The sequence below is a fragment of the Hemiscyllium ocellatum genome, chromosome 7 (genome assembly GCF_020745735.1).
Source record: "Hemiscyllium ocellatum isolate sHemOce1 chromosome 7, sHemOce1.pat.X.cur, whole genome shotgun sequence".
Classification (NCBI taxonomy): domain Eukaryota; kingdom Metazoa; phylum Chordata; class Chondrichthyes; order Orectolobiformes; family Hemiscylliidae; genus Hemiscyllium; species Hemiscyllium ocellatum.
In genome coordinates, this window is record NC_083407.1 from 55,536,672 (window position 1) to 55,825,029 (window position 288,358).

At 41.1% G+C, this 288,358-nt stretch overlaps 3 protein-coding genes across 4 annotated transcripts; all 3 read left to right on the plus strand.

Annotated features, from left to right (window-relative positions):
- Positions 1–5,460: 5,460 nt before the first annotated feature.
- Positions 5,461–122,378, plus strand: LOC132817093 (activin receptor type-1-like). 2 transcript variants are annotated; one of them, XM_060827229.1, is made up of 10 exons: positions 5,461–5,895; positions 67,366–67,439; positions 74,726–74,989; positions 91,009–91,226; positions 92,010–92,109; positions 99,148–99,294; positions 108,338–108,613; positions 113,786–113,983; positions 119,170–119,300; positions 121,271–122,378. In XM_060827229.1, exons 2-10 carry the CDS (start codon positions 67,370–67,372, stop codon positions 121,403–121,405), a joined length of 1,539 nt encoding a protein of 512 aa, XP_060683212.1. In that variant the 5' UTR covers positions 5,461–5,895; positions 67,366–67,369; the 3' UTR covers positions 121,406–122,378. The 2 variants fall into 2 exon arrangements, with proteins under 2 accessions (XP_060683212.1, XP_060683214.1); XM_060827231.1 differs by lacking the exon at positions 74,726–74,989 and having other exon boundaries at positions 5,462–5,895.
- Positions 122,379–160,456: 38,078 nt separating this feature from the next.
- LOC132817354 (activin receptor type-1B) lies at positions 160,457–200,015 on the plus strand. Its single transcript, XM_060827763.1, has 8 exons — positions 160,457–160,475; positions 162,631–162,876; positions 176,608–176,838; positions 179,562–179,729; positions 186,905–187,061; positions 190,861–190,985; positions 194,658–194,788; positions 199,902–200,015. Exons 1-8 carry the CDS (start codon positions 160,457–160,459, stop codon positions 200,013–200,015), a joined length of 1,191 nt encoding a protein of 396 aa, XP_060683746.1.
- A 35,786-nt stretch (positions 200,016–235,801) lies between these two features.
- Positions 235,802–243,434, plus strand: LOC132817450 (cytohesin-interacting protein-like). Its single transcript, XM_060827895.1, has 8 exons — positions 235,802–236,051; positions 236,522–236,571; positions 236,832–236,886; positions 236,994–237,096; positions 237,225–237,318; positions 239,730–239,796; positions 240,489–240,555; positions 242,743–243,434. The coding sequence occupies exons 1-8, from the start codon at positions 235,869–235,871 to the stop codon at positions 243,195–243,197; spliced, it is 1,074 nt and encodes a 357-aa protein (XP_060683878.1). The 5' UTR covers positions 235,802–235,868; the 3' UTR covers positions 243,198–243,434.
- The last annotated feature ends 44,924 nt before the right edge of the window (positions 243,435–288,358 follow it).

The following is a 288,358-nucleotide window of genomic DNA, read 5'->3' on the forward strand; positions in this document are numbered from 1 at the left end:
GATTAGCCATGACAGGAGCATTAAGCAATGTAAGGGCAGTCATTTATTTGGCAAATGAGCACATGTTTGATGAACCTGACATTAAGAAAAAAATCAGTCTGACAATACTGAAGTTCACGAACAATACGACTATAATTGGCGCAGAATAGCTGAGCTGACTGGCAGATTCTAATTTCATGGGGGAAAAAAGTCACTAGTGAAAAATCAAATAGTACCCTAGAAAATCAATAATGTCATGTCCATTTTACAGTTTTTAAACTGATGCAGTCAGAGTCATAAAATCAGACAGCACTGAAACAGACTCTTCAGTCCAACCAGTCCATGCCGACCATTATCCCGAACTAAACAAGTCCCATCTGCCTGTGCTTGGCCCATATCCCTCCAAACCTCTCCGTTTCACATACTTATCCAAATGTCTTTTAAATATTGAAACTGTACCTGCATCCACCACTTCCTCTGGAAGTTCATTCCACACACAAACCACTCTCTGTGTTAAAAAGGTTACCCCTCATGTCCCTTTCAATCATTCTCCGCTCACCTTAAAAATATGCCTCATAGTCTTGAAATTCCCCACTATCGAGAAAAGATACTTGCCATTCAACTTATCTGTACCCCTCATGATTTTGTAAACTTCTATACGGTCACCTCTCAACCACCAATCATCGAGTGAAAAATGTCGCAGCCTATCCCTACAACTCAAACCTTCCATTTTGGTAACAACCTGGTAAATAATTTCTGAACCCTGTCTAGCTTGATAATATCCTTCCTATAATAGGATGACCAGAACTGGACACAGTACTCCAGAAGAGACCTCACCAACATCGTGTACAGCCTCATCATGACTTTCCAACTCCTATACTTGAAGGTCTGAACAATGAAGGCAAGTGTGCTAAATGCCTTCTTAACCACCCTGTCTACATATGTTGCAAATTTCAAAGAATTATGTACCTGAACCACAAGATCTTTCAGGTTTACAACACTACCCAAGGAGAAAGTGAAGACTGCAAATACTGGAGAAGTCAGAGTCGATAAAGTGTGGCACTGGAAAAAGCACAGCAGGTCAGGCAGAATCTGAGGAGCAAGAGAATTGACGTTTCGGGCTTAACCCTTAATCAGGACTGCCTTACTTTTAATTGTATAAGTCCTGCCCTTGTTTGTTTTACCACAATGCAAGATCTTACATTTATCCAAATTAAACTCCATCTGCCACTCCTCACACCATTGACCCAATTGATGAAGATCTTTTTGTAATCTTAGATAATCTTCTTCACTGTCCACTATATCTCCAGTTTTGGTGTCATCCACAAACTTACTAACCATGCTTCCTATATTCTCATCTAAATCATTTATGTAAGTGACAAACAAAAGTGAACACAGAGCTGATTCCTGTGGAATACTGCTGGCTACAGGCCTCTAGTTGAAAAACAAACCTCCACCATCACTCTCCATCTCCTGCCATTAAGCCAATTTTGTATCCAATTGGCAAGCTCACCCTGAATCCCGTGGATTTAACCTTACTAATTAGTCTCCCATGCAGAACCTTGTCAAAGGATTTACTGAAACCCAACGGCTCTGCCCTCACAATCCTTTTGGTTAATTCCTCAAAAAAAATGACTAAGCCTCTAATTTTCTACTTAGGCAAATCCTTAGAGAAAGATGACCAACTCTCATTTGGATTTCAATGGGTTCCAAGATAAGTGATAAGTCCAATCTGTGATCTACAGACTTTGCCATATTTCAGGATAAGTGGCACTTCAAAGGTCATGTAGATGAGGAGGTGGAGATGTATGTGCTCTTTCTTATGCTTTAATATCACCTCTGTGTGTTCTTTATGAAAGTTTCTCACTATATCTGGTGTGTTTCCAAATGAATCTTCTCTGTTTTGGTCAATCTAAAGCATTTGGTGGAGCTCTTTCAGGGATCTTTCATCTTGTCAGGGATGTTTTGAGGACATCTCTAAAGTGTTTCCATGGTACTCCTGTGAGTCTTCTGCCATGAATAACTTTTGAGAAGGTTTGTTGATTTTTGGGAGCCTGGTGTCAGGCATATGATTTTTTAAAAATGTATTCATGGAATGAGGGTGTCACTAGCTCAACCATCACATATTGTTCATCCCTAATTGCCCAGAGGGAAGTTAGGTATCAACCACATTGATAGGGGTGGGGGAGGGGGGGAGGGTTTGGCTGGAGTCACATGTAGGCCATAGGATGGCAGATTTCTTTCCCTAAAGGACATTAGTGAATCTAATGGGCTTTTCCTGACAATTGGCAATGTTTTCATGGTCATTATTAGACTCTTATTCCCAGATTATTACTGATTTCAAATTCCACCATCTGCTGAGGTGAGATTTGAACCCAGGTCCCCTGGATTAATAGTCTGATCCTGGGCCAAGTGGTACTAATGTTATAGTTATACAAAATACCATGTAAAGACTACCAAAAAACTACATAGGACAAACAAGAAGGGAATTGGCCACCAGGATGTACACACACCAATTACATCTCTATGACTATGACTCTAGGTGCAGGTTAGTGAATTGGTCATGTTAAATTGTCCATAGTGTTCAGGAATGTGTAGATTAGGTGCATTAATCAAGGGTAAATGTAGGATAATAGGATAGAGGAATGGGTCTAGGTGGGTTACTCTTCAGAGGATCAGTGTGGACTTGTTGGGTGGAAGGGCCTGTTTCCACACTGTAGCGATTCTATGGTTCTATTCTCTGATTCTAGCCACCGAGAGACATGACCAGCTATCACTTGTATTCATACACACGGACAATGAAGGAAACCAATTCAACTGGGACAACATATCCATTCTAGTCAAGCCAAAAAGATACACACATGGGAATTCCTGGAAACCTGGCACTCAACTTGGAAGGAGAAAGTGAGGACTGCAGATGCTGAAGATCAGAGCTGAAAATGTGTTGCTGGAAAGGCGCAGCAGGTCAGGCAGCATCCAAGGAGCAAGAGAAAAAGGGCTCATGCCCGAAACGTCGATTTTCCTGCTCCTTGGATGCTGCCTGACCTGTTACGCCTTTCCAGCAACACATTTTCAGCACTCAACTTGGAACTCCATTCGCAAACATGTAGAGTTGCATCCCATATACCAACCACTAAGAAACAGAGACAGCAATAAAATCAGAAATAACACCACCAACTCCAGCAGACCAGACACATAAATAGCAAGCAGGAAGAATATCTACGCTTCAGCAGAGGCGTGCTGATGATGTTACCTAGATGGTGATGAAACATCTGCAAAGAAACCTACAAGCTCAGTGAGCACTTGGCCATTGCCTACCCCGTAAATGATATATGAAAGGTTCAAGAATACAGGAATCACAGCCCCCACCACCTCCTCTGGCACCTCATTCCAAACGCACACCATCTTCTGCATGAAAATGTTTCCCTTTAGGTTCTTTTTAAATCTTTCTCTTCTTACCTCAAACCAATGCCCTCTAGTTTTGGACTCCCCTCCCTTTGACTCCCCTCCATTTGAGCTATAGGGAGAGGCTGAACAGGCTGGGGCTGTTTTCCCTGGAGCGTCGGAGGCTGAGGGGTGACCTTACAGAGGTTTACAAATTATGAGGGTCATGGATAGGGTAAATAGACAAAGTCTTTTCCCTGGGGTGGGGGAGTCCAGAACTAGAGGGTATAGATTTAGGATGAGAAAGGAAAGCTATAAAAGAGACCTAACGGGCAATCTTTTCACTCAGAGAGTGGTATGTATGTATATGGAATGAGCTGCTCGAGGAAGTGGTGGAAGCTGGTACAATTGCAACATTTAAAGGGCATTTGGATGGATAAATGAATAGCAAAGGCTTGGAGGGATATGGGCCTGTTGCTGGCAGTTGGGACTAGATTGGTTGGTATATCTAGTCTGCATGGACAAGTTGGACCAAAGGTTTGTTTCTGTGCTGTCGATCTTTATGTCTCTATGACTATCTATGCCCCTCATGCTTTTGTAAACTTCTACAAGATCACCCCTCAGTCCCCAAAGATTCAGGGAAAGCAACCCCAGCCTATTCAGCCTCTCCCTGTAGCTCAAACCCTCCAACCCTAGCAAAATTTTTGTAAATCTTTTCTGAACCCTTTTAAGTTTCACAGCATCCTTCCTATAGCAGGAAGACCAGAATTGGCTGTAGTATTCCAAAAGTACTCTACCTAATGTCCTGTTGTGGCTCCCACTCCTATACTTCCTTCATGTTCTGGACAGAAACAGAGAGAAGAAGGATGTTCAATTCATTTGCATTTTATTGTTAAAATGTGGACTATGGAGATATGGCGGAGAGTGAGGCTAGCTGGGTAGCTCTTTTGGGAGCCTGTATAAACACAATGGGTTGAATGGCCTCCTTCTGTGATTCAAAATGAAAACTGCAAAAACAGGCCATGATTTTTCTTCTCAGTGCAAAATATAAAATTTAGCTTGGTTCAGATTTTTGTGTACATGCTTCAGAAAAAGTTAGAAGGGAATGTTAGGGACAAAGTTTTAATTCCTCAGTAGATAACCAAGGTCACTGATTTACAAAATATGTAGAGAATAATGGAATGATGTTCTGTTAAAAAAAATCCCCAGTACTCTTTAATAAGAACAGACTTGGCTCAATCCACCATCATATATCAATGCATTTTAACATCAACATCTCAAGTTAGAACACTTCTATTGTTTATACCCTGCAAATCAAGGTGAGATCAGCTAATGCTGTATATAAAAGACAAAAACAAGAATACCTATCAGAGACAATAAAACTGCAGATGCTGGAATCCAGCATAGACAAGCAGGAGGCTGGAAGAACACAGCAAGCATTCTTGTATGGTATGTTAGCTTTACAATTTGATTTAAATCTGAATAGCAAATGTTCTGTTTGATTTGGAAACAAATTCAGTCAATAGGTGTGAATTAGATTGATGGTTACATAAGATTTTCCCTGGAGCACCAGAGGCTAAGGGGTGACCTTATAGAGGTTTGGGGCATGGATAGAGTAAATAAACAAGATCTTTTCTTTGGGGTTGGGGAGTCCCCAGCTTTAGCCTGATAGGGGAAAGATTTAAAAGAGACCTAAAGGACACCTTTTTCAAGCAAAGGTTGGTGCATGTATGTAATGAGCTGCCAGAGGAAGTGTGGAACCTGGTAAAATTACAACATTTCAAAGACATCTGGATGAATACATGAATAGGAAGGGTTTAGGGGATATGGGCCTAGCTGGCAAATGGGACTAGATTAATTTAAGATAGCTGGTTGACATGAACGACTTGGACCGGAGCGTCTGTTTGCATGCTATGCAACTCGAATGACTCTAGACTCTATTTGCAAAACTACTTTGTGATGAACTTTATCATGCGGGTTGTTTAACACTGAAAAGGTGCAATTGGTTTTCCAATTGCAAAGGAACGCGCGGTGAAATCTCAACAGACGGGGTCTGATTTTCACTTGGTCGGATCTCCGGCCCTACGCCTCAAATACATATTCCCACTTCCATACACCTCTTTCTCCCCCCCGGGTGTCTGCCTGAGGAAACTGGACAGAGAGGAAATGATGTGGTAATGGGCTTGTTAATTACGGCCCGAGACTGATCAAGAGTTGGTCGCCCCATGGGGTGGAGGAGGAGACAAACAAGAACCAATACCCATCGTATAGTCTGTATCGTCAGCTTTTCAACTTCTTGTCTCGAAGGCAAACACAGGTCGCAACAAAAATCACAAACTTGAGAGTTCCGGAAAAGCAATATCTGTTGAATTTGGCTGATAAAAGCAAATCCGTACAGTTTCAGTGGGCTTTGCTGTTCGTCTCCACACTCCGGCTCTATGACTGAACGTTCTTTCCAGTACAGGCAGAACCCGGCTGAGGAGTTGGATTGGTGTCGATTTCTTTTAAAGAGGAATTTGAACTTCGTAAGAGGTAAATTAGAACTATTTCCAGCTGGATGTAAGAATAGCTGCTCAGGGCTGGTTGACACTTGTTTGTGTAAAAGTGTGCTGACACTCACCCTCCCCCCAAATATCATTGATTCAAGACTCCTGGTCGCCGAGATCTTAGCAAAACTCGGCCAATTTATTGTTCGGCTTTTCTTCCATCTGGTTCAGCTGCACGGCTTCTTTGTAGCAGCCTCCGGCAAACCTGGTCCCAGCTGTTACCAGGTTGCAATGCCAAGTTTGAAATCTCTGTGAACAAGGTAACCGTAGGAGCCAGCCCAGAATCCTGGGAAACGTACAACTCCGGACACTCTTCCCTGGAAAGATTTTTTTTCTCTCACTCTCCAGTTTAAATGGCGGTCTGGTATTGGATTATATTCCCTGCGGCCCGTGAAGGCTGGAGACTATACGATTGTCCGCTTTCGATTATTGGCTAACGCGCTTTATTCAATTTTTAGTTCAGACTAAACTGTATCGACTGTCGTTAGATTGAAAACAATCAAACTGATAATAGGGAGAGGAATGGATAATATGGTTTTGTTTAAAATTCTTATCAGAAGAGGGAATGCGATTGCTCTGCTCAAAGGCTATACTTGTTCTGGTTTCTCTTATACCCCTTCACTTAAGTCCCATTAAACAGGCCTCCTTGAGCTACGTTCTGTTAGGTTTTGGACTGAATTTCATTTCGTTACTATGTTGATTTCAGGCGAGACTCGCTTGTGTATTATTGGTTTCCCTCCACACTGCTTCCCTGAGTCTTTCCCACTGAAACACGCACCCAATTCAGCTCTGGAAAAGACCTCCTATATTGTTACTTATTGTCAGAAGGATTCTACCTCCAATCATTCCATCAGCTGTTGGAACAACTTCTTTCATTTTGACATCCACCATTATGTTTGGCTTTCTGCAATGGCCTGTGTAGTTAATTTGCACGTTTCAATCTGTTTAACTATCTTGCTTTCAACTTTTGCTCTGCTGCCTTGTCTATCCATTCCTCTTCCTCTGACCTTGCCTTTCAATAATACTATTACATCTTATTTAGAGTCATTAGAGATGTACAGAATGGAAGCAGACCCTTCAGTTCAACCCGTCCGTGCCGACCAGATATCCTAACCCAATCGAGTCCCACCTGCCAGTACCCGGCCCATATCCCTCCAAACCTTTCTTATTGCTATACCCATCCAAATGCCTCTTAAATGTGGCAATTGTACCAGCCTCCACAACATTCTCTGGCAGCTCATTTCATACATGTACCACCCTCTGTGTGGAAAAAGTTGCCCTTTGGGTCTCTTTTATATCTTTCCCCTCTCACACTAAACCTATGCCCTCTAATTCTGGACTTCCTGACCCCTGGGAAAAGACTTTGTCTATTTATCCTATCCATGTTCCTCATAATTTTGTAAACCTCTATAAGGTTACCCCTCAGCTGCTGATGCTCCAGGGAAAACAGCCCCAGCCTGTTCAGCCTCTCCTTGTCGCTCAGATCTTCCAACCCTGGCAACATCCTTGTAAATCTTTTCTGAACCCTTTCAAGTTTCACAACATCTTTCAGATAGGAAGGAGACCAGAATTGCATGCAATATTCCAACAGTAGCCTAACCAATGTCCTGTGCAGCCACATGACCTCCCAACTCCTGTACTCAATACACTGACCAATAAAGGAAAGCATACCAAACGCCGCCTTCACTATTTATCTACCCGCAACTCCACTTTCAAGGAGCTATGAACCTGCACTCCAAGGTCTCTTTGTTCAGCAACACTCCCTAGGACCTTACCATTAAGTGTATAAATCCTGCTAAGATTTGCTTTCCCAAAATGCAGCACCTCACGCTTATCTGAATTAAACTCCATCTGCCACTTCTCAGCCCGTTGGTCCATCTGGTCCAGATCCTGTTGTAATCTGAGGGTAATCCTCTTCGCTGTCCACTACACCTCCAGTTTTGGTGTCATCTGCAAACTTACTAACTGTACCTCTTATGCTTGCATTCAAACCATTTATGTAAATGATAAAAAGTAGAGGGCCCAGCACCGATCCTTGTGGCACTCCACTGGTCACAGGCTTCCAGTCTGAAAAACAACCCTCCACCATCACCCTCTGTCTTCTACCTTTGAGCCAGTTCTGTATCCAAATGGCTAGTTCTCCCTTTATTCCATGAGATCTAACCTTGCTAATCAGTGTCCCATGGGGAACCTTGTCGAATGCCTTACTGAAGTCCATATAGATCACATCTACTGCTCTGCCCTCATCAATCTTCTTTGTTACTTCAAAAAACTCAATCAAATTTGAGACATGATTTCCCATGCACAAAGCCATGTTGATTATCCTGAATCCGTCCTTGCCTTTCCAAATACATGTACATCCTGTCCCTCAGGATTCCCTCCAACAACTTGTCCACCACCGACGTCAGGCTCACCGCTCTATAGTTTCCTGGCTTGTCTTTACCGTCCTTCTTAAACAGTGGCACCACGTTTGCCAACCTCCGGTCTTCTGGCACCTCACCTGTGACTATCGATGATGCAAATATCTCAGCAAGAGGCCCAGCAATCATTTCTGTAGCTTCCCACAAAGTGTTCGGGTACACCTGATCAGGTCCTGGGGATTTATCACCTTTAACCATCCAGCACTTTCTCCTCTGTAATCTGGACATTTTGCAAGGTGTCACCATCTATTTCCCTACAGTCTATATGTTCCATATCCTTTTCCCACAGTAAATACTGATGCAAAATATTCACTTAGTATCTCCCCCATTTTCTGCAGCTCCACACAAAGGCTGCCTTGCTGATCTTTGAGGGGCCCTATTCTCTACCTAGTTACCCTTTTTGTCCTTAATATATTTGCAAAATCCCTTAGAATTAAGGAGAATCCAATTTGCCAAAACTATCTCATGTCCCCGTTTTGCCCTCCTGACCTCCCTCTTAAGTTTCCTCCTACTTTCTTTATACTCTTCTAAGGAATCACTCAATCTATCCTGTCTATACCTGAGACATGTTTCCTTCTTCTTCTTAGCCAAACCCTCAATTTATTTAGTCATCCAGCATTCCCTATACCTACCAGCCTTTCCTTTCACCCTGACAGGGATATACTTTCTCTGGATTCTTGTTAGTTCATTTCTGAAGGCTTCCCATTTTCCAGCCGTCCCTTTATCTGCGAACATTTGCCTCCAATCAGCTTTTGAATGTTCTTGCCCAATACTGTCAAAATTGGCCTTTCATATTTAGAACTTCAACTTTTAGATCTGGTCTAACCTTTTCCATCACAATTTTAAAATGAATAGAATTATGGTCGCTGGCCCCAAAGTGCTCCCCCACTGACACCTCAGTCACCTGTCCTGCCTTATTTCCCAAGAGTAGGTCAAGTTTTGCATCTTCTCTAGTAGGCACATCCACATACTGAGCGAGAAAATTGTCTTGTACGCACTTAACAAGTTCCACTCCATCTAAATCTTTAACACTATGGCAGTCCCAGTCTATGTTTGGAAAGTTTAAAATCTCCTACCATAACTACCCTATTATCTTTACAGATAGCTGAGATCTCCTTACAAGTTTGTTTCTCAATTTCCCTCTGACTATTGATGGGGTCTATCATACAATCCCAATAAGGTGATCATCCCTTTCTTATTTCTCAGTTCCACCCAAATAACTTCCCTGGATGTATTTCCGAGAATATCCTCCTTTAGCATAGCTGTGATGCTATCCCTTCCTCTTCCCCATTTCCCTCCTCTTTTGTCTCCCTTTCTATCCTTCCTGTAGCATTTGTATCCTGGAATATTCAGCTGTCAGTCCTGCCCATCCCTGAGCTATTTTCTCTTCTGTTGTCACCCAGGTGAATGCCTCAGTTACTCCACAGTCAGGGAATCAAATATCTGTTGACAACAGTCTTCACCAGTTTCCTTGATTTCAGGATGAACACTGTGTGCTGTCAGACCATTGACTTATATTAGGTTGAATTAAGGGTGCTTTTCAACAAACACCAGGAAAACTGAATCATTTTGGCTCCTCCAAATAAACTCTTCTTTGTTGCTGATCCAAGCACTTGGATTCAATTTATATCAAATCACAGCATCCTATTTTATGTAGAGTAAAACATCACTTGTCCATCACTGAAGTGGTTTACTTGTGCTTCCACAATGGATTCCCATATTTATTGTATTGGAACCACTGCCATTGAAGTCTTCAACTATGTTTTCTGTATTCCAGTTCAATTTATTTTCAAAGTCATTCTTCCCATCCTCCATTCTCCATAAACATTAGCTTATTCAAAACTCATACTACCTGCACCATATTTGACATTGCAATCATCAGTTGTTCATTTACACTGGCTTTCTGTCTTCAATTTTAAAAAAAAATCTATTTATCAACTTCTTTCACTATCTCAACTGACCTCTTCGAGTCTTATAACTTGCATCTTTTGGTTCTCTGTTTCTACTGTTCTGTACATCCCATTTTTCTGACATAACCTTCAGCTGCTATGATCCTACTGTCTAGAGTAATGTGTTTACCTCTAATCGCTTTGGAAGGGAAAGGTGTCTCAACTTCGAACAACAGGTGAGGCTATATGTCTCAGTAAATACATTAATGGAGAAGGATGTTGCCAGCAAGCCAAAAAGATGTGTTGCCTGAATATTAATGAGTGATATGGGACAACCACCTGATGGAGTGGCTCTCCAAAAGCTAGTGCTTCCAATTAAACTTGTTGGACTATAATCTGGTGTTGTGATTTTTAACTTTGATGTGATTTGAGTTTGTGTAATGTCAGGTATGTAAGTCGTATGCTAGAGTGGTGCTGGAAAAGCTCAGCATCTGAGGAGCAGCAAAATCGACATTTCTGGGAAAAGCCCTTCATCAGAAATGAGCCCCTCGTTCCTGATGAAAGGCTTTTGCCCAAAACATTGTTTTTTGGGCAAAAGAAATTGACCAGTTGACTAATGTATTGGAGACCATTTTGAGTAAGTAGTGAGCAAAGTGGATCAAGAGGAACCTGTGAATGTGTTGCTCTTGGATTTCCAGGATGCATTTGAGAAAATGCAATATGAAATGCTTTTAAGCGCATGGTGTTGAGTGTATTATAGTTTTGTGTTCACTTCATAAATTTGCCAAAAATCGTACTGGTAAATGGACACAAGCTCTGATTTGGTGTGGAAATTTAACTCTTGTTGCAAGTAAGCACAGCTACAGGAGGAAATTTCGATTGGCAATGGCTGATAGTCAAATGTTCTACAACCTGGTTACTTGCTCATCAGCATATTCACTATCAAAATGATAGGACTTATTCCCTCTAGTCCTTTGTGTGGATAGAGGATTGGTCATCCAACAAGAAATGGACATAAATGGTTCATTTTTGGGTTGGCAAGGTGTGGTGAATGATCAGTGCTACAGCTTGTACCATTATAATCTATATTAATAATCTTGATGAAGCAATCAAATGTATTGATTGCTAATTTTGGTGATACTAAGTGGATAGGAAAGTAAGTTGTCAGAGGAGCTGGGGAAGGTACAAAATTATACAGTTAGATGAAACAGTTGGGCAAAAATTAGGCAGATGAAGGGTCTGTTTCCATGCTGTACATCTGACTCAATGAAGATTAATATGAGTAAGTGAGAACTTGACTGCTCTGACAGGAAGAATAGAAAAGCAGCATTCTACTTAAATAGGGAGAGATTTATTTTTGAATTCTGGTGTCCTGATACAAGAATCACATGATTTAATAAGGCAAAAAACATATTGTAGCTTCTTGCAAGAGCAATAAAATGTAAGGATGTTTTGCTACAGTTAGAATATTGGTAAGATCACATTTGGACAACAGTTTCGGTCTTCATATTTAACACACAATACAAATGCTTTAGAAGCAGTTCATAAGGATGCATTCTCAGCCATCTGCTGCACTCCCTGTACATCCACTACTGTGTTGCCAAATTCCAAACTAACACCATCTACAAGTTTGCTGATGACACCAGCATGGTAGGAAGGGTATCAAACAATGATGAGTCATAATACAGAAAGAAAATATAGTGAGGTGGTGCAATGATAACCTCTGTCTCAATGTCAGCAAAGCTAAAGAGCTGATCATTCCCTTCAGAAAGAAAGGAGGAGAACACACCACTACCTACAGCAAGGTGCAAGGAGTGACAATAACTGACAACTTGTCCTCAACTTGCCACATAGATGCAACAGTCAAGAAGGCATAACAACACTTCTTTCTCAGGCGGCTCAGGAAATTTGGCACATCCATAAGGACCCTCTACAACTTCTGTAGATATACCATAGAAAGCATAATATTGTTTTTCTCTCTTTTTAGTACTTAGGAGCAGAGGAGAGGCAATACTTGTCCAGAGTAGTCTCCCATTTAATTTAGTAAATTGTGTTTTAAAGATGAGTATGGTCTGTTATTCTTAAGGCCCTTATGAATGGTGAAGAATATGGTATTTTGAATAACTACTGTTCTCTGGTCCACCTTCTTAAATTTCTGACTGATACACTAACTGAAGGGAAGTCTAATCTAATTAATCTAAGCTGATGACCTTGGCATCGCAGTATGTTATTATTGGGGTGGGGGGTCTTTAACTGCATTCTGGATCCTGTGCTGGATAGAATGCACAAAGGCCCTGTCCAAAGCTTGCTTCACAATCAAAGCAGTTGAATGATCTCTGTGGAACTGGGGTTAGACCTTTGGAGATATTATATCCCATGGGCAGAGATTTTACAATTCTCATAAATGTCACACAAGGATTGATTGATTATTTCCTAACTCCCATGGCTTTTTTACATTTAGAGGTACCCTGTTTGATTGGGAAAATTGCCATCTCTGATCATGTAGCGGTGTATGTAATGGTTAGTATTAAGGGTGATGCAATGGGCTCATGATACCAGTGAATGGATTCCTTCATCCTTAAGCAAGTTTGTAAAGTACTTAGTGAATTTGAAGCTTTTTTGGCCACCAACTCAGGTACAGCTGGTAGTCAGTCCATTCTTTGCGAGACTGCTCAGGCCTATGCTAGAGGGATAATTATCTCATACTCTGCCAGCCAGATGTGACAGCAGGGAGAGCAGCAGTGTCTGCTTGAAGCACGACTGAAGGCAGCTGAGACAGCATATTACAGTAAACTGTCAGTGACTAAGCTGCAGCAGATCACAGCTCTCCAATCTACTTTAAACTCCACGCATCAGCAAGGAAGGTGATGCAGAGGCTGTTTGAACATGGTGATAGGCTGGGTAAATACTTTGCATATTTGGTTTGGAAGAAAAATACCTCCTAATCTATTGCTTCAATTAGGGAAGGGAATGGGACTCTTACTTACGATGCTAAAAAACGATGAGGCGTTTCGGAGATTTTACTGAACTTTACCAGTCTGAATGCTGTGACGACAGATGGGATAAGGAGAAGTTTTTTTTAAATGAATTCGGATCTTCCCAGTGTGTCTACTGAGCAGGCGTCTCTCCTTAGTGCTCTGTTAACAACCCAAGAGGTGTAGAAGGAGGTGAGGCAACTGCAAGATGGTAAGGCGCCCAGCTGTGATGGCCTGCCCGGTGAGGTTTATAAGGAATTTGTAAACATGCTGTCAGGGCCGATGCTAAATGTGCATAACTATTCACACAGTCAGGGTTGCCTCCCACCATTCTTGAGAGAGGCTAATATCCCTCTCTTATCCTCCAGAAAGGGAAGACCCCAGAAGACTCTGTGCTTCTTCCAGACCCATCTCGTTTTTAAACAGATTTTAAAATTTTTGTCAAAGACTCTGGCATTGAGGTTGGAAAGAATGTTGCCTTCTGTTGATAAGGAGGATCAGATGGGGTTTATAAAGGGTCGCAGATCTCCTAATGTTCGAAGAACTGCTTAAAATGATTCAAATGTGCTAGCAACGGTCCGTTCAAGGGTTGGTAAGTTCTTTGGGTGGAATAGCCATATCTGTTTTATACTCTGGAAAGGTTTGGTATGGGTGAAGTGTTTACTAGATGGGTAAGGGTCCTTTTACAGTGGTCCTCTGGCAGCGGTTCTCAACTAATGGTATACGGTTTTGATAATTTTAACATTGGTAGGGGCAGTCAGCAAGGCTGTCTCCTCTCACCTTTCCACTTCACGTTGGTGATTGAGCCACTGGCAGAGGCCATTCGTGGGGACCCTAATATAGCTGTCCCAAAGGTAGGGTTGAAGGTGAATAAGATCGCATTTTTCTTTCGAACTCAGCAGTTTCGGTGCCCTATTTGATACAAAGCATTAATTCATTTTTTTTCTCAGGTTACAAGGTCAAAATCAGAGGCTATGCCTATGGAGGGTCTTATGGATGTTGAAGATAGCCTCCCTTTGCCCACTTAAAAGGGGAATCTTTCTTTATTTGGTCCTCTCTGTTACCTCTAGTTTCGTTCAGTTATTCAAGGCTAATTCTATTCATTTGTTTGACAAGATTAAACAGGACCTTCTAAGCTGTGGGGTGGGGAGCCTTTCCAATATCATGGCTAGGTCGAGTTGCTCTTTTTAAAATGAATGTTCTTCCTAGGTTATTATACCCTCCTGCGGATGCTTCCCTTGCTTTTACCTAGAAAAGCATTTCGAAATTGTGGTTGGTTTAGTTTTATATGGCACCAGAAGTGGCCCCTTATCAAATTTATGAAATTGCAAATCCACCAGGGGCTGGGAGGAGTGGATCTCCAGGATGTAACAAAATATCAATTGAGCTCCCTTCTATATTTTGAGTGATTTGGGCCTGTGAGGGCTTGGCGCCAATATGGTTGGACGTTGAGGCCTCCCAGGCAAAGTATCCTCTTGTTTCTCAACAAAATTAGGATAGTTGCAGAACATTGCCCTCCACGCTTTGACAGAATTAATAACTATTGGATTGTGGCAATGAGACAGATGGAGGGTAATATGTCTAAAACATTTTCTATGCCAGGTTTCTGGCCAGCGACAATGGATCCCAGGTTTCAGTCCTGGGTGGATAGGGGAGACTCTTGTTTGGGTGACCTGTTTTGAAGATGAAATGTTAATGTCATTAGATAAATAACTCGTAAGTATGGATTATAGAGTAGGGACCTCTTCCGTTTCTTTCTGATCAGAGATGTTAGCTGAAAAGAGACTACACTTCTGACTGAGGGTTATTGATCTGATATGGCAAAGAGGGCCTGATGGTCTACATCCCAGGGTACTGAAGGAGGTGGCTTGAGAAATCGTGGATGCGTTGGTGATTTATTTTCCAGAGTTCGATTAGATTCAGGATCAGTTCCTGAGGATTGGAGGGTGGCTAATGTGCCACTTTTTAAGAATGGTGGGAGAGAGAAAGCAGGAAATTAGTCTGACCTCAGTGGTGTGAAAGATGCTGGAGTCTATTAGAACGGATGAAATTATGACACATCTGGATAGTAGTAACAGGATAGGTCAGAGCCAGCATGGATTTATGAACGGGAAATCATGCTTGACTAATCTTTTGGAATTTTTTGAGGATGTAACTCTGAAGCTGAATGAGGGAGATCCAGTAAATGTAGTGTACCTGGACTTTCAGAAAGCTTTTAATAAAGTCCCACATAGGAGGTTAGTGAGCAAAATTAGGGCGCATGGTATTGGGGGCAAAGTACTAACTTGGATTGAAAGTTGGTTGGCTGACAGGAAACCAAGAGTAGTGATAAACAGCTCCATTTCGGAATGGCAGGCAGTGACCAGGGGGGTACTACAGGGATCAGTACTGGGACCGCAACTCTTTACAATATATATTAATGATGTAGAAGATGCTATTAGTAATAAAATTAGCAAATTTGCTGTGATACTAAGCTGGTGGCAGGGTGAAATGTGAGGAGGATATTAGGAGATTATGGGGTGACCTGGACAGGTTAGGTGAGTGGTCAGATGCATGGCAGATGCAGTTTAATGTGGATAAATGTATGGTTATCCACTTTGGTGGCAAGAACAGGAAGGCAGATTACTACCTAAATGGAATCAATTTAGGTAAAGGGGCAGTACAAAGAGATCTGGGTGTTCTTGTACACCAGTCAATGAAGGTAAGCATGCAGGTACAGCATGTAATGAGGAAGGCTAATAGCATGCTGACCTTCATTACAAGAGGGATTGAGTATAGAAGTAAAGAGGTTCTTCTGTACAGGGCCCTGGTGAGACTGCACCTGGAGTATTGTGTGCAGTTCTGGTCTCCAAATTTGAGGAAAGACATTCTGGCTATTGAGGGAATGCAGCGTAGGTTCACAAGGTCAGTCCCTGGAATGGCGGGACTACCTTACGCTGAAAGACTGGAGCGACTGGGCTTGTATACCCTTGAATTTAGAAGACTGAGGAGGGATCTGATTGAGACATATAAGATTATTAAAGAATTGGACACTCTGGCAGCAGGAAACATGTTTCCACTGATGGGTGAGTGCCAAACCAGAGGACGCAGCTTAAAAATACGGGGTAGACCATTTAGGACAGAGATGAGAAGAAACTTCTTCACCCAAAGAGTGGTGGCTGTGTGGAATGCTCTGCCCCAGAGGGCAGTGGAGGCCCAGTCTCTGGATTCATTTAAGAAAGAGTTGGATAGAGCTCTCAAGGATAGTGGAATCAAGGGTTATGGAGATAAGGCAAGAACAGGATACTGATTAAGGATGATCAGCCATGATCATATTGAATGGTGGTGCAGACTCGAAGGGCAGAATGGCCTACTCCTGCACCTATTGTCTCTTGTATTCAGGCTAAGAGCACATTTTCAGTGAGTACTCCCTATCATTTGTTAGGAGGAGGTTCCTCGGGTGACATTCAGCAATTATGGAAGGTCTGAGAGAGTTAGAGGTGGAGATCACTCCGGAAACTTGGGAGGACACTTGTGAGAATGTAAAGAGGATTTTGATATGTAATAGGACCCATGCTATGCAGTTAGATTCTTCAAAGGGCTCATCTGGCCCCAGATCATCTTGCAAAATTTAAGCAGGGTGTGTCTTCTATGTGCCCCGAATGTAAAATCAATATGGCTCCTACATACTGGAGCACTGTGGCAGGAGTAATAGGGAGGATCTTGGGGACCAAAGTCAAGGTGGACCTGGTTTCTCTTCTCCTGGGTTTGCTGAATTTATCTCCCTTTTTAGAGAAGGTTGGCATCCTCGTTGTTTGTGAGAGGAATAACGTTGATGTGCTGGGTGTCTGAGAACCCCCTGGTTTGTTGGGGTGGCATAGGTTAATTATGGAACGCATTTCTTTCGACTTTCTTAAAACTTGGTGCACCAGAAAACGGACAACTTTTATAAGACATAGCAGCCCTTTTTGAATTATTTGGAAACAAATCTGCCCATCATTTTAATTAGGGCTTTTGTCTAGCCATGATGGTTTGGTGTAATAAACCTAATGTCTGAGAGGAAGAATTTCAAGTATAGGGTTTAATAATTGATTCTCTGGAAGGTTGAGAGCGGAGGTCCTGTTACGCTGAATGGCGTTATTTACTTTATTGATGTGTAATGAGTGTAGTTGAGTTATTTTGTAGATAGTATAGTACTTGGTTTATTTTTCATATTTTTGTCAAATTTCTTCAATAAAATTTTTTAAAAAAGCATACCATCTGGGTACACAATGGCCTGGTATGGCAACTGTTCTGCCCAGGACAGTAAGAAACTACAGAAGGTTGTGTGCACAGCCCAGATCATCAAAGAAGCCAACCTCTCATCCATGGATTCTGTTTATATGTCTCATTGCCACAGAAAGGCTGCCAACATCAAAGACCCATCCCCACCCCAGTCATGCTCTCCTCCAACCTCGTCCATCAGGCAGAAGATACAGGAGCTTCAGCACTCACCAGCAGATTCAAGAATAGCTGCTTCCCTGCTGTTATTAAACTGATGAATGGCCTCTCTAACTTCAACATTTACAAGACCAATGTTATTTGATGTTGCCCAGTGCACATCCTGCGTGGTTTCACCCATACACATTACAGTGTCAAAAGTTTTTTTTTTCACCCTATGGTCTGTATGCCCTTACTTTGATCTTTTTTTTGCAAAAAAAAAGCTTTTCATTGTACTTAGGTATACATGACGACAGTAAATCAAATCAAAGAAGGTTCACTTAACTGATACTCAATTTGGTATGTTGGTGGTGCTTTCTTGTGAAGAATGTGTGGAGTTTGCACATTCTCCCCGTGTCTGCGTGGGTTTCCTCCGGGTGGTCCGGTTTCCTCCCACAGTCCAAAGATGTGCGGGTCAGGTGAATTGGCTATGCTAAATTGCCCGTAGTGTTAGGTGAAGGGGTAAATGTAGGAGTATGGGTGGGTTACGCTTCGGCGGGTCAGTGTGGACTTGTTGAACTGAAGGGCCTGTTTCCACACTGTAAGTAATCTAATCTAAACCACACTTTGCAGTGAGTTATTCAGCCTAAACCAGAAAAGGAATACATTATGAGCACAAGACCAGTATATAGAAAATGTATTATTATTTATTATTATTTAAGGTGGTCTTCCACCTATTTCTACCACAACAGCAAATGCAAGCAGGAATAGGAACAGACAGTATGGGAAGGTATTTAATTGGGGGAGGGGAAATTATAATCTTATTAGAAAGGAGCTGTGGAGTATAAATTGGGAACAGTTCAACAGGAAATGAACAATCGACATATGGAGGCTGTTTAAGGATCACTTGTTGAGAGTGTTGAATAACTTTGTCCCACGGAGACAGGCAAAGAATAAGGTGACCGAGTCTTTGACAAGAGAAGAGGAGCTTCTTGTCAAGAGGAAGAAGGATGTTTTACTTATGGTTGAGAAAGCAAGGATCTGGCACAGCTTTAGAGGATTACAGAGTAGCTAGAAAAGAGCTCAAATGGACTGAGGTGGGCTAGGAGGGGGCACGAAAAAGCCTTTGGCAAGAAGGATTAGGGAAAACCCTAGGCATTCTACACTACGTGAGGAATAAGAATGATCAGAGAGCGGGTAGGGCAGACCGGGGATAGTGGCGAGAACTTGTGCTTGGAGCCTGAAGAGCTCAGGGAGGCCTTAATTTTTTTTTTTGCTTCAGTATTCACTGGAGAGAGGAACGTTCTTGATAGTAAGTAAGAATACTGTGGACCAGATTAATCGACTTGAACAGATTGACATTAAGAAAGTGGATGTACTGGAAATTCTGGGAAGCATCAAGATAAATAAGTCCCCAGGGCTAGACCAAATATATGAAAAGTTACTGCAGGAAGCGAGGAATGAGATTGCTGCACTTCTGGCGATGATCTTTGCATCCTCGCCCTCCACGGGAGTAGTACCAGATAATTGGACGGAGGTGAATGTTGTTCCTCTCTTTCTTTTTCAAGAAAGGGAATAGGGAATTGCAGACCAGTCACTCTTATGCCTGTGGTAAACAAAATACTGGAAAGGATTCTGAGAGAGAGGATTTATGACTATTTGGGAGATCATAGTTTGATTAAAGATAGTCAACATGGCTTTGTGAGGTGCAGGTCATGCCTCAAGCCTTATTGAGTTCTTTGAGGATATGATGAGACACAAACAGTGGATGTGGTGCCTATGGATTTCAGTAAGGCATTTGGTAATGTTCCAATTGTAGACTCATTCAGAAAGTTAGGTATGGGATACAGGGAAATTTGGCTGGATACAGAATTGGCTGGCTGAAAGAAGGCAGTGAGTGGTAGTGGCTGGAAAGTATTCTACCTGGAAGTCAATGACCAGTGGTGTTCCATCAGGATCTGTTCTTGGGCCTCTGTTCTTTTGCACTTTTGAAGAAGTGGAAGGGTGGAATAGTAAGTTTGCTGATGATACAAAGGTCAGTTGTGTTGAAGCCTGTTTAAAGGCTTCAACAACACATTGACAGGATGCAGAGTTGGGCTGAGAAGTGGCAGATGGTGTTCAACCTGGATAAATGCAAAGTGATTCATTTTTAGAAGGTCAAATTTGAGTGCTGAATACAGGGTTAAAGACAAGATTCTTGGCAGTTTGGAGGAACAGCAGGATCTTGGATTCCACTTGCATCCCTCAAAGTTGCCACCTAAGTTGATAGGGTTGTTAAGAAGGCGTATGTGCTTTGGCTTCCATTTTAAGAGAGGGATTGAGTTTAAGACCTGCAAGGTTTTGCTGCAGCTTCATCAAACCCTGGTTAGACTACACTTGGAATATTGTGTCCTGTTCTGGTCGCCTCATAAGAAGGATGTGGATACTTTTAGAGATTGCAGAGTAGATTTACCAGGATGCTGCCTGGATTGGAGGGCTTGTCTTATGAAGAGAGGTTGAGTGAACTTGGGCTTTTCACATGAGTGGAAGAAAAGAGGTGACTTGATACAAGGTGTGTTTAGGTAATGAGAAGCATGGAGTAGATAGCCAGAGACTTGTCCCCAGGGTAGAAATGGCTGTCATGAGGGGTCCTAATTTTAAGGTAATTGGAGGAAAATATAGAGGAGATGTCAGAGGTAGGTTCTTTACACAGAATAATGGGTGTGTGGAATGCGCTGCCAGTGATGGTAGAGTTAGAGACATTAGGGACATTTAAATGACTGCTGGACAAGCGGTAAATTTGAGGGGTGTGTAGGTTAGGTTGATCTTATTTTATGATAAATGCTTGGCATAACATAGTGGGTGGAAGGGCCTGCACTGTGCTGTGTACTGTTCTATGTTTGATAAAATCCATTGAGATTAGCAAATATTTCAAACTGCAGGGTAGAAGTTGAAATGATCTGGACCCTTTTTGAAGCAGTTAATGTTGACCACTAAAACGTTTAAAAAGAAGTCTTCACCAAAATAGATACTTCTACTATTAGAAACAGGATATGGATTATAACGATAAATGTAACTGAAGCAGTTTAATGTTAGTGTGGAACATGATTCCAGCAGCTCAGAAGTATCATTTAATTGTGCAAGACTGGAAGTTGGATGTGGAAAGTTCACTCAATTCTTCCGTGAATCATTGAAAGTCGACTCTTTCAAAGAATTTTATTTAAAGGGGATTTATTTTTGGGAGCTAGTAGAAATTTTTCAAAACCTTTCCGATGATAATGAAGGAGTTGGATAGATCTGGAGCTGGCATTTTCTTTTGCATAAAGGATGTGGAATAGGTCAGATCAATTTGATGAATAACTTTCTTGAATGAAAGTTTATGCTCTGTGAGGGACAATAGAGCAAAAGTGCTCTAACTATACAAGCCTGATCTCAAATGTGTTTTGCAAGATCTGGTAATCCTGATCAAGAAACACAAGTGACCTCTGTGTATTTTATTTTCTAACTTGCTGGTTTGTCCTGTGTGAAATATGAGAGTATCTGGGGGAGGTTTTTAATGCTGTCTCTTGATTAACAGAGAATTCCTAATTTAGAGCATCTGAATTTTTAGTGACTACTCCATCTTCAGTTATATAATGATTGCTTATGACTTTAAAATGCAAATGTTGGGAAGGATATTATGACATGGCGGTGAATCCTTCTGTTAATTAAACCAAACATCCAGAAAAGCTCACCTCGTCTGATATTTTGTTAAAATGAGTGGTTGAGAACTCTCAAATTCCACTATTTAAAGGAAAAATTCACTTTATTCCTTAACTCTAAAAGTGAACATTAAATAACAGCTACTCACAACTTTAAGGACCTGTTTGTCTTAACTGCCTCCAACTCCATAACAATATAATGTTCCAACGCAAGCACTTATGAAAATGACAACAGTTTTGGGGAGGGGGTGGAGGAGATCCGCAATGGCAATGACCTAGATGGATCACTGGGCTCTGCACCACAACACTGGCAAGAGAGCTGTATCCCAGCTGTAATTTTTACATATTAAGACTCTGAAACAACTGCAGAATCTCAAATTTTTTTCCCTTCATTTTCGACATGAGGAAATCCCAAAAAAAAAGTATGGAGTTCACTCGAGGCCTGGGCTGTGGCCCAACCCATCAGCACAGTGGATCCGATTACTCATCAAGCCTTGGTCACAGATCTCTAAGTCTCCTGAGGCATTGGGAAAGCAGATCAATGAAAAGCTGGCCCCAACCTCTGCTATGCTTCAGAAGCATGAGCAGCAGCTGGAAGGCCTCTGGAAAAGGTCGGATAAGGTCGAACGCTGAGTCACAGCGGTGGAAGTTGAGACTGACTCATCTAAGGACTGGATCCAAGCTCTGGAAACACAGGACCATAGTTTACTTGATCAGGTTGACTATCTTGAGAACACGGGCAGAAGGAAAAATATTTGTACCAATGGTCTGCCAGAGGAGAAGGAAGGTGAGCAGCCATTGGAGCTTTACTTTTGAGAAATGGCTGCTGGAATTCCTTAGCTTGGAGGCTGAAAAGGGAAGAATGAAAGAGCTCACCAGGTAATGGCACGGAGGGTAGGTCTGGACCAATGCTCTCTCCTATCCTGGTGCAGTTCTGCAATTCATAGAGACCAACAAAGAATCATGGAAGCTTCCAGACTCCAGGAGAAAGAGCCAAAGGCTTTAGTTTACGAGCATCATTTTTCCTTTTCAGGAATTCTCAGCAGCGGTGATCTGGAAAATGAAATCCTATGATGGCATCAAGAAAAGATTTTGAGGGAGCTCCGGATCCAGTACTTTGAGGTACCCAGTGGTACTTCGGCTTACCTTTTAATGGATCCACAGGCTTATTTTTCTCGCCAGAGAAAGCATGAAACTTTATGGACATGCTAATTTAGATTGGACGGTTGAATAGTTACAGATAATAGTGTTGTTCGGGTTTGTCTGTCTTAAAGGAAGCCTTTTTGGGGTTTCCTTTTTTTAATTTGGTAATAATCTGTTTAAATTATACTTGGGGATGGGCAGAGTATTCACTTTTATCTTCTGAGTTAAGCTATACAAGAGGCTGGTGGGATATTTACTTTTAACTCCATTGCATTTTTTATTTTCTCTTTCTCTGCTTGTCTCTGTGGTGCGGCTCTAGCCAGAGGAGAAGAGAAAATGGTTGTGATGGCTAGATGTCCATCTATGGGCAGTTTAAACCTGGTTTTGGTGTTAACTATCCTGGTTGCCATATTGGCAATGGGGTGGGAAATAGGGTTTTAGGGTGTGCAAGTACTCAGTGCCATTGATGCTTTATACATGGTTTTATTTTTTGGCTTTTCTTGTACATAATCTTTGAAAGTTTGCAGGTTTGTTAGTTGTAGTTTGTGTAGTTTTTATGTTCTGTGGATTTTCTTTCACTCTGGCTCAGCGATTTTGTAATTTGAGACTCCGGAGAGGAAGAACTAAATGTTGCTACAGAATGTTATGGCTAATATAGTGTTCAAATGGTGTACCTGGAACATTTTAAGGGGAGCCACTCGTCAATCAAGAGGAACAAGGTACTCTCCAGCCTTAAAAAGGAAAGGGTGGATATCACCTTATTGCAGGAGACGCACCTAGATGATACAGAATATTTGAAATTGCAGCAGAGTGGGTTTGATCGGGTTTGTTTCTCATCTTTTAATCTGGGAATAGGGGGTTGTCCACACTTGATAGGAGGAATCTCCCATAGTGTGTTAAAGACACATACAGGAGGTTGGTAATCCTTAAAGCCTTGATAAATGGAGATGAAAACGGTATTTTAAATGTTTACTTTTCCCCCGGCCCACCCCTCAAATTCCTGGTAAATGCATTGCCTTAGCTGATTAGTCTTGCATCCCTGCATGTTATCATAGGGGAAGATTTTAATTGTTTTATGAATCCCATGGTAGACCGATTGCCCAAAGGCCTCCCCAGACCTTTGTTACAATCTAAGCAATCAGAGGATTTGTGTGTTGAACTCCGGGTTCGTGGACATCTGGAGGCATCTCCACCCTACAGGCAGGGATTTTACATTTTTCTCCAATCGGCACAAGTGCCACGCCAGGATTAATCTCTTTTGACTCCCATAGCACATTTGGACTTCAGTGATGTTTTGTACAATTGTTAATATTGCCATTTCTGATCACGCTCCAATGTACTTATTGATTAAAAGTAAAGACACTATAGCAAGTCCAGGGCACTAGTGAATGGATTCCTTCATCCTTAAGGATAGTTTGTTGAGTTTTTCTGCAATGAATCTGGGGCTTTCCAAAACATTTCTTTCAGGCTTGGCCAGTAACCCATCCATTCTCTGGGAAACCACTAAAGCCTATGCCAGGGGTTAGTGACTTTCTATTCTGCCAGTAAGGAGTAGCAGAAGGCTGACCAGCAATGCCTACTTGAAACACAGTTGAAGGCAGCGGAGAAGAAGTACTTTGATAGCCCCTCATTGGCTAAAATTTAGAGGATCACAGCACTTCGGTCTACGCTGAACTCCATACATACAGACAGCTAAGAAGGAGCTTACTTTTGCAAAACAAAGGTTGTTGAACACGGTGATAAACCAGGCCAGTACTTGGCATATCTTACCAGGAAAAAGTGCCCCTCAAACCATCACCTCCCCCAGGGAAGGTGGTGGAAATCTAACCTGTGATTCTAAAAGGATTAACACGGCATTTCGGAGATTTTACTCCAAATTATATCAGTCTGAAAGTTGAGGCTGGGCAGGTTCGGATGGAGTCTTTTTTTTCAAGAATTTGGATCTCCCAGGTGTAACCCCTGAACAAGAGTCTTTTTCCTTCATGCCCCACAGTCAGTGAGGAGCCTGTGAAGCAGCTGCAGAGCAGAAAGGTGCCTGGTTCTGCTGGGGTCTTCCCTGTGAATTTTATAATGAAGTTCTCAACGTAACTGTCAGGACCGATGCTTAGTATGTTCAATGATTCATACAGTCATGACCACCTCCCACCATTCTTGAGAGACCAACATTTCTCCTATTCTTAAAGGGAAGGCTCCAGAGGACTGTGCTTCCTGTAGGCCCTATCTCCCTTTTGAATGTGATTTCAAAATCCTGTCTAGACCCTTGCCTTAAGGCTTGAAACTGTTTTGTCTTTTATCATAAAAAGCCATCTGGTCACTTTTAATAAAGGGGTCCAGATCTTCCAATAATGCCAGCAGGTTAACAAGCATGCTAACAACAATCTGTACAGGGATTAGTGATCTCTCTAGATACAGGGATAGCATTGGTCAGGTTGAGTGGTCATACCTTTTCTCTACTTTTGAGCGGTTAGGCTTGGGTGAAGCCTCTGTCAGATGGGTAAAGGCTCTTTATAGTGACACTCTTGCTGTGGTTCTCACCAATGGTGTGCGGTCAAGCAATTTCAATATCTTTTTAAGGGCAGTTGACAGGGCTGTCCCCTCACCATTGGTGATTTGAGCCATTGGCAGAGGCTGTTTGTAGGGACTCCAACATCCCTTCTGCAGAAGTGGGATCAAAGTCACACAAGATTACTTTGGAGATGCCGGTGTTGGACTGGGGTGTACAAAGTTTAAAAATCACACAACACCAGGTTCTAGTCCAACAGGTTTAATTGGAAGCACACTAGCTTTTGGAGTGACGCTCCTTCATCAGGTGATACTATCATCACTATCATCTGATGAAGGAGTGTCGCTCCGAAAGCTAGTGTGCTTCCAATTAAACCTGTTGGACTATAACCTGGTGTTGTGATTTTTAAGATTACTTTGTATGTGGATGATGTCCATACGTTTTTATCAATGCCAGCAGTTTTGGTACCTCATCTGATACAATGTATCAATTCCTTTGCCTTTTCGTGTTACAAAATCAATTTTTAAAAATCTGATGCCATGCCTGTGGATGATGCCCTGAAAATACCTGGTCTCGAGGGTGAATCTCTATTACCCTTTTAAGTGGTCATGGGGAATTTTCTTAATTTAGGCGTATTTATATTCCTGTTTTTGGCTGTTTAAAGCTAATTTTGTCAATTGACAAAATCAAACAAGACTTTCGAAGATGGGAGGTGCTTCCTGTTTCTTGGGTTAGATCAGATAGCCCTCATTTAAAATTAATATTTTCCCCCATCTATTGTACTCTATGTGAACGCTCCCTTTGATCTTCACCAGGCAACATTCAGGAGATTTGAATAGTCGGTTCATTACTTTCATCTGGCATTGTAAGTGGCCCCTTATTAAACTAAATTACAACTACTCCACAGACTGGGGTGAGTGAACCTCCTGGATATTTAAAAACACTCAAATAAACTCGTTTTTATATTGCGTGTGACTGGGCCTGTGGAGACCCACTTTCAAGATTGCCATACTGTTAAAGCATGGAGGGTAATGTGGCAGAGTAAGGCAATATTGCCAAAACATCATTCTTCACACCTATAATTGGCATGCCAGGTTTTCAATCAAGGATGATGGATTCTGGGTTTAAACTGTCTCCCTCAAATAAGTCACCCAGGCAAGTCACACCCTTAACTGCCCAATGATGTCTTTTGACCAGTTAGCTCAGAAGTACGAGCTACCTAGCAGGTATGTTTTCAATTTTTTTTTCCAAATCTGGGACTTAATTCAAAAAAGAACTACACTTTTAACTAACTCTATTGTCTCTGTCTCTGAAATGGAGAAGAGGGTGCTTAGTGCTAAGAACACACTTTCTGTCAGCACTCTTTATCACCTGTTGAGGGTGCTGATCCTTGGATGAGACCAAGCAGCTTTTTAACGTTGGGAGAGAGAACTGGGTGATGAAATCTCCTCTGAGACAATGGGAGGATGTTTTGGGAAAATGCATAAAATATCTCTATTTGCAATAGAACCCATGCCTTGCAGCTGAAGATTCTCCACAGGGTCCACTTGGCTCCAGATTGTCTGTCAAAATTTAAAGTGGCTATATCTTGTCCCAAGTGCAAAACGAGTATGGTCACTGTCTCTTTGTCTCTGGTCCTGCCACAGGCTCCAGACATACCGGGGCAGTGTAGTAGGTGTAATAAAGGATTTTTGGGACATAAATGGAGATGGAGCTGGTCTCTCCTCCTCTTAGCCTGGCTAGTGTACTTCCTTTAGATGTGCATTAAAAGAAACTTTTCAATATCCTTACTTATTGCGCAAGAAAAAACATTCTGCTAGGTTGGGTGTCTGAAAATGCCCTGGGTTTATTGGACTGGTGTAAGCTAGTCATGAGCATATCCCTCAACTGAGAATATCTCTTCAATGTGGTGGTTCTTTTTAAAATTACTTGCATGCATGTTTGACTGCCACTCTAATAAGGACTTCTATATAGCTATAACAACTATGTTTAATGAATCTCACAGTAAATATTACGAACATATGTATAAATTAACGCTCTCGATAGCCAAGAGCTATTTTCCTGCTGAGTTGTATTATTATTAATATTTATTAATGTATTTAGTTGGTTTTTTATGTATTTGTAGATGTGTAATTTTGTTCTTTTTTCTTTGTACTGTTTTGAATTTAAAGTCTTTTTTTTCATAAAAATATATATTAAAAAAAATTGCATCAACTTAATTTCAAAACCATGCACTGGCTGTCGTCATCAACGTCTGTCGTCTTCCAGCTGAAGATCTCTCTGGGTCGTCATCTTTCTTTTTACTGTGAATAATTTTTTTATATAAAAAGGTACCTTTTCATAGAGAGTGTATTGATGGCAGTTATTCTGTCGATGGCAGTTGCTCTGTCTGACTTTCAAACTGCCTGCCTTTTATACATCCAACATCAGATCTTCTGGTTCAATGTTGGCAAAAATAATAAATTCAAAATTGATTTGGGTTTTATTGTCCTGGGGCATAATCTAAATTGGTTAGATTTGAATTGTTGTCAAAACAGCAGTCAACCCGGGTATCTAGTTCACACGCAAATGTTACATATTTTTAATTTTCCATTACACAGAGTGTGCTAGTTAGTCATTATAACCGGTGTTTGTAAGCCCTGTGCAAAACAGCATTCAATCTCTCCAGTATAGTACATACCTTCACCTTCATAACAATATGAAATCAAACTAATTAGCTCAGAGTGATCAAGTGTTGGAATGGATTTCCGGGCAGCATTGTTGGAGCAACAAGCATGACACTTTATAATTGGATGGATTTTGTGATGTATGGGTGGGAAATGTTGGGGGCATTTCAATTTTTTTTAAATGAATAAAACATATTGCACCCATGACTATAATCTGAATCTTAATTCCTAAGATTAAGTATTCTGTAGAAATGAGCACAAAGTCATAAAGCTGTACAGCATGGTAACAGACCCTTTGGCTCAACTAGTCCATGCCAACTAAATTAACCCAATCCCATTTACCAACATTTGGTTCAAATGCCTCTGAGAGCAATAAAAAAAATTAATGCAGCCTGATAAGAGGCAAATATAGTGGCCAAGCTTACCTAGCATTTACATGGCCTTCGAAGGTCACTCAGTCACCATGGCAAAGCCAGCCGGATGACCAAGAGAAACCATCCCTATGCCCTGCCTCTGACTACCTACCCTGCAATCTCCATCCTGCACTCACTCAGATTTTGCTGTGGAATCCCACCTCAACTCTGTGCATTTGATTTACTGTTGCTAGATGCATTGCTCCTGCTGATAACATGAAGAGTTATAAGCCTCACATTGCCTGGGAGGTCTGAGAGCTCACCTTCAGGGCCATGACTACAGCAAATGCTTGTAAAGACAGTCTGACCTTCTCCATGGAACTGATAGGGTGTTCTGCAAGGTCTCTGACTGGTGAGCAATAACTCCATTTGATTGACAGAACTCCAGACCAACTTTAATGTCTCCAATTACTTTAGAAAGCTTGTGTTTTAGTTAACATAATAATTTATGCAGGAGCCATGTTTCAGGGCAGCTGCTTCTCCAGTGCTTTCTCTGCATGGCTGTTACTTGTGAGTAAACTTGCAAATGATTGAATAGCTGCATTGGAGACTGATGTTTCTGTGAATTTTCCTTCTGAGAACACTGGATGGTAAACACTGACTGGGATCCCTGGGGTGGTTTTGTTTTTCCAGGCCAAGGTTTGAACCAGTAATGCTTCCTCACCCCCCCCCCCCCCATCTCAAACATGTCCCTCTTCCTATCCTCCTTCTCCCAACTTAAATTTAGAGTTTTGGAGATGAGGAGAGAAATGAATTAGAGTTGATGATAGCATTTTGATGTCTTAATTTGTGTATGGTGTTATTCAATTTACAATAACTAATAGATATATTTGTAAAGTACCATTTTTGAAAATGTTTTTATTGTGAAAGATTTTTTAAATGTTACAACAAACACAAAACAAGACCATTCAAAACAGTACACAGAAAAAGCACTGATCTGCATTCATGTATAATTATGCATATGGAATAAAAGAAAATAACCCACTAAATACATAAATAATAACTAACAACTAATTATCAAGTAACAATACAGCTCAGCGAAACAGGCACCATAGAGAGCATAAATTTATACGTATTCATATATTCGTAATTCCTTCTCCCTCTCCCTCTCCCTTCGCTTTTTTTTCCCTTCGTGTTTTTTCCCCTCTTTTTTTTCATTATGGCCATAATGAAGCCCTCATTCGTGTGGCAGACAAAGCAGCGCCCAGGTAGTTCAAAATTGACTGCCAACTCTTACACTAATTCAGTTTTATGGTGTGCCATACTTGTGCGGGAGAATCTGATGGGATCTGCTCCCTTACTAGTTTATTCCAGCCTGACAACTCCAGGGGATTTTCAGACACCCACCCAAACAGAATGTTGATTCTTGCACAAAAACTGAGGATACACACAAACTTTTTTGTGCACATCAAAAGGAAATACACTAGTCAGGCGCAGAACAAGAAATACTGGTCCATCTCCAAGACCCCTCCATTTCGCCTACCACAGCGCTCCAGTATGTCCAGAGCCTGTGGCAGGACCAGAGACGAGGACTGAGAGCACCCATACTTGTTTGCATTTGCGACATGTTGGAGATTCTCTGTCTCTCTGTCTCTCTGTCTAAAATGGGAGTATCTGGAGCCAAGTGGACCCTGTGGAAATTCTTCAATTGCAAGCATGGGACCTGTTGCAAATGGAGATCCTTGCCTTTTCCCAGATACCCTCCCATGTCTCAGAGCTTCCTCTTCCATACCTTTTATGAAGTTGCTTGGTCTAATCCAAGGGGCCCTCTCCCAACAGATGATAGAGATTACTGATAGAAAGTGTGTTCTTAGCATTAAACACCTTCCTTCTTTTAACTGAATTCCTGTAGATCCAGAGAGAAGTCCCTTACTTCCAAGCTAACTGGTCAAAAAACATCAATGTGTCTCCCTCAAATAAGTCACCAAGTAAGACATTCGCCTAGCTGCCTACAGTTTAAACCGTGACTATCATCCCCATCTGAAAACCCGGCGTACTAACTATGGGTGTAATGATTGACGTTTTTTGCAATATTGCCTTCACTTTGCTGCACTGCCTTCCATGCTTTAACAGTATTAATAAATTATTGGATTATGGCAATATTCCATAACTGTCCTAATTTTCTTCCATGAACAGTAAGCTAGGAAGGGGGTAACCTGCCTGAGAAGTTTTGATATCTAACCATAGTGAAAGAGGGTCCTCATGGGCCCAGTCGCTCGAGTAAGGTAACTAGCTTTAATTGATTCTAATATCAGGGAATTCCACTCCTCCCAATCTGTGGGTCAGCTGTAATTTAGTTATTCTAATTAGGGTTTGCTAGCAACCCCAATTAAAGAACTGAACCAACTATTCAGTCTTCCGAATATTTGCCTAGTGAAGATCAAAGGGAGAATATTCACTTTAATGAAGGCTACCCAACCTAACCAAGAAACCAGAAGCATCTCCCAACTTCAAAGGTCTTGTTTGCTTCTGTCGAATAAATGGGCAAAATTGGTTTTAAATAGTCGATCGAAAATGGGAGTAATGAATATACTGAAGTAAAAAAAAACCCTGTGACCATTTAAAGGCAAATTGAGATTTGTCCTCATAACCAGGCATTTTCAGGAGACCACCCGTAAACAGGACCTCTGGTTTTGTGAAGTTGATCTTTATAACCCGAGAAAAAACACCAAATGAATTAGTGCAATGCATCAGGTGAGGTACCGAAACTGATGGGTTTGACAAAAAGACAAGAAAATCATCTGCATACAATGCTATCTTATGTGATTTTGTCCCCACTTCTGGAGTGGTTATATGGGGATCCCTACATATGGCTTCTGCCAGTGACTCAATCACCAAAGTGAAAAGCAAAGGCTATAGGGGACAGCCCTGTCGACTACCCCTAAAGGTATTAAAATTGCTTGTCTGCACACCATTGGTGAAAACCGCAGTTGTAGGGTCACTACAAAGAATCTTTCCCCAGTTGATAAAGGCTTCATCCAAGCCAAACCGCTCTAAAGTATACAAAATTGGTATGGCCACACAACCCAATCAAATGCTTTCTCTGTGTATAGAGAGATCACTTATCCCTATACCGATCGTTGTTGACGTGTTTGGATCACAATGAGTAACCTTCTGACATTATTAGACGATTTGCGGCCCTTTATTGAGGAGGACCAGGCAGTACAGTTTCGAGCCTTATTGCAAAAGTCTTAGGATTTTGAAATCAACATTCAAAGGTGAGATGGGCCTGTAGGAAGCACAATCCTCTGGGACGTTCCTTTTTTTTAAGGATAAGCGAGATATAGCCCCTCTCAAAGGTGGCTGGAAGAGGCCATCACTCTGTGAATCATTGAACGTACTGAGCATTGGTCCTGGCAGGAGGTTTATAAATTCCTTACAAAATTCACTGGCAAGTGTGTCAGGACCAGGCGTCTTGCCACTCTGGAGCTGCCCCACGGCCTCCTGCACCTCTTGCATTGACAATGGGGCATTAAGGAAAAACTCTTGTTCGGCGATTACACCCAGGAAATCCAAATTCTTGAAAAAGGACTCCATCCTAGCCTGCCCATCCTCACAATACTTCGACCCGAATAATTCAGAGTAAATCTCCGAAATGCTGCGTTAATGCATTTAGAATCACAGGTTAGATTTTCAGTACCTTCCCTGATCGAGGTGATGGTTTGAGGGGTGTTCTCTTTTTTCCTGGCAAGATATGTTGCGTGCTTGCCCAGTTTATCACTCTGCTCAAACAACCTTTGTTTTGCAAAAGTAAGCTCCTTAGCTGTCTATATGTGTGGAGTTGTGTGTGGACCGAAGCGCTGTGATCCTCTGTAATTTAGCCAGTAAGGGCCTTTTAGGCTGCTTTTACCCATATTTTGAGCGGACGTTGCTGCTCACCCTTCTGCCATTTCTTACTGGCAGTATAGGAAGTAACTAGCCCCCTGCATAGGCTTTAGTGGTTTCCTGGGAGGTATTGGACAGTGAAGGATACCCTATCAGTTCCATCCCGTGTCGGTCACTTGAGGTGGTCATTATGGTTTCTCACTGTGGCATGTCGGAACCGTCGATCAATGAGCTGATCATCGTACCCTGTTCTTATGAGGGCGCCCTTCAGCACCTACAGGTGTCTATTGTGCTCCCCTTCATCTGAACAGATGCTATGTATGTGTAGTGCTTGTCCACAGGGGATGGCTATTTAAATATGCTTAGAGTGGAAGCTAAAGAAGAAGTGCAGCATCATGAGGTTATCCATGGGTTTGTGATAGAGTAAGGTACTGAGATGCCTGTCCTTGATGGAGATGCGTGTATTCAAGAATGAAACAGATACTAAAAAAAAAGTCCATGGTAAGTCTGATGATGGAATGAAACGTGTTGATATCACTGTGCGTTTGTTTCAGTGACTCCTCGCCATGGGTCCAGAGGAAGAAAATGTCGTCAATATAGTGGCGGCTGAAGGTCCTGCACAAAGAAGTCTTGTTCGAACTAGAGCCTATGCAGGGGGCTAGTTACTTCCTATACTGCCAGTAAGAAACGGCAGAAGGGTGAGCAGCAACGTCTGCTCAAAATATGGGTAAAAGCAGCCTAAAAGGCCCTTACTGGCCAAGCATGAATTAATGTCTTGGAAAGCCCTGAATTCATTGGAAAAGTACTCCATAATCTTGCTATCCTTAAGGATGAATGGTTCCAGTCAAGTCAAAGTGTGCTGCTGGAGTCAAGAGAGATCAATCCTGGTATGACCTTTTTTGCAGATTGGAAAGAAACGTACAATTCCTGCCTGTAGCGTGGAGAATCTCCTGACATCCACCAACCAGAGTTCAGCATGCAAATCCCTTAGTTGCTTAGATCATAAATCATAGAATGTATATCAAAAGATCATAGTGTCATGCAATTAAAATGATGTACTGAACAAACGTAGATTGCTGTTAAGTCTTTCATTTTTTAGAATGGGTTGCACGTTTCCATTCATTAATATGTAAATCCCACAAGTTCGAACAAGACTTCTTTGTGCAGGACCTTCAGCCGCCACTATATTGACGACATTTTCTTCCTCTGGACCCATGGCGAGGAGTCACTGAAACAAACGCACAGTGATATCAACACGTTTCATTCCATCATCAGACTTACCATGGACTTTTTTTTTAGTATCTGTTTCATTCTTGAATACACGCATCTCCATCAAGGACAGGCATCTCAGTACCTTACTCTATCACAAATCCATGGATAACCTCATGATGCTGCACTTCTTCTTTAGCTTCCACTCTAAGCATATTTAAATAGCCATCCCCTGTGGACAAGCACTACACATACATAGCATCTGTTCAGATGAAGGGGAGCACAATAGACACCTGTAGGTGCTGAAGGTCGCCCTCATAAGAACAGAGTACGATGATCAGCTCATTGATCGACGGTTCCGACATGCCACAGTGAGAAACCATAATGACCACCTCAAGAGACCGACACGGGATGGAACTGATAGGGTATCCTTCACTGTCCAATACCTCCCAGGAGCAGAGAAACTGTACCATGTTCTTTGTAGCCCGCAACACATTCTCGATGAGGATGAGCACCTTGCCAAGATCTTCTCTTTGCCTTCACTTCTTGCCTTTAAACAACTGTCAAATCTTAAACAGACCATTGTTCACAGCAAATTGCCCAGCCTTCAGGACAATATCAACCACAACACTGGACAGCCCTGTCATGGCAACCACTGCAAGACATGTCAGAGTGTCGACATGGATACCACCATTACACATAGGGGCACCACCTACCATGTACGCAGCAGATACTCATGTGACTCTGCCAACATTGTCTATCTCGTACATTGCGGGCAAGATGCCCCGAGGCTTGGTATGTTGGTGAGACCAAACACAATGGATGAATGAACACTGCACAACAATCACCAGACAGGAATGTTCCCTCCCAGTCGGGGGACACTTCAGTAGTCAGGGACAATTGGCCTCAGATCTTCGGGTGAACATCCTCCAAGGCAGACTTCGGAATATTCCACAATGCAGAGTGGCCGAGCAGAGACTGACTGCCAAGTTTGGTACCCAATCAGGATGGCCTCAACTGGGATCTTGGGTTCATATCACACAATAGGTGCCCCCACTACAATAACACTCACTCTCTCGCACACACTCTTACATACTCACTCACGCAGACCCTCTCTCATACACACGCTTTCTCTCCAACACCCACATACACCCTCTAGACTGTCACCCACACATATAACCACTCATGGCTTATACTCTGTTACACTCACACTCACTCTCTCACTCTACCAAGCACACACACATGCAAACACACTCACTCTCATGTGCACTGATGCACGCACTCACATGTGCACACGCTTCCCCACCCCCCCCCCAACACACACAAGTCTATGGGATAAATTTGCATTTGCAGAATTGTATTTGCATTCAGTGATGAACACAAAGTTTATAGGTGTGTAAATCTCCTCCTTAAATAGCCAGTAGGCAGATAAATGTTCTATCTACTTAATGCCTTAAAAATCCCAAACTGAAGTTTCAGCCTACATCCTTACTTAAAAGGTAAGAGTTCTCATCAGTTTCACAGTTTTAAGCCAGCAAGAAGTTTAACTGCACAGCCGATCTGCTTGAAAAACAATGTTTCAAGCACAAAGTATTGATTTTTCCAACCTAGAAGATAATTATGTGCGTACAGTATTTAGTTGAATTTGCCATTTTTGTTTCTTCAATTCAGCATCAAAGCTTATTTGGTTTCAACTCTCCCTAGATAATGAATTCCATAACTTTATTTCTTTAGACACAGGCCTTCACTCGGCAAAATTTCCAAAAGTGGCTCAGCCTTGAAAAATAAATGTGGAGGTGCCGGTGTTGGACTGGGATGGACAAAGTTTAAAAAAAAATACACAACACTAGATTAGAATCCAACAGATTATTTGGAATACTAGCTTTCAGAGTGCTGCTCCTTCATCAGGTAACTAGTGGGGCAGGATCATAAGACACAGAATTTATAGCAAAAGATCACAGTGTCATGCAATTAAAACGAAATATTGAACAAGCCTAGATTGCTGTTAAGTCTTGCAGGTTTCGGTTCATTAATATGTAAATCCCAGAACTACTTTTAAGTGACATTCTTGAGATAACTTAAGGTTTTATATAAAAAAAGTGACATCTCTCATTAGACAATGTATTAAAGGTGTGAGGTTAGAGTCTGTCTGTATCTCAATCTTGAGTCAGACTGGTTCAGTTTCCAAAGTAGGGATTGATAAAATGTTCTATGGATTAACTGTCTGCAGGTCGTGTGCTTTTTGAGCAAAAATAGAATGTATCTGTAAATACAATTCTGCAAATGCAAATTTATCCCATAGACTTTGTGTGCATGTGTGAGGGAGGTGGGGGGGAAGTGTCTGCACATATGAGTGTGTGCGCGTGCGTGCACATGAGAGAGAGTGTGTTTGCATGTGTGTGTGTGCTTGGTAGAGTGTAACGGAGTATAAGCCATGAGTGGCTATATGTGTGGGTGACAGCCTAGGGGATGTATGTGTGGGTGTCTGAGAGAAAGCGTGTGAATCAGAAATACAGAAATTTGCATTTGTGGACTTGGCCCCTAAATGTAAGTCCACAATGAACAGAAACCATTCTTGCTGATACTTTCAATGCTGGAAAAGGATTATAGTTTGAGGACACTTAGACATTCATTTTCCTTTTCTTATGAAAAAACTCAATGCATTGTTGGTTTCATTTATAAAGATAGTATGCAGTTTGGCTGAGTGGCCTCCTTTCGTGCTGTGTTATTCTATGGATCCATTTTGTTTAATCCAAGTAATATTCCTTGACGTACTTTATTTTAAATGTTCTGCAAGTCAGCGGGGTGTTTCAGGGAACATATCTGGGACTCGCGCACCAAACAACCCCAGTGCCCTGTGGCTGACCACTTCAACTTCTCCTCCCACTCCACCAAGGACATGCAAGTCCTGGGCTGCCTCTATCACCACATCCAAGCCACTTGACACCTGGAGAAAGAACACCTCATCTTCTGTCTTGGGACCCTCCAACCACATAGCATCAACGTTGACTTTACCAGTTCCCTCATCTCCCCTCCTCCCACCTCATCAGAGAGCCAACCCTCCAACTCAGCACCGCCCTCTTGAACTATCCTGCCTGTCCGACGTCTTCCTTCTCACCTATCCGCTGCACCCTCCCCTCCAACCTATCACCATCACCCACCCCCAACCCACATATGTATCTACCTATTGCGTTCCCAGCTGTCTCACCCTCCTATTATCTCTGGTCCTTCAACCCCTCCCCAACCAAACCATTCCTAATGAAGGGCATATACCCAAAACGTCGATTCTTCTGCTCCTCAGATGCTTCCTGACCTCCTGTGCTTTTCCAGCTCCACACATTTAGTCTAAAACCTCAATATCTTTATCCATCCATTGTTCCTTAATCATACCTGCAAACAGTCTACTCCAATCAACTTTTGAAAGTTCTTGTCTCATACCATTAAAGTTTGCCTTATTCCAATTATATCTTTAACTTTTATGGAAGACTTATCCTTTTCCATAACCATTTTGAAACTAATAGAATTATGATTGCTAGACCCAAAATGTTTCCTGCTTTTACTTCAGTCACCTGCCCTGCCTTATTGCCAAAAAGAAGATTCAATTTTGCTCCTTCTCTCGAAGGAGCATCCACATATTGATAAAGAAAATTTTCTTGAAAACATTTGACAAATTCTTCACCATCCAAACCTTTGACTGCGATTACCATATAGTGTTAATGTTTGGAAAATTAAAATCTCCCATTATCATAATCTTATCCTTATATATCTGAGATCTCTCTACATATTTGTTTCTCAATGTCTCTGTTAGCATTTGGGGGAAGGGGGCAATAGTATAATCCCAAAGCGATCTTTTCTTTCTTTGTAATTTCTACCCACATATTTTCACTGGACAATTTTTCAGAAATATCTTCCCTAGTTACAGCAAAAATGTACTCAATAATAAATGCCTCCCTCCCCACCCACCCACCAGACTTCCTTCATTCTAGCACCAGGAACGCAACAGACCATCCTGAATTTACACTCATTGCCACAGAATCCTCTGTCTATTCCCCCATTACAATAATTCTATTAAGTTTTGTTAAATGCTGCCTAACATAAGAATCATTCCTAACGTTCAATAACTTCAATAACTGACTGCCCCTTCCATATTCCTCAGAGAGACTATCCCCTTCAAAAGTTCCAAAGAAAACTAAATGTCTATTTGATAGAGGAATGGCTGCTGGAGACTTTTAAACTATCTTACCTTTCCTGAATGTCACCCATCTCTCTGACTAATCCTGCTGCCTTTCTAAATCTACTAGCCCTCTGAACCTGATATATGTCCTTAATAATATTAATCCTTAAAAAAACTTTCATTAACACCTGATATATAAAATAAGCTATCTTTCATTACCTACAGGTAAAAAAAGTAAAACATATACATCAAACATACAAAATTAAATAAAATCAACCACTCTGTTACATTGTGGAGAGGAGCACATATAGAGGGATGATCTGCCATGTTATAATTCAGAAGAGGAAATGAAAAGATGTGTGTTTATTCATTCATTGGAAAATATGTCTTATCAACCCAAGATGTTCCTCCCCGATCTGAATGACATGAGGGCATCCTATTCCTTGAAGAGTAGCCCAGCCAATTTCTGCCCATCACTTGCTCTTGTTGAAATCGATTCTTGTAATGAGCAATTTTTCCTTTAACTCCACTTTACTTATTTTGACAGCCTCCAGATAAAATAAGTTATTTGAGGTAATCTGCATGTTTTTGGAACTGGTTATTAGGCTCTTCATCTGCTTTGTTGTTTGCAGGACTTTTGTTGTAGATATTTTTATTGAAATTTAACATTTTTGCAAATTTACAAAAATAAACAAAACTCTCAAATACAAACATTGATGTACAATTAAATCATATATACAATAGTCATAATTTAACAAAGAAAAGAGAAAGAAAGAAAACAAAAAAAGAAAAAAAAAGAAACGAAAAAAAAGAAAAAAACACTCAACTTTCTACTAATCTAACCTATAACTAACCAGAGTGTATACCTAAGTCTCTTACATGCTCGGAATGTATAAACATCAAATATAATAAAACCCGTATTCGCGCAGGATTCCTCTCCCAAGGGGCCCCGGAGCAGCCCGGTCTGAAATCTTCACTAAATAAAAGCCCTTGTTAGGATAGCTGAAATATCTGCATTTATATAATTCAAAAAGGGCTGCCATATTTTATAAAATAATTCAGTCTTTCGGTGCACCATATTTGTGAGGAAGTCAAGGGGGATATATTCCATAATTAATCTGTGCCAATTTGAAAGTCCAGGGGGGCCCTCAGCCACCCAGTTCACCAAAATATTTTTCCTTGCACAGAAAGAGAGAATAGAAAATAGTGTTTGCAGGACTTTTGATTTTGCACGAAACTGATTGCAGCATTTACTTGGATAACGGTATGAGTGCATGTTAAGTAGAATGGATTAATTTGGAACTGCATTGGAATGCTATCAACTACTATATAAGTTTTTTTTCATGCACATATTAATGTAAAATCATTCAAATCTAAATTGATCTTTTTAAAGTTCATTATATGCAACTATTTAGTGAGGTCATGCTGCTCATAGTGGGTTGGACATGCTGTACATAATAAAATTAGCAGCATTCCATGGTGTCTTCTAGTAGGAATAGAAAATGAGGGCGGAGGAAAGGGAGTTTGTGTTTATGCCTGGTCTTTTGTTCTCAGTCACTGTACTGACAAAGTAACTAACTATTTAAGTTACCTTACATTTATACAACTCTTACGGCCCATTTGAGAAAATGTGCTAAAATCAAGTTAACAGAAAGAAAGACTGACAAGGTTCCTATACATTACAAGAATTACTGTTTATTGCAAATAAGTAAAATGTAATCAGAAACAGTTTATGAACTATCAACATCCAGGTTTACTAGTTGAAACTATAACCACGTGATAAAATGCCTACACACACACAGACAGATATAAACCAAAAAGAAAACTAGTTTTAATTAGTTAAGGGAAAAAAAACACCTGGGTACCTCCATTCAATAGCACCCGTCCACTGAGTTTGCTCAGATGATCCTTTTGCTTCCATGGATTTTCTGCTCTTCCATCTCTTTTCTCCAGGTTCCTTTTTAATTCTTTGCAGAGGGCAGAAGGTGATTGGTACACTAACTACAAAGGCTTTTAGTCACTGGTTAAAGGAAACTGCTTCACACCCGGTGGGAGGACACCAGTTATTTTTACTACAAAGAGAGAGTGTCTGATCTTTCAGTCGTTTCCCATTGCTGGAACAAAGCAGCTATGTAAAGACCTCACACAATGAGTTTCAGGAACATGTTTTTGGAAGCATAGTAACTCCTTCACAGTCCTATCAATTTTAAGAGTTTTTTTTTCATTTTACAGATACAAAATATACATTTTACACAATGACTTCAAAGATGTTTCCCCATGACTATGTGGGTTTCCTCCGGGTTCTCCGGTTTCCTCCCACAATCCAAAAATGTGCAGGTTAGGTGAATTGGCCATGCTAAATTGCCCATAGTGTTAGGTGACGGGGTAAGTGTAGAGGAATGGGTCTGGGTGGGTTGCGCTTCGGCGGGTCGGTGTGGACTTGTTGGGCCGAAGGGCCTCTTTCCACACTGTAAGTAATCTAATCTAATCTAATGTTACATACTTATTTTAAAATTTCTTTTTATTATTGAGTTTTTGGATTATTTGCTGCCAAAGCTAGTAGTAGTCTTATCCTACAGGTTTTAAACTTTGCTTTATTTTTCGAGTGTTAGGAGTGTAAACATAAGATGTGGTATGATGTAACTGCACATTTCCCTCCTTTTCTTGCAACTTGGAATTGAATTAGCTCAGAACATGAAACCTAGGTGAATTAGTGTGTTTATCTTGCTCTAAGAGTGTCTCCTGGGTAGCAGTAGGTTTTATACAATTTTTATATGACTTTAAGTCTCTTAGCTCAAAATGTCTTTAAAGTTTTGAGAGCCAGATTGAGAGCCAGCTTGTGTTCTTCACAGGAATGTGGTGCCTTTGTGTATGATTCATTTTGAGCTCTCAAGTGAGGTTGTGCAACAAAAGAGATGGGTGACTTCAGAATGGTTTTCAAAGCTTTGACCTAGTAACATTTTGCTTGTGTTCATTTCGATATTAGAAAAATTGCTAACTTTTAGGAGGTTGGGAGGAGATTTTATTAGCAAAAAAACCAACTGCATCCTCAACTGCACCAATTTTGTTTCCTGGCTATCTGCTTTACAATTTGAACTGTATGATCTACACTGCAGTTTGTGAAAAAGGCAATGTTTTTCACTGGAAAAAAACATTTAAAACAAAGTTTTTTTTGTTTTGCACTGAACATAAAGTACATAATGAATCTATTAACCACTTTTCATTTGAAAGGAGTTCCTTCCAGAGTCTAACCAAGTGATTTGTCACTTTTCTACTATTTTCAAAGGAGGCTAATTGGGCAGAGTTGGAAAATCCATTTGGAGATAACTTTTTTATTGTTGAGAAGTATTGAAGCAAGATAAGTAGCAGAAAGATCTGAAAGCTGGGACAGTCTTATGCTGTGGGGCAAGATAGATTACTCAATTATTTTGCAGCTTTGCACAAGTAATGTACAGTCTGAAAGCAATTGACTCTGATCTATTGTTCTATAAGTTTTCTGCTGTGTTATAGTGTCACGGAGGCAATAGAGCTATACAGCTGTAGAAATAGACCGTTCGATCCAACTCATCCATGCTGACCAGATATCCTAAACTGAGGCTAGTACAATTGCAACATTTAAAAGGCATTTGGATGGGTATATGAATAGGAGTGGTTTGGAGGGATATGGGCTGGGTGCTGGCAGGTGGGACAATATTGGGTTGGGATATCTGGTCAGCATGGAGAGGTTGGACCAAAGGGTCTGTTTCCATATTGTATATCTCTAAGATCTAGTCGTATATGCTAGCATTTGGCCCTTATCCCACTAAACTTCCAATTCCTTCCTATCCATGTACCCATCCAGATGCTTTTTAAATGTTGTAATTATACCTGCTCCCACCACTTCTGCTGGCAGTTCATTTTATACACGCACCACTCTGTTTATAAAGTTGCCCCTCAGGTCCCTTTTAAATCTTGTCCCTCTCACCTTTAACCTATGCCCTCTAATTTTGGACTTGCCTACCCTGGGAAAAAGACCGTTGCTATTCACCTTATCCATGCCCCTCATGATTTTATAAACCTCTATAAGGTCACCCCTCAATCTCCAATGGTCTGGGGAAAAAGGCCCCATTCTATTCTGCCTTTCCCTGTAGTACAAACCCTCCAATCCTGGCAACATCCTTGTAAGTCTTTTCTAAACCTTTTCAAGTTTAACAACATCTTTCCTATAGCAGCGAAACCAGAATTGAATGCAGTATTCTAAAAGTGTTGTGAAATAAATTATGATTGCAATTTTAACTAAACTTTGAAATAATGAGTTCAAACTTCATGAAGCAATCATTTAAAAGTATGCCTGAAAAGTAGGAATTTCCAGTCCCAGTTACAAATGATGGTGGTCTGGGATCTTCAGAGTAGCAACAGTGATGGTTTGATTGCTGCTGTTTTCTGAAACTCCCCAACTCAATGCCACTGTGGATTTCTTGCAGGGGTTTGGGAGTAGTCTGGGTGTTTAATGGGGTTGGGGTAGAGGCCGTGTTGTGTGGAGTTTGTTATGGAATTACCGAGGTGTTAAATCACGTTTGATCTTCCTAACAGTCCTTGGTTGGGTAAATACTGCAAAACTGAGTCTCTGACTTAAGCTGAAAGTTGGAGGCATTTGTGAAAGTTCCCGCTGAATTGTCCATCACTGTTCCGTGTAGGTCCATGCATTAGAACTTCCAAAGTGTTGGAATGCTCATTTTCATTTGGATGTCTGGTCCCCAATGATCCAGAGACTGGAAGATTTGGTTTTTATAAGACAGTTTGAACCAGCTCCTCAAAAGTGAAATCCTTAGATGCTTGTGGGAACTGGGAAGATATCAAGCTAGAATCTCTATAGAGCGGAAACAGGCCCTTCAGCCCAACAAGTCCATACCAACCCTCTGAAGAGTAACCAACCCAAACCCATTCCATTACATGACATTTATCCCTGACTAATGCACCTAACCTCCATATCCCTGAACACCATGGGCAATTAAGCATGGCCAATTCACCTGACCTGCATATGTTTTGGATTATGGGAGGAAACCTGCACAGACACAGGGGGAATGCCTGTGTGGAGTTTGCACAGACACCTGAGGCTGGGATTGAATGCAGGTCCCTGGCGCTGTGAAGCAACAGTGTTAACCTGTGGCAGATGCTGCAATGACTGGTATTAACATTCATTTGAAGGTAATTGTCATTGGGTCACTGTTGATTTGCAGGTCTGAGTTGAAGACTATTGACTTTGATTCTGTTCTTGATCATGCAAGGTTTGGTAAATTCTTTTTAATCTGGAGTACTATTAACTCGGTGGAGTTGTGGATAGTGACGAAGGATTTGTAAGTTACAGAGAGACATAGCTGCAGAGCTGGGCTGAGAGGTGGTAAATGGAGTTTAATGCGGACAAGTGTGAGGTGATTCACTTTGGTTGGAGTAACTGGAATGCAAAGTGCTGGCTAATGGTAAGATTCTTAGTAGTGTAGATGAGCAGAGAGATCTCGGTGTCCAGGTATACAAATCCTTGAAAGTTGCCATCCAGGGTTGTTAAGAAGGCAAACAGTGTTTTAGCTTTTATTAATAGAGGAATTGAGTTCCGGAACCATGAGGTTATGTTGCAGCTATACAAAACTCTGGTGTGGCCGCACTTGGAGTATTATGTACAGTTCTGATCACCGCATTATAAGAAGGATTTGGAAGCTTTGGAAAGGGTGCAGAGGAGATTTACTAGGATGTTGCCTGGTATGGAGGGAAGGTCTTATGAGGAAAGGCTGAGGGACTTGAGGCTGTTTTCGTTGGAGAGAAGAAGGTTGGGAGGTGACTTAGAGACATATAAAATAATCAGAGGGTTAGATAGGGTGGACAGGGAGACCCTTTTTCCAAGAATGGTGACGGCGAGCACGAGGGGGCATAGCTTTAAATTGAGGGGTGATAGATATAGGACAGATGTCAGAGGTAGTTTCTTTACTCCGCGTAGTAAGGGTATGGAATGCTTTGCCTGCAACGGTAGTAGATTTGCCAACTATAAGTACATTTAAGTTGTCATTGGACAAACATATGGATGTACATGGAATACTGTAGGTTAGATGGGCTTCAAATTGGTATGACAGGTCGGTGCAACATCGAGGGCCGAAGGGCCTGTACTGCGCTGTAATGTTCTATATTACTATCTCGGATTTCCTATGCCATTGAAGACTTTCTTGTTGATGCAAGTAATTGCTGCATTTGAAAATGTGGAAGACCTTTTTTAATTTCTTTAATTTTTCTGTCATGTTGAAACAACCAATCTTTATGTTTGCAGGATACTGGATTTTTGGACCAGTCAATTCTATATGATTGTGTCCTGAATTTGTGGACATTGGTTGATCTGTCTCGGGGTAGCTTCCATAATGGTGTGTGTGCCATACCTTTTTGTCAGGGTGGGCAAATTTTGATTTTCAGTCCGCTGAAGTACACAGTATCTTTACCTAAAATTGTTCATTAGGTTGGGTGTTTTCATTTGCTGTTCATGATTGTATCATTGGTGAAACAAGCATGTTCACTTCTTTGGTTGTCCTTCGTAAGGATTACATACTGCTTGGCATGATCTCTGTCGCTGCTTCTGCTGATGCTTCTGCGAGGATAAATAAATGTTCTGCCTGAACTTGCATCTTCTCAGTATCTGACAACAATCTAAAGCCTGTTTTCATGCTTCATTTACCTAGCTGTGTTGCAATCTGAATGACTTCATTTAAAGATTCATTATTGAACTCATGGGGTAGCTTACTCATTGGTTCTTGTAGTTGATGTGAAATATTGTGTTAGAAGTTATCTTTATTAATTCACCAACTTGCTATATTCATTAATACCAGGTTCCGGTTCATTCATTCATAACCCTTTACTAACCTGTTATTTACTATAACACTGTTTCATTCATTCACTCATAAACTGCGGTTCTGTAGTATATTATTGCAAGATGAGCTAAAATTAAAGCAATACTAACCTATTCAGAACAATACCATCCCTATTATCGAGTCTCCATGACCTACCCCAAACTATGGAAAGATTATAATATTAATCAGCCCTTAGCAACTGTCTTTCAGACCTGAATAGGTTACAGAGCACCAAACCTTTTCCCTAATTAGTATATACTTGTTAAATATCTTTTACCTGGGCTGTTATCCCTTTAAGAAACTAAATGTTTAAACAGCACTTACATGACCTGCATGAATGAATGAAGCTCTCACTGCCAAATAATAAACAAATCTCTCAACCCAGATGTGGTAATCCGTTTAACATCCTTTACTCTTTTAAGTACAGGTACAACTTTCTAACTCTCTTCGGAGCTTAGAGGCCTAGTATTTTTTATACTTACATTTATTAACTTTAAAAAGGACTGAAACGTCTTAATTATGCAAGCAGACTGGACAGACACTCTTAATCTCCTATCAGAAGTGGCAGCCAGCTCTTAGCACATGCTTTAACTAATCTCCTGTCTCCTAGGACAGAACCCCTCAAACCTTTGTGTACTATAGATAAAATAATGTAACACCATAAAAGTGGAATTTTAATGTATGTAAGAACTGTATTTCAGGATTCTATTGCCACCTCGATCTTGTGTTACTGTAGTTGCTGAATAAAGGGTCAATTTTCACCCACTCACTGATTTTGGTCGTTAGTTGAACACAATCCCATGGTGACAATATCTTTTTCAGTTCAGAGTGTAAATAAAAGAGAAAGGAGAGAAAGAAGAAGGAATTGTTTGCAGCTTTGGGAAAATAAGTGAATTAATTGGTGCATATGAACGTGTTTCTTCTGGGGACATTGAGTCCAGAAAAACCAGCAGCCCCTGGTTTGAGGCAAGTCTGCATAGAGTTGTTATTTTGGCTTTTCAATTGGTTACATTTGTGGGTTCAGAAGATTTCAGCATTACATAATTTACTGCTGGATTAGTTTACATTTTAAGGGAGGGTGAGAGACTAAAGCAAGGAGACTTCAAGAAATCAGCTGTACCAATCATAAGAGTCATACAGCATGGAAACAGACCTTCTGATCCAACTAGTCCATGCTGATCTTTCTATTCTTTCTCTCTATTTGTCATGCCTGAAAATCTGCTACAATTCTTTGAGAAAGTACAAAGCAGGTTAGACCAAGGAGATCTAATGGGTGTTATCTACTTGGACTTCAAGAAGGCCTTTGACAAGGTGCCACACAGAAGGCTACTGAGTAAGATAAGGGCTCATGGCGTCAGAGACAAGGTGCTAGCATGGATAGAAGCCTGATTAACTGACAGGAAGCAGAGAGTGGGGATAAAATGGCTCTTCTCAGGATGGTAGCTGGTGACAAGTGGTGTTCTGCAGGGTTCAGTGTTGGGACCACAACTTTTCACTTTATATGTTAACGATCTAGATGAAGGAACTGAGGGCATTCCGGCTAAATGTGCAGATGATACAAAGGTAGAGGGACAGGCTGCAAAGGGATTTAGACAGGTTAGGCGAGTGAGCAAAGAAGTGGCAGATGGAGTACAATGTGAGGTCATGCACTTTGGTAGGAAGAAAAGGAAGCATGGACTATTTTCTAAACGGGGAGAAAATTCAAAAGTCTGAGTTGTAAAGAGACTTGGGAGTTCTAGTCAAGGATTCTCTCAAGGCAAGCTTGTAGGTTGAGTTGGTAGTTAGGGAGGCAAATGCAATGATGGCATTTATTTTGAGAGGACTTGAATATAAAAGCAGGGATGTACCTCTGAGGCTCTATAAGGCTCTAGTCAGACCACATTTGGAGTATTGTGCTCAGTTTTGGGCCTTGGATCTCAGGAAGTATGTACTGACCCTGGAGTGTGTTCAGAGGAGGTTCATGAAGAATGGTTCCAGGAATGAAAAGCTTAACATCTGAGGAATGTTTGAGGACTCTGGGTCTATACTCTATATGTAGTTGAGAAGGGGGAGTGAATCTAATTGAAACTTACAGAATACAAGGAGAACTCTTCCTCTGACATTTTCTTTTGCTTGTGTAATGAAGGTAAAGATGTGTACTGTACCTTTGAGAGACCAGAAGCTGGCATGGACTTAGAGAGACACAGAGCATATTGAAAGAAGTTAAAATGTAACATTTGACTGTGAGACCAATAGTGCAAATGAGTCGCCATGATACAAAAACAAATTCAAATTCAGCCAATCAGTTTAAATTATGCCCCACGATACCAAAATCCAATTAAATTTGAATTTATTATTTTAACAACATCAAAACCAATGAAATGATCCAATATTTTGGGGTATAAAACTGGACATTTTGAATAGTTAGCGGAAGAATGGCCAAGGACACCGACAAATATAGACTACTAGCTGAAAAGCTCTTGGAAAGGTACCTGTCTATAAGAAATTTGTGCAGAATATTGAAACTGACCAAGAGAAAAATCCACGGATGAAAATCTACAAAGGAGAATCGACAAAGCTAACTGGTTTTGAAACTTTTTTTTTTGTAAGTCACAATCAGGTTTTTTTTTATTAGACCGGTATTGTAGAGTGAAATAAAAGATAGGTTTAAGAGAAAGGAGTTGTAAATAGTTAATGGTTTTAATATTCTCTGTTGTACTTAAAGTATAAAATTGTTAATTTTTACTTCAAATAGTGGCTTCTGTGATGGATCTTTGCCCCTCAAAATTTGACAGTTTACGGTGTGAAGTGAGCTTCTCTGTGTGCTGGGTTTAAATTGGCAGAGGGGTTTACCCTGTGCCGTATCACTTGACTCAAAATATCTGTTTGTTTTCCCCCTTTTTTTGTGTGCTTTTAAAAGGGGTCACATTCATATCACCAATTAGAAACAGTGTTCTCTTGCTATGCTTGCTAAAGTTGTTACAATAAACAGTTTTTTACTGTTACTAACAGAAACCTGGTGTTTACTTTTAATAGAGGTATTGCTGAGTTAGTCAAATTGAAAATTGTGGTAGTTCACTAAATAGGGTCATAGAGATGTACAGCATGGAAACGTCCAACTCGTTCCATGCCGAACAGGTATCCCAACATAACCTAGTACCTAGCCCATGTCCCTCCAACTCTTACCTATTCATATACCCATCCAGATGCCTTTTAAATGTTGCAATTGTAGTAGCCTCCACCAATTCATCCAGCAGCTCATTCCATACATGTACCACCCTCTGCATGAAACAATTGCCCCTTAGGTCTCTTTTATATCTTTCCCCTCTCACCCTAAACCTATGCCCACTCGTTCTGGACTCCCCGATCCCAGGGAAAAGACTTGGCATATTTACCTATTCATGCCCCTCATAATTTTGTAAACCTCTATAAGGTCACCCCTCAGCCTCCGATGCTCCAGGGAAACAGCCTCAGCCTGTTCAGACTCTCCCTATAGCTCAAATCCTCCAAACCTGGCAACATCCTTGTAAATCTTTTCTGAAGCCTTTCAAGTTTCACAACATCTTTCTGATAGGAAGGAGACCAGAACTGCATGCAATATTCCAATAGTGGCCTAACCAATGTCCTGTACAGCCGCAACATGACCTCCCAACCCCTGTACTCAATACTCTGACCAATAAAGGAATGCATACCAAATGCCGCCTTCACTATCTTATCTACCTGTGACTCCACTTTCAAGGAGTTATGAACCTGCACTCCAAGGTCTCTTTGTTCAGCGACACTCCCCAGGACCTTACCATTAAGTGTATAAGTCCTGCTAAAATTTGCTTTCCCAAAATACAGCGCTTCGCATTTATCTGAATTAAACTCCATCTGCCACTTCTCAGTCCATTGGCCCATCTGGTCCAGATCCTGTTGTAATCTGAAGTAACCCTACACCTGACCACTACACCTCCAATTTTGGTGTTATCTGCAAGCTTACTAACTGTACCTCTTATTCTTGCATCCAAATCATTTATGTAAATGACAAAAAGTAGAGGATACAGCACCGATCCTTGTGGCACTCTATTGGTCACAGGCCTCCAGTCTGAAAAACAACCCTCCACCACCACCTTCTGTCTTTTACCTTTGAGCCAGTTCTGTATCCAAATGGCTAGTTCTCCCTGTATTCTATGAGATCTAACCTTGCTAATCAGCCTCCCATGGGAACCTTGTCGAACGTCTTACTGAAGTCCATATAGATCATATCTACTGCTCTGCCCTCATCAATCTTCTTTGTTACTTCTTCAAAAAACTCAATTAAGTTTGTGAGACATGAATTTCCACGCACAAAGCCATGTTGACTATGTCTAATCAGTCCTTGCCTTTTCAAATACATGTACATCCTGTCCCTCAGGATTCTCTCCAACAGCTTGCCCACCACTGACGTCAAGCTCGCTGGTTTATAGTTCCCTGGCTTGTTTTTACCACCCTTCTTAAACAGTGGCACCATATTAGCCAACCTTCAGTCTTCTGGCACCTCACCCGTGACTATTGATGATACAAATATCTCAGTAAGAGACCCAGAAATCACTTCCCTCAGTTCTCTAGGGTACACGTGATCAGGTCCTGGGGATTTATCCACTTTTATGCATTTCAAGACATCCAGCACTTACTACTTTGCAAAATGGACATATTTCAAGATGTCACCATCTATTTGCCTATATTCTATATCTTCCAAGTGCTTTCTCACAGTAAACACTAATGCAAAATACTGGTTTAGTATCTTCCCCATCCCCTGCGGCTCCAGACCTAACCTAATCTAGTCCCATTTGCTAGCACTTGGCCTATATCACTCTGAACCCTTCGTATTCATACAACCACCCAAATGTAATTGTACCAGCTTCCACCACTGCCTCTGACAGTCCATTCCATACACGCAGCACCCTTTGTGTGAAAATGTTGCCCCTGAGGTCCCTTTTAAATTCTTCTCCTCTCACCCTAAACCTATGCCCACTCATTCTGGACTCCCCCACTCCATGGAAAAGACTTTGTCTACTTTCCATATCCATGCCCCTCGTGATTTTATCCCCTTTCTCAGGTCTGTGTGGCTTTTCAGGTGTCCCTTTAGAATGTTGGTACATTAAGAACAAATGGATTTTATTGAGCTCCTGTTGTCCGGTTGATCTTGCCTGCTTTGGTGTTGACCAATGCTGCTTCCAAGTTTCTGCTTCACTCACTTCTGAATGGCTTTCTCTAAAAGTCAAATTTGACCTTTTGCTTGTGTTCATTAAATCTAATACTATGTTGCTTTTTTTTAACCTAACATTTCAATAGTGCTTGCAATCTGCTGGGTTTTTTTTAGCTCACATTCAATGCTGTTTCAAATTAAATTACTGTAGAATCTGCTCAACTGTACAGTACTTACTTTGACAGTCCTTTTAATTTTTGTATTATATTAAATTCTTCAATAAAGCATTGAATTGAATTACTGACTCTTCTATGGCAATTTGTTACTTTCAAACTTCCAAAAGTTTAGTCCCTCATAACATAGTATCTCTACTGTTTACTGAGGTTTCCCACTTTATCAGTGTTTTCCTGTTTTATTTCAGGATTTTCCCACCAGTTTGACCAACAGATGATGGACTCTTCCCCTTTTCAGGATTTTCTGTCTTTTCCAACAAAGATATTTTCTGTTTTTTCTCGTGCAAAATGGAAACTTTCCCACATCTCATAGCCAAGAACACAATGCACTTTCACACAATAAATTATATAAAATTCACTGGCTATGTCCTTTTTATATATCTTCAAATCAAATTACAAATTAATTATTGAATCTTGATTCTTTTACATCTTTAAATTTCTCTCTTAACTTTTCTTCTGTTGGTAAATTTATTCAAATTTTCTCTTCCAACTAAAGTCAATGCTGAGGCCTTACCAATTCTGCATCCACTGTCTAAATTTTATTTTCTGACGCTTTCAGTGCCAAAATTGTTCTGCTGCTGCTATCCGAGCAACTGTAATCTCTTGTCAGTAATTGCATTTCAGCTGACTGACTGACTGGCTGTGATGTCTGGAAGTGGGAAATTTGTTTTCTTCAAAAAAGAAAATTTTTCTCTATTGAAAATTTTCTCCTTGTGTTAGGGATTTCTGCATGGAATTCAAATACTGCCACCATGTGGTATTTGATACAGGACTAGGAGTGACATAGGTAGTTCACTGCCACCAATCCTTTGTCGTAATGACTTGTCTGCTATTGTTCTGTTTAGATCAGTGGTAGAGAATAGAAGATGCACGTGTCTTCATTAAGAAGCTGATTATTGCACGATAGCAATAACTACAACACACATTTCAAGTCAGGCATAACAGAGAGATTCTTGGGATCTATACAGGATACACCTATTCCCTATGAAGGTTACTGTTGAATATACTATCTGCACCAAAGGTTTCTGAATCATTGCCTTATACTCCATGTTATGAGCAGTCCCTGGATGAGATTCCCCAGTTTGTTATGGTTTCAGTGGGATATCCCAAATCATTAAGCTTCTGGGTGAGGAGGGATTAACTGGCTCCCCTCAGTTTTCGCCCCACTCCTCATTTAATTGGTCGCAATAAGGTTAGTTCAACAAGAACCTATTCCCCTGTGGATAGCTTTTTCCCAGAAGCAAATGAACTTCTGCTTCAAAAGGAGTGGATTTAACCAGGTCCTCTTGAATTACCAGAGAGAGTTTACTAATAACAACTAAACAAGAAGAAATAGTAACACAACATTATTTTGTATTTTTTTAACAGACGCTTAGATAGTTGAGTAGTCTGAACAATTGGATGCAAAAGAATTGCCAATGCTAGTGGCAAATGTAATGCTAAGGCAGCCACAGCTTTCCAGTAACACCACTAATGATAAAAGTCAGGTTCACCAATCAAACAACAAGAGGCAGCTGAAGCTGTCTAGTCTGAGTGAGATGAGGTGTTTTTGACTCCCGGAAGCCATTTCTTCCATTTAGAAAGATATCCCTGGTCCAGAAATCCAGGATACTTCAAGGGAGGAAGTACTTGATATAACAGAACAACTGTTTTCAATGATGGACATTCTCAGCATTAAAAGTCCTCAGATAATGTTGTAGGACAACTACCTGGGTTAGCTTGGAACAGTTCCTTTGCAAAAGGAATTTAGGAGATTTAAAAGCTCTCCAGGTAATGGACTGGCATTAAGAAACTGTACCCTCTGAAGAATACTAGAGGGAAGATAAGATCTTCCACTTGAAAACTGATTCACAAATCAGCACTAGGTTAACATCCTCAAGCAAAAGACCTAATTATCTTCAAGCACAGCGAGAGCAAATCAAAAGAAATTCCTGTCTCCTGTGCACTCAGTGACTACCTCACATCGATACACCCATTACTGATACATCAAGTGAAGGAAATGATCTTGCTATATTCATTGAACAAAATTCTTCATATAATTTAAACATTTCTATTAAATCCCCATTTGGTCTTTCATATTTCAATTCAAATCACCTTTATTTCTGTGTTTTGCTTTTTCATTCATATTAAGAACTAAAGATTTAAAATCTTAATTATAACTTAATATTTCAAAGATGACCCTCTTAATTTTTACCTGTGATAATTCATTTCAAAAATATCTGCATATTCTCCTCTTCCTTTGTACTTCCCAGGACATTGCTACCTTTTCAGCATGCCACCCTGTGATCATCATTCAAATTAAATTTGGTGAATGTCACCCAGGTATCTGGCCTGTTTAGGATGCTCCAGACAAACGTTGTCCTTCTCTGTTCCCAAATGTATGGACAGCCCAAATCTTGGGATGAGGGTGATCTGAGAGTTGGGAAAGAGCATAAGGTGGCAACAAGCTGCTGTCTTCAATTTTCTTAATGACAAGGTTGAGGTAAGTTTGCTTGTGGCTGGCCCCATGATGCTGAGTCGATGAAATGTGGTGCTGGAAAAAGCACAGCACGTCAGGCAGCATCTGAGGAGCAAGCGAGTCAACATTTCAAAAATAACACTTCATCAGGACTCTGGAGAGGGAGAGCCAAATCATTTGTAGGGCTGAGTAGACACTGCCATTTCTGTCCATAATCAGGTATCCTTTCTTATCTTTTGTTGTGTACAGCCATTTCCTTCAAAGGACAGGGGAGAATACCAGTAATAATTCACTGCTGCATTTGGGTTAACTGTCAGACATAAGCATATGATAACATAAAGAGCTGGGTGTAAGGGTGGTATCATTGCTTAATGTGTGAAGAAGTATCAGGGTGTTAGGTGTGAACCCTGATTGTCATGGAGTGTTGCTGGGTGAATGATGGGGCTATGTTAGTTTACCAGCATGAAAATTCATCGGTGTGTAGGCAATGTTATGTGAAGATATATTAACTGATATCATTCACCTAAATGCGATCCTTTGATTTCTTGTGGCACTGCTGTGAAGTCCTTTGGTCTAGTGCTCAGCAATTAATCTCCCTGCCCCATTGCTCCGACATTCTTATCTGTGGGTGGTTTGTGGGATTCTCTTGGCACCTTTCCCTTTGCAACTCTCTCACCTGGTGTTCAATTTTCTATGTTTTAAAATTGCTGCAATATTATTTGGTATAGTTTACTTTAAATGCAGCCTGCTCTTAAAAGTGCAAACGGTTGGTGGTGGGGTTTGCAGTTGAATTCATTCATCAAAGAATGCTGTTTAAGTGCTGGATGAGTTCAAGTCAATCATGGAGGGATACGTGGAATAGAGAACACAACTGAACAAGGACACTTTCATATTAGGGTGTAAATACCATCATTGGAAGAGAACAAAGCCAGGGGAAAATAAATCTTTTATTAAAAATCCATTCATAGGATGAGTGATACTGGCTGACCCAGTATTCATTTCCTATCCTTAGATACTCTTGGTGACGCGGGGCCTTGAACTGCTGCAGTCTATTTGGTATCAGTTCACCCAGAATGGCATTAGGGAGGCTGCAGCAGTGCTGTCCTGGAAATGTTTCAAGTGGATAACACCAGCATGTATATGTTGATTTGTTTTAAAGTTCTGTTGCCAGAATGTGCGCTTGAGCAGAGAGTTGAAGTTTGTGTTTCCTGATCAGGTGGGAAAAACTGTTTGAAACAAAATCTTGATATACTGAGTACTGTAGAATGCTGAACATCAACAAAGCTCCTGATTTTCATTTAAGATGCTCTTGAATCCTACCCCATTGACCATGTGAGTAAGTTGTCATTAATGTGAAATTTTATTTGATGCTTCTGTGAAATGCTTGATAAACTGTCATATAGGTAGGTGCAAATTGCTGTAGTAATTCACATTGCTGTTCTGCTGTAATTGCAAAAATGACTGGAACAAGAAACGCAGAAAGAAGATAACAATTGGAAGAGACAGTGAATCCAATAAAAGGAAATATATATTGTATTTGACATTTTTAAACAAATTTAAAAACTGAAAAAGCTGAAAATAAATTAAAAGCATGTGCTAGTAATAGATGGTGTCAACCTGGTGAAGCTACCAAACAGGACTAACTGGTGTGTCAAACAGTATAAGCAACAAGTGATAGAGCTAAGCAATCCCATGAACAATGGATCAGATCTAAGTTCTGCAGTCCTGCCACATCCAGTCATGAATAGGGGTGGACAGTTAAACAATTCACTGGAGGAGAAGGGTCCACAAATAGCCCTAACCTCAATGATGGAAGAGTTCAGCGCATCAGTGCAAAAGATATGGCTGAAACATTTGCAGCAATCTTTGGCAGAGGTGCAGAGTGAATGATTAATTTCAGTCTCTTCCAGTGGTCCTCAGCTTTACAGATACCACACAATTCACTCCAAGTGATGGTCAAGAAATTTTTTTTTAGATTAGACTTACAGTGTGGAAACAGGCCCTTCAGCCCAACAAGCCCACACCGACCCGCCGAAGCGCAATCCACCCATACCCCTACATTTACCCCTTACCTAACACTACGGGCAATTTAGCTTGACCAATTCACCTGACCCGCACATCTTTGTGACTGTGGGAGGAAACCGGAGCACCCGGAGGAAACCCACGCAGACACGGGGAGAACGTGCAAACTCCACACAGTCAGTCGCCTGAGTCGGGAATTGAACCCGGGTCTATGGTCGGAGGCACCAGATGCTGCAAAGGCTATGGGCCCTGACAACATTCTGATAATAGTACTGAAGACTTTGGCTCCAAAACTTGGAGCTCCCCTAGTCAAACTCTTCGAGTACGGTCACAACACTGGCATCTACCCGGCAATGTGGAAAATTGCCAAATGTGTCCTGTACGTAAAAAGCAGCAATAATTCAACCCAGCCAATTACTACCCCATCAGTGTACTTGAGATCATCAATGAAGTCTCATCAACAGTGCTGTCAAGCAGTGCCTGCTCAGTACAAACCTACTCAGTGACACCCAGTTTGGCTTCCACCCGGGGCAATCAGCTCCTGACCTCGCTACAGCTTTGGTTCAAACATAGACAAAAGATCTGAATTGCGAAGGTGAGGTGAGAGTGACAGTCAATAGAATAGACCCTCTACAGTGGGAAAACAGGCCATTTGGCCCAACATGTCCACACTGACTCTCCAAAGCGTATCCCAACCAGACTCAGCTCCCTACCCTACTTCCTGTATTTTCCATGGCTAATTCACACTTCCCTAGATACATTGGCATTTTTAGCATAGCCAATCCACCTAACTTGCTCATCTTTGGACTGTGGGAGGAAAATGGAGCACCTGGCAGAAACTCACGTAGACACTGAGAATTTGCAGACTCCACACAAACAGTCGCCTGAGGCTGAAATTGAACCTGGGTCCATGGCGCTTTGATGGAACAGGGCTAACCACTGAACACTGAACTGTGTTCTTGACATTAAGGCCACATTTGACTGAGTGTGGCGTCAAGAAGCTATAGCAAAACTAGAATCACTGGGTATCGGGAAAAACATTCTCGATTGGTTGGAATCATACCTGACACACAGGATGATCGTTGTGGTTGTTGGAGTTGGCAAGTAACATTCATGTCACATTAATGCCAGGCTATGGCCGTCATCAATAAGAGACAATCTAATCACTGTCCCTTGACATTCAGCAATGTTCCCATCACTGATATCCCCCACCTTCAACATCCTGGGGAGGGTTACCATTTACTAGAAACTCAACTACACTCACCACATAAACACACTGGCTACAAGACCAGGTCAGAGGCTGGGAGTACTGCGATGAGTAACTCATCTCTTGATTCCCCAAAGTCTCCATCATCTACAAGACACAAGTCAGGAGTGTAATATTCACCCATTGCCTTGGAGGAGTGCAGTTCCAACAACACTCAAGAAGCTTAACACTATCTAGGACAAAGCAGCCCGCTTGATTGGTACTACATCTGCAAGCATCCACTCCCTCCACCACTGACGCTCAGCAGCAGCTGCATGTACTATTTACAAGATGCATTACAAGAATTTACCAAAGGTCCTCAGACAGCACCTTCCAAAGCCATGACCACAACCAACTGGACAGATAAGGGCAACAGATACATGGGAACATGACCATCTGCAAGTTTCCTCCCAAGCCACTCCTCATTCTGACCTGGAAGTATATCAATGTTCCTTCAGTGTCACTGGGTCAAAATCCTGGAATTCCCTCCCTAATGGAACTGCAGCGGTTCAAGAAGGCAGCTCACCGCAACCTTTTCAAGGGAAACTATATAAGGGCAATAAATGCTGGCCAGCCAGCGATGCCCACATTCCACAAATGAATTTTAAAATGACAAATCAAAGGGGGAAAGAATTGGATAGGCTGGGGTTGTTCTCCTTGGAACAGCAATGGTTGAGAAGGGACCTGATGATAGAAGTGTATGAGTTAATGAGGGGCATGGTACAGTAGATAGGAAAACAACTTTTCTGTCAGTAGAGGAGTCCATCATTGATCTACAATAAGAGCTAGAAGACTGAGGAGAGTTGGAGAGACTATTTCACCTTGAGGATGTTGGGATTCTGGAACCACCCAGCTGATAGGACAGCTGTATCAGAAATTCTTGCAATCATGGAATCCCTAAAGTGCAGAAAGAGGCCATTTGGTCAATTTGAGTCTATACAGACCCTCCAAAGACATTCTCTGTTTCCCCAACCCTATCCCTATTACCATGCATCTTTCCTGACTAATCCACGTAGCCTGCATATCCCTTGATACTACAGATCATTTACTGTGATCAATCCACCTAGCCTGCACATCTTTGGACTGTGGGAAGAAACTGGAGCACCGGAGAAAACTCATGCAAAAACTGGGAGAATGTGCAAACTCCACTCACAGTTGCCTGAGGGGGAATTGAACTCAGGTCCCTGGTGCCGTTAGGCAGCAGTGCTAACCACTGAGCCACCGTGCTACCTGTAGATTAAAAAAAATAAACAAAATACAATGTAAATTATTTCAGCAGTATTTAGATACAAATGTGTACTGTCACTATGGTTAAAAGCTGGAAAATGGGATTAGTATAGTCAGGTCTATGTTGACTGGCATGAACAAAATGGACTGAATGGCCTCTTTTTGTACTGTGAGAATCATTTGAGCTTATTTAAACAGTAATTTTATGGCTTCTCTTTACAGATGTTGACTGCTAAATATTTCCAACACTTCATTTTTGATTTCAATTCAGAAAGCTCTGAAACATAAATCTGTGTCTTTGGGTGTACAAATTAGACACTACTGAATCAGCTACCTAGTTGACTTTATTCCTCATAATAAAATCTAATGGCATGTGAATCGTCTGCAGATTCACCTTTACCCGTTATTGCCAGGACAGATGTAAATTCTGTCAGTAATTTCAAAAGTAGTCCAGTACAGTGCTGTTTTCAGATGAACATGAAATCATAGAATGGCTACAGCACAGCAAGAAGCCATTTGGCCTGTTGTCTGTGCCGACACTTTGAAGCTGGAATTCAGCTTGTCTTTTCCTGTAGTCCACCAAATGTTTACTTTCTCACAATTCATTTCCTGTTTTGAAAGGACCCAGCTTAGTTGCCACTGCAAGTTAAATGGTGCAATCCAGATGCAAACTAGTTACTGCCTGAAAAAGCTTTTTTTTTAATTGTGACATTGCTTCTTTAACCAATTGCCTTACACTGGTTCTTGATCAGTGATGTTTTCCCTATCTGCTCTGCCCAGCCACTAAGAATTTGAATATCTGTATTAAATCTCCTATCCACCTTCTTTTCCCCAACGGAGAATGGTCTCAACTTCTCCAATCCTCTGGCTCTGGAAATGAGGAAGTTACATTTATGAATCTTTTCTGCATCCTCTCGTATTGCCTTATAAATCATGCCAAGTGTGGTTCCCAGAACTAGGGGTGGCATGATGGCAGTGGTTAGCACTGCTGCCTCACAGCACCAGGGTCTCAGATTCGATTCTAGCCTCGGGTGACTGTGCAAACTCCACCCAGACATTCTCCCTGTGTCTGCGTGAGTTTCCTCTGGGTACTCTGGTTTCCTACCACAATCCAAAGATGTGCAGGTCAGGTGATTTAGGTGCATTAGTCAGAGGAAAATGGGTCTGGGTGGGTTACTCTTCGGAGAGTTGATGCGGACTAATTGGGCCGAAGGGCCTGTTTCCACACTGTAGGAAATCTAATCTAATCTAACTCAATGCAATACCTCAGTTGAGGACAACATAGTGTCCCATGCAGGTTTGACATAACTCCTTGTTCTTGTACTTTGTCCCTATTGACAAAGTCCAGGATGCTATATACTCAAACTGTTCTGCTGCCTTCAATGATTTATGCATGTATGTACCCAGGTACTTTTTAAAGTAATGAAAATCCTTTGTATTTAATTTCTGGTACAGAATGATTTTCAGATGTGTCACGCAAATTGGTGTTTCTGCACTGGCAATCATAAACCATCCTATTACGGAGTGGGGGTGGGGGTGGGGGTGGGGGGGGTGGGGGTGGGGGTGGGGGTGGGGGGGGTGTGGGGGGGGGGGGGTCAGTGGTGATGGCAATGGACATGGAAGTTGGAGACTTTTAGAGTATGTTCTATGTTTTACCTTCTTGTTTGTCCCCCAACCCCAAACTGAATCATCATTTGATTCTTCCTGAGTGCATATTTTATTGGCACATCAGTATGCTAAAAATAGCTTTATGATCCTTCTTTCATCATGAAGTTTAATGTTTGGATTTGAGACAAATCAGACAAGGAGAAGACAAAGTCAAGAACTGTCTTTAGAGTTAGACTTCAAAGTAACACACTTCATTATGCTTTCATACTAAATATTGCTATATGTAGTAATCATAGACCAGGCTCTTATCTTATAATTGCAATAACTAAGGATTAATTTATCTTTGTGTGTTCATGTCCATTTGCTCTTAAAACTCTACCATTCAAGACTATAATGCCATCTAGTCTGGCATGCTGCGCTTTTATCTGTTCGAACGTTTTTCCTCTGGTCAGTAATATGCAGCTGTATGACATAATCGCAAGGTATTGTAGGTAGCCCTTAGAGAGCAATCCTAAATTACAGCTGCAGTGTGGTGTAGAGTGGTGGTGGAAAATGTATTGTTTTATTGTAAAAGGAAATCTAAAATCCAAACATGTACTCTGAATTCTTGATTCCTGGAAATCTACCAGAAATATGATTACATTTTGAATCCGTTTGCACTGTTCATATTTTGGCGTAACAAATGAATTGTTGAATTATACATTCAGTTTGCCACTATAAAATATTGCCCTTTAATTTCCTTTTACTGCCTGAGTTCCCTTCGACAGTCCTTGGTTAGTACCACTCTCCCCACCAACCCATCCAAACCCCCAGGTACTTTGCCCTGCAACCGGAAAAGATGTAAAACCAGCTGGTACACCATCCCCATCACCCCCATTCAAGGTCCCAAACAGTCCTTCCAGGGGCCGACCTGACCTCCCAGTCACCGCCCATTTTAATTCCATTCCCTTTCAGACATGACCATGCTTGGCATCCTTTATTGCCACAAAGAATCAAATAGCAAATTGGAGGAGCAACACCTCATCTTCTGCCTGGGCAGCCTACAGCTCAGAGAGCTCAACACTGCGTTCTTCAATTTCAAATAACCGCCCTCCACATCCACTGACTCCCTTCCCAGCCCTTCCCCCTCCCTTTTACTCCTCCTTGCCACCAACCGGATTCGTTCCTCCTTTTGACCAACCAGGTTATACCCTCTACCTGTCTTCACCTATCCCCACCTTACCCCCCCTGCCCCTGCCATCCCTTTTATCTACAGTTCCTCCTAAACCCACCCTGAATCCTGCAGAAGGGTTATACCCGAAATGTTGACTTCTCCATTTCCTGATGCTGCCTGGCTTGCTGTGTTCTTCTAGCTTTCTGCTTGTCTACTTTGAGTTGATTCTCAAGGCACATTTAAATACAATATCTCATAATTAACCAAATCTATTTTGTCTCACTTGTGCTGTTTCAGAGAAGTAACTAAATATTGTAGTTGTTGATTTGGTGACTGTCCATGATTGTTAATAGTGCACCAGTCAATGCTTCAGTGAAAGAAATTCCCCGTTTGTCATTGAGTTGTGATGTGTACTTCAAAGTACTATAAGATGAGCTGCATTGTGGTACTTGACCCCAATTTATGATTCACCCTTTTGTTGAACAGTTAACAAAGCTAAATCTATGACTTTTCACAAGCTGTTAAAAAGTGTAGCTTGAACACGGTGAAAAAAAGTCCATGCACTGTTTAGATTGGGGCTGATCTCGTTGACCCTAAACATTAAATGCATTTGGGAAACTTAAATTGAAGCTGACTGTGAACAGCTCCTTAGATTTTTTTTCTGTTCAATATTCTACCATTTTTTTGTTTCATGCTGGAAAGCTGGTTTTGAGATTATTTGGGAATGATTATAGAAGTAGCCACAAATGTTCTGATAGTTTTAACTGCGTTACCTTGAAACCAGATTTGAAATTTTGATGATATGTATGCTTGATTTTTGAAATGTTCATTGTAATTGGAGTAGTTATTTTTTAATTTATCTGTAACTGATAAGATTACAGATACAGGATTGACTTGTAGGTAGGAAAGCACTGAATGTACGTATCACTTTGATGTTTAGATGGTCAGTTTGCAATAAAAGTACCTAATTAAAATATTTAGCAATATCAAAATTTTTGGATTATAAATAACATTTTCTTTACTACAAGGAGATATTAATTGTGATGGCATTGTTGGAGGTATCTAAAGGAGAAATACAAATGATTAAAATCTTAGTTTTTATGTTTTTATATGATAAAAAGTCATCCTAATTCTGATTCAAGCATCCATTTATTAAGTTTGATGTGAGGATTACTTTTGATACAATGTTTTGAGCAGTAGTACAAATTATATTATTGTAAGCATGAAGAAAATTTCAAACGTAGTTATTCAGGTCTGAAAATGTGATGCTGGAAAAGCGCAGCAGGTCAGGCAGCATCCAAGGAGCAGGAGAGTCGACGTTTCGGGCATGAGCCCTTCTTCAGGAATCATCTGCAGTCCTCACTTTCTCCTTAGTTATTCAGGTGGCTACTACTATGTTTCATGAAGATTTCATAATTTATAGCTCATGACTTTGGTTGCGAGGTTGTCCTGCTCTCCATGAAATCATTTCTGTGGTAGTTTTAAAAGTAGACTGACAACCCTGCCTTAGTTGCAGATGCACAAAGATTGGAGTTGGAAAGAGCAAGAGGTAACTTTTCTGAGAAGTGATTTGCGGAAACAAACAGTAATCATACTTTTAGAAAGCAGAACTTTGTGCAGAATTGCCTGTTATGCATCTAACATGAACCTTCCCACAGCTGGCTTTATCTGAAGACAGATCTAATGTGCAGTAAAATTGTAGCGCAACAATGTAAGCTTGTGTTGTAGGTTTGCAGCAACTTAGTTTCTAAATGCCTGAATAAAGAGTTTTAAACGCTGTTAAACAAATAAAAGTTTCTTGCCAGGGATTGAGTACATGGAAGAGGTTAAATCAATGTTGTATTCAGCTGTCTGATTCAGCACAAGTAGGCACCACAGCCAAACCCAGAGTTCAATTCATTTAGTTCCCATAGGAACCACTAAATACTGATCAAGAGCAGGAAACATGGCTATTTTTCCTGTTCTGAATCCCAGCCAACTGAAGTTGCTGTTTTGACCATTCAGCTGAACCTGCACATGAAAGAACTCAAATTTGGTCCAATATTTGCTAAATGAAAGTAGTTGAGTGCTCCAATGCATTAAATTCTCAAGCCAAACTTGGTTTCTGTGCACAAATATGGAGAGCCAGCAGAATTTGCCCTTGATAAATGCAAATGAGTTCAGTTGTTACTTCAAGCAAAATATCAAATGTTTTCATAATTGTATCTTCATTTTTACCCTGCCAGCCAAACAAAAATTGCATGTGAAATTTTCCTTTACTTTCCTTTTTGTCTGGTTCATTGCCATATCCCGAACCTGCCTTAAGCAGCTGCGATTTTGACTTCAATATTTTATTATTCTTTTTAAAGGCATTTTGAAAGTCCAAACTAATAAGGGTTGTTTTAACTTTAATGCTACTGCATCACTAAATTTTAGCTCAAGTGTTCAACAAAAGGTTGAGGGTTATGGACATATATCAGCGTATTAAATCTTCCAAGAAATTGCTTGCAAATTTAGATGCTGTTTGTTCTGTTTCATAATTGTATAATTTTCATGGCACTAACCATAGAGTCTTAGCATTATACAGCATGTAAATAGAATCTTCAGTCCAACTCATTTGCGCAGACCAGATATCCCAAATTAATCAAGTCCCATTTTCCAACATTTGGCCCATATCCCTTAAAACCCTTCTTATTCATCTACCCATTCAGGTGCCTTTTAAATGTTGTAATTGTACCTGTCTCCACCGCCACCTCTGGCAGCTTAGTTCAATACATATTCCACCCTCTGTGTGAAAAATCTTTCCCCTCTCACTTTAAATCTATGCCCTCCAGTTTTGGGCTCCTCTAATCTGGGAAAAAGACCTTGGCTATTTAATAGTCAATCCATGCCCCTCATAGAGTCATAGAGATGAAAAGCACGGAAACAGGCCCTTCGGTCCAACTTGTCCATGCCAACCTGAGAGCCTAAATTAATCTAGTCCCATTTGCCAACACTTGGCCCATATCCCTCCAAACCCTTCCTATTCATATATGCATCCAGATTTTTAAATCATGTAACTGTACCAGCTTCCACCACTTCCTCTGGCAGCTCATTCCATACACGCGCTACCCTTTGCATGAAAAAGTTGCTCTTTAGGTCTCTTTTTAAATCTTTCTCCTCTCGCCCTAAACTTACGGCCTCTTGTTCTGGACACTCTCAACCTAGAGAAAAGACCTTGTCTATTTACCCTATCTATGCTGCTCATGATTTTATAAACCTCTATATGGTCTTCCCTTATCCAGGAAAATCTTGAATTTATAAATCTCTATAAGGTCATCCCACAGCCTCTGATGCTTCAGGTAACAATGCCAACTCCATGTTAAATAAGTTAGATTTCAAACAGATTGAACAACACACCACTGGAAACATAAGGCCCCGTGAGCTATTAGTAACAGCATAATGATGTTCATTACAATCAGCAATCTTATAGCCCAGCCTATCCCCTCACTTCATGATTACCGCCAGGCTAGGGGACAACCCTGATTCAGTGAAATGGTATGAAGGCACGTGGAGCAACACCATTTGCACCAAAAAATGCAATTTCAACCTGGTGAAGTTATGACCTGAGACTACTGCAAGGAGAACCTTAAAAACAAAATTAGGGGAGTAAAAAGAAGAAGCCCTGAAGAAGGGCTTATGCCCGAAACATCGAATCTCCTGTTCCTTGGATGCTGCCTGACCTGCTGCGCTTTTCCAGCAACACATTTTCAGCTCTGATCTCCAGCATCTGCAGACTTCACTTTCTCCCTGAGTAAAAAGATGGCCAAGAAAGAATAATGGCAGGTATAATCCTAAAGTTATTGTACAAGTACATTCACGATAGGTAGGGAAAGAGTAAGGACCAGTGTAGTAATATGTGTACAGAGCTAGAGGAGGTAGGTAGGATTTGAAATGAATACTTTGGGTCAGTGTTCACCAGTGAAAAAGGTGTTGTGGGTATAGATAATAGGGAAAAGGACAATGATTAAAATTAAAGAAGTTAGAATTTCTTCTCGGTCTATGCTGAGTGGTCTGGCAGACGAGTAAGGTAAATAAATGTTCAGATGAACTACACACAGTATGTTGAGTGAGGCAAGGGAGGAAATAGGGGTGCTGGCAATAAATTCCAATTCTTGTCTGGTCACAGGAAAGGTGCCAGAAGGCTGGAGGACAGCTGATGTGGTACCATTATTCAAGAAGGGCGCAAGAAACAACCTATGTGGTGAGGAAGCTATTGGAAGTAATTCTGAGGGCCAGAATTAATCTGTATTTGGAGAGACTGAGATTAATCAAGAACAGTCAGAATGGTTTTGTTAAGGTGCGGTCATGTCTAATCAATGTGATTGAGTTGTGGATTTGAACTTCAGTAAAGCATTTGATAAGACCCAACATGGGAGATTGATTACAAAGGTAAGAGCCCATGGTATCCAAAGAAATTTGGCCAGTTAGAGCCAGAATTGGTTAGGTGGCAGGAAAGCAAGGGATAGATCAGATAAACATCACTGTTAATCGCAGAATATTACTTTTCTCAAATGACTTCCAAGTCTCCAATGATTTTCAGTCGCTGTGCTCGCTTATTATATTTCCTTAGATATACTCTAGTTTTTGTTTCCCACAGATCAAAGATTTGCTAACTAAAGGTTTATGTAGAATTACAGACTGCAAAGGATAAATATAGCTTGTTTGGTCCTTAAAATCCCTACTCATTTTTTTCTTCACGTGAGCTATGTAATCTAATTGTACTCTTCTCACTCTCTAGTTCCCTTAATTCCCTTTCCCTTTCAAGCAACCATCCAGTTCTCTTTTAGAAATAACTTTATGGGCCACAATTCAACAAGTAACAGTACAAAAAATGCAAATGCTATAAATTTTCACATTCTAGCCTCTTTTATGTGGAATAACCACTTTCCAGATTCATTGATCTCCACACTTATGTAATTTTGTATTTTGATATCCCACATTGACCTTGTAAACACACTAAACCCAATGTGTTTGTATGTATACATTATGATATTAAAATAAATGCATTGTCAATCAAGAGCCTTTTTAATCATTGTCTTGCATATATGTATTCTGAACTGGCCAATAGGTTAAGGAGAGCATACGCAGAGATTAGTTTATCAGTGTGGTAGAGTGACAGACAGCAGTAACGTGATAATTTGTTTCATGACCTAAATCCACTAATTCTAATCTTGTGAATGTTCTGATTTTAATCTCTGCACCTTTAGCAGCACGTTTTGGTTGCTTAAGCTGGAAGCTCTAGAAACCTTCCTTATACCACTCTACCTCTCTTTCTGCCTTAGGCACTGCTTAAAGACTAACTCTATGACCATGCTTTCAGATCAATGTTTGTGAGAAGATTTGTAGCTCAGGTGCTCATTGTTGTGGTTCTGATCGCCGAGCTGGGAATTTGTGTGGCAGACGTTTCGTCTAGGAATTCCCTGGCTGTTCTCTGTTTGGCTTGTCCTATAATAGTAATGATGACCCAGTCGAACTCGTGTTGCTCGTCATCTGCGTTTGTGGCTACTAAGGATAGCTGGTCGTATCGTTTCGTGGTTAGTTGGTGTTCATGGATACGGATCATTAGCTGTCTTCCTGTTTGTCCTATGTAGTGTTTTGTGCAGTCCTTGCATGGGATTTTGAACACTACATTGGTTTTGCTCATGCTGGGTATCGGGTCCTTCGTTCTGGTGAGTTGTCTGAGAGTGGCTGTTGGTTTGTGTGCTGTATGAGTCCTAGTGGTCGCAGTAGTCTGGCTGTCAGTTCAGAAATGTTCTTGATGTATGGTAACGTGGCTAGTCCTTTGGCATGTCCTCATTCTGTTGTCTTTCCCGTAGGCATCTGTTGATGAAATTGTGGGGGTATCTGTTTTTGGCAAATGCGTTGTATAGGTGTTCTTCTTCCTCTTTTTGCAGTTCTGGTGTACTGCAGTGTGTTGTTGTCCTTTTGAACAGTGTCTTTATGCAACTTCTTTTGTGTGTGTTGGGGTGGTTGCTTTCATAGTTTAGGACTTGGTCTGTGGGTGTGGCTTTCCTGTATACGTTTGTGGTGCTTTCTCCGTTCGGTGTTCTCTGTACCATCACGTCTAGGAATGGGAGTTGGTTGTCCTTTTCTTCCTCTCTAGTGAATTGGAATACCGTGAGTGTGGCGTTGATGATCCGGTGTGTGTTCTCTATTTTTGTGTTCCACATATCTGACCCAGAGTTTGGGTTGAATTTGCGGTAGGACTGTTTGTTCTAACCTTTGCATTACAGCTTCTGCTATGAGTCCTGAGATGGGTGAGCCCATGGGTGTGCTGTTGATTTGTTCATATATTTGGTTGTTGAATGTGTAGTGTGTTGTGAGGCACAGGTCCAGTAGTTGTTGTATGTCTTTGTTGATACGTTCCTGGTCTTGTTGTCTGTTCTGTATGTCCAGCAGGTTGGCTATTGTTTCTCTGGCTAGGGTTTTGTCGATAGAGGTGAACAGTGCCGTTAGTGTACAAAATTCCATGCGAGGACTGCACAAAACACTACATAGGACAAGCAGAAAGACAGCTAACGATCTGTGAACACTAACTAGCCATGAAACGACATGACCAGCTATCCTTAGTAGCCACACACGCAGATGACAAGCAACGTGAATTCGACTGCGACAACACTACTATTATAGGAGAAGCCAAGCAGAGAACAGCCAGGGAATTCCTAGAAGCATGGCACTCATCCACAGATTCTATCAACAAACGCATCGATCTGGACCCAATATACTGGCCACAGCAGCGGACAGCTGGAACTGACAACCAGAAGCGGTAGAGACAAACCACTATAAATGCTGGAGGAAACAACACCGAAGTGCTTCACAGGAGGCTCCTAAGCACTGAGGATGTCATCTAGACAGGGGACGAAATGTCTGCAACACAAATTCCCAGTTCGGCGAACAGAACCACAACATACTTTCAGATCATTAGCCCATATTTCCCATTATTTCACTCAGTGCGCTTTTGTTTAATAATGCTCTTGTGAAGTGCCTTGGGGCATTTTACTATGTTAAATCTCTTAATTTAAATGTGTGTTGTTGATGATAATGACATGTGGTGCATACAGAAAAATGAACATAGTACATTGTTGTTGGAGGTCTGGGCCCAAACATGTTTTTGTCACTGTGTGTATTCATGATTATTTATAATGGAGCACACACCACAGCAATGAATAATGAAGTCTGTAATTAGGGACAATCTCACCTTAGCCCTTTAGTTCTGGCAAAAATAAATATGTTGCAGGAGTTGGCTTTTTGATGTGTATCTCGGTATAACCTGCTAGACGACCCTAATTGTGGCTTCTAAATTTCACTAAGGAAGTGAAACCATAAAAATGTCTGGCTTTGGCAGGCGTAAGACTTTCGAACATAGCTTCATTTAAGAAGAACTGTATTTTCAGGGATTATCACTGCAACAGGAAACACTTTATCCCAGTGACTTATTATTTTACAATTCACAGTGGGTAAGGCTGTGCAGAAACAGCAAACCAGCAGGAAACCATGCTTGCCTCCAGAACTTGGTTGTGAGGCCAAGATGTTTATTATTAACCAGCTATCAACTGACATGTAATTTGAATAGAATGCAGCACTGAAGTCTGGCCTTGGGATCTACCATTTTTCCTTTTTATAACGCAGCAAACAGGGTATTCTGTTGGGCAGACAAGCAGAGGAATTTTCAGTAATTTTCCTTTGCATCTTCAGAAAGTATTTACTTAGCTCCCCCACCCCACTCATCCACCTCTATTTTTAGGATGTTGTGTTCATGTGCCTGTTTAAGGTTTGCTGGAGCTGTATTATAACATTTATACAGTAACTTTCAGCACATTGACCTAAAAGAAACAACCAGCAGAATGCTGATGTTTCAAAATTGTTGGCATGATTTCAGCTATCTAAACCTATGTTATCTGGCTCAACCAACAGTATTTTTGAGAAAAAAAATTCACCAGTGTGCTGTATGCAAGCTGGTTGGTTCAAGAGCATTATGGTTTCAGAAATGCCCTGAAGCTAGGGAGTATTTGGATAGCTCAAGTATACTGTTGTCTGTCTGTTTGTGATTGGTTTCCCTGTTTAATTGTATATTTCTTCCCACTGACTATTTTTGTCTATTTAAAAAAAATCAGATGTGCATGAGGCAGACAAAGATGCATTGAAATGTTAATTGTGATGTGGTGTGTTTTGTTTCAGTTGTATGATGTTAACTGGTACAATGATCCTTCCTATGTTGGTGACACTGACCTTTCCAAGTTCAAGCTGTGAAGGTAAGGAATAGTCATTATTGGATTTTTACCCTATAAGACTTTTCAATGAAGTCATGATTTGATCTAATAATCCTCAATTCCAATTTATCTTTTCCTCATATCCTTTGATGCCCCTAGTGATTAAAAATCTGCCTTTTCATGTATCTCATAATAATGACCCAGCCTCCATAGCCATCTATGGTAAAGAAACACACAGATTCACTACCTTCTGAGAAAAGAAATTTCTCCTCATTTGTCTTAAATGTGCAATCCCTTGTTCTGATATTATATCTTCTGGTCCAAACCATTCCCACAGGGCGAGCAACCTTCTGCATCTAGGTGAAAATAAAGACTGCAGATGCTGGAGATTAGAGTTAAGAGTGTGGTGCTGGAAAAGCACAACAGGTCAGGCAGCATCCAAGGTGCAGAAAATCGACGTTTCGGGCAAAAGTCCTTCATCAGGAATGAGGCTGGAGCCTTGGAGGTGGAGAGATAAATGGGAGGGGGTAGGGCTGGGGGGGGAAGGTAGCTGAGTGTGCACTAGGTGGATGGCGGTGTTGGGGGCTAAAGGTAATAGTTTGGAGGGGAGGGTAAAAGGGCTAGATGGGAAGGAAGATGGACAGGTGGGACAGGCCATGAGAATGGTGCTGAACTGGGAAGGCTGAACAGGGATAACGTTGGGGGGTGGGGGGGAGAGGAGGGGAAGAGGGGAAGGGAAATGAGGAAACTGATGAAATCTGCATTGATGCCATGGGGTTGATGGGTCCCGAGGCGGAAGATGAGGCGTTCTTCCTCCAGGCTTTAGGTTGTAAGGGAGTGGTGAGCATCGCCCTCATGACCTGTCCCACCTGTTCATCTTCTTTCCTTCTTTCTTTCCTTTTCCTTTCCTTTCATTTCCCTTCCCTTCCCACCTATCTGCTCCATCCTCCCCTCTGACCTATCAACTTTACCCCACCTCTATCCACTCTCAGCTACTTTCCCCTCTGCCCCACCCCCTCCCATTTATCTCTCCACCCCTGAGGCTCCCAGCCTCATTCCTGATGATGGGCTCTTGCCTGGAACATCAATTTTCCTGCTCCTCGGATGCAGTCTGACCTCCTGTGCTTTTCTAGCACCACACTCTAAACTTTCCGCATCTGCCTTATCAGGTCCCCTGAGGATCTAATATATTTCAATAACATTGCGTCTCATTCTTAATTACAATGAGCACAGACTCAACCTCTCCTCAAGGCGGACCCTCCATACTGGGATCATTCTAGTGAATCTTCTCTGGACTACCTCCAATGGCAATAGATCTTTCACGGAATAAGGGGTCCAGAACTATTTACAGTATTCCACCTGTGGCCTGACTTCTGCCTTGTATATGTTTTACAAAATTTCCCTACTCTATTCCTTTTGGAATAAAGAGCCTTCCTTCGTACCTGCTGAGCTTGAATGCTAGTTTTTTTTGTGATTCATGGATGAGGACTCCCCAATTCCCTCTTTTCTGTAGCTTTCTGCAATCTTTCTCCATTTAAGTAATAATTGACTTCTTTATTGTTCCTACCAAAAGTACATATCCTCTTCTGTTCTTCACGAGATGACATCTAAGATTTTTGGCTCGCTTGCTTAGCCTGTCTATGTCCCTCTGTGGACTGTATTATTCTCACTACTTGCTTTCCCATCTACTTTTTGTGTCATTTGCAAACCTGTATTGGCATTCTCTCTCTACTGCACTTAAATGTCAGCCTGGATTATATGGTCAACTCTCAGGACTGTGATACTAGCCAGATGAAAGTGCTCTGACTGGGGCACGGCTGGTCTATGACCTTGACTTCCAGTGAGATTAGGCCCCATCTACCTTCTTTGTAAAAGATCCCCTTCCAAAAATAGTAGCAATTCTTTTGGTATTTTGTCATTACTTGACAAATGGTCCTAAAATATATTTGCTAGTTGGTCTTCACCTTTGATGTTTGTGGCTCTTTATGGTCCAACTTGTGTGTATATACAACAAAACTGGCTGTACTTTGACAGTAAAAAGGTGTCATATAAATGAGAGGTCAGTGAGCTTTTCTAATTGCCTTTTGTATATCATTTAATTGCAATCTATTTACTCTTGCAAAACTGTAACAATTTTAGTACTTTATATTTTGTGGAAACCCGAATTTTGCTAGTTTACTGGAAAAATACATACTTTGTGAAAGTTATACTGGACTAAACATATTCTAAATTTCCAATGTGTATGTGTTGGATGAATTGTATAACATTTCAAAGAAAATGGATTACTAGAAGACTATTGTATTTTAGAATCTGGAGCCCCAACCAACTACTACGAATCCTGCTGCACTTCCATTGGTTATACCTTTAATGTAATTTTAGATAGTTTGCAACAGTGTTGAGGCTAAATTTTGGGGCCATTTTACCTTTAGAAAAAGAAAGAGTAAGAAGATACCTAACTTGTCCAATATTAAGACTACTGTGCAAAATTTTAAGCAAAATCAAATTCTGTTAATGTAAAGAAAAATATTTTGATGGAAACGCTCGTTAATGGGTGCTGCCATGACTTCTTTGGATTGGGTGCACTGATAATTGTGCCTCATTGTCCCACAAGCCATCACAATATTTTAAGTTGTGAATAGATTGCTAAGATTTTTCCTGACCAACTATTGCTCAAAACAAAACCAGGTTTTGTCATTAACTGAAAACATCTGTCTTAATTGTGACACACACAACTTTAACAAATGGCAGTAGAAAGTAAGGATTATCAATCTACTACTATGTGATTTAAAACAATACCTCTTTTTAAATCTCAAAATATCTGAACCGTCATTCATAACAAAGACAAATGGTTTGACACAGGTATTATGGATGAAAGAAGAACATAGACTGAGTAAGCAAAATTCTGAAGATCAGAAACCCAGTGTTTGAGGGTGGGTTAAATTTTCTCTCTCTGGTCATCTTGATTTGCAGCACTGATGACATGCTGTCTGTAAATCAATGATCATTTTTACTTCAATTAAGAAAAAGAAGGAAGCATATGTCAGGTATAGACGGGATAGATCGCGTGAATCCTTAGAGTATAAAGTCAGTAGGAGTATACTTAAGAGGGAAATTAGGAGGGCAAAAAGGGGACATGAGATAGCTTTGGCAAATAGAATTAAGGAAAATCCAAAGGATTTTTACAAATACATTAAGGACCAAAGGGTAACTAGGGAGAGAATAGGGCCCCTCAAAGATCAGCAAGGCGGCCTTTGTGTAGAGCCACAGAAAATGGGGGAGATACTAAATGAATATTTTGCATTAGTATTCATTGTGGAAAAGAATATAGACTGTAGGGAAATAGATGGTGACATTTTGCAAAATGTCCACATTACAGAGGAGGAAGTGCTGGATGTCTTGAAATGGTTAAAGGTGGATAAATCCCCTGGATCAGGTGTACCCCAGAACTATGTGGGAAGCTAGAGAAGTGATTGCTGGGCCTCTTGCTGAGATATTTGTATCATCGATAGTTACAGGTGAGGTGCCAGAAGACTGGAGGTTGGCAAACGTGGTGCCATTGTTTAAGAAGGGTGGTAAGGACAAGCTAGGGAACTATAGACCGGTGAGGCTGACCTCGGTGGTGGGCAAGTTGTTGGAGGGAATCCTGAGGGACAGGATGTACTGGCTTAAAGGTATAAGACAGAGGGTTGTGGTGGAGGATTGTTTTTCAGACTGGAGGCCTGTGACCAGTGGAGTGCCACAAGGATCAGTGCTGGGTGCTCTACTTTTTGTCATTTACGTAAATGATTTGGATGCAAGCATAAGAGGTACAGTTAGTAAGTTTACAGATGACAAAAATTGGAGGTGTAATGGACAGCGAAGAGGGTTACCTCAGATTACAACAGGATCTGGACCAGATGGGCCAATGGGCTGAGAAGTGGCAGATGGAGTTTAATTCAGATAAATGCGAGGTGCTGCATTTTTGGATAGCAAATCTTAGCAGGACTTATACACTTAATGGTAAGGTCCTAGGGAGTGTTGCTGAACAAAAAGGCCTTGGACTGCAGGTTCATAGCTCCTTGAAAGTAGAGTCACAGGTAGATGGGATAGTGAAGATGACATTTGGTATGCTTTCCTTTATTGGTCAGAGTATTGACTACAGGAGTTGGGAGGTTATGTTGCAGCTGTACAGGACATTGGCGAGGCCACTGTTGGAATATTGCATGCAATTCTGGTCTCCTTCCTATCGGAAAGATGTTGTGAAGCTTGGAAGGGTACAAAAAGGATTTACAAGGATGTTGCCAGGTTTGGAGGATTTGAGCTACAGGGAGATGCTGAACTGGCTGGGGCTGTTTTCCCTGGAGTGTTGGAGGCTGAAGGGTGACCTTATAAAATTACAAAATTATGAGGGGCATGGATAGGATAAATAGAAAAAGTATTTTCCCTGGGGAGCGGGAGTCCAGAACTAGAGGGCATAGGTTTAGGGTGAGAGAGGAAAGATATAAAAGAGACCTAAGGGGCAGCTTTTTCACGCAGAGGGTGTTACGTGTATGAAATGAGTTGCCAGAGGAAGTGGTGGAGGCTGGTACAATTGCAACATCTAAAAGGCATCTAGATGGGTATATGAATAGGAAGGGTTTGGAGGGATATGAGCCTGGTGCTGGCAGGTGGGACTAGATTGGGTTGGGATATCTGGTCGGCATGGATAGATTGGACCATGGATAGATTGGTCTGTTTCCATGCTGTACATCTCTATGACTCTATAATAGTTGACCTGACAAATCTAGGTCTGCTCTCTGTAGAATTCTTTCTTTTACGCATTTTTGGTTTTTCTGTCTTTATCCTATGCAGAGGTAGAAATATATTTTCAGTTCAAAGGCCCTGTATATCCCTGTTGCTCTTCCACTTAAAAATTTGGTTGAGGTCTTGTTTGTGGCAATCAGAGGGCTGTCATCAGACAGAATTTCCTAATCTCAAAGACTCCCCGTGTCACTCATTCTCAAGGTATTTCCGTCACTGCTTTGAAAAGCAATGCTGTCTTCCATAACTAAAAAATCTGCATCGCTTGATTTTTTTTTTTCTCAAGTTGCAAAACTCTCCTAGTATTTCAGCTATCTTGCAGCTCAACTTCTATTTCAATTAATTGTCTCTCCCCACCCCCACACAAAAATAGTTCTCTTAAAATGCTTGCTCTATTTTGTAAAGCTGTCAAGTTGTTCAGTGAAGTCAATTTACATGTAATTTATCATGTGAACAATGGGTAATGAGTTAAAGGAATGGCACATCATTTGAAATTGGATTTTAACTCTGACTTTAGCAACATACTTTAAGATAAGGTTCTAATGACAAAACTGGCAGAAAGTGGAAGAAGAATGCCTCTGAAAGAAAAGCCTTCCAAACATTTGTTTTAACTTGAAACATTAGTTGGCACGAAAACAAAGTCAGAAAAATGGAATTCCAATAAGTCTGCATTTATTTATACAGATCACAGACATCACTTTGAGGGACTGCAGTGATCAATTTAAAAGCTCCAGCAAGCATAACTTTGCAGCAGTTGCAATAATTCACACTTGCTGCAATGGAAAAATATGCTTGACGCCAGTAGTAGATGCTTCTTTACTGATAATAAAAGTTTTAAAAATAAAACTTTTTTTTGTGTTTTTGCTAAGCCAGCATAGTTTGCCCTTGAACTGCATGGCTGACTGGGCCATTTTAAAAGACAGTCAACCACATCGATGTGGGTCTGGGATCACACTTAGGTGTAACCGTACAGTCATAGAGACATACAGCACGGAAACAGACTCTTTGGTCCAGCTCATCCATGTCGACCAGAGATCCTAAATTAATCTAGTCCCATTTGACAGCACTTGGCCCATATGTCTCTAAACCCTTCCTATTCATATACCCATCCAGATGTCTTTTAAATATTGTAATTGTACCAGCTTCCACATGTCCTCTGGCAGCTCATTCCATGCACACACCAATCTGTGTGAAAAAGTTGCCCTTTAGGGGTGCATCTGGGAAAATTAACAAACGGTGAAATTCGCAACTGATCTTGGAGGAATTGTTGGGTAAAGTTCACAGCACAGTTATTTTAAGTGTGGCCTACAGAGAATTGGCAATAGTGAGTAGAGTGGCTTCTTTCTTGATTGTAGTTTTTTGGAGATATGTCTCTTGATTAAACTTAAATTAATAGTTATGGCTTATATTTTAACCTGGGCAGTGTTTGTAGAGGAATAAGACAATGTTATTTTCTGGGTGTGTAGATTGTGAAGAAGCAAAAATGGCCTTTAATAGAGTGATATGTACTTCTTGCCAGATGTGGGAGTTTAAGGAGAGTTTAAGGGTTACTGTGGATTATATCTGCCATAAATGCTGTTGGCTGAGAATCTTATCAGATCAAATGGATCAGTTGGAGAGGCAGTTAGAAGCAATGAAGAATTTGCAACTGCAACAGCAACAGTATGTGATGGATGGTAGTTATAGGAAGTGGGAGCAAGTCTCCAATACAGTCACATAAATGGGTTAACTTCAGCAAAGGTAAGAGAGATAGGCAGCTAGTGCAGGAGTCGTTTGTGGATGAACCCTCTAGTTCTGGACTCCTCCACCCCCTGTGTAAAGACCTTGTCTATTTACCCTCTCCATGCTCCTCATCATTGTATAAACTTCTATAAGGTCACCCCTCGATAATGGCTTTTCTTGCCTAAAAGACAGTAGTGACCAAATGGGCATTTACTACAATCAACAATGGTTACATAGTTGCTTTTAGTCTAAGGTTTAGTTCCAGGTTTTCATCAAATTCAAATTTCACCATTTGCCACGGTGAGATTCAAACTCATGTCCCCTTGGACTCTGATTTACACATTATCTTTACAGCATGGTGGCTAAGTGCTGTCTTATAGCACCAGGGTCCCAGGTTCGATTCCAGCCTTGGGTGACTGCACATTCTCCTCATGTTTGCGTTGGTTTCCTCCCACAGTCCAAAGATGTGCAGGTCAGATGAATTGGCTGTGCTAAATTGCCCATAGTGTTAGGTGCATTAGTCGGAGGGAAATGGGACTGGGTGGGTTACTCTTCAGAGGGTCGAAGGGCCTGTTTTCACACTATAGGGAATCTAATCTAATCTACTGTATTACCTTCCCTCTGATACCATTTAAGTATTGTGGTTTTGAGATTTTATACATTTGGAATTATTGTGTGAAGGATATACAGACAGTTACGATTGACCTTTAATACATTTTGTGTTAAAGTGATTCATAGTTTATTATGTTACTTGTTGTCTGGGCTTGATTGATTGCTTCTTAAGATTTTTCCAATGGCTCACTTTATTTTTGAACTTTGTTTTTCAGAGGAGAAGCCAAAATTAAATACAGGCCCCTATAAGTGCGTGTGTGAAGGGATGTTTTGTGGAGGAGAGGATCAGTGTGTAGGGCAGCAGTGTTTCGCATCATTGAGCATAAATGATGGTCATCCAGTTTATCAAAAAGGCTGCTTCCAAGTTTATGAACAGAGTAAGCTGACATGCAAGACTCCACCATCAGCAGATCAGACAGTAGAATGTTGTCATGGCAATTTGTGTAATATGAATATTACAGCTCAACTGCCACCTAAAGGTAAAGCTTTCTTAACAAACTTTGTGCCTTATCAAAATATTGACATCTACTTTTATAATTGCCAACTGTTTCACAGATGCTGATATGCAAGATCCAACTTCACACTGTGCAGCAGGAGAGACAAAAGTAACGTGTGTAGAAAGCATACACCATGCTGAAATGTGAGGGAATTCACTTACATCCAAAACTGCACTTTTCTGCTATTGCAAACTGAGTACAAAGCACTTTGATTTCATTGTATGAACTTGTAAGGGAATTAAAAAATTGGAGATTATTAATACTTTTGCATTGTTAAAGCATGCATAATTGTGTTTTATTTCCTGTGTCGTTTGAATCTACACCGCTTGTTGAGGTATTCTTATTCCTTTCTTCAGTTTACAGAAATTAAAAATTCTGTTCTTGAAAAGAGATCAGGAATGGTTGCTAGCTGTATTGTTTCTAGTTTTATATTACTCTAACCATTCTGCTTGGGGTACAAAGATGGAAGGTCTCAGCCATAAAGGGATATCAATATGAAGATGAGAATTTAAACTTTGAAGTGCTACAGGAGCTAATCCTGGACAGTGAGGGATTTAGAACACATTAGGACATGGATTCAATGTGCTGGATGAGCTGAAATATATTGTGTGTGTTGGGGATGAGGTTGGTGAGCTGAGCACTGCACTGGCCAAGTCTTGATGTGGATCAGTGTTTCCAGCAGTAGATGAACAGTTACAAGTGACATTCGGAGTCAGCCTTGGGCGTTGGCTGATCAAATTAGTAGCAAGGGTGATGAATTTCCAGGGATCAAAGGTAATAATCTTGACCTTCACAACACTTGACTGCATAAGATTGTAATTCTTCCAAATGTAGATGTCAGGCACAGGGCATAGAAGGAGATCAAAGTAAATGATGGTGAGGCAGAGTAGGTATCAGTAGTGTATATGAGGTAATGTTTGCAGTTGATATTTTAAATTGTGAATAGCTAAACGTTTTGAAGATGAGGTGCGATCTGCCACTTCAGTGCAAGTACTTTTAAATTACAGGCAAAGAAGTTTTACATAATGTGAATTGTTTTAAAGATCATTATTGCTGATAGGGTTCTGTTGGACAATGCAATGGTACTGCCTTAAATGGGGAAAAATGACTCAACAGAAACTTAAGTAATTGGAGGCAGATAGGTGGTATTGTATGCAGCTGTGTTGGAAAAATGTAGAATATTGAAATGCATGTTTTAGTTAGATTTGGATACAGGTAGTTCTCGTATAAAGCATGTTTCAGCAATGTGATTTGGCTATAACATTGCTGAAGAATTAGGGAATGTTATTTTCAACAATGCTTGCCTCTGTTCACAATAGCATGATTCCAGCAGCTATTGTTTCATGCACTCCGTTCTGCTTGTGCGCTGATGTCAGCTACTGTCAGAGCATGTAAGAGGTACAGTAGTATACATTGAGCAGCTTCATTTCAAAGATTAAACAAATGAATGTTCATTGTCTCCCTCTGATATTCTTGTATAATATCCTTTAAACTAATCTCTAAGAAACAGTCAGAAGACAATCAACCACAGCTATCCATAGCAAAACTGCACCTGAAAGTGGTGGTGATGATGACCCTCTGTCCCTGTATTAATAATATTTTTTTCAATATAATATGTTAAATTTACTTTTGTTTTGTTAATAAGTTTGATTTAAAACTTCATTCTGGTTGTGCTATACTTTGTGTTAGGCTTTTGGATGATTTTTGAGCAATTGTGAGTGATTTTTTTTTTGCTGGTCTATCCCTCCCTCCACTTTTCCCATAGGCATCTTCATTTCTATTAAGCAATTTTCTATTAAGTGAGGTTTCACTGGAATGCAACCACGGTGTTAAAGGAGCATTACCTGTACCTGGCATTGTCTTTATAATGGCACTCGAGTGTTAATGAGACTTGATCTTGCCAGAGATTGACTGCTTCTGACATAAGTGTTGTGACATTGTACCAGATAACTACTACCTGTTCCACTAGTTTGTAAAGTTTTAGACTGTACTGCAAACAGCAACAAGTGATACATTTTCGCAATGCACTTTGACTGACTGCAGTGTCCCTGTGTGGAATGCTACACCTCTGATTCTGTCCACTGGAGGATTTTCACTTCCCTGGATTTACAGCTTGTCTCCTCCTTATCATTTGGTAGGAATGTTAAACATAAGGGCCAAACCCCTCTATCTCTAAGCTTTGTACCTTTACGATAATGATAAGTGAGGAACAGGAGAGTTTATTTGGGATGATGCCTTATTTTGTAGGGTGATAAACTGACTTAGGCCCTAATTCTTTCTGTCTTTGTGGTATTTCAGGTTTGTAATGTCATTTTGATGACTTCAGCAACCTGAGAAGAATGAAATACAGTCCAGAGTCTATTTCCGCTTGGGTACATATTGCAATCAAATGGCCAACTTTGTGTAGATATTCCTGTCTGGTGGATATTTGAGACAATGAAGCATCTAGTTCAGTTCGCTGGGGTCAGGGAGTCCAAAAAGGAGGAAATCGGTTTAGGATGAGAGGGGAAAGATATAAAAGGAGACTAAGGGCAACTTCTTCACGCAGAGGATGGTATGAGCTGCCAGAGGAAGTGATGGATGCTGGTACAATTGCAACATTTAAGAGACATTTGGATGGGTATATGAATAGGAAGGGTTTGAATGGATATGGGCTGGGTGCTGGTAGGTGGGACTAGATTGGGTTGGGATATCTGGTTGGCATGGACAGGTTGGACCGAAGGGTCTGTTTCCATGCTGTACATCTCTATGACTCTATATCCCCCCAACATAGCACTATGTGAGATGCTTGTCGAAATTGCTTCCCTAACTTGATGATAGTGGTTGTGAGACTCTTTCTGTTTCTTGATTGACAAAACTCTTCTCGGTTTTTGCCTAAAGCTATGATAGATCTATAGCTTAGATTAGATTCCCTACAGTGTGGAAACAGGCCCTTTGGCCCAACAAGTCCACACCAACCTCTGAAGAGCAACTTATTGTATAATTATTCTTTATTGAAATATCTCCCAAATTTTAACAGCATTTATAGATCAGCCTTTTATCATACCTGATTTATATCATCTCTGTAGGTTGTCAAGGCAACCTAATCATTAAAATAAACAGTACAAACAACAATGAAACTATAGTATCATTAGCATGTAACTGTTTTGATACTTATAGGCTAAATCATCTGGGAATCATTATCATCATGAACTGAAACAGCTTCATTCAGATTTCTGCATGATTCTTTAGTAGATCAGTATTTCAGTTTGGGGTATCTGGTGATTATTATTAAATTTGAGACTTGCTTTGAATCCCTTTAAACAAGTCATTGCTGGAGCAAGCACTTAGTTGCAACCATCCTGTCAATAGTATTGGCTATCAGTGTCCTTCATTTTCTGCTAAGTGCAGTACAGGTAAAGGCATGTAGAAATTTCAATAATTAGGATTCACATTCATTCCTCTCACAAGCCTTATTAACTGTTATTTTAGTTGGAATTTAAGATTATGCACCTCCTTAACTTCCATGGTAGCTCTGGGACTTAAAGGCAATCATCATCTAACATTTTTGGGTTTGAGTACAATGATATGTAAAAAATCATTTTGCAATTTCATGTTTACATTTCTAGATGAGTTTTGTTGGTAATAACTGTAATGCTTCTCTTGTAGACATGCTCTTGTCACACAATTTAAGTTTTTTCTTAGAGTTCAAGTAACCGAACTTTCGGTTCACATTTTGGTGTTTGTGAGAATGGTTGCCCATCTCTCATCTGTCCTGAGCATTAAGTTATGCTGCTGGTTAGATCTTTTACTCTGGCATTTTAAAACAATTCAAATTTTGGCAGGTTGGTCCTGCAGATGTTGAGGTTAGAGTCAAGATTAGAGTGGTGCTGGAAAAGTACAGCAGGTCAGGCAGCGTCCAAGGAGCAGGAAAATCGATGTTTCAGGTAAAAGCCCATCATCAGGAATGTAGGCCTTTTGCCCAAAACGTCGATTTTTTTCTGTTCCTCGGATGCTGCCTGACCTGCTGTGCTTTTCCAGCACCACTCTAATCTTGAATTCAAATTTTGGTTTTAATTACACTGTTTCACTGTGCCCATTTCATAATAATACAATTTGACATAGATGCACGAATTTTAATTTTCCAAACTTCCAGTGAATAAAGGATGGTTTAGCGGGGAGTTAGGAATTCCCAAAGTAAGCATGCAGAGTTGACTTGGTTTTGTGAAGGGGAGATCATGACTGACTATTTGATTGTTACTTTCTCAAAGAAAATCCTCCAGTAAATGTGGATGAAAGAGACTGGAGGATGTGGTCCACTTGGATTTGACAAGTTGCCACATCAAAGGTTACTCTGCAAAATAAGAACCTGTAGTGTTTGAAGTACCATATTATGGCATCTAATAAAGTGCTGTGTTGGATATATCCAGTGAACTGAACTATTTTGAACAGAAGACTGATTAACTAACAGGGAACAGGCAAAAACTGCTCACTTTTCAGGTTGGCAAGATGTGATAAATGGAGTATCACAATACCATGGGGCCTCAACTATTTGCAATTTATCTTAATGACTTGGATACGGGAATCAAAATATGATTGTTAAATTTGATCAGTAAGGGAATCAAGATTCTTAGAGTCATAGAGATATACAGCATGGAAACAGACCCTTTTGGTCCAACTTGTCCATGCCAACCAGGTATCCCAACCTGATTTAGTCCCACCTGCCAGCACCTGGCCCATATCCCTCCAAACTCTTCCTATTCATATACCCATCCAGATGCCTTTTAAATGTTACAATTGTACTGACCTCCAAAACTTCCTTTGCCAGTACATTCCATACACGCACCACCCTCTGAGTGAACAAGTTGTCCCTTCGGTCTCTTCAGATCTTCCCCTCTCACCCTAAACCTATGCCCTCTCGTTCTGGACTCCCCCACTCCAGGGAAAAGACTTTGTCTATTTATCCTATCCATATCCCTCATGATTTCATAAGCCTCTGTAAGGTCACCCCTCAGTCTCTGACGCTCCAGGGAAAACAGCCCCAGCCTGTTCAACCTCTCCCAATAGCTCAAATCCTCCAAACCTGTCAACATCCTTGTAAATCTTTTCTAAACCCTTTCAAGCTTCACAACATCTTTCTGATAGGAAGGAGACCACAATTGCATATAATATTCCAACAATGGCCTAACCAATGTCCTGTACAGCTGCAACGTGACCTCCCAACTCCTGTTCTCAATACTCTGACCAATAAAGGAAAGCATATCAAACGTCATCTTCACTATCCTATCTACCTGCGACTCCACTTTCAAGGAGCTATGAACCTGCACTCCAAAGTCTCTTTGTTCAGCAACACTCTCTAGGACCTTACCATTAAGTATATAAGTCCTGTTAAGATTTGCTTTCCTAAAATGCAGCACCTCACATTTATCTAAATTTAAACTCCATCTGCCACTTCTCAGCCCATTGGCCCATTTGATCAAGATCCGGTTGTAATCTGAGGTAACCTTCTTCGCTGTCCACTACACCTCCAAATTTGTTGTCATCTGTAAACTTACTAACTGTACATCTTATGCTCGCATCCAAATCATTTATGTAAATGACAAAAAGTAGAGGACCCATCACCGATCCTTGTGGCACTCCACTGGTCACAGGCCTCCAGTCTAAAAAAAAACTCTCCACTACCACCACCCTCTGTCTTCTACCTTTGAGCCAGTTCTGTAAAGTATTTTTTATAATTCACTCATGTGAGGCGATATCACTGGCTGGGCAAGCATTTATTTTCCATCCCTAGTTGCTCTTGAGAAGGTGTTGGTGAGCTTTCTTTTTGAACTGCTGCAGTCCACGTGCTGCAGGTTGAGTCAGAATGTCCATCGGGAGTGAATTCCAGGATTTTGACCCAATGACATGAGGGAATGGCGATATATTTCCAAGTCAGGATTGTGAGTGGCTTGGAGAACTTCCAGTGGTGGCTGCCCTAGTCCTTCTAGATCAAGATGGTTGAGAGTTTAGAAGGTGCTGTCTCAGGATCTTTGAATTTCTGCAGTGCATATTGTAGATGAGAGACACTACTGCTACTGAGCTTCAGTGGTGAAGGGAACGGATGCTTAAAGATGTGGTGTCAATTAAGCAGGAAGTTTTCTCCTAGATGGTGTCATGCTGCTTGAGCTTTGCTGGAGCTGCATCCATCCAGGCACTATTCCATCACACTCCTGACACATTCCTTATAGATGATGGACAGACTCTAGGGAGTCAGGAGGTATGTTATTCACTGCAGAGTTCCTATCGTGTGACTTGCTTTTGTCACCACTGTATTCATCTGGTGAGTTCAGTTGAGTTTCTGGTCAATAGGTGTTGTTAGTGGAGGATTTGAGGATTTTCACATCAACCATGATCTCATTGAACAGTGGAGCAGACTCAGTGGACTAAATGGCCTATTTATTTCTTATGACTTATGTCTTATAATAATGAATGACAATTAAATGCCAAGCTTTATTTTAAAGAAAAGCCATGTAAGTTGACTCTGGTCACAGCATTACTCTGAGGGATGAAGCAAAGAATAATCACTTAATTTAAGTTAAAACAGATACAATATGCGCATATTCTTTTTGTCTACAAAGAACAGGGCCCTGTATGTCAATAAATACAGCTTTCAGTTAGCACAAATATGCTATATTGTGATCTTGATTGTCAACGTTAATCTGAGTACACAGGGTAATTTAGTGAATGTTTCAAACATGGGATCCCATTGAAAGATACTGTTATGAATTTTTGCAAGCACAGGCTTGTTATTTTTGGTCAGTACCAATCAGACCTACTTGTTTAAATTAATGCAAAATCCAGCAATGAATTGTCAATCATAATCTAACAGGCACCTTCTCCACTGCAGTACCTTTACCAATCAGAGTTACTTGCCAACCAACTCTCTTGTCACACGATATAAAGCTGTTGATCCCTTTACATTGGTATTATTGTGAATGTCCTGATGAGTGCAAGAAGAAACATTTTGACAAAATGCCTTTTTCAGCTATAGTAAGACTGTAGATAGGAAAAGTAAGAACTGCAGATACTGGAGATCAGAAGCGAGAGTGTGCTACTGGAAAAGCACAGCATGTCAGGCAGCTACCGAGGAGCAGGGAAATAGATGTTTCAGGCATAAGCACTTCCTGCTGAAGGGATTATGCCCAAAACATCGATTCTCCTGCTCCTCGGATACTGCTTGACCTGCTGTGATTTTCCAGCACCACACTCTCGACTAAGGTTGTAGATAGTTTGAGTGGGAAATATTTGATGGTTTATACTGTTGAAGAATATGTACTTGCCCACTTTGGCAGGAAGAATAAAAAAAAATTTTAAATGCGGTTGCAGAAATCTGATGTGCAGAGGGATTTTGTGTCCTCATACATAAATCACAATATTACTGATTTAAGAAGTCAAATGGAATGTTTTCATTTACTGGTGAGGGGAATGGAATGTAACAGCAGGGATGTTTTTCTATGATTGCACAGGAAGGGTGACTCGACTTGAAATGCTAACTCTGACGTCTCTCTGCAGATGCTGCCAGACCTGCTGAGCTTTTTCAGCAATTTCTGTTTTTGTTTCTGATTTGAAGCTTTCAAGGTTCTTATGATTTTTATTTAGAACTAGACCTAGAGGACCTGGTTGAAAAGTAAGGGGTCAAGACAGAGATGAGGACTTTTATTTTGCTCAGGATAGTCAGTTTTTGGAATTCTCACTCAGAACAGTGGAGCCTTTTCATCAAGAATCTATTTGGTGCATACGTTGGAATGTTGAGTTAAGGTCACAATCAGATCTCCACATTCTTATCAAACAACAGAGCAAACAGAGGCATCAAATGGCATGCTCATCAAAATTCTTATGTTCTCCATGAATGCCTTCCCAGTGTAGTACAAAGAGAATATGATGCACTTCAACGCCAGTAGATATCATCAGCACAATGGGCATATGTATAAACAAAATGGCTGTTTGGGGAGGTGAAAAGTGAGAATTAGGAAGTCCCTGACATATGACCGGCTGATGTATGAGCACTCATACTTATAATTGCGATCTCAGGTACTCGTGAACAGCTACTTTATATTATCTAACATCGTGTTCTGACTTGTGTACAAATTGACTCCTGAATAGACTCCAGAACAGAACCCATTCACAAACTGAAGAGTGCACAAAGATAGATTGCGGGCAAGGGCAGTGCAGATGGAATATAGTGTACGGAAGTATGAAGTTAACAACTTTGGAAGCAAATATAGAACATATTATGGACTAAGCCAGACCACTCAAAAACACATTCTTAAGCAGGCAGCTCAGACCATAACTTTTGCAATTTGTTTCGGTAAGTGTACAGAAAATTACCCGGATTAAGTTAGCAAGGTTGACTGCTAGATTTTAAAACATACAAAATTTATTCACAAAAGTATACAATGAAACACAAAGAACAGAATAAGGAACCCCTACACAATGTAGCCTATCCAACTAGACTTAATTATGCTGTTCCAAATATACGGAACAGTCCCAATAAGCAAACTCCCTTTAAAAACCAGTATAAATGGAACACATGCCTACAGATTGAAGTTGAAGGGCAGAAAAAGAGTGAGTTTCCACACAGCTTCCTGATGAACTTCCAACCAGTTCAAGACTGAACCAAAACTGCTCAGGCTTACCTCGAGAGCTGACCACTCCCCTTTCATTATACAGGTCTCTTCTAAAACATGACCACTTTGGCCTGAAATCTCATCTGTTTACATATAAGCAAAAGGCCTCTCTGTACCAAACCAGACTGATTGGAGCCCAGCCTGGTTTATTACCCTCTGGAAAAACATCAAGGACAGAGTGTCCTTGAACCAAGGAACAGCTTTTAGAAAAGAAAAGGGACTAGCTTTGTGACAAACAGTAGTTTTTTTTCCCCCCACATGATTAAATATTAGGCAATTTTTTATTCAGAAGGACCTGGGTGTCCTTATACGTGATGCTGTCAGTTAACAAAGATGCAACAAGAAAATTGTGCATTAGCATTAATTATATACAGTTTGGCATAGGAGAGTAAATTAGTTCAATAACTCTCAATTGTATAAGTTGGTGAGACTACTGTTTGAGTAGGAGAAAGTGAGGACTGCAGATGCTGGAGACCAGAGTTGAGAAGTGTGGTGCTGAAAAAACACAGCAGGCCAGGCTGCATCCGAGGAGCAGGAGAATTAACATTTTGGGCATAATGAAGAAGGGCTTATGCCCGAAACGTCGATTCTTCTGCTCCTCAGATGCTGCCTGGCCTGCTGTGTTTTTCTAGCACCACACTTCTCATCCATTGTTTGAGTACTCAATATGCAATTTTGATCTCTGTGTTTAAGGAATAATGTGCTGGTGCTCTGCAGGTTCAGCAGACTGATTCTGAGGAAGCGTGTTTTGGTCTAACGTGACATTGAGTAAAATAGCCTATATTACCTGGAATCTGGAAGAATGAGAGGTGATTGCATTGAAATGTTGAAAAATTCCTCAGGTTTAACACGATCTTGGAAAATGTTTCCCTGTTCTAAGATTCGACAACTAGTGTCAGAATAAAGTTTTTTTTAAATTAACGCTGAAATAAGTACATTAATAGTTTTGGAGGTAATATAGGTCTGGAGCATGCAGGTGGGATTGTTTGGCTTGGGATTATATTCAGCATGGACTGGTTGGCCTGAAGGGTTTGTTTCTATGCTGTATGACTATGACTGTGCCTCTATTATTCATTTGTGGGACATGGACATTGCTGGCTGGTCAACATTACTTACCCAACCCAAGTGCTGTTGAAAAGGTGATGGTGAGCTGCTGCAGTTCACGTGCTATAGGTTGACCCACAGTGTCCTTAATGTTTGGATGAAAATTTGTAGCCCGGGTGCTCATTGTTGTGGTTCTGTTCGCTGAACTGGGAATTTGTTTTGCAGACGTTCCGTCCCCTGTCTAGGTGTCTTGGGAGCCTCCTGTGAAACGCTTCTGTGATGTTTCCTCCGGCATTTATAGTGATTTGTATCTGCCGCTTCCGGTTGTCAGTTCCAGCTGTCCGCTGCAGTGGCCGGTATGTTGGGTCCAGGTCGATGTGCTTATTGATTTGAATCTGTGGATGAGTGCCATGCCTCTAGGAATTCCCTGGCTATTCTCTGTTTGGCTTGTCCTACAATAGTAGTGTTATCCCAGTCGAACTCATGTTGCTTGTCATCTGCGTGTGTGGCTACTAAGGATAGCTGGTCGTGCCGTTTCGTGGCTAGTTGGTGTTCATGGATGCGGATCGTTAGCTGTCTTCCTGTTTGTCCTATGTAGTGTTTTGTGCAGTCCTTGCATGGGATTTTGTACACTACATTGGTTTTGCTCATGCTGGGTATTGGGTCCTTTGTCCTGGTGAGTTGTTGTCTGAGAGTGGCTGTTGGTTTGTGTGCTGTTATGAGTCCTCGTGGTCGCAGTAGTCTGGCTGTCAGTTCAGAAATGTTTTTGATGTATTGTAGTGTGGCTAGTCCTTTGGGTTGTGGCATGTCCTCATTCCGTTGTCTTTCCCTTAGGCATCTGTTGATGAAATTGTGCGGGTATCCGTTTTTGGCAAATACGTTGTATAGGTGTTCTTCTTCCTCTTTTTGCAGTTCTGGTGTACAGCAGTGTGTTGTTGTCCTTTTGAACAGTGTCTTGATGCAACTTCTTTTGTGTGTGTTGGGGTGGTTGCTTTTGTAGTTTAGGACTTGGTCTGTGTGTGTGGCTTTCCTGTAAACCTTTGTGGTGAATTCTCCGTTCGATGTTCTCTGTACCATCACGTCTAGGAATGGGAGTTGGTTGTCCTTTTCTTCTCTCTAGTGAATCGGATTCCTGTGAGTGTGGCGTTGATGATCCGATGTGTGTTCTCTATTTCTGTGTTTTTAATGATTACAAAGGTATCATCTACATATCTGATCCAGAGTTTGGGTTGAATTTACGGTAAGACTGTTTGTTCTAACCTTTGCATTACAGCTTCTGCTATGAGTCCAGAGATGGGTGAGCCCATGGGTGTGCTGTTGATTTATTCATTTATTTGGTTGTTGAATGTGAAGTGTGTTGTGAGGCACAGGTCCAGTAGTTTGAGTATGCAGTCTTTGTTGATAGGCTCCCCGTCTTGTTGTCTGTTCTGTATGTTCAGCAGGTTGGCTATTGTTTCTCTGGCTAGGGTTTTGTCGATAGAGGTGAACAGTGCCATTACATCGAATGAGACCATAATTTCTTCCTTGTCTATGTGTATATTTCTGATGATGTCCAAGAATTCCTGTGTTGACTGTATAGTGTCTGGATTTGCTGATCAGGTGTTTCAGTTTCTGCTGTAGTTCTTTAGCCAGTTTGTGTGATGGTGTCCCTGGTAGTGATACTGTGGGTCTGAGTGGGATGTCTGGTTTGTGCACTTTCGGTAGTCCATAGAATCTGGGGTGTTGTTGCTTTCAGGTTTCATTCGCTGTAGGTCAAACCTGGTTATCTGTCCGTTTTTTTTTGTAGGTTCCTCAGTGTGTTGTCTATCCTATTGGTGACCTGTGGGGTGGGGTCAAACTCCCTCTTTTGGTAGGAGTTGCTATCTGCAAGTAGTTGTTGCGCGTTTTGGATGTACTCTGCTTTGTCCAGGATGACCGTCATTCTGCCTTTGTCTGCTGATAGTATGATTATGTTCTTGTCGTTTCTTAGTGCTTTTAGTGCTTCCCTCTCCTTGGTGTTGAGGTTCCCTCTCCTTGGTCTTTTCCTTGTTATCAGGGGTACGATACTTTGTCTCACTGTTTGTTGCATCTCTTCTGACAGTCCATTGTTTCTGAGTGTGCATTCTAGTGCTGCTAGGAAGTCTGCTGTCTTGGCGTCCCTGTGGTTGTAGTTGAGTCCCTTGGCCAGTATTGTTCTTTCCATGTCCGTGGGAGAGGTTTCTAACCCACGAGTGTGTTGTTGTGTCCTCTCTGTTGTGTGTTAATTTGGCCATTTTTTCTTTTAGTGCCATTTTTTTGCAGTTTGTGGTCCAGTTCTGTACTATGGTCCGGGTCCATTCCTGATTGGTGGTTTTTGAAATTAACGATTTTTGGCGCGTAATTTCTTGTCTGTATTTGTGTAGTCTGTTGTGTGCGTCTGTAATCATTACCTGGATCATCCTGAATCCATTCTGTCTGGCTGTGTCCCTGGCTTGTGGGTTGTTGACTGGTGGTCTGTATCTGACACATGGTGGAAGGATTTGATTCTTTCAGCATTTGTGCAGGAACCGGAGTTGTTCATATATGGCGCTCAGGTGGTTGGCACAGGATTCCCATTTCCTGGCTTGTCTTAGCGTCTCTTGCCCGTAGGTGTTCAAAGTTTGGGCCAGACTACTGCAACCACTAGGACTCATAACAGCACACAAACCAACAGCCACTCTCAGACAACAACTCACCAGGACAAAGGACCCAATTCCCAGCATGAGCAAAACCAACGTGGTTTACAAAATCCCATGCAAGGACTGCACTAAACACTACATAGGACAAACAGGAAGACAGCTAACAACCCGCATCCATGAACACCAACTGGCCACGAAACGACACGACCAGCCATCCCTAGTAGCCATACACTCAGATGACAAACAACATGAATTCGATTGGGACAACACCACCATTATAGGACAGGCCAAACAGAACACTCATCCACGAATTGGATCAACAGACACATCGACATAGACCCTATATACCGGCCACTGCAGCGGACAGTTACTGACAACCGGAAGCGGCAGATTCAAACCGGTATAAATGCCGGAGGAATCAGCACAGAAGCGCTTCACAGGAGGCTCCCAAGCACTGAAGATGTCACCTAGAAAGGGGACGAAACGTTTGCAAGAAAAACTCCCAGCTCGGCGAACAGAACCACAAAAACTACGGGCAATTTAGCATGGCCAATTCACCTGATCCGCACATCTTTGGACTGTGGGAGGAAACCGGAGCATCCGGAGGAAACCCATGCAGACACTGGGAGAATGTGCAAACTCCACACAGTTAGTCACCTGAGGCTGGAATTGAACCCGGGTCCCTGGTGCTGTGAGGCAGCAGTGCTAGCCACTGTGCCACCGTGCCGCCTTCATCAGTTCTGAGGAAGGATCACTGGACACAAAAGGGACAGCATGGTGGCTCAGTTGTTAGCATGCTGCCTCACAGCACCAGGGACCCAGGTTCCATTGCCGCCTTGGGCAGCTGTGTGGAGTTTGGTTTCCTCCCACAATCTAAAGATGGTGAATTGACCATGCTAAATTGTCCAGGGGTAAATGTAAGGTCTGGGTGGGTTGCTCTTTGGATGGTTGGTGTGGACTTGTTGGGCTGAAGGACCTGTTTCTACACTGTAGGGAATCTATCTAAAATGTTAATTCTGATTTCTCTTCACAGATGCTGCCAGACCTAATGAGCTTTTGCAGCAACTTCTGTTTTTATTATTGCTAGATTGTTGTAAGGGCTCATAGCCTTTGCTATCCATGTCTGCAACTATTTATTAATATCATGTGGAGTGAATTGAATTCTGCGAAGACTGGTATCTGTCATGCTGGGCAACACCTGACGAGGTCAAGAAGGAACATTCACCTTTGCTGGAGACTGCTGCGAATGTTTCGGCCTTATCTTTTGCCTTTTGGGCTCTTCCATCAGTGATGATGGGAATATTTGTGGAGCTTCCTCCAGTGAGTTGTTCAATTATCCACCACCATTCACGACTGGATGTGGCAAGATTCCAGAGCTTAGATCTAATCCATCATTTATGGGATGGCTTGCTCCGTCTATCTTTTTGCTGTTTATGATGTTTGGCATACAAGTAGTCCTGTTTGGTAGCTTCACCAGGTTGACACCACGTTCTTTGGTTTGCCTGGTGCTGCTTCTGGTATGCCCTCCTGCAACCTTCTTTAAATTAGGGCTGATCCCTTGGCTTGATGCTAATGATTAAGTGGAGGATATGTTGGGCTTTGAGGTTGCAGGTAGTGTTGGAGTACAATTCTGCAGCTGTTGATGGCCCAGAGTGCCCATCAATGCTCAATCCTGAGTTGTTAGGTCTGTTTGAAGTCTGTCCCATTTAGCATGGTGACAATGCCCCATAACACAGTGGAGTCTATACTCATTGTGAATGCAGAACATTGTTTCCACAAGGACTGTGCAGTGGTCACTCTTACTGATACTGTCATGGACATATGCATCTACAGCCGGCAGACTGATAAGGATGAGGTCAAGTATTTTTTTTCCCTCTTGGTGATTCCCTCCGCACCTGTGCAGACTCAGTCTTGCAATTATGTCCTTCAGGATCTGAACAACTTGATCAGCAGTGCTGTTGCCGAGCCTGTCTTGGTGGTGAGTCAGCCCAGTGGGACTGAGATGAGGAGAAATTCCTTTAACTCTGTTATGATCTTTCGTAAAACTCTACACCAAAGAACCGTGGATACTCAGTATTGAATATATGTAAGATTGACTGGTAGATATTTGGAGATAGGGATAGTGTAGAAAGATGGTTTTCAAGTTGAAGATTGGCCATAATTTTAATGCACAGCAGAGCAGGTTTAAATGGCTTACTTCTAATACTTTTTTATGTTCTTAAATTAAGATTTGTGTATATAGTGACTTTCAGGGCACCCAAATTACTAGCCAACCCATGAATTATCTTTTCAGAAGTTCAAGTCTCTCAACATGGGCCTGGTAACTCAGGTTGTGGCAGAGAATTGTGAAGAATAGCCCTGTTGACTGGATCTGTCGTCCCTATATTTGCTCAGGTTGTACCTTCTAATAATAACAGGTTATTTCAAATGCCCTAAGCAATTATTCAAAGTCAGCTCATGCTTATTGTTTCCTTGCTATGGATTTTAAGATAACCTTAATCAATTCTGGGTTGAGCTTATCTAATAATCTTGTCTTTTTAGCAAAAGTTGTGCAGCTCTCAAGTTGGAACATGCAAACTCTTTGTAAGTGGAAATGTAAACGACAAACATAATTGAATTGTATATCCTGAGAACGAAAACTAAAATCTTATTTGTTAGAAATCTTTATCTGGACAAAATGCTGTGGAAACTGGAACTCCAAAATCTAAATAAAAAGTGCTGGATATACTCAGTAGATCGGACAGCATCTGTGAAGAATAGAGGACTCTTCCAGGTTTTAGCTTCTTGTAAGGGTAGTTGGAGAGTCATTGTTGTCTTTTCTTTCACCAATTAATCATTATTTATGTGAGTTTTCACTGCATGTTGCTACAATTCAACCATTAGGAATGTCACAGCTAAGTTTTAGTATGCTTTGCCTGACGCTTGTATATACAAACATGAGTGGAGATTGATTCAAAATTAGCAATGTGGGAATTTTGGTTTTTTTGTCTTGTTTTCTCTGCCAAACCATGACAGTTGAGCCACATTACTATCTTAACAGCCTTCAGTTGAGATGAGGAAATTCAACATGAACCTGAATTTTAACCTGGGACTCTACTAGTTTTTACAGCTTAATAATTCATTGGGTTAACTCAATGACTTCGTTTGGGGGAAAACTCCTGTTTAATTATAATGCTTTTGAATAGGGGTGATGGATAGGCAAGCCATTGCAGCCTTCTTTGTATCCTTTTTAACTTCCACATTTTAATCATCATTTTTTAAAAATACTTTGTTAGTGAAGTACTCATGTAACATTGGAAAGATTTGAGGGTGGTATGGTGCCTCAGAGGTTAGCACTGCTGACTTACAGCATCTGGGATCTGGATCATTTCCAGTCTTGTGTGATTGTGTGGAGTCTGCCGGGTGCTTTGATTTCCTCCCGATATGTAGGTTAGGTGGATTAGCCATGCTAAATTGCCCAGAGTGTCCAAGAATGTAACAGGCTAGGTGGATAAGCTATGGGAAATGTGATGTTATTGGGAAAGGTTAGGGTACTGGGTCTGGGTGGGATGCTCTTCAGGTTTTCAGGGCAGACTTAATGGGTCAAATGACTGCTTTTTGCACTGTCGAGATTCTATAATTCTATGTTAGTATCATTAAATACTTTAAAAGTAATTTCCTTTCTTTATTTCCAAAGGAAAGTCACAGCAAGGAACAGAGTTGGGTTACAATGTAAAAAACCTGGTTATTGTTGTTCTTGCTCCGGTGATTGTTATGATCATTGCGTCCATGATAACAGTGCTGATATTACGCAAACTCCACCAAAATCAAATGCAAAGACTAAATGCTCGAGAGGTTGAGTATGGTGCCATTGATGGACTGATTGCCTCTAATGTTGGAGATAACACCTTAGCAGTAAGGATTATTCATTTATTTATTTTTCATTTATCTGTTTTTTGATTGAGATTTTTGCTTGTTTTTCCTGTGTCTGGTCAAATAGATCATTTTGCACAACATTTTAAAATATCAAATAAGTCTTCAATATTTACATTATTTTGAAAACTGGCTTGATTTTATAAATCTAATACCTCTATCTTTTTCTAGCCCAAGCATTTTCTAAGAGCATACTTGAAAGACAAAAAGACCCTAATAATACTCTAATGAATTTCCAAGAAGTTATAATATACAATTTAGTTTTAAATTGGAACTTGGTCAGGTAAAACTATGGAGTAGTGTCCATGAAGTATCACAATCAGATTATGTTATGTGCATTCATAAGCGGTGTCACAAAAAGACACTTCTGTCTTTGAAGCTTTGAGGACCTATTATGCACGTTAAGATGTGGACAATTACATTTTGAAGTGCAAAAGTTTCAGCTAGAGAACTCTAATATTGTTAATAGGAATTGTCCTGTAAACTTTACACAATATGCACTGTTTGTGGATGTGACGATGCAATGGCAGCTTGAGTTACCAGTGTTTCCTCTAATGTTCACTGACTAACAGTTGTTGAGAAGATGCCTTCTCAATTTATGGGTTCAAAGAACATGATTGCATGAGGAGGTTGGTGTCTCCAGCTATCTTCAAGACAAATATATTTACTTTCTCCTTTTAAAAATCTCAAGTCTCAAAAGCGTTTGTTTTCTTGAAAAAACAAATAATTGCAGTTCACTTTGTAGGATAATTTCTTTTCCCACAGAATCTGTTGGATCATTCCTGCACATCAGGCAGTGGATCAGGTCTTCCTTTCCTCATACAAAGAACAGTCGCTCGGCAAATTACCCTTGTAGAATGTGTAGGTGAGTTAAGCTGGAAGTCATAATGAATTAGTGTGTTTTTGCTGTTTCCAAGGTGTATTGTGTGACTACTGTTTTGGATGGGTAAAGAGGGAAAAAAAGTGTGATTTTGTTTTCCTTTCACCTTCCCTACCCGTTAGTAAAAGAGCTCCTCTAAAGGTGTTAGCACTTGGAATTTGTAAAGAATTATTCTTTAAGGAGGTTTTCAAAATTCTTTAGATCTAATGTATACTTTCCAAACTTTGCCTTCTGGACTTGCTTGTCAATGATGCTGGGTATGGAAGGGTTGAGTTATAAAGAAAGGCTGGGGCTTTTTTCACTGGAACATAGGAGTTTGAAAGGTTGAGAGTTTAATTTTCTGTGTCACAAAATACTGAATTTAAAAACAAATTGCATTTGTTTTAAGCCAGTTTCCCTTGAAATGCAACAGGTTCGCAACTTAAAAATAAATTCAAAACTGATCATTTTAATCAACCCCCATCATATATAAACCTGGCTTTACTTTGTTTGACAGAGTTTATTGAGACATGAATATCTCTCCAGAGTTTGGTACAAATAAACAAATGAATTAGGAGCAGAGGTGGCCATTTGGCTCCTCCAGTCTGCTGCATGATACAATAAGGTAATGACTAATGTTTGCTTTTGCTTTCTAAGTTCCCATCTACTTCTGACAATGTTGGATTCTCATTAAGCAAGCAAATTAAACCAGTTCCACCCTTAAACCTTATTGCAATAGAGCCTCATCTTTTCAATCTTACGTATCTTTGTCATGAATGAAGGAATAAAAAGTGTTGTTCATCCAATTTTTTGGAAGGCACAGCAAGTTGTATGGATGCAATAATGGTCAATAACTGAGAGAACACAAATCTAGCTACAATGACTGGAGCTAGTTGTCCACAATGCCCAAAATCCTTCTTTGTGCTTGGGGGATTGTGGGGGTGATTTCAGGGAAGATAAAGTAGTTGATCTGTGTGCATGGATACACATGTATGTGTATTTGTTAAAAGTTGTGCAGTTTTTCCTTTCAGAAGAAACCTCAAAAGAATATATGATGACCTCTGCAGTGGAACAGTTTTGTTGGAATGATGCAAACATATTGTGTGATTCTGCTTCTAGTTTTTAGGAGTTTTTTTTAGAAGTAGGGTGGGCAATAACTATCTCCAACAGAAATCTGGAATTCCCTCCTTATTAATATTGTGGATCTATCTCCAACCTATGAACTGCAATATATTTCCAAGCCAGGATGAACTGTGGCTTGGAGAGGAACCTGCAGGTGGTCTTACCATATATCTGTTGCCCTTGTCCATCTAGTGGTCATGGGTTTGGAAAATGCAGTGTACAGAGGTTTGGCAAATTTCTTCACAGGACCATGGAAATCTGGAATCCTCCTCTCCAAGTAGATTAAATGCTGGTTAATTAAAATGTTCAAGCCTGGAATTGTTTTAATCGAAGGCAAAATACTGCCAGTCAGCAACATCTGTGCAGAGGGAGAGAGGAGGAGGAACGTGTTAGGATTCAGGTTGATGAGCTTGCATCAATTTGAGATTGTTGGTTAAGGATATCAAAAAGTGGTTAAAAAGTGCTGATGGACAGATAAACTGTGATCTATTTAAAAAGCAGATTAAGTTTGAGAGTCTTCATGATTGACCCTAATTTTTATGTTTATCCTAAGATATTTTTCAGTTACAATGTGCCAATGTTGTCAGGATCATTTCATGTGTAAGATATAGTTTAAATCCCAATAGCTGCACTGGCATTTGTTTGAAGAAAGTCGGGGAATTAATTATTAATGACTGACCGACAGGTTTAGGGATGCAGCACAAAAATGCAAATAACAAGAGGAAGCAATTGTTTCATGGTGTTGTTGATGATGATGATGATTATTATTATTATTATAATATCCATTCACAGGATGAGGGTGTCACTGGCCAGGTCAGCATTTATTGTCCATGTTAAGAGTCAACCACATTGCTGTGGGTCTGGTGTCACAGACCATGTAAGGATGGCAGTTTCCTCTCCTTTCCCCAAAAGGACATTAGTGAAGCAAATGGGTTTTTCCCCAACAATGGGTTCGTGGTCATCTCTGTTTCAGATTTTTATTGAATTCAATTCCGTTTTGAATTTCACCAACTTCCATAGCAGGATTTGAACCCAAGTGCCCAGAACATTATTTGGGGGTCTAGATTAATAGTCCAGTGATGATACCACTAGGTCATCGCCTCTCCTAAACACTATTACCAGACTATTAATCCAGCAATCCAGGAAATATTTTGGGGGCCTGGGTTTGAATCCTACTATGGCAGTTGGTGGAATTTGAATTCCATCAGAATCTGGAATGAAGAGACTAATGATGAACTCAAAAACATTGCTGATGTTTGGGAAAAGCACATCTGGTTCATGCATGTCTCCTAGAGAAGGAAACTGCCGTATTAACTCCTGGACCTGGTTGACTGTTAAACTGCTGAGTGGGCAATAAGGGGTGGACAATAATTACTGGCCTGGTCAGCGATGTCCCCATCCTATGAATGAATGAATTTTAAAAAAAAGCCAGAGTCTAACACTGGATTCCTGCTATATCGACGATGAAACATATCCAATCAAGGGCTGTAGACAAACCGATGAGATTCATCTGAATTGTTCTGAGCATACAAGTGAATTCAATGTAATGTTTTACAGCTAGTGGTTCCAAACCAGCATACAGAAGTTATTGAACTATATTACTTTATTCAGAGAGCCATACAGCATGGAAACAGACCCTTTGGTCCAACTCATCCATGCTGACACTTTCCCAAATTATCAGCTAGACCCACTAGCCTGTTTTTGGTCCATATCCCCTCAAAACTTTCCTACTTGTATACCTGTCCAAATGTCTTTTAAATATTGTAACTGGACCTGCATCTACCACTTCCTCTGGCAGCTCATTCTACATATGAACCACCCGCTGTGGAAAAAGTTGCCACTCTGGTTCCTTTTAAATCTTTCTCCTCTTGGCTGTTGAAAACACCAATGTGATAATGACCAGACATTTTATTGTTCTGATGTTGATTGAGGGATAAAAGGACACTGGTGAGAACTTAGCCCCATTTCTTTACAATTATGGTAATGGATTTTACTATCTGAAAGACGGTAAAGAGCATGACTTTAACCTTGCCTGGCTGAGAGAATGAACATATAGGCAGTTTAAAATTGCTAAGCTACCTCCCCACCCTGAAACTGCTGGGTCTGCTGCATTTTTTCTATCTAAGTGGCAGGGAGCTAGGGCACCCATCCATCCTTAATAGACGTGTATTTTGACTGAAATTTGAACATTGGGGTCCTGATTGGGAAATGACCATCATACACGCTTGGCACTGTACCAGCGTCTGAAGATGTGATTTGAGTTCCTTGGGGACTCCAGCTGAAGCAGGAATACTGCACTGAGCTTCATGCAAAATTGAAAATCTTCCTGCCCTGAAGTCATTCTGCTTCCACTGCCACCTCTGACTGTAGGACTCCTGGGACATGACCTATACCAGAGTTTTTTTTTAAGTGATGAGTTGTAGAGTCAGAGATATACAGCACCCTTTGGTCTAACTCGTCCAGTCCCATTTGCTCGCACTTGGATCAGATCCCTCTAAACCCTTCCTATTCGTGTATCCATCCAGATGCCTTTAAAATGTTGTAAATGTGTCATTCTGCACCACTTCCTGTGGCAGCTCATTCCATTCACACACTATCCTCTGTGTGAAAAAGTTGCCCCTTAGGTCCCTTTTAAATCTTTCCCCTCTCACCATAAACCTATGCCCTCGAGTTCTGGACTTCCCAACCTGGGGAAAAGACCATGTCTATTCACCCTTTCTGTGTGTCTCATGATTTTATAAACCTCTATAAGATCACCCCTCAGTCTCTGACGCTCCAGGGGAAACAGTCCCAGCCCTTATAGCAACGTGCTTGCAAATCTTTTCTGAACCATTTCAAGTTTCACAACATCCTTCCTATAACAATAAGGGCAAGTATAACAAATGCCTTCTTCACTCCATTTTGCCTGCCCCTCCATTTTCAAGGAACTATGAACCTGCAATCTAAGGTCTTTGTTCAGCAACATTCCCTAGAACCTTACCATTAAGTGTACAAGTTCTTCCCTGATCTGCCTTTCCAAAATGCAGCACCTCACATTTATCTAAATTGAACTCCATCTGCCACTCCTCAGCCCATTGGCTTATCTGATCAAGATCCCATAGTACTCTGAGGTAACCTTTGCTGTCTACTCTACCTCCAATTTTGGTGTCATCTGCAAACATGTGAACTATATCTCCTATGTTCATATCCATGATGAAAATCAGCGGACCCAAAACCAATCTTTGTGGCATACCACTGGTCACAGGCCTCCAGTTTGAAAAACAACTCTCCACCACCACTCTCTGCCTTCTGGCTTCAAGCCAGTTCTATATCCAAATAGCTAGTTCTCCCTGCATTCCATGTGATCTAACCTTGCTAACAAGTCTACCAAGATGAACTTGCCAAAACCTCACTGAAGTCCATATAGATCATTTCCTGATGAAGGGTTCTGGCCCGAAACTTCGATCCTCCTGCTCCTCTGATGCTGCCCAACCTGCCGTACTTTTCCAGCAACACACACTCGACTCCATATAGATCATGTCTACTGCTCTGCCCTCATCAATCCTCTTTGTTACTACTTCAAAAAACTCAATCAAGTTAGTGAGACATGATTTCCAATGCACAAAGCCATGTTGACTATCCCTAATCAGTCCTTGCCTTCCCAAATACATGTAAATCCTGTCCATCAAAATTCCCTCCAACAGCTGCCCACCACTGATGTCAGGCTCACTCGTCTATAGTTCCCTGGCTTTTCTTTATCACCTTTCTTAAATAGTGGCACCACGTTTGCCAACCTACTGCCTTGTACCTTGCCTGTGACTATTGATGATACAATATCTCAGGAAGAGGCCCAGCAATCACCTCGGTAGCTTCCGACAGAGTTCTTGGGTACACCTGATCAAGTGCTGGGCATTTATCCACCTTTATGCATTTAAGACATCCAGCATCAACTGCTTTGTAATGTGGACATTTTTTGAGATGTCATCATCTATTTTCCCACATTTTGTGTCTTCCATGTCCTTCTCCACAGTAAACACTGATGCAAAATACTTGTTTAGGGTCTTCCCCATCTATGCTTTTCTAGCACCACTCTAATCTTGATCCTGATTTCCAGTATCTTTAGTCCTCACTTTTGCCTCTTTTCCATCTCCTGCAGTTCCAGTCTTCAGCATTTCTGCCTGAAATTGTTGATAAGTCAGTTATAGAGTCATAGAGATGTACATAGCATTTAAATTAATTCTAAAGTTTAAAAATACATTGTTCACTATCCAGGTGCAGAAGGAAACAGTATCAAAACTTACCTGCCAAAAAGGAAACCCTCCATTAAAATCTGAGGCAAAGATTCCAAAGCATTTAATGATTTGTGATAGGTCTTTATTCCTGATAAATCTTGTCCTCACTGTCATATATTCTTGAGAGGGTACGATGGCCATGAAGGTTGTTGGGTCCTAATATTTTGATTTTCCTGATTATATTCTGCTGTGTTTTCTCTTTTTATGGTCAAAGAATAGGATATGGATTTTGAGAGGGCTGGGCTTTCGGTACGGGTGAAGTGTTCCATCTGGTGGTTAAACTGAACAATCCATTTATGTGTTCTCTAAAAATACTTTTTTCTCTCTTCACCCTGGATGTCACTGGGTGACGCTGTACAGTAAATGAATTTTTATAAAGTTAACTCAAAATTTTGAAACTAAAGCATTTTCAGGTGACTGTGTAATGGAGATGTTTAATTTCAGAAATGTTACAGTGTTCAGAAACTCTATCATAAATGTAAAACTGTCCTGTTTCCTGCTAGAGAAAAGAAGACATGCCAATCCTATAGTCCTCAATTGTTTCAAACAAGGCAAGAGTTATTGTACAAAGATTACTTTTATCATTTTTTTGAAATCTATAACTCTAAAATATATATTGGCTTCTATTTGATAAACACTAGAAGTGGTATACTTTAATTTCTGACAGACCAGAGCTCTCTGTGACAGAGATATTAATTCACCTGAAAATGCTTCTCGAAAAAAAACTTTTTAAAATTCCTTCCTCCATCCCAGAATGTACGAAAGGAATATCTATTGTCTTTTCACAAGTAAAGCGATGCAACACTGAAGGAGGGCATGGTTTGTGTTGAGGTGTCTGCAGAATGCAAGCCGCTATTAGGATTGATTGTGAAGAAAGGTTTAAAAACACCATTACTAAAAAAAAGAAGCAATGCACAAATGTGTGGTATCTAGAGTACCAGCAGATGACATTTGGGAAAAGTAAAGCAGAAAGATTACCCATGAAAATGACCTTTTTGTAAAACCAAAATTTTTGATCGTTTTGCCTCCTTTTAGTGTTTCTTTCCTTCCTATTATCTGATCAGGGCCACACTAGGAATGGTATAAAATGCACACTTGATGTCTTGGCACGGTGGCTCAGTGGTTAGAACTGCTGCCCCACAGCTCCAGGACCCGGGTTCGATTCCAACCTTGGGCAATTGTCCATGTGGAGTCAGCATATTCACCCCATTTCTGCGTGGGTTTCCTCCGACAATCCAAAGATGTGCAGTTTAGGTAAACTGGCCATGCTAAATTGCCCATTGTTAAGGGATGTGTAGGTTAGGTGCATGAGTTAGAGGTAAATGTAGAATAATAGGGTAGGGGTATGGGTGTGGTTGGGTTACTCGTCGGAGGGTAGGTGTGAACTGGTTGGGCCATATGGCCTGTTTCCACACTGTAGGGATTTTATGTATTCTATATATAAAGCAAAACACAAACTGAGCCAGGAGGGTGACGTTTAATATCACTGGGTCTTGTAACTCCAAGCCTTTGCTTCTCATCTTCCACTGAGTGAATTTGTTCAAGCAACCAATTATCAGTATGATAGTCAGGTGGTGTGTTGGGAACATGATGACGTGTACAAACTCTCTTTTAATGTGATTTGGCTTTTGTTTTGTGTTCTGTTCCACAGGTAAGGGACGCTTTGGAGAGGTTTGGCAGGGTCAGTGGCAAGGGGAAAACGTGGCAGTAAAGATATTTTCTTCTCGAGATGAAAGATCTTGGTTCAGAGAGACTGAAATCTACAATAGTGTGTTGTTGAGAAACGAAAATATTTTAGGTGAGTTGTACCATCTTGCATGTCTAAACTTAAAATTACATTTATTTTTTAAAAAAACCCAAAGGATAGCCCAAATTGGAAAAGTTGGCAACACAGAGTCTCAAGGATACTTGGGAGACTAGAAGATAGAATAAAAAAGCAGAACATCAAATCTGATTTGAAAGTGGAATTATTTCTAATAGACAATAAAAGTTAAGGGCACACTGCCTGAATACATGCAACATTTGCAATAAGGCACAAACAGAGATACACAAGTACAATTTAATTCCAATCACATAACATGTCTAATATGGTGACCAGAATGGGAGCAGAGAGATGAGGTGCAGGAGTAGGCCATTCGGCTGTTTTGAACTTGCTACGCTATTCAATATGATCATAGCTGATCCTCTTTCTTCCCGTATTCCTTAAAGCCTTTAAAATCTAATCTACTTCTTTCTTGAATACATTCAATGATTTGGCGTCCACAGCCTTCTCTTGTGTGCAGAACTGTACAGCTTCACCACCTTCTCCTCTCAGTCCTAAATGGTCAATCCTAGATCCCGAGATTGTGTTCCCTGGTTCTAGATTCCCCAACTAGGGAAAACATCCTCCCTGCATCTAGGCTGTCCAGCCTTGTTAGAAATTTATATGTCTCAATCAGATATTTCTAAACTGTACTGAATAGACCCAGTTGAACCAATCTTTCCTCAAAGTAAGTCTAGTGAATTCTGCCACATTCCCTCTATTGCAAGTATAGCCTATCTTAGGTAGGGAGACCAAAACTGCATGCAATACTTCAGGTGTGGTCTCTGTACAAGTCTCTGTATAACTGCAGTAAGACACCTTTACTTCTGAACTCAAATTGTTGGCCATTGCTTTGGCCAATATACCTTCCTAATTGCTTGCTGCACCTGCCTGTCTGGTTTTATTGACTGATGTACAAGGACACTGAGATCCCATTGTATATCCACATTTCTCAAAATATTAGTGTTCAAATAATACTTTTTTCTACAGTAAAATGTACAACTTCACGTTTAACCACATTGTGCAGAATCTGCCATGTGTTTTCCCATTCATTCAACTTGTTCAAATTACTTTGAAGCCTCTTGCATACTCCTTACAGCTCTCAACACTGCCCAGTTTTGTCATTGCATGTTGCATTTGGGTCCCTCATCAAATAATTTACATATATTGTGAATAGCTGGGATGCAAGCACTGATTTTTGCAATACCATACTAATCACTGCCTGCCACTACAAAAAGGATCCAATTATTCTCATTGTCTATTTCCTGTCTGTCAACCAATTCTCAATCATGCTAATATCTCAATCCCTATCCCATGTGCTTTAATTTTTCCCACCATCTTTATCAAAAGGTGCTGAAAATCCAAATACACCATATCTGCTAGTTGTCCCTCGTCTATTCTCCTAGTTAACTTCCTGAAAACTCCAGTAGGTTTGTTATGCGTGACTTACCTTTAATAAATCCAAGCTGGCTTTGTCCAATCCCATTAATGCTAACCAAATATTCTGTTATTACTATTTTATATTAAACTCCAACATTTTCTCAGTACTGATGTCAGTTTAACTGATCTGTCATTTTCTGTTTTGTCTCTACCTCCCTTTGTTAAACAGTGGGGCTATATTTGCCATCCTTTAATCTGTAACATTGCTCCAGAATCTATGGAATTTTGGAAAATGACCACCAATGCATTTAATATTTCCAGGGCCACTTTGTTTAGTACTCTGGGATGCAGATTTTTTGCCCCTGGTGATTTGTCAATTCTTTAATTTCCCAGCACCATTTTCTTACTTATACTGATTGCCTTCAGTGCTGCCCTCCTAGACACTTAGTTCCCCAACATTTTGGGAGGTTACTTGTGCTGTCTTCTGTGAAAACAGAACCAAAGTACGTGTCCAATTCCTCTGCCATTTCTTTGTTCCCCAATGTAACATCTCCACCTTCTGGCTGTGTAACGGACTTCCATTTGTCTTTATTAATATTTTCCTCTGCAACTGAACTGGATATTCAAGGATATGCAATGTTTAGGAAGGACAGACATGAAGGAAAACTATGTGAATTTGCACTGATAATAATGGTTGGGATCAGTACATTATTAAGGGAGGGCTTTAGATTGGAAGGACATTTTTGGAATCTGTTTGGTTGGAGGCAAGAAACAGCAAGGGATAGCAGACATTGATTGGATTTAGTTATAGGCTACCAAATAATAGTAGTAGTTAGGCATGGTATGAATCAGAAGAAAAGAGAAGCTTGTAGCAGGGGCAATACAGTTATCGTGGGTGACTTCGATCTGGGTAACACTACAACTGTGGAGAACGTTTTTTTTAATTTTCAAGGGTTGGTGTTCAATAGCATTATGTTGAGCAGCCAACTACAAGAAGTGCCACTTTGCATCTAGTATTACATAATAAGAAACCACAAATTAACAATCATGGGATATGATAGAATTTTGTATTTTGTTTGAAAATGAGGTAGTTGATTGTGAAGCAAAAATAGTAAACTTATACGAAATTATGAAGCACAAATTGACTGGGGTGGAGTGGGAAGATACATTTAAAAAGCACAAATGTACATGAGAAGAAAGAGCTTTTATGTGACTTGTAACAACTGTACATTCCATCAAGGTGCAAAAACTCATGGGTCTGTCAACTGGGGCTGACAAAGGAAGTTCAGGAATGTACAAGATTAAAAGAAAAAGCCAGAAATATTAATAAATCTAAGGTGTATAGAAAACAGCAAAGAAGGAAAGAAAGCAAAGAAAAACTGATTAGGAATAGAAAATAGAATATAAATGCAATCTAGCAAAACAAAGGACCTGTAGAAATTTTATAGATGTGTAAACAAGCTGCATTTGGCTAAAACAAATGTGGCTCCATTATAAGGCCGAGTTATAAAGGGGGCCAGAGAAATGGCAGACAAGCAAATGAATACTTTATATCTGTTATCACTGAGGAAGATATAAAAAATCTTCCAGTAGTAGAGACCCAAGTGTCTAGGGAGAATGAGGAATTGAAGGTAGTTAACACATGCAAGAAAACCATATCGGATAAAATTAATAGGGCTGAAAGTTGATAAATCCCCAGGACCTGATGTTCTACATCCCAGAGTGTTAAGAACATAAAACATTACAGCACAGTACAGGCCCTTTGGCCCTCAATGTTGCATGACCTGTGATACCAATCTGAAACCCATCGAACCTACACTATTCCATTTTCATCCATATGTCCATCCAATGACCATTTACATACCCTTAAAGATGGCAAGTCTACTACTGTTGCAGGCAGGCCATTCCATGCTCTTATTACTCTGAGTAAAGAAACTACCTCTGACATCTGTCCTATATCTATTACTCTTCAATGTAAAGCTATATCCCCTTGTGTTAGCCATCACAATCTGAGGAAAAAGGTTCTCACTGTCCACCCTAGCTAACCTTCTAATTATCTTATATGTCGCAATTTAGTCACCACTTAACCTTCTTCTCTCTAATGAAAACAGCCTCAAGTCCCTCTGGCCTTTCTTGTAAGACCTTTCCTCTATACCAGGCAACATCTAGTAAATCTCCTCTGAACCCTTTCCAAAACTTCCACACCCTTCCTGTTATGCAATGACCAGAACTGTACGCAATACTCCAAGTGTGGCCGCACCAGAGTTTTGTACAGCTGCAGCATGACCTCATGGTTCTGAAAATCAATCTCTCTACTAATAAAAACGAACACACCGTATGCCCCCTTAACAATCCTATCAACCTGGGTGGCAACTTTCAGGGATCTACGTACATGGACATAGAGATCTCTCTGTTCATCGACACTACCAAGAATCTTACCATTAGCCCAGTACTCTTTATTCATGTTGCTCCTTCCAAAATGAATCACTTCACATTTTTCGGCATTAAACTCCATTTGCCTTTCAACCCAGCTCTGCAGTTTATCTATGTCCCTCTGTAACCTACAACATCCTTCGTCACTTTCCACAACTGTACTGACCTTAATGTCATCCGCAAATTTACTAACCCATCCTTCTATGCCTTCATCCAGGTCATTTATAAAAATGACAAACAGCAGTGGTCCCAAAACAGATCCTTGCGGTACACCACTAGTAACTGAACTCCAGGATGAATATTTCCCATCGACCACCAGCCTCTGTCTTTTTCAGCTAGCCAATATCTGATCCGAACCGCTAAATCACCCTCAATGCTGTGCCTCTGTGGGAGGTAGCTGCAGAGATAGTTGATGTATTGGTGATTATCTTCTAAACGTCTACAGGTTATGAATGATTACTTTGGATTGGAGGTTCCCCCACTATTTAAGAGGAGAATGAGGGAGAAAACTGGGAATGAGCAACCTGTCAGCCTCACATCAATAGCAAGAAAAATGCCAGAATCTATTGTAAAGGTTCTGAATGTGACTTGATAATGATTTGATTGTGCATTATCAGCATGGATCTGCAGATAGGAAATAGTGTTTGACAAACTTGTTGAACAAATTTTTTTGAATGTGTTCAGAACAAAATTGATAAAAGGAGGATCAATTGCTGTAATGTGCTTAGATTTTCAGAAGGCTTTTGATAAGATCCCTCACAGGAGGCTGGTTAGAAAAGTTAAAACACATAGGATAGAAGGTAATATACTGGCATGGATTAATGATTGGCTAACAGACAGAAAACAGCCCTTGGAATAAATGAGTCAATCTCACACTGTCAGGCTATGGCTAGTGGATTATCACAAGGATCAATGCAAGCACCTCAACTGTTCACAATATATGTGTCAACCAAATGTAATATTTCCAGACTTGCAGATGATACAAAGCTATGTGAGAATATGTGTTATGAAGAAGATGTAAAGTCATTCCGGGAGGATTTGAACTGGCTTTATAAATGGGCAAGAACATAGCAGATGGAATATAGGATGGAAAAATATGAAAGCATTCACTTTGGTACGAAAACCAGATGTCCAGAGTATTTCTTAAATGGTGAGAGATTGCAAAGCATAGATGCACAAAGGGACTTGGATATATCTGTTGATATCACTGAAGGCGATGGATGTGAAGAAGGCTATTAGCAAGGGTAGTGAAATGTTAGCCTTTCTTGAGTACAGGAGTAGCAAAGTCTTCAGTTGTATATTGGTTAGATCACATCTGGATACTATGTGCAGTTTTGGTCTCCTTGATTGTAAGAAAGATATTATTGTCCTAGAATGAATGCAATGAAATTTCCCCAGACACATTCCTGGGTGGCAGGACTGTCCTTTGAAGAAAGATTAGGCAAACTGAGCTTATGATCTCTAGAGTTTTGAAGAATGAGAGGTAACCTCATTGAAATCTACAAAATACTTGAAGGGATAGACATAGCACAGTTCTCTTTGTTTTGTTTACTGTAGACTGATGTTCCCTTTGTCTTCAGTCTTTTTTTCCGGCACCAAGCCACCAAGAATCATTACTTATTAACCCTTGCAAGCCACCATCTGTTGTGTATGATCAGAGACTCTAATTGTCTCATGAATAGTTCACCAGCAATTTTGGATTGACTAGGTTGATATAGAGTCAGAGTTTTGTAACGTGGAAAGAAGCCCTTTGACCCATCATGTCTGTGCAACTCATCAAGCATCTATCTACTCTAGTCTCATTTTCTTGCACTTGACACGTTATCTAAATAGTCAAGATTAGAGTGGTGCTGGAAATGCACAGCAGGTCAGGCAGCATCCGAGGAGCAGGAAAACCGACGTTTCGGGCAAGAGTCCTTCATCAGCTTCCTGATGAAAGGCTTTTGCCTGAAATATCGATTTTCCTGCTCGTCAGATGCTGCCTGACCTGCTGTGTGTTTCCAGCACCACTCTAATCTTACTCTAATCTCCAGCACCTCCACCTACATCATCTAAATTGTGCTTTAATGTAATGGTGCCTGCCTGTACCACCCTTTTCAACTAGTGGGTCTCAGATACCCATCACTCTGAGTTAAAACATTCATCCTTACAATCCAGAATGTTTGGAGAGGATTTATCATAAATCTGTGCACCCCCTCCCTCTCCCACTTGTCATTGATCCATTTTATAAGCGAAAATGTTTTTTAATATCTGCCTTAGCAATGGCTGTCATAATTTAATACACCTCAATCTGATTGCCTCCAACCTTCTCTGCTCTAAGAAAAACAGCACAGTTGATCTATTTTCTCTTCATAGATGAATCTCTCCAGCCTTGGCAGCATCCTGATAAATCTCTTTCTTTCATCCTCTCAAATGCAATCTCATTCTTTCTGTTGAGTTGTGACCAAAACTGCACACAATACTCTAGCTGTGGCCCAACTAACATCTCTTGCAGCTCCATCATAATCTCCATACTGTTATATGCAATGCCTTGACTAATGTGCCAAATGCTTTCATAATCAACTTATCCACCTGCCCTGCTATCTGTAAACATCTATGGACATGTACACCAAAGATCCTCTGATCCTCTGCACTACTAAGGATACTAATTGTCATTTATTGTCTAATTCCTTGCCATGTTAGTCTTTTCAAAATGCATCACTTCTCACTTTTCAGGACCAAATTCCAAATTCTGTCCATCTGACCAGTATTCTACATCATCCTGTAATCTAAGGCTTTCCTCCTTGCTATTTACCACACCACAGGTGTTCGTGTCCCGTGAAATCTTACCTCTTACATTCATGTCTGGATCCTTAATATATATAAACAGCAAGAGATCGAGCACTACGTCCTGCAGTATATTACTAGATACAGCATTCCAGTCACAAAAACAACCTTTTACCATCACCCCTGTCTCCTGCCACTAAACCATTTTGGGATCCAATTTTCATCTGCCAATTCTTGATTTGTTTATTTTAAAAGTAATAGTCACCTTCATGACATCACTTCCTACCCTATACTGAGTCATTTTTTGACATAAAGGATCTTTGTAAGATCTCGATTTTGTCTCTCTTAGCTTACTAACTTCATTGGTTTGCATCCAATAGGATGGTAACAGTGAACAATTAATGCATCTACTTAGAGTATGTATTGTCACCTCCTGTTGATTAACTGTCATCTGAAATATTCCAAATGAAACATCTAAATGTTCTCCAAAACCAAATATTCTTAACTAAAAGAATCATATGCGACTCCAGAACAACTTTTGATTACTTTAATGAACTTGATTTAACGATTTTCCAAGGCCACACTGACTTTTTGTGTTATCCAAGGGACCTGTTGAATAGTTTAAATTGCAAAACTAAAATATTTTAAAATGTAGCTGCAACTTGTCTAAAATCCCTTTGCAATAAAGCATTCTTTTGTGTATTAGCCTAGGTTGGCATCAACCTAACCATAAAAGAATGAAATCACAAACCAATTACCATACTTTTCACCTGAAGTTAATGGCTTTCTTCCCCTCAAAAAGTGTTTGCAACTAACCCCACTGAAACAGAATGTAATTTAATTCCTCACTTGCTTAATCAAGTCAAAATGATTGTTGAAAAGTTACTCAATCCTACAATGATCTCATACACTACCCTCCCCCAATCACTTGAGGCCTAATATTCTACTGAAAGCACACAATTGTTTGTAATCTCAGAGTTTAATGTTATCTGAGAGATGCACGAGTTAGAAGAAGGCAATGTTTGCACATAGGTAGTTGTAATAAATGCTTGTTGGATTCTTCAATACCGCAATGTACACATCCAGTTTCTTCTATTACGAGATTCAACATTGCTGCTTCAGGTAAAAAAAATTCTGCTGAAATCAAGCTCTCACCAGTCAATATTGAACATGGTGATGCAATGCCAATCAAGCTTGCTGCTTTGTCATCTTTGGTGTTAAGCTTCTTCAGTGTTGGTGGAGCTGCACTTACCCAGACACTCCTGATTTATGCCTTACAGATTGTGGTTGGGTGCTGGGCAGACATGAGTTACCTGGTGCAGAATGTCTAACACTTGACCTCGTTGTATCAACTCCAATGAGAGAGGTTTTTAATCAATGAACCTTGAGGACATTCTCTCTAGCACTAATTGTCTGAATCAAAACTGCTACTATTTCCTCATGCTTGCTCTTTCTCACACTTTGCTGAGTATCTGAGCCATGAAGTGTCAAATCCTTCACTTTGTGTTTGAAGCTGACCCTCACTTATTGCTGCTTCCTCATGTTCCCACCTCCTAATTGCAGCTGCAGCTCACCAATGGTACTAATCACACTTTACATTTACACACATGCATTCAAGTCAGACTTTGTCTTCCTTCGAGTTTTTAATGATCTAATCTAACTTGTATTGTTTTTAACTCTAATTGTCTTTCCCAATCCTATGTGTAACTTATGTCTTTGTTGTAATACACTATCCATCTGCCAAGGATATTGGTGTCAACTCTATTTCGGTGGAGTCTCTCCATCTTGAACAGGGTCTTCTTCCCACAGAATTGGTCCTATTGTCCTAGGAATTTGAGGCTCTCTCTTCTGTACTATATCTGAGGCCACACATTAATCTCATGTATGCTCCTAATGTTGCTTTTGTTAGAGAGTACTCTGGGTATAATTCACAAATTACTACACTTAAATTTATGTATATTATGGGGTAGGCCATTTAGGATTGAGATGAGGAGAAATATCTGCACCCAGAGAGTGGCATGGCTGTGGAATTTTACCACAGATAATGCAAGAATGAATTATTGAATGTTTTCAAGAAGGAGGTAGATTTAGTTCATAGTGCAGAAGGGATCAAGGTCATGAGGAGAAAGCAAAACAGGGTATTGAGTTGGATGATAACATCAAATGATAGAGCAGGCTTGAAGGGCCAAATAGTCTCCACTGGTCCTATGCTTCTACGCTAACTCACCCCCTAGCTGATTAAACCTAGGAATATAATCTCCTTCCCCCCTGTCATTTTTGAATCCCTCATAGAAATCATGAAGTCGTTTTATTGTACATTGCTTTGCAAGTACTATTATTTAACAATGAGAGTATAAGTGGCATTTGTTTAACATGTAAAACCAACTTAAAATATTATTCAAATTTATTGTGAAATATTATTCAATACTTAAAATATATATGTTGTTTCTTCCCCCTGTAGGTTTTATTGCCTCTGACATGACATCCAGAAATTCCAGCACACAGCTATGGCTGATTACTCATTATCATAAGGCAGGATCACTCTATGACTACCTACAGCATACAACTCTGGACACTGCAGATTGTTTACGGTTATCATTGTCCATTGCTAGTGGTCTAACACACTTACATACAGAAATCATTGGGACACAAGGGAAAGTTGCAATTGCACATAGAGATCTTAAAAGCAAAAACATCCTTGTGAAGGAGAATGGACAGTGCTGTATTGCAGATTTAGGTATGTATTTCTACCTCTGGTACACTGTGAAGGCTGTTGCCATCAAAGCTATGTCTTCAGTGAGATTTAAACCACAGTGATATGTATGGCTAGCCAATTTTAAATGTGCTGATAAATTTTAAGATTAATGGGCTTGCAAAGTTTGTTTTTAAACCAAATTATATTATTTTGTTTATTCTCTCATGGGAAATGAGTGTGCTGAGAAAGGCCATCATTTCTTTTCCCACCTCGAAATACTCTTGAATTGAGAGGCTTGCCTGGACCATTTCAGCAGGAAGTCAGGAGTAAACCACATTGCTTTGAATCTGGAATTATTCATTGGCCAGACCAAGTAAGGACGGCAGATTTCCTTCAAGAAAGGACATTGGTAAATTGCATGGGTTTGACAACAATTAATGGTAGTTTTATGGCCATCACTTTGATACTAGCTTTTAATGCCAGATTTCACTAATTGAATTTTAAATTTCACCAAAAGCATGGGCTGTTGCTTGAGATTGAGATGCATTTTCATTCATGAAAACATTTAGCTTTCCTATTGTCTCTTACATAATATAAAAACAGCATAAAGCACTTTAGAACCAATCAAGTACTTTTGGAATGTAGGATTTATTCTTTCTTGGGTTGTAGCCAATTTTAGATTTGGTCAATATGTTCATATGTTTTGAAGCTTTTCTGGAATATCAATAGGAAGTTTTAGTGCTGGCAATATGTCATGAGAAACTATTGTTTAATTGCTTTCAAGAAAGGCATCCTCCAGGCAAGAGCGAGCATATAATAAGTACACATTCAGTTTCAGGATAAGAAACTTGGTCTGAAACTAATTACTTAAACTTAAATACCGATAATTTAGAAAAGTATGACGATAGAGACATAAGAAATAGGAGAGGGAGGAGGACATTCATCTTCTCAAATCTGCTCTGTCATTTGATAAGATCATTGCTGATCGTTCTAGGCATCAACTCCTCTTTCATGCCAGTTCCTCATTGTGTCCAACTTCTTGATTATTTAAAAAAAAACTCTTTCCCTCCTCTTGAAACGCTTTCAATGATGCAACCTCTACAACTCTTTTTGGGGTTGAGAAATCTATACAGTCACTACTCTCTAGGATCACATTTCAGTTTTAAATGAATGACCCTTATTTTGTCACTATGAACTCTAGTTTGAGATTTCCCACATGAGTGGAAATTTCAACTCAATATCTATTCTGTCGAGCCCTTTCAAAATCTTATGTTTCAATTAGGCCATCCCTCATTTTTCTAAACTCTAATGAATAAAAGACTAATCTGTTAGCCATTCTGAATGAGTCAACAACTTCAACCTAGGAGTTGGCTAGTGCATCTCTTTTTGAACTGCTTCCAATGCCAATATATCTTATTTTTATCTTCCTGAGAGATGTTGGTGACTTCAGTGTCTGGGTGGAGTAGCATCCTTTTTTGGACTCTGTGATTAAGGGGTGGATCATAAGCACTCACGACTGTCGCATGCTAGTTCTTGGCAAGTTGTAGATGGAGATTCCTGAGGTGATCGTTGATGCCAAGGGAGCTCCAAGAATCGATTTGACGAGTTTGTTCTTGATAGTGAATCCAATTCCACGCATCATAGATTGCATAGATTTTCCTCTCCAGAAGGTTTAACCACTACATTCTTCACTCAGCCACCCTTTGCCTGCCTTTTGAGTCTCTGGAGGGCAGTGATCTCAACACTGAAGTGCCTGAGTTCACAGGCAACCCAGGCAGCTCTTCATTTTGGAGGATTGTTTTGCTCATTTTTCGTAGGGTTCATACATTCCAGGCTCCAAGATGGAGCTTCACTTTGGTTTTCAGATCACAGGTAGGTGAACCCACTGGATGTGGTTTCCAGCCGGGATGGTGATGGAGCAAATTTTAGGATATCTTTTCCAGCCCCCTCCCCCTTGAGGGGTGGGCAGATTAGATCCTGAAGAGAGCTGCTCCAAAGTGAGGAAAGCTGCCGAAACACCTTCCTATTCCTACTGCAAGAGTGAAACAACTGAGTCAAACTCATCTGACTATTTGCCAGTCTGAAATTAGAGCCTTCCGGATCTCTCAATCCAGTGCCTGTCACCTCTTGCCACAGCTTGTACTTTTTTGTGTGGATGGGGGGAGGCTAAATTCCTATAGGTAGATGCCTTGTGTAGGATATTCTTTAACACGGGAATTCTTTTGCACATGAACACACACATCATCTTTGCCCAACTCAAGGAAGGCACAGTCTAATGACAGGAGGACAAAGGAAACATTTCAAAGACTGCCTTAAAGCTTCCCTCAAGAAATGCAATATTAACACATGGGAGATCTTCATTCAGAAGCAACCAGCTTGGAGGAAAGTCCTGTGTGAAGGAACACAATTCTTTGAGAACACCAGTCAGCAGGAGGAAATGTAGGAAAGGAACCACAGAAAGAAATGCCAATAATCTCAAGGCTAAGGATCAATTCTATCTCCCAGAAACACCTGCCAAATGCATGTCTGGAGATGCGGCTCTAGGATCAGGCTCATCAACTGCACAAGCAATCATGGAACTCATAACCAGCGACACAGAACTTCCTAGGTGGACAATTACTCTCCTGAGTGACTGATTGTCAACAATGATCTTTTCTTAAAAATGGGGAGCAGAACTGTACATGGTACTCCAGTTGTGGCCTCACTAACACATTGTATAGTAGTAACAAAGTTAAAAGTCATACAACACCAGGTCATAGTCCATGGATTAAAACCTGGTGTTGTGTAATTTTTAACTTTGCCCACCCCATTCCAACACCGGCACTTCCACAGCACAGTTGTAACAAGACTTTGCTATTTTTAAATCTTTCCTAACAGTAAAGGCCAAAATTCCACTTTCCTTCTTAATTATGTGTTGTACCAAAACACCCAGATCCCTCTGTACTGCAATTTTTTGCAGTTTTTCTTCATTTCATTTAAATAGGAGTCTGCCTTTTGATTAGTTTAAGAAATTGCATGACCTCCATCTGCAGGGTTTTGTGCACTCCTTCAACCTATCTATATGCCTGTGTGAATTTCTTATGTCCTCATTATAACATGCTCTCCCACTCTTGCATCATCAGCCAATTTGGACACATTACAGTCGGTTTGAAGAGGACAAGGAAATACATTAAAAGATAATGCAGAGAAGCAGTGGCAGATATTTTAGGAAGATTTGCAAAACTCAACAATGATCTATTTTATTTAGAAGAAAACACTACAAAACGGATGCAACATCTGTGGTTAACTAAGCAAGTTAAGAATAGTATCAACGTGAAAGCAAAGGTATACAATGCATGAAAATTCGTGGTGGCTGGAAGATTGAGTCAATTTTTGAAAGCAGCACAGATTGAATTTTCAAAGGAGAAATTACAATATGACAATAAGCTAACAAATAAAGAAATAGCAAAAACCTTTAGACATATATTAAAAGGAAGAGGTCAGTTAACATGAGCATTCATACTTCAGAGTGTGAAACTGAAACATTAATACTGGAAAACAAAGAAATAATGGCTTTGAACAAATATTTAGTGTACACAATGCATCCCAATATTAGGAAATGAATAGGGGGAGAAGAAAGGACTAAAACAATTATTAATAGAGAAAATTACCAGGGAAACTAGTGGAACAAAGACATGTCTGAATGATGCTGTAAACTGTCCACTTCTAGGATGATAAGAGCTTTGTTATCAAAGCTAATGAGCATTTTCACTTGAATGCAAGTTTGAATGTCACTTGAATGTCAGATTTCCATGAGGAAGAGGACAAAGGAAGCCGTTCCCTTAACTGGGGAGATGTGAGCCTTCCTCAGATTCAAAGATCATTGGGGAGGCAATGGCTATTAATGGGCCCACCAAAGACCCAGGATCAAAGAAGAATCCAGGCCATTAGTGAATAAGATTGGAAGGACATTTGAGTTTTGTTTACCAGTGATGAAGATTGGCATGATGGACAGAGGTGGTTCTTGGTGGGCGACTCCAATCTGATGATGTTCGATCCCTTGATCAGCCATTGAGTGTCTTTGAGTGAGGGATAGAACCCACTCCAATTCTTGATCATATTTTCTCAGAAGTCTTACAGATTGTGTTAATTTACAGGCTAATTGATGGTTCTTTTAGAAAAGGAGTAATGCTAGGGTGTGTCCCCTACTTCCAGATTTTGTCTTGCTTTGCTTCATTACTTGCTATACTCCGAATCCATCTTCCATAAAATCCTTCGCTCTCTAGCTATAAATAAAATATTCCAATCTGGCAACCATGCTGCAATCTTCTGGTAAGATGGTGGTGAAGTAGGACACTGCAGCCAGAGCTCGTACGCTCCGCCTGTTCGTTTTTCTCCTTTTGTCAGCACCTCGCATTTATCGGAATTAAAATCCATCTGCCACTTTTCAGCCCATTGGCCCATTTGGTCAAGATCCTGTTATAAGGTAACCCTCTTCGCTGTCCACTGCCCCTGCAATTTTGGTGTCATCTGCAAACTTACTAACTGTACCTCTTATGCTCGCATCCAAATCATTTATGTAAATGATAAAAAGGAGAGGACCCAGAACCGATCCTGGTACAGGCCTCCAGTCTGAAAAACAACCTTCCACCACCACCCTCTGTCTTCTGCTTTTGAACCATTTCTGTATTCTGTATTCTGGCTAGTTCTCCCTGTATTCCATGGGGAACTTTGTAGAATGCCTTACTGAAGTCCATATTGATCATATCTACCACTCTGCCCTCATCAATCCTCTTTGTTGTTTGTCTTTTTAATTTATTCTTTCTCTGAGCTATGGTTATACTGTGTTTAGCTGTAATGTAACTTTTTTCTTCACTTCTCTATTCTGTAACTAAACATTATAGCTAGCTACCTTTGTACCTTTGATGGCACTGTAAGTGGCGACTTAACAACTTTTCACTGTTCTCATTTAAGTACACATGACAATAAAGTAATTCAATTTAATACAACTTGTGAGAATGACCACAAAAAGTGCATATTGACATCTGAAACCATTGTTACAGTGTTGTTCAGATGTTCAGTTGGCTCATCTACAAAGTAGTCAAGTGTAAGGTAAAAAGTGAAGAATGCTTAAGAATTTTAAGTGAACTCTCGAGTTATTTGACCCATTTGTTCTGATCTCTGACTGTGTTCTGCAAATTTTGAAAAAAAATTTACTTTGCATTTGTTTTTCAGGTCTTGCTGTGATGCATTCCCAGTGTACTAATCATTTGGATATTGGTAATAATCCCAGGGTAGGGACCAAGCGATATATGGCACCTGAAATATTGGATGAAACAATTCAGGTGAATCTGTTTGATTCATTCAGGAGGGTGGACATCTGGGCCTTTGGTCTAGTCTTGTGGGAAGTAGCAAGAAGAACAATCAGCAATGGTGAGTGCTTGCATGGTTTCATTGACTGTAACAACTGTGAGAATATTATCCCTGAAAGCTGTAATACAAAGAGACTTGGGGATATTTGTGCATGAAATTGGAGGATTTTAGCTAAAGGGAGAGGCTGAACAGGCTGGAGCTGTTTTCCCTGGAGCGTCGGAGGCTGAAGGGTGACCTTATAGAGGTTTACAAAATTATGAGGGACATGGATAGGGTAAATAGATAAAGTCTTTTCCCTGGGGTTGGGGAGTCCAGAACTAGAGGGCATAGGGTTAGGGTGAGAGGAGAAAGATATAAAAGAGACCTAAGGGGCATCTTTTTCACACACAGGGTGGTACATGTATGGAATGAGCTGCCAGAGGATTGGTGGAGGCTGGTACAATTGCAACATTTAAGAGGCATTTGGATGGGTATATGAATAGGAAGGGTTTGGAGGGATATGGGCCAGGTGCTGGCAGTTGGGACTAGATTGGGTTGGGATATCTGGTCGGCATGGACAGGTTGGACTGAAGGGTCTGTTTCCATGCTGTACATCTCTGACTCTGAGATGCAACAGGCAATGACGAAGGCTATTGGAATGTGGGACCTTACTTCGAAGGGATTGGATTATAAGGTTAGATTAGATTCCCTAGAGTATGGAAACAGGCCCTTCGGCCTAACAAGTTCACACCAACCCTCTGAAGAATAACCCACCCAGACCCATTCCCCACCCTATATTTACCCCTGACTAATGCACCTAACACTATGGGCAATTTAGCATGGCCAATTCACCTAACCTGCACATCTTTGGATTGTGGGAGGAAACTGGAGCACCCGGAGGAAACCCACACAGACGAGGGGAGAATGTGCAAACTCCACACAGACAGTCACCAAAGTTGGGACTCTAACCCGGGTCCCTGGTGCTGTGAGACAGCAGTGCTAACCACTGAGCCACCGTGCTGCTCATCCATAAGAAGTAGGGAAGTCTTACTGCAACTATACAGGTACTGGTGAGACCACATTTGAGTATTGTGAGAAGTTTTGGTCCAGTTATTTAGGAAAAAAACATTAATTCATTGGAGGCAGTTCAGTGAATGTTGACTAGGATGACCTTGGCATGGAGTCATTGTGTTCTGATCAAAGGTTAAGCAGATTGGGACACTACTGATTGGATTTTGGAAGAATGTGAGATGATGTCATTGAAGCAAATAGGATTCTTATGGTTCTTGACAGAGTAAATGCTGAGAGGATATTTCCCCTCATGGAGGAGTCTAGGACTAGAAGCTAATTCTAGTTTCAGAATTAAGGGGAACCAATTTAAGACTGAGATCAGGAGGATTTTATTCTGAGGATTGAGAGTCTTCAGCACTCGTTGCCTAGGAGAGGTGTGAGAGCAGAGTTCATAGAGTCATAGAGACGTACAGCATGGAAACAGACCCCCCCAGTCCAACTCGTCCATGCCAACCTGACATCCCAACCCAATCTAGTCCTACCTGCCAGCACCCAGCCCACATCCCTCCAAACTCTTCCTATTCATGTACCCATCTGGATGCCTTTTAAATGTTGCAAGTGTACTAACTACCACCACTTCCTCTGGCAGCTCATCTATACACATACCACCCTCCGAGTAAAAACGTTGCCTCTTAGGTCTCTTTTATATCTTTCCCCTCTCACTAAACCTATGCCCTGTAGTTCTGGATTCCCTCACCCCAGGGAAAAGACTTTATCTATTCATCCTATGCATGCCCCTCATGATTTTATAAACCTCTATAAAGTCAACCCTCAGCCTCTGACGTTAGGGAAAACAGCCCCAGCCTATTCAATCTCTCCCTAAAGCTCAAACCCTCGAAGCCTGGCAACATTCTTGAAAATCTTTTCTAAACCCTTTCGAGTTTCTCAGCATCGATAGGAGGGAGAACAGAATTGCACATAATATTCCAACAGTGATCTAACCAATGTCGTGTACATGCTACGTGACCTCCCAGTTCCTGTACTCAATATTCTGACCAATTAAGGAAATCATACTAAATGCTTCCTTCACTATCCTATCTACCCGAGACTCCATTTTCAAGGAACTATGAACCTGCACTCCAAGGTCTCTTTGTTCAGCAATGCTCCTCAGGACCTTTATCATTAAGTGTATAAGTCCTACTCTAATTTGCCTTTCCAAAATGCAGCACCTCACATTTACCTAAGTTAAATTCCATCTGCCAGTCCTCAGCCCATTAGCCCATCTGATCAAGATCCCGTTGCACTCTGAGGGAACCTTCTTTACTGTCCACTGCCCCTCCAATTTTGGTGTCATCTGCAAACTTAATAACTTGGAGATTGTTCCCTTAAACCTCATCACAAAAAAAACTTTTTACTCAAAATACTAATAATGCCCAGAAGTGTTGCTTATGTAAGATTGGCCATGTAAGAAAATCTGTTGTTTTTATGTCTAATTGAAGGAATATGTTCCAATTAATTTAAAATCAATCTGTAAGGTGAAGGTGATTTTTAAGTTTTCAAAAGAGCAGGTGTCGAGTGTTTATTTTTAGCAGCACCATCATTGTTTGTGCATTTGCTATGGATTGCATTTCCTCTGTCCAAATCCCCTGTATGTGCAATCACTCCATTTAGACAATGCCACTTCAGAGAAAACTGTTGTTCTATTTACCATTTTGCTTAAAAATAAGCTTTATATTTAATTCCTTTCCCAGAAGTTATTGGGCACAATGCCATTTCTGGACTTTTTTTTAATTTAAGTACATTAGTTAGCAAATAGTACGTCTGACTTGAGTTGATTTACTTACTTTTCTGTTTATAATTTAATTTAATGTTAAGCTTTATACTTAATGCAGTTTCCAGAAACTACCGCCCACAAAACATTTCTGTGACTGACAGACTTTTCCTTACTGGAGCTTTGTCATGTGTATGTTTGAAATTTGGTTTTTAGTCTGCCAATCTGCAGAAGGAAGAACTTATTCTAAATATTTGCATTTTGAACCATTAATATACATAGACCATGCTTTTTAAATATGCACAACAATGTTTTTTTTGTGATAAAACCAATTATTATTGCTTGATTATTGCCTGAGTTAACGTGGAGCAAAAAACAATTTGCTGAAAAGGTGATCTGTCAGAATCTCACTGGAATTAGATATTACATCATGTGTTGCATTACTTGGGCATATTTACCCACTGACTACATTGTGGTACCAAGGTTTCCAGGAAACTTAGTGAATGATGAACCTTGTGTTCTCCTCAGATGCATTAGGTATTCTAATCTGACAAGAACTGCCTTGTTAATGATGCATATTAATTAAAGGAGATTTTGTCATTACATGCACATTCAGAAGAAAACTGCTAACTCTGTGCTGCCATTGTCTTTTGTTTTTAAAATAGTATTTAAAAATTTTTCTATTGTAGCCGTGAAGCATCATGGTTTACAATAATTTTACCTATTAACTTGAGGGCTGTTTCCCTGGATGAATTTGTTGACTGTTTTAAACATTGGAAATAAAGAGGTGTAGAAGACATGAGTTTTATGTTATTGGAAAAGGTGGATAAAGAGGAACAGAGGACAGTTAAGAGAAAAGTGAAAGGAGATTGAGATCAAAGTATCATAGGTCAAACAAAGGGAGAAATAATAAGCATAGGGAAGATGAGTTATAGCTTCATAGTAGGTGCGAATGTCAAAATAAAGATCAGCTTATTAAGGAAGGGTGATTTGGTTCACCTGATTATTGCTTAGATTGCAGAATTAAATCATAAATACTATGAATAGAATATTTATCAACCACATCTTTCATAGTTCTTAGTTCCAATTACAGAACGTCATGCAAACTTCAATATTTTGATAAATCTTTGTGCTTCTCAAAGTAAGCCATATTAGCACAGAGATACTTCTTTCCAAGTGCTTAAGGCCAGCATTAGGCATCATCTAATCAGCTACAGACTTAAGAAAGAAAATAGAAATTGTCATAGAAACTTGGCAGGACTGGCAGCACCTGTGGGAGAGAGAAACAAAGTTCATGTTTGGAGTCCAATGACCCTCCTTCAGAACTCTGAGTAAAGATCCCTATTTTCTACTTTTGTTATCCCAACATCTAAAGACAACTGTGTACAGCTCCAACTAGGATGATATTTATATTTAATGCTATTTATCCTTATGGGATTTCTAACTGTATTGTCAATTAGACCTAATTAAGGTTCAATTTTGTGCTTTGGCTCTCTGGTCAGTCAGGAGTTAGTTTCAAATATTATAATTTATTTAGCATTGGATTTTTTTCTCATTCTTTTTGTCATATTTTTTCTGACATGCAAGGATAATGTGCAATCTTCTCCTGCTCTGTGGCTTTTTTTTAAATGGAGTTTTCCTGCCCCTTGATTCATCACTGGTTGGACTGGGTTTCTCTGTATCCAAAACGTACAGAAAAAGGTACAGAATTGCATGGAGTTATGGTGTTAGAAGTAATGAGAATCCATCAACAGCTCAATTCAGTGATTTTTCTTGGAGAGTTTGGATTATGACCTCAACTTATCAAAAGTATTATATATTTAGTTTCCATTAACAGTTTTCTAGATTTTTGCTTGAGTTTTTAAAAGTCCTTCATTCTCAGTGCTGAAGAAGACTCCCATTGGACTCAAAAGGTTAATTCTGTTTCTCTCTCCACAGATACTGCCAAACCTTATGAATTTCTCTAGCATTGTTTGTTTCAGATTGCCAGCATCCACTATATATTGATTTTTATTTTGAAAGTTTTTGTTGGATAGACCTATAATGCTCATTTTAGAACCAAATGACTAATTTTTGTGTTCAGTGTGTTCCTGGCTTCACTTTCAAATCATTAAATTCAGACATCTAGATACTCTACATTATACATTTGTTTTACAAATAATGACAAGTAATTCAAGGTTTATAATAGTTGCTGAAGTGAATTTCCCTATGGACAGCTGGAAGAGTTTAACATCCAGGGACACTGAATAAGGATGTAGTTCTATTATGAAATTAGCTGTCTGATCTGATCTTGTTTTTTTAAATTTAAATGATGTTTGGAAATCGCAATGCTTGATCAGCAGTGTTTGCATCTTAATATGCATCTTTAACTCTCTAATCAAGTAATGTTTGTTAAATGTACGTGCATAATCATTGTCAATTTTAACTTATCCTCAGCAGTCCAGAGTATTTTCTATTTTTCATGCAAAGTTTTGTTTTTGTTTAGGTATTGTTGAAGATTATAAACCTCCATTTTACGACCTTGTTCCTAATGATCCTGGTTTTGATGATATGAGAAAAGTGATTTGCTTGGATCAACAAAGACCAAATATTCCCAACAGATGGTTTTCAGATCCGGTTAGTATGGATGTTTCACCATAACTGTTAAAATATACAATATTGAAACCTTTATGGATTCTGTCAATTGACATGCTTTATTAACATTTTTTCAATTAATAAAAAGTAAAATATATTGCTGGGATATTTTTGATATGCACAGTTAAAATTGAATTAATGCACAATAGAAAACTGTGAGAAAAATGTAATATTGCTAAAAATACTGGGACTATTTTGCTGTAAAATGTACTGATGGAAGTAATATCTGCTAATTACTTTTAACAGGAAGTTTAAATGAAGAAAAATGAGACAACCATAAATGAAATTTTATAGAACATTGTAGTTTTGGGGTTCCTATACCATGTACACAGGTTGTAGACAGAAATCCCTCCAAAAAACATCTTCATTCAAGAATTGGTTCAGAGAACCTACTCAGGCCTGCTGTTTAATGCTATTATACTTGTACATAGTACTGTGGAAAGTCATGCCACTTTAATTTGTTAGATTTGTACTGGAATAACTCCATGATAAAACTGAATAACCCACAATGAGATTAAAAATTTGAAAACCGTGAATTTCATTATATTAAAATATAAGAATTGAACTGATTTTTCCTCTGTACTATATCTTTAATAAACAGGCTAATCTGTTTTAGGGTATACTTTCGCACCATTGAGGGAACATGAATGAATTATGCCTGAATTTGCTTTGAGTTTGCAACACCCATTCATGTTGGCATCTCCAAATCGGAATAAGCTCATTGCGATGATGTCATGATGTGTACAACAAAGTTTTTTTTCAGCAAGGCGACTGATTTTTGTTTCAGCAATTTTTAATTTTTTCTACTTGGCTATATTTAAAAATTTCATCTTTTGGAGCAGTGTTCTTGAGACATTTTTAACCATCTGGCACATTTTCATTGTTGACTGAAGTTATGCTCAGTTTGAATCACTGCATCAGCTGGATTTATTAAATGGAATTTCATCTGCAAGGATGCATTTGGACAGGCAAGGGAATACATGATGAACAGTAGGACCCTGGGGAAACACTAAGGATCAGAGGACCTTGATGTGCATGTGCATTGGTCCCTAAGGTAGCAGGACAGATAGGTGAAGTGGTTAAGAAGGCATAGTTGACACTATTAGCCGAGGCATAGAACTGAAGAGCAGGGAGGATATACTGGAACTGTACAAAATTGTTAGTTATACCACAGCTGGAATATTGTATGCAGATTGGAATCCACATGGGAGATTTGATAGAGCTGGAGAGGGTACAGAAGAAATTTAGTAGGATGTTGCCTGGGCTGGGAAGTTTCAGATACAAAAAGAGACTGGACACTCTGGTATTATTTTGTTTTTGAGCAGAAGGGATTGAGAGGGACATAACTAAAATTGTGTAAAATTGAGAGGTATAAATTGTAAAGGCAGAAAGAAACCTTTTGCCTTGATGGAGAGATCAATGGCAAAGTGGGCATAGATTTAAGATAAAGGGTAGAAGTTTAGAGGAGGTATGAGGAAAAGGGTTTTTCGCTCAGAGGGTGTTGCAACTCATTGCAAGTAGGGATGGTAGAGGCAGAAATGCTCATAACATTTAAGAAGTATTTAGTTTGCTTTCTATGTCCTTTGCATCCCAAGTGCCAATGGACCAAATTATCTCAAATGGGATTAGAATAATTAGGTGACCATGTGGATGCAATGGTTTAAAGGGTCTTTTTCCTGTGCTGTGCATCTCTATAAATCTGACCAGTTTTTCACAGTTCTTGGTTTTGTCACCACTGTTGTCTTGTTAAGCTATAATGCCTTCCATTGAGTAGCAATATCATAATGGTTTTTCACAGCTCTTGCTAATCAGCTATGTGATCAGAAGAATAGTATAGAAAAAAAATGTGATCCTTTGTTTCAAAAGCAAGGATTCTAGTGAATAATTTTTAAAATAATTGCAAGAATATTAAAAGAGAATATTTAATAATATTACTACATCTTTATCAACAGACATTAACTTCTCTTGCAAAGGTGATGAAGGAATGTTGGTATCATAATCCATCAGCAAGACTAACTGCCCTACGCATTAGAAAGACTCTGACCAAAATTGACAGCTCATTTCATAAGGTTAAAATGGACCATTGATTATTTTGTTTCCTGAAGATTGTCTATTGTCTGTTTCTACAAATGGCAATATAACGGAAGAAAAGTTGCTTTCTGAAATGCTTCTATACAATATTCAGAAAATGCTGGAAATATAGACTGTTAGAATCTGATGATAAAATGCTTAACATTTCAGGTGATATCCTTGTAACAGCTTATTTCAGATTTTTTTCTACCATATGATTATTTTTAAACATCTTTTGCTTTTAAGAATTTAAAATTGCAGCAGCACAAAGACAGAAACTTGTGAAACTATGTAAATGAAGCATATTTGTTTAGCTGGTTAGTATGTAACCAGAAAGGAAACTAAAATTTAAAACAAGTTCCCTCAGAAGTAAAAAAAAATTTGGGGGTCATTGAAAGAAAATATTTTCTGTTGGTTGTAAAATCTTAGCAATGTTCGCGTTTATGGTTTAATATTATATTCAATGTCGTAGTCATTGTGGCTTTTCATGATTTATTTTGCACTGGTGACTAGCTTTCCCTGGATGCACTACATTTTGTAGTTTTAAGTGCATTAACACCTAACTAGCCAAATTATGAATTTTTATAAGATATAGCATCTATCTGATGGCAATTACATATTATGGACAATCTCCACTTTTTATCTAATTTTTCTAAATGTTGATGTATGCTGCATGCACTGTAAACCCAAATGTTTTCACATCTACCTTTCCAAATTTGAGAGTTATTTATTGCAATAATGCCACTGTTTTCCATAATTATGAAAGGATACAGTAATTATTTTTTTAAATGGATAGATTATTGATTTTTCTCTATTTCACAATGTTTACATTTAATATGGTGAGTATTCTGCCTACAGCATCAGTTTATGAACTATAAAAGCTGTTCTTGTAAATCCTTGTGCTTTGTATATTGTAAATGCTTTCACAGAGGTAAAAATAATTTAATTCACCTACAAGTTGTGTAATCTTATACATCAGTGAAATACTATGTCCCAATTCTTTGGAATGTGAAAATGTTTATTGGTCCAAGGTAACATGTACATTGTGAATTTTTACAGAGAATTAACTACTGTATTTGTGTTTTAATCTATATTTTATATTTTGTTAGTCAATTGTATAATTTAAATAAAACATTTTATAAATGCAACCACATTTTCTGTTTAATTTGCATGGAATCCACGGTGAATTATCAACTTTGATTTTAAAAAAATTGGTTTGGTTGTAGAAGCCAGAGAGTAGTTGTGGAGGGGTGTTGTTCTGACTAGAGCTCTGTGATCAGTGGTGTTTCACAATGATCAGTGCCAGAACCTCCTTTGTTTGTAATACATCAATAAATGATTTGAATGAAAATGTAAATGGTCTGGTTAGCACGTTTGCAGATGACATGAAAATTGATGTTGTTGTGGATAGTGAGGAAGGTTACCAAAACATACAGCATTTGGAAGGTTGGGTGGGGAAATGACAGATGGGGTTTAATCAAGCCAAGAGTGAGGTGATGCATTTTGGGAGGTCAAATACAAAAGAAAAGTATATGGTGAATGGCAGGACCTTGAGCGTTGATATATCGGTAGGCGACACATTTTCAGCTCTGGTGCTTTAACCAGCAACACATTTTCAGCTCTGAAGGACTCAAAGCCCTCCGCTTCTTCCTTTCCCGCTCAGCCTGCCTGGCACACTCTCCTCATTCCTGATGAAGGGCTCTGGCCCAAAACGTCGAATTTCCTGTTCCTTGGATGCTGCCTAACCTGCTGTGCTTTAACCAGAAACACATTTTCATAGTTAGTCCAGAGACTCAGATAATGTTTGAATCCCACCATGGCAGATGTGGAATTTGAATTCAATAAAAATCTGGAATTAAGAGTCTAATGATGACCATGAATCCATTGTTGATTGTCAGAAAAATCTATCTGGTTCATTAATGTTCTTTAGGGAAGGAAAGTGTCCTCCTTCCTTAGTCTAGCCTGCACATGACTCCAGAACCACAGCAATATGGTTGACTCTTAACTACCTTCTGGGCAATTAGGGATTGGCACTAAATGCTGGACAGCCAGCAATGCCCTCATTCCATGGATCAATAAAAAAAAACAGAGGAATCTTGGAGTTCAGGTCCAAGTCCATTATTTCTGAAAGTGACCACACAAATGGAGTGTGTGTAGTTGTGGAGCGAATGGGGGTGTGTTTGTGCAGAGAAATAGTGAGAAAAAGGATCAGTCTGATGCTGGTTCAGTTGGGAAAAGGAGCAAGTCGGATAGTCGAGGCAGGCAGAAGCAAAGCAGAGTGAGATGGTACTGCTAAATTAAACTGCATTTATTTCAATGCAAGAGGTGACAGGTAAGGCAGATGAACTCAGGGCATGGTTGAGAACTTGGCTATGGGATATCATTGTGATAACAGAGACTTTGCTCAGGGATGGACAGAGCTAGCAGCTTAATATTCCAGGGTATAGATGTTATAGGAAGGACAGACAGGGGGGCAAGAGAGGAGGGGAGTGGTATTTTTGATGAGGGATACCATTATGGCTGTACTCAGGGAGGATATTTCATGAAGTATGTCCAGTGAAGTTTATTTGGGTGGAACTGAGGTAAGGAAGGGATGATGCCTTATTGGGCTTGCATTATAGATCCTGCCAATAGTCGATGGAAAAATAAGAAGCAAATTTGTAAGGAGATCTGAAAATTTTCTCATTCAGTGGGTAGATGTACTTATTAGGAGGTGCAAAACTTGATCTAATCTTGGGGAAATAAGGCAGGCTAGTGACAGCAGTGTCAGTGGGGGAGCACTATGTAACAAGTGATCATAATTCTATTAGTTTTAAAATAGTGATGGAAAGAGATGGACCTGATCTAAAAGTTAAAGTTCTAAATTAGAAGAAGGCCAATTTTTATTTCATTAGGCAAGAACTTTCAAAAATTGATTGGGGGCAGATGGTTGCAGGTTGATGTTTGGAAAATGGGAAACCTTAAAATATGAGATAGCGAGAGAGTATATTCCTTTTTGAGCGAACGACAAGGCTGGTAGGTGTACAGAATGCTGAATGACTAGAGAAATTGAAGTTCTGGTCAAGAAGAAGAAAGAAGCATATGACAGGTACAGACAGCATGGATTGAGTGAATCTCTAGAGGAGTATAAGAGCAATAAAAGTATTCTTAGTAGGGAAATCAGGAGGACAGAAAGGGGATATGAGATAACTTTGGCAAATAGGGTTAAGGAAAGTCCAAAGGGATTCTACAAATGCATTAAGGACAAAGGAGTCCTGAGGGAGAGGATAAGGCCCCTTAAAGATCAGCAAGGATGCCTATGCATGAAACTGCAGGAGATGAGTGAGATACTACATGAGTATTTAGCATTTTTTTTTACTGTGGAGAAGGATACGGAAGTTGGGGAACTTGGGGAAATAAATAGTGATACCTTGAAAAGTGTCCATATTACATTGAGGAGGTGCTGGATGTCTTAAAATGCATAAAGGTGGATCAATCCCCGGGAATGATCAGGTGAACTTTTTAGGAAGCTGGGGAAGTGATGGCTCATCGATAGCCACCAGTGAGGTGCCGAAAGACTGGAGGATGATTAATGTGGTTCTATTATTTAAGCAAAAGGGTAAGGAAAAGCTAAGGAACTATAGATTGGTGAGCTTGACATTGATGATTGGCAAATTGTTGGAGGGGATTCTGAGGGATTCAATTTACATGTATTTGGAAAGGCAAGGACCGATTTAAGGGTAGTCAACATGGCTATGTGTATGGGAAATTGTCTCAGTAACTTGATTGAGCTTTTTTGAAGAAGTGATGAAGAAATTGATGAGAGCAAAGAGGTGGATATGATCTATGTGGACGTCAGTAAGGCTCCAACAAAATTCCACATGGTAGACTGGTTAACGAGGTTAAGTCACATGGAATATCGAGCTAGGTAAACAGTCCAGCAGTCAAAAAGAAATGTGATTTTCTTTTCAAGCTTTGTATACCACTTGAAAACTAAAGTAGAACACACTAAATAGCCAAGTGAAACTCCCTTGAGGATTGCATGCATGCAACTTGCTGCATGAATTACAAAGTGAATCCGTGTGGGCTGGCCAGAAGGTTCACCACATTGCTGGAACTACCTGTGCGTTTTAGTGCTTATATGCCATATTTTAAAGGCTACTTGGACAGACCTTTACTCACTTCCAGCCTGCAACATGATTGGAGCCTGAGTTAGTCACTGCAAATGTCTTGGAGGAAACACAAACTGCTCTCAAGTTTCATTGATCCTTTGCTAGTGATTATGTAATCTTGGCCAGGTAAAATGCCTGTTGGTCAATACTTGAGTTTTCAGTGTTCATACATATCCTGCCATAGGAATTTAATTTCCTACTCAGAATATCTCCTTAGAAGTGTCTTTGAAAGAATGGAGATTGTCTTCTCCAGGAATGGCAATAGGATGCCCTCCCATCAGACCCCCAATGGACTGGGCTGAGGCACCAAGCATGTCAGTGTTAAAGGACTCACTGAAGGAGAAGGATCCAGTGCAGGAAGATCTTCCTGCAAGCTCTTCCAGTACAGTTACAATATTGGCATTTGCCTGACAATGTGGAAAACTACCAGGTATGTCCTGTACACAAAAAAATCCATCCTGGCCAATTATTGCCCCATTAGTGTACTCTCAATCATCAGTAAAGTGATGGAAAGTGCCATCAACAGTGCTATCAAGCAGCACCTGCTCAACAATAACCTGCTCAGTGACGCCCAGTTTGGGTTCTGACAGAGTCACTCAGCTCCTGACCTCATTACAGCCTTGGTTCAAACATGGAAAAAAGAGCTGAATTCCAGAGGTGTGGCGGGAGTGACAGCCCATTACATCAAGGCTGCATTTGACTGAGTGTGGCATCAAGGAACCCTAGCAAAACCAGAATCAATGGGTATTAGGGGACAATTATCTGCTGATTGGAGTCATACCTGGCACAGAGGAAGATGGTTGTGGTTTTGGAGATCAGTCATCTCAGCTCCAGGACATCTCTACAGAAGTACCTCAGGGTAGTGTCCTAAGTCCAACCATCTTCAGCTGCGGCATCATTCACCTTCCTTCCATCATAATGTCAGAAATGGAGATGTTCACCAATGATTGTGCAATATTCAGTACCATTTGCGACGATTCATATACTGAAGCAGTCCGTGTTGCAGCATTACAAGGTTAGGATAGCAGTGAGGGACTGCGTGGGAAGCTCTTTGGAGGTTCAATGTGGACTCAAGGAGTCAAATGGCCTGTTCTCCCACTGTAGGAGATTCTATGTTCAAATGCACCAAGATTTGGACAATATCTGATTACTGACAAGAACATTTGTGCCACACAGATGCCAGGCTATGACCAACACCAATGAAAGATAATCTAACCACCACCCATTGACATTCAGTGGTGTTACTATCACAGAATGCCCCACTATCAATATTCTGGGGGTTACCATTAACCAGTAATTCAACATGACTCACCATATAAACGCAGTGACTACAACAGCAGTCAGAGGCTAGGAATATGGCAGCGTGGTGCTAATTCTGACTTCCCAAAGCCTGTCCACCATCTACAAGGCACAAGTCAGGAGTGTGATGGAATTCTCCCCACTTGCCTGGATGAGTGCAGCCCCTACAACATTCAAGAAGCTTTATACCATACAGGCCAAAGCAGACTGCTTGATTCTTTCTACATCTACAAGCATCCACTCTCTCCATCACCGACACTCAGTAGCTGTAGTGTGTACAGAGGAACCTCAATTATCTGAACAAGATGGGCTGGCACTATTTTGTTCTGATAATTGATTATTCAGTTAATTGATTCAATGCCTCTCCTCTGGGGCTTGGAGTTTTCTGAAGTTTCCTTTCTCCTCTTTCTGCCTGCCTTGCTGCTTCTCTCTGTCTCAGGGTTTGTTTCTGAGCAGTCATACACTTGTGTGTAAGGGACGTGCAGCATTGCTGAAGCGCCCCCCGCCCCCCCCCACCAATCAGTTCAATGGAATTGACACAGTGAGCACTTGCTAAGTCTGCTCCCCATTCAGGAGACTAGGCAGCAGCACACGAACCCCAGCAACTAGCAGTACACACACACACACAACATTTTACTGCACCTTTTTGACAGGTTCCACCTTTACCCTGCACAGGACAATGTTGGAGAAATTATCTGGGGAAAGGGAGTTTAGGGTACTCCCCTGTGTAGAACTCCAGGGAAAGTGTGGGGCGAGAGAAAGAAAGAGGGTGGGTGGTCAGTCATTTGGAGACGGTGCCTGGGCTCCCATCGATGTCCAGGACTGTCCTCGGCAGCATTTTAGTAAGCCAGGTTTGTTTTTAATCATTGTAAACAAATGACATGAACAGTGTTGAAACACCTCTTTGATGTAATGTTTCTATTGAGACCTTGAGATCTTCTTTGGATAATCTGAAATTTGGATAATTAATATTCAGATAATTAAGGTTCCTCTGTATTAACTTCAAGACGCACTGCAGAAATTCACCAAAACTCCTGAGACAGCACTTTCCAAGCGCATGACCACTTCCATCTGGAAGTATAAGGGCACCAGATACATAGGAACACCACCACCTTCAAGTTTCTCCTCCAAGTCACTCACCATTCTGACTTGGAAATATATCGCAGGGTCAAACTCCTGGAATACCCTCGCTAATTGTATTGTGGGTCAACCTATAGCAGATGGACTGCAACAGGTCAAGAAGGCAGCTCATTACCACCTTCTCAGGGGAAACTAGAGATGGGCAATAAATGCTGGCCAGCCAGCGATGCCCATATCTCTCAAATGCATAAAAAGAGGAAGAGGATGAGTGATCTCCACTGGAGTAAGTGGTGTATCTACTTATCGCAAACTAACACAGATGGGCAGTGCTCAATTGAAGAATGCACAGGTATGTTACATAGGACAATTACCTGCAGGTCTCATCACATAGAGGACACTGGTTCTTCAGCAGGATCTGACATACTCATAAATCACTCTGCCATTGTGCTGTATCACAAGAGTCCTTCTGGTTTGACTATATAGAACATTTTATAGAACATTACAGCGCAGTACAGGTCCTTTGGCCCTTGATGTTGCGCTGACCTGTCATACCAAACTGAAGCCCATCTAACCTACACTATTCCATGTACGTCCATATGCTTGTCTAATGACTATTTAAATGTACTTAAAGTTGGCGAATCTACTACCATTGCAGGCAAAGCATTCCATACCCTTACTACTCTGAGTAAAGAAACTACCTCTGACATCTGTCCTATATCTATCAACCCTCAATTTAAAGCTATGCCCCCTCGTGCTCACTGTCACCATACTTGGAAAAAGGCTCTCCCTGTCACCCTATCTAACCCACTGATTATCTTATATGTCTCTATTAAGTCACCTCTCAACCTTCTTCTCTCTAATGAAAACAGCCTCAAGTCCCTCAGCCTTTCCTCTTAAGACCCTCTCTCCATACCAGGCAACATCCTAGTAAATCTCTTCTGCACCCTTTCCAAAGCTTCCACATCCTTCTTATAATGTGGTGACCAGAACTGTACACAATATTCCAAGTGCGGACACGCCAGCGTTTTGTATAGCTGTAGCATAACCTCATGGTTCCGGAACTCGATCCCTCTATTAATAAAAGCTAAAACACTGTATGCCTTCTTAACAACCATGTGAACCTGGGTGGCAACTTTCAAGGATCTGTGTACCAGGACACCGAGATCTCTCTGCTCATCTACACTACCAAGAATCTTACCATTAGCCCAGTACTTTGCATTCCAGTTACTCTGACCAAAGTGAATCACCTCACACTTGTCCGCATTAAACACCATTTGCCACCTCTCAGCCCAGATCTAGAACTTATCTATGTCTCTCTGTAAACTACAACATCCTTTGTCACTATCCACAGCTCCACCGACCTTAGTGTCATCTGCAAATTTACTAACCCAGCCTTCTACACCCTCTCCAGGTCGTTTATAAAAATGACGAACAGCAGTGGTCCCAACACCGACCCTTGCAGGACACCATCGGTAACTGGACTCCAGGATGAACATTTCCCATCAACCACCACCCTCTGTCTTCTTTCAGCAAGCCAATTACTGATCCAAACTGCTTATCTCCCACAATCCCATTCTTCCGCAATTTGTACAATAGCCTACTGTGGGGAACCTTATCGAACGCCTTGCTGAAATCCATATACACCACATCAACCAGTTTACTCTCATCTACCTGTTTGGTCACCTTCTCAAAGAACTCAGTAAGGTTTGTGAGGCACAACCTACCCTTCATAAAACATGAGTGTTGAGTTTTTCCCATTTCCTGACACCTATGATATACTTACAGAACTGCACTACATCCTTATGAAACTTGGCCAGGTAAAATGCCTGTTTATCAACATTTGAATTTTCAATATTCCTCAGAGTAGAAGGGAAGTTGATGCTTCATGTCGGAACCTTTCATCAGGACATGAGTGTTGACTCGTCTTCTCCTCTTGACACGCTTGACCTGCTGTACTTTGTCTAGCTCAATGCTTTATCCACTCTTGACTGTCCACCATCTGCGGTTCTCACTATCTCCCAGTTTTCACTATTCCTACATATCCCGCTGTGGAAGTTCATGCGATACTTAGAACATCTTACAAAATCTTGGCAATATCATTATTTGATGAACAACTGTCCATTCCTTGTTCACAGGTTTGTGAGGATGTCTCCCCTTCCTCGTCAAGACTCAATATTTAATAGAATAACACTTTGGAATACCTTCAGTCTTAACTTCAGTGTTAGCTGGCTTTGCTAATGTGCTTAACTCCAGATCTGCTTTCTGAGCTTCAACTGAAGATTTGCTAAACACTTATTTTAAATTATCCCCATTCCTCAAGACAATTTCTCTGACTTTAACATTTGTTAAGAAAGCACATGGTGTTTTGCCTTTCATTAACAGCTGTACAAGTCCCTGGTGAGACCACACTTGGAATATTGTGTCCAGTTCTGTTTGCCCTGCTATAGCAAAGATACAGAGGCTTTGGAGATGGTGCAAAGAAGGTTTACCAGGATGCTGCCTGTACTGGAGGGCTTTTCTTATGAAGAAAGGTTGAATAAGCTTGGGCATTTCACTCTGGAGAGGAGGAGGAAGAGAGGAGACCTGATTGAGGTATACAAGATAATGAAAGGAATAGATAGTCAATAGCCAGAGACTTTTCCCCAGGGCAGGATTGACTGGTATGAAGGGTCATAGTTTTAAGATATTAGGAGAATGGTATAGAGGAGACGTCTGAGGTAGGTACTTTACGCAGAGGGTTGTGAATGCATGGAATGTATTGCTAACAGTGGTGGTGGAAACAGAGTCATTAGGGACATTTAAACAACTGCTGGACATGCACATGGACAGCAGTGAGTTGAGGGGTGTGTAGGTTAGGTCATTATATTTTACATTAGGATAAAACCTCGGCACAACATCGTGGGCCAAAGGGCCTGTTCTGTGCTGTACCTTTCTATGTTCTATGTTCTAACATCTTCCTGTGGTATCACTTTGAACTCAGGTGATTGTATTTTCTTTAGCCATTGCTCTGGTCACTACATGATGGAAAAATCCCTAGAACTTATTTCGATAACTGTTCCATCTTTTTAACCTTACTTAGACTTTTCTTGATTTTAGATGAATTAATAACTTTCTTTCTAGTCAAATCATTCCCCTGGGGTAACTTGACTCAGTTACAGATAATTTCTTAACAATGTTTATTATTAGTGTTCTGGATAATATGTTACACTCCAGTTGCACTTTGCAGTGTTGAGGTAGGATGCACTGTCTTCTTATCCTGTTCATTAACACTTCCAATGCACTTTCTGGAGTAACAACTAGGTCCTCCATCAAGAGATTAGATTAGATTAGACTTACAGTGTGGAAACAGGCCCTTCGGCCCAACAAGTCCACACCGACCCGCCGAAGCGCAACCCACCCATACCCCTACATTTACCCCTTATCTAACACTATGGGCCATTTAGCATGGCCAATTCACCTGACCCGCACATCTTTGGACTGTGGGAGGAAACCGGAGCACCCGGAGGAAACCCACGCTGACATGGCGAGAACGTGCAAACTCCACACAGACAGTCGCCTGAGTCGGGAATTGAACCCGGGTCTCAGGTGCTGTGAGGCAGCAGTGCTAACCACTGTGCCACCATGCCGCCCACTTTTTTTTCTTTTTAAATTAGATTTAAAGAGAGTTCCAGTAGCTCTGGCGTCTCTTAGTATGATTATGGATTTAGTTGCATTAATTGAAGAAAAAAAAGGTTATTTGTCCTTTTAACAAAACCCGTTATCTACGTCTCTTATCCACCTTATTGGTCTCTCCTGCACAAGGAGCAGTGTTTACATTCAGTTTCCTAGCTGTCATTAAAGCTGCAATTTGATCCATGATATTTTCTTTATGAATTTCTTTGGGGTTCAGAAGAGTGATGCCATTCTGTCCCTTGGGTTTCCCACTCAATTTCCAGCATTCCGAACAGAAGTCCTATGTTATTTAAATGGAAACACAAGGCCTTGGAATTGATGGTCTGATATTGTTGCTGGACTAGCAATCAAGAGACGAATGAGAATTGGGGAGGCAATGGCCTAGTGGTATTATTGTTAGACTATTAATCCAGAGAGCCAGGCAATGTTCTGGGGAACTTGGGTTCAGATCTTGCCATGGCAGCTGGTAGAATTTGAATTCCATAAGAGACCTGGAATTAAGAGTCTAATGAAGGCACTATTGGAAAAACCCATCTGGTTCACTAATGTCCTTTAGGGAAGGAAACTGCCATCCTTACCTATGGGTAATAAATGTTGGTCTAGCCAACAGTAGAAGTTGGCTGTGAATGAATAAAAAATATTTTTAAAATATATTTTTGATTGTGATTTTAAAAAAAGACTCAGGGAATGAAACTGGCATATTTTCCTAGTCTGGTCTAAATGTGATTCCAGATGACCAGCAAAGTAGTTGAGTCTTAGCTGGCCTCTGAAATGGCACAGCAAGCAGCTCAGTTGTATCAACTGCTTCAAAATGTAAAGAAAGAAATGAAATCAGGTGGACATTTGACATCAAATTAGACAACACAGCCCTGATAAACCTGCAAGGCCCTCCTTACTGATGTTTGGGGCTAGTGACAAAATTGGGACAGCTGTCTGACAGACTCATCAAACAACAGCTTGGCATAGTCCTACCCATGGAAATATACCTTGAAATGTTCCAGCCAATACCATCACAATCCTTGGGTCTGTTCTAATCCACCAGCAAGCCAGAATCAATAGGGATGGTGGCACATTAGTATACAGTTGGGAGGGAATTGCTCTTGAAGACTCAAATTTGCTTCTAGACTCCTTAAAGTCTGATGGCACCAGGTCAGCATGGACAAGGAAGCCTCCTGCTGATTACTATATACTGAGTCACTGTGGTTGATGAATCAATCCTCCTCCAGCTGGAGGAAATACTAATGTTGACAAGAGTCCTCAACATACTTTGAATGGTGGACTTCAATGTCCAAGAGTGCTTGGCAGCTCCACTACTGACTGGGCTGGTCAAATCCTAAAGGACTTAACTGTTAAACTGGATCTGAGACAAAGTCCAGGCTCCATATTGAGGACACACTTCATTATATTGTGTGGTATGATAATTATATGTCATAATTTCACAGGATGTCATTACTAAACATGTCAGGTCCCAGAACGAAATCTGACTTGATAGATCGTATTTGTTTCTTTTCGTTTTAATAAGGTGATCCTTTCACTGAAACACAATTAAGTAATGGTGCAGATTTGGTTTCAACAATATAAAAGATGTTTTGTTTGTGCAAAACGTGAAAATCAAAATGGAATAAAGCTATTTACATATAACACGTGTTTAAAGATTTTTAAACTGGTAGTAAAGTACAATCTCAAAGGCACACCTTTGAAGTACTCACACCAGAGAGAATTTCCTTCTCTTTCACAGCTGTAGGGCTTAATTTAACTGTAGCTTCAGGTTCACCAGCTAGAGAATCTGATAGCCTCTCTCTGGAGCCTTCATCCAGCAGAGCTCAGATTTTCTCAGCTTAAAATAACTCCTTCAGGATTTTAATCAAATACTTATGAATTTGGAACTTTCAATCTAAACTGCTTACACTGAGGTAACCTATTTCTTACCGTTCTTAACAATCAGCCTTTGTCAGGGCAACTCTTTTACACATTCAGCTTCAGATGAAACATATGCAAAATCTGCCAAATTCAAAGCTAACGGCCTTTTCCCAACCTATGGATATTTCCCATAATCAAAAGAAAATGTACAATTTTCTAATGAACTACACTGTTTATTTTGTTCATTGGTCAACTCTCCCAATTATAACAAAACCACATATCCAGACCAGGTACTCTACGCTTTGCAATGTTTCTTAAAAAAAAATCTCCATGACTACAAAAACATTTATAAGTTTATCATTAAACACCTTCAGACACACAAACCCAAATCTACATGTCACTAGCTCAAATCTACAGTCCAAAATAAATGATATTGAAATGTAGATAAATCACATACTGTGCTAATTGGGGTAGATTTTAGGCAGAATTTGCAACTAGACTGGGCTTCACTGAGGGCCAGTACCCACAATGCTAGGGGAGTCCAGTACATCAGTACAAAAGAGAAGACTGAAACATTCACAATGATCTTTAGCCAGAAGTGCCGACTGGATGATCCATTTCAGCATCATCCAGTGGTATCTTGCTTCACAGATGCCAGTCTTCAGCCAGTTTGATTTACTCCATATAACTCTGTAAAAGCCATGGGCCCTGATCTGATTCAGCAGTAGTGCAGAAGATGTGTGCTCCAGATTTTGCTGCACGCCTAGTCAAGCTGTTCCAGTACAATTATAACAGTGGCATCGATCTGACAATATGAAAAATTGCCCATGTTTGTCCCATACTTTGAAAAGCAGAGAAATCCATTCCAGCCAAATACTGTCCCATCAATCTATTCTCGATCATCAGTTGAGCAATGGAAGATGTCATCAGCAGTGCTATCAAGTAGCACTTTCTCAGCAGTAACCTGCCCACTGATTTCCAATTTGGATCTGTCAGGGCCACCCAGCTCCTGACCTCATTACCGTTTTGTTTCAAACTTGGACATGAGATCAGACTTTCAGAAGGGAGACGAGAATGACTGCCCTTATTAGAGCACATTTGTCTGAGTCAATGGAAATCAGGAAGAAAACTCTCCGCTGTTTGGAGTCATACGTAGCACATCGGGAGATGGTTGTGGTGGTTTGAGGTCAGTCATCTTAGCTGCAACTGTTGCTCTGAGTAGTGTCTTCAGATGTTTCATTAATAATCTTTCTTCCATCATATAGTCAGAAGTGAACATGTTTGCTGACAATTGCATAATGTCCAGTGCTATTCACAATTCCTCTCATACTGAAGCAGTCACTATTCAAATGCAAAAAGACTGAGACAATATTCAGGCTTGGACTGATAAGTGGCAAATTACATTTGCATTTCACAAATGTTGGATAATGTCTGCAACGAGATAAAATATAATTAACAGTTCTCGACATTCAATGACACTTTCATTGCTGAATCCTCCTCAATTACCATTAACATTGAACTGCATGAGATATATAAATACAGTGGCTGTAAGAGCAGGTCAGAGTCACAAGACAGTTCTGTGATTACTCCACCTCCTGACTTCCCATGCCCTCTCTATCATCCACAAGACACAAGTCCGGAGTGTGATGAAATTCTCCTCAGTTGTCTGGACTAATACTCATGAATACTTTCCATGAGAGAACAGCCCATTTGATTTGTACTACTTTGACAAACATTCTCCTCTTCCATCACTGCTGCTCAGCAGCAGCAGTGTGTACTATCTCCAAGATGCACTGCAACAACTCATCGAAACACCTTTGACAGCACCCCACAAATCCATGACCATTACCATTTTGAAGATCAAGGGTGCAAGATACATGGGAACTTCACCACCATCAAGTCACTCATGATCTTGGTTTGGAAATGTATTGCCTTCGCTGTCACTGTGTCAAAATCCTGGCAATCCCTCCCGAAGAACATCATGGGTCAACAAGGTTGACAAGTCCCTAGTACCAGTTGGTCTGCATTGTAGGGTCTTAAAAGAAGTGCTGGCACAGATAGTAGATTCACTTCTTCTACTCTTCTAAAATTCCTTAGATTCTGCAAGAGCTGCAGCACATTGGAAAATAACAGGTCTAATACTGTATCTTTATGCAAGAAGGGAATGAGGCAGAAAGCAGAACACTATAGGCCAGTTAGCATACCTTTTATTCCTGATGAAGGGCTTTTGCCCGAAACGTCGATTTCGCTGCACTTTGGATGCTGCCTGAACTGCGTGCTCTTCCAGCACCACTGATCCAGAATCTGGTTTCCAGCATCTGCAGTCATTGTTTTTACCTCAGTTAGCATACACTGAGTTAACATTGTATGAGTTTGAATTGATTCTGCTGAACAACAGATTATAAGAATTAGTTAAACATAATGTAAAATTATGAATGCATAATTGTATATGACTTCAGTTTATTTTCTCTGCATTCTGTCCAATAGATAATAGGACAGAAATCTTTCCTTAAAACCTTTCTGTCTTGTGCAGGAATAGTACTTTCCTACTCCCATCTCAGATTCTCTTATATCCTTGCAGTGATATGCCCATTGTACAAAACATCTGTAGTAGCATGTTTCAGATCCGTTTCTAACTCAGTTGTCTGAAAGTGGACAATCAAGACAAGAAAAAGAGTTTTTTTACGTTGAAGAATCAATAGAAGATTAGATATTAGAGAATTACAACCAATGCTGCAGCTTCACAATCAGTAACTGAAGCCCCAGCGATGGGCTTCAAAGAAAGTTCAGGCCATGTGAGGTAATTGTCTTACGGGGATTTGTAACATTGTACAAAACGTTCCCCAAAATTGATACGTTTTTGAAGTGTTTGATCTTATGCAAACATGTCTTTTCATAATTTTCTATCTTCTGGGCATGTTTGCAATTACATGCAAAATCAAGGTTGTGGCTTAAAGTAAGTTCTCAAATTTACTTTGCAATATTTACTAAGCTATCTTTTGCTGTTTTCCAGCTCAGCATGGTGACTATGGGGATGTAACCATGGTATTCTCCGATTTACTGATTTCATATTGAACTTCTCCTACTGGTTTATGTTTAGTCAATTTTCCATTCATTGGACATTCAAATACTGCATGGAGATCCTGTCACTTTTTCAGGGACGATAACTTTTCAAACCCATTACGTCCCTATCTTTTTTAAGGGAAAAAAAAACAGCCAGTACCTCCCTCTGCAAACACAAATACTACAACCTAAACGCTACCGCTGACCGTCTTAATTTCCACTGATTTAGCAGATCCCGCCCCTCTCAATACCTTCGTCAGTCTATCTGAAAGCTTGTTTACTTGACTGAAATCACAGATGAATTCTCTGCCCAACCATTCGACATTGAATGAAGCATAAAACTTGGGATGTAGAGCATTCGCGCGTTTTTGTGCGCCAAGTGAGCAGTGCCCCACAATAAAAAATACGCTTTAAGTAGCACGGTCTCCTTAATGTCCAACAATGGTCAGGCTGGGTTATGTGCCTTGGGTTTTATTTCTCAGCTATATTACGCGACATATTCACTCATCTACAGGTAAGATGTTGTGATTGCATACACTTCTTTTTCCCAGTTCATCATAACAAATCACTTGATCTAAATGTAAGTGTTGAAGTGACATGCTTTTCTAATGTAAATTGTGCTGTGATGTTTTGACTCGTCTCACTTGAAGTTGCGGAAGCTGTCAGTGGAACCCCTCAGCCTTGGATTGGAGTGGTGGTCCTAGCGCCAGAGTTGAATTTCTTACTCTTGAGTTGCTTGACTTCAAACGCAACAGTAATTGTTGCCGAAGGGAAGTTACTGCAAATATGCACCTTGCTTAACTTGTTTCTTCCCTGGAGCTGAAGTTTTATTTTTGAATATGCATATATTTGTCAAACCGCGTGCATTTTCAAATCCTTTAAAGTTAAAGCAGTGAAGGCAACCGTACTTTTGAAACGAACTTTTGTTCTGATCCAGCATCTACCATGTTTGACAGAATGAAACGTGGACTCTATTTCTTTGACCGTAAAGTCTGGTAAGATCCTTTCCCATACCTGTTTTTACCTCTTTGACGCCGATCTAAAATCTGCTTAATATGTTAAGACCGTAAGCTGGAGGAGCAGAATAAGGCATTTGGCCTATCTAGTCTGGCCTTATAGGGCTGGTTATAAAAATCAAATTGTAATGTAGTGAATGGATAAAGTGGGAGTGCAGTTGGTGCCGACGATCACCCATGATGTGTATTAAAATTGATGTAAATGGAGTAGGTTCAAGAGGCTATGTTGGCTCCTCTTGATACCTTTGGATCAACAACAGGTGACTTTTTAAAGAAATGGTCTGAATTTTCTGGTCAGTAGCTTGCTGTGCACAATGCTGCTTCTCAAAGATTTTCCCTGCTCAGCATTGCCGCCCATTTCTTCAGGGATGGTGTGATCACAGCTGCAGAAGAGATGTGCAACTTCGCATGTCATGGAGAACATCTGCAGAGTGGAAAACCGTTGGGCTGTGTGGGCAGAGGGGTAACACCAACTACCATTTACAAAAGTCAGAAGTTTTAAAGGGCCTATCTTTGAGATCTTGCTACTTTTGAGTAATTGAGTGGATAAGCTGGGTACTTGAGGGTTGTGGTTTAACAGAATCTGGTTAAGGTTTGGGTAATTTAAGGAGAATGAGTGGGAATTGATTGTGGGTATCCCAGGAATTAGACCAGGTTTTAAACTGTCTTAACACTTCCTTGGAAGATATCCAGGCAAGTAATGGGGCCTGTCCCAAGTTTCCACCTGTAGCTCATAGTTGGAGATGTTCATGATGGTTGGGGGCAGTGAGGAGTTCACAGATGGGGAATCCTGGATAGGAGGCAACTTTAAACTTGCCATGCAATTCCCATTCAGGTTCACTCTTCAGGATTTGCAGTGTTTGATGCATATCGTCCTCTCTGACTCCAATATTTCAATTTAAAAACAGTGTTTGGAGTGTGACCGAAAGATAGCTAGAAAAATAAAAAATGGTAAAAACATCTAAACAGAAGTATCTACACAAAAAGCAAATGAATTCATTGTAATCTTCCAAAATCCTCTAGATTCTGGAAGAGTCCAAGTGTCTTGGAAAACTTCAAATGTAAGACCTCTTCAATAAGGGAGAGAGATGGGAAACTATAGGCAGTTAGCCTAACATCTGTTATCAGGACATGTGAAATCCTTTTATTAAAGTTCCACCAAATCCCTACAGTGTGGGAACAGGCCCTTTGGCCCAATAAGTCCACACCGACCCTCCGAAGAGCAACCCACCCAGACCCATTAGCCTTCCCCTATCTTTACCCCTGACTAATGCACCAAACCTATACATCACTGAACACTATGGGTAATTTAGCACAGCCAATTTACTTAATCTCCACATCTTTGAATTGTGGGAGGAAATCGGGGACACCCAGAGGAAACCCATGCAGACACGGGGAGAATGTGCGAACTCCACACAGTCGCCTGGGGCTGGAATTGAACCCAGGTCCCTGGTGCTGTGAGGCAGCAATGCTAACCATTGAGCCAGCATGCTGCCCCTCATTAATAGCAGGATATCAATTAATAGCAGGATATGTATCAAATCAATGTACCTTTAAGCAAACTCAGCATGCTTTGTGAAAGGAAGAAATATGTTTAACATATTAGATTTCTTTGAATGTTGTGGGTAAAGTATATTTGCATTTCCAAAGGTATTCTATGAGGTGCCACAAAAAAAGGAGTATATGATATTATGTGTGATATATTGGTATGGAAAGGGGACTTGCTAACTAACAGGAAACAGTGAGGTTAGCTAGGTCATTTTCAGGTTAGGAAAATACTGGAGTCCTTTAGGAATCAGTACTGGAATCCCAAATATTATGGTGAATGCTAATGACCTGGACAAAAGAACCAAATTTGCAGCAAATTTAAAAATAAATCGAAAAGTGAATTGTGAGAGTATACAAAGAGTCTTTAGAGAAATAGATAATTAAGTGGGAAAAAATTAGCAGATAGAGTGTAACATGGCAAAATGTGAAGTTGTCCAATATGCCAGGAAAGATAGATGTAGAAGATGTGTGTAGCTTTCTTAATAAATGCTTCGTCTCTGTGTTCACAAAGGGGTGGGATGATGCAGGCACTCAGCTAAAGCAAAGTTCTAAATGGATAAAAATATACATAACGAGATAGGAAGTAGTAGAGGGACTGACCTGTTTGGAGGTGGATAAATCATCAGGGCAAGATGAATGTTGAAGGAACTCATGGAGGAAGAACTGGATACTCTGAGGATCATTTTCAAATCCTCATCATATACAGGTGAAATACCAGAGGATTGGAGACCTTTTTGTTTATTTATTCACTCAAAGGATGTGGACATCATTGGTTGGGTCAACATTTTTTGCCCATCTCTAGTTGCTCTTCAGAAGATGATGTTAGGTTGTCCTCTTGAACTGCTACAGGTCTGTGAACATTGTACCATTATTGAAAAGAGTATAGGCTAAATAATCATAGATCAAGGACAGCATGGTGGCTCAGTGGTGAGTGCAGCTGCCTCACAATGCCAGGGACCTGGGTTCGATTGTTGCCTTGGGCGGCTGTGTGGAGTTTGCACATTCTCCCTGTGCCTGCGTGGGTTTCCTCTGGGTGCTCGAGTTTCCTTCCACGATCATGCTAAATAATGTTAGGTGCATTAGTCAGGGGTAAATATAGGGTAGGGGAATGGGTCTGGGTGGGTTACTGTTCAGAGGATTGGTGTGGACCTGTTGAGCTGAAGGGCCTGTTTCCATCCTTTTGGGAATCTAATCAGTCAGTCTGACCTAGCTGGTGTGCTAATGACTAGAATCAATATATAAAGATAGAATTAACTGTTACTTAACAAGACAGGGTTCATACATAGTCAGCATGCTATTGTTAAGAAAATGCTATGAATCTCTCAAAAATCAGTTGTCAGTAATGAGGAGTTTGTGCAGTGATTGCAAAGTGGAAGTCGCCTATGTCAATTTTAGTAAACCATTTTACAAGCTTTCACATGGCAGCCCTGTTATATACATAAAGCCAATGGGTTACAGGTGAGCGTGGCAAGTTGGACCTAGAATTGGTGGGGGAAAGAAAACGGTAATAGTTGGTGGATGTTTTTGAGAATGGAAAGCGGTTGATAGAAAAGAATATGGCTTTCAATTGCAGGAAGATATTCATGATTTGGTTGAATAGGTAGATAAATGGGAACTGGAATTCAATCCGGAGAAGTGTACAGTTTACATTGGGACAGACAGGAAAAAAGACAAGAGAATATACAGAAAAGGGAAGAATTCTGAGAACAGTTGAGGAAATGAGAGACATTGGAGTGTGAGTCCATAGAACTCTGAAACTAGCAGGACAAATAGATAAGGTAGTAAAGAAGTCCTATTTCCTTTATTGGATGTGGTACTGAATATGCAGTATTTTTCTTGGTTATCAAGTTACAGGAAGGACATAATTACTCTGTGGAAAGTATAGAGGAGACTTACATGAATGTTTTCAGGGCTTGAAAATTGAGGAACATTGTATAGGCTAGAATTGCTCTTCAAGTTGAAGAGCATTAAACAGATCCTTCGGTCCAACCAGTCCTTGCTGAGCATAATCCCATACTAAACTAGTCCCGCCTGCTTGCTCCTGGTCAATATCCGTCCAAACCTTTCCTATTCATGTATCTGTCCAAATGTCATTTAAATGTTGTCATTGTATCTGCATCCATCATTTCCTCAGGAAGTTCATTCCTCACGGTAACCATCCTCTGTATGAAAAATGTACCTTCTTCCAACAATTCAGGGTAAGGGGTGACTTAAAAATAGTGAAGGGTTTGCATAGAGTGAACAGGGAAGATTTGTTTTCTCCTCGTAAAGTGGTCAGTGACCAGGGGATACAGATTACAGGTGATTTGGGAGAAGGATTAGTGGGAACATGATGAAATACTTTTTCATCCAGTGGGTGATTGCCTGGAATTTGCTATCCAGTTTGGTCATTGAGGTGGAAACCCTCAACTCCTTTAAAAAGAACCTGGACCTGCACCTGAGGCATTGAAATCCAGGAGACTACAGACTAGGAGCTAGAAAGGGGGATTAGACTGGATGACCAGTTTGTTAAACCAGTGCAGACACAATGGGTTGAATGCCTTTTTCTGTGTCATAGACATTCAGTGGTTCTAAAAGTGGAATACTATTTCGATTGTGGATAGACTGTGGAAAGCTGCAGCACAGAGAGATGTGGGTGTCCTTGTTAAAAAATCACAAAAATTACTTTCAGTTACAGCAGGTGAATGGGGAAGCAAATGGAATGCTTAAATAATGATATAAATGCTGGAGAATCTCAGTAGGTCTGGCAGCCTCTGTGGTGAGAGAAACAGACTTAAAATTTCAAATCCAGTATGACTTTACTTTGACACTTTAGGCACAGAGGTTTTGGAGTATTGAAGGAAAATGAAGACAAACTGGTATGTTGGCCTTGATTACATAAGGCATGGAGTCTTAAACTAGGAATATCTTGGCTACTCTTCGTGAGACCACATTTGCAGAAATGCGCAGAGTGTTCATCACTTTCCTTTAAAGAAAGATTTACTTGCATTGGAGAGAGTTCAAAGAAGTACACAATGCTGATTCCCTAAATGATGGGGTTGCCTTCTGAAGTAAGATTGCGTGAGTTTGACACACTCTCATTGCACGTTAAAAGAGTGACTGGTGATCTTATTGAAGCACATATAATATCTTAGGAGGCTCGATTGGGTATTTTCAGAGAATGCTTTCCCTTTGTGGTAGAGAAGGCCATTTGAAAATAAAGGGTCTCCCATTTATGAGGGCAATAACGAGAAATTTCTTCTCAGGTTTGATCGTGTTTGAAATTTCCTTCCGAGTGAACAATGAAGGCTTTGTTATTGAATACGCTGAGGGCTGATTTGAACAGATTTGTAATTTCTCAGGGTGCGAAGCATTATGGGGGACAGACAGGAAAGTGGAGTGAAGGTCACATGCACTCATCCATGATCCACAGGTGGAGAAGGCATGAGAGAACAAATTGCCAATTTCATATGTTCTTTGCTTAATTGTTTTCTTCTACATGTAACCAATACTTGATGTATATTTCAAGTTTGAGAAATAAAATTTATCTGGGCAATACGAATGTTTCAGTTATAGACTCTTAGAGTCATAGAGATGTACAGCACGGAAACAGACCCTTCGGTTCAACCCGTCCATGCCGAACAGATATCCCATCCAATCTAGTCCCACCTGCCAGCACCCGGCCCATATCTCTCCAAACCCTTCCTATTCATATACCCATCCAGATGCCTTTTAAATGTTGCAATTGTACTAGCCTCCACCACTTCGTCTGGCAGCTCATTCCATACACATACCATTCTCAGCATGAAAAAGTTGCCCCTTAGATCTTTTTTATATCTTTCCCCTCTCATCCTAAACCTATTACCTCTAGTTCTGGACTCCTCGACCCCAAGGAAAAGACTTTGTCTATTTATCCTATCCATGCCCCTCATGATTTTATAAACCTCAATAAGGTCACCCCTCAGCCTCCAATGCTCCAGGGAAAACAACCCTAGCCTATTCAGCCTCTCCCTATATCTCAAACCTCCAACCCTGGCAACATTCTTGTAAATCTTTTCTGACCCCTTTAAGGTTCACAACATCTTTCCGATAGGCAGGAGACCAGAATTGCATGCCTTATTCCAACAGTGGCCTAATCAATGTCCTGTACAGCCACAACATGACCTCCCAACTCCTGTACTCAATACTCTGACCAATAAAGGAAAGCATACCAAACACCACCTTCACGATTCTATCCACCTGTGACTCCACTTTCAAGGAGCTATGAATCTGCACTCCAAGGTCTCTTTGCTCAGCAACACTCCCAAGACCTTACCAGTAAGTGTATAAATCCTGCTAAGATTTACTTTCCCAAAATGCAGCACCTTGCATTTATCTAAATTAAACTCCATCTGCCACTTCTTAGCTCATTGGCCCATCTGGTCAAGATCCCGTTGTAATCTGAGGTAGCCTTCTTTGCTGTCCACTATACCTCCAATTTTAGTGTCATCTGCAAACTGTACCTCTTATGCTCTTATGATAAAAAGTAAGAGACCCAGCACCGATCCTTGTGGCACTCCACAGGTCACAGGCCTCCAGTCTGAAAAACAATCCTCCGCCACGACCCTCTGTCTTCTACCCTTGAGCCAGTTCTGTATCCAAATGGCTTGTTCTCCCTGTATTCCATGAGATCTAACCTTGCTAAAAATATGTTGCTGGAAAAGTGCAGTAGGTCAGGCAGCATCCAAGGAGCAGGAGAATTGACGTTTCGGGCATGAGCCCTTTTCAGGAAAGGCTCATGCCCGAAAGGCTCATGCCCGAAACGTCGATTCTCCTGCTCCTTGGATGTTGTCTGACCTGCTGCGCTTTTCCAACAACACATTTTCAGCTCTGATCTCCAGCATCTGCAGTCCTCACTTTCTCCTAGTTGATCTAACCTTGCTTAACCAGTCTCCCATGGGGAACCTTGTCGAATGCCTTACTGAAGTCCATATAGATCACGTCTACCGCTCCGCCCTTATCAATCCTCTTTGTTACTTCAAAAAACTCAATCAAGTTTATGAAACATGATTTCCCACGCACAAAGCCATGTTGACTATCCCTAATCAGTTCTTGCCTTTCCAAATACATGTATATCCAAATATAATTCCTCTCTTCAAAAAAAGAAATAGGGAAATCCCCAGCAATTACAGACCAGTAAGTCTCATGTCTGTCATCATCAAGATGTTAGAAAGGATTCTGAGGGATAGGATTTATAACCATCTGGAAGAGCATGGCTTGATTAAATGCAGTCAACACGGCTTTGTGAGGGGCAGGTCATGCCTCACAAACCTTATGGAGTTCTTTGAGGATGTGACTAGAAATGTTGATAAGGGTCGAGCTGTGGATGTGGTGTATATGGACTTCAGCAAGGCATTTGATATGGTTCTCCATGGTAGGCTCATTCAGAAGGTCAGGAGGAATGGGATACAGGGGAACTTAGCTGTCTGGATACAGAATTGGCTGGCCAACAGAAGACAGCGAGTGATAGTAGAAGGAAAATATTCTGTCTGGAAGTCAGTGGTGACTTGGGCCTCTACTGTTTGTAATTTTAATTAATGACTTGGATGAGGGGATTGAAGGATGGGCCAGCAAGTTTGCAGATGACACAATGGTTGGAGGTGCCATTGACAGTATAGAGGGCTGTTGTAGGCTGCAGTGGGACATTGACAGGATGCAGAGATGGGCTGAGAGGTTGCAGATGGAGTTCAACCTATATAAATGTGAGGTGATGCCTTTTGGAAGGTTGAATTTGAAAGCTGAGTACAGGATTAAGGATTGGATTCTTAGCAGCGTGGAGGAACACAGGGATCTTGGTGTGCAGGTACATAGATCCCTTAAAATGGCCACCCAAGTGGACAGGGTTGTTAAGAAAGCATATGGTGTTTTGGCTTTCATTAACAGGGGGATTGAGTTTAAGAGTTGTGAGATCTTGTTGCAGCTCTATAAAATTTTGGTTAGACCGCACTTGGAATACTGCGTCCAGTTCTGGTTGCCCTATATAGGAAAGATGTGGATGCTTTGGAGAGGGTTCAGAGGAGGTTTACCAGGATGCTGCCTGGACTGGAGGGCTTATCTTATGAAGAGAGGTTGACTGAGCTCAGACTTTTTTCATTGGAGAAAAGGAGGAGGAGAGGGGACCTAATTGAGGTATACAAGATAACGAGAGGCATAGAGTCGATAGCTAGAGACTATTTCCCAGGGCAGAAATGGCTAACACGAGGGGGTCATAGTTTTAAGCTGGTTGGAGGAAAGTATAGAGGGGATGTCAGAGGCGAGAGTTGTGAGAGCATGGAATGCATTGCCAGCAGCAGTTATGGAAGCAAGCTCATTGGGGACGTTTAAGAGACTGCTGGACATGCACATGGTCACAGAAATTTGAAGGTGCATACATGAGGATCAATAGTCGGCACAACATTGTGGGCTGAAGGGCCTGTTCTGTGCTGTACTGTTCTATGTTCTATGTTCTATCCTGTCCCTCAGGATTCCCTCCAACAACTTGCCCACCACCGACGTCAGGTTCACTGGTATATGACTCCCTGCTTGTCCTTACCACCTTTCTTAAACAGTGGCACCACGTTAGCCAACCTCCAGTTCCGGCACCTGACCTGTGACTATCAATATCTCAGCAAGAGGCCAAGCAATCACTTCCCTAGCTTCCCACGTTCATTTGTGGTACACCTGATCAGGTCCTGGGGATTTATCCGCTTTTATGCATTTCAAGACATCCAGCACATCCTCCTCTGTAATATGGTCATTTTTCAAGATGTCACCATCTATTTCCCTACATTCTATATCTTCCATGTTCTTTTCCACAGTAAATACTGATGCAAAATACTCGTTTAGTATCTCCCCCATTTCCTGTGGCTCCACACAAAGGCCGCCTTGCTGATCTTTGAGGGGCCCTATTCTCTCCCTAGTTACCCTTTTGTCGTAATATATTTGTAAAAACCCTTTGGATTTTCATTAACTCTATTTGCCAAAGCTATCTCATGTCCCCTTTTTGTCCTCCTCATTTCCCTCTTAAGTATGCTCCTACTGCCTTTATACTCTTCTAAGGATTCACTCGATCTATCCTGCCTATACCTGACATATGTTTCCTTCTTTTTCTAGGGGATCCTCGATTATCTGAACACGATGGGCGGCCACTATTTCATTAAGATAATCGATTATTCGGTTAATCGATTAAATGCGTTTCCTCTGGGGCTCAGAGTTTTTAAAGTCTGCTCCCCATTCAGGAGGTGAGGCAACATCACATCACGGGAGGCCCACCCCCTCAGCCTCGTCCAACCCCCCCACCCTACTCCATCCAACACCTTCCCCCATCCCGGCACCGCTACTCAACATGTTCCAACACCGCCCCCCACACCCTGAAACCGCTCCTGTCCCCCAACACCGCCCTGCCTCCAACCCTATCCAACGCTGACCCTGCCCTCTGGCACCATCCCCCACCCCTAAACCCTGTTCAACACTGCCCCCGCCTGCCCCCTGCAAATCCCATCCAATTCCGCCCCCTGCCCTCCCCCCTATCCCCGTCCAACACCGGCCCCTGCCCCCCCTCCATCTCTGTCCAGCATTGCCCCTGCCCGCCCCCCCGTCCCCGTCCAGCACTGCCCCCGCCCCCTCTCCTGGGCAGCCAGACTGGACACTAACAATAACACTGCTGCTTCTGCCTTTGTGGAGTAAGTCTCCAAAAGCGCGCGCACACACACACACCTTTTTACTGCAGCTTTTTGACAGGTTCCACATTTGCCCTGTACAGGAGATATTATCTGGGGAAGGGGGATTTTGGGTACATCCGTCTGTAGAATTCCAGAGAAAGTGCAGGGAGAGAGAAGGGGCGGGAGGTCAGTCATTTGGAGATGGTGCCTATTTACTCACTATAAACAAAAGACACGATCACTGTTGGAAACACGTCTTTGATGTAATGTTTCTATTGGGATCTTGAGATCTCCAGATAATCTGATTTTCGGATAATTGGTATTCGGATAATCGAGGTTCCTCTGTACCTACCAGCCTTTCCTTTCACCCTAATAGGAATATACTTTCTCTGGATTCTCGTCATCTCATTTCTGAAAGCTTCCCATTTTCCAGCCGTCCCTTTACCTGCAAACATCCGCCCCCAATCAGCTTTTGAAAGTTCTTGCCTAATACCGTCAAAATTGGCCTTTCTCCAATTTTGAACTTCAGATTTTAGATCTGGTCTATCCTTTTCCATCAAAACTTTTAAAACTTCCTGTGTAAATAGACTGTTTGTCCAATTTAGTTGTGGACTACACAATTTAGACTGTCTGGATTTAAATTTTGTTAGATTGCCACATGTACTCTGGTCTCATCAGCATTTTACTTTACAAATTTAGTGGATTTAATGCAGAAAAGGTTAGTTGGGGATACGATTCCTTAAGCGCAGATTGAGAACTTGTGTTCCTGTTATTCTGCATAATAAGGTTATCCAGTAATGCTGATACAAAATTTCTCCCATAAGTGAGGATTTGTATGTTCTCTTCCATTCGCACCTAGACTGAACAACTGCATTTACTACACAGTACAACAGGAACACAAGTTCTCAATCTGCACTTAAGGAATCATATCCCCAACTAACCTTTTCTGCATTAATTCCACTAAATTTGTTAAAAAAAAAGATGCTGATGAGACCAGAGTACGTGTGGCAATCTAACAAAATTTAAATCCAGACAGTCTAAATTGTGTAGTCCACAACTAAGTTGGACAAACAGTTTACTTACACACGAACTGAATCATCTATACTGCACAGGTTAAATTCTATTTCTTAAGCTTGAATTATACAGGATGCATTGGTTACATGTAGGAGAAAACAAGAAATAAAGCAAATGAACATATGAATTAGGAGCAAGAATAAGCAATTTGACTTCTCTGACTTTAATATGCCTCCTTCCTTATTCTAAGTGTTACGACTCACTGGGGTAGTAGCATGCCATAATGGAGCCCCACTGTTCCCAGAATCATAACAAATATTAAAGTTTTTTTCAAGGTGTGCACAGTACTTCAACTTACCTACCTTGATAGAAAACAAAGACCAAGTTTCTGTACCAAAAAAAATTATTGTAAATAATTAGACTATAGTTATAAGTAACAGATAAAATCATTAGCTAGATACTCCTAGCTAAAACGATTCCCTTTATAAACTCAGCCTTTACACAAACACAAACAAATCAATAAGGAAAATAGATTATTGGCAGAGGTAGTGAAAAACTGGATATTCAGTCCAGTGGTCTTTGCTTCTTTGTTCCCACACAGAGGTGATCCTATTTTGGCTAGCCAGGTCCTTTGGTGTTCAGTTATCTTTCTTTAGAAGCTTTCATTGGTTTGTCAAAAGTACAGAGCAACTGATTCACTTGGAAAATATCTCTGATTCATCAATTCAAAAGTACGAGCTCACAGCATCTGCTGCAGGAAAGATAACTTTTTTTTAACTGGGCAGAACAGACAGGTTTTGCTGGTGAGATAAACAGCACACAGTTCTGTGTTTTTCTCTGTGTATGACTCTAACTTGTTGCCAGTTCCAACCTGCTCAGTTAACTGAGAATCAATCAGCTTCACTTTTGAACAGTTCCCTGCTCTTGATCATTTAGGTGCTGGAGGTGATTTCCTCGAATTCCAGGAGCAGCAATTACTGTTTTATATGCTGTTGCACTGTTTTGGAACTTTGGAAAAAAATATCAAAACAACAGCAGTTTTAAAAGGGAGAAGAACAGACAAAGGAAGCACATGGAAAAATGAACAAATAGTGAATTTCACAACTAATCTTGGAGGAACCGGTTTGGGCAAAGTTCACAACACAGAATCAGATAAGTTAATTGTTGTTTTAAGTCTGTCCAGGAGAAAGGCTGTATTAGTGAGTACAGTGGGTTCTTTTTTGATTGCATGTTTTTGGAGATAAGTCTCTTGAATAAACTTAAAATATAAGTCATAGCTATTAATTTAACCTGGTGCATATTGTGTAGAGGAATAAGACGGTGTTATTTCCTGGGTCTGTAGATTGTGAAGGAGCAAAAATGGCCTTTGCAGTGATATGTACTTCTTGTCAGATGTGGCAGTTTAAAGAGAGTTTAAGGGTTACTGTGGATTATATCTGTCATAAATGCTGTTGGATCTTATCAGATTGAGTGGATCGGTTGGAGAGACAGATAGAAGCGATGAGGAATTTGCAATAGCAATAGTATGTGATGGATGGCAGTTATAGGAAGGTGGGGAAAGTCTCAGATACAGTCACATAGATTGGTTAACTCCAGGAAGGGTAAGAGAGGTAGGCACCTAGGTCAGGAGTCTTTTGTGAATATATCCATTTCAAACAGGGGGTGATGGATTTTCAGGGGAACGTAGCATGAACAGCCAAGTTTCTAATGCAACGAGGGGTACGTCGGCTTCCAAGAGATCAATTGTGTTAGGGGATACTGTAGTCCGAAGTACAGACAGACGTTTCTGTGGCCAGCAGAGAAAAAGCAGAATGGTGTGTTGTTTCCCTGATGCCAGGATCAAGGATGTCTCAGAGAGGGTGCAAAATGTTCTAACGGGGGACAAGAGATCATTGTCCACATTGGAACCAATGATATAGGAAGGGAAAAAGTTGAGATTCTGAATGGGGATTAGGCAGAAATTTAAAAAGGAGGTCCTCAAGGGTAATAATATCTGGATTACTCCCAATGCTATGAGCTAGTGAGGGCAAGAATAGGAGGATAGAGCAGAAGAATGCATAGCTGAGGAGCTGGTGTATGGGTGAAGGATTCACATTTTTGGATCATTAGAATCTCTTTTGGGGTAGAAGTGACCTGTACAAGAAGGACGGATCGCACCTAAATTGGAAGGGGACTAATATGCTGGCAGGGAAATTTGCTAGAGCTGCTTGGGAGGATTTAAATGAGTAAGTTGGGGGGGGGGGTGGGTGGGGGTGGGTGGGTGTGGGTAGGTACCCAGGGAAATAGTGAGAATAGAGATCAATCTGAGACTGGTACAGTTGAGAATAGAAGTGAGTCAAACAGTCAGGGCAGGCAGGGACAAGGTAGGACTAATAAATTAAACTGCATTTATTTCAATACAAGGGGCCTAACAGGGAAGGCAGATGAACTCAGGGCATGGTTAGGAACATGGGACTGGGATATCATAGCAATTACAGAAACATGGCTCAGGGATAGGCAGGACTGGCAGCTTAATGTTCCAGGATACAAATGCTACAGGAAGGATAGAAAGGGAGGCAAGAGAGGTGTGGTGTTTTGATAAGGGATAGCATTATAGCTGTGCTGAGGGAGGATATTCCCTGAAATACATCCAGCGAAGTTATTTGGGTCGATCTAAGAAATAAGAAAAGGACAATAACCTTATTGGGATTGTATTATAGACCCCATAATAGTCAGAGGGAAATTGAGAAACAAACTTATAAGGAGATCTCAGCTATCTGTAAGAATAATAGCGTAGTTATGGTAGGGGATTTTAACTTACCAAATATAGACTGGGACTGCCGTAGTGTTAAAGGTTTAGATGGAGAGGAATTTCTTAAGTGCGTACAAGACAATTTTTTGATTCAGTATGTGGATGGACCTACTAGAGAAGGTGCATAACCTGACCTACTCTTGGGAAATAAGGCAGGGCAGGTGACTGAGGTGTCACGGGGGGGAACACTTTGGGGCCAACGACCATAATTCTATTCGTTTTAAAATCGTGATGGAAAAGCATAGACCAGATCTAAAAGTTGAAGTTCTAAATTGGAGAAAGGCCAATTTTGACGGTATTAGGTAAGAAATTTCGAAAGCTGATTGGAGGCGGATGTTCGCAGGTAAAGGGACGGCTGGAAAATGGGAAGCCTTCAGAAATGAGATAACAAGAATCCAGAGAAAGTATATTCTTGTCAGGGTGAAAGGAAAGGCTGGTAGGTATAGGGAATGCTGGATGACTAAAGAAATTGAGGGTTTGGTTGAGAAAAAGAAGGAAGCATATGTCAGGTATAGACAGGATAGATCGAGTGAATCCTTAGAAGAGTATAAGGAAAGTAGGAGTATATTTAAGAAGGAAATCAGGAGGGCAAAAAGGGGACATGAGATAGCTTTGGCATATAGAATTCAGGAGAATCCAAAGGGTTTTTGCAAATATATTAAGGACAAAAGGGTAACTAGTGAGAGAATAGGGCCCCTCAAAGATCAGCAAAGCGGCCTTTGTGTGGGGCCACAGGAAATCGGGGAGACACTAAATGAATATTTTGCATCAGTATTTACTGTGAAAAGGATATTGAAGATATAGACTGAAGGGTAATAGATGGTGATTTCTTGCAAAATGTCCAGATTACAGAGGAGGAAGTGCTGGGTGTCTTGAAATGGTTAAAGGTGGATAAATTCCTAGGACCTGATCAGGTGTACCCTAGAACTCTGTGGGAAGCTAGAGAAGTGATTGCTGGGCCTCTTGCTGAGAAATTTGTATCATTGATAATCACAGGTGAGATGCCAGAAGACTGGAGGTTGGCAAACGTGGTGCCACTGTTTAAGAAGGGTGGTAAGTACAAGCCAGGGAACTATAGACCGGTGAGCCTGACCTCAGTGTTGGGCAAGTTGTTGGAGGGAATCCTGAGGGATAGGATGTACATGTATTTGGAAAGGCAAAGACTGATTAGGGATAGTCAAAATGGCTTTGTGCGTGAGAAATCCTGTCTCACAAACTTGATTGAGTTTTTTGAAGAAGTAACAAAGAGGATTGATGAGGGCAGAGCAGTAGATATGATCTATATGGACTTCAGTAAGGCATTCGACAAGGTTCCCCATGGGAGACTGATTAGCAAGGTTAGATCTCATGGAATACAGGGAGAACTAGCCATTTGGATACAGAACTGGCTCAAAGGTAGAAGACAAGAGGGTGGTGGTGGAGGATTTTTTTTCAGACTGGAGGCCTATGACCAGTGGAGTGCACAAGGATCGATGTTGGGTCCTCTACTTTTTGTCATTTACATAAATGATTTGGATGTGAGCATAAGATGTACTGTTAGTAAGTTTGCAGATGACACCAAAATTGGACGTGTCATGGACAGCGAAGAGAATTACCTCAGATTACAAAATGATCTGGACCAGATGGGCCAATGGGCTGAGAAGTGGCAAATGGAGTTTAATTCAGATAAATGCGAAGTGCTGCATTTTGGGAAAGCAAATCTTAGCAAGACTTATACACTTAATGGTAAGGTCCTAGGGAGTGTTGCTTAACAAAGAGATCGTGGAGTGCAGATTCATAACTCCTTGAAAGTGGAGTCATAGGCAGATAGGATAGTGAAGAAGGCGTTTGGTATGCTTTCCTTTATCGGTCAGAGTATTGAGTACAGGAGTTGGGAGGTCATGTTGCAGTGGTACAGGAAATTGGTTAGGCCAGTGTTGGAATATTGCGTGCAATTCTGATCTTCTTCCTATCGGAAAGATGTTGTGAAACTTGAAAGGGTTCAGAAAAGATTTACAATGTTGTTGCCAGGTTTGGAGGATTTGAGCTATAGGCAGAGACTGAACAGGCTGGGGCTGTTTTCACTGGAGCGTCGGAGGCTGAAGGGTGACCTTATAGAGGTTTACAAAATTATGAGGGACATGGATACGATAAATAGAGAAAGTCTTTTCCCTGGGGCCGGGGAGCCCAGAACTAGAGGACATAGGTTTAGGGTGAGAGGAGAAAGATATAAAAGAGACCTAAAGGGCAACTTTTTCCCACAGAGAGAGTTACGTGTATGAAATGAGCTACCAGAGGATGTGGTGGAGTCTGATACAATTGCAACAGTTAAGAGGCCTTTGGATGGGTGTATGAATAAGAAGGATTTGGAGGTATATGGGCCGGGTGCTGGTAGGTGGGACTAGATTGGTTTGGGATATTTGTTCGGCATGGACAGGTTGGACTATGCTGTACATCTCTATGACTCTATCTGCACATTGCAGGAACCTACAACTACAAAACAGAGATCATACCCAGATATCAAATTTCTCACCGTAAAATTGTGCAGCTATCTGTTTCTTTTCTGAAACAAACAGTTCTTTCTCTTTGCAGTCCTCAGTTTTTAAAGACATAAATATAAACTGACATTGATCTTATATAAGCATATTACATTCTAGAAACCAGCTATCCTGTAAAGTTAGCAGGTCTTACATTGTCATCCAATCATGAGTACATAAATCTAGCTGACACTTCAGTGCACTAAAGAAGGTGCTGCTGTGTGTTTGGAGGTGCCAGTGTTTGGATAATGCATTAATCTTTGTTTTGTTCATCTGGTGATCTTGTAACATTATTTGAAGAACAGGCAATTTTAAAAAAATCTATGGAATTTGGGCATTACTGCTTGTGCTAGCATTTATTACTCATCCCTAAGTCCCCTTAAGAAGGTGGTGCTGAGCTGTTTTTTTGAACTACTGCAGTCCATTTGGTATAGCTAGACCCATAACGCTGTTAAGGAGGGAGTTGCAGCATTTTCATTCAGTGACTCTAAAGAAATGGCAATATCTTTCCAAATCAGGCTGGTAAGTCGTTTGGAGGAGAACTTATAGGTGATGGTGTTCCCTTGTATCTACTGTCCAATTCAATTCACTACATGTGAGATAAAGAAGTGGCTAAGACTTTGGATACTGCAAAGGCTATGGATCTTGAAAACATTCTGGCAATAGTACTGGAGGTATGTGCTTTAGAATTTGCTATGCCTTTAGTCAAGCTGTTCCAGTACAGGTAGAATACCAACAGCTATCTGGCAATGTGGAAAATGACTCAGGTATGTCCTATCATAAAAATGCAGGACAAATTCAATTATACCAATTGCTGCTCCATCAGTCTATTCTCAATCATCAATAAAGTGAGGAAGTTGATAGCAGGGGCTATCAAGCAGCACCTGCTTAGCAATAGCCTGCTCAGTTTGAATTTGGCCAAGGCCACGCTGCTCATGATTTCATTACAGCCTTAGTTCAAACATGGTCATAAGAGTATAAGGACCTTTTTATTTTATTTAACATGTCTACGCATGTGTGTCAACACAAAGGGCACTGATGTGTACGTAACCTCTATTGGGACTTGCAAGTTGCTCTGTGGAAGAGCAGCTTAAATGAACATTGGTTCATATACCTCCTGAGCTCGTAAAAATCAATTAAAATTAAATTTAATTCCATACCATACATCAATTATCAAACACGAATTAGTGACAGGACTATCGGTGAATTTGCTCTGTAAAGTACATTTCTGCTTTCTACTCAAGATACTTGAGTAATTATTCAGATATGAAAGGAAAGGCCATAAGACATGGGAGGAGATCTTGGCTTTTCAGTCCATTGAGTCTGCTTGGTTATTCAATGAGATCATACCTGATCTGATAATCCTCAACTTCATTTCCTGCCTTTTCCTCAGAATTCTTGATTCTCTTACAGATTAAAAATCTGCCTGTTTCAGTCTTTGATATACTTATACCAACCTCAACATCCCACTATGGTAAAGCATTGTGCAAATTCATTACCTCCTCATTTCTGTTTTTGTGTGTGATCACTTACGCTGAGATTAAGCCCTCTGGTCCTAGACTCTCCCATGTGGGGAAGCAACCTTACCATATCTATCCTGCCAAGTCTTCTAAGAATCTTGTTTATGACAATAATGTTGCTTCTCATTCTTAATACCAGTGAGTACAGGCTCAATGTACTCAACCCATCGGTGTCTAGGATCAGCACAGTGAACCTTCTCTATATCTCAGCCTATCTTTCTTTTGATAAAGGGACCAAGACTATTGTGGGTGGTACGGTGGCACAGTGGTTAGCACTGCTGCCTCACAGCGCCTGAGACCCGGGTTCAATTCCCGACTCAGGCGACTGACTGTGTGGAGTTTGCACGTTCTCCCCGTGTCTGCGTGGGTTTCCTCCGGGTGCTCCGGTTTCCTCCCACAGTCCAAAGATGTGCGGGTCAGGTGAATTGGCCATGCTAAATTGCCCGTAGTGTTAGGTAAGGGATAAATGTAGGGGTGTGGGTGGGTTGCGCTTCGGTGGGTCGGTGTGGACTTGTTGGGCCGAAGGGGCTATCCACACTGTAAGTAATCTAAAAAAAACTATTCATATTATTCCAGTCATAAACTGAATTGTGCCTTATACATTCCTTTGAAATAAATGCCCACAGTCTATTTACCTTCCCTATTCCACAATGAACTTGGATGCCAGCTTTTTAGTGATTTATGGATAAGGAATCCCAAAGTCCTCTGCACTACAGCTTTCCACAGTCTTTCTCCATTTAAATAATGTTCAGTTCCTCCATTCCTCTTGTCAAAGTGCATAACCTCACATTTTCAAAATGCTTCAGTGCAGAGGGATCTGGGTTTCCTCCAATAGGCCATTAGAATTAGGAGCAGAAATAGGCTGTTTGGCCCCTCAAAGCTGCTCCGTCATTCAATGTTCTGACATTCCTCATATCCACTTTCCTGCATTTTCTCCACAACTCTTGATTCCCCAAGTGATCAAGAATCTTTCTATCTCAGCCTTAAATATCTCAATCTTACTCAAACATCTGAGAGAGGAAATTCCTTCTATTGGCATTAAGTTGATGCTGCATTATTGTGAGATTATACTGTCTGGTCTGAGAATGTCCCATGAGAGCACATGTCTTCTCAGCATTTAATCTATCAAGCCCCTTAAGAATTCTACGTGTTTCAAAGAAATCACCTCTCTTTCTTCTAAATTCCAGTGAGTTGCAACATGTTTGGCCTTTGCTCATAGGACAATCCCTCCATACAAGGGCACTTCTTATATACCTTCTCTGAACTGCTTCCAATGAAATGATATTTTTCCTTAAATAAGGGGACCAAAATAGCTCACAATTCTCCAGATATGGCCTCCCCACCACCCAACCCTCCCCCCTCCCCCCCCACCCCCACCTTGTATAGTTACAATAAGACTTCCTTACTCTAATGCTTCAACCCTCTTGAAATAAGGACCAACTTTCCATTAGCCATATACCACACCTGCATGCTAGCTTTGTGTTCATGTACAAGTATCTGCAAGTTCTGTTCTGCAACATTTCTTCATTTAAGTAATATTCTGCTTTTTTGTTTTCTCATTCATAATGAACAAAATAACATTTTCTCACATCACGCTCTACTTATCAACATTTACTTAATTCATTGATATCTCTCTAAACTGTTTACATCCTTCTTACAAATTGCCTTTTCACCTAATTTTGTTGTGTCTGCAAATTTGCCTACAATACATTCATTTCCGTCCTCCATGTCATTAATAGATATTGTGAACAGTTGTGGTCTCAGCACTGATTCCTGTGGAACACACAGGTCACAGGTTGCCAAACTAAAAAGGAATCCTTTATCTGCACTCGCCGTTTCCTGCCCATTTGCCAATTCTGTATCCATGCCAATATTATACCTCCAACATTGTGAGTTTTTATCTCATGACTTAACCTTTTGTGAGGTACCTTGTCCAATGTCTGTAAATGTTAATACAACATATCTACTGGTTTCTCTCTATCTACTCTATTTGAAGATTTCTCAAAAAACATGCACTACAGGAATGGTGAGACTTTTTGGGTTGGTTCCTGTGGAGGGAGTCATGAGCAGTGGAGGTTTGATGTCAAGGATAGGCCTCTGGTTTTCAGTAGCCACCTCCCTCTTCCTACCTCTTGCCCATCCATGCTCCCAGATAATGACAAATGAAGCCCCCCCCCAATATGGCAGGCAGACTGCCTTGATTTCCCTATCTGGAAAACATCCATTTTTCTCTCATGCTGGAAAAGTGGCTGACAGCCAGTCAAGGCCCTGAAGTGGTCATTAATTAATGGCAGGCCATGAAGATCACCCATATGGTCTTGGTCTTATGTACCTTCTCACCCAGAAATTGACAGGATAGATGATGGAAAGAGCCTGAGCATCTCAGCAGTATCAAAACTCCCCATTATTTCCCCTTTTTGTCACATTGCCCCATTACCTCCATGGTAAAGAAAATACAACAGTGGCTCCTCAATTAGCCATGTAAAAGGGATTTGTAGCCCTGAGCAGGACAGTGCGTTCCATGAATGTGGAATGTAGCACACTCTGATTCTTGTGGACCTTCATTATCCCCTGTGACACAGTGCTGTAATCTTGGAATGAATAATATGTATAACGCCTTCATTCCCATGTGTATAAAATTTAGATACTGGGTCAATGAAGGCTCTTGCAGGCTGCACTTGGATCATCCCAGTCCAATTGAATGTTGAATGTGAGTTGCCTTACATCACAGAGGTCAAAGCATGATTTCACCTGATTTGGATGTTGGTGTTATGAATGACTAAAACAATGTAGTTCTAATGTTATAGTGAGTGATTCATATTGGGAAACCTGTCTTATGTGTATATCTGTGCATTTTTTTTCTTTCGATTCAAACAAGAATTTGTTCAAGAACTTGTAGAAACTCAGGCCTTTCTACTTCTACTGCATATTCTTGTTTTTGTTATGCCTCATTGAGGTAGTGTGTGGAAAATCAAGCCACACTATTTCTTGTGTCATCATAAAGGCTAAAAACTTTAAAGAAGCACCAGTTACTCAGTTTCCCTGATTTCCAGACCAGTTTGACAGAAAGCAATTATGAAGTGCATGCATATAACTACATTAGTTAAAATTTTGAACCCCCTTATCAACTCTTGTTATATATAAACACAGACAAAAACAGGAAAAGAAATATGAGTGTTAGAGGCAGATCAGATGTAATTCTGGGAAAGCAGATCAGTGACAGGATCAGAGTTGGTTCTTGTGCTTATCAGAATGTTGGTCCTTGGTCTTTGTTCTCTGTATGCTTTCACTGGTTTGCAGGAGGTTCATACTTGTGAAAGGTCACTGACTTATTGATTAAAAGATACAGTTTATACCAATGCCAAAGGAAAACTAAACTGGTTTTCTTCACTATAAGTAACTTTTACTGCAGAGAACAGGCACAACTTCTGAGCTGGTAAGGATCTAATGGCTTCTCCTTATCTTGGTCACAGCCCCAAATTGTTTAGCCACCTGAGAACCAATCACATAGTTGCTAACAAGCAGAAGGCCTTTATCATTGATAATTGGTCCACAGACTAGATATATATATACTTGTTGTGGACCGGTTCTCTATTTGCACACACCCTTGGCTCTAGATCATTTCATCAAGTTCTCCAATGGGTTCTTCCAAACAAGTTGTTGTGAATCTTTGGTCTGCAGTAGGATGAGATTGCTGAAGTTCCTTTGTACAACACCTTTGACTGTGCAGACAATGTACAATTTCTGTTGTCTGTGACCACTTGAATGACCTGGGCCTTCCTGTTGAATTCTCTTATCCATACCTGTTGCCCCTGGCTCTAATGTTTCAACTGTGTTTCACAGTGATGCAATTATAGTGTGAGGCCTGTTGCACTCAGCTCAAGTGCTTCTTATTTACATCACTGGCATGGTTATAAATGTGGAATAAACCTCTTTGGTAGGATAGGGAGCTGAATCTTCAGCCAGTAGCAACTCTGGTGCTAGACCACATTAGGGTATGATGGATCCGTAATTTAGCAGTGCAGTGTGGAAGTCCACCTTTTTCATCAAACCTAACTTACCTGTCCTGATCCTAGATTCAACCTCCTCATTGAATTGTGGCTATGTTGGCAACCTTATGACATGTTTAAAACCAGAACTGATTGCAAGTTGCTGAAGCAGTCATTGATGAATTGTGGCTTGTTGTCCAAAATGACCACTTCAGGGATATGGTGAGTGAACTGGGTAGATCCTAAAGGACGTAGCTGTTAGACTGGGTCTGCAGCAGGTGTTGAGGGACTACATTTGACTACATCTTTACCAATCTGCTGGTTGCAGATGCTTCTACCCATGACAATGTCAGTAAGAGTGACCATCACACTATCTTTGTGGAGATGAAGTCCCATGTTGGAAAAATCACCCTGGCTCAATGGACCCTGCAGGAGGGCATGCAAGGAGAAGTATCAGGCATACCTAAATATAGGTGTCAACCTGATGATGCGACCAAATAGGACTTCTTGCATACTAAACAGCATATGCAGTAAGTGAAAGATAGAGCTAAGGGATCACACAACCAATGGATCAGAACTAAGATCTGCAGTCCTGCCACATCCCATCATGAATGCTGTTGGACAATTAAACAACTCATTCGAGGAGATGCCACAAATATCCCACCTTCAACGATGGAAGAGTCCAATACATTAGGGATGGAGCATTCACAGCAATCTTCAACCAGAAATGCTGAATGGATGATCCATCTTGGCCTCCTCCAGTGGTCCCCAGCACCACAGATACCAGTTTTCTATCAATTTGATTCACATCCACATGATATCAAAAAATGATTGAAGGCACTGGACAGTGGAGAAAGTGAAGACTGCAGGTGCTCTTCAGCCATGTTCTCAAACAGACTCGCTACCACAGCCACATCTTCCTCAGCACCTGCCTACGGAACCGACTGACCCCGCATGGACTCCGGACTACGTTCAGACCAACAAAATTTGGACCCAACCAGGACAACCAGTACGTACAACAAATCCAAAGCCTCCAGCAACAGACCTCCCTCCGGATCCTCCGCTCCACGCTTGCAGCCATGCGCCACTACCTACATTCTTGAGGAAGGGCTCATGCCCGAAACGTCAATTCTCCTGCTCCTTGGATGCTGCCTGACCTGCTACGTTTTTCCAGCAACACATTTTCGGCATTGAACAGTGCAAAAACTTTGGGACTTGACAACATCCCAGCAAGAGTAATGAAGATGTGTCCTAATCAAGCTTTTCCAAGACAGTTACAACACTGGCGTCTATCCAGATATGTACTATACAGAAGAAGCAGGACATATCCAACCTGGCCAACTACCAGCCCATCAGTGTACTCTCAATCATCAGTGATTGAGGGGATTATCAACAGTGCTATCAAGCAACAACTGCTCAGCAATAACCTGCTCAGTGATGCCCAGTTTGGGTTCCGTCACGGCCACTTAGCTTCTGACCTCATTATAGCTGGGGTTTAAACAGGGAGAAAAGAGCTGAATTCAGAGGTGAGTTGAAAGTGACAGCCCTTGACATCAAGGCCGCATTCAATTGAGAGTGGCATCAAGGAGCCCTAGCAGTCCTGGGATCAGTAGATATAAAAGGCATGAGAGTTGGAGTCATACCTGGCATGTAGTAACAAAACAAAAAATTACAGCACAGGAACAAATCCTTCGGCCTTCCAAGCCTGAACCGATCCAGATCCTCTATCTAACGCTGTTGCCTATTTTCTAAGGATCTATATCCCTGCCCATTCATGAATCTGTCTAGATAAACATTAGATGACGCTATAATGCCTGCTTCTACCACTTCCGCTGGCAACATGTTCCAGGCACCCACCATTCACTGTTTAAAAAAAAATGGTTTCATAAAGATGGTCGTGGTTATTGGAGGTCAGTTTTTTTAAAAATATAGGACATATCTACAGGATTCCTTAGGGTAGTGCCCTAGGCCCAACTATCTTCAATTGCTTCATCAATGATGAAGGTCAGACTTGGGTATATTTGCCAATGATTTCTCAATGTTCAGCATCATTCATGACTCTACTGATATTGTAGCAGTCCATGTTCAAATGCAACAAGATCTGGACACTATCCAGGCTTGGGGTGATAAGTGGCCAGTAGCATTTGCACCATACAAATGCCAGGCAATGACTGTCTCCAATAAGAGACAATCAAACCATTTGTCCTTGACATTCAATAATGTTACCATCACTATCAACATCCTTGGAATTAATGTTGACCACAAACTCCACTGCAATCACCACATAAACACAATGGCTACAAAAGCAGCTCAATGCCTCGGAATACAGTGGCAAGTACCTGCCCTCCTGACACCCAAATCCTGTCCATCACCTCCAAGCAACAAGTTAGGAGTGAAAGGAATATTCCACTTATGTGATAGGTACAGCACCGGGAACACTGAAGAAGCTTGACACCATCCAGGTCTAAAAGGAGTACCTGGATGTTGGATATTATTTCTCCAAGACGCTAAGCTGTTCTCTCCTCAAGTCTACCTAACATGATCATTGTGTGGTGCTTAAGGCACTCCTGAATATTAGCGCTTTTAGATCTTTGTGTTCTTATACAACAGTATCTGTATTTTTGTATGTGCTGTTTGGTTGAGAATGAACAGGAGTGTCATTTGTATGCACAGCATTTGAGTCTGCACCAGCAAAGGAGAACAACCTCTCAGCGCTACAGCTAAAGAGTTTAATGATGCACGTTCTTCAATTTGGGCTGTATACAGTTGGGGCTAACATCAGAACATGATATCATGTGAGCTGTTCAAGATATCCAGAAAGGGAGCAGAGCTTGTACAAAGATGAAATGTATATGAAGATCTAGTTATAAATATAAAATTCATGTGTTAAAAGACCGTGGACTTGAACAGCATAGTTTTGGGAAACAAAGTCTGAAAGCCAACTGCACAGTAAAGCAGTGACAAAAGAAAACAGTGACACTGGATAATACAAAAGTGATGAGAGTTGTCATCATCAGGGACAGAACTTTCATGACCTATCATATCCAAAATACCTGCCAACAAAACCAAGGCACTCATTATGGACAGGGCTGAAATCAATTACTTGTCAGTTTTGGTGAGTTTGGATGAGGGTTTCTCTCCATGAACCCTCATGATTTCTTCATAAATTCATCTCATTATCTATGTATCTCATTCAATGGCTGTCTACATATATTCTGCTCCTCGACACAGGTGGAAGTGCTGGTCACATCTGGGACCTCCAAGGATCCTGGGAGTGATGCAGTTTTAAAGCCCAATCATGCACCCGTCAGGTGCAGGCTGTCTGCAGCTGCCCTCCTTGGTTCCTGTCAATTGACTCAGACATGTCAAGGATGTTGAGCAGCCTTGTTGGTTGAACATCTGCATTTTTGGTTGCTGCCCATGTAGCATGCCCTGAGATGTTGATGCCTGGAAGGCTGGAGGAGAAAGAAGTAAACTGAAGTCACCAGGTTATTGTTCTGATTTTTATGCCAGGAATTATCACTGTCTAGTTTGTATCTAGTGGGTGGGAGAATTAGAAAATGCATTTTATTGAGGCTCAATGAGATAATGTTAATGCAAGTAAGTATGCCTTTGTCTGGTCACAAGCATAAATCTCAACTCACTGCTCAATATTTGGTTGAAAAATGGAACTTATTGCTCTCAATGCAAAACTCCTTACTGTTGATTTCATGTGATTTTTCAACTTTTGCCCAGTACCCAAGTTACTTAGTGGCTAGAAAGATTCTGTCAGTGTTGCGCAAGTTGAGTGATGTAGTGATGGAAGGCCATGAGGGACGATTGGCTGTTTTTACATGTGTAGAATTAATTTTTTTTACTTCTGTGTGCTCTGATCATCTTCAGTTCTGGAGTAAAGACAGTCACTCCCATTTGAAGCATAATTTGTCTTAATTGTGTCACAATATACCTTTTTTTGTCTCTCTCTCTCTGTCTTTCTCTCCCCCTTTCCCTTTTGCCCTTCTCCCTTTTTCTGTCACCTTCTTTATGTATTCACATTCTAACACTGGTTCATTTTCATTTTTGTAGGTCTGAAATGTTTATGCATCAATTGTGTGTATAAAAATGACACATGTGAAACAGATGGTGTTTGCTTGGCTTCTGCCTTTCTTATTGATAGAACAGTAAAACAGTGGAAGACCTGTGTGCATCGCCAGCAAATGATTCCTCCAGGGAACCCCTTCATCTGTGCCAGTGTGAAAATGGTGTCAAAAACCATCTGTTGTGACACAGACTACTGTAATAGCGCTGATGTAGAGTTAGCACTACCTAAAGGTAAGAATGCATACTTCTGACTATGTTATTATATCTTAGTACAGAATTGAAAAGTAGTTTTTAAGATATGTTAATTCACATGACTTGAAAAAGTCCTTTTGTTAACAAACATCAGGAAATGAATCTAAATGTTTTGAGTTGTAATTATAGACGAATGCTAATGAAGATTATATTACAGCAATAAAAACAAAGTATTGTGGATGCTGGTGATCTGAAACAAAAACAGAAAGTGCTGGAAAAAATCAGCAGGTCTGGCAGCAGCTGTGGAGAGATAAATAGAGTTAATGCATGAAATCCAGAATATATCTTCTTTGGAAATGAAGGGGGCTGGAAAATAGATGGGTTTTATGCTATCGATAAAGTGGACTAAGGTGGGGGTAGGGTGATCTGGGTATTGGTGAGGAAAGGGAAAAGGAACAAGTGTCACAGTTGGTAAAGGCAAAGGAAGGACAAATGGTAACAGAAAAGAGAAGACCTCCTCTATGAAACTTGGCAAGGTATCTGACATGATCAATTGTCATAAATTATACATTCTATGTTGGCTTGCTCTAAATATCTTTTAAACACAAAGAGTTATTAATTTCTTTTCAAGAGAGATGTTGAGGAAGGATAATAATCTAGGAGAGTGTGTGCTTTGGCTCGAGGAGCAAGTAGGAGAAAGTGAGGACTGCAGATGCTGGAGATCAGAGCTGAACATGTGTTGCTGGAAAAACGCAGCAGGTCAGGCAGCATCCAAGGAACAGGAGAATCGACATTTCAGGCATGAGCCCTTCTTCAGGAATGAGGAAAGTGTGCCAAGCAGGCTAAGATAAAAGGTAGGGAGGAGGGACTTGGGGGAGGGGCGTTGGAAATGCGATAGGTGGAAGGAGGTTAAGGTGAGGGTGTTAAGATGAGGGTGATAGGCCGAGTGGGGTAGGGCGTGGGGGCGGAGAGGTCAGGAAGAAAATTGCAGGTTAGGAAGGTGGTGCTGAGTTTGAGGGTTGGGACTGAGACAAGGTGGGGGGAGGGGAAATGAGGAAACTGGAGAAATCTGAGTTCATCCCTTGTGGTTGGAGAGTTCCTCGGCAGAAGATGAGGCGCTCCTCCTCCAGCTGTCGTGTTGCTATGGTCTGGCGATGGAGGAGTCCAAGGACCTGCATGTCCTTGGTGGAGTGGGAGCCACTCCCCCTCCCACTCCACCAAGGACATGCAGGTCCTTGGATTCCTCCATCGCCAGATCATAGCAACACGATGGCTGGAGGAAGAGTGCCTCATCTTCCGCCGCGGAACCCTCCAACCGCAAGGGATGGACTCAGATTTCTCCAGTTTCCTCAGTTCCCCTCCCCCCACCTTGTCTCAGTCCCGACCCTCAAACTCAGCACCACCTTGCTAACCTGCAATCTTCTTCCTGACCTCTCCGCCCCCACCCCCACTCCAGCCTATCACCCTCACCTTAACCTCCTTCCACCTATCGCATTTCCAACGCCCCTCCCCCAAGTCCCTCCTTCCTACCTTTTATCTTGGCCTGCTTGGCACACTTTCCTCATTCCTGAAGCAGGGCTCATGCCCGAAACGTCGATTCTCCTGCTCCCAGAATTTAATTGTTAGTCAACTAATTTCGTCTGGAAAAGCAAAATATCCAGAAATTACTTTGTGAACTCAAAATGGAGTCAGTAACCAAGTTGAACTGTAGGATAGTAAATAGCTAAAACTGGGAACTTGTACAAAAAATATTTTCAAAGAAGTTAGAGAATCTTTTCTTTTATTTAAAAAAAAGGAAGAATTGAGTGGCAGTCTGCATGTGATTGTCACTATTTGGAAACATTAAGCCTTGAGTATTTGCTCATGGAAGTGATAAAGAAAATTTGATGCAAGTCACAAGAATATACAACAATTTCATTCCCTGTTGTTAGTCACGGAATGAATAGAATGATTTTGGAAAGAATGGCCAGTTTTTCAAAGAGATTTTGCATTGTATATAGAATCTAATCTACGACACATTCTTAATGAGAAAGAATGACTCTAATCATAAAGGATATATTTAAAAGGTGCACCAAATGGTGTTTTCAATTTTCTCTGTTGATAGGAAACCATCCCAGGAAATCAGACTTGGGATCCAAAGAGCTAACAGCTATAGTAATTGGACTTGTGAGTTTCTTATGCTTGGCCCTGTTAGTGGCTGTTTTCTACAAACGTCATACACTGTGTACCTACATGAAAGAAAAGAAGAATGATAAAGATTGTGTTTGTAGCATTGTTGCAGAAAGAAAAACACTGAAGGATCACATCATAGATACATCTACAGGATCGGGCTCTGGTAGGTCAATGTGTTATTACGTACTTCAGAACATCCTTATCTTTCATTTCCTTTTGGGTTTTTCAAATTAACTGCAATTATCTAACAACTATCTTCACTGTTAAAAATCACTCACTCATTTTACTGGGTTTAATGTAGGGAAATAACTTGAAATCCTTCATAAACGTCATTATTACATTATCTTATACTCTTAACATTGACCTGAATAGGCTATTTCACCGCAACATCACTTTAAAATGCTAGACCCTCACCAAGAAATCCAATCACTTCCAGATTTCAATCCAGATAGTGAAGCATGACCAGTCTGAAGAACATTACATTTGTTGTACTAGTTTCACTCATTATCTATCTGACCATTTAGATCATCATGAACAGTAAAACTGTTTCACATATTTTGTTGTTCAGCACTTCAAAATTACTTGACAGTCCAGACTTTGGTGGAGAGGGGCAACTTACGCCATGCTATATTACTTAGATCTGTACATGAAGCTTTATCTAAAAAATAGTGTCTGAAGGCTGCTGGAGGTGTATGCTGCAAACAGCACAGTGAGACCACTTAAACAATAGGATTTAGCAATATACAGGGGAATAACCGAGAAAGAGGATGAATTAGTGTGATGATTTTAATGTGCAATCAGCTATAGAAAGAAAAAGAATACTGAAGCCCAGCACTAGCCAACTGTGGTTATTGGCTTGTACAGAGAGGAGAAGAGTCAATTTTCTTGTAACTCACAAGTCACTTTATTAATACATTTGACAGTCTGTATCTTTTACCAGAAACTAAAACCTATCTGTACACCCGATGGGGTCCTCTGATACTTCCTGAGTAGTCACAGAATAAAAAAGCTAATGCCTGAGCAGGATAGCTGATGCTGATGATGGCTGACCCTGGCCAGGCACTCTGCTCCCTCTCTCTCTCTCTCAATGTTATCATCTTGTCCTTGATGTGGGGTCTGCTTCTGCAATGGTTGGTCTCTAGAGTTTTTGCTGGCTGCATGCCCAAGAGTCTTCTTATTCCTTTCCTTATCCCTTTCAAGATGTGTCGTCTCTTCTCCAAGCTGTGGCTCAGACTGTGGCCCAAGCCCAAGGATCTGGGTAGCATTACATAGAACATAGAATCTAGAAAGTGGAGCACAGAACAGGCCCTTTGGCCCATGATAGTGTGCCAATGTTTAATTCTAGTGTAAAATATAGTAACAACCTATGCACCCCTCAACTCACTGCAATCCATGTGCATATCTAGTACTCGCTTAAATATCCCTAATGACTCTGCTTCTACCACCACAGCTGGCAACGCATTCCATGCATTCACAATTCTCTGCATAAAGAACCTATTTCTGATGTCTCCTTTATACCTTCCTCCTAATATCTTCAAACTATTAGTCCTCGTACCAGTCAATCCTGCCCTGGGGAAGTGTCTCTGGCTATTGACTCTATCTATACCACTCGTTATTTTATACACCTCGATCAGGTCCCCTCTCTTTCTCCTTCTCTCCAGAGAGGAAAGTCTGAGCTTACTCAACCTTTCTTCATAAGGCAAGCCCTCCAGTCCAGGCAGCATCCTGGTAAACCTTCTTTGCACCCTCTCCAAAGCCTCTGTATCTTTCCTGTAGTAGGGCGACCAGAACTGGACACAATATTCCACGTGTGGTCTCACCAGTGACTTGTGCAGCTGCAGCAAAACCTCACAGCTTTTAAACTCGATCCCCCTGTTAATGAAAGCTAAAACACCATATGCTTCCTTAACAACCCTATCCACTTGGGTGGCAACTTTGCGGGAGTGACCATAATTCAGTTACGTTTAGTTTAGCGATGGAAAGGGATAGGTATATGCCACAGGTCAAGAGTTATCGATGGGGCAAGGGCAATTATAATGCGATTAGGCAAGAATTAGGATGCATAGAATGGGGTAGCAAAATGCAGGGAATGCAGACAGTGGAAATGTGGAGCTCGTTTAAGGAACAGATATTGCGTGTCCTTGATAGATATGTCCCTGTCAGGCAGGGAAGAAGTGATAAGGTAAGGGAACCATGGTTTGCAACAGAAATTGCATCACTTGTTAAGAAGAAGAAGGATGATGAAGCAAGATGGTTCAGATGAGGCGATGGAGAGTTACAGATCAGCTGCGAAGGATTTAAGGAAAGAGTTAAGAGCAAAGAGAGAACACAAGCAGTCTTTAGCAAATAGAATAAAGGAGAACCCTAAAGCTTTCTATAGGTATGTGAGGAATAAAAGGATAATTAGCGTAGGAATAGGACCAGTCAAAGACAGAATTGGCAAGTTGAATGTGGACCCTGTAGAGATTGGAGAGGTACTAGGTACTAAACAAACATTTCTCATCGCTTTTCACTCAGGAAAAGGAGAATATTTTAGAGGAGAAGAATGAGGTATGGAATATTAGACTAGGAAGGATCAAGGTTAGTTACGAACAGACGTTATCAATTCTAGAAGGATTCAAAGTAGACAAGTCCCCTGGGCCGGATGGGATTTATCTGAGGATTCTCTGGGAAGCTAGGGAGGAGATAGCAGAGTCCTTGGCTTTGATATTTGAGTCATCATTGTCTACAGGTTTAGTACCAGAGGACTGGAGGACTGCAAATGTTGTGCCCTTGTTCAAAAAGGGCAGTAGAGATGACCCAGGTAATTATAGACCAGTGAGCCTTACTTCTGTTGTAGGAAAGGTTTTAGAAAGGATTATAAGAGATAAGATTTATAATCATCTAGCAAGCAACAATTTGATTTCAGATAGTCAAGGGCAGGTTTTGTCTCACAAACCTCATTGAGTTTTTTGAGAAGGTGACCAAGCATGTAAATGAGGGTAGGGTAGTTGACATAGTATACATGGACTTCAGTAAAGCCTTTGATAAGGTTCCACATGGTAGGCTGTTGGAGAAAATACAGAGGCATGGGATTGAGGGTGATTTAGCAGTTTGGTTCAGAAACTGGCTTTCTGAAAGAAGGCAGCGAGTGGTGGTTGATGGAAAATATTCAGCCTGGAGTGCAGTTACTAGTGGTGTGCCATAAGGATCTGTTTTGGATCACTGCTGTTTGTCATTTTTATAAATGCCTTTACACAGGCATCGGTGGATAGATTAGTAAATTTGCAGATGACACTAAAGTCAGTGGAGTAGTGGACAGTTTGGAAGAATGTTACAAGTTGCAGGGGGACTTGGGTAAACTGCAGAATTGGGCTGAAAGGTGGCAAATGGAATTTAATACAACTAAATGTGAGGTGATTCACTTTGGGAAGAATAACAGGAAAGCAGAGAACTGGGTCAATGGAAAGATTCTTGGTGTTGTGGATGTGCAGAGGGATCTTGGAGTCCATGTATATAGATTCATGAAAGTTGCCACCCATGTTGATAGTGCTGTTAAGAAGGCATATGGTGTGTTAGGTTTTATTTGTAGAGGGATTGAGTTCTGGAGCCGCAATATCATGCTGCAACTATACAAAATGCTGGTGCGGCCACACTTGGAATATTGTGTACAGTTCTGGTCCCCATATTTTGGGAAGGATGTGGAAGCATTGGAAAAGGTGCAGAGGAGATTTACCAGGATGCTGCCTGGTTTGGAAAGACGGTCTTATGAGGAAAGACTGAGAGACTTGGGACTGTTCTCATTGGGAAGAAGAAGGCTAGAAGGGGATTTGATAGAGACATTCAAGATAATCAGAGGATTAGATAGGGTAGACAGTGAAAGTCTTTTTCCTAGGATGACGATGTTAGCTTGTACGAGAGGGCATAAGTACAAATTGAGGGGTGATAGATTTAAGACAGATGTCAGAGGCAGGTTCTTTACGCAGGGAGTGGTAAGGGCATGGAATGGCCTACCAGCTAATGTAGTCAACTTAGCCACATTAGGGAGATTTAAACAATCCTTAGATAAGCACATGGATGATGATGGGATAGTATTGGGGGATGAGCTGAGAATGGTTCACAGGTCGGCGCAACATCGAGGACCAAAGAACCTATTCTGCGCTGTATTGTTCTATGTTCTATCAATGTACTTGCACACCCAGATCCCTCTGTTCCTCCACACTGCCAAGAATCCTGTCTTTAATCCTATATTCAGCATTCGAGTTCGGCTTTCCAAAATGCATCACTTCGCACTTATCCAGGTTGAACTCCATCTGCCATTTCTCAGCCCAGCTCTGCATCCTGTCTATGTTGTTCTTCAGCCTGCAATAGCCCTCTATACTATCAACGACACCTACAACCTTTGTGTCATCTGCAAATTCACTAACCCACCCCTCAACCTCCTAATCCAAGTCATTTATAAAAACTACAAAGAGCAGAGGCCAAAGAGCAGAGCCTTGCGGGGCCCGACTCAACACTGACCTCCAGGCAGAATACTTTCCATCCACAACCACTCTCTGCCTTCTGTCAGCCAGCCAATTCTGAATCCAGATAGCCAAATCTCCCCGTATCTCATACTTCCTGACTTTATGAATGAGCCTACCATGGGGAACCTTATCAAATGCCTTGCTGAAGTCCATATACACCACATCCACTGCTCGACCTTCATCAACCTGTTTTGACACCTCCTCAAAGAACTCAATAAAATTTATGAGGCATGACCTGCCTCTCACAAAGCCATGCTGACTACCTTTAATCACACTATACTTTGCCAAATAGTCATAAATCCTATCCCTCAGAATTCTTTGCAAACCTTTGCTGAATACAGACGTAAGACTGACTGGTCTGTAGTTGACAGAGATTTCCCTATCACCCTTCTTGAAAAGAGGAACAACATTCACCTCCTTCGAATCCTCCGGTATGACTCCTGTGGAGAGGGAGGAGGCAAATATCCTCGCCAGTGGCTTAGCAACCTCCTTTCTTGCTTCCTGGAGCAGCCTGGGATAAATCTGGTCTGGCCCTGGGGACGTATATTTTCCAAAGTTTCTAGCACATCAACTTCATCAAACTTGATTTGGTCAAGCTTGTTTCCCAGTTCCTCTAAGTTCTCATTCACAAAAAGGCCCTTTTCCTGAGTGAAAACCGAAGCAAAAAACTCACTTAGGGCTTCCCCTATCTGCTTAGACTCCACGCACAAGTTCCCTCCACTATTCCTGATAGCCCTACCTTCTCCCTGATCATTCTCTTATTCCTCACGTATGAGTAAAATGCCTTTGGGTTCTCCCTAATTCTTCTTGCCAAGCCTTTTTCGTGCCCCCTCCTGGTTATCCTCAGTTCATTTCTGAGCTCCTTTCTAGCAAGCCTGTAATCCTCTAAAGCTGTGCTAGATCCTTGCTTCCTCCACGTTACATAAGTTGCTTTCTTCATTTTGACGAGAAGTTCCTCTGTTCTCATTATCCGAGGCTCCTTAATCTTACCCATTCTTCCCTGTCTCAGAGGAACAAATTCGTGCATCACTTGCAATAACCTATCCTTAAATAGTCTCCACATGTCTGCTGTGCCCTTTCTGTGGAACAATTGCTCCCAGTCCGTACTTCCCAACTCCTGTCTGATAGTGTCATAATTTCCTTTTCCCCAATTAAATATTTTCCCTTGGTAATTGCTCCTTTCCCACTCCAAGGCTATGCTAAATGTGAGACAGTTGTGATCACTTTCACCAAAGTACTATCTCACCACGAGATCTGACATCTGTCCTGGCTCGTTGTCAAGTACCAAATCCAAAATGGCCTCTCCTCTCCTCAGTCTGTCTACATCCTGAGTAAGGAGCCCCTCCTGAACACACCTGACAAAAACAGCTCCATCCAAACCAGCTGCACTTAGGAGGTTCCAGTCAATCTCACCCACTTAAAATCTTCCCAGCAGTCCCTTGTTCCTCCCTCGCACCTCTTGGCAAGTGGAGCCCCGACACCTGAAGTAAGTGTTTCAAATGGTTAGACTCACCTTCCCAGCAGTCCTTGTCCTTCATTATCCCGTGTCCAAGAAAGGCTTTTGCATTACTCCATCTTCTTTGCTTTTCACATTGTTACAACACAGGGTAAATCCTCCTGCTTATTTTAAAACCAGCAACACAGAAAAGATTCATCATATTCGAGTGGCCAAGGACTATTTAAAGTAACAATTAACAACTTTATTTCTTAAGTATAACAGAGAATAATTAACTAACAACTATTTATAAATCCTTATTCTAACTTATTTGTTACCTTCCCTTCTATAATACTAGTCTGATAAAACTCCCAATTAAGATTTACAAAACAAAACTTGTCTCAAACCAGGCAGCTTCCGGTTCTTCTATTTGGATCTTCCTGTGTCGTCTTTTCTTCTCCTTAGGAATTCTGTTTCACAGGTTAATGATCAAAAAGGTACCTTTTAAGAGAGCCATTTTTCGGGCAGTCTTTTACATGCTGGGGCTTGGAGTTCTCCTCTCAACTGTTCAATTTTCCCAGTCTTATACACCCAGAGCATTGGATTGTGTCATTGGCTTTTAAGATTGTCAATGTACTAAATTCAAATTGGATTGGAGTTTGGTTTTTTTTGGGGTATAATTTAAACTGTTTGGCTGACTTCGAATTTGTTTTTGTCTCCAAGCCACGAGCTAATTGAGTTGTTTGACCAAGTGTTACATTGTTACCTTACTGAGAACACTTGGTGCTGTGTCTGGTAGTTTTGCTGTTTTTAACTCTCTTAAAGTACACCCGCATCTTCATAACAATATAACTTCGTTCGTACATTGCTTTCAGCATAACTTCATGAGTACAGACCAGTTTCAGTTGGCTCAGACCAATACCTGGACTCAGGTAATTTTTAGTTCATAAGCCACTCCTTCCTATGTGTCAGCGATTTCAGTATTTTTCTGCATCTCTCTCTTGCTCCCCCTCTCTCCTGCAGCTCCTGACTAACACAAGGGACAGATGAATTATATTGAGGGAAAAGTTAAATTGTACTAGAAGTAAGAAAACAGATCATTAATAACTTGCACATCTTTTGAATTCAAGCTCAAATTTTAGATTCCTCAGAGGAAGTGAAGGCAGAGAGAGGATGTGGGAGTGTCATACAACAGGGGTCTGGTAACACCACTATACCTACAGGTAGGGGAGAAATCAGGCAATCCATTCTTATATTGGCCAACTGAGGTCCTTTAAGTGGCCAATCAGTAGGCACTTAAGGGCCTTTTCCTGTCTTAGGTGGAATTCTTCCCCCAGTAAGGTAGTCTGGTAGCAAGTAATTAGACTGCTAGGTGGAAACTGATGACATTGAGGCTGGGTTGGGGAGACAGTGGGGTATACTTCTTCAAGCTGAAAATGTGTTGCTGGAAAAGCGCAACAGGTCAGGCAACATCCAAGGAACAGGAAATTCGACATTTCGGGCATAAGCCTGATGAAGGGCTTATGCCCGAAACATCGAATTTCCTGTTCCTTGGATGCTGCCTGACCTGCTGCGCTTTTCCAGCAACACATTTTCAGCTCTGATCTCCAGCATCTGCAGACCTCACTTTCTCCTATACTTCTTCAAGAACTCCCTGACAAGATATTTTTCCCTCAGTGCTTCCCTGCCCTTCATTCCTGCCTCCCACCCCCCTCACCTCCTGCCAGCCCACCATCCTGTGAATGTTCATGCACCTCCATACTTTTGTGGATCTTGCTTACCCGACCCAGCAAGAGCCCTCATCCCAAGCCTGTCTGTAAGTCCAGAGTACAATGGTGCTTGTCATTGACCATACTTGGAGTAATACTTCCAGGAGCATTTCAGGGAAAAGAGAGCTACAGCTAGTCCCTTGACATTCCAACAGTTGTTGGAGCTGGAACTTTACTCTACAAAGGGGATAAAAGGCTCAACTCAAACCAGTGCTCGAAATGCCTTTTAAATAGTTGAAGTGGAGGACGGCAATGTGCAGGAATACCTGCCTCTGACTTTTATGTTCTAGGGCAAGGCCACTAATCCCCGGACACCCCATGCCCCTAACATGTAAAATTCACCCCAGATTTCTGGAACCACTTCAAACTGCTTTACGATGACATCATAGAAATGGCGTAAAACAAACGCTGAAAAGAAAAATCATTTATAGCAATCCACATGTTGAAATATATAACCAGTGCAAGCTTCTTGAGACAACATAACTGCCTGCTTTACTCATGTTTTTGTGCTGCTGTGTGGTGGCGTAGAGGATGGGAGTAGTTAGCCTTGTGGTATTATTGTTAAACTATTAATTCAAAAATCTAGATAGTATCCTAGGACCAAGGTTCGAATCTTGCCATGGCAGATGGTGGAATTTGAATTCAATTAAGAACAAAACCTTGGAATTAGGAGTCAATCGTTAGGGAAAACTCATCTGGTTCAATAATGTCCTTGAGTGAAGGAAAGTTGTTTTGCTTACCTGTTCTAGCCTACATGTAACTCCAGAACCACAGCAACATCGTTGACTCTTAACTGCCCTCTGGCTGATATGGCATGGGTAATGAGTGCTGGCCCAGCCAGCAACATCTATATGCTGTATTCCTGATGAAAGGCTTTTGCCCGAAACATCGATTTTACTGCTCCTCGGATGCTGCCTGAACTGACGTGCTTTTCCAGCACCACTCTAATCTAGACTCTGCAGTCATTGTTTTTGCCTAACATCGAAATGCTGTAAATGAATAAAAAAGAAAAATCAAAATGACACGAATCAAGGTTTAGATTACTTAAAGTGTGGAAACAGGCCCTTCGGCCCAACAAGTCCACACTGACCCTCCGAAGAGCAACTCACCCAGACCCATTCCCCTACATTTACCCCTTCACCTAACACTACGGGCAATTTAGCATGGCCAATTCACCTAACCTGCACATTTTTGGACTGTGGGAGGAAACCAGAACATCCAGAGGAAATCCACGCAGACACGAGGAGAATGTGCAAACTCCACACAGATAGTTGCCTGAGGTGGGAATTAAACCCAGGTCTCTGGCGCTGTGAGGCAGCAGTGCTAACCACTGTGCCACTGTGTTAGATATTTTTAAACATTTCTATGACATAACATAGAGGTGATCCCTGTTCTATTCTGATTTTTGGAGAACTCTGGTCAGTCAGTCATTTTTGTGCTAAAGAGAATTTAATGATTTTTGAGGCCATGCCTGCGTTTAAACCAAGCATGTGGCCTGGTACAGCTGAGTGAATTGAGACCTTGATAGGTATTTGAACTAGTGCAGAACGATTGGTATGTTATGGGATATTAGTTCTGCCAACATGGAATCTGTTGGGTTTGTATTCCTCAGAAGCATCAGAAATGCGTTGGGTAGGTTTGCTGTCACCAATCCTTTTTTTTTGGTATTAATTTAAGTTACTGATACCAAGTTAGGAAAGATGCTAACACAACATCTATAACAAAGAAAATGTGTGTTTCCTCCGGGTTCTCCCGTTTCCTCCCACAGTCCAAAGATGTGCAGGTTAGGTAGGTTGGCCATGCTAAATTGCCCATCATGTTCAGGGATATGTAGGCTGGGGAAATGTAGAGTAATAGGGTAGGAGAATGAGTCTGGATGGGATAATGTTTGGAGGGTTGGTGTGAACTTGTTGGACACAGGGAGAATGTGTAAACTCCACACAGATATGGCCTAAGCAGGAATCGAACCTTGGTGGCCAACACCAGGAACAGCTCTTTTATATATTAATGGGTGGAGCTTGCCTCATCATCTCATTAACATCATTGTGACTAACCAAGGGAGAAGGTACTGAAAGAAGAGAGGCTTGTTCATCCCTCCTGACTCAGGAGCATAACCATTTGCGGGAGTTTCCTATCTGGAATCAAACAAAATTTGTAAACCTCCCCTGAGGATTGATCGTAACAAACTGAGGGCTTATTTCTTATTGTACCCACGGACAAAACATATGAATGTTTGAGTAGAAAGTGCATTGTCTCTTTGAAAGCATTTTTAAAAAACTGCAAAATGGCTTTCTGTAATCCATACTAAAAATATACAGAAATACCCTCACTTGATGCCAATGTTTTTTTCTGGGAGAAATAAGGGAAGTTGCTCTTGAGGATTTAAAAGCTAAAAAGATTTCGCAAGGTATTTGGGATTAGAATTTTGCTTGAAGGCCAGGAGACCCAACATTCCAAAAAGGGTAGGCACTGGTCTTGAGGTGGAATTTGTGGATGACGAATTAGAACTCTGAGGCAGAGAGAAGGAAAGGAAACGGACAGAGAGAGATAAGGACATGGAGAAAACAGACAGAACTTCAGAACGGCGTGGTGGCACAGTGGTTAGCACTGCTGCCTCACAGCGCCAGAGACCCGGGTTCGATTCCCGCCTCTAGGCAACTGATTGTGTGGAGTTTGTACATTCTCCCCATGTCTGCGTGGGTTTCCTCTGGGTACTTCGGTTTCCTCCCACAGTCCAAAGATGTGCAGGTCAGGTGAATTGGCCATGCTAAATTGCCTGTAGTGTTAGGTGTAGGGGTATGAGTGGGTTGTGCTTCGGCGAGTTGGTGTGGACTTGTTGGGCTGAAGGGCCTGTTTCCACGCTGTAAGTAATCTAAAGGACACAAAAGGAAAGGGAGTTGAAAGTAAAAGAATCTGTGCTGAAGGGTTGGAATCCTACTGTGTCCCCTGAGGACACCACTGGCTTAGACTTGAAAGCTAAGGCAATGCAGCTTAGCAGACTTTGGGGACCAAATTCCAGACGGAGCAATTAAAATTAGGATGCTAGAATTCAATGAGTGCAGATATCCCTCATAGTAATAGAGCTAGAGGAGCTAACAAAGATAGAGAGAGTGCAAGGCCTTGAAAAGATTTGAAAATGAAGGTGACAGTTTTAAAATTGAAGCTATCTAGTCATAATTGAATAGTTAAAGAAACTAAGTGACCTCAATAAACGATAAAAAAAACTACTAAGGTATGTTTTCCAGAAAATTTGGTCATCAGAGTAGAAACTACAGATAGAGTAAGCTGAAAACAGTGAGATTTGTGCAAGAAGAAGAATGGCAAACTCTACTGAAACTTCAAAGCTTGATGGAGAACATTTATGAAAAAAATAATCATTTCAAATTCACTCTTTTCCCTTTCCATTTTGAAGCTACCTGATTCACCTTTAATTTGTTTGAAGCCTTTTGATTGGCTTGCCGAAATTTTTTTTATCATCAGCATTTTACCCTTCACTAGCTATTTAATTAAAAATTTATAACATTATCACAGTTCTGCATTTCATAGTGATCTTATTGTGTAATAATGCATGTCATTTTCGGAATTTACCTGTAGTTTCTGTTTTGTATGGTGCTATTGTGCTTTTTTGTAACTCGCTAAAGGATTTCTATAGCAACTTAAACCTGTCTTTTTTGTAGATTTTCAGTATTTTCTGCCTTGCGTGCTTGAAGCATTTTTCAGAATGATTATTGTTCATGCAACAAATGTGGTTTTTAAAAACAATCAAATATACCAAGAATGCTGAAGATTTTCCTCCTCAGAATCTAAAAACAGGATTTTTGTGCAGCCTTTCATGGATGTCAAAACTGAACCAAGTTTCTATTCTCAGTCTGTAATACTTTGTTGACAGGCTTACCACTTCTTATCCAAAGGACTGTTGCCAGAACAATTGTCCTTCATGAAATTGTGGACAAAGGGCAGTTTGTTGAAGTCTGGCATGGGAAGTGGCATGGAAATGATGTAGCAGTAAAAATCTTCTCCTCATGTAAAGAGTGGTCCTGGTTCAGAGAAGTAGAAATCTATCAAACTAGAATGCTACATCATGAAAATATCCTGGGTTTCATTGCTGCTGACACTAAAGGTAACACAAGTGTAAAAGGAAATGCCTACTCAAGTAAATAATACATGAATTAGATTTATTTAAGAATTTCTTATACCAATTGCATGCAATCAAGGATAAAAATTGCATAATGCCTGTTACAAGACTAATTGGCCTAAATTTTCTGATGGGAGAAAGTGAGGACTGCAGATGCTGGAGATCAGAGTCAAAGAGTGTGGTGCTGGAAAAGCGCAGCCGGTCAGGCAGCATTCAGAGAGCAGGAGTCTCCTGACTGGCCAGATTTTCTGATGGCCAGATAATTATTATTTCAATATAGATGGGAGAGTACACATGGGATCCCTGCAGAAATCCCACCATTGTAGATTCTGAAGTAGTTGCCTGGGAAATCAAAGATTCCACAGGGCAGTCCTTCTGTACAAGTCGTTCAGTTATAATACATGTTTCGTCAAAGTGAATCTGCTGTCATGTGGTTGACAAATTGGGGACACTGTTTGGACAGCGTGAAGTTTTAAAACATGTGTAGGCTGTAACATGATTACAGTGCCAACACTTTAAGCGCTGTTTCTAAAGTGTGATTTTTCCATAACATGGGTTTGCACAAGATTGCAACCGTTTGCGTCATAGGAGAACTCATTGCACTTGAAATTATGAACACTTCCATTCAAATTGGAGAATTTGGAACTTCTGATGGAATTAAGAGTTAGGAAAAGCTACATTATTAAACACCAGCCTAACTCCTGTGTAACTATTCAACTAAGTCCACATATTACCTACTCCCATCCTCTCTCCATGTAGCAGACCCACCTTTACTCTTGCTCTGCACCTGATCCCTCAGGAATTGAACCCATTCTTCTTCCAGTCTGGATCTGACCCTCCCTTTTACTTCTCAAGAGCTGATGTCAGGTTCTCGACCTATTCTCCACTTCTCCAGCCCTTCTTCTTTCTCCATTCCAGATCCAATCTACATCTGCCTCTGTCTTGCTCATGCCCAGGACCAGTTCCACCTCAGTCTGTGATTTAACTTCCAGAATATGGTAGCTCACTGCTGTGAAAAGGGATATGGTATTCCTTCCTGTGCCATTTCTACACTGTGAAAGTACTGTCAGAATGGAAGTATAGCAACCCTCCAATCACATGGCATCAATATCAATTTCACCAGTTTCGTCATCTTTCCTCCCCCCATCTTATCCCAGTTCCAACACTCCAACTTAGCACTTCCCTCCTAAACCTGTCCATCTTCCTTCCCACCTATTCACTCCACTCTCCACTCCAACCTATCACCATCACCCTGCCCCCTCCCCCACCTTCATCTACCTATCACCTTCCAAGCTACCTTCCCCCAGCCCCACTCCCCTCCTATTTAACTCTCAACCCTTTTGGGCCCCCCACATTCCTGATGAAGGGCTTATGCCCAAAACATTGATTCTCCTGCTCCTCGGATGATGCCTGACCTGCTGTGCTTTTCCAGCACCACAAGTTTTGTCTCTGATCTCCAGCATCTGCAGTCCTCACTTTCTCTTAGTTCTCAAGGAGGCTTAAGCAGAATCTCACGTCAGACACGTGGATATCCCTTGTTTCATAAAAGGGAAGTGATGGAGTGGCAAGACATTGCCACGTCTTGAAAAATTCAGTCCACCATGCTTCTGTGCTTGATTCTTCATGGTACAAAAGCTCTGGCAAATACTAGCAATAATATTCCCTGTAGAATCAATTCTTGTTTATTTACCTTGAGTAATCCTTTTTGTGTTTTTTACCAAACAAGCCTCCTTGCTTCTTGGTCAAAGACCTTGAAACCCCTTAAAAACATTTCCAAATCAGTGGGTCTTATTAGTTTAAGTGTCTTATCACCTATCTTTGACCATGTGTGCTATTACTTTGATTACTTCATTGTAAATATTCTTCAGTGTTTTAATACGAAGCTAGGATCATAAAAACAAGTGAACAGTGGTATCATGGAGCTTGTGACTCTTGTTGAAATCCACAATTGATCTTTGTCCAACTTTTGTCTTGTAACAGATACTTTATTGTAATGAATAGTTTTTGTGTAGGTTTGTATGTGTTCTGCAAGAAGTGGCTCACCTGCATTTTCCTTCATGTGTTAGTAGTGATTTCTTGTGATGCTACATATTCATTTATACAGACTTTGAAATTCACAGTAAAATGGTAAGGCGGGCCAAGTTTTTAATCAACTACATGACAGTTAAGGTTTGGAGTTGATTAGAAACACAAGCTGAAGGAAATCAAACTTGCATGAGATCTGTTCCTTTGCATCGTTACAATGATTCTCTACAGTAATCAAAAAACTGTGTTGGAACAAAGGCGATTTGAATACTATAACCAAACTGGTTCACTATTAGAAATTGATTACAATTTTAGGAACTAAAACAATTAATATTATTCCTTCTCCTTTTACTATTTTCAAAAACCCATGTTGTATCTCAATAGACATTGTTATTGATTTACCATGCTTGAAATTTGGGTTATTCTCTGCAGGTTAACTGTTATGCAGTTGTGAGTGTATTTTGATGGCCCTGAAAATAATAGCTAAATAAGAATTTGACTGAACATTTGAAAAAATGCCTCTGTGACTTAAATGTTGAATAGTTATGAATGTAACTGATAAGAACATTTAAGAAAAAATGCACATTACAGGTTCTAAACTGGTAAATTCTTCAGTTAAATTTTATGTCTTAATAATTATAATATTATTATAATATTGATTAAACATTCCCTTTTTTTGTCAGATACTGGCACGTGGACTCAGCTTTGGCTTGTGTTAGATTACCATGAGAATGGTTCACTGTTTGACTACCTAAACAGATACATTGTGACTGTTGATGGTATGATGAAGTTTGCCATCTCTATTGTGAGTGGACTAGCACATCTCCATATGGACATGATTGGCACACAAGGTAAAAAATTGTTTTGTTTCCAAATTAGTCAGGTGCTTGAAAGAATGATTATAGTTTATCATACCTCTAAAGCCATTACTAAACTTTACTAAATAACATTTTGGTTATTTTGGTTATTTTATTTTGGTTAAAACGATTGAATTAGGATTATGCCAAAATCTGAATAGGAATGCTTCTATCAGCACTTGCATTTCTTTTCTGAAATTGTTGGATGTGTTGAAACTTACAAACTGAGAAAGACAGAAATGCATTGTGTTCTTTTTTCTGAAGTTAAATGCTTGACATGGAGCAAAACAATGATGGATCCAAAATTTAAATTAACTTAACGGATTATTTTATTGTGTGTTGTATGCCCACATCAATGAGTTTGGGTTGAAACCAGACTGATTGAAGAGAAGGTGAGATCAAGAACTTCAGGCTTGGGCTTCTTAATATTGTTTATTACATTACATACCAAGACAAAATATTCAATTCATGATAGTCAGAGAAATACCAAATCTTTGTTGAATTATAGAAAGACTATTCCATAAACTCTGCCACTTAATGCTGGTTGATCTTCACCATATGCTTCTCTGTATGTTTTCTAACACTGGCGTGTCCTATCTGGGAGTTTCTCTCTTTAGGTAATTATTAATAGTGAGGAGCAGCTTTGTGACATCATTGCAAGATTGCTTCAGATTCCTAAAGCCTCTACACAGTACTGATGATGAGAGGTTTTAAAGATTTGTCAACAGGTTCCCAGATATAATGGTCTCTGTATATCATAAATTCTGTAATTGCCATGATAAGCACAAAATATAGGAATTATTATTATTTTGTGCATTGTACAGAATTTCATGGGTTTTGATTAACAGCTTGCTTCTCCCTTCTTACGGGTGCGGAAACAACAGTGCTGCCCTCCTACAGTTCCATCCCCTGAATCATCATACACATTGTACATGCGAAATTAACAATAAAATTGCATTAAAAACTATTAGTCAATAAAATCAAGATGTAGGAGCAAATGTAGGCAATTCGGCAATGATGGCTGATCTGATTATCCTCAACTTTCCTGCCTTTTCTCCATAATCCTTGTTTCCTTTACTAATTAAAAATCATGTACTTCATGATCCATCCTTGACAGCCTTCTTCAGTAATGAATTCCAAAAATTCACTGCTCAGAAGAAATTCCTCCTAATCTCTGTCTTAAATATGCAACCACTTATTCTGTGATCATACTGTCTGGTCTTAGATGTTCCACGTGGGAAAGCAACCTTTTCGCATCTATGTTGTCAAGTCACCTATGAATTTTGTACATTTTCTAAGGTTGCCTTTCATTCTTCTAAACTGCAGTGAGCACAGACCCAACCTACTTAACTACACCTCAGAGGAGGGTCCCTCTATATCCGAAAGCAGGCTAATTAACATTCTCTGGCCTGCGTTCAATGCCAAGATATGTTTTTATTAGATAAGGGAACCTTGTTCACAGATCATCATAACTATGAAATATTAACACTAGGTAACAAAAACACAGCTTTCAATGAACATTATGAGTATACCCTCACATTCTCGGAAATGTTTCACCAACTGGTCTGAAGGTGCACACGTAAAAGGATCTTTCATGTCTCTTTTTTTGTGTCACTCTTTTTAATGTCTTGGCAAACTATCCAAGAATCCTGGCATGATATTACCCTTCAGGTTTTCTCCTTACTGTCTATTGAGATTCCCTTAAGTCTTATTTGAAGCCATTTTCTTGGTGTGGATCTGAATGGATTATTGACAAGACTTTATGGTTCTATAAAGATTTCATTGTAACTGCTATACAAATGTTGAATTATTTCTCTAAACTAGAATAAAAGCTCACCTTAATGTTATCCATGGGCCAGCCATCAGTTTCAGGGTCCTCATAAACAACTTCTGTCTTTGATTAGGAGAAAGTGAGGATTGCAGATGCTGGAGATCAGAGTCAAGAGTATGGTGTTGGAAAAAGCACAGCAGGTCAGGCAGCATCCGAGGAGCAGGAGAATCGACTTTTTGGGGATAAGCCCTTCATCAGGAATGAGGCTTGTGGACTGGGGGGGCTGAGAGATAAATGGGAGGGGGTGGGGCTTGGGGGAAGGTAGCTGAGATTGCGATAGGTAAATGAAGGTGAGGGTGAAGGTGAGAGGTCAGAGAGGAAGGTGGAGTGGACAGATGGGAAAGGTGATGGACAGGTCAGGAGGGCGGTGCTGAGTTGGATAATGTGGAGGGAGGGGAAATGAGGGAATTGGTGAAATCCACATTGATCCCATGTGGTTGCAGTGTCCCAAGACGGAACATGAGGTGTTCTTCCTCCAGGCGTCAGGTGGTAAGGGTTTGGTGATGGTGGAGGCCCAGGGCCTGCATCTCCTTGGTGGAGTGGGAAGGGGAGTTGAACTCTTCAGTGGGGTTGGTTGGTGCAGGTATCCCAGAGATGTTCTCTGAATCAATCCGCAAGTAGGCATCCTGTGTCCCCAATGTAGAGGAGACCACATTGGGTGCAACCTTTGTAGTAGATGACATTGTTGGAGGTACAAGTAAATTTCTGTCAGATGTGGAAGGATCCTTTGGGGCCTTGGATGGAGGTGTGGGGAGTGGTGTGGGTGCAGGTTTTGCACTTACTGTGGTGGCAAGGAAAGTTGCTGAGAGTGAGGTGTTGGCTGATGGGGGACGTGGATCTGACAAGGGAGTCGTGGAGGGAATGGTCTCTCCAGGACTCTGATAAGGATAGGGAGGGAAAATAATATCTGGTGGTGAGGTCCGTTTGTAGGTGGTGGAAGTGGCGATATGATGATGATGCGATATAAGCAGAGGTTTGTGGGGTGGAAGATGAGGACCAGGGGGTTCTGCCCTTGTTGCTTTGGGAGGGGTGGGGTTCAAGGGCAGAGGTGCAGGAAGTGGAGGAGATGCACTGAGGGCATTGTCAACCACTTGGGAAAGGAAATTGTGATCTTTGAAGGAGACCATCTGGGATTTTCTAAGGTGGAATTGGTCATCCTGGGAACAGATGCGGCAGAAGTGGAGGAATTGGGGATAAGGGATGGTCTTTTTACAGGAGGTAGGGTGGGAGGAGGTGTAGTCCAGGTAGCTGTGGGAGTCAGTGGGCTTGTAGATATCCGTGGTTAGTTGGTTGCTGGAGATGGAGAGGTCCAGGAAGGACAGGGAGGCGTCTGAAATGGTTCTGGTGAATTTGAGGTCGGGGGTGAAAGGTGTTAGTGAACTTGATTATCTCTGTTCAAGCTCATCATGGGAGCACGAGTTGGAGTCAATACAATCATCAGTGTAGCGGAGGAACAGGTGGGGTGTAGTGCCAGTGTAAGTCACTTACGTTCGGTACACCACCCACACCCTTCATCTCCTCTAAAATTTTTGTTTCTCCAGCCCCAATGCCTCAACTTCACCATGGACATCTAGTCCTTGTATACATTTATCCACCACAACGAAGGCCTCTAAGCCCGTTTCTTCCTCTCACGCCATCCCAACCAGTACCCTTCCACCGACATCCACCTGGCTGAACTGGTCCTCACCCATAACAACTTCTCCTTCTAAACCTCCCATGTCCTCCAAGTCAAAGGGGCAGCCATGAGCACCTGCATGGACCCAGCTATGTCTGCCTCTTTATTCGGTATGTGGAACAGTCCATCTTCCACCATTACAGGAGCATCACACCCCATCTGTTCCTCCACTACATTGATGACTGTATCGATGCTAACTTGTGCTCCCACGAAGAAGTTGGAACAGTTCTTCAAGTTCGCTAACACCTTTCATCCCGACCTCGACTTAACCTGGACCATCTCGGACACCTCCCTCCCCTTCCTTGACTTCTCCATCTCCATCTCTGGTGACCGACTAACCACAGACACCTACTACAAGCCACCGACTCCCACAGCTACCTAGACTACACCTCCTTCCACACTATCTCCTGTAAAGACACCATCCCTTATTTCCAATTCCTCTGCCTCCTCCGCATCTGTACCCAGGATAGCCAGTTTCACATTAGGAAATCCCAGATGGCCTCCTTCTTCCAAAAAGATCACAATTTCCCTTCCTACGTGGTCGACGATGCCCTCCAGCACATCCCCATCTATCACTTAATACGTGGCATTGTAGCAGCAGTGTCTACTATCTATAAGATGCACTGCAGCAATTCACAAAGGTCATTTTGGGAGCCCTTTTTAAATCTGTGATCTCAGTCATTTGCAGTTTCCCTTCATTTCATTAACTATCAACTCTTGGAACTAAATTGTCATTCATTCACTGGGTCAAAATCCTGGAACTTCCTTTCTGACAGCATTTTTGATGTACTGACACTACTTGAGTGCATTGGTTCAAGGAAATAGCTAACCATCACTTTCTCAAGAGCAACTGGAGATGAACAACGAATGGTACTCTTTCCTGTTATGTTCCCGTCCCACAAAATAGTAACAAAAGTTTACTGCCTAAACCATGAACTCTTCTGTTTTCATCTTTTCATCTGCCGTCTAATGGAATGCCTTTTGGAAATGCACTGGATCATGTTTATCCATGCTAATTGTTATATCCTCAAAGAATTCTAATGGATATCGTTTTGATCTGGAATATACTATCTGTGAGGATAGTGAATGCAAATTCAGACATGGCTTTCAAAAGGATGTTGAATGAATACCTGAAGGAATAATGTTTGTGAAGCTATGGAGAAAAGGATGTGCAGGACTAGCTGATTTACTTTTGCAGAGAGCTAGCACAGATTTGACAACTGAATAACTTCCTTCTGCACTGTGACTATTCATGAGTCATTTATTATAATTTAACATTTTTTGCACTGATTCATTTATTTTAACTTTTTTATACCAAAGAACCTTTTATTTTTCTTTTTTTCTACTCCTTGATTTAACTGCCACTTTGGAACTCATAGCATGTTCCAAAATGACAGTGGGTTTTCCTTGACTAAAAATGCAGTAGTTCTGCTATAATAAGCATTTCGTCAATGTGAATTGACAATAACATGATTGATGAATAGGGGATGCTGTTTCTAAAGTGTGAACATTTAAACTGTGTGTTGGCTATGACACAATTGCATCGCTAACACTTGTAAGTGCTTTTTTTATTGCACGATTTTTATACAGCATGGGGTCGCACAAGAGTACAACCGTCACGTTTTAGAAGAACTACCTATGAAATTTAAACGTTATATTTTCAATCCTAAATATTAATCTGAGAGAAAGGACGGGTTAGTATTTAGTTGGTCATCAGGATGACGTCATATTTAAGACCAAGTTCGCAAAATATCCTTCATTAGGACTCATTCTGAAACTAGTCCATGGTGATGGAATCAAAGTGTCCTAGTAACAAGAATTCAATGGGAAAATGTAAATAGTCTGATCAATGACATACTAAAGAACACAACAATAAATAATTTTAAAATTAAATTGTCATTTTCCTTCAAGGAAGATAAAAAAGATTTGAGAAGTGTAAACATTTCACACTTCTATCTCGAATTGCTCTAAGGAGGTTGGGGTACAGTCATGGAGGTCATAGAGTCATAGAGATGTATAGCATGGAAACAGACCCTTCAGTCCAACCCGTCCATGCTGACCAGATATCCCAACCCAACCTAGTCCCACCTGCCAGCACTCGGCCCCTATGCCTCCAAATCCTTCCTATTCATATACCCATCCAAATGCCTCTTAAATGTTGCAATTGTACCAGCCTCTGCCACTTCCTCTGGCAGCTTATTCCATACACGTACCACCCACTGCATGAAAATGTTGCCCCTTAGGTCTCTTTTATAACTTTCCCCTCTCACCCTAAACCTATGCCATCTAGTTCTGGACTCCCCAACCCCAGGGAAAAGACTTTATCTATTTATCCTATCCATGCCCCTCATAATTTTGTAAACCTCTATAAGATCATCCCTCAGCCTCCGCGTTCCAGGGAAAACATCCCCAGCCTGTTCAACCTCTCTCTATAGCTCAAATCCTCCAACCCTGGCAACCCTTGTAAACCTTTTCTGAACCATTTCCAGTTTCACAACATCTTTCCGATAGGAAGGAGACCAGAATTGCGCGCAATATTTCAACAATGGCCTAACCAATGTCCTGTACAGCTGCAACATGACTTCCCAACTCCTGTACTCAGTACTCTGACCAATAAAGGAAAGCATACCAAATGCTTTCTTCACTATCCTATCTACCTGCAACTCCACTTTTAAGGAGCTATGAACCTGCAGTCCAAGGTCTCTTTGTTCAGCAACACTCCCTAGGACCTTACCATTAAGTGTATAAGTCCTGCTAAGATTTGCTTTCCCAAAGTGCAGCATTTATCTGAATTAAACTGCATCTGCCACTTCTCAGTCCATTGGTCCATCTGGTCAAGATCCTTTGTAATCTGAGGTAACCCTCTTAGTTGTCCACTGCCCTTGCAATTTTGGTGTCACCTGCAAACTTACTAACTGTACATCTTATGCTTGCATCCAAATCATTTATGTAAATGACAAAAAGTAGAGGACCCAGCACCGATCCTTGTGGCACTCCACTGGTCACAGGCCTCCAGTCTGAAAAACATCCCTCCACCACCATCCTCTGTCTTCTACCTTTGAGTCAGTTCTGTATCCAAATGGCTAGTTCTCCCTGTATTCCGTGAGATCTAACCTTGTTAATCAGTCTCCCATGGGAACCTTGTCGAACGTCTTACTGAAGTATATATAGATCACATCTACTGCTCTGTCCTCATCAATCCTCTTTGTTACTTCTTCAAAAAACTCAATCAAGTTTGTGAGACATGATTTCCCACGCACAAAGCCATGTTGACTATCCCTAATCAGTCCTTGCCTTTCCAAATACATGTACATCCTGTCCCTTGTTATCTGTTTTATGTAAACACAAATTTTGAGTATTTGAAAGAAATTGAAAGGTGTGTGTCTTATTTTTTGCAGTGTCATGCCTTTCTTTAATAAACATGAGGCTTACCAAACAAAAGAAATGTAATGCTGCAGCAACCTATTACCTTAAAACTTTGTACACTAATGTTCCAATATATGCTGAAGGCAGGGAACTTTTCCCACCATTATTAAATATTGTAAATTTAGATGTGCACTGCTCATCATTTTACAAAAAGATTGGTTCAAAACGTTCAACATACTACTTTCTGGAGTTTGATGTAGCTTCCTTCGTATTAATTAATCACAATTCATCTAACAGGTAAACCTGCTATTGCACACTGTGACCTCAAATCAAAAAATATTCTTGTAACAAATAATGGAACATGTGTCATTGCTGATTTTGGTTTGGCAAAACGACATGATAAAGCGACTGATAACATCAACACATCACCTAGTCATAGAGTGGGAACCAAGAGGTATTGTTTAATATTATTCTGTTCAATTTTCAAATTTGTTTTTGTTAATGGGATTTGCTTTGTAAATCTTCCGATTAAAGATGCTCCATTACTTGCATGCATTGAAGGTACTGTATTGCAATTATTGAATTGAATTGAATTAGCTTTACTGCCACATGTACTCAATGGGCACTGTGAAAAGTTTATACCACATATACTCATGTAAAACTTGATCTTGTGTAAAAGTTGACCCTTTATTTTTGGCCAAAAAATCTTGTATTTTCCATATATCTTGTGTAAACGTTGACCTTATTATATCACATTATAAACTTCTTACAAAGGAAACTGCATGTTCCCATTAGCCCATTTAGACAAAATTGCATTAATTCATTCATACCAGTAACTCTGCTCATTGTCTTTTGTTCACTATATTGCTTCTCTATTCATTCACTCATTCATTCATTCATAACTCTACTTAGCCCCCTTGATTTACTGCAGCACGTTTTGATTTATTCATTCATTCAGACCGGTACTAAGTCTATCGGTACTTGTTGCATTTTGTTCACTATATATCCAAAAATTAATATCGTTAAAAAAATAATCATTTTAATTGTGCCATTATATCTGAATAAAAGTTATATATACTAGCTATATATATCTTTAATTCTTTGATAAATTTGTTAATATTTCTGAGGTTCATTACCTCAGTAGATGAGAGGGAAAGGGAAGAATTTGGCAGGAAAGTTCAAGATGCTGACACGTTCAGAATTTAATAAATGTTTCATTTTAAGTGTGCCATTATACCAGGCCATGACGATGTTGAACAGTGTGATTTTGCAGGATTTCTATGAATCTTTGACACGTTACATTTTCGTACCGGTATGTGCAAATAAAATTTACTCCTAGTAATTCATTCTTGTTTCTCTTACTTCAATCAATTATCTTTACTCTAATTCATTGTGTTTTTCTTCTTTAACTGGGATTAGGTGAGTGATCAAATTGACTTCTCCTAATAACATGGTATTTCGGACTGCAAGGTGAATTTCAGCCCCTCAAAACTAGTGTCAGTGTAATAGTTGAGCCTATAAATTGAACCTTTAAAAATAGTCTGAAAAGTTCGACTTTTACACGAGTAAATACAGTAAGTTGCCGATGACAGCACTATCTTAGGTACAAAATTACCTAGTGTCAAGATTAGAGTTGTGCTGGAAAAGTACAGCAGGTCAGGCATCTGCTCCTCAGATGCTGCGCTTTTCCAGCACTACTCTAATCTTGACTCCAATCTCCAGCATTTACAGTACCCACCTCTGCCACAACGATACCTAGGTACAGGTTTTTCAGTTATAAGATTAGTTGCAGTGTGTCATTGCCACAAAAACGTGGCTCAATCTTAGGTACAGAGTACCTAGGTACAATCACTAGTTTTCGAACAGAGAAATGAAGAAAAAAAAATTACATACTTAGGTCAGCAAAACAAGAAACAAAGTTAAAAGGACAAACACCAGAGTTTCTTTCCAAGGGGTTTCTGCAGGAGACCAGTGCAGGGGAGCCTTCATGTGGTCTGACTGCTGGCTACCATCATGATTGGCACCGGGCCTCTACCCTCCCCCGCTCCATGCTGCTGCTGCCACGCTCTGCACTGTGAATAGTGAAGTATGTTTAAATTCATTAATGGGATGTGTCTATCATTAGCGAGGTCACCTCTAATTGCCTTGCAGAAGATGGTGGTGAACTACCCCTGAACTATTGTAGTCTTTTGGGCATAGAGACACCCACAATACTGTTAGGAAGGCAGTTCTAGAATTTAGACTGAGTGATAGTGAAGCAATGGTGATGATAGTTCTATGTCAAGATTGTGCACAACTTGGAGAGGAGCTTGAAAATGGTGATGTTCCCATGCTTGATGCCTTTTTGCTTCTAGATGATTAAGGTAGCGAGATTGGAAGGTGTATCCAAGTGCTTCTTTTCGGATTTGGTTAAATGTAGTTTAAAATAGACTCAACAAAAGCAATTTGCTTTAATATGAACATTTATTGGGTAATAATGAACTATGAAAATAGTAAGGAACGTTTATTAAGTAAATAAAAGGAATGAAAAGGAGAAGGAAGAAACAATAAGCCTCATGCTCTTCTGGCTGTCAGGGACTCCTCGACTGTTGGCTGGTCTGGCAGCAAAGGTTGTTCCTGGCACCATTCACGATCTTGGTCCGAAGTGAAGTCCAGCTCTTGGAATGAAACTCTGCCTCTTATACAGTTTAACAGACAGTACAGAGACAGCTGCAGAAGACAAAACTGCTGACTAGTACAGAAAGCACAGCTACAGAAAAAACAAGATGCAGCTGCCATCTTTAGCCCATAAAGGAATATTCCCAGGACTCGTTCATGGCCATGCAGTTTGTCGAGTATAGAGTAGCTCAATTGATTGGGATCACATCCACAAGTATCTACTCCCTCCAGCAATGATGCTTAGTAGCAGCAGTGTATGCTATCTACAAGATGCATTTCATAAATTCACCAAAGATCTGTAGCCAGCACCTTCCAAGTCACTCATCATCTTGACTTGAAAATAAATCGCCATTCCTTCACTGTTGTAGGGTTTCCTCCCTAAGGGCATTGTGAGCTCACCTATAGCATGTAGACTGCACCAGTTCAAGAAGGCAGTTCACCACCACCTTTTCAAGGGCAGCTAGGGACAGGCAATAACTGCTGGCCAGCCAGTATCCCGCAAGTGAATAAAGTTAAAAAAAGGAAAACTGTTTGCTGCTATGCTGTCTGAGTTTTGGCAACAGAATCCATTTCTGTGAATTTATATGCATAACTGCTCATTGATGTACATTGAAAGTATCTTTCCCCAGCAATGGAATCATATACCCAATCCAGTCAAATCAGATTTAAATTATTTCCTTTGCAATACAATTTTCTGTACCTGCATCTACAACTGATACGATGTCTATGCTCTCCTTCAGATCTTTAGTGAATGTGGTGTCCCAGATCAGGGAATTCAGCAATGAATCTTGGGGCAGTATACTTATGGAAAAAGTGAGGTCTGCAGATGCTGGAGATCAGAGCTGAAAATGTGTTGCTGGAAAAGCGCAGCAGGTCAGGCAACATCTAAGGAACAGGAACTTCGACGTTTCGGGCATAAGACCTTAATCAGGAATATGCCCTTCCTGATGGAAGGGAGTGGTCACATTTGAGGAGTTAGCCAATTTAAAATACTGACCTGTTATTAGGTTAAAAATCACACAACACCAGGTTATAGTCCAACAGGTTTAATTGGAAGCACATTAGCTTTTGGAATGCTGCTCCTTCATATGTGGTTGATAACCTGGTGTTGTGTGATTTTTAACTTTGTACACCCCAGTCTAACACCGGCATCTCCAAATTATGACCTGTTATTGATTTTGTTTAAAATTCAAATACTTGCTTTTCAAAACCACAGGACCTAACCTTAGCAATTGCTACATGGTACCTTTGTAAAAGTTTTGTGGATAATGTTTACTGGTCTCTGATATACCATTTTAATCATCCCATCAACAATTGTAAATGCACTCATTGTAATAGCATTCATTAAATTTGTTGCAGATGCAGAAAAGAGGCAACGTTTTCCCATTGCATTTTTATTGGGGACTTACAGAAAATGATACATTACTTACATATTAATATTGTTCCAAACTTAAATCTTTTTGGCTATGCTTTTTGTAATAGATTGAATGGAAAGGATTTCTGTAGATGTTACAGTTTAAGTGATCAGGAATAGGTTATATTTATTGTTGTGCTGAATTAACATTCATTACTTTCCATATGTTCTTGATTTACAGGTACATGGCACCAGAAGTTATTAATGACTCTATTAATAAGAGTGATTTTGGCTCATTCAAGTACATTGATATATATGCTTTGGGTCTGATCTATTGGGAAATAGCACACAGATGCTGTGCTGGAGGTAATCAGTTTTAAGGTTTGAAAACTGCAAGGTAAATATAAATAGGTAACAACAGCACAGATTTTACAATGGGCTTTTAAGCCCTGTCACTAGGCTGAAATGCGATTCAAAACCTGTGGGATGTAGGTTGACAAGCATGCTTTATGATCTTCTTCAGGGGAGCCAATTAACAACCAAAAGGTGGCTTGCCATTAATGAAGGACAATGGGCAAGGTCTCTGTAGAGGTGCAATGATAGAAAAACTTTGTTCAACTTGAAAGGGTGCAGAAAAGATTTACAAGGATGTTGACAGATTTGAGGGTTTGAGGTCTAGGGAAAGGCTAGATAGGCTGAGACTAGTTTCCCTGGAACATCAGAGGCTGAGAGGTGATCTTTCTAGAGGTTTATAAAATCACGAGGAGCATGGATAGGGTGAATAGTCAAGGTCTTTTTCCCAGAGTAGGGGAGTCCAAAATTAGAGGGCATAGGTTTAAGGAGATAGGGGAAAGACTTAAAAGGGACCTAAGAGGTAACGTTTTTACACAGCGAGTGGTGCGTGTATGGAATGAGCTGCCAGAGGAAGTGGTGGAGGCTGGTGCAATTACAACATTTAAAAGGCATCTGGATGGGTATATGCATAGGAAGTGTTTAGAGCGATATAGGCCAAATGCCGGCAAATTGGACTAGATTAATTTAGGCTATCTTGTCGGCATAGACGAGTTGGTCCAAAGTATCTGTTTTTGTGCTGTACAACTCAATGAACCTGAAATCACCAAAAAGCTAGAATGGAAGGCAAGTAAGGACGTGCTGTCTCTCCAACATTTTATAATGTAATGTCTGTGTTTTTTACAGCCAGGCCGCCATTGTGATGTGGAGGAGCTTCTCCTCATTGTGGTCCCCCAGCTCTTGCAGTGTTCAGCTGAGCATGAAAGACATTCAAGCTCTTTTTGAACAGAGCGGTGAGGAGAGAAGGGGAGACTGGCAAGCGTGCTGGGAAGTTTTTATGTGGGTGAGATCTAAACCTGAGACACTACACTGTAGACCCTCTCTCCCATCCACCTTCTCTAACCTACAGAAACAAAGGTTGTTGAAGGAGATTTGTCTACTGAGTCATTATGGGTGGAAGTTAGGAACAGCAAGGGAGTAGCCACCTCATTGGGGGTTTTCTACAGACTCCCTAATAGCAGTCGGGAGATTGAAGAACTCATAGGCTGGCAGATTTTGGAAAAATGCGGATTAGGCAGGGTTGTTGTTATGGGTGACTCAAACTTTCCCAATATTGACTGGAACCTCCTTAGTGCAGCTGGTTTGGATGGAGACACTTTTGTCAGGTGTGTTCAGGAGGGATTCCTTACTCAGTATGTACACAGCCGACGAGGGGAGAGGCCATTTTGGGTTTGGTGCTTGGCAATGAGCCAGGACAGGTGTCAGATCTCGTGGTGTGAGAACACTTTGGTGACAGTGATCACAACTGCCTCACATTTACCATAGCCTTGGAGAGGGAAAGGAGCTGTTACTGAGGGAAGATATTTAATTGGGGAAAAGAAAATTATGATGCTATCAGACAGGAGTTGGGAAGTACAGATTGGGAGCAATTGTTCCACAGAAAGGTAACAACAGACATGTGGAGACTGTTTAAGGAGCAATTGTTGTGAGTGATGCAAAAATTTGTTCCTCTGAGACAGACTAGAAGGGGTAAGATTAAGGAGCCTTCGATGACAAGAAGAGAGGAGCTTCTCATGGAAAGGAAGAAAGCAGCATACGTAAGGTGGAGGAAGCAAGGATCTAGCACAGCGATAGAGGATTACCAGGCTTACTAGAAAGGAGCTCAGAAATGGACTCAGGAAAGCCAGGAGAGCTTGGCAGGAAGTAATAGCGAGAACCCAAAGGCATTTTACTCATATGTGAGGTATACAAGGTAATGAGAGGCTTGGATAGAGTCAATAGCCAGAGACTTTTCCCCAGGGCAGGGTTGACTGGCATGAGGTGTCATAGTTTTAAGATACTAGGAAAAGGTATAGAGGAGATGTTAGAGGGACATTTTTTACGCAGAGAGTTGTGAATACATGGAATGCATTGCCAGCAGTGGTGTTGGAAGCAGAGTCATTAGGGACTTTTAAGCGACTGCTGGACATGCACATGGACAGCCATGAATTGAGGGATGCGTAGGTTAGGTTATTTATTTTAGATTAGGAATAATCCTCGGCACAATATTGTGGGCCAAAGGGCCTGTTGTGTGCTCTATCTTTCTATGTTCTGTGTTCTTAGCTGGGTATTGGTTCCATTTGCCCACTCACCCCCATCTTCACCCAAGGTCTGTGGCAAGAACCGGCCCTCTCCATCAGGGTGAACCTGAAAATGACCTTGTGAGACATCGAACAGATGAACTGATGTGCGTGCCAGCAGCATTGTTTTTAATGTCAGCCAGTTTTGGACTTCAGCCCTGACTAGGGGATGAGTAGGAAAATATAGGCAGTGAATTTAATTGTGTACTATATTCATTTAGGACTTTGCTGTAAAATGTTGATTATCTCTTTGTGGGACTGGAAGCACAGGAACATTGAGCTTGAGAACGTGTGCCATGTGGTAAAGTATGCTGAGTGTTGAGTCAGTCCCAGGATACTGAATACCTCTGGAGTTGTTGCAGAGTCTGTCCATTCTGTGCTGTGCTGGTTTTGTTTACCATTGGAATGTGGTGGCTTTGAGATTTTGCATAATGCTGGAGTTTGTGCACAGGGATCACTGAAGATTCAATAACATACGACCTGACAGTGAAGGCTTTTGATAAGTACATTGATGTTATCGCTGTCAATCAGGACATTGGCATTTGCTGGTTTATTCCCAGTGGTTTGTCAGTCTTCATCTGAGAATGCCTGTTGTAGCCTCTTTACCTTATTTCATGTGCACAGCTTTTCCTGCTATTTCATTGGTTTGATTCATTGTTCTCCTGTCCCTGATTGGATTCAGAGCACGATTGCCATTGTTGCTATCTCATGTTTTAACATTTTGCATCAGTGCTGGGCATAGCAGGGTGACTTTTCTCTAAGAAAGGTTTTTTCAGTTTTACAGCTGCTGTCATATTGTAGTTGTGCTTAGAGCTGTATATGAGGCTAGCGTGGTAATGAAAGCTGTTTATGAATTATGTACATTATAAACCGCAGCACAGTGAAATCGCCACTTGGCTACTTGGAATAAGCCCTTTGCTTACATGATGTCACATGATCTGATTCACATCCTGTGATCTCATCATTGTCTGATCTCATCCATTGAGCAAAAACTGGGGATTGCATTACAGGAAGTGAGGGACAGGGGTTGGTGGTGATGATTTGGAAGTACAATAGTGATTATGGTAGCATCTTGAAGGGAGTTAGAAGGAAATGAAGGTGGTGACTAGTGAAGCAATGATGATATTATTGATGTCAGACCTGGTAGTTGAATGTTTTCCTACTGGAGATGGTTAGCTGGCAGTAGTTCAAACCTGGATGTTGTCATGTGACAGATGAGCTCTTATACAAATGCATGTTATATTGTAGATAATTATGTAGATTATAATGATTCAAAGTAGTTTTTTAAAATTGTGATATGTTTGGATAAATCTACTGATATGAATATTTTAATAGTATATTTTTAAGAAAAGCATCACTTATATGCAGTACAAAAATGATTAATGCATAGGCCTATAATTTTAAATAGGATTCCACGATGAGTATCACTTGCCTTATTACAATCTTGTTCCTTCGGATCCTTCCATAGAAGATATGAGAACAGTAGTTTGTGAACAAAACCTGAGACCAACAATTCCAAATCAATGGCAAAACTTTCAGGTATGACTTATGTGGATTGTTAATTATTTTTTGTAATTATCAATGTTCATAATTTTTGCAAATTTCATTCCAAATGGTGAACAACATATCAGTTTTACAAAGTCAGTTGTTAGTTTGCATTTATTACCACCAATGTAATAACATCAACATATTTTCCCAAAAGCGTAACAAACTTTGTGAAAGAAGTTTAATTAGAAGTTTGTATTTAAGACACACACTGAAACTAAAAGGCACTTATGTAATTGCCTGCTAAAAGCCCTTTGCCCGAAACGTCGATTTCGCTGCACTTTGGATGCTGCCTGAACTGCTGTGCTCTTCCAGCACCACTGATCCAGAATCTGGTTTCCAGCATCTGCAGTCATTGTTTTTACCTCTTTCTTCTACCATTGTACAAATCCAAAGGTTCAGCAAGTGGAATGATGAGTTGCATAGAGGCATTCATTAACACTAGCCTGGAATTAATGTAATCTGAGTGAAACTGTCCACAGGCAGTCACTTACTGTATCAGAGGCATTAAAATGTAATTTGTTAGTATTATCATAGAGCTGTGATCTCAAATCAAAGCCCTCTTATAAAAGTGTTGCTGAAGTCATTCAACCCAATATTATTGGTGATCAATAGTATATTAATTGTATTTTTAACCTGAAGGTGAAGGTTGTTAATTATATACCTTGAGCACTATAATTGTCCCCTCTTTCTCTCTCCCTCCCTACTTCTCTTTCACCTTTGAAGGCTTGCATTGCCCTTAATTGTCTTTGCAAATAAATTCTTCAGTTAGAGACACATGTGATTTACAGGTTAATAGATGTGTGTGGGTGCTGAATGACTAGCAGCGTTTAGGCTGAATGCATGGATGAATAATCTTCTTTATTTACACTCACAAAAGAAGTTGACCACATACTCCAAAGCCCAAAAATGGGTTCTGCATTGCAGTCAATTTCTTAGGCACCACCATCATCTTTCCTACATATGTCCTGTCCCACCAATAGGACAGACTCAGCAGAGGTGGCAGCACAGCAGTATACTGCTGGGGGGAATTCTCCAGGGAGTCCTTGACATTGACTCTGGACCCTATGACATCTCATGAAATCAGATCATACATGGGCAAGGAAACTTCCTGATTACAACCTGTCAGCCCATGTCAGCTGATGAATTAGCACTCATTGATGATGAACAGCACTTAGAAGAAACTTCCAGGGTGCCAAGGTCACACAGTTCACTCTAGGTGGAGAACTTCAGTGTCCATTAGCAAGTGGCTTGGTAGTAGCACTACTGATCAAGCTGGTCAAGTCCTAATGGACGTAGCTGCTTGACTGGATCTGCGGCAGGTGGTGAGGGAAGCAACAAGAGGGAAAACATACTTGACCTCATCCTCATCAGTCTGCACATGTATCTGTCCATGACAGTATCGGTAGGATATGCCATTGCACAGTCCTGGAGACTTGAAGTTCTGCAGATCTGTAGGCAGGAGAGGTGCCCTGATATCAGAATCCTCTCTGAGGTCAAACATCTCCAGCATCGAAACATTAGCTGCGGTCAGTCAGCTGTGTCGGCCAGGCCACATCATCTGCTTGTCTGTCACAAGAATCCCAAAATAAATTGTTTGTCATGGCATATAGTTATTGGGAGGGCAGGGGGCATGTTTCAAGGGCATCTTCAGAGCCAGCTTGAGAAAATACATTATTGACGCAAGGGAGTTTCTAACCTTGACCACCCAAAAATGGTGGGAATATTGCAAGTTTCCGTCATTGTCAATATCTCAGACAAGCCCAGAAGGATGCTAAAATCAAAACAATTGATGGAGCATATAAAAACCTGAGCTTTTCAGCCATCCACTTCAGCAAACACCATTTGCCCCACCCATGAGCAGTTTGGAGATGCAGCTTTGGACAGTTTAGGCACAAGAAATGTGTTGCTGGAAAAGCACAGCAGGTCAGGCAGTATCCAAGGAGCTTATGCCCGAAATGTCGATTTTCCTGGTCCTTGGATGCTGTCTGACCTGATGCGCTTTTCCAGCAACACATTTTTCAGCTCTGATCTCCAGCATCTGCAGTCCTCACTTTCTCACAGTTTAGGCACCTCAGGATCTGCAATAACAGAATGAGAGAAAGTAATCCTTAATCCCAAGGGGCTATCAAAGACAAAGGCAGTTGATGAAATTTGAATTCTGTATAAATCTGGATTTAAAAACTAGCTTCATGGTGACCATGTCACCATTAGCAATGGAACATTAAAACCCATCTGGTTCATTAATGCAAAACTTACCTGGTCTGGCCTACATGTGATTTCAAACCCACAAAAATGTGTTGTCACTTAACTGACCTTCCTTATTATTTGCTCAGCAATAACCTGCTCACTGTCACTCATTTTGGGTTCCACCAAGCCTACTTATTTCCTGGCCTCACAACACCCTTGATCTGAACATATCTGGATGAGCTGGTCTCCAGAACTAAGGTGAGAGTTACTGCCCTTGACATCAAGACAACAATTGACTGATTATGGCATCATGGAATATGATCAAAATTGGAACTAATATGAATCGGGGGCAAACTCTTATCTGGTGGAGTCACACCTGGCACATAGGAAGATGATGTCGAAGGAGCAGACAAGTCAATGTTTTGGATTAGGAACCTTCATCAAGACTGTGGAAGGGGAAGGGAGCTTAGAAATAAATGAGGGAGTGGGGCTGGAGAAGAGGTAGGTGGGGTGGTGATAGGTTGATGCTGGTAGGGGTTCTTGTAATTAGTCAATGGGAAGGCTGGAGTGGATAGGTTAGAAGGAAGATGGACAGGTACATCAGGTTAAGGAGGAGAAGGAGGACTGGCCATCGGATAAGGTTGGGGGCGATCACCTTCAAAATCTCCCCAACCCCAGTGTCATCCTATGTTCAGCCCTCCCTCTCCTCCCCTTCTCCTTGACCTGACATACCTGTCCATCTTCCGTCTCACCTATCTGCTCTAGCACTCCCATTGACCAATAACAATAACCCCTTGCCTGCATCCACCTATCACCATCTCATCTACCTTTCTCCCAGCCCCACCACCCCTATTTATTTCTGAGCTCCCTTCCCCCTCCCCAATCCTGATGAAGGGTCCTGACCCGAAACGTCAACTTGCCTGCTCTTCCGATGCTGTCTGACCTGCTGTGTTTTTCTAGCTATACATTTTATTGACTCTGACTTGCAACATCTGCAGTCCTTACGATCTTCGCATAGGAAATTGGTTGTGGTTGTTGGAGGTTAGTCATCTCAGCTCCCGGGCATCTCTGCAGGAGTTCTTCAGGGGAGTGAGCTAAGCCCAACCATCTTCAGCTGCTTCATCAGTGACTTTCCGCCTATTATAAGGTCAGAAGTGGGGATGTTTGCTGTTGATTACACAATATTCAGCACCTCAGATATTAAAGCAAACATTGTCCAAGTGCAGCAAGACCTGAACAATAAATACATAATAACTAGGAGAGGTGTGGACAGTTCAGTTCCTTGAGTTTGCTCCGCCATTTGACACAATCTCATCTCATCTTCAACTCCACTTTCCTGCCTGCCGTCTATAACCCTTAACCCACTTGAACTAATTAGTGACAAGTGACATTCACACTCCATAAATATTAGCCAATGATGATCTCTAAAAAGGCAGAATCTAGCCGTATCTTCTTGATATTCAATGGCATTACCATCTTTGAATTCTCTACATTCAAAATCCTAGTGTTACCATTGACCAGAACTTAACAGGGTTAACCATATAAGTACTGGGCTCCAAGGGCAGGTAAGAGGCCAGGAATTCTATGCTGAGTGCTCATCTTCTTTCTTCCCAATAACTATCCACCACTTACAAGGCACTATTCAAGAATGTGATGTAATACTGTCTACTTGCCTGGACAAGTGTGTATCCAACAGCACTCTGTATCATTCTGGTGCCTTCAGCACCAATCTGAAGTAGTAGCAAAGTGTACTATCTCCAAGGGTATGGCATCAACTCACAAAGGCTGCTTTGGCAGCACCTCCAAATCCAGAGCCTCTCTAGAAGAACAAAAGCAGCAGATGCACGGGCACATCACCAAGTTCCTCCTAAATTACACACAACCCTGACAGGAACTGTATCATGTTCCTCCATTGTCACTCGATCAAAATGCTGGAACACCCCCCTTAACAGCACATTAATGTCCCTACACCCCGAGAACTTCACAAAGACATCTCAATTCTACCTTCTTCTAGACATTTAGGTATGTGTAATAAATGAGTAACGTCCACCTCCTAAGAATGAATAAAAACTGTCTAAAAACTAAATCCTGTTCTGCTTTTCCTTCCTCACTGAGCTGGAAACATACTCAAAGAACTTTTACTCACATGGATTTCAGGAGTTCTATGTACAATTCACAGCCTTTGCCTTTTACAGTGCTGCTATCCAATTTTATTAGTAGGAAAACTGAAGATCTCATGATCACTATTCAATAGTCTTCAATCTTTCTGTCATTTCTATAAATGTGGCCCTCTATCTTCTTTTAGTTTATAGCCTGTTCGATAGATTCTTAGCCCCAAGCACAGAAGGAATTGCTGATCATGAGTTACTCAGTTGGCTATAGCATTGGCTACAAATTGCCCAGATATAATTTTCAAGCTGGATGCTATTAAAGTTTCTTAAGAAAAAAGTAGTTTTTGCAATGTACGCAGTTTGTTTAATCAATTACACATTGATAACAATCCATGATAGCCTGGAAAATGTAGTCAATAGCCACCAGTTAACTTTGGCATTTGCTTCATAAAATTCTCTTGCTATCCTCAGGAATTCATCTTGAGATGTTTTGATAACGAAAAGGATATTTATTTGACAATTATTGAAGAGAGTACTGATATCAGCTTTTGTCATAAAATGCTGTAGGGGCTTGACTTTGTAGGGTGAATAAGATCTGTATTTACTTGGTTATACTTTTTTATATTTTAATCAAAAATATTAGTGCTCCAAACTCAGGAAATATAAACAATACTCCAAAAGATAGATAGTACTGAAACTGAAGTTTAGAGCTATTGGTGATTGCATTGCATGTTATAATACCAACAACAGTGGTGCGTGCAAGAAATTAAAGCAAACGAATGTGGAATTTTGTTTTTTTTTAAAAGGCACTACAGATGATGGGTAGAATCATGCAGGAATGTTGGAATGCCAATGCAGCTGCTCGACTAACAGCACTTCGCATCAAGAAAACACTCTCCAAATTAAAAGTGGAGGAGTAGGGAGTATCCATTTATCATTGTGATACCTTGCAATTGCCAATTTCTGAAACTTCATTGCTGAGATGTTGCTACTGCACATATACTGAGACCCACATACTGTTGGTATCCATATTTACAAAGATGAAAGAGTTGACAAATTTGAATGAATAATGAATGATAATCGCCTACCTCTCTCAGCAATCTTAGTTGCATCCTATCTCAGCCTAGCGAGTTGAGTGCTCCCAGTCTTATGAATCAAGAACCTTTCTTTCTCTGTCCTAAATGCACTGAATGACTTGGCCTTCACAGCCTTCTGCAGCATTTAGTTCCAGAGATCCATCACCTTCTGGCTGAAGAAATTACTCCTAAGTTCAGTTCTAAAGGGTTGTCCCTTCACTCTGAGACTGTGCACCTTGTCTCTCCTATAGGGGAAACATCTTCTCCATGTCCAATCTATCCAGCCCTATCAGTATGTAAGTTTCAATGGCTTCCCCGCTCAGTCTTTTAAATTCCATTGAGTACAGACCCAGAGTTCTCATCCACTTCTCATAGGTCAAGCCCTTCATTTTGGGATCATTATTTTGAACCTCTTCTGGACTTGCTCCTAGGAGAAAGTGAGGACTGCAGATGCTGGAGACCAGAGTCGAGAGTATGGTGCTGGAAAAGAACAGTAGGTCAGGCAGCATCGGAGGAGCACGAGACTCAACATTTCGGGCATAAGCCCTTCATCAGGAGGTTATGTATGTTGAATATGAATGTTCCTGATGAAGGGCTTATGTCCAAAACATTGATTCTCCTGCTCCTTGGATGTTTCCTGACCTGCTGTGCTTTTCCAGTGCCACACTCTCGACTCTGGATTCCCTCCTATGCCAGTACATCTTAGTACAAGGCCCATAACCATCCACAATATTCCAAATACAGTCTGATCAGAGCTTTATACAGCCTCAACAGTACATCACTGCTGTTGTGTTCAAGCCCTCTTGGAATGAATGCTAATGTTGCATTTGGCTTCTTCACTACCAACTAAACCTGCATGTTAACCTTAAAATAATCCTGAACTAGGACTCATAAGTTTGTATGTGCTTCAGATTTCCAAAGCCTTTCCCCATTTATAAAATAGTCTATGCCTCTGTTTCTGACCAAAGTGCATAATCTCACAGTTTCCCACAGAATGGACTCGAGGGGTCAAATGGCCTCCTCTATTTATGATGTTATTATATAATGCCATAAGCCAGAGCTGTTTTGGATATGGACTGAAGTAAATGTGTAATTAAATTTAAAAAGAGTGTTGAAGGCAACATGTAGTTCATCAGTGAGTTGCACAATTTTTAACGACTCAGTACAGTTGAATTCACCCAAACATTGAGAAATCTAATAGAAACATGTGGGAAAAGTATATCATACATAAATCAAGTTCAGAGAAGTAAATTCAAATTGGGTTTCTTTGGGTCCATAAACATGACTATGTACATATTAGTAAGGTTTATTTCATATTTAGAAGTACTCAATTTACTAAGAAACTAACTGGGGTGCATATTCAATGTGGTCTTAAGTATACAATATAGTTAGAGACTATTAGGCCAAAGTGGTTAAGGTTTACAATGTCAGAGAAGTAGGTGCATGTTTGTTTCTGAAGACTTGGAAATTATGGGCTGCATCTTGCATATTTTCCACTAAAGATCAGTTACATCAAGTGTCATGAAGGAGTTCTTGCTATCTGGCCCAATGCAATCTCTCACTTATCTTAGCAATCTCACCTTATTAACTACCTACCCTTCCAGTACGATGCAGTGTTAGCCCAGTTATAGCTCCATTCCACCACTCGCCATTCCTCGAACAGCTCACTGGATACCCATCAAAACATTGACATTTGTGGCACGATGCTTCTTTGAAAGGTCGTTGCACACCCGGAAGAGCACCATCAGTCTGGAACTGCCCTGCACAGTTCCTGACATTTACCTTGGACATAGCAATTGAGGGGAAATTGGCACCCACTTTGCAGGTAGGTATCTGTAGGTACTGGTAGACAGGGTGATGCAGATATGGGATGTCCTTTCCCTCAGGATTGAGTGCAGCAGCAATGACACTACACTGTGCCTGCCTGGTCTGAGCTTGTCACTCTGGACAGTGTGGTCTGAGCTGTGTGGAAGAATGCCCAGTAAAGTAGGGAGAAAGGCATCACCTTCTCCACCCTACCAACAAAAGCACCACCATCTTCTCTCTGATATCTCATACTCACTCCTTCTCTACTATTGCACCCATCTCCCAGCAAGACTCATTATCTACCATTGTCACTTTTGTTGCATCTTAATTGACTCACTGTGACCCACCTAAACTTCATACTCTAAGCTGTGCCTTTTTACTCACTTGGGATGCCTCCACATCGGCACCACTTTCTGCTCACTTTCATCTCCCATAATACCTGCCTGTCTCTTATTTCAGGAGGAAAACAGCACAAAGAGGGGAACAGATGGGTGGTGGGCATTTGGATTTCCACCCTGTATGAAAAACGAATTCTAATCTAACCACTCTGTGTGGGTGGGTGACTATTTTCAAATCCTTGGACTGGTATCCAAGGCTTCCTTGACTTACTGTGCTGGGGCCCCCTGACAGAAGAATATCTCCTTGACTGATGATGACTGCAGATTACCATGACAAGCTTCCTGGCTTTGTATCAGCTCTAAACTGCAAAATAATGCAATAGTAGTGTGAGCCTGGTACCTATGACTGAGGCAAGGCATGGAAAGGTAAGACATGGATATTGTGAGCATCCAGGTTGGATCAAAAAGCATGAGCTCTAGGAAAGTAAGCAAACAACCCAGAGATATAGCCTGGTGTAATCCATGGGCTGTGTGTGTGGCCCCATGTGCCCAATATTCTTGCTGCACCAATATGATGACAGTTGTGTCATGAGGGTTCTTAGTGTCTGGCAAATGTCAGATGCCAGTGTCCATGGATGTGAGGAACATTTGGCCTGTGCCCATGGATCATGCCCTGAGATGTTGGTGTCTTGTGCCCAAGATAGAGGTTCTTCCAAGAAGTGCCAAGCTAAAGTTTTCCAGGTATCTACTCTGACTTCAATGTCGAGAATTCTTGGTGTCCAAGTTGCTCACAAGAAAGAACATATTAGTGAGGTGGGATGTCCAATTAATAAGGTTGTAAACAAGCAATAAACCCCATTAATGTGTAACTCACTATACCCGAGCGAGAATCTCATCTTAGGGTCTGGAATGTAGACGATGCAGGCGAGTTGCTTCCTACATTGAGGCAGGCTTCCCTGGACTTAGTGTGATTCTGCCCCATTTCTCACCATGTTGCTCAGGCCCCTATACAATTCCGCCCAAGAAAGCTAAGGAATGAGCCCGAGCAACAGAATCTATTTGATAGCTCGCTTGGTAAATTATTGACTGATTGTTAACAGTAAATCTTAAGGAATCTCTGCAAATTCAACTGTATTGTTACTCTCTTTGGATTTATTGATTTTTATTTGACTTCAAATGTTGCATCTCTGCGTCTTTGCTTCTTTCCTCTCTGGCAGTATGAGACTTAACATTTGTATTTATATAATCACCTTTTAATAAGACCATTAAGAAATAGGAACAGGTGTAGGCCGATCAGCCCGTTCCACCATTCAATAGGACCATTGCTGATCTAGCCTTCTTCATACCCACTTTCCTGCATTTTTCCCATAATCTTTGATTCCCTGAGTGATAAAGAATTTATCTACCACAGCCTTAAATATGCACGAGGACTGTCCCCACTGTCTCTGCGACAAGGTGTTTGAAAAAGCCAACTCTCTGAGAGAAGAAATTCCTCCTCATCTCAGTCTTAATTTGGCCCCCTTTATTCTGACACTGTGCACTCTACCATGATGGGAAACATCCTCTCAGTATTTGCCCTGCCAAGCTGCTTACGAATTCCATATGTTTCAATGAGATCACCTCTCATTCTTCTAAACTCCAGTGAGTAGAGTCTGAATCTCTTTAGAAATCCCTCCAATACCAGGGAATCACCCTTGTGAATTTCTTTGAACTGCCACCAGTGAAATATCTTGCCATAAAGGGATCATAACTGCTCACACTACTGTATTCCAGATGTGGTCTCACCAGCACCTTACATAGTTGCAGTAAAACTTCCCTTCCTTTGAAATAAGGACCAAATGTAATAAAACAAGCACAAGAGCTTTACTAACATGTCAACAAACAAAATTTGACACTTTGGGTGGAACATTAACCAGTTTTGACATTGGGAGCATCTCGCTTTTCACAAGTGGTTTGGTGAGATTCTTGCTAAGTATCAGTGAGTTGCCAATTGAGGGGGATTAGCTTTGTTAAACACTTTGCTGATGGCACAATTTGCCTTGTTGATATTCAGCCTCCACCCTCTTACCAAACTCGCCAAACAAAGCTAGATATTGAGAAAAGTTGACAAGGAAACCAGAGTGGGTTATTGTCCTCAATTCACATCCACGGAAATTGGAATCCGACATGAGATTGAGAGAAAATAGGTAATTTTGGACTAGTGAGTCTGTTGTTTGGAGTGGGCAAGTTGCTGGAGTCCATTTTATAGCAGAGCACTTAGAAATCATAATAGAATTACACATAGTCAGAATGGATTTACAAAAGGGAAATCATGCTTAATAAGTCTACTGATATTCTTTGAGGATGTGACTAAGAGTGTTATTTTGGGGGAAACGGTGAATGTGGTTTATTTGGAATTTCAGAAGCTTTTGAAAAAGTCCCTTAAAAGAGATGAATGTGTAAAATTAAAGTCCATCAGATTGTCGGTAGCGTATTGAGATGGCTAGAAAATCGGTTAACAGACAGGAAACAAAGTGTAGGAATAAATGGACCTTTTTTTGAATGTCAGGCATGACTAGTGGGGTACTACAGGGATCAGTACTAGGACTCCAGCTAGTGACAAAAAATGCCAGTGATTCAGATGAGGAAACTAAATACACTATGTGAATTTATGGAAGACACAAATCTGTGTGGAAATATGAACTGTGAAAAAGATGCAGACATGTTGCTGTGCGATTTGATCAGGCTGAGTGCGTGGCTAAGTGCATGGCAGATGCAATACAATGTGGATAAATACAAGTTTATCCACCTTCATAACAAAAATAGGCAGGTATATTATTATTTGAATGGTTGTAAATTGAGAGAGGGATATGTTCAACAAGACCTCGGTGTCCTCGTGCACCAGCAGCTGAAAATGCTTCACTAGTAACCGAGTTCATGGACTGGATCAGAATGCATCTCCAGGTTGTTTCTCTGTTGTCATAGTGCTCCCTCACTCTGAGCCTACCTGAGAGCTTATAATATCTCTGCCTTCCTTTTTGCACTTTACTCCTTCAACCAGTGATACAAGATTAATATTACTGCTGTTTCGCCATGCTGTTTAACACACACAAAGCCAGAATACTTGCAGTAATTGTCAACACGCCTCAGTCAAATCAAAAAGGATATGCTAATGGATTCCTGACATAATATGTCAACGGCTCCAATACCTGCTCATGGTGGTCAAATTCTCTCAAAAGGGCAAATAGGTTGCCAAGGTGGAAAACTGGTTCAGTCTCAGATAGTTGTGAAGGAGATTAATGGAGTCAGTGCCAAGGGAACAAAGACATTTGTAGTGCAGACGAAAGATAGTGTCACCTGTATTTCAATATTTAATAGAGGGAACTTTATGTATAATTGAATGTTAGAGAACCAATCTGACAATTCAGGCAGTTGTGGGATCAAGTTGATGTTGAGGTGAAACTGTTTGTTATCAGTATACACGTAGAAACTGTTATTTGGTGATATTGCCAATATGGCATGGAAATACAAAATAGGAGAGGGCCAAAGATAAATTCTTATGAGATATCAGAATTTATGGTATGAAAGCAGAAAGAAATGCCAAAACAAGTGATATACAGCCACTAGATTGGTAAAAGTGGCACCAGGCAAGTGCAGCCTATCCACGTGAATGACTGGAAATGTATTGAAAGAGAATGCTGTGGTGGCAAAGCATTCTGAAAACTACAGATAGATTAAGAAGGATAGATTACTGTTACAGTCAGATAACATTTGTGAAATTGGTAAGAGCTGTTTTGGTACTGACTGACGAGACTCAATAATGAAGCTCTAACCAAAACTGCGTCTGAGCAAATTCGAGTAGTGACAATGACCTGTTTAAGGATTATTAGGAACCAGGAATTAAATTACAGGTCCTCAAGGATTATAGTTTCTGAATTACTGCCCGAGCCATGTGCAAATTGGCAGAGGAATGTGAGAATAAGGGAAGTAAACACATAGCTAAAAGAGTGGTGCGGAAAAGAGAGATTTCTTTTCATTGGGCACTAGCATCAGTTTTGGAATAGGAGGGATCTCTACTGGTAGGATGGAATCCATGTGAACTGAACTGGGACCAGAGTTCTAGCGAAAAGGGTAAATAGAGTGGTCAACAGGACTTTTAACTAGAAAGTGGGGGGTGGGGGTGGGATGGGAGACAAGGGAAGGGCAAAATTCTATATAGCATAATAACCAATTGGAAACAAAGCAGCACCTGTCAGGGTGGATTCAGCTGCATGGAAAAATATGAACAAAATGAAAAGAAAGGAGAACTGAGAAGAGGTTATTAAACTTTCCGGCACATGAAATAGGACAGGGTTATGAATCAAACAGTAAATACACTGGATAAACGAATGACAATGAGAAGAGGGACGGTCAATACAGAACTGAAGGTGTTGTGTCTGAATGCACGTACTGTACAAATTAAGATAAATGAGCTTGTGGAACAGACTGAAATTGGAATGTATGATTTGGTCGACATCACGGAGATGTGGCTGCAAGCAGATCAGGATCTAAATATCAAATTGGATATACATCCTATCGAAAAGACAGGCAGGCGGGCAGAAGGGCTGGGGATTGCCTTGTTAATTAGAAATGAAGTTAAATCAATAACAACAAATGAAGTAAGGCCAGATAATGTGAAATCTATGTTGAGTAACCACAAAGGTAAAAAAAGACCAATATGGGAATTATGTACAGTCCTCTAAACAGTAGTCAAGATTTAGGGCATAAGGTGCACTAAGAGGTAGAAATAGCATGTAAGAAAGACAAGGTCACAGTGATCATGGGGATTTCAATAAACAGGTGGATTGGGAAAATCAAGTTGATAGTGGATCACAAGAAAAGGAATTCATGGAATGCCAATGTGATGGCTTATTGTGGTGCCCACTAGAGGACAGGTAATTCTGGATTTAGTGTTGTGCAATGAGTCAGGCTTGAGGCAGTTTAAAGTAAATGAACCTTTAGGAGTCAGTGACCATAAATAACATAATATAATTTACTTTGCAACATGAGAGGGAGAGGGTGGAATCTGACATAATGGTATTACAGTTGAATAAAGGCAACTACAGAGGCATGAGGGAGGAGCTGGGTAGAATTGACTGGGAGAGGAGCCTAGCAGGAAAGACTGTGGAACAGCAATGGCAGGAGTTTCTGGGAGTAATCCAGGAGACACTGCAGAGATTCATTCCGAGGAAACCGAAGCACAATAATCGGAGAATGAGACAACCATGGCTGACCAGGGATGTCAGGGACAGCATAAAAGCAATAAAGAGAGCATATAACGTGGTGAAGGGCATTCAGAAGCCAGAGGATTGGGAAGCCTACAAAGACCAACAGAAGACAATGAAGAAAGAAATAGGAAGGGAGAAGATTAAATATGAGGGTAAGCTAGCCAGTAATATTAAAGATTGTAAGCATTTCTTTAGATATACAAAGGGGAAAAGAGTGGCAAAAGTGGACGTTGGGCCGTTGAACAATGATGCTGGAGAAGTAGTAATTGGGAACACAGAACTGATTGAGGAACTGAATAAGTACTTTGTATCAGTCTTCACAGTGGAAAACATGAGTAATATCCCAAAACTTCAAGCGAATTGGTGGTGGTGGTATGGGGAGGGGGGCAGAGATGAATATGGTGGCCATCACCAAGGAGAAGGTGCTAGAAAAACTGAAAGGTCTGAAAGTGGACAAATCACCAGGACCAGATGGACTACACCCCAGAGTTCTGAAGGATCCAACTGAAGAGATAGTGGAGGCATTAGTAGTGATATTTCAAGAATAAGTGGAGTCATGGAGGGTCCCAGAGGACTGGAAAATCACTAATGTAACCTTCCATTTAAGAAGGGAGTAAGGAAAAAGAAGGGAAAGTATAGGTCAATTAGCCTGAACTCAGTTGTTTGTAAGATCTTGGAGTGATCTCTGAATACCTGGAAATGCATCAAGGGGAGTTTATGCCTGATAAATCTGTTAGAATTCTTTGAGGAGGTAATAAGCAGGTTAGACCATGGAGAGCCAATGGATGTTATCTATCTGGGCTTCAAGAAGGCCTTTGATAAGGTGTTACACAGGAGACTTTGATTACGGTAATGGCCCATGGTATTAGAGGCAAGATAATAGCATGGATAGAAGATTGGCTGTTTGGCAGAAAGCAGAGTATGGGGATAAAAGGGTCCTTCACAGGATGGAAGCCGGTGACTAGTAGTGTTCCACAAGGGTCAGTATTAGGACCACAACGTTTTGCTTTATACATTAATGATCTAGATGGAGGAACTGAGGGTACTCTGGCTCAGTTTGTAGATGATACAAAAATAGGTGGAGGGACAGGTAGTATTGAGGAGGTGGGGAGGCTGCAGAAAGACTCAGACAGGTGAGGAGAGTGGACAAAGAAGTGGCAAATGGAGTACAACCTGGGAAAGGGTGAGCTCATGTACTTTGGAAGGAAGAGAAGAGGCATGGACTATTTCCTAAATGGAAAGAAAATTCATAAATCTGAAATGCAAAGGGACTTAAGAGCCCTAGTCAAGGTTTCTCTTAAGGTAAACTTGTGGGTTGAGTTGGTAATTAGGAAAGCAAATACAATGTTGGCTTTTATTTTGAGAGGATTAGAATATAAATGCAGGGATGTACTCCTGAGGCTTTATAAAGCTCTTGTCAAACCACGTATAGAGTATTGTGAGCAATTTTGGGCCCCATACCTCAGGAAGGATATATTGATCTTGGAGCCAATACAGAGGAGGTTCATGAGAAAATTCACAGGAAAATACGAGGAATGTTTGAGTACTATGAGACAATACTCAACGGAGTTTACAAGGATGAGGGGATCTAATTGAAACTTACAGACAACTGAACATCCTGGACAGAGTGGAAATAGGGAGGATTTTTTCATTGGCAGGAGAGGTGAGGACCCAAGGGCACAGCCTTAGAGTAAAGGGATAACTGTTTAAAATGGAGAGAAGGAGTGGTGAATCTGTGGAATTCATTGCCACAGAAGGTTGTGGAGGCCAGGTCACTGAGTATATTTAAAACAGTGGTAGATAACTTCTTGATTGCCAAGGGTATCAAAGTAACAGGGAGAAAGCGGCAGGGTGGCACAGTGGTTAGCACTGCTGCCTCACAGCGCCAGGGACCTGGGTTCAATTCCCGCCTCAGGCGACTGACTGTGTGGAGTTTGCACGTTCTCCCCGTGTCTGCGTGGGTTTCCTCCGGGTGCTCCGGTTTCCTCCCACAGTCCAAAGATGTGCGGGTCAGGTGAATTGGCCATGCTAAATTGCCCCTAGTGTTAGGTAAGGGGTAAATGTAGGGGTATGGATGGGTTGCGCTTCGGCGGGTCGGTGTGGACTTGTTGGGCCGAAGGGCCTGTTTCCACACTGTAAGTAATCTAATCTAATATAAAGCGGGAAAATGGGATTGAAAAGCCTATCAGCCATGATTGAATGGCGAGCAGTGCTAATGGGCCGAATGGCTGAATTTTCGCTCCTGTGTCTCATGGTCTTATAGTCTTAATGTTGCTGGATTGGTTATGCAGAGGTCTAGGCTAATGCCCTGGGAACCTGGTGGAATTCAAATTCATTTTACTAATTGAAAGCTAGCTTCACTAACAGTGCCATGAAACTATAATTGATTGTTGTGAATTCCAATGTAGGCACTTTATTGAAAGGAATTATGAATGGTTAACAAATGCTGCTCTTACCAGAGAAGCCCTCAATTCCAATAAAGAATTCTTAAAATTAATGAGAACAGTATGTTTGTGGACCTTGGAGAATTAAGGCAGGTTAGAGTTCAGGTATTAATTTGCAAAAATGAAAGGGTCAAGGGTTGTTTTAACCAGGTGGGCAGATGAATGACAGATTTGAGGGTGGGGCTGGAGGTGTGGGTTGGATGGTGGGATAGTACCTGAATTGAGGGAATTATTGATAACATCTGCTAACTTGGAGATAGGAAGGGTCCATACCTAATTGTTACCTTCCCTGAAAGTCCCAGCCTCCGATTTCATGCCATTGCCATGTTCATTGGTTGTCTGGCTGTCCTAATGATTTGATTGAGTGCCAGATGGGAAACTGAAGAATAAAAATATACCAATAACCTGGTGATATATTTGTCAGAATCTTCACATTCCTTGAATGTTCCTTGCTGTGGTCTACCAAATATCCTTTCTGAATCTCCCAGGCCATATCTCAGGATAAAATAAATGAGTAAAAGTGAGCAGAATGTAACAACAAGTCAATAATGGTTTAACTTACAGACTTGTTGTAAAACCATTAAAATGTTTCAAAACTCTTATAGAATTCAGAAGTGTCATTCAAAATATGTTTAATTGTTTATACATGAAAGAAGTTGCTGGATGACAAATCAATCCATTGCAGAAATGCAGAAATTAAGCCCCAGTTATCTCCTCCCTCGTAATTTTGTGCTGCCAACAGGCCAAAGTAGACCAAAGTCTTTTATAAGGCTGTTGTAAGTTACAGTTTTTGTGAAGTGAATGAAACCTACCTTCCTGGTGATCTGGTTATCTGCTGCGTTTAGAATGAAATGATGAATTGCTTGACTGTACATATCTTCTCAGTAATGTGGGGAAATCCAATCAGCAGAGAAATTGCTGCAAAATGTACTTTTCAGAAGCCATGAAATGTAACCACAAAATGACACACTAAAGATTCTTTGTAAAGCAATGAATAATTTAAACCAACCTGTGATTGTCAGGATATGTTAATCATCATATTTGGGATTGTTACAACATTCTAATACTGCAAAGATTAATAGCAAGTCTAAGGATTAGGAGTATTTTTGAAGCTGATAAAGAACCAGCAAAAAAAATGATTAAAAAGGAAATAAAAATAGAAAATGAGAGTAAACTAGCTTGGAACTTAAAAACTGCTGTAAGGGTTTTTAGAAGCAGTTTAAGTACGTAGTTCCCTCCAAGCCAAATACCATCCTGACTTGTAACTATATCAAGCTTGGAAAGTAACTGCTGAGATGTTTGTATCATCAATAGTCACAGGTAAGGTGCTGGAAAACTGGAGGTTAGCTAATGTGGTCCCACTGTTTGAGAAAGGTGGTAAGCACAAGCCAGGGAACCATACACCAGTGACCCTGAGGATGGCAGTGGGCAAGTTGTTGGAGGGAATCCTGAGGGACAGGATGTCCATGTATTTGGAAAGGCAAAGACTGATTAGGGATAGTCAACATGGCTTTGTGTGTGGGAAATCATGTCTCACAAACTTGACTGAGTTTTTTGAAGAAGTAACAAAGAGGATTGATAAGGGCAGAGCGGTACAGGACATTGGTTAGGCCACTGTTGGAATATTGTGTCCAATTCTGGTCTCCATTCTATCAGAAAGATGCTATGAAACTTGAAAGGGCTCAAAAAAGATTAGCAAGGATATTGCCAGGGTTGGAGGATTTGAGCCATCAGGAGAGGTTGAATATGCTGAGACTGTTTTCCCTGAAGCGTCGGAGGCTGAGAGGTGACCTTATTGAGTTTTATAAAATCATTAGGGGCATGGTTAGGATAAATAGACAAGTCTTTTCCTTGTGTGGAGGAGTCCAAAACTAGAGGGCATAGGTTTAGGGTGAGAGGGGAAAGATTTAAAAGAGACCTAAGGAGCAACTTTTTCACACAGAGGGTGGTACGTGTATGGAATGAGTTGCCAGACGAAGTGGTGCAGTCTGGTACAACTGCAATATTTAAAAGGCATCTGGATGTGTATATGAATAGGAAGGAGGGATATGGGTCGGGTGCTGGCAGGTGGGATTAGATTGGGATATCTGGTCGGCATGGACAAGTTAGGCTGAAGGGTCTGTTTCCTGCTGTTCATCTCTATGATTCTATAACATTGTTCCTTTGCTGTTGCTGAGTCAAAGTCCTGGAATCCTCTTCCAAACAGCAATGTTGGTGTTCCTAAGGACTAGGCGAAAGTGAGGACTGCAGATGCTGGAAATCAGAGTCAAGATTAGAGTGATGCTGGAGAAGCACAGCAAGTCAGGCAGCATCTGAGGAGCAGGAAAATTGACTTTTTGGGCAGGAGCCCTTAATCAGGAAACATCACAATTCCTGTTGAAGGGCTCCTGCCCAAAATGTCAATTTTCCTGCTCCTCGGATGCTGCCTGACCTGCTGTGCATTTCCAGCACCATTCTAATCTTGTTCCTAAGGACTGCAACAGCTCAAAAAGGTATCACCACCTTCTCCTGAGCAATCAGGAATTGGCAGTAAATGCCGGCTCAGCCAGCAATGTCCACAACTTAAGAATGAATAAAAAAAGCAGTAAAACGGTCATAGAGTCATACAGTCCTTCCACACAGAGATGGGCCCTTTAGTCCAAACTGGTCCATGCTGATCAAACTGTCCATAAATGCTCATCTCATTTCGCTGCACTTGGCCCATACCTTTCTAAATCTTTCCTATCCATGTATTTGTCCAAATGTCTTTTAAATGTTGACAATATACCCGCCTCAACCACTTCTTGCTGACAGCTTATTCCTTGCGTGTACCACCCTCTGTGTGAAAACGTTGCCCCTCAGGTTCCCTTTGATTCTTTCCCCTGTATCCTTAGACTGACGCTCTCTAGTCCTTGATTCCTCAACCCTGGGAAAAAGACTGAGTGCATTCACCCTATCCATGCCTCTCATGATGTTATACACTTCTATAAGAGACCCCATCCTGCTCAGCCTCCTACACTCTAAAGAAAACTGTCCCAACTTGTCCAACCTCTCCCTATAATCCAGACCGTTGAAAAACTTAAGGAAATGAAACTCAACATATTCCCTGACCTAATTGTATTTGAGGGTTCTAAGAGAGAGCGTCTCCAGCATTTTCCCAAAATACCTTCAATCCAGGTATCATCCATTAGATGGTTGGCAAATACATTATCACTGTTATAAAAAAGGAGAAAATTCAAGCAGGAAACTAGCCAGCTAGCCTATCATCAGATATTGGGAAATTCTGGAAACCATTCTTAAGAAAGTCTTTATCAATGCATGGAGTAAAGCATACAATCATTAAATAGCATAGGTTTCCTAAAGGGATATCAGAATGACAAATTTCTCTTTGAAGATGTAACTTATAGAGTAGGTAGATGAACCAGTAGATGTAAAAATATCTGGATTTCCAAAGGTGCCAAACAAAACATGATTAGACAATATAAGTGTCCATTGGCATTGAGGGCATTTTGTTCATGTGTCTGTCTAAACGTCTCTTAAACTTTGCTATTGTATCTGTTTCTACCACCTCCCCTGGCAGCACATTCCATGTACCTACTCGCTTCTGTGTAAAAGAAAACCTTTCCTTGCACATCCCCTTTAAACTTATCCCCTCTTATCTTAGACCTATGCTTCATTATTTGATATTTCCACTCTGGGAAAGCAACTATCCACCCTATCCATGGCCCTCATCATAATTGGCACAGACCTGGTGGGCCAAAGGACCTGCTTCTGTGCTGCACTATTCAATGTTTTAAGAGCGAAGCAGGAAATTTGTAAGAGACAATAGGATGAATTAGTATCAAATTAGTTTCAAGAAGAGTAATAACAAATAAAATAAATGTTCGATTGAGAGAAAATAAGGAGACAAAAAAAGCATAATTTGAAGTTTTAAAAGTGAAGTAACTGCACAGAGGTAGGTATCCCATCACCAGGTCACCTTTTATTTACATGTGGAAAGTCCTTGACACTGACTCAGCTCCCTCAAAGTCAGCGCTCAAAGTGAACAGGATGTCTGACACTCCTGTTTCTATCTGTCAGACAGGGTTCCTTGGTTGAACTAGATTTACAGCCCCGATCAGAGAACTCATATTCTATGAAGTATCTGGCTGACTGCCTTACAATCACTACAAAAAGTTCCAGGAACAATTTGTTACGGTGAGAATGAAAGTTGTAATTCTGGGCCTAAGGCTTTGAGTATTGATGAATGGTTAAAAATCTTGTCATTACAACAGCCTTTATGTCTTTAAATACAAGTACTAGATTTCTAGCGAGTGTAATTTATTTCTGATGTGCAAGTGCTGATGTTGGACTGGAGTGAATAAAGTCAGAAGTCACACAACACCAGATTGTAGTCCAACAGGTTTATTTGAAATCACAAGCTTTTCGAGTACTGCTTCATCATCAGGTGAAGTGGAGGGAAACTTCCAGGCATAGAATACATAGGTGGAGAGATATGGCAAATCTCTCTGCATGTACATTTTGATCCTGTGCACTTCTGTCCATTTCACCTGAAGAAGGAGCATCTCTGTAAAAGCTTGTGATTTCAAATAGAACTGTTGGACTGGTGTTGTGTGGCTTGTAATTTCCTTCAGCAGCTCAGTTGAGCATTTTCACGAAACTCACCTGGGGTTTTGAGTGCTTGTTTTTGGGGCATTGATGGGGCACTGTTCAAATTGTACAGTGATTTGTGTACTCTTGTAATTTGTTATCTTTGTCATTGCCTTTGCCTCACCAGACACTGTAAATATGGCAGCAATGTTCTCAAGAAAAGCTCATTTATTTTCCTAACGGATTCTAGGCCACAATTATGTGGATTTCATTATCCACAAAAATCAGTTAAGCTGCTGTCTGACGCCTTTACCTCAATTCTTCTACCTGCCTTTGAGCATTGTATTTCTTGACACATTGACTGAAGGAAAATATGCCCTTCTTAGTTTTAAGTATTTCTATTGACCCAGTATTCCTAGTTGTTGAAAATTTCCACAATATCACTAGAAGGTTATTCCCTAATTTCAGTGTTGATGATCTACTGTTAATTTTATGATTGTGCCCCCTTATCTCAGATGTCCTACAGTGAGGACTAATGTGTATTTTGGAAAGAGGAATTAATATCACCCTTAGTTTAATTAGTCACTTCTATCAGTGGAATTCACCGGATATAATCAAAATCTTTACTTCTGTTGGATTTCTGAACATTTGCAGCTGATTTTTCTACACTCCTGTTAAAAGATCATGGCTTTCAGCCCTATTTGAGACTCGAGCACTGTCAGAGTGGCATCTTTCAAAGGTGATCTTAAATTTCCCCACATCCTCTAACAAGCATAAATCAGCTCCAGCATCATTAAGGTCTTCTCAGTATTATTTGTGCAGTCTTTCTGTATATAAATTGGGTGCAATGTTTCCTACTGTTAAAGTATCAAAGTACTGCATTGACTATGAAACACTTTGGAGATTCTGAAGTAATGAAATACCATGTGTAAAAAGCAAGTACAGTAGCGCCTCGACTTACGAACTTAATCCGTTCCAGGACCGGGTTCGTGAATCAAAGTGTTCGCGAACTGAATCAATGTTTCCCATTGTTCGGACAGCGTAAGAATGCTTGGACATAGCAACAAATGCTGTTCACAGCACACGCACCAAAGACGAACTTAATGAGATCACACGGGGCCTGAGAGCTTTTACGTTCAACAAGCGGGTAGCAAAGCAGAACAATGAAACCACATGGTCGCACACGGGCTTTTTGTGTTCGTAACTTCATTCGTACCTTGAATTTCGTACGTACATTGAAACAATATTTTACGTACAATCCTGTTCATAAACGGGGTCATTTGTATGTCGAAGTGCTACTGTACCTTCTTTATTAAAGTGCCTACATTACTGCTGGTTTTTAGTCAAATGTTTCATTATAATTGCTATTTAAACACATTATTTGAAGCTAGAATGAATAAGTTAGCTAGTTTGGAACAACTCCAGAAGTGGTATCTCAACCTTGATTCCAAAAGGCTGAAACACTTGAATATAGCATTCTGTGTCTGGATGTGTTTGAGTCTCTTAACTGTCAACATGGGCAATGGGTACAGGATGTTGGCTCAATTCTACGTCCAACCAGAAAGTTTGCTTCTGCTGCTAAACATATGAGGCCAATGATGCTCTCTAACCCCATGCCAATGTTAAATAGATACAGTGTACCTGAAATGTACCGCATTAACAGCAAAGGTTCTAGGGTCAATGTTTTGAGCATGTTTTGAACATTAGTTTTTGTTGGGAATGAGGATGGGTGGTGGGAGTGCCTTTGTCATAACCAGAATGCTGCTGCAGGATTTTGGACAGCAGTAATTAGATACCACAAAGCCCAAAGATACCTTTGGTGAAGAAAATTCGACACCTGCTTGGGGCCAGTGATTATCAGCAGGTCATTCTATTTGAGGAGGGATAATTCTCATTTTTAGGCACTATGGGCAAATGCACATTTTATGTTCTTCATTCCGATGGTAACACTGTATCTACATTAGTTGCAGATGCAAATCTGGTTGCAACTAATTGGATTCTGCAGAAAATCTTGAAGCTACATACATTACAGGATGCAATATGTTTTCCCATCATTTTCATCTTCCTCATACCTGGGACCTGAGCTTTTCCTGAGAAAAATGCACTTGGGATTCAATTCATTGAGATATGGCAAGGTAATGTAGGCTGAATATAAAACATGGAATGTTTAATATTGAGTGAACTGACTGTAAATCAATGTTTATTACTAAATTAATTGCTTTCATTTTGTTAGCTAATGGATTTATTGCAAATGCTTTTTGAAACAGCCACTGTTTTATGAAATTTTAAAACTTTTCCAACTTGCGGTACTTTCTAATGTAGAGCTGAATGTATTTCTAAATTATTACCCATTACATGGAAAGCTTTTATGCATTGCTTTTTGTCTACAATAAAGTGATTCTTAAACCAAGCTGATGTGTACCAATGGAATATTCATTAGTCTTTCTCAATTCCACAAAGTTTATTTTCATGATAGTTATTTTCAGCAATTAATTGTGTCAAGGATTCAGTCTTCATACAATGAACCTTTCTGGCTTCAAGTCCACTTTCACTAAAGGATTAATTCCCAATCACAGAAGAAAAATGTTTAGATTTTAATTTTCGGTTGGCCCATATTGTGAAGATAACTTCAGATATCACTAAAAGGACTAGGATTTGGAGGACAGATTCAACCACATGCCTTGTGCATTTTCCAGATGTTCAATGAATGGTATGTGTCAAAGTTACATATGTTTACACATAGTCACTTCATTTATTCTTAAATCAGTGAGACTTTTTAAAGAATCAGTCAGGCATAGAGAAGTCTAGAAGAGTAATTTTAACACAGAATTAGTTTGCAAACCTCATTACTGGCTTAAATAAGCTGTTATAGTCATGTGACATTTCAGATATGCCTCCAATTTATGTCTGGTTATAAAAATATTCAAAGATCATCAATTCATGGTTCCTTTTTCCAATAAATACATTTTGTTTTTATTAATTCATGGGATGTATATTCGCAAGGCTAGCAGTTACGAGCCATTCCTAATTGCCCTGGAAAAGAAGTTGCCAAGTCTTGAACTACTGCAGTTCATGGAATACACAGCTAAAATACTAATACACAGCTAGAGTAAATAGAAGGACTCGGAATATATGTGAATTGGAAGGAAACTTACAGTGGAGCATCTACAAACCTTTGCTCTTCAAGGTGGTAGAGATTGTGGACTTAGAAAGTGCTGTTGAAGGAACCTTGACAAGTTGCTGCTGTGCAATTTACACATTGTATATGCTGCAACCATAATGTGCAGCTGGTGGAAGAGTTCTCAATGAAATAGGTTGCTTCATTTTAGATATGTCCAGACTTTTGGTGGTGTTGGATCTGCAAAACATCAAAGCTACTGGAAAGTATTCTATGATGCAGCTGACTCGGGCTGTATAGACAACCTTTTGAAGAATCAGGAAGCAAATTACTTGCCAAAGACTTCACACTCGCACTAGTATTCCTGTTCAGTTCAGTTTCTGATACAGTTGGTTCAGATATGAAGTGTGTTTCTTCAATGCGAATTGGCTTTAATGCAATTGAAGAGTTTAGACTTATTTGCAGTATGCAAACTTTCCTTAGCTGCATTGGCTACAATGCAGTTCCAGCTCTGCTAGTTTAAATGGCACAGCTATACCGCAATTTTCTTATAACGTGAGATAGATGACAACGGAACTATCACGTTAATTCAGAACCAACTGAACATGGCAATACCCACATTGATTCAGTAATGGTAATAAAAATTTTGATTGGGAGCTGGTTAGATTCTTTCTTACTGGATATGGTCAGTGACAGGGACTTGTATAGTCTGAATGTTGCTGTCATTTATCAGCCCAAGACTGCATGTTGTCTATTTCCTGGATTTTCCTCCTTGAGGTAAACATCACAGGTCAGGCCATTTCGCAATGTTGTGATCCTCTCTCCTTTTCCCAGCTGTGTCTGCCTATACCGTTTTCAGAGGAGATGTGGGTGGGTGGGTGGAGCTGCTGAAATTGGGGCTGCCTCCTCCCAGAATGTACAAAGAGGGTAAATGCATGCTGAGGTAGGCATGTGAGATGTCTACTCTGTTCACTATAGTTTCATCCATTTCTGTACATTTATTAGATACTCTAGCTCCTACTGTCAACCAGTCAACTGTCAATCCACCCTCACTGCTCTCCCCAATGCTTCTTTATATCCCCTCCATGCCCACTCAGCCAGCATCCATAGGCAGAACTCATGATCCCTATGTAAACATTGGGATGCTTATGAAACTGCCAAAGTAAAGAAAGTGATTTCCAAAGAAGCCATTACAAAAGATTTTTTATATCCTCTAAAGATCTCATAAAATTGTCAACCAGGGACTGGGGTCAAACAACCCAAATTCCCAAGTGAATATTCCAGGGGTGTGGGTCTAACCACCATACAGGTGGTAAAAATTAAATTTGGTGTTTTATAAGAATGTTGAGAAAAAATCTAGTCTAAGAGCAATCATGAAACCATTGTCATAAAAACCAATCTGGTTCACTGATGTCCTTTAGGAAAGTCAAGATGCATCCTTACCAGGTCTGGCTGACATGTGACCCCAGACCTACAGCAATTTGGCTGACCGTTTGCTAATCTCTAGTGATAAATGTTGTCTTAGCCATTAGTACCCATATGGCATGAATGTATAAAATCATCAATCAAACAAACAGCCATCCAAATAGTAACCTTTTATGTGCTCATAAACTTGTTAAGACAAGCAAACAGCCAATTTAAAATATTTTATAATCTAATTTTATGCTCATGATATGTCTGTCAAATCATTGGCCCCTTAATAGTTGTACCAATACCCTTTATCGTGCTGGCTCTCTTACTGTGGAGGCCATAATGGACAGTTATTACACACTTGCCTCAAAGACGTTTCCAGTGGTGACTACATTAAATCTTTGAAGTAGCGGAGCAGATGGTCATCAGTTGCAAGCAAAGAGGATCCACTCTTTCACAGATGATTGTAGGGGTTCTACCAGTCTAGTGTTTAAGCAATCAGTTTATAAAGTTACAAAGCATTCACTTAACCAGCTACTTTACTTTGATCCTTCTCCACCTTATTCCCTAATTTAATATTTCCTACATCATGTTGTCTTATGATTCTCCACTTCTTCTAATCCAATCTTGTCTCCGCTTGATTAAAGACTTCATTCGACTTTAATGAAGTCACATGTCACATAATAACTTTCTCTCAAATTTTACACTTTGACTGTTGTACCAAATATCCTATTATCCCCATTCATTAATCTCTCCTTACAATCTCCCTCTTTGGCCCAAGTTGGCCATACCTTGTAATTCCACCCCCTGCCATGGTTGTCCAAAGAGACCTTTGAGTTCTGTAAACTTAAGGTTCCAACGAAGCTCATGCCTCCGATGAGCTTGCATTGGCTCTATTATTCTGCACTAGGTCTGGCCAGATACACCACATAAATCAATATAAGCCATGCTGTCTCTGTATTATTTTGGACCCTCGCTGCTCCTCCTCCTTCCACACACTAAGGGTGATGGTGACAGATGTACAATGCTGCCGATGTGAAGACAATTGTAACTAACTTCAACATCAACTGCAACAGGGAGCTACAGCACAGGTTCTAGAATTTCTCAGTTCTCTGGGATGGGAAGTGTGCATCATGCTTCCTGCAGGAAACCCACACCACTCTAGAAGATGAAGCCACCTAGGTCTTGTAATGGTAGGCAGGGGCCTACCTAGGCTAGCTCACTTCTACTTCTGGCATAATGACCATCTTATTGGTTTGACATATTTAGCTGGAGATCGTGTAGGGTAATCAAGGAGCCAGTGGCAGGCTGTTTGCTTCACCTCTCAGTCTCACTAGGGGCTGAGGTCCTTCATTTTGTGAATGTGTACAGTCCTCTGGTCAGACCAAAGCAACATTCTTCTTTGAAGAAGTGTCTATTCACCTTGCCTACATCGATGAAGGCTACTGCACTATCCTTGACGGATGATTGGATTTTCACTGCACTTTTGAAGAATGGCACCATAGCAGTTTTCAGGCTGGTCTAGCATTGAAGAGGAGGTGGAGGGACTTGGTCAAGTCCTCCGAATTGGTCGATGTTTGGTGAAATCTCCAACTTGACTGCATCACCTTCACATTTGTGAGGCCTAGGATCAGAGCCTCCAGAATCAACCGACTGTACGGATCAGTTTGCCAAGAACCTGGAATGTGGCTTCCCCTTCTACTTGCTGCAAAGAAGGTGGGGGACTCATCAGCAGCTCCTTGCTACTGGCCGATGAGGCATCAGGGCGCAGACCTCAGCCTATTACACAGCTCTATTCTCTCCAGATCCCAGCGAGGATACTCAGCGAGTGGGAGGACCTACAGCACATCAGCCAAGGGGACACCAGGATACTTGACACTCCTATCACTTTCGAGAAGCTGACCCTCACCCGGCCCTCAAGGGACAAGAACCCAGGGTTGGATGGGATGACTGTGGAGTTCTTCAAGGCATCCTGGGATGTCCTGGGGAACAATTGTGTGCGAGTCCTGGAGGAATGATTTGTGGTCAAAGAGCTGCCCCTTTCTTGCTACAGAGCAGTCGTCATCCTCCTGCCAAAGAAGGGGGACCTTGATTAACTTAAAAACTGGCATCTGTTCCCCCTCCTCAGCAAATTTGCCAGATTTTCACCCGGTGTTGTCATATCAGCTAGGATTCATGCTGAACCACATGATCCACTCTGACCAATCCTACACTGGCCTGGACTGGAGGATCCACACCACCATTCATCTGGTCAGTATTTGATCCACTTTTCCCAGAGGCCTGGTTTGTCGAGCACCTCCCTGTCCCTCAATCGGAGTCAATTATGATTATCTGCTCAGGATCCTGTGATCATTTGGGTTCTGGGCACAGTTCACCACCCAGATCCAAATTCAGTACGCCTCTGTGGAGCAGCTGATTAAAGTGAATGGGTCATAGAGGGTGCCCCTTCACTTTGGGAAATGAGTTTCTCAGGGCTGCCCTTTGTCCAGCCAGCTTTACTCCCCATGTGTGGAGCCTTTCCTGTGCTCTTGCATGGGCTGGGGCACTGGGATGGTTCTTTCAGTCGACATCAACAATGTGCTCCTCACGTTCACTGACCTAGCTGACCTGGGGACGAGGCATGTGCACCAGGTCGTGTACCTCTTGTCGGGATCAACTGGACCAAATATTCCAGAATCCTGTTTGGTCCATGGCGGGTGGATACCTTGTCAGAGGGATTACAGGGGTTTAACAGGAGCATCATCCACCTCGGAAATGGAGAATTGACAGGAGCTGGGGGCTCACCTAGGCGTCTGGACAGGACTGCTCCAAGTGCTGGCTTATAGGAGCTGACTGCCAGTCATTAACCAACTCTGGTACCGGCTAGTGCCTTTGATCCCCTCCCTCTGGATCTGTCACAAAAGCCCAGAAAATGCAGGTTCCCCTGTAATGGTCAGTCAGTCGCTGGTAAGCCTCCACACCCATGAGCCGACTTTTCATCTTTGGACCCTGCAGTGATACCTTTACGTCGAGCCTCCTCCCAGATGGTGCACCCTGGCCCACATTAAGCCCTACACTACTGATGTTTGGGCACCCAGTGTGGAGGGGTGCGGGCAGTTTAGACCACCTTCTTGTGGGTCTGCTCCTGTGTCTGGCCAGGCTGGCTGTAAACTGATCCAGGCAGCGGGCTATGGAAGGGTCATATGTCCCTCTTCCACAGTTACGTTTCTGCCTGGGTATCCTTGAAGAAGAAGCACGCAATGTGCACCAAAACTCTCGATGCCTTTACAGAGAAGTGTGCATTGCAATGCTTTATCGCCCTTTCTGACTCCATTTGATTTAACCCCTAACCATGCTTTTATGGTTAGCATTGCTCTTAATGGGCTTTGCATAAAAAGTGTCAGTTTGAAGCCTGGATGATTTATATGTAGCAGTTAATGGGGAGAGCGGTACCATGGGTGATTTGGTGATGGGGAGAAAAAATGTTCAGTTGTTTGTGATAACACACCTGGACATTAAAATCCTGAAAAATATAAAATAAAATAAAGCCGACTCAGGGACGGGTTTGCAGAACTGTTGGTCCAAGTCTCCAATTAGCCTATGCATGCCATAAGTAGTACCACTATTTCGGTGTTCCACAATAAACAATGTTCCCTTTCAGCCAGGTTTTGTGAGTTACCATTTTAAAATAAAGAAGTGGAGCCAAATTAGAAGAACTTCACCATGAAAAATCAATACCATTAATATGTTCTATTAGATATGCTTTTACTGAATGCTAATGCAATATTTGCTGCATATTGATGCGTAGGTTGGGTGAAGGAAAATTTATACATCAGGCGCGCTGACCCAGTATATAAAAAACAATGCTCATGGCAGCGTCGGGTCATTGCAGACTTGATGGTCCTTAACCAAGTGACTGAACAAACAGAGAGTAAACAACTTGGTTATGATCTGAATCCTTGAGAGGCAATCAAAAAGAAATACTCAAAAATGTGAAGTGATAATAAGCATCTCAAAGAAAGCATGGTGGAATAGTACAGCTCAGCACAGCATAATGCATCAATGACAGTGTTCCAATACAGTCAGTTCTGCTATAATGCATGTTTCTTCAACGCGAATTGGCTATAATGCATTTGAAGAATTTAGTCCATTATTTGTAGAACGCAAACTTTCCTTACATTGTATTGGCTATAATGCGATTCCAGTCCCATTGATTTAAATGGTGCTGCTATTACACGATTTTCTTGTGGCAGAATTGCACGGGAATGGACCTATTGCATTGTATCAGAACAGATTATACTGCACAAACTCAGTATCACACTTTCCTACCATAAGGTAATTAATGCAAATGAGGATAAAATGAAACACAATGAGGAATAAAAACATTTCAATTGCGCTTCAGCTGATGGGAAATTTCTCTCATGATGTGAGGAACAACTGTTTTGAATTATTTTTAGCTTCTTTATAATTTATATAAATGAGGTGGGTGAAGGGATGGTAGATTTGGTTGCTAAGTTTGCTGCAGAAAAATAGGTAGGAAAGTAGATTGCGAAGAAGACAGAAGACTGCTACAAAAAGATACAAGGCTGAATCTTAAGATGTTTGGTTAAGTCTGAGTTGTGTCTCGGTTTTTGAAAAGTATTTTGTCATGGAACCTAATGAGTTTTTTCACATCATCTTAACAAACTCACTGCATTAATTATTGACTTCGCCCCATGGGGTTCCTCACATCTGATTCCCGTCCAATCTTATCTTGTGCCATTCCCAGAACAGTTTACCACTCAGTGGACATCTGCCAGAAGACCAGCACCCATTGCTCCCAGGCCATCTTGGTAAGGTCTCTGTACATCAGGGCAAATGTTACCAATCCAGTCTTGCTGCTCATCAGCAATGTCATGTCCCACAGCAGCCATGAAGCTATGTTGTTCATATCACATAGCTGTCATGGTTGACATTAAGACATAAGCACTAGGAACAGAAGTAGTCAAATCAGTTCCTCGAATCTGCTCCACCATTTTATACGATCATCACTGATCTCACCTCAGCCTCAACCCCACTTTTCTGCCCAGTCTCCGTAACCCTCCAACCCATGACTAATTAAAAATCTGTTTATCTGCTCCTTAAATTCACTCCATGTCCCTGCATCCATCACACAGTGAATTCCACAGATTCATGAAACTTTGAGAGAAGTAATTACCCCTCATTGCTGTTTTAAATCTGTTATCTCTTATCTTAAACTATGATCTCTCATTCTAGATTGTCCCAAATGAGGAATCATCCTCTCTACATCTACTTTGTCAATCCCTTTAGCATCTTATATACCTCAATTAGGTCTTCGCTGATTTTTCTAAACACCAGAGACTATAGAATTAAACTGTCCAATTTCTTTTCATTATATAAGCAGCTTATCTCCAGGATCAATCCAATGAATTTCCTGTGCACTGCCTCCAATGCAAATACATCCATCCTCAAGTAAGGGGACCAAAATTGTCTCACTTCCTTGCACATACAACCCCATTCTCTCACCCTAATTGCAGTTTAATCACAACTTCACACACACATTTTACCTGTCCATAGCTACATCCTGACTGAGCACTTTAAATCCATGCAATCCTATAGCCAATACCCATTGTACACTTGCAGTTTATCACTGTCCAGTAGGACAACACCACATACGTGAAATCAATTGGTCAAATCCTACATTTGCTTAACAGGGTAGATGTGGAAAGAATATTTTCTCTTAAACGGTCATGAGTCTTTAGAACTTTCTTCTTGTGGAGATATTGGAGGCAGTGTCTTTGAATCTTTTTAAGGCAGAGCTTCTTGCTATTAGACCTTTGTGTTCTTATCTATTACTTTACTACCTCTGGCTGCCAGTTCCCACCAATTAATTGCCTGGAAGTAAGTTATTAAGTTCTCAAAGGTAAAATTCTCAGCCTCAGCCCTTCACAGTTTGCTATCTGTAGGGTTTCTACCCATTTAATTTCTACCCTCAGTTAAAATTGGGTGACAGATGTGTACAGAAGGATATGTATGATGTTAACCTATCCTTCCCTTTAATGAATAACATCGGCAGCTATTTTTTCATCTTTCAGGAATCTGATTAACTTCTGTATGATTGTCCATTTTTTTTTAATCTCACAAATTGAAAACGAATGCAATTTGCAAAAAGCTAACAATTGATATTAAATATGAAGTATAATTGCAGTATTTTTGTAAGCTGACTTTTAATGAAGTGCTTGATTTGATTAAGTTCAGAATTTGTAAAGCTTACAATCACTTTTGCTCTATTAATTGTCTTTCTTGCTTCTAGGTTTTAAGAACACATTATTCTCATGCTAATTTTGCAGTTCTTCAGATAAGATGACCTTCCAAGTGGGTAGTCAATTATAGGAGGAAGGGTCATATCCTCTCATTTCTAGGATAGTTTTCAAAAGGTAAATGTAGATACCTTCAATAGCATTTATGGTAAAATATTCTCCCACACAAACACGAAGAATCACTAACACATTCTCTGTGGATATTGATATCACCTCAAAAGAATAAAGCTTGAGAATAATTAGCCTGAGTGATGTTTTGACATATAAAATAATTTGTTGACTTTCTGATAACCTTGTATGGAGGACATTCATGTTCCAGTAACCAAATACATTGAATGTGATGACCCAAATAAAAACTAATTGAGTTTCTGGGATTAATGTGACATTATCCATAAATACGCACATTACCTTTTCTGATTGTTTTTAATTTTAAAAATAAGCAAAGTACATTTCATTTTTAGTCTTGCATTATAGTGTAAATAAATTGGAAAAGGGGGATAATTCCTCTTTGTATGATTTAGCTAGGTCGGTTTTCATGATACAATGCTGTATAAAAAGATTAGGTGGAGACCAATGAAACTGGGTGTGTGCTCCCAAATGCTTCCTCTGTGGCATGAGTAGCGGAGTCAGAAATGAACTTCAAAATGATGTTGTTCTCCCTTAATGGGATAATGAATTTAAGGAGGAGGTAAAGCTTTGCAATTCTTGGAGTTACCACAAAAGTTAAAGATTTTAGAAAGAACACAGAATTCTCCAATTTGTTTGTGATTTAGGCCCAAGTTTATCATACATATCAATGACGTAGAGAAAGGAAATGACTGTACAGTAGCCAAATTTGCAGACTGCACAAAAATAGGTGGATAGGCAAGTTCCATGAAGGATTTGAAGGGATCAGTAAATGGGAAAAATGTTGACAAATGAAGTATAATGTGGGAAAATGTGAAGTTCATTTTAGATGGGAAAACAAAAGGACAGAATATTATGAAAATGAAAATAAACTGCAGAAAGTTTCAACACAAAGGGAATTGGGGTACTTGTGCACAAAACACAGAAAGTTAGCATGCAGACACAGCAGGTCATCAGGAAGGCTAATAGATTGTTGGCCCTTATTTTAACGTGGTTGGAGAATAAGAGTAGAGAGGTCTTATTGCAATTGTACAATGCGCTAATGAAATCACATCTGGAGTATTGTGAAGAGTTGTGGCCTCCTAATTTAAGGAAAGATATAATTCCTTGGAGGCAATTCAGAAAGAATGATACCTGGTATGGAAGGATTGAATTATGAGCAAAGGCTAAACAGATTGGGACTTTACTCATTGGAATTTAGAAGAACAAGAGGTGATCTGATTGAAACAGAAAGGATATGCATGGGCATGTTTTTTACACAGAGGGTGGTACGTGCTTGAAATGTGCTGTGAGGGGAGATAATAGAAGCAGATATGATAGCAACATTTACACAGACACATGAATCAGCAGAGAATAGAGGAATACAGATCATGGACAGGCAGGTGGAATATGCTTAGAATGGCATCATGGTTGGCACAGACATGCTCCTGTGATGTACGTTCTATGTCCCACGTTCTATGTTAAAATTGAGTTAGGTTTATTGTCACATGTATTCATATGAGAACAATGAAAAGTTTACGAGTCACCACTTAGTGCCATTTTAGCTACAAAGGTATCTAGGTGCAGAATCTTAGTTACAAAGCAGAAAAATAAAGAAAGATATAATTTCATTGGAGGCAGTTCTCTGTTCTTCAAGGTGGATGCTATACAGATGCCACTAGTGTTTGCAGGAGACAAGAGAGAGAATGAGATGAGTAAAATGGGTAGATTTTTGTGCATGCTACGAGTACATTCACAATGACAGTAATGGATGAGCAGCACAGGTTACTGGGACATATAAATGTTGGCATCACCACATGGGTAATCCTGGTCTTCTCACTCCTCAGAGGAGTGAAGAGACAAATGTTGGCACACCATCACACATCTTGGCTCTAACCATCCCATTATGGGATGTTTTCTTCTAGAGTGAGACAAAGGGAGGGATAGTGCAAGTGCAGGTGAGGGAAAGATGGTGAAGTATTTGAGTCAGTGAGTAAGCAGTGCAGAAGCCATGCAGGGTTCATTGTCTGTTGTTTTTGGAGGGATGAGGGCGAGTGAGGGAAACACTGAATGAAATACTGAGAGTGATTGACCATGAACTTTGATGGGAGATGGGTGCAATAGCAGTGATAGAGTGAGTGTAAGGTAGCAGAGAAAAGCTCAGCAGTTACCATTGCTGAGCATAGACAAATATTGACCTTTTTACAGCTTTAGATTAGATTAGATTCCCTACAGAGTGGAAACAGGCCCTTTGGTCCAACCAGTCCACACTGCCCCTCTGAAGAGTAACCCACCCAGACCCACTTCCTTCTGACTAATGCACCTATCACTATGGAAAATTTAGCATGGCCAATTCACCTGACCGGCACATCTTTGGACTGTAGGAGAAAATCGGAACACCCAGGGGAAACCCACGCAGACACAGGGAGAATTTGCAAACTCCAAACAGACAGTCATCCGAGGCTGGAATCGAACCCGGGACCCTGGTGATGTGAGGCAGCAGATCTAACCAATGAGCTTTGCTGAACATTCCTCTGGACTGTGGACCCAACATTAATCCAGGTGGCAATTTCAGTTTTCCAGAGTATGGAGCCGAGGTCTCCTTGGCTGGTCCTGAAGAGAGAGGCCCTCTCCATCATTTTGTTTATTAGGACTTCAGGTCCTTGCCAGTGAAGCAGGGTTCCAGCTTGCCTTTAACAATCATCTCCAAGGCAATTCTTCCAAAAGTGCAACTGTGAAGGGCAGCTCCTGACTGACAACGTTTGACCAAATGCTCAGCTGCAGTTTAAATATGGTGTGGATGCAGGAATGCTACCATGACCTGATGGTGGTAATCACTTCTGCTGCTGGCTAATTCATGATAACATGAGCAGTGCACCTTGGAGGCATGGTGTGAACATAATGAGGTGAGCAGCAGAGAATGGCATGAGATAACTCACTAGACCTCACAGAGAGAAATCCTCCATGAAACTCCCTGGAATTGACACAGTCAAATTTGGTAAGATTCAATCCATTTTTGCTGGTTAGGAAAAGAAAATGGCATTGGTTGGTAGAAAATAGGAAACATTCAGCAATCAAATGACTCACTTAACAGAGAATGGTCTGAGATTTATTCATTTGATTGATTCAAAAAATATATTTCAAAGTATTAATACTTTTTTTTTGTTCCAAAAGACTCCTTCTCAGTGTTGCAAGGTAGATTTTACGTTCGATGGACAAACACCAGAGAAAAGATTTTTATTTGTATGGATAATTTTGCATCAGTAACTTGCTACCCAATAGTCTGTTTGGGTGGTTTTTAATTCAACAATTTTTCAACCACAAATGAATAAATTGTACACTGTGGTGAAGGTTTTATATTGTCATCAGTGTCTTTCTAAGGAGGCAAAAAAAACTACCAAAAATGTTATAAAAATTCAGTTAATCTGATGCCTTATATGTAATATCTAGGTCAGAACTTCCGTGAAGTTTTTCAATGGTTGCATTTTGCTTATGTGACGAAGGTAATTTTTGTTTCAAGTTTAGTAAGATATAGGCTTGTTAACTAATGATTTTAATTATGATTACTGTTTGTGGGTTTTGTTATTGGAAGAGTTACAAGTTTCTTGATTTTTTTTTGCTACAGCAGTAGTTCACACGGAAGAGGCCAAAGATTGAATTACCATATTTCTGTGGTTCATTTGAAAGGAAACAGAAATAACTGTAACAATCTAAACAATTGATAAAACACCAATTCACTAAAATGCCTTCAAATCTACTTTTATTTTTCTTGAAATAAATATAGTTAAATTCTCAGATAAAGTATTGTGTAACACACTAATTGTACAAATACTGAATCGTCATATTTATATTATGTGAAGAAATACGTGTTTAAAGGTTCAAAAGTTAGATATGTTTTATTATTACTGTTTTAATCATTGAACAATTTTTCAGCATAATGATGCTGATGAGTAAGCATGTGAGAAAAATAATTACAATCAGTTTTAAATGAGAGAGAGAATTGAGCTTGTGTCTGGCAGATATTATTCAATATATATGAATGCAAAGTTATGTATGAGTAGCTGAGTATACTATACAGGGTTCCAAACAAGGACACCTTTCATAAAGGGCTTAAGAGTTACACTGCGTGAAACCTTAAAGGCACATGACCAATGTTGTGAGCCTGTAGCAAAAGAGATAGGAATATTTGAATATATTGCTAGAATGATGTAACCTGAAACAATAAAGGATTATTTTCCCAGTGTCTGCATAACATAGACAATGGTGGGAAATTTGGGAGAATGAGAATCTCAACATTGAGAATAAAACAATCTGCTATTCTCTGTAAGAGTGAGATTTCAATAGCAAGATGAGAATCTTGCCAATAAATGGTGAGATACTTGCATCACATTACTACTTAGTCTTATGTCATTTATTTGCAGGTTCTCCCAGGTACCGGTGAGAAACCAAATGCTGCTAGTTCCCAACGTTGACAGTTTCATGGTAACTGCAGCTCGGCAGTGTCTTCATGTCAACCATCATCACATTGCACACTCCATTGGTAGCAACTTCCTCAACCCTTCATTCATGGAAGTTGGCATCAACAAAGCATAACCTCACCACATCATAATGGCAGATTTTGGATTAAATAACAATTTGGTTCAGCACTTCATGCTTTGGAGTTCACAGACACTTTAGATTGCAATTCTCCTACCAGGTTGCTCAGTGCACATTACACACTCCTCTCATGCCTTAGAATAGTGTACGTTGTAGGGCTGTTATTATGGTTTCTTAGTGCTCACTCACTCTGTGTTTACTTTAGCACTCACACAGGAATCCAGGCAGCTCATCAGTGGACAGTCAAGGGGATGGATTAGTAGCCTAAAAACATGGCAGACTGCCTGGCTTTGTTTCTGTATTAATAGGCAATGTGTGACAGAAGTACTCTGGGCTCTAAATTTTGAATGAGGCAGCAATGTACAAAAACGAATGGCACAGCAGAGGTAATATAAGCGTTCAATTGGTATAAAGTGAATGAGTGCTATGGGAACAAACTAACAGCCCTCACATTCTAAGGTTCAAATTCATGAGACGGGCACTCGTCTGTCTATACATGGGATGTGGTCTGGCAGCATCATTTCAATATAAGATGTTATTGCATTGTAAGATGCTCCAGAATGCATCATTGAGGTGCTGAACTAAGTGAATCAGAGATCTACCATGATAAGACCAGTAGATAGAGGAGCAAAATTAAGCCAGTCAGCTACCGAGCCTGTTCCACATCGATCATGGCTGATATGCTTCTCAAATCTATTCTCTTGCCTTTTCCCTGTACCTGTTGATCCCCTTCATCATCAAGAACCTACCTATCTCTGTCTTAAATACACTCAATGACTTGGCATCCACACCCTTCCTAGGCAATGGGTTCCACAGATTCACCACAATCTGGCTTAAGAAATTCTTGCTTGTTTTAGTTCTACAGGGTTGTCCTTTCACTCTGAGGCCATGCCCTTGGGTCCCAGTCTCTCCTCCAAGCAGAAACATTTTCTCCATGTCCACTCTATGCAGGCCTCTCAGGGTTCTGTAAGTTTTAATCATACCCCCTCTCATCCTTCTAAACTTAATCAAGTACAGTCTCAGAGTTCTCAACCACGCTTCATATATCAAGTCCTTCATCTTTAGGATCATTCTCGTAAACCTCCTCTGGACCCCCTCCAATGCCAGCACATCCTTCTTTAGGTACGGGCCCAAAACTATTCACAATATTCCAAATGCAGTCTGACCACAGCTTTATATAACTTCAGCTGTACATCTCTGCTTTTGTATGCTAGCCCTCTGGAAATAAATGCTAACATTGCATTTGCCTTCCTAACTGCCAACTCAACCTTAAGAGAATCCTGAACTTGGACTCCCAAGTTCCTTTGTGCTTCAGATTTCCAAAACCTTTCCTCATTTAGAAAATAGTCTATGCCTCTATTATTCCTACCAATGTATATAATCTCATACTTTCCCACAATGTATTCCATCTGCCACTCCTTTGCCCACTCTCCTAACCAAGTCCTTCTTCAGCCTCCCTGCTTCCTCAACACCACCTGTCCATCCAGCTATCTTTGTATGATCTGTAAACTTAATAACAATGCCCTCAGTTCCTTTCTATATTAATGTACAACATGAACAGTTATGGCCCAACACAGACTCCTGTTAAACTCCACTACTCATCGGCTGCCATCCCGAAACAGACACTTTTTTTCTGACTCTCTGCCTTCTGTCAGTCAGCCAATCCTCTATCTGTGCCAATGCCTTATCGCTAATACCATGGGTTTTTATCATATTTAGCTGCTTTCTGTGCAGCACCTTGTCAAAGGGTTTGTGGAAATCCAAAAACATCACATTCACTGGTTTTCATTAAAGTCTATTTCATAGAATCCTTCATTTGGGGCCAGGCCATTTGGCCCAACAAGTCCACACCAACCCTCCAAAGAGTCACATACCCAGGGCCATTCCCCTACCCTATTACTCTACATCTGCAATTCTGGTTTCCTTCCTATCAGAGAGATGTTGCGAAACTTGAAAGGGTTCAGAAAAGATTTACAAGGATGTTGCCAGGGTTGGAGGATCTGAGCTACAGGGAGAGGCTGAACAGGCTAGGGTTGTTTTCCCTGGAGCGTCGGAGACTGAGGGGTGACCTGATGGAGGTTTACAAAATTAAGAGGGGCATGGATAGGATAAATAGACAAAGTCTTTTCCCTGGGTTCGGGGAGTCCAGAACTAGAGGGCATAGGTTTAGGGTGAGAGGGGAAAGATATAAAAGAGACCTAAGGGGCAACTTTTTCACGCAGAGGGTGGTACGTGTATGGAATAAGCTGCTAGAGGATGTGGTAGAGATTGGTACAATTGCAACATTTAAGAGGCATTTGGATAGGTATATGAATAGGAAGTGTTTGGAGGGATATGGGCTGGGTGCTGGCAAGTGGGACTAGATTGGGTTGGGATATCTGGTCGGCATGGATGGGTTGGACCAAAGGGTCTGTTTCCATGCTGTACATCTCTATGACTCTATAGTCCTAACTAATGCACCTAACCCATATATCCCTGAATAAAGAATCCTAACAGATATGTCAGACACGATCTCCCCTGATGAAGCCATGCTTACTCTGCCCTATTTTATCATGCACTTCCAAGTATTCTGCAATCTCCTCTTCAATAATGAACTCTAAAATCTTCCCAATGATTGAGGTCAGGTTAACCAGCCTATAGTTTCCTGTCTTCTACCCGGCTCCCTTCTTAAACAGAGGTGTTACATTAGCCATTTCCCAGTCCTCTGGGACCCTCTGACTTCAGTGATTCCTGATAGATCACCACCAATGCCTCCACAATCTCAACTATCTCCTTCACAACTGTCGAGTGTAGTCTTTTTGATCACCGGATTTCTTTTCTTCCCCATATTCCGACTACTGGGAGAAGGCCTGACCACAACTCCCATCAGGATTTTTTTTCATTGCTGTTCCTTAACTCTAATCACACAATGTTTGCAACTTTTTATTCTATATAATTTATTGCTATCAATTTAATTTCATTTCTTATTAACAAGGAAATCCCACCCCCTTCACCTACCCTTTTCCTTGGATGTTTATTCACCAGTCCTGATACCTTTATGACTCTGTAATACCCACAAAATAATACCCACCCATTTCAATCTGCACTACAAGCTCATTTACCTTGTTTTCTATACTGCTGGCTATTAAGTACAACATCCTCAGTCCTGCCACATTACCATAGCTACCCCTTTATCTGCTATGCCTGAAGTTAGATTTCTTTTCCTCTTTGTCTGTCATTTACTTGTTCTGGAAACTGGAATAAGCAATGTAGAAACCTCCACCCAACTTTACCTTTTTCCAGAACTTTCCATGTAATTGACACCCTCCCTTTCAACTACATGGTTCGCCAGGACTCTAATTCCAACATGATTCAGGTGGAGCCCATCCCATTGGAACCAGTCCTTTCTTCCCCAGCAGTGGCACCATTGTCCCATGAATTCAAACCTGTTTCTCCCACACCCAATATTTGAACCACATGTTTATCTCTTTAATCTTGTTGACTCTGTGCCATTTTCCTCATTGTTCAGGAGTAATCCAGAGATTTAGCCCCTAGTTGCTTATGCTCCATCAGGACAACTTCTTTCCTGTTTCCAGCTATGTTATTGGCACCCATGTAGGCCATGACAACTGGATCTTAACCCCCCCCCACTCAAAATTCATCTGCAGCCCTGATGAGAAATCCTGAACCCGGGCTCCAGGCAGGCAGCATAGCCTTTGGGACTCTCAATTCTGGCAACAGAGAAAAGTGTATATTCCTCTGAAAAGAGTCTATACTGTCTCTGATTACAACTACAGTTTTCATTTCATTCCACTCCCCCCCCCACCCCCCACCTCTCTTGAATGGTACTCTTTACCACAGTGCTATGGTCAGTTTGCTTGGTAGCTTCCATTCTCATCCATACAGGCAGCAAGAATCTGAAGGCTGTTAGACAAACTTTTTCTGGCTGATGTTCCTTTAGCACTATCTCCTGGATCCATCTACCTGCCTCGCTCATAGTCACACCCTCACTCATAGTCCCTGAACACTGTCTGAATTTGAGGCTGTTAATCTTAGGGGTGTGACTGCCTCCTGAACCACTGCGTCCAGGTAACGACTCTCCCCCTTGCTGATGTGCTGCAATGTTTGAAGCTCAGATTTCAGCTCATCTCCTCTGATCTACAGTTTGTCAAGCAACCAACACTTGCTACAGATGTGGTCACTATGAACTACAATGGTCCACCGGCTCCCAGGTTCATGCTGTTACAATACATCACCTGGCTTGGCATCTCCATTTTAATTACCTAGCTCTTCCTTTGATTTTTAAACAATTAGTACTGGCCTTATAGTTTGAAACCTGTAAATATTTCACCTGTTTACCTTAACTTTGAAGGTAATCTAGAATATGGTCATATTAGTAGCTTTCACCAATTGATGAGCTCATAATTTACTTAGAATCCCTGCAGTTTGGAAACAAGTGCTTTGGCACAGCACGTTCTCACCAACCCACTGAAGAGTAACCCACCCAGACTCACTCCCTTATTTCTCTACATTTCTCCTGACTAATACATCTAACACCAGGGGCAATTTAGCATGGCCAATCCACCTAATGTGCACATCTTTGGATTGTGGGAGGAAACCTGGAGAAAATCCATGCAGACACGGGGAGAATGTGGAAAGTCCATACAGACAGTTGCCCCATGCTGAAATCGAACCTGGTCTCTGTGCTGTGAGGTTGCAGTGCTAACCACAGGACAACCATGCTGCTGCTTTACCTGTGAAGTTATTCTCTTATTCTTTGATCCTGGCCTTCAATTTATCTTGTTTTAAAAAGCCTTACAACCTATGAGCCCAAAAAAAAGCAAGCAAAATGCATCTCTTCCCCTCTGCATCAAATTCCCACACCGCTGCCAAAGTCTCCAAATTATTACCTCACACTGGCTATCTTTCACTCTGCATGTGATCTCTCCTTCCTAACCACATGAAGCTGTTGAATTGGTGAGGCTGGTGCATGCCCAATACAATCTCCATGGATGAAGGATGCAGATGACAGCTGTCTCTGGAGTGTACCTTGAGATGTTAAGGACTGCTGAACAAGATGGCGGTTAAAGGGGCAAGCAGCACACTGCAGTAGCCAGCTACCTAGATTTTCGTGTCAGGAGTTGTTACTGCTTAGTTTCTCTCCACCACCTGGAAAAATAGTAAAATGGAAAATAAAAGTAATAAGAATTGGTAATAATAAGATGCTAAAGCATGCAAATTGGCCTGTTGCCACTCTTTGGAGATTCTTGTCTGCCCTCACACCATTGGGTCAGAAATCACATTGTTTCTCCAGGTTCAGAATCTCATGTTAACTCACTATATTTTATCAACTGCCTGGCATTGCCCTCCTTTGCTCTGCATGATAGAATGCAACTGAACTTATTTAAACAGGATCAAAATCGATATGCTTTTTTATTGGAATAATTTAAACTTTGAAGGAAATATATATGAAACCAGAAAATGTGCACTGTCCATTTTCTCTGGCCAGTCTTTTTAAATGTTAATTTATTACTTTGTTTTGGAAACTGTAACTGGGGTCGGATTGTAAAACGTTAGGCTAGGCAACACTTCACCTCCAACTCTACAACCAGCAACTTCCGAAAACCTACCCGATTGATGCAAAATGCTAACTGCCCACAAACCAAATCACATGATCTGAATTTCCGTCTGTTGAACTTCTGTAAACGCTTTGAGTTAAGCTCGATCTAGCTTTGCTCGACTCCATGGACGTTACTTTACAGTGATGAGACTGGTTGATTCGCAGTCATGACTTTTCAAAGTGTCCTTCAAATGAACGTCAACGCGAATTACATGGCAGCGAATTCTTCATCAGCGAGCTACGGCCCTGACTCTGAGATCTCCAACCGGAGCTTCTCTGCTGAAAATGATAACAAGCATCTTCAGATTCTCGCCAACACGCTGGGTACATTGCCCCGGGGGCGAAGACAGGTAAAGCAAACGCCCCAGAAACAATTCTTGCCCAGCTTTAACAAGCAGATAAAATATAGAGATGCTATAATGATTCTCCATAAACCAGTAGTGTGACAATATTTTGCTCCTAATATTTTCCTGTTCAGATAGTAATTTTTGTTTCACAATGCATATTATTTTTCTTGCGTGTTCGACACAGGAATGTAAACTAAAACAAAATTAGCAAAAATTGCAAATCAGTGAAGTGCAAAATAGATTATTAATTTGGGCAATGTTTGGGTACAGGGTATGTTTATTTTGCAATTACTTTATTAAGCACTTAGCAAAATCTGGAGAAACTTTAATTGATGTATATAAGTAGTACAGGACACAAAAATGGAGAGGGTTTTAGTCAGACTAATATTGCTCACAGGTAGGTTAATGGATGTGGTTCGTCTCCTGACAAAAGTTCTTGATGACAGCATGAAATTTGATTCTTTCTTTTGCAGCTTTCATTGACTAGATCAAACTCCTTGGCGGACACTTCAGATTTTCGAAAGTAAGATTTACTTTTTGTTTTGTGATACTTTTTAATATCAAGAAATAATGTGTTTCCTGAAATCTAAGCTTGTTGTGGTGTTGAAGAAAATGTTCATATGATCCTGATTAAAAGTGCAGATGTAAAGCTGTGGCAGTTAGCTGCATCTACCATTGAATTTCAAGTGACAGCGTGGTTATAAGTATCAAGGGATTGGATTTGTTCTTATTTGTTCTATTGGATTCTATTTAAAAAAAACTATTTCTTTGTTTTCCAAACAGAAAAATGGTTGTTTTAAATAAGCAAGATAATGAAACTTTTGGATTTGAGATTCAGGTGAGAAACTCATATTACATTAAGTAATTTCAAGATAGAACTTAAATGCTGATTTTACAGTTAGTTTCTGAAATTACTAACAGGTCATTTTGGTTTTTCACTTGTAGACTGTTGGAATGGATCAGCAAAATGCTAATACATTACAGATGTGCACGTATGTCTGCAAGGTGTATGACAACAGTCCTTCTCAATTTGCAGGGCTGAAGGCTGGTAACTATCCACTTCCTCTTTTGGTCCTTAGTTCTGATGTTCTCACGGATGTGAACTAATTACATATAATTCATTACACAGCTTCCATTATCTGTATGACTATCACTCATTCTTTTTCTGTATAATAGGTGATATGCTAGTTAACATCAATGGAGTCGATACTGAAGGGTTTAGTCACCAAGAAATTGTTGATCTAATTAAGGCATCTGGTAATTTATTAAGGTTAGTATGAATTTAAGATTCCCAGAGGAATCTTCTGTTTCTGTAGCTACTAGCAGTTTCAATTTTGCCAACAGTGCAATAAAGCAAACACTGTGACAATGCTTTTTCTGGAGCCCAGGAAGTCACCAGGAAATCAGTTAAAATTCACACAACACCAGGTTATAGTCCAACAGGTTTAACTGGAAGCACTAGCTTTTGGAACGCTGCTCCTTCATCAGCTCCTTCATCACTTCCTTCATCACAACCACCTGATGAAGGAGCAGCGCTCTGAAAGCTAGTGCTTCCAATTAAACTGTTGGACTATAACCTGGTGTTGTGTGATTTTTAACTTTGTACACCCCAGCCCAACACCGGTATCTCCATAACCTGACCAGGAAATCAAGCTTGGAAACAGCGTTTCTGAAAGTGGTGTAATTGTGATTACACAAAGCCTTTTATTTGGTTACTGTCATGAACAGCACCACAAAAAGTGTTTTGGGTATAAAGAAAACTTATTGCCACCTCTTATGTTAAAGAGAAGATTCACACACTAGCAATAGTCATTTCAGTCTTATATATTTAAATTGGAAAGATCTTCAGTGGTGTATTTGCTGAAATCAGATTTTCACTCTTCATGTTGATTAAAATTCTTCTTCAAACTTGTAGTAATAAAAGCTTATAGAGTTTGAAAATGGGACCACTTCAGTCACATTGCCATCCTTAAACACATTTTGGGTTCAAAACAAATCTCTCTGAAATAAAAGCAAATATATGACCTCAATTGGCATTGCTTTTGTCCAATTCACTCTGTCCCTCCAAAAGCTTTGCAATTCTGATACCTTGCGAAAAAATAACTGCATTAAAACACATAATGGGTATAAACTTGTGATACTTGTTAGATACCCAATCAACATGCCAGAGAAAGCTGTGATTGTCCATTCAAATTTAACTGATATTTTTTCTAGCAGTATGACGTTTTAATTACTTTGCAACAACCTTTCTGGCACTGAAATTGCATCAATCCCATTCTAACTAAACTTCTCTGTTCCTTTGATTCTGACCTATTGTGCCCTTCCTCACCCTTTGCCCAACCACTACCAACCTTCAGTTGGCCAAGACAATTTTTTCCAACTGAGTTAGGAAGCAGGAGCCAGGTCTATTATTGTGTTAGAAAACTGCCTCCTGGGGAAAATTGAACTAAGTTCAAATTTTGATGGAGTGAGTTCTTAAGTAATTTGCAGAAGGGTTTCATGTCACATTGAAGCTGATGGTCTGAGGAACAGAGGCAGCTGAAATGGAGTAGGGGACTCATTCAGACACCCACAGTAGCCATCACTGAGGCTGCTAGTTGTCTTTGATCCTCATATTTAGTGATATAATTTTTTTTAAGAGTGCAGCATCCATTTCCATCTGCATCCTTCTACAGCTTAGCTGGAGTCCAAACAACCATTTCTATTATTCCAAAGCAATGTTAGTGGGGATGCCAACTCCCTAAACTGGCAAAGTTCTTAATTTTGACTCCTTTCCTGGCTTGTGATGGGCAGCTGTAACTTTAACTTCAAAATGGTAAGTTCTTAAACCTCTGCTAAGCACTTCCTTTTTGAAATGTTATCAGTTTCGGTAACTTGCCCTGAAATGAACCCTGTTTATCTTCAGTTGAACTGGAGGTTTGTAGAAATGGATTTTTAACTAGCCTTAAAGATGAACTGGCCTCTTTAGGAGCTCTGGTGAATTGGAGCCAGCGCTCCCTCTGCCCACGCACATTATCACTAACATCAGGAACAGATGTTTCTGGAAGGAAGCAAAGGCAGATGATAACATTGGAAAAACTTCCTCAGCTCTTCGTATCGCTCTCCTCCTTGAAGACAATGATCAAAACTCACCTCATTGACCAAAGTTTGTTCAACGCTTTGCTTATTCCTCAAAATAAATTTTGATATCCTTTGCTCATATGTCATTATAAAAATAACTTGATGAAGAAAAAAGTTACTCTTCCATCATTTTGTATCTGTAATGCAGGATCATTTGTGGGATATCCTCCTGCTTTTCTCTGTCTAAAATGATGTTTTTTGAATTAGGCTGATGCTTGCTAGTTATTTGGCAAAGGCAGTTAACCTCACATATTCTGATGTGAGTCAGGGAATTCTAGGATTTTTATGCATTAACAATGAATGTCATTTATCATAATCCTAATATAAGAATGATTCACTTGGAAGCGAACTTTAGGGTGGTATGATATTTGTCCTCTTGTTTGGCTTGAAGACTGAGGTGAATTTGAAATAAATCTGTTGCTTTGCTGCAGTGCATCCTGTTGAAAGTACATACATCAGCCACCACATGACAGTTATGTGGGAACAGATATCTTTTTGGTGCAAGTCTGTGTCAAGCAACGTTTTCTTTGTCTATACCTGAACTTTACCTCTACTTTACAGCCTGTTGACTGTTCATAAGGACTCTATTAGAAGAGATCAACTTGAAACAAGATTGCATTTTTTAAAGGTATTCTTCCTTTTTTTTTGAATTTCAGTTCAGTTGTGCAATAATAAAAACAAACAATTAATTCAACAGCAGGCTTGCAAGCTGGAAATGGAAATGGAATTAATTATCTTGTAAAACACATAATGAGAAATTGCATTGAATATAAGTAAAATAATTATTCATGTATGCAGCTGATCAAGGAATCACTTTGTCTAGACTCCAGTTCGTAATCTCAATTGTAGAAAAATCATATAAATTCAATTACTATGTGATTCAAATAAATTATCTCAACTGTAGTTATTTTAGACTCCTAATTTCCTAACTTTTGAATTGCTTTTAAGTTTGTGCTCTGAACAATTTAATATGAAGGTATCCATTCCTTATTTCCTCTAGAATTTGAATCAAAATGTACCTTTATGTACATAATGAAGAATTTGGGATTTCAAAGTTTCAGTTCCTCTTTTTATTTTTTATTTGTACAGATTTGAAAGATTACTTTATTACCATTAAATCAACAAAATCATATGACACTGAATAAATAGTCAATAAAGATAACATACTTTGTTATTGCTAATTTGTTGAAATGTCCAGAACTATCTACTGAAAAGGTGATGCTGCATTTTTATAATGCATGTATTGCAGAAAGGGTGCATTTGCACATAGCATCTGTATTTTTATACTTTATCAACACTCTGCCTTCCTGTGTGTGCTAGAAAACACTTCAAGAGAAATGGGTGGAGTACAGATCAATTTTGCTACAGGAACAACGCCTAGTTCATGGTAAGTTCTGACTGGGAAACTGTCATCTCTCAACATTTTGCTGCTAGCACAATATTTAAAATATAATTTTAAACATTTTCATTTTATGGCAAATTTAAATTGAAGAAGCTACTTCAAAATTCTTTGCATTTCTATTTTAATGAATTTGTATTTTACCAAGATTAAGGAATTTCATCACTCACTACTCTGGATGATCCCACCTTAATAAATGCCAAAAGCCACCAGAACACATTATCATACAGAGGTGTAGAGTGAAATGTCCTCTATCCTCTAAAGAAATGTAGAGCTGAAAAGTGTTGCTGGAAAAGCGCAGCAGGTCAGGCAGCATCCAAGGAGCAGGAGAATCGATGTTTTGGGCATGAAGAAGGGCTCATGCCTGAAACGTCGATTCTCCTGCTCCTTGGATGCTGCCTGACCTGCTGCGCTTTTCCAGCAACACGTTTTCAGCTCTGATCTCCAGCATCTGCAGTCACCACTTTCTCCTCTAAAGAAATGTACCCTCTTTGCAACTAGGAAAATTATTCTTCTTGAACCAATGAGATTTTTTTTTGTCTCACAAACAAGCCATGGTTTCGATAAGAATGCTTGCCAACTTGTGAATAATTCAATATGGGCTGTAGGTACAGGATCTGAAAGGAGAATTTATAACTTGTATCTCATTGCGACTCTTAAAATCAGCAGATAGGAAGGTGCTAAAAGGGGTAAAAACGATGACTGCAGATGCTGAAACCAGATTCTGGATTAGTGGTGCTGGAAGAGCACAGCAGTTCAGGCAGCATCCAAGGAGCAGCGAAATTGACATTTCGGGCAAAAGCCCTTCATCAGGAATGTGCTGTCAATCTGGAATTCAAACTAAGACTACTTTTCAAAGAAAATCCATTTTACCATCTTAAATTTGTGTTTTAAACTCATGATATTGGGTGGAAAATGATGTACTCTGTCTCACCTTTTCTGAGGAGGGTTTCCCATCAGGTATTCTGTTGATTCGCATTGAGGGTGATGTGCGTGGACAAAGGCCTCATGTGGGCTTTACTGTAACAGCAGATTGTTAAATGTATTTTCTAGCAGGAAGCATACATTACATGATTTATTCAGTGTATCTGTATTTGGCTGGATGTAGTTGGGTTTGACATCATCCATTTTAAGTATTTAAGTTTGTGCTGAGAGTGGGATCACTGCCTCTTGAAGTAAAACCCTCCCCTTGGCTGGCTCACCATGCAGTCATTTAATGACCTTCAGGCCTTGAATTGGCATCATGAAAGACTTCTGGTTCCTTCTGAGAAAGGCCCAGCTCCTGTGAGCTGCCAGTGAATTAGAGGGCCAACAGCTCTCTTGTCTCAGCAGCACGACCTGAAACCTCAGCTGAAGCTTGGAGACAGCCTTAAAGAGGAAATGCTGATTAGGACTGGAGTACAATGTAACTCTAGTTCTTGCTGGGGCCAGGCTCACAGATCTCAGCAAAGGTGATGGGGAGCTATAAGTTTCCAGGGTTGGGTGGTGGCAGAAATCTTAAGGAATTGAAAAAAATGGCTGACTTTGTGGAGAATGGAAACAGGGTGCCACTGCTGTGGGAAGGGGTACTCCCCTTTCTTGGACACCTGACTACCAGGTTTTACTTAGCAGTCTAAATACAGACTCTACCTCCCCTTGTAGAGGTGACAGTAGTGCAGTAGTGGCTGGGTACGACCCCATTGTAATAGTGCCAGCTTTTCCATCCACAACTCTCAACAGGTCGGTCCATCCCTAAGTTTTGTAAAAATCCCTGGCCTTTGTGTTAGCCCTGACATTCAAATCCAAATAAAAGTCCAATATCAGAAACCTCATGAGTTGTTCAATTTGCTGTTTTGAATTTTTTTTTTGGTGGCGGCTATGCTGAATTTGTTTTGCTATACGTATGGTTCCTCTTCAGAATTGCAAACTTTAATAGCACTTTAAACTTTAACCTGTCTGCTGTCCAACACAAGTTTGTGTGTTGAATCTTGTTCTAATTCAAATCTTGCTAATAAGTAACAGCATTTAGCACTCACTGATCGGCTGCTTGAATGGTAGAATAAAGTATATTGTATTATTTATTGAAAAATCAAATCATACTTTGAAATATGTTGTGAATTACAACAATAGTGGACTTACAAAGAGCATGAGACTACTTTATATCCACATATACACCAATGTTGTTTCAATTTTTAGGACTCTTGAGGAATGGTAACACAACAGAATCTGCAGATTCCTTTCTGTACAACAACAATGTGTTATTTGGATCAACCAGACGGAATAAAGAGAGATTTTCCAGTGACAGCAGCTGCAGGAGTCAACTCAGCCTAATGACTGTTGACAGTGAGGATTGTGACTTCCAACTCAGTGTGTTTGATGACTCAGGAAGTCACTATAGGCGGAGCAGTATGGATGAAGAATGTATCTTCCACAGGGAACCTGATACATTAACACCAAAAACTCACCTGAGTAGGAGCAGGAGCATTAGTGTGTCCAGTAATGGGAGTGGACACACATCACCGTCTTGGGACTTAAACAGTGGCTTTGGGACAGTTTCTCGAAGGTGCAGGAAATCAAGTGTAAGGAAACGCCTCATGAAGTTCATTCCAGGTCTAAATAGATCAGTTGAAGAGGATGAGAGTCATTTTTAGAATTTTATAGCAATTTTTTAATACAACAATAATACTGCTAGATTCATGATAGCATTAAGAAGCAACAAAAAAAAACTGTGGCATTACACCATTTCAATAACTCTTGATTGCAGGCTGGATCTGTGTGAAAATATAGTAAAACCTTTTTAGAGAAATTGTATAGCTTTAATCAAAAGTTAATTTTTCTGTACATTTTTGTATAATCAATTTTGTTCCTATAATCAGGTTCAAGTATTGGAGGTGTCTTTCATTGAGCAATATGCTCACATTATTTCATATTAGCAGTTGCTTTTATAAGGCTATGATTTTAAAAGCCATGATCCAAGAATTAGTTGATTGTTCTAATGTGATCTTATGCAGTGCACTCCTGCAACTTGATTGCTTAGAGTTTTGAAAACTACAGTCACGTCTCAATCTTCCTAAAGTACATATAAAAAGGCCCACTTATAGTACAATGGCAGTGTCCCTTCAAAAACAGAAGTTGCTGGAAAAGCTCAGCAGGTCTGGCAGCATCTATGCAGAGAAATCAGAGTTAACTTTTCAGGTCTGGTGACCCTTAGAACTGTGTCCCTACTAATATCCTTACCCCTGGACTGGGAGGGCTGGGTTCAAGTCCCACCTGCTCTAAAAGTATTTAATAAATCTCAGAACAGATTGATTATAAAAATATATTAAATAAATCAACTCTAGAATTGAAAATTTACAATTAGCCAACAATTCACAAACTTTCCTCATCAGACAGCAACTAAATATGGATTTACCTCAATCCTTTTAACCCATTTCCAAAGGAAGCAATCCAGTTATGGCTTTGAAAGAGCAAATTCAATTAAATGTTATGGTGCTGTAAACACTAACCCTCTGGAGCTTGCAGAGTTAGTTGAATGCATCTAATTTGCCTGGAACTAGTAGGTGCTTGAACCACAAGTGGGCAATATTTACAGCAAGCACATGCTCCAGCTGGGTGAAAATCCAAGTGCCAGTTTATTAATGGGGGGATAGGGGTGTTCCAAAGCCACCTTCTCACGCCGCCATGTTTCCCTGACTTCTTCAGCAATGGCGGTCTATCTATATTCACAAGTTATTTATAATTCTTTTGGGTATCCAGGCTTCCCTCCAGTTCCTTCCATTCACACATTTGTGCATGCTGTCCCAATTGACTTGCATTCTTAAACTGGCTGATTCAAGAAAATGAAACAACAGAAAAGGGAATTGCCACCCATGGCCATCCCTCTGATGCCTCAAGCTCTAGCAATGAGATAGTTTTTGCCCTTTACCAGGCCAAACAGAATCTGAAAATAGACAGGAAAATGGCACAATCAGGTCAGTTGTTTTCCACTGCTTTTTCAATAGCAATTGCTGCACATGTATGGAAGAACACTTGAGGAAATATGAGGCCAATTTGTGCATTTATTTTCTCAGTTTTATCTTCATTAACTACAAATAACTTTTATAGTTGAATGGATACAGTCTTCTTTGGAGATCATTTATTGTTAATTTAATTTTTTCAATGTTTTACTTGTTTCCTTCCCTCTGCAAGTCATTCTAAGATAGTTTTAAGATGGCAAAGTGTTTGATGTGTTTCATGTCAGTAGAAGGTTTCGAAATAGGAATTTGAAAATGAGGATGCATGAAGCCATTTATTTCAAGTTGCATTCAGGTTGAGGTACGTCGACTTAAAGAACTTTTAAAATGGGATAGTATGCATATTTTTGATTATTTTCAAATAAGATTATATACAACATTCAAAAATAAGTAATCTCCAGTTTTAAAATGAAATAAAATGAGTTAACAAAATAATTGGAAAGGAACATGCACCCTCTGGCTCTGTGCATATCCAAACATGCCCTCAGTTGAGTTCAGGATATTTTCCTAGTTTTATTATTGTAAAGTGCGAACAAAGATAAATTCTTTGCATAATTGTTAATGACTACGTTTCTTCTTCTAAAAAAGTGTTCCAAATGGCTGGCTAGCAGGATTTACTAGGCTCTTATAGTTACTAGAACAAAGATTCTTTACATTGTTAACATCTTAGATTATGTGGGGAGATTGGCAATTGGAAAATGTACATATTACAATGCATACTGATCTATGAGCCATTGTAATGAATTTTCCACTTAACAGTGAAGTCCTTATTCAAAGGTAACATTAATATCAGCATTGTAATATTAAATAGCAATTGTTGGTTTCCTATTTGAGAAAGGAATGGCTCTTTTGGAAAAAAAACTGAAATCTGATGTTATAAAAGGCCAGTGGACTCATTTTGAAACCATCAATGTAGATGGAAAAAAAAGTGTCTGAAGCAACAATAGGTTCAAATATGTTATTGAGGCCATTTAGCTTGTTACCAACGGTACATAATGATTTCTTGCATTTGTATATGCTCATGTTATATTGTGCAACGGTTGCAGGAGATTAGTTTTATTTGTAGCACAGGACAAGTGATAACGAAAGAGCATTGTGTCAACACGACAAGCACAACTTGAATCATTTATTCTCCAGAATGAAACTTCAGAGAATTAGCACCTTTTGCACATAGTGTAGATTTATGTGTTTTCAAAGTAAGCTTAAGTGTTGGGATGGAGAGAACAACCAAATTAATTGAACGAATGGAAAACATTTTGCAATTTACTGACAGTTTGATGATTACCTTTTAAAACTATATGTCAACTAATAATCGCTTTAGGTTTATTTAATTGGTTCCGTTACCTTAGAAAAACTTAATGTTGATTTTTATATGATTTACATGCATTTAGATTGTGATTGTTGAATGCACTGAAACATCTGTTGTACATTAATGCAACTCTGGGAAATTATGTACTGTATAGAAATTTGTTTTTCTGCCTGGATGTCCTTCAGAAGAGCAGTATCCAGACTCAGGTGAAATCTGGATATTGGCTGAAATGCAGACTAGATAAGTTGTTGGTTTGTTGCAATCCTCAATGACAATAATTACTCATATTGTTTCTGCAAAATAGTTGAGGGATATTATTCACCATTTAAAAGTTACTGCTCCATGTGATGGGAAGAGCAGTTTATAGTTTAAATGGGGAAAAATAACCTCTATTGTTCTTCATAAGTTCACTATTAAATGTAATTGTGAGATTATTTGGTTTAATTATGCATTCAGATACTGTGAGAAGTATAGAAAATCAAAAAGAACACATAGTTTGGAAGTTAATCTTTATGTAATCATTTCTGTACAAAATTAACCGTGCCAATCAATGTGTATATTGGATAGATATGATAATTGTTATGATTGTGTGAACAAATGGAAGATTATTTGTTTGAATATCTATCTGGAACTTTGACTATAACAAGCCTGGTACTGTTGATAGAAGTATATTTTTCTTTACACTTTGGCTTTTCAATTAAATGTAATCTATTACAATTGTACTTCAAGTTAGTTGCCTAACTGATCTAAGAATGGAATCACTAGATGTGAACTGATGAAAAACACGCATGATCAGGATTGATCTTATTATTGGTCAAGTCTGATCCCAGACTGAGATCTGGCTTGATATATCATATTTTGTTTTGGTTTTGTTTTAGCAAGGTGATGTCTCACTCATACAGAAGCATGCAATGTTGCAAACTTTGTTTTAACAATAAAACAGAGGTTTATTGAGCAAAAGAAATCAAGATAAAATAGAATAAACAGAGCTTTAACTTCATGGTAAAGCACATTCTCTTTGATCCCAAAACACCCCTTTACAACATTTTTAAAAATCCCTTGTACAGTAGGCAACAGCAACTCTTGTACTCACACCAGAATTCATTTCACTAACACCTCAATAGGTTTAAGGCCACTGTAACCTTACCCTAGAATGGAACCACTGACAGCTTTTTCATAGATCAATCAACCCTCTAATCTTAAATGTACTCAACTTCAAATCCTCTTCAGGGTTTAACCCATCATTGACCTGGGACTATCACTAATTCCTCTCTTAGGAACATAGCTCTATACATGCATCTCCATGGAAGGACTTCATAAAGCTGCCCAAAGCAAAGTAAACTGATACAAAAACCTTTCCCCCCTAAGCAATGAATGTTTGCATTAGACTTCAAAAAAAAGGTCTTCATCCATTAATTTCTAATAGAAACCTTGAGCTGTGTACCTTACCAGTCTGCAAAATTCTCAAGTAAATAAGAATCTACTAGGCTGCTGAAGTATCCCTCACAAACTGTGTTAAAAAAAGAAATTTCAGATACAGTAAAACCATACATTGCTAAGTCATAATTCAAAACATAAACTTGGTCACATTTTGGTTTGGATATTAGTTTTGGGGAGCGGAGGATAGGGTTGGAAGGTATCTGCTTTGAGGCTGGGAACTCCATGTATGTTAGTAAGCATAGGTTTGCTAAGCGGCTTGTAGCTTTACTTTTATTTTCCATAGGTTCCTTGTTCAAAGCTAACCAGGTAATACATTGGTTGCATTTCAGACGGGAAACTAATATTTGGCCAAACAATGTATTATACAGTGACAATGTGTTTTTTTTTGGCATAGGCCAAAAGACACAGTAAAATAACCTAGAGTTAACATCGCGGGCACTGCATGAATCACCTATCTCTACTGAAGTTTATAGTTTGCACTTATTGCTTAGATTTACTGACCAGACATATGATCATTAAAACTCAAGTGATGGGATAGAGAGAACTACCAAATTAAATACAAATGTATAAAAATATTCAATGTACCAAACCACATTGGCTAAGAACAGGCAGGTGTAATGCAGGAATGGGGTTGGTTATGAATGGTGGTCATTGGGAGATAGATCCAGATGTGGGCATTGATTGTAAGGCTAGTGTTTATTATCCATTTCTAATTGCCCCAGAGACCTTCTAGACTTATGCAGTCTGTGTGATGAAGGAAATAAATTCCATAGTTTTGATCTAGCAACATTGAAGGAATGTGAAAGCTGCTTGAAGTCAGGGTGGTGTATGGCTTGGAGGGAAATATTTGGAGTCGTGTTCCCTACAACTGCTGGCATTGTTATTTGGGTTGGTGGATGATGGGAGTACAGAAGGTGCTTCAACAGAGCTTTGACAGATGAGGAATGTACTTGCTGCACCAATGCTGAAGGCATTGAATATTTAAGGCGTTTGTGCTAATAAAGAAATCTAATTTCTCCTAGATGGTGGCAGACTTCGTGAGTATGAGCTGCACCTATCCTGACAAATGGAGGGTGTTTCATCATCCTGACTTATATCTTATAAGTTATAGAATGATTCTGTGGAGTCGGAATGTGAGCCAGTGACTGCAGAATACCAAACATTTGACCTGCTTATGTAGTCAAAAATATATCTGGGTTCTTACAATTAAGATTCATAAGAATGGTGAGCCCAATATCTTGATGATGGCATATTCAACAATAGCAATGCTCTTGGATGCTGATGAGAGGTGATTGAACTCTTTCTTGTTGGCGATGGTTATTGTTGTGTGAAGTGTTTGTTATTTGCTACATATTCGCCCAAGTTTAACTCCTGACTAAGCTTTACACAGAAGGACAGAGTGTGTCATTATTTTAGCAGGTAGCGAATGGAACTAAAGACTGTGAAGTCCTCAGTGAACATTTCAGCTCTGCCATTGTGATGAAACAAGGCCATTGATAAGGCAGCTGGAGATAATTGAATCTATCTGACCTGCAGCGATATCGTGGGACAGAGACTGACCACAACTGAACAGCTGACTGACTCTACCCAACACTCTGGACTGATATTGGAGGCTGCCCTTGACTTACTGCACTGGACTCCTGACTGAAGGCTGTCTCCTTTGATTTTTCTGAGGAATGCTGACAACTATGATAAGCAGCTTGACTTTGTGCCCATGCAGAATAATGAAGCAAGACGGAAATACTATCAGCAGGGTAGCTCCAGATGGGAAGGCAAAGTGCATTCTTCAACTAGGGACATTAGCATGGAGCATCTGACAGCCCCTCATAACCTGCCTGGCACCTCACTGATGCACAAGAAGCACAGACTGGCATAGCAGGGCACATTGACAACTAGCATTGAAATGATGCACAGGGACAGGAACTGAACTCATGAACTGGACCAGACTACATCTCAGGGCAGCTGCCTCGCACTCTCAGAGCCGACTGGCATGCTCACACCATCCTTGCTTTGCTGAGCCAATTAGCACATCACCAGGCAGCTTGCCTGTTCCTCAGCAGTCCTCCGTCAAGGAGACAGACATCTTGCTATATGCTACGCCAAACTCTCACCTGTTCCATGTACCAACATAATGCAGTAGGTGTGCTGTTCACAGCAAGCAAGTATGTGTCAAAGTCTTAGGGAAGTTAGGGGAGTGGTCCTCACTGGAATCATTGGGAGCATAGGGTCTTGACACAATGAGTAAAGGGCAGCTTCTCATACCAATCACAGGGTTGGGCTATGGTCAAGAATCTAGTCGTGTGGTTTCTGTCAGAGGGTATTTGCCGTTGCAGTCCAGGGAGTGGGTCATAGTCAGTGCTTTGATATCATAGCGGCCAGTCTGGGGTTGTGGAAAAGTCTGTCATGGTTGGTGACATGTACAGATACCCGTCAAAGTTTTGGGCTCATTTTGTCCAGGGCTGTTCAGTCAAGGAGAGGGGGTGGACCACAGTTAATCTGTTCAGTTCATTCATGGAAAGTAAGAGGAAAGAGTGAGCAATGGCTGCCCTTTCATTCTGTGGGCATGAGCTTTGGCAGGTTGTTCTTTGGCAATGAAAGTTCAGGTTCTAGGGAAAGGCAGAATTCAATTATGAATTGGGGACAGTAGGATCTACAAGGGAGGAAAACATAGCGAAGCAGAGCGTAAACCAGGAAGAGGTTGTGCATGCTCAGGAGCATGCTGCATTCAAAGAGGTTTTGAGTGTGACTATGTGGGGTTGGTCTCCTCCTATGCTTAGGGCTGGGTTGAAAGGCAGGCAAGTGTGAGCATATGTAAATGGGTTGGGTGGAGACTTGGGGAAGTGTGAAGCCTCTGGGATTTACAGAATGGGCAACAAGGATGGATATGTGGATGGTTGGGGACTCACTGGCATGACCAGGCTGAGGTTGGAAGCGTTCGGCCAAAGACTACTCATTGTTTCCATCCAGTGCATGATGGGGAAGAAAATGGCTGCAAACCACACTCACGTTGGGCAGCGTAAGTGTCTCAACATGTGAGTGAAGAGGCTACAGCAACTGTCCATCATAAGGCTTTTAAAGGGAAGCCAGTGTAATATGCAGTCTGCCTACTTACCCCCTGGCCACTTATAGCACTGAGCCTCAATGTTTTGCACTCCCTGGCACAGCTATTGCTGGACACCTCATTGACAGTTACACCATTATGTACAGAGAGAGGTAACATTAGGGATGTTAAAAGAGGAGAGAAAAAGATGTCTGCATGACCCAGCGCCACGTATATATACATTGATAAAGTGCTGAGCGGATGATCCATCTCAGTCTCTTCCCCAACATTACAGCTACCAGTCTCCAGCTAATTCAATAGACTCCATGTGCTATCAAGAGGAGGCATTAGATACTGCAAAGGTTATGGGCCTGACAAAATTCTGATAATATTACTGAAGATCTGAGCCCCAGAAGATGTCATCAACAGTGCTATCAAGCAGCACCTGCTCAGCAATAACCTGCTCAGTACTGCCCAATTTGTGTTCTGCCAGGGCCACTCAGCTCCTGACCTCATTACAGCCTTGGTTCAAACATGGACAAAACAGCTGAATCCTAGAGGTGAGGTGAGAGTGATAGCCCTTCACATCAAGACTGTATTTGACCGAGAAAGGCATCAAGGAGTCCTAGCCAACTGGGTTTAATGTGTATCGGGGGGAGGAAACTCTCTGTTGGTTGGAATCTTAACTGGCACATAGGAAGATGGTCATGATTGTTGGAAGTCAGCCATCTCAGCTCCAGATCATCTCCACAGGAGTTCCTCAGGGTTGTGTTCTAGGCCCAACCATCTTCAGCTGCTTCATCAATGAATTTCCCTCCATCATAAGGTCAGAGGTGAGGGTGTTCACCTATGACTGCATAAGGTTCATCACTATTTGTGACTTCTCAGATACTGAAGCAATCCATGTTCAAATGCAACAAGATTTAAACAATATCCAGGCTTGGGCTGACAAGTGGCAAATAACCTCTGTAGCACACAAATTTGAGATAATGACCATCTCCAATAAGAGACAATTACTATCATTGAATACCCACTATCAACATCCTTGGGGTTACCATTGACTAGAAACTCAACTAGACCTGGCACATACCTCAATGGCTACAGAATCAGGTCTGAGGCTGGGAATATGGCATGAGTAATTCACCTCCAAACTCCCCAAAGACTGTCCACCATCTACAGGCAATGTGATGGAATGCTCCCCATTTGTCTGGAAGTGCGCAACTTAAAAAACTCTCAAGAAGCTGACACCTTCTAGACAATCTAACCCACTTGATTAGCACCACATTGACAAACATCCACACCTCCCACCACCAACGCTCAGTAACGGCAGTGTGTATTATGCACAAGAGGCACTGTAGAAATTCATCAAGATCTTAGACAGCGCCTTCCAAGCCCAGAAACTTGCAATGTCCAACCCTCCAATTCGGCACTGCCCTCTTGACCAACCATCATCTTTCCCGTCTATCCGCTCCACCCTTCTCTGACCTATCACCTTCTCCCCCACCTTCACCTAACTATTGCATTCTCAGCTACCTTCCCCCAAGCCTCATCCCCCCTCCCATTTATCTCTCAGTCCCCCGGCCCACACGCCTAATTTCTGATGAAGGCCTTATGCTCTAAACGTCAATTCTCCTGCTACTTGGATGCTGCCTGACCTGCTGTGCTTTTCCAGCACCACACTCTCAACTCCAAACAGATTAGATGCATGGAGGATGTTTCCCCATTGCAAAATCTAGAACAAGAGGTCACAGCCTCAGGATATGGAGTAGGCCATTTAAAACTGAGATGAGACAACGTGTTTTCAGTCAGAAAGTGGTCAGCTTATTTTTTATCACAGAAGGCAGTGAAGGTAGCGTGACTTGAGTATATTTAAAAAAAAACTGATAAACTTTTAGGTATTAAAGGTGTCAAAGAGTATGGAGGGAAAACTGAAATATGGAGTTGAGTTAGACGATCGGCTATGATCATACTGAATGGCAGAGCAGGCTGAGAGGGCGGAAGGGCCTACTTCTGTTCCCAGGTTCAGTGTTTCTATATCCCCCACTTAGTGGTCTGGTAATCCGGCCGAATGCTTCTGATTGATGAATTTCTGACAAAAAGATTTTGCTGCAAGTAATTTTCATGAAACGTTAGCATAGCCTTCTTTTCACAGATGTTGTCTGCCTTTCAAAGTGTTTCCAGTATTTTTAAGTTTAAAATTGCTTAAGCTTTTTAGCGTTTGCAGTAATATTTTTAAACTTCATTAATGGGGTCACGTTTGAAGTCAGAATCGTCATACCTATCACTCTATCAGGCTGTGGTTTGTGAACTTGATTAAAAACAGGATGTGGTGAACATGTACTTGCTTTTTCAAATGCAGTTTTTTCCAATATATAGAATCAGCTTAGACTCTGTCTTACTGACATGAGACTAAAATCAGTCCAAGCAGGATCCAAATGCAAAACTGATGGCTTTACTAATTCATGGAAACAAATATGGAATGAAACTTGCCTTAACAAAACAACACTTGCACATGTTGGTTTTCAGCAAATCTGAGATAGTTTTAAAATACAGACCCAAAAATAACACAACCACATAAACGTTTAATTGGGCTCCAACAATATAATTATTTTTCATCAACAAACTGATTTCAATAATGCAACTCAATTTCCACAAATAAATTCCACAGCTTTCACTACCAAAGTACATTCCAGATGTCTGTTTAATGCTATCTGAAGATTTGTTTCATTCTAAAGCATGGTACAAATGGCTAAACCTGATCCAATGTTTGAGTAAAGAATGCCTCTACCCGTTTCTTTACATATGGTGTGATCACCCTACCTCAGAAGAACTTCATTCAATTGCTTAATGACGTTGTTGAGCCTGTCACCCAGGAGGCAACATACTATCCTGAAGTCATGTTTGCAGCCACAGAAATATCTGTTCTCCCTAGTAAATGAATCCCGCTTCTCTCTATTCTTCCCCTCCTCTTCCTCCTCTCCTCTACAACTGAGCCACCAGTGGTGCCACAAACCTGATTTTGACTGCACTCTAAGAAATCAACACCCTCACCAATGACCAAAGTCTAAAACTGTTTTGTGGGACTTCAGGAGACTCTGAAACTATTTGCCTCATTTTCTTTGATTCTCTGATGGTAACTTATTCTATTGCAGATTGCATACTCCCAGCCTGCAGTATGACAAGCTCTCTGGACAGGCTACCAACATAGCTATCATCCTCACAGATATGTCACAGTGACTCCAGCTTAAGAATAGGATCTTGAACTTCAAGTGTTTGCAGCTGGTTATAGGTGCTGTACATGTGGTCAGCCAAGTCACAGGTGACATACACAACTTTTCATACATTTAAATTCTATGCAAATCGTCTGCCCTGCCATCCCTGGCAACACTCAGAGGCTTAACTGAAAATAATGCCAACTAAAGGTAATGGTTAGGAATGAGGAAATTCCAAAACTATGGAGTTATCATAGTTTCACAAACTATGTTTCACAAGGGTTCACAAACCCTTCCCTTACATTCTTTTCAATATCTAGGTATAGCATCGGCAATTATAATGCTTTCTCCACAACATGTGCAAAACTTAGAATAAATTATTGTAGCAGTGAAATCCATTCAGGTTCTTTGTTCTAAACATTTTAAGAACAATGATGGGTTGTGATTGGAATAGTCTAGATGAAGGTAAAGTTATCATAGAGTCACAGAGTCATACAACATGGAAACAGACCCTTTGGTTCAACTTGTCCACGCTGACCAGGTTTACCAAACTAAATTAGTCCCACTTGCCTCCTTTTAGCCCATGTCCCTCTAAACCTTTCTGTACATGTACCTGTCTAAATGCATTTTAGATGTTGTAACTATATCTGCACCTATCACTTCCTCGGACAGCTCCATACATGAACAACCCTCCATGTGAAAACTCTGTCCTTCAGGTCCCTTTTAAATCTTCCTCCTCTCACCTAAATAGTATTCCCTCTAGTTTTGAACTTCCCCACCCTTAAGATGAATAGCAAAGGTATTTTCCCTATCTATGCCCCTCACGACTTTATAAACCTCTATAATGTCACCCCTGAAACTCCTATGTTTCAGTGAAAAAAGTCTCAGACTACCCAGTGTCTCTTTAAAACTCAAACACTCCAGTCCCACTGGTAAATCTTGTCTGAACCATGTCATATTTAATAATATTCTTCCTGTAGCAAGGCAACCTGAAATGTACACCGTACTTCAAAAGTTGCCTTACCAACATCCTGAACAACCTCAACACGATGTGCACTTCCTATATTTAATGATTTGAACAGCAAAACCAACTGTGCTAAACACCTTTTTTAACTACCCTGTCTACCTGTGAAGCAACTTTCAAAGAGCTCCATACCTGAACCCCTGGGTGTCTCTGTTTAAAAACACATCCCAGAGCCCATCCATTGACTGTATAAGTCCTGCATTTGTTCATTTACCAAAATGAACCTTGCATTTATCCAAATTAAACTCCATCTGCCACTCCTTAGCCCATGCACACAGTTCATCCATTTGTAATCTTAGATGACCTTCTTTTCAAGCTACGTACCAACAAGTGGATTTCACCCGTTTCCCCATTTCTCCTTCCACCACCTTACACTAGTTCTAACCTTCCAGCTTAGCACTGTCCTCATGACCTGTTCTACCGGCCAATCTCCCTTCCCACCTATCCACTCCACCCTCCCCTCTGACCTATCACCTTCATCCCCACTCCCATTCACCTATTGTAGTCTTTGCTACCTTCTCCCCAGCCCCACACCCCCCATTTATCTCTCCACCCCGGAGGCTCCCAGCTTCCATTCCTGATGAGACTTTTGCCTGAAACCTCGATTTTCCTGCTCCTCAGATGCTGCCTGACCTGCTGTGTTTTCCAGCACCACTCTGATCTAAACTCTGGTTTCCAGCATCTGCAGTTCTCACTTTTGCCAACAATTTTGTTGTCATCCACAAACTTATTAACACTGCCTCCTAAAACCTGATCCAAATTAATTACATAAAGAACAAACAACAGTGGACCAAGCACCGATCCCTTCTGGTCACAGGTCGCCAGTCTGAAAAACAACACTCCACCATCAATCTCTATTGTCATCATATGGCTACTCCCTTGTTAGAGAGAGACAACAGGTGCTGGTTTAACCTGAAGATTACTATGCCTCAGGAAACAGGAGAGATTGGTAAGGAGACTCCTTCATGGTAACCCTCAGCCAGTGTGGGAATTGAATCCATGCTATTGGTATCACTCTGCATCAGAGACCAACCATCTCGCTAACTGAGCTAATTTCCAAATCTAACATGGCTGTTCTTTCGACACAACTTAAAATCTAGGGGTTTTCATTTAGAATGGTGATGAGAAGGAATTTCTTTTGTTCAGACAGTCAGGTTGGACATCAATGAGGCCCTTTTTTTATGGGACTTGGGCGTTGCTGGCTAGCCAGCATTGATAGCTCATCCTATTTGCCCTTGAGGAGGTAGTGGTGAGCTGCCTTCTTGAATCACTGCAGTTAACTTGCTGTGGGTTGACCCACAATACCAGTAGGGAGGGAATTCCAGGATTTTGACCCGACTGTGAAGGAATGGCGGTATATTTCCAAGTCAGGCTGTGAGTGACTTGGAGGGAAACTTGCAGGTGGCAGTGTTCCAAGTACCTGCAGCCCTTGTCCTTCCAGATCGAAGTAGTCATGGGTTTGGAAGATGCTGGCTAAAGATCTTTGGTGAATTTCTGCAGTATACCTTGGACATAATACACACTGCTGCTACTGAGTGTCAGTGGTGGAGGGATTGAATGTTTGTAGATGTGGTGCCAATCAAGCAGATTGCTTTGTCCTGGATGGTGTCAAGCTTCTTGAGTATTGTTGGAGCTGTACCCATCCAGACAAGTGGGGAGTATTCTATCACATTCCTGGCTTGTGCTTTGTAGATGGTAGACAGACTTTGGGTTGTGAGGAGGTGGGTTACTCACCACAGTATCCCTAGTCTCTGATCTGCTCTTGTAACCACTGTGTTTGTGTGGTGGGTCCAGCTGCATTTAAGGTCAATGGTAAGCCCAAGGATGTTGGCAGTGGGGGTTTCAGTGATGGTAATACCTTTGAATGTTAAGGGGCAGTGGTTAGAGTCTCTCTTATTGGTGATGGTCATTGTCTGGCATTTGTGTGGCACGAATCTTACTTGCCACTTGTCAGCCCAAGACTGGATGTTGTCCAGATTTTGTTGCATTTGAGCACAGACTGCTTCAATATCTGAGGAGTCGTGAATGGTGCTGAATCACTGTGCAATCATTGGCAAACATCCCCACTTTTGACCTTATGACAGAGGGAAGGTCGTTGATGAAACAGCTGAAGAATGTTAGGCCTAGGACACTACCCTGGAGGACTCCTGAAGAGATGTTCTGGAGCTGGGATGGTTGACCCTCCACAACTACAATCATCTTCCTTTGTGCCAGATATGACTCTAACCAGCAAATACCTATTAATTCCAATTTACCTGGGCTACTTGTGGCCATATTTGGTCAAATGCAGCTTTGATATCAAGGGCTGTCACTCTCACCTCACTCTGGAATTCAGCTCTTTTGTCCATGTTTGAACCAAGGCTGTAATGAGATCAGGAGCTGAGTGGCCCTGTTATGAAGATGTTGGTGTACTGTACCTTTAAGAGTGTTAAAAGCTAGCAGAACTACCTGACAGCATGAAGTATTCTGAACATGATATAATGTAACCTTTTGGTCCAGTAGCTAGGGTAGCTAGTTGCCTGGAAATGACAAAAATTCGAATTAGGCCAATCAGTTTAAATTAAACCCCAAAAAATACCAAACTACAATCAAGTTTGAATTTAGTTTATTGACAATTTTAACAGCCAATGACACAATCTGATGCTTTGGGCGTATAAGACCAGAAAAATTGGACAGTTGAGAGGAGAACTGCCATGCCACCAGAATCTGCAGACTGCCCAGAGAATAGCTCTCTTAAAGGTACCTTTATCGATAAGTAACCTGTGAAATAGCAACCCCTAAGAAGAAGAAAAGAAGACCGAGGAAGACATAAAGAGAAGATTCGACATCTGGCTGGCTTTGAAAATTTGAATTTTTGGTAAATCTTAATTGGGGGTTTTCTCACACTGACATTATAGAAAGGAAAGTAAAAGATAGGCTAGAGGAAGGAATTGTAAATAGTTGTTAGTTAATTATTCTCTGTTATGCTTTAAAAAATAAAGTTGTTACTTCAAATAGTTTTTGGCCTCTCAAATTTTCATAGATGACTACATAGGATAAATCTTTTCTGTGTTGTTAGTTTAAATTAAGCAGGAGGGTTTACTCCGTGTCGTAACAAGATGTCATAGAGTCAAAGAGAGGTACAGCATGGAAACAGACCTTTCTTTCCAACTCGTCCGTGCTGACTGGATATTCCAACCTAACCTTGTCCCATTTGCCAGCACTTGGCCCATACCTCTCTAAACTCTTCGCATTCATAGACCCATCCATATGCCTTTTAAATGTTGCTATTGTACCAGCCTCCACCACTTCCTCTGGCAGCTCATTCCATATATGCATCACCCTCTGCGTGAAAAAGTTCCCCTTAGGTCCCTTTTATATCTTTCCCCTCTCACCCTAAATGTATGCCCCCTAGTTCTGGACTCCCCCACCCCAGGGAAAAGGTTTTGTCGATTTATCCTATCCATGCCCCTAATGACTTTATAAGCCTCTATGAGGTCACCCTTCAGCCTTCGATACTCCATGGAAAACAACCCCAGCCTATTCAGCCTCTCCCTGTAGCTCAAATTCTCTCACCCTGGCAACATCCTTGTAAATCATTTCTGAACCCTTTCACGTTTCACAACATCCTTCCTCCTGTAGAGCGGCAGCATGACCTCCCAACTCTTGTACTCAATATTCTGACCAATAAAGGAAAACTTACCAAATGCCTTCTTCACTATCCTATCTACCTGCAACTCTACTTTCTAGGACCTATTAACCTGCACTCCATAGTCTCTTTGTTCAGCAACACTCTTTACCATTAAGTGTATAAGTCCTGCTAAGATTTACTTTCCCAAAATGTAGCACCTCGCATTTCTATAAATTATACTCCATCTGCCACTCCTCAGCCCACTTGCCCATCTGATCAAGATCCCATTGTAATCTGAGATAACCTTCTTCGCTGTCCACTACACCTCCAATTTTGGTGTCACCTGCAAACTTACTAACTATACCTCCTTTGTTCATATCCAAATCATTTACATAAATGACAAAAAGTAGTGGACCCAGCACTGATCCTTGTGGCACTCCACTGGTCACAGACCTCCAGTCTGAAAAACAACACTCCACCACCACCTTTGAGCCAGTTCTGTATCCAAATGGCTGGTTCTCCTTGTCTGCCATGAGATCTAATCTTGCTAACTAGACTCCCATGGGAAACCTTGTCAGATGCCTTTCTGAAGTCCATATAGATCACGTCCACTGTTTTGCCCTCATCAATCCTGTTTGTCACTTTTTCAAAAACTCAATCAGGCTCATGAGATATGACTTCTCATGCACAAAGCCATGTTAACTATCCCTAATCAGTCCTTGCCTTTCCAAATACATGTAGATCCTGTCCCTCATGATTCCTCCACCAATTTGTCCACCAGTGACGTCAGGCTCACCGGTCTATAATTCCCTGGCTTTTCCTTACCACCTTTCTTAAATAATGGTACCACATTAGCCAACCTCCGGTCTTCTGGCACCTCACCTGTGACTATCGATGATACAAATATCTCAGCAAGGGGCTCAGAAATCACTTCCCTGGCTTCCCATATAGTTCTTGGGTACATCTGATCAAGTCCTGGGAATTGACCCATCTTTATGCATTTCAAAACATCCAGCACTTCCTCTTCTGTAATATGGACATTTTTCAAGATGTCACCATCTATTGCCCCACATTCTATATCTTCCACATTCTATCTCCTTCTCCACAGTAAGCACTGATGCAAAATACTCATTTAGTATCTCCCCCATCTCCTGCAGCCACACAAAGGCAGCCTTGCTGATCTTTGAGGGGCCCTATTCACTCCCTAGTTACCCTTTTGTCCTTATTGTATTTGTAAAAACCCTTTGGATTCTCCTTAATCCTATTTGCCAAAGTTATCTCATGTCCCCGTTTTGCCCTCCTGATTTCCTTTTAAATATACTCCTACTGCCGTTATACTCTTCTAAAGATTCACTCGATCTATCCTGTCTACACCTGACATATCCTTCCTTGTTTATCTTAATCAAACCCTCAACATCCAGCATTCCCTATACCTACCAGCCTTCCCTTTCACCCTGACAGGAATATACTTTCTCTGGATTCTTGTTATCTCAGTTCTGAAGGGTTCCCATTTTCCAGCTGTCCCTTTACCTGCGATGATCTGCCCCCAATCAGATTTTGAAAGCTCTTGCCTAATACCATCAAAATTAGCCTTCCTCCCATTTAGAACTTCCACTGTTCGATCTGGTCTATCCTTTTTCATCTCTATTTTGAACCTAATAGAATTACGGTCACTGGCCCCAAAGTGCTCCCCCACTGAAACCTCAGTCACCTGCCTTGCCTTATTTCCCGAGAGTAGGTCAAGTTTTGCACCTCCTCGATTAAGTGTTGCACATATTGAATCAGAAAATCTTCTTGTACACTCTTAACAAATTCCTCTGCATCTAAACCCTTAATACTGTGGCAATCCCAGTCTATGTTTGGGAAGTTAAAATCCTCTGTTATAACCATCCGATTAATCTTACAGATAACTGAAATCTCCTTACAAATTTGTTTCATAATTTCCCATTGGCTATTGGCGGTCTATAATACAATCCCGACAAGGTGATCAGCTCATTCTTATTTCTCAGTTCCACCCAAATTACTTCCCTGGATGTATTTCTGGGAATATCCTCCCTCATAGAGATGTACACCATGGAAACAGATCCTTTGATCCAACTGATCGATGGTAACCAGATATCCTAAATAAATCTAGTCACATTTTCCAGCACTTGACCCATATCTCTCTAAACCCTTCCTATTCATGTACCGTCCAGGTGCCTTTTAAATGCTATAATTGTACCAGCCTCCTCCATTTCCTCTGGCAGCTCATTCCATACATGCACCATTCTCTGCATGAAGTAGTTGCCCCTTAGGTCCCTCTCACCCCAAACCTATGCCCTCTAGCTTTTGACTCCCACATCCAAGGGAAAAGACCTTGTCCATTTACCCTAACCATGTCTCTTGTGACTCCTTAAGTCTCTATAAGATGACCTCTCAGCCTACAGCACTCCAGGGAAAACAGCCCCAGCCTGGTCAGCCTCTCTCTACAGCTCAAACCCTCCAACCCTGGCAACATCCTTGTAACTCTTCTCTGAATCTTTTCAACTTTCACAACATCCTTCCTATAGGAGGATGACCAGAATTGCACACAACATTCCAAAAGTGGTCTAACCAATATCCTGTACAGCGACAACATGACCTCCCAACTCCTATACTGAATGCTCTGACTAATAAAGGAAAGCATACCAAATGCCTTATTCACCTGCTCTGATTTGCCTTTCCAAAATACAGCACCTCACATTTATCTAAATTAAATGCCTTGGCCCATTGGCCCATCTGATCAAGATCCTCTTGTATTCTGAGGTAACCTTCTTCACTGTCGACTACACCTCCAAATTTGGTGTCATCTGCAAACTTACTAACTGTACTTCCTATGTTCACATCCAAACCAACAACAAAAAGCAGTGGACCCAACTCCCAATCCTTGTGGCACATCATTCGTCAACCTGGTGAAGATTCAATACAAGCTTAAGCAACCTGTAAACCCAGTACCAATGGATCAAAACTAGACTCTGCAGTCCTGCCATATCAAGTCACATCTGTGATAGTGAACAACTAAGCAACCCACTGGAGGAGAAGGATGGCCAAGGAATATCCCTATCCTCAAAGATGGGAGAGGCCACAATGTCAGTACAAAAAATAAGATTAAAATAATTGCAACAAACTACGCACAGAAATGCTGAGTGGATGACTAATCTCAGCCTCTACAGAAGTCCTCAGCAACACAGGTGACAGTCTTCAGCCAATTCAATTTACAATATCAAGAGATCACTGAAAGCACCTGATACTGTAAAGGCCATGGGCCTTGGCAACATTCTGGCAATAGTACTGAAGACTTGTGATCCCAATCTTGCTGCACCTCGACCCAAGCTGTTCCAGTTCAACTATAAAACTGGTAACCTGACAATGCGGAAAAGTCCCTTGGAACTTCTCAATTAAAGGATGGTGTTTCATCAGCATTTTGAGTTTCTGCCATGGGTCTTCCTGTAACTGAACAGACTCCTTGGCTCAGTGGATGGTAAGTAGATAAGTTTAACTACCTAATTTCTAAAGTGTATATACTCTCCTAAAAAGAGCGTGGTGCTGGAAAAGCACAGCCAGTCAGGCACATCTGAGGAGAGGAGAGAATCGATGTTTTGGGCATAATCCCTTCATCAGGAATGAGGCTTCATTCCTGATGAATGGCTTATGCCCAAAACATTGATCCTCTTGTTTCTTGGATGCTGCCTGACTAGCTGTGCTTTTCCAGCTCTGCATTCTTCGACTCTGATCTCCAGCATCTGCAGTCCTCACTTTTTCCCTATAATCCCCTAAAACATTTGTTAGACAAAATTTGTCTCCTCGCCAATTTGAATTTTTTTGGCAACGTATGCCCAGTAAATTAATTCCTTAATCACAACTTCTACTGTGATCTTTCTCAAGGGTATTGCCTCTGGAAACTGAGTGGACAAATCCACGATATTTGAGATACCTATGCCCCAAGTCTTAAGTAGTGGGTCTGCCTCTATAATGTCTTTAAACTAAGGCAGAACATCAGCAGGGTAGGAAAAAAAAGGAGCAAATCTTCAACTTGAGATGCCACTACCTTCCAGGATGATCCACCCAGTGCCAAAGTATCTGTGGTCAAGAATGAGCCACAGCAAAATTTTGTCAATCTCTGTCAGTCAAATACCCTGCTCTCTCCTGGATGATGTCAAGTTTCCTTCTCTAATGCAATTGCAGCGGCAACAATCCAGGCCAATGGGGAGCTGTCCGTCTAATTCTAACTTGCTAAGGTTATTACTTAAATCATAGAATGCCAAAATTCACACTGCCATGTTATTAGGATACATTTTGTTGGTTTGACAGTCTACACATATATTTAAAATACCATGATAGTCAATCATTTCAAAATAAATTGGTGGAAGAAATTTGTATTAACAATACAAAACAGACATGGCATAATATTGCCTGTAATTAATAGTAAATACAAGGACCAGCAAAGTCAATATGCTACGCAGGAAATGTCACTGTGATGTGGAGTTTAAGATAGAGGAAGCTTAACAAAAGACACATTATTGAAAACACGCAAAATTAGACTTTATAATATTGATAGATATGTTACGGAATCATAGAAATGTACAGTACAAAAGAGGCCATTTGGCTCATTGAGTCTGTATTGCCAAAAATGTATTACTACTTACATTAATCCCACTTTCCCACACTTGGCCCATCATCTTGAATGTTATGACATTTCAAGTGCTCATCCAAGTCTTTCCTAAAGACTGAGATTTCCCACCTCAACTACCCTCCCAGGCAGTGCATTCCAGACCCCCAAAAACCTCTGGGTGAAAATGTTTTTCCTCAACTTCCCTCTAAACCTCCTGCCTTTCACTTTAAAATTATATTTCCTTTTTATTTGACCCCTTGACTAAGGGGTCAGTTGCTTTCTAATTAGCCTGTTCATGTTCCTTGTAATCTTTACACCACTCATCCTTCTCTACTCCAAAGAAAATGACTTGAGCTGATCTAGCCTCTCTTCATAGCTGAAATACTCCATTTGAGGAAATATCCTGGTGAAACAAAAACAGAAATATCTGGAAAAGTTCAGCAGGTCTGGCAGCATCTGTGGAGAAAAATCAATGTTACTGTTTTAGTTCGAGTGACCCTTCCTCAGCAGGGCTGAGGCCTGAGGAAGGGTCATTCGACCCGAAATGGTAACTTTGATTTCTCTCCACAGATGCTGCCAGATCTGCTCAGCTTTTCCAGCAATTTCTGTCTTTGTTTTTGATTTACAATATATGCAGTTCTTTCAGTTTTTCTTCAATATTCTGGCGAATCTCCTTTGCACCCACCCCAGTGTAATCACATCTTTCCTTTTTTAGATTACTTACAGTGTGGAAACAGGCCCTTCGGCCCAACAAGTCCACATTGACCCGCCACCCATCCACACCCCTACATTACCCCTTTACCTAACACTACGGGCAATTTATCCTGGCCAATTCACCTAACCTGCACATCTTTGGACTGTGGGAGGAAACCGGAGCACCCGGAGGAAACCCACGCAGACACGGGGAGAACGTGCAAACTCCACACAGTCAGTCGCCTGAGGCGGGAATTGAACCCGGGTCTCCTACAGTGTGGTAACCAGAACTGCACACATTACTGCACACAATCCTAACCAAAGTTCTGTACAGCTCTCCCTGCTCTTATAATTTGATAAGGCCACGACTGATAAAGGCAAACATCTTCTGTGTGCCATTTTAACTGGCCCAGGGACAGCTCCGTGGTTAGTACTGCTGTCTCACAGTGCCAAGGACCTGAATTCAATCCCACCCCTGGGAAACTGTCTGTGTAAAGTTCGCATGGGTTTCCTCCAGGTGTTCTGGTTTCCTCCCACAGTCCAAAGATGTGTAGTTTAGATTGTTTGGCCGTGCTAAGTTGTGCAGGCTGGGTGCATTAGCCATGGGCAATGTAGGATTATGGGGACAGGATGGCCTTCAGAAGGTCAGTGTGAACTCGAAGGGGCAAATGGACTGCTCCTGCACTGTAGGGATGCTATGAAGCTGGCCTGCCACCTTCAGGGATCTGTGGACATACTCCCGAAAATCCCATTCCACATTTAACACTTGACCAATGCTTTCTTCTCCCTCCCCTCCTGTACTGTCAGGCCATTTGCAGTGCCAGAAGCCTGTTCTTCTGAGCTTCCTAGTGTCCTGCCATTCATTGAATATTTTCTTGTATTATTCCTTCTTCCACAAACTTACTTATCATCCATTCTGTATTCTTGTTCACACCATTTATGAATATCCCAAACAATAGGCACCCAGCACTGAACTCTGTTGTACACCACTGATTCCAGTTACACAAAGAGGCTTCCATTACCACCCTCTGTTTCCTATCACTAAGCCAAGTTTGGATCCAATTTGCCAAATTTCCATGGGTCCCATGAGCTTTTACCTTCTTTATTAGTTTACCATGTGGGGACATGTCAAAGGCCTTGCTGAAATGTATATAAACTACATTAAAAATTCTATCCTCCCCCAGACTCTTGGTCACTTTCTCAAAAAATACTAGATTTTTTTTAAGCATCACCTCCCTTTGACAAAGCCATGCAAATTAAACATTGCCTCTATAGATGGTGGTTAACTTTCTATTTCAACATTTTCTTCAACAGCTCTCTACCACTGATGATAGACTCATTGATCTATAGTTCCCTAATTTATCTTTGTTACTTTTCTTGTAAGCTGGAACCTCTTTGGCCTCCAGTCCTGTGGCTCGTCCCCTGTGGCCAGAGATGATTTGACAATGTGAGTCAGAGCCACTGTAATTTCCTCCCTCATCTCCCACAGCAGCTGAGGATACAACTCATTCAGACCTGGGAATTTGTCTACTTTCAAATCTATCCAAACTTCCAACACCTGCTCACTGCTTTCAACAGTCTGCTCAAGAACCTCACAATTCGTCTTCTTGAATTCTCTACTTGCATCCTTGTTCTCCTTTAAAGATAGATGTGAAGTACTCATTTAGCACTCTACCAATGCTTTCTTCTTCCTCCCCTCCTGTACTGTCAGGCCGTTTGTAGTGCCAGAAGCCTGGCTCTGACTACCTTGAGTTTTCACTGCCAGTCTCAGCTTCCAGAATGGAAAACCAATTTGTGCGCAGGACCTCAGGGTCTCCGATACTACCTGCCTGTTTCTCCTTGACTGCCCGGTGGTTACCCATTTCTTTTCTTCCACCAGTCCCTTCAGTTGTGGGGTGACCACCTCTCTAAATATGCTATCCATGTAACTCTTAGCCTCATAGATGTGCCACTGTGTTTCCAGCTGCTGCTTGAGCTTTGAAACCTGAAGCACAAATTTACGTAGTTGGGAGCACTTCCAACAGACGTGATCATCTTCAATACTGGCAGGGTTTATATATTCACTCGTAGGACATGAGTGTCGGTGACTGGCCAGCATTTATTGCCCATCCCTAGTTGCTCTTGAGCAGTGGTGGTGAGATGCCTTCTTGTACCACTGCAGTCCATGTATTGTAGGTCGACCCACAGTCCATGACTCTCAACATGTGACAGGGTACACATTCCACTTGGCTACTTGCCTGCCATGATTTGAATTTCCTTAGTCTTCCTCAAACATCCTAGTCTTTCTTAATATATAAATATATGTCAATGTAACTAACATATCCATTAGTGCTTTAATATAAAATTAATGTTTTGTTCATTCAAAACGATTTAAAAAAGCAATAATTTAAGAAGTAGATTACATTAAATATACAACAGGATCGTGCCTGGTCACTCTGACCATTTAATTAGAATGATAACCATTTACACATTGTTATCTGACCCATGGTGAAGCAGCAAATTGTCAAGCAACCTTGACTCTAAGAAATAATGTGAAACAATCTTAGAATAATTGCACTTTGTGAAAATACTGTTAAAGAAATATTCTAGCATCTGACTGACAGCTGGAAATTGGAAATCATGAATTACATAGAATTAAACAGAAGATCATGCTCATTACTAATTATGCTGGTTTCCTATTAGGTTACGCAAATTTATTAACTTTAGAAAAAGCTTATTTGATATCTTTTCCTTTAATTTCAAAATTTAATGAAGTAAAACTATGGATTTTTTTTTCTGAATGGAGGAATATTTATCCAGGCTTTTCACAATTAATGTTATTCATGACTACAGTGAACTGGCCTTTAGATGAACTACTTCAGATAATTTTCTCTTTGCGTTAAACGTACTGTTAGACAGAATGTTGAACTACATTGACTTGTAAGTGAAACTTGAAATATTGTGCACTGTGCTTGTAAGGCAATCATTTCTTGTAGGAAGAGAAACAGAAACTTCTACAGCAGAAACTTTCTATCCTTTTTTAAAAAAGAAACTGAGCGAAAGTTTAATTTCAAACTTACTTATTATCATCTATGGATTGCAATTAATCACAAGTTATTTTGCAGAACTTCTGATATCACACTTTGCAAGTAAAATTTGGAAATATTTTAATGCAATTTTCTGCTCAGCAATTTCTTCACGTGATGTAGAAAGATAAAAATGATCAAATTTCATCCAAGCATATTTATTAAGCCTTGATTAACTTGTTTAAATTTGCATAAATTATATTCCATAGTTTAGATGAAAATTCTCACTTAGTTGTATTGTTAGGCATTGTTATCTATTTTTAAATTTTCATATGGACACATGTGCACACTACTGTGTGGTCTGCACGTGGACTTTTGGGTTGCTGCATGTTTCTGTTTCTTATAGGAAACAAGCCCACAGTGCTCTGGTAGAACTTAATGGAGACAAAGATTGCCTCAACTGGAGAAAGTCCATTATACTAATGCCTAGTGATCACTGTCAGGCCTTCTGCCAGGAGTGGAAATTCTTCGCTCTGACAGCTGCTGGCTAGTTGGAGGCTGGCAGTTGCAAATGTAGCAATACAGCTGCAAAGATACAAGGTCTAGTGTTGCAGTGATACTGACCCTACCTCTGAGCCAGGAGGCCTGGGGTCAGGTCCCACCTAAATTGAATTGAACTGGCTTTATTGTCATATGTTGAGAAAGTGAGGACTGCAGATGCTGGAGACCAGAGTTGAAAAGTGTGGTGCTGGAAAAGCGCAGCAGGCCAGGCAGCATCCGAGGAGCAGGAGAATCGAAGGGCTTATGCCCGAAACGTCAATTCTCCTGCTCCTTGGATGCTGCCTGGCTTACTGCGCTTTTCCAGCACTACACTTATTGTCACTTGTACTCACATGAGTACAATGAAAAGTTTACAAGTCATCACTTATGGCACCATCTTAGGTACTAAAATACTGAGGTACAGATATTTGGCTATAAATTCTTAGGAAAAAAAAGAAAAATAACGAACTATGTTATCCAATATTACAGTCCTTCCATGATACTATAATAGAGTAAGAAAGGAAATTAAGGAAAAGAGAATCCAAGACGAAGTCCACATAGTCCATTTCATGGCTCTGCACTCAAAGACTCAATCCCCCACCCCAGGGGAATCCAGGGCCAGACCCTCCTCAATGCCAAAGGAAATGCTACATGGAGTCACAGACTGATTGAAATCACCACCCAGACTGTTGCCAACCAAAACAATCACCGAAATCACTGAAAGGAATCCCAAGCCATCATTAAAAAAGTCCCAGGCTGCCACAGAAGCTGCAGAAAGGAATCCCAGGCCAGGCCAGACCAATCATGTGGCCCCAAAGATGCTGCAGAAGTCTCAAGGAAACCTGCACCATTGAAATCCCAGGCCAGACCCATCTTGTCTTCAGTCATCACTGAAGCAGCCTGGTCAAAGGACCCACCAGGACACAACCAGGAGGAATGGCCAGATCCACACCTCATTCTCCACTGCAACAGCCTCCCAGAACCTCCTTCTTCACCTACAGCCACCGAAAGAAAGCAAGATGGATTTATGGTGAGTTAGTGCTCGGACTGCTTCGACAATGTAGAGGTTGCCAGGAAACTGAACTCGCCTCTGACATCGCTGCACTGAGTCTGCACTGCTGGTGTACTCATCACTGCCAGTGCCATCACCACGCCACCAAGTGATAAATATAATTTTAAAAAAATTAGTGAGAGAAAAGAAACAGAAAAGAAAAGAAACAGAAAGAAACTACTCAGAAGAGTGTGATACTATCACACTGAGCAAGTTGATGAGAAAGTACCCAAGGTCAACGAGGGACCGAATGCCAAATGTGAGTATGGGATGGAGGCTATGATGCGGGGTGGGTGGCAGGGATTTGAGGCAAGGTAAGGAGTGCAGGGTTCAGTAGGCATCTCTGACATGTATATTGATAGAGGTATCAATGGTGTCATTTAGATGATGTTAATCATGAGGTGATAAGACCTCATTTCCTGTAAGTACCAACAAATTATCTTCATATTGTCTCATTATCTTAGTAGAGATCGATGATGGTAGTAAGCTAAGAGGGACAAGCTGCAATGAATCGGATGATCCCGTAAATGACTGATAGCTCAAGGAACATAAGATGTGCAGGAAGTCATATTGGTAAGATTACCATCATTTTTAATGCAGTCAATCATAAATTGGACACACACTACCCAGCCAATCAGAGGTCGATCATACTCTTTCCATACATTGGCAAACCAATTAGAGATCAGGATGCCTCCGAACATGCATGTATGTGGTAGCTAGCCGGGGTTAATAAGCAATAACTCTTAGCAGCCCATTGTAAAAGGTGACAGAAATTAGGAGAATTTCAGTCAACAGAGAGAACAAGAGACATACAATGTTGTGAGCTGGTATTCCATTGTGAATATTTGAAGCTACTGCTTTTATTACATATCACTCTTTTGAATTTATGATAAAATTAGTAAATTCTGGAAAATTTCTGAAGACTTGGAAAGATCTTATAATTGAAATGGATTAGTAAACCTTTCAATAGGCTGTCTCAAACAACGCATGTAATTGTAATTGACTTAGGACTTCTCATTAAAATAAAGTGAACAGCAAACCATGTAAATTAGTACCAAAACCTGGGATTTAGTATTAGTGCATAAATGAATTTCTCAAATATGGGAGTCATTATCTGGTCAGAAATAGTCAGTTCTCACATAAAAACAAAGGGGTGGAGAAGCTCAGTAGATCTGGCAGCAAATGTGGAGAGAGAGAGTTAATTTTTTAAGTCCAATGTGACTCCTCTTTGGACCCTACAGGGATAATTTCTTAGATTAAACATGGTGGCAGATTAAATTGATCACTGGTGACTTTTGAAAGTACACAAAAAGTCATGAAAAGGACAGAAGGAATGTTGAGGGAAGATATTTGAACTAACTTGAGAGAGTAAAGCCCTCCTAGGGAAGTGTTTAAAACAGTTTGACATGATCTATTTGGCAGATGTAGCTATATTTGTCCAAGGGGGATGGATGAGGAAAAGTTAAGAGCTGAACATGCTTTGATTGGAGCACTTTATTGTGCTGAGAAGAAGATTCAGGAAATAAAAGAGAGATTGGGTAAGCAAAGGTATTAATCTCTCTTTCAGCATTGCGTGCACTTGAACAGAAAGAACAATTTTCTCTCAATTCCACTAAACCACAAATGAGATGGGGAATTAAAAACAATTACATACCCACAGAACTATCTGTGAGCAAAGTAAAGGGAAAATATTGTGTGTGAATGCAGTAAGTTTCTGTTTTTGTTTTACTTGAGTGTCTTGTTTCATTTTATGGGTCTGTAAGCTAATGTCCAGTGTCAGGGTGGAATCTTATAGGAGTCTGAGTGACATGGCATATGTTGAGATTTGTGGCAGAAACACATAAGGGGTCTGACGAGGCCCATTTCAACTAGGCAAAAGTGAGGACTGCAGATGCTAGAAATCAGAGTCTAGATTAGAGTGGTGTTGGAAAAGCACAGCAGGTCAGGAAGCATCCGAGGAGTAGGAAAATTGACATTTCGGGCAAAAGCCCTTCATCAGGAATGAGGGCAAGGAGCCTCCGGGGTGGAGAGATAAATGGGAGAAGGGGTGGGGCTGGGGAGAAGGTAGCAAAGAATACATTAGGTGGATGGGGGTGGGGATGAAGGTGATAGGTCAAAGAGGAGGGTGAAGTGAATAGGCTGGAAGGAAGATTGGCAGGTAGGACAGGTCATGAGGATGGTGTTGAGCTGGAAGGTTGGAATGGGGGGAGAAGGCGGGGGAGGGGAAATGAAGAAACTGGTGAAGCCCACATTGATGACCTGGGGTTGAAGTGTTCGGAGGCGAACGAAGAGGCATTCTTCCTCCAGGCGTCATGTGGTGAGGGAGTGGTGGTGGAGGAGGCCCAGGACCTGCGTGGGAGGGGGAGTTGAAATGTTGGGACAGTGGGGTTGATTGGTGAGGATGTCCCGGCATGTTCCCTAAAGTGCTCTGCGAGAAGGCATCCAGTTTCGCTAATGTAGGCCATTCTCAAAGTTAGGTGGTTTTGAACCATCTTTTTGACAAGCAACAAGCAAGTTTCTTGCTCGACAGTGGCATGTTGCTAACTAAGCCATAACAATCGCCCAACTCACCTCAATATTCAGCTTCCTAACCTATTAAATGAGATAAATAAGCTGGATGTCAAGGAATCTTGACATGGTAATCTGATGGGTGTCAGGCGATTTCAGCTTGTTTATAGAATCATAGGATAATAGATTCTCTACAGTATGGAAAGTGGCCATTTGGTCCATCGAGTCTGCACCGACCTGCCGAAGAGTATCCCACCCAAAACCCAGCCCTCTACGCTGTCCCTGAAGCCCTGCATTTATCACGGCTAACCCATCTGCCTGCACATCTCTGGACACTATACATAATTTAGCATGGCCGTTCACTTAAATGCACATCTTTGCTCTGAAGGTCCTCACTGATACGACCAAACAGCATCTTTGGGCACAATCCATAGGCATCAGCCACACAAACTCCTCATTTATTAACGTTGATACCTGACCTTTGCCAAACCCATCATGGCATCTCTTTGATCCAATTACAGGCCATTTAGGAAACACAGACTTGTATTGCAGGGTACACTAGCAGCCAGCATTGAAAGGCTTCAGCAGGGACACTTTGTACTCAGGCACAGGCAACCAGCTCATGGTTTGGAGCGGGCTTCATCTCTGGGCTGCTCTGTTATATTGTGCTTTCCTACCTGCTGGCTCATGGCATCCATGCCTTGGCTTGCTTTCCATGCCATGCTAGTTAGCCTATTAGCACTTCAGCCAGAGCCTATGGCAATCAGTAATGCTGTATTAATGAGTTCTTTAGCAGACACACAGACAGACTGCTTGACAGTAGGAATCTGTCTGGGAATGGTGGGGGTCATCTTCTTGAACATTAGTTTAACACCTGTAGAACGTAAGCAATAGTGAGGACTGTAGATGCTGGAGATCAGAGTCTAGATTAGAGTGGTGCTAGAAAAGCACAGCAGGTTAGGCAGCATCCGAGGAGCAGGAAAATCAACATTTTGGGCAAAAGCACGTCATCAGGAATGAATCTCTGGAATGTGCCAGCTGCCTACACTGTAAATACACTGCATGTCTATTCAACCAGAAGGCCATCTTGGAAAGTGGTAGGGACTTGTCCTCAGTCCATCAAGGGTGTGCTGCTGTTGGTCAGTGGGTCCTGGTATTCCCAGTTATGGGCACAGTCCAGGGACTGTGGAATGGTTGGTCATCTGCTTATGATGCAGTTAGGGGATCTGTCCAGAATCCAGAGAATGGTCAATGGTCAGTCCTGTAGGGCCAACGCAAGCTGCCAGGGGAAGCAAGGGAGCTGCAAAGACAGTAGTAGGAGGCTAGCCACTGTTTGAAGACTGTGGTGAATGCAGTTCTGAGGCCTAACTCTTGATTGTTTCCAGAATTTGGTTTCCAGCATCTGCAGTCATTGTTTTTACCTTCTTGATTGCACTGGGACTAGTGGTTATGGGGGAAATTAACTTGTGACCATGCAGAGACCAGTGCTGACAATATCCACCACAAGCTATGTTCTCTGTCATCACTTGCAGTTCTCTAGATGCACGTAATGACTGAAGAATGGCTCAGATAATGCCGAGAGTGGGTGGATGTGTCCAGTATCTGTTTGATGGAAGAAAGCATGGGATCCATAAGTGCTGGGTATCAAAACTTCGAAGGGGCAAATACATGAATCATACATTCACAAACTCCTCCTACATTTTATCGTAAATATACACCGCATCAATATGCTTATGTGTCAAATGTTTCTCAAAGGCAAATTGCACCAAGCCATTGGGGCTGTATAAACTAACATTGCCATCTCAGTGATGCTACAGACAATGGCAATAATTTGACAGGATGTGCATGCTTGGAAAAAAAGCATTACTTAGATAACTTCCGAGGGTGCGTCTTATGTCATGTAAGTATGACGATGGATCCCAATGAATATAATGGGAAGTGAGTTGAGATGAATCTGGAATGGGAAAAGGATCAGGGTGGAGCAGGCATTACTTTCTAATGTAATGTATTGGTTACTTACCTATCTTCACCAAGTTGGTGCCCATGCTGCGACCAAAACATACCAGAGCACACAATAGAGCTGCTCAAGGTGCAGTCCCACAGCTTGGAGTAGTCTGGGAGAGTACTCTAGAATGGTCTGGAATGTGCCACATCTTCCTGGCATGCTGTGCTCTGCGGCACGGTGGCTCAGTGGTTAGCACTGCTGCCTCATAATGCCAGGGATCTGGGTTAGCTTTCAGTCTTGAGTGACTGTCTGTGTGGAGTTTGCACATTCTCCCTGTGTCTGTGTTAGTTTCCGCTGGATGCTCAAGTTTCCTCTCATAGTCCAAGTATCGGTAGGTTAGGTAGATTGGCCATGCTGAATTTGCTCTGTAGTGTCCAGGGATAGCAGACTAGATAGATTAGCTATGGGAAATGTGGGGTTACAGGGATAGGGTAGGGAGACAGGTCTGGGTGAGATGCTGTTCAAAGAGTCAATACAGTATCAATACACTCTTTCACACTGTAGGGTTGCTGTGATTCAGTCAGGCAAAAAAGCAATGAAATAGATGCTGAAGGGGCAGGGAAATGGGAACAGTCATCCCAGGAAAAGGAGCAAAATACTGAGTTGGAGGATGCTCTCCTTGGGGATGACAGAGTTCCGTTCCATCACGTGCTACAACACAGAGAGGACCTGATTGATACCAGTTCCAGTTGATGCCAGCTGGGGGCAGAAGTCCATCATTGACTGTCAAAGTTGATATACAAGCACAAATAAAGAACCACGGATGTTGGAGATCTGAAACAAATTCAGAAATTGCTGGCAAAATTTGACAGGTTTGGCAACATCTGTAGAGAGAAAGCAGATTTAATATTTCCATTCTGGTGACTCTTTGACATACCAGCATTGTGGGTGAGAACTGCAGCCTGTCCTCATTTCCTTTGTGTTCCTTTTTGCTGTATCTGTCAATAAAAGCTCATGCTTGTTTATGTTCCAATGTTTGCCTGTATGTGATGTCCCCCTTAACGATAGTGTCCAGATGTGGGTGACCATATAGCACTGGCAAGGGAGGGTGTTTAGTTGGGATGTTGCTAAGGACAGGTAAAATGTATTGCCTGGTAATTAAACAGTGGCTAGGGTGAGAGAATAGCATTGTATGAATCAGGGAGCAATGTGGCTGCAGTGTCATTACGTTGTCAGTGGGGACAATGCCCGATTGCCAATATTTGTTGGGGAGCACAGGGGTTTATCAAAGATGGTGCAAGTGTATAAGTGCACTGAGTGCTGGTAAAAGGGGTTGCCTTTTACCTTTACTGGATGTGTCTGGTAAGCAACTTTGTGTCTGGAACAGTGACTGTGGGGGTCATCCCCACTTTGTCTGTTGACAGGCTGACATACTCCTCAGCAAGGATCTGACAGGATCAAAGGTGACAGTGTGCTCAGTTGGTTTGAAAATGTCTGCTGGGGTTAGAGAAACTGAACAGCTGCAGGAGCTGCATTTTCCATGTTGATGTATTTGGTCCAAAGCTAGACCAACTCAGTCAGTGGTGCAAACAGGGCAATAAATGTTAGCCTAGCCAGTGATGCCCACATTCCACGAAAAAACAAAAAAGAAACCTGCCAAATTGATTATTTGAAAATGTCTTTTTGGGGTCTAAAAGATTCCTAAATTGGTAATGAAGAGAACTTCCTTAGTAGCAGTCAAACCTTTGACCCACTGTTTTAAAAACATGAGTTCAAACTACTAACTCTGTAGCTGAAGCAGAAGCAGTCTGTGAATGCTACTATAGTAAATGAGGTGCTGATGTGGAAATGGAGACCCCTCACAGACTTGGAAACAAGGAGAAGGTAGGCCCAGATTTAGAAAGAGATTAACTACATCCTTCTGGAGCACCAGTAGAGCCCAGCAGTAGTAGCTGGAGCTCACAAACATTTGTGCCCAACTGACCAGCTTCACAAAGCACTGCATTGAGTGTAGAAAAGTGAGTGCAGTGACCAGAGCTGACTCATTCCCGATGCACCAGCTGAAAGACTGAATGGATACGATAGGTAAAGCAGTTTTCATTACCAAGATAGATTTACTCAAACGGTAATAACAGTTTCCCTTGAATGTCCACACAAAAGAAATCATTGCTTTTAAATCTCTAGATGCATTATACTAGTGTTGAAGTATGACCTTTAGATTCGTAAATGGCCTAGATACATTGCTAAGGATAAAGAACCAGACAGTGAAAGGCAAATCTAATTGTGTAACATACCTAAATGACCCAGTGACACTGGAGAAATGCACTTAGAGTAATTTGAAGCCCTCTACCAGGAAATACGATCAGCTGAATTCAAAGAGGAAGTCTGCTAAAACCTGAGTGACCTATCTAAAACATTTAGTGTGTCAAGGACACGTACTGCCCAGGGCTATAACGGTACGAGCAGCAGCATAGTTCCCTAGTCCCATTACAAAATAGGGAATCATGAGATCCTTTGGAGTGTGGTGAACTCTACAGAAAGTTGGTCATAAACTTCAGCATAACAACAATTCTGCTAAGAGAGCTACAACAGTAAAAAGCAAAGGTAATATGGACTGAGAAATGTTCATCAGATTTTTGAAAAGGCAAACACTATTTTAATAAGTCAGCCTGTGTTTGCAGCTCTGAACTTCAAACAAGCATTTAAAGTAGCCAAGTGACTTCAAGGTAGGGCCTTTCCTCATTCAGCGGCCATACAAGTATTTCTCCAAATAAATGAAATCGTGTCAAAAACAACTCTCCATCATAAAGAAGGAGAGCCTTGGTTTTTAGTGGGTCTCAAACACTTTAGGAGATTACCAGAATGGATGCAGACAGACCATTGTCTATACCAACCGCAACAATGAACACTTGTGAAAATGTTAAGACCATGAACAGCTTATCTAAGCTTTCCTGATTTTCAGTTCTGGCAGCATCTATGCCAATTTCCGATGCACTATCGTCAGGGCAATCATATCCAGGCTTGATGGTGATTGCACATCTATAAGGTTTTGGTAAAGATGCTAAGCAAACCTAAGTTATTTTGTGAAGTGATCTGTTTCCGGGAAAACCAATCAACCTGAAGAATTGTGCTGTTCTCCCAAATTGCTGCCATATGTCAGTAGTAAATTTTAATGATATATTGGCTTTGCTGAATAATGCTTCAATGATTTCCTTGAAATGTCTTCGGCAACAAAACAATTGATACTCCAATGCTAGTCAGGTAAATGTCAGAAATATGGAAATTGGATGCCAAGCCCTGTATGTTTCAACTAAAGACATAGCAGTTACCTGGAAGCACACTAGCTTTTGGAGTGTCGCTCCTTTATCAGGTGATAGTCAGGCTACCACCTGATGAAGGAGCGTCGCTCCGAAAGCTAGTGTGCTTCCAATTAAACCTGTTGGACTATAACCTAGTGTTGTGTGATTTTTAACTTTGTACACCCCAGTCCAACACCGGCATCACCAAATAATAGCAGTTACCTAGTAATTAACATGTGAGTAACTTGTCTGCAGAAACCATTCTGTGCTTGGTAAATAACTATGGCAAGTGGGTAAATGTTGCGTTTATGCACAATGATTCACAACAAAACTACTGAGGCTTCGAGAACTTGTTTTATACTTTATTGGTGTATGAGGGTAATAGCATCAGATTACAGCCCATGGTTGATCTTAGAGTTTGAAATAATTGAGTAAGAATGAAGCCAAACATGATCTGGTACCACCATATCATCTAATATCGAATCGTGCTTTGAATAATGTATTCAGATTGCGAATATGTCTTTACAGAGGTATTTCCTCAATAATAAGAAAGGCAGATGTTACCCTTCTCTCCGTTTTGACACAGGCTAATTAATTTACTGTTTTAAAGAATAACCCCACAGATTAGAACAGACTGCTCATCATGTGAGTTGATGCTTAAATATGCTGCAAGACAGTTTTTTTAGCTTGCTTAAGCTTGGCACCAACTGCAAACCTTTTTTTGAACAAGTGTGAAATCTAGCGTTCAGTGCTGGTCAATGGTAATGAAAATCCACTGCTGCATTAAAGAAAAGTATATGATTTCATTGTGGTAGAGGCCAGGTACACTCACGTATCTCATGGAGGTTGGAAATTCTGTTAGTGCTATTTGATTTTAATTTGTTTGAAAGAGGAAATCTGATGAAACAAGAACATGATAATTCTTTAACAGTTGCAAATTTCTGCTGCAGTCAGAAAGTGAAAGTCAGAAAGTAAAAGCTGCAAAGAAACTGGAACTTGTATCTCAAAATCCACCAGGAAATCAATATGACCCAAACACTTTGATGAAGACTTATCAGTCAAGATGCAGTTGTAATGATTTAATAAATTTAGATTGAAAGTCAAAGTTTAGCATTGACAGAGTCAGGGAAGTTCAAACTCATAAAATAGAAATGGGAGAAGATAGCCAAAAAAAAAAAGAAAGGTGCCTAATATGTTAATTGAGCGCTATAATATGTATAAGGGACTGAACTTTTGAAAAGAGACATGATTTCCCTCGTGACCAATACAAATCAACTACACATCAAATTTTCACATTTATAAACATTTGCTGTAAGAAACTTAAATTCTCATCACGATAAAAATCATACGATCATATGACATATCACACTGTCAGCAAAAATTCACTTTTGTATTCAAAACGCCAAGCTTCAGCTGGCTTTAGCAGAAACTCTCTGCCTGTTTTACCAGCATGAATTGTCCTATGTCTTTCTGAAGAAATTTCCTACAATCTTCTGAGCATAATTGAAATGATATTGAATAGCTTCTTGGTATTTTTATTCTCCACATTGTTCCTTAAATCAGTTGGGTGGCTATCCCAAAAACAGTCCTTCTTTTCAGACTGGAAGCATCACGATCTCCAGTGGATCTTCTGCCACAAATCTCTCTGTCTGATTTTAAGGGTTTCAGAGTTTCAATTGCAGAGTTTCATGGGGTTTTCTCTCCATGAGCTCTGCTAAGTTAAAGCACACAATTGTCCACTGCTTACCTCATTATGTATACACCATGCCTCTGTGGCACTGCTCTCACACTATGTTGAGATCAGCAATGATGTAAGTACTCACTGCTGCCAGGACCTTGCAGGATTCTTGCCATCAGCGCTATAGTTAAGACCCAATCGAGCATCAGGTCAAAAGCCAGTAACTGCCATTCACAGTGTTTTGCTGTACTTTTCTAAATGACATGGATGAGTAATGGAAGATGCATTCTGCTTCACCAATAGGAACCTGGAGTCCTGGTGGATAGGGTAGACAGGAAGGCCTGTTGTTCTCTCAGGACCACCAGAGTAGACATGGCGCCAGACCTTGCCAGACTGGTTAATTGCATTTTCCCTGTATAACGACACACTTACTCTTAACTCTGCCACTACAGCCACTTCCCAGGTTCACGGTTCACCACTGTAACAATCACATGCAGCATCTTCCAAATCACTCCCAACACTACAAATTGCAATCCTGCACACACTTCTGCACTGCCTACTCACTCATTTAGAATACTTCATCACCTTTACCCCACCTGTACCAGCACCGTGAGCTGTGCCAGCCACTTTCACATTACTCAATCCCTTCCATTGTCTTATTCCAGGAGAAAATGTGTTGCTGGTTAAAGCACAGCAGGTCAGGCAGCATCCAAGGAATAGGAAATTCGACGTTTCGGGCATATGCCCTTCATCAGGAATGAGGAGAGGGTGCCAGGCAGGCTAAGATAAAATGTAGGGAGGAGGGACTTGGAGGAGGGGTGTTGGAGATGTGATAGGTGGAAGGAGGTCAAGGTGAGGGTGATAGGCCGGAGTGGGGTGGGAGGGGAGAGGTTAGGAAGAAGATTGCAGGTTAGGAGGGCGGTGCTGAGTTGAGGGAACCGACTGAGACAAGGTGGGGGGAGGGGAAATGAGGAAACTGGAGAAATCTGAGTTCATCCCTTGTGGTTGGAGGGTTCCCAGGCAGAAGATGACGCGCTCTTCCTCCAACCGTCGTGTTGTTATGTTTTGCCGGTGGAGGAGTCCAAGGACTTGCATGTCCTCGGTGGAGTGGGAGGGAGAGTTAAAGTGTTGAGCCACGGGGTGGTTGGGTTGGTTGGTCCGGGCATCCCTGAGGTGTTCTCTGAAGCATTCCGCAAGTAGGCGGCCCGTCTCCCCAATGTAGAGGAGGCCACATCGGGTGCAGCGGATGCAATAGATGATGTGTGTGGAGGTACAGGTGAACTTGTGGCGGATATGGAAGGATCCCTTGGGGCCTTGGAGGGAAGTGAGGGAGGAGGTGTGGGCGCAAGTTTTACATTTCATGTGGTTGCATGGGAAGGTGCCGGGAGTGGAGGTTGGGTTGGTGGGGGGTGTGGACCTGACGAGGGAGTCACGAAGGGAGTGGTCTTTGCTGAACGCTGATAGGGGAGGGGAGGGAAATATATCCCTGGTGGTGGGGTCCGTTTGGAGGTAGCGGAAATGACGGCGGATGATACGTTGTATACGGAGGTTGGTGGGGTGGTAGGTGAGAACCAGTGGGGGTTGGAGGAGCGGGGCTCAAGGCCGAAGGAGCGGGAAGTGGAGGAGATGTGGTGGAGGGCATCGTCGATCACGTTTGGGGGGAATCTGCGGTCCTTGAAGAAGGAGGCCATCTGGGCTGTGCGGTGTTGGAACTGGTCCTCCTGGGAGTAGATGCGGCAGAGACGAAGGAATTGGGAATATGGGATGGAGTTTTTACAGGGGGCAGGGTGGGAGGAGGTGTAGTCCAGATAGCTGTGGGAGTCAGTCAGTTTATAGTAGATGTCTGTGTTGAGTCAGTCGCCTGAGATAGAAATGGAAAGGTCTAGGAAGGGGAGGGAGGAGTCTGAGACAGTCCAGGTGAATTTGAGGTCGGGATGGAAGGTGTTAGTAAAGTTGATGAACTGTTCAACGTCCTCGTGGGAGCATGAGGCAGCGCCGATACAGTCATCGATGTAGCGGAGGAAAAGGTGGGGGGTGGTGCCAGTGTAGTTGCGGAAGATGGACTGTTCCACATATCCTACGAAGAGACAGGCATAGCTGGGGCCCATGCGGGTGCCCATGGCAACTCCTTTAGTTTGGAGGAAGTGGGAGGATTGAAAAGAGAAGTTATCCAGGGTGAGGACCAGTTCAGTCAGTCGAAGGAGGGTGTCAGTGGAAGGGTACTGGTTGGTGCGGCGGGAAAGGAAGAAGCGGAGGGCTTTGAGTCCTTCGTGATGGGGGATGGAGGTGTACAGGGACTGGATGTCCATCGTGAAAATAAGGCGTTGGGGACCGGGGAAGCGAAAATCCTGGAGGAGGTGGAGGGCGTGGGTGGTGTCCCGAACGTAGGTGGGGAGTTCTTGGACTAAAGGGGACAGAACCGTGTCAAGGTATGCGGAGATGGGGCAGGCTGAGACAATGGGTCGGCCGGGGCATTCAGGTTTGTGGATTTTGGGCAGGAGGTAGAAACGGGCGGTGCGGGGTTGTGGGACTATGAGGTTGGAGGCGGTGGATGGGAGATCCCCTGAGGTGATGAGGTTATGGATGGTCTGGGAGATGATGGTTTGGTGGTGGGAGGTGGGGTCGTGGTCGAGGGGGCGATAAGAGGAGGTGTCCGCGAGTTGGCGTTTGGCCTCAGCGGTATAAAGGTCGGTGCGCCAAACTACTACCGCGCCTCCCTTGTCTGCCGGTTTGATGGTGAGGTTGGGATTGGAGCTGAGGTTGAGAGGTTGGAGTGGGTAAGAGGGGTGGACAGGTTGAGTCGGTTAATGTCGCGGCGGCAGTTGGCTATAAATAGATCGAGGGCGGGTAAGAGGCCAGCACGGGGTGTCCAGGTGGATGGGGTGCGTTGGAGGCGGGAGAAGGGGTCGTCAGAGGGTGGGCGGGAGTCTTGGTTGTGAAAGTAGGCATGGAGGCGAAGGCGGCGGAAGAATTGTTCAATATCCCACCGCGTGTTGAACTCATTGATTCGAGGGCGTAGGGGAATGAAGGTGAGGCCTCTGCTGAGGACTGATCTTTGCTGAGGACTCATCTGCTCCCAGGAGGACCAGTTCCAACACCGCACAGCCCAGATGGCCTCCTTCTTCAAGGACCGCAGATTCCCCCCAAACGTGATCGACGATGCCCTCCACCGCATCTCCTCCACTTCCCGCTCCTCCGCCCTTGAGCCCCGCTCCTCCAACCGCCACCAAGACAGAACCCCACTGGTTCTCACCTACCACCCCACCAACCTCCGTATACAATGTATCATCCGCCGTCATTTCCGCCACCTCCAAACGGACCCCACCACCAGGGATATATTTCCCTCCCCTCCCCTATCAGTGTTCAGCAAAGACCACTCCCTTCGTGATTCCCTCGTCAGGTCCACACCCCCCACCAACCCAACCTCCACTCCCGGCACCTTCCCCTGCAACCGCAGGAAATGTAAAACTTGCGCCCACACCTCCTCCCTCACTTCCCTCCAAGGCCCCAAGGGATCCTTCCATATCCGCCACAAGTTCACCTGTACCTCCACACACATCATCTATTGCATCCGCTGCACCCGATGTGGCCTCCTCTACATTGGGGAGACGGGCCGCCTACTTGTGGAACGCTTCAGAGAACACCTCAGGGACGCCCGGACCAACCAACCCAACCACCCCGTGGCTCAACACTTTAACTCTCCCTCCCACTCCACCGAGGACATGCAGGTCCTTGGACTCCTCCACCGGCAAAACATAACAACACGACGGTTGGAGGAAGAGAGCCTCATCTTCCGCCTGGGAACCCTCCAACCACAAGGGATGAACTCAGATTTCTCCAGTTTCCTCATTTCCCCTCCCCCCACCTTGTCTCAGTCGGTTCCCTCAACTCAGCACCGCCCTCCTAACCTGCAATTTTCTTCCTAACCTCTCCCCTCCCACCCCACTCCGGCCTATCACCCTCACCTTGACCTCCTTCCACCTATCACATCTCCATCGCCCCTCCCCCAAGTCCCTCCTCCCTACCTTTTATCTTAGCCTGCCTGGCACACTCTCCTCATTCCTGATGAAGGGCATATGCCCGAAACGTTGAATTTCCTATTCCTTGGATGCTGCCTGACCTGCTGTGCTTTAACCAGCAACACATTTTCAACTGTGATCTCCAGCATCTGCAGACCTCATTTTTTATTCCAGGAGAAAACAGCCTATAATCAGAGAGAGTCTCAAACCCACAATTGCTCACATTTATCTCCTCATTCCACAATAGGGTGGTTAGAGCCAAGTAGTGTGGGATGCCAACATCTATCACTTCATCTCCTATGAAATGAGAATCCTTGCCTTATTTGGAGAGGTCAGTAATCTCTCATGTGGTTGCATCAAAACATCTACAACTGGCAATTCATTGTTAAGAGCTGCACTGTACTCCTATTACCACCACTGTTGAATGCAGTCTTAACATGCACAAACTTCTCATCCTATTCCTCCCCCCCCCCCCCCCCCCCCCGTCTTCTGTAGGCACCAGTGTCATCTGCACAGCATCTGCTCTGAAGAGACCAACCTTCTGGACATCATCTCCTCCACTTCTGAGGAAGAAGCCACAGATTCCTCAGAGGATGTACCAGCAAGGCTCACACCTGCACCCTCCATCAGTTCAGATACTGACGTCTTTGTGGGTACATTACAGGAGAGTAGGAATACATTCTGCTGAGCACATCACTGGCATGTCATGAATGAGGGAGTATCAGAGGTTGTGAAGGCTTCATAGAGTCATAATCATAGAGATGTACAGCACAGAAACAGACCCTTCAGTCCAACTCATCCATGCCGACCAGCTATCCCAACCCAATCTAGTCCCACCTGCCCATATCCTTCCAAACCCTTCCTTTTCATATACCTATCCTGATGCCTTTTAAATGTTGCAATTATACTAGCCTCCACTATTTCCTCTGGCAGCTCATTCGATACATGTACCACCCTGTGCGTGAAAAGTTGCTCGTTAGGCCTCTTTTATGTCTTTTCCCTCTCACCCTAAACCTATGCCCTCTAGTTCTGGACTCGTCCATCCCATAGTTTCCATAGATTAGTGTCTTCTCTGTCTGAATGGTATTGTTTCAATCCCATAAACACGACCTGCGAGGGAACCTAATGTGGAGGACACATCTCATGCAGCATTAGAAATAGTTACATTGCAGATACTCTAAATATCATGACATGGTGATCTGACCACCACCTCTGAACAGAGAATAGAAACATCTTCTATAAGTATGACATTCCCTGGAAAATGAACTGACTCTCCTGTATCTTCACTGCAACTGAGTGCACCAATGGTTGGAAACTCCACATTGGGATGTTTCACCACATCTGCTGGAAACTGATGCTCGTCTTGGACTTCCAGATGCATATGTTTCTCATCCATTCATGTAGACACCAAGTGCAGCTGCCACAGATACTACAGCGACCTCTGCACCAGGATCCGTTGGGAATGGTTCCAATTAGCAAATGTCCCAAAATCAGAAACTAAGCAGCTCCTCAGTAATGTGATCATTCAGTAGTCACAATATACAGAAATAACATTTAAACAGCAGCCTCAAAACCCTGAAACATGAAGGCCCCTACAATGACCTTGTACTTCAGTGCCCTGATTCAAATATTTGGTGCACAAGACATTTGGCATGAAAGCAGTAGGGGTTTGTATGTGTGGTAGCAATAATGAGAACTTCTGCTTGCAATGCTCACCTACATTCAAGAATGTTAGATAGTGGTGTGGACATTTTGTAGTCCATAGTATGAAGTGAGCAGCTCCTCGACAGGTTATGAAAACTTGGAAGGTGATTGTAAATTGTGAGACCAAGGTGAATTTTTACCTAACGAACTTGTAATCATAAGCTATTATCACAATTAATTTGGGATGTCTACTGATATGGTCAAGATTGTTTCTGCAAGACTTATAGTCAAGACAGTTAGTCAATGCATGAGGTCCACAAGCAGAATTATATGATAACAGATGTCTCTAGCATGGACTGTGTGAGTGTCTGTTTAATGCTTTTGTCTGTTAAAGGGTCTCATATTGCTCAAAGGTTGAGCTCTCTCCCTCAGAAGAGAAACACAGCCCTGTGTAGTAGCAATCAGTTTTCATTTCAATTGTGCATTTGTGAATTGGTTGAGGACAGGAGGTAATGCTTCAGCGAGTCAGTCACAGGTTCAGCCTCTCCCTCTGTAACCCCAAAACCTTCATTCTTCTTTGTGTTGCACTTCTGTCAACCATATTGAGTTTGATTTTTGCCACTTTCCCTTCTAACTCTTTTGATTAACTGCTCATCTCCCCACTTTACCCCTAGACTTAGCTGTATAGCTTAGTTTTGCCAAATAGAATTATGCACTGTGCACCCCTGCCCCCCCCAATCAAAACCAAATGGTGGGTACCATCGATAACTCCCTCTTGCAGTATGTTTTGTCCTCCCATGCTCGACTGTCTCTCATCCTTTTTAAGTTGATTACAATTATAATCCCCTCTGCATCTCAGCATACCTCCAAACCCCTCAACTGATTTCTCTACCACACCAACACCCCCTTGATAATCTCTTCTTGGATATCAATGAATAGATTTCCCCACCCCTAAGCCCGAAGTGACCATGGTCCAACCTCTTGACAATCTTGGAAAGACAGATAAGACTTATGAATGAGCACACCCTTGACTGACCTCAGTGTAGCTCCCCAACTCACTTACCACTTATCCTGGCTACTTACACTGGATCTAAAAGGCTGACAATGGCAAAGTTGATTCTTGATAGGAGTGAGAGAAATAAGGTAGTTGTCATGGGGGACTTCAACTTTCCAAATGTTGACTGGAAACACTATAGTACGAGTACTATATATGGGTCAGTTTTTGTCCAGTGTGTGCAGGAGGGCTTCCCGATATAGTATGTAGATAGGCCAAAAAGGGGCGAAGCCACATTTGATTTGGTACTGGGTAATGAGCCGGCCAGATGTTAGACTTGGAAGTAGGTGAGCACTTTGGTGATAGTGATCACAATTCTGTTATGTTTACTTTAGTGATAGAAAGGGATAGGAGTATACCACTAAGAGTTACAGCTGGGGGAAAGGCAATTATGATGCAATTAGGCAAGATTTAGGAAGCATAGAATGGGGAAGGAAACTGCAGGGGATAGGCATATTAGAAATATGGAGCTTATTCAAGGAAAAGCTCCTGTGTGTCCTAGATAAGTATGTGCCTGTCAGGCAGGGAGGAAGCTGTTGAGCGTGGAAGCTATGGTTTACGAAGGAAATGGAATCGCTGGTCAAGAAGAAGAAGAAGGCTTATGTTAGGATGAAATGTGAAGGCTCAGTTAGGACACTTGAGGGTTACAAGGTAGCCAGGAAAGACCTAAAGAGAGAGCTTAGAAGAGCCAGGAGGAGACATGAGAAGTTGTTGGCGGATAGGATCAGGGTAAACCCTAAGGCTTTCTACAGGTATTTAAGGATTAAAAGAATGACGAGAGTAAGATTAGGGCCAATCAAGGATAGTAGTGGGAAGTTGTGTGTGGAGTCAGAGGAGATAGGGGATGCACTAAATGAATTTTTTCGACAGTATTCACTCTAGAAAATGACAATGTTGTCAAGGAGAATACTGAGATACAGGCTACTAGACTAGGTGGGATTGAGGTTCACATGGAAGAGGTATTAGAAATCCTGCAGAGTGTGAAAATAGGTAAGTCCCCTGGGATGGATGGGATTTATCCTAGGATCCTCTGGGAAGCCAGGGAGGAGATTGCCAAGCCTTTAACATTTATCTTTAAATTGTCAATTGTCTACAGGAATAGCGCCAGAAGACTGGAGGACAGCAAATATGGTTCCCCTGTTTAAGAAGGGGAGTAGAGATAATCCTGGTAATTTAAACCAGTGAGCCTTACTTCAGTTGTTGGTAAAGTGTTGGAAAAGGTTATAAGAGATAGGATTTATAATCATCTAGAAAAGAATAATTTGATTATGGATAGTCAGCATGGTTTTATGAAGGGTAGGTCATGCCTCACAAACCTTATTGAGTTCTTTGAGAAGGTGACCAAACGGGTAGATGAGACTAAGCTGGTTGATGTGTATATGGATTTCAGCAAGGCCTTTCAGCAAGGTTCCCCATAGTAGGCTATTGTACAAAATGTGGAGGAATGGGATTGTGGGAGATATAACAGTTTGGATCAGTAATTGGCTTGCTGAAAGAAGGTAGAGGATGGTGGTTGATGGGAAATGTTCTTCCTGGAGCCCAGTTACCAGTGGTGTACCGCAAGGGTCGGTGTTGGGTTCACTGCTGTTTGTCATTTTTATAAACGACCTGGATGAGGGTGCAGAAAGGTGGGCTAGTAAATTTGCTGACGGCACTAAGGTCGGTGGAGTTGTGGATAGTGATGAAGGATGTTGTAAGTTACAGAGAGACATAGATAGCTGGGCTGAGAGGTGGCAAGTGGAGTTTAATGTGGAGAAGTGTGAGGTGATTCACTTTGGTCAGAGTAACCAGAATGCAAAGTAATGATAAGATTCTAGGTAGTGTAGATGAGGAGAGAGATCTCGGTATCCAGGTGCACAGATCCTTGAAAGTTGCCACCCAGGTTGACAGGGTTGTTAAGAAGGCATGTAGTGTTTTAGCTTTTATTAATAGAGGGATCGAGTTCTGGAACCATGAGGTTATGCTACAGCTGTACAAAACTCTGGTGCGGCCACACTTGGAATATATTGTGTCCAGTTCTGGTCCATTATGAGGATGTGGAAGCTTTGGAAAGGGTGCAGAGGAGATTTACTAGGATGTTGCCTGGTATGGAGGGAAGGTCTTAGGAGGAAAGGCTGAGGGACTTGAGGCTGTTTTCGTTGGAGAGAAGAAGGTTGAGAGGTGACTTAATAGAGACATGTAAGATAATCAAAGGGCTAGATAGGGTGGATAGGGAGAGTCTTTTTCCAAGAATGGTGAAGGCGAGCACGTGGGGGCATAGCTTTAAATTGAGGGGTGATAGATATAGGACAGATGTCAGAGGTAGTTTCTTTACTCAGAGAGTAGTAAGGGTATGGAATGCTTTGCCTGCAATGGTAGTAAATTCGCCAACTTTAAGTACATTAAATCGTCATTGGACAAGCATATGGACGTACATGGAATAGTGTAGGTGGGATGGGCTTCAGATTGGTATGACAGGTCGGCGCAACATCAGGGCAGAGGGACTGTACTGCGCTGAAATGTTCTATGACTATAATGATATGGACCTACTGATTCTGATTTGGCTCACTTGCCCAACAGACCATGCCTCGACCCTTGGAATGAGATAAGACAATGCCATTGACTTCAGGGTTGGGGTCCCCTGACTGAAGACAGACCCCTTGACTTGACTGAGAACTAGTTTTGTTAGACTTTGAGACATGGCCATTTGGTTGAAGCACATGCAGTTCATTTGCCACATAAGCTGCTGGCACATTTAGATTGATGCTGGAGGCAGCACAATGGAAGACAATCTTCCTTCTGGGGCATGCACTGCACCACCACCTGCTTCTAACTGGCACATCCTAATGAGAAAGGGACAACCCTAGATTATGCCTGAAAATATTGAATCCTGATGCCACAAAACCTATTGGCTGATATGACACCCTCTATTCTAATTTAGACTATTTATTTTATGAATCTGCAAATAAGCTACCAAAGAACATACACTAGCTGCAAGCAGGGACTAGCATTTATAGTATTCAAAGGGCCAATATCTAAATTGCAGGTAAAATGAATTTGGAGAACTTTTGCTATGGGAAAGTCTTTAACCAGGTAGCAAACTGGATTTTTTTTAAGGTATTTTGCTGTATTCCTAACTTGACAGGGAATCTAACTACATCTTCACAGAGGATTTAGTGATCAATCTGGGGTTTGAACATGAGAAGGACATGGAACAGAGGCTGTGGATAGGGAGAAACTGTCTGATGTCATTTACCAACTTAAAGCCAGGCTCCTCCATGCTTCTTTACAATAACAGAAGGATTTTTAGCAGGCTAACCAATTCACCAGCAACTTATCCTTGTGTGCAACTTCAGCAATGTCCTCATTCCACTTTTTTGTGGCAAAGCACAACTATGACCCCCTCTGCAATCAGTTGTCAAATCAATTATTCTTTTCACCTGGCTTGGCTGCTGATTGACAAGATGACAAGCCTTGCGTAACAGGAAACAGAAAATCTGAGGTGGAAAGTTAGTTAAGGCAGAAAGAAACAAATCCACAGTAATTCACAATATATTTTGACACGGCATCCCGCAGCCTGCTCATATCACCAGAGTGGATAAGCTGGGTGCTGAGAAGGTCCATAAGGTAAAGGACAAATGATTGTCCACAATTTTTGCAAGTGTTAGAGTTCAGAGCTCTGTCACACATCTGAAGAGGTACACGCTTCCTTGTAATTTGCTGGTTCTGCTCTGTTCCCTTTTATTTTGCTTTCGTAAGACAGGCATATTTACTCCATGTTTATGTAGCATTATGATTGAGCAAGAAGCATGCTTTAGCTGAATTGGTGAGGTATGTGGAGGTAGTGAGGGATGGGAATGAATCTGCTTCTATTGTATTAATTGGTGTGAGATTGAGTAGAACATCTCTGGATGTTAGTCATGAGTCCTGAATACTAAAAACTAATATCTTGAATGTAGTGCATTGAACAGCATGGTGACGAATTTTGATCTTGCTTTGGAAATCTGAACGGATTTAATAGATCCTGAACTAGGGCTCCCAAGGATAATTGTAGGTTCATTTAGTAGTTAGGAAGGCAAACACAATGTTAGCATTCATTTTGAGAGGGCTAGAATAGAA

Bases quoted from the DNA above. Each gene is read 5' to 3' on its own strand.
- LOC132817093 (XM_060827229.1), top strand. From the start codon at position 67,370: ATGATGTTAACTGGTACAATGATCCTTCCTATGTTGGTGACACTGACC. The intron at 67,440-74,725 runs GTAAGGAATAGT...TTTGTTTTTCAG, and splicing joins TCCAAGTTCAAGCTGTGAAG to AGGAGAAGCCAAAATTAAAT. The intron at 92,110-99,147 runs GTGAGTTAAGCT...TCTGTTCCACAG, and splicing joins TACCCTTGTAGAATGTGTAG to GTAAGGGACGCTTTGGAGAG.
- LOC132817354 (XM_060827763.1), top strand. The intron at 162,877-176,607 runs GTAAGAATGCAT...CTTTGTTGACAG, and splicing joins AGAGTTAGCACTACCTAAAG to GCTTACCACTTCTTATCCAA. The intron at 179,730-186,904 runs GTAAAAAATTGT...TTCATCTAACAG, and splicing joins GGACATGATTGGCACACAAG to GTAAACCTGCTATTGCACAC.
- LOC132817450 (XM_060827895.1), top strand. From the start codon at position 235,869: ATGACTTTTCAAAGTGTCCTTCAAATGAACGTCAACGCGAATTACATG. The intron at 237,319-239,729 runs GTTAGTATGAAT...TCTACTTTACAG, and splicing joins GCATCTGGTAATTTATTAAG to CCTGTTGACTGTTCATAAGG. The intron at 240,556-242,742 runs GTAAGTTCTGAC...TTCAATTTTTAG, and splicing joins GGAACAACGCCTAGTTCATG to GACTCTTGAGGAATGGTAAC.